We start from the raw sequence: 288,358 nt of genomic DNA, 5'->3' as shown, positions 1-288,358 counted from the left end.
AGCAGCCCATTTCCCAGAGATGAACTTTCTATTTTCTAAGGTACTTGCAAGAAAAGGTGATTTTCCTTCAATTGCTTCCATAAAGCATGAGATCTCCCAGTGAAAGAACAGTTTTCCAACTTTATCTCCAAATGGACTTGCGTCTTCGGTCTTTGGAAGAAGCTGGGTGTCATGATCTGTTTAGTAAACCCACAGAATTGTGTACCACATTTTTGTGATCTTTTGGCCGAACACCATCCATTGCACTTGTGGTATCATTGCCTCTCCCATTTCTTTTACTTAACTGCCTTGCTCCACCCTCCCAGTATGGAATTCTGGTGTAGCCGACACCACACCCTAGGTTCCAGGAATGAGTGTGTGGCTCAGAGCTGCACAGGGATAAAATTTTATCCTCCTGGCCACAGTGATTTATTTGGAGGTTGATGATACTGCCAAGGCTTGTGTCTACACTGCTTAGTGAATGGAGTTACATTTTCTGATAAGATATGAAACGTGGAGGATTCTGACTGGAGCAACAAGTGACCCATCTGCCTACAAACAGGCTTTGAATCAAGCTAACGAGAAGGCGGAATGAAGAGATGAACAGAGACTCAGAGACTTTGTGCTTTTTGCATTTTTGTCTCTAAAGATGTATTTACTTATTTTTTTATTTATTTACAGAAAGAGGAGGAGGGAGACAAAGAGAGAAGTCTTCCTTCTGCTGATTCACTCCCCAAATGACAGCAACAAGCAGGGGTTGTCCAGGCCAAAGCTGAGAGCCAGGAGATTCTTCCAGGTGTCCCACATGGGTGGCAGAGACTCAGAGACTTGGATCATCTTCTGCTGCTTTCCCAGGCACATTAGCTGGGAGCTGGATTGGAATGGAGCAGTGGGGACTCAAACCAGCATCTACATAGGATGCCTGCACTGTAGACTGTAGCTTAATCTGGTGAGCCACAGTGCCAGCCCCAGGTTTTAGTCTCTAGATCAAGACATGTGTGATGCTAGTTCCAGCTTGACATTTTTCATCTCTCCAAATGATTACTCTTTTTCTTCCCAAGGATTTTGAGTTCAGTTTCTACCATTTGCAAATCAATGAGTCGGTTAATGGACTGAAGAGGACATATGCAGATATTTAAACCCCAAAGTCTTAATGGTTAATGGATTAATGCTAATTGTTAGTGGACTGGGGTGGATGCTTGATCCAATCATGGCATCTGAAGGTGGAGCTTTGGGGAAGTAATTTGATCGGATTAGGCTGCTAGGGTGGGGCCCATGATCAGATCATGATGGCTTTATAAGGAGAGACTAGTGTGCTGCTTGTATCTCATTGCTTCCTGGCCCACCATGTGATGGATTCTCCATACACGCTCCACTTTTGCCAGACTAACGGGGTCACTGATCTTGAACTGTGAACTGTTAAGGTAACAAAAAAAGCTGAGTAATCCAGAGTCTAATACAGAAAAGATTGTCAGAGTTAATATACTCTTACAAAGAAAATTCCAGACCACATCTGCAGATAAGCTGTGGGATACAAAAGCCCTGCAGCATTTTATTATTCTATATGTGTAAGGGCTACCCATGTACTCTGAATCTGGCTCTCAGTTTCTAAAGGGTTAGGTTGAGGGAGGAAGTCCATTTTATTGTCTTCAGTTGCAATTGACTCTTCTAAATCTGCCCTAACTACTTGCCCAAACCTCATGATCCCAGGGAGTACAAAACCAGGATTCCCCTGGAGATTGCAAGATAATTTAAATAAGGTTGTCCAGCTTTATCCTATTCCTTAGAATAAGTTATAGCTATCGGCAATACAACTGCAATTTCAAGACCTGGGTTTATTTAAATAAACCTAATAAACTTGTCCCTGGGTCTCCTGTTCTCCAGCTTGGGGGTTTGATTAGTGTCATAATTAATTTATCAGTGATCTGAGGCCAGAAAGACTTTGATCTCAATGTTTTTCTCTTAGCCTCCTCCTGTTTAGGTAAAATATTAACAAAATATGTTGATTAATAAGCTTTTAATAATTCTATTTTTTTACACAAATGAATGGATAGCAGGTCAACTGAAATTTGACTGTAGCCACAAAGCAAATTACTGGAAGAAGTTACCTTGTTTGTTTTCTGTTTGTTTTTGTATGTGTGTCTTTTCTTTTTTGAAAAGAATAGGAGCTGGCATTGCCTACATAAACCTTATTCTTTTCATCCTCTGACAAGGATTCCCAAAGGAAGACCCTGTGGGACATTATCTGTCCCAGCAGGAAAATACACAAAAGCCCATTCTTGCTTTTGAAGTTTATCACTTTTAAAATATTGCTATTATGATGATAAGCCCTTTTGAGATAGACTTTTTTTTTTTCATGGATATTCTGATAGTGTTCAAGTCAGGAGCAAAACAAAGTCACCTTTGAATTTCCTTTTTTGTGAAGTGTACTTCACTGAAAGCTGAACATCTCATTAGCATGGAAAGAAGAGACCAGAGGCTCGCATTGTGGTGCACTGGGTTAAGCTGTTGCTTACAATATCAGCATCCCATACTGAAGACCTAGTTGATTCCTGGCTACTCTGCTTCCAATCCAGCTTCCTGTTAATGCACCTGGGAAAGCAGCAGAAGTTAGCCAAAGTACTTGGACCCCTGTCACCCATGTGGGAGACCAGGATGTTCTTGGCTCTTGGCTTCAGCCTGGCCCAGACCTGGCTGCTGTGGCCATTTGAGGAGTGAATAGGAAATGGAAGATTTCTCTATCCCTGTTGCTCTGGCTTTCAAATAAATAAATCTTTTAAAATAAAAGAGAAAGAAGAGACCCTTAAAAATTTAGTTCCAGGGTCTGATGCTCTGGGTGGAGTCCAGAGCTCTCACTAAGGAAGGCTGTCCACACTTTAAAATGTTGCGAAGCATGGTCTCAGTCTCACGGTATTTCTGGGGCTTTTAGCCCACTGAGAAAATGTTCACTCTATCTCTTAACCCTCAAGGCTGACTTGGAACTAAGTGATAAAAATGCTATCAGAGTGTGATGGGTCATTTTAAGTGTCAAGTTGACTAGATTAAGGAGTATCTAGAGAACTGGTAAAACATTAATACTGAGTATGTCTGTGAGGGCTTTCCAGCAGAGATTGGTGTGAACATTGGTCCAATGAGTAGGAGGAATCCAACCTCAATGTAAGCAGGCAGCATCCAATCGGCTGGGAGCCTGGATAGAACAGAAAAGAAGAGAAAAATATTTTCTGTCCCTATCTCTGTCTCTGTCTCTGTTTCTCTCTTTACTGGAACACTCTCCCTCCTGCCCTTAGACATCAGAACTCCAGGTTCCCCAACTGGATTCTTAAGTCTTCAGCCTCAGCCTCAGAATCACATTACTAGTTTCCCTGGTCCTGAGGCTTTTGGACTGGCATTAAGCCACATCACCGACTTCCCAAGATCTCCAGCTTATGCATGGCCTGTCCTACTCAGCCTTCACAATCATGAGTCAATTCCTCTAATAAATCCCCTTCTCTCTCACTTTCTCTCTCCCCTTCTCTCTCCCTTTCTCTCTCCCTCCTTCCTCCCTTCTATTCTGTTGGTTCTGTCTACAGAACTCTGATTTACACATAGAGCGCGCATTTCTTGTTGTTACTGGAATATAAATGAGATATTCCTAGCTTTTGCCTAGCAAGGGATATTCAGCAGAATCCAAGTAGTCCGTTGGCATGTTCAACAAACAGCTGTTGCACATTTACATGCGACAGGTTTTCCTTAGCCCTGTCCTCAAGGCAGATCATCTAGGATTGTGCTACTGACTGAATATTATTTACCATTATGAAGTCATTTTTTGTCTTCACTTTAGAGAAATATAGTTGTCCTTCTCTCATATACCCCAGATAAAACATTTTCACATAAGTTTTTAATGTCAGTAGCAAAGGATCTTTTTTTAAAAAAAATATTTATTTTATTTGAAAGGCAGAGTGACAGAGAGAGAGAGAGAGAGAGAGAGAGAGAGAGAGATCTATCTATCTGATGGTTCACTCCCCAAAAGGCTGCAATGGCCAGGGTTCAGCCAGGCCAAAGGAAGGAGCCAGGGATTCTATCCAGGTCTTCACTTGACTAGCAAGGGCCCCAAACACTGCTTTCCCAGCACATTAGCAATGAACTGGATTGGAAACAGAACAGCCAGGACTCAAACCAGAGCTACCATACAGGATTCTGGCTTCACAGGCAGCAGCTTAACCCCTGTGCCACAGTGCCATCCCTGTAGTAAAGAATCTTGAATAGACAATTCCCAGAGGAAAAATTGAACTAGTAAAAAAAAAAAAGTTTTAAACCACATGGGGAAAAATCTGCTTCATAACTAATAAAGAACTCAACTTTGAATTTCAGTAAAATATAACCCAATTTAGCCTACACAGAAGAAAGTCTAAACCCTTCCTAATTCCTTCAGAGTTCTTCAGAATCACTCATTGTAATTCTTTCCAACTCTTATCCAGTTCAGGCACGTGATTTCAGTATATGCATAGAACATCATACCACAAGTAATGTCTTTTTGCAAACCATGTGCCACAGACATGTAATGCATCCCTTCCTTAATTTCCACATGAAAAACAGACTTGACAAAAGGTTTATAGTGACAGCTCAATTGTGAGTCACTATTTTTACAGTCCTACCTCCTGGGACCAGTGTGGCACCAGTGTGGGACCAGTGTGGTTAAGCCAATGCTTGCTACCCCATCATATCATTATTGGAGTGCTGGTTATAGTCCCAGTTGCTCTGCTTATGATCCAGCTTCCTGCTAATGTGCCTGGGAAGGCAGCAGAGGATGGACCAGATACTCAGACCCCTGCTACCCATATAGGAGGCCTGGATGGAATTCCTGGCTCCTGGCTTCGGCCTGGCCCACACCTGACTATTGTAGCCATTTAGAGAGTAAACCAGTGGACAGAATATCTTTCTCTGTGTCTCTTCCCCTCTCTCTCTCTCTCTCTCTGTCACTCTTCCCTTCAAATAAAATAAATAAATAAATCTTTAAAAAAATAAAATCTTACCTCCTTTAAAAGCTGCCTGTCCCTCTATTTTCAGAATCTGCCTCTCCCAGAATCATTGCCACCACCACTAGCCTAATCTCCTTCCTACATCAAAACTCAATTTCTGGGGTTGGTGCTGCGGTGTAGCAGGTTAAGCTGCTGCCTACAGTGCCAGCATCTCATATGGGTGCCAGTTCAAGTTCTGGCTGATCCACTTCCAGTGTAGCTCCCTGCTAATGTGCCTGAGAAAGTAGAAGAAGATGGCCGAAGTCCTTGGGTCCCTGCACCTAGGTGGGAGACCCAGGAGAAGCTCCTGGCTTTGGCTTCAGATTAGCACAGCTCTGGCCATTGTAGCCATTTGGGGAGTGAACCAGCAAATGGAAAATTTTCTCTCTCTCTCTCTCTCTCTCCCTCTCTCTCTCTCTCTCCCTCTCTCTCTCTCTCCCTCCCTCCCTCCCATCTTCCCTCTCTCCTTCCCTTCCACTTCTTCTCTCTCTTTGTAACTCTGCCTTTCAAATAAATAACCTTTTTAAAAAATTTAAAAATAATAATAAAATAAAAAACTCAATTTCCCCATTTTATCCTGCAGTTTTCCACCCTCTATTTGACTCAAGGCATCCGGAGTCACTGCTATCTTCCCCTAAGTAATTCGTCTCTATTCTATATCCTTCCTTCACCTGGAAAACTAGAACTGGTCCAAATTTTAGAATTTTCTCTTGTTCTCCTATGGACTCCACAATTTTCTTTAAAAAGAGTAAAATCATTTAGGTATGTTTTCTTTTCATTTCACCTTTTGGTACCTACTTTTAAAAGGGAGGCTGCAGTGATTATTTTTGGTCTTTTTTTTTAAAGATTTATTTATCTACTTGAAAGTCAGAGTTAGTTACACGGAGAGAGAAGGAGAGGCAGAGAGAGAGAGAGAGGTCTTCCATCTGCTGGTTCACTCCCCAGATGGCTGCAAGGACTGGAGCTGCGCTGACCCAAAGCCAGGAGCCAGGAGCTTCTTCTGGATCTCCCACGTGGGTGCAGAGCTCAAGGACTTGGGCCATCTTCTACTGCTTTCCCAGGCCATAGCAAAGAGCTGGATCAGAAGTAGAGCATCCGGGACTTGAACCAGCATGCATATGGAATGCCAGCACTTCAAGCAGCGGTTTTACCCACTATGCCACAGTGCCATCCCCTATTTTTGGTCTTAAGTAACATTTTTTTTCTCCTTTATATTAAATTAACTACAATTTTCATAATAATAATAATAATAATATTCAGTACCAGCAAGGGCATAGTGAGCTTGTCATATTAACACATTGCTACAAGGAGTGCAATAGAGAGCAAAGTAAAAATAGCATTGAAGTCAAGATATTTTCAAGAATCCATACTTTTGAAACTAGTAATTCCACTTCTAGAAACTTATGCTAGAAATAACAATGGATGACTTGAGGTTTAAGTCTAAAGATTTTCCCTGTAGTGTTGTTTAAATAAAGTAAGAAGAGACTGATGATAATAGCAGGCATTGTTGTTGAATGTGTTAAGCTGCTGCTTGGGATGCCTGTATTCCACACTGGAGTGCCTGGGTTTGAATGCTGCCTCTGCTTCTGATTCCAATTCCTGCTAACGTATACCCTGGAGGCAACAGATTACGACTCAAGTGACTGGGTCCCTGCCACCCACATGAGAGCTCTTAAGAGAGTTCTAGGCTCCTGGCTCTGGCCTGACAGAGCCCTGGTTGTGGCAGGCATTTGAGAATTGAACCAGTGATTGGAAGATATTGATCCCTCTCTCTGTCATTTTGCCTTTCAAATAAAGAAACCTAAATTTAAAAAAAATTTAAAGACCAATGAGAAAAGAATAATTAATAATTCATGATCTATTTGTATAACATACTGCCATTAAGAGAGAGACATAGAGTAAGACAGCTTCCATCTGTTGTCTCATTCCCCCAATAACAACAGTGGCCAGAGCTGGGCCAGGATCAGAACTAGGAGCTGGGAATTCAGTCCAGGACTCCCATAGGGGTGGCAGGAGCCCAATCAATGGAGCAATCACCATTCCTCCCAGGACCTGCATTAACAAGAAGCTGAAATCAGGAGTCATTCATATCTGGGTATCAAACTCAGGCATTTTGATACAGGACATGGGGATCTTCACCAGCATCTTAGGTTAAATGCCCACCCCCAAAAAATCTTAAGCTATGCAAAAATAGGTTATTCCAATTTTAAGCTTCAAGTTCTCAAAAATAATAAATAGCTGATAACTAATTTATATTTGGACCACTCAAAGTTCTAGGCACAGTCCCTGCCATGTGATGGGCATGCATTAAACATTTCTTAAATGATGAACGAATGCATGAATGAACAAGGAAATTCTGGGTTTGTAAAATCAGAGTTTCCTTTCTTTTCCTCTGTTGCTTTATGATCTACGTGGTCTCTTCTCTTTGAGAACACAGAATTTAGATGCAAGATAAGATGGACACATATAACAATAGTGAGCAAATAAGACACTTAGCAAGTACTGAATTTTACTCAGTTTATGGGGAGGTAGAGCAGAGAAGTCATCAAAGTGTAAGTAAAAATTTGTAAATCCAGCCAGCGCTGCAGTTCACTTGGCTAATCCTCTGCCTGTGGCGCCAGCACCCAGATTTCTAGTCCCAGTTGGGGCACCGGTTCTATGCCGGTTGCTCCTCTTCCAGTCCAGCTCTCTGCTGTGGCCTGGGAGGGCAGTGGAGGATGGCCCAGGTGCTTGGGCCCTGCACCCGCATGGGAGACCGGGAAGAAGCACCCAGCTCCTGGCTTCGGATCGGCACACAGCGCCAGCCGTGGCAGCCATTAGGGGAGTGAACCAACGGAAGGAAGACCTTTCTCTGTCTCTCTCTCTCATTGTCTAACTCTGCCTGTCAAAAAAAAAAAAAAAAAGAATTCATAAATCTATTTCCATTGCGCGGATGAACAGAGTCAAGTACCTAATACCTTTCAGCAGGTATATAGTCTTCATAATCAGGGGAGAGCATGTTTTTCCAAAATTGTAGTATCTTCCACCCATGCTCTTAATCAAGCTCAAGCAGTTCAACATAGGCAAATAACACATAAAAAATCTGGACATACACCTGCAGGCCCATACAGACTCCTCTTTTAGTTTAGCTGTTAGTCTTAAAACCAAGCTTGCAGCAAAGCAAAATCCTTGCAAAGTTATCCGGTTAAATTTCTTCCAAAATTCACCAAAAAGATTTTGGCTGCCTTTATAAGGTGAGAACAAAACAAAAGATACTCTATTTCTAGTAATGTAGTGTGATCCAATGACGGGTCATAAGACATAACAATACATAAGATTTTTTGTCCCCACTCCACCCCTCCAAAGACCCAATTTTTGCTCCATTAATTTTGTACATTTCCAAAGTACAGCTTATGGATTATAATGGCTTTTCCAGCCCATAACTTCCCTCCCACCAGCAACCCTCCCAACTCCCGCTCCCTCTCCCCTTCCATTCACATCAAGATTCACTTTCAATTCTCTTTATATACAGAAGATCAGTTTAGTATGCATTAAGTAAAGATTTCAACAGTTTGCACCCACACAGAACATAAAGTGTAAAATACTGTTTGAGTACTAGTTATAGCATTAATTCACATTGAACAACATATTAAGGACAGAGATCCTACATGAGGAGTAAGTGCACAGTGACTCCTGTTGTTGACTTAACAAATTGACACTCTTGTTTATGGCATCAGTAATCTCCCTAGGCTCTTGTCATGAGTTGCCAAGACTCTAGAAGCCTTTTGAGTTCGCCAACTTCAATCTTATTTAGACAAGGTCATAGTCAAAGTGGAGGTTCACTCCTCCCTTCTGAGAAAGGTACCTCCTTTTTTTGATGGCCTGTTCTTTCAACTGGGATCTCACTTGCAGAGACCTTTCATTTAGGTTTTGCCTTTTTTTTTTTTTTTTTTTTTTTTTTTTGCCAGAGTGTCTTGGCTTTCCATGCCTGAAATACTCTCATGGGCTCTTCAACCAGATCCGAATGCCTTAAGGGCTGATTCTGAGGCCAGAATGCTATTTAGGACATCTACCATTCTATGAGTCTGCTGTGTATCCCACTTCCCATGTTGGATCGTTCTCTCCCTTTTTTACTCTATCAGTTAGTATTAGCAGACACTAGTCCTGTTTATGTGACCCCTTTGATTCTTAGACCTATCAGTATGATCAATTGTGACCTGAAATTGATCACTTGGACTAGTGAGATGGCATTGGTACATGCCACCTTGATGGGATTGTATTGGAATCCCCTGGCACATTTCTAACTCCACCATTTGGGGCAAGTCAGCTTGAGCATGTCCCAAAATTGTACATCTCCTCCCTCTCTTATTCCCACTCTTATATTTAACAGGGATCACTTTTCAGTTAAATTTCAACACCTAAGAATAATTGTGTGTTAATTACAGAGTTCAACCAATAGTATTAACTAGAACAAAAAAACACTAAAAGGGATAAAGTATTAAATTGTACATCAACAGGACAAAGGCTGATCAAGTCACTCTTTCTCATAGTGTCCCTTTCACTTCAACAGGTCCTTTTTGGTGCTTTGTTAGTTGTCACCGATCAGGGAGAACATATGAAATTTGTCCCTCTGGGACTGGCTTATTTCACTCAGCATGATGTTTTCCAGATTCCTTTATTTTGTTGCAAATGACCGGATTTTATTGTTTTTGACTGCGGTATAGTATTCTATAGAGTGCATGTCCCATAATTTCTTTATCCAGTCTATTGTTGATGGGCATTTGGGTTTATTTCAGGTCTTAGCTATTGTGAATTGAGCTGCAATAAACATTAAGGTGCAGACAGCTTTTGTGTTTGCCAATTTAATTTCCTTTGGGTAAATTCCAAGGAGTGGGATGGCTGGTTGTATGGTAGGGTTATATTCAGGTTTCTGAAGAATCTCCAGACTGACTTCCATAGTGGCTTAACCAGTTTGCATTCCCACCAACAGTGGGTTAGTGTCCCTTTTTCCCCACATCCTCGCCAGCACCTGTTGTTGGTAGATTTCTGTATGTGAGCCATTCTAACCAGGGTGAGGTGAAACCTCATTGTGGTTTTGATTTGCATTTCCCTGATTGCTAGTGATCTTGAACATTTTTTCATATGTCTGTTGGCCATTTGGATTTCCTCTTTTGAAAAATGTCTATTGAGGTTCTTGGCCCATCTCTTGAGTGGGTTGTTTGATTTGTTGTTTTGGAGTTTCTTGATCTCTTTGTAGATTCTGGTTATTAACCCTTTATCTGTTGCATAGGTTGCAAATATTTTTTCCTATTCTGTTGGTTGCCTCTTCACTCATCTGACTGTTTCTTTTGCAGTACAGAAACTTCTCAATTTGATGCAATCCCAAGTGTTAAATTTGGCTTTGACTGCCTGTGCTTCCAGGGTCTTTTCCAAGAATTCTTTGCCGGTATCTATATCTTGCAGGGTTTCCCCAGTGTGCTCTAATAATTTGATGGTGTTGGGTCGTATATTAGGACAGTTTATTCAATAAATGGTGCTGGGAAAACTGGATTTCCACGTGCAGAAGCATGAAGCAAGACCCCTACCTTTCACTTTACACAAAAATCCACTCAACATGGATTAAAAACATTAGTTGATTTTAAAGAAATACAGAGAGAGAGGGAAAGACAGAGAGAGATCTTCTGTCTGCTGGCGCACTCCCTGGATTGCTTCAATGGCCAGGGCTGGGCTAGGCCAAAGCCAGGAGCCAGGAGCTTCTTCCAGGTCTCCCATGTGGGTGGCAGGATCCCAAAATATTGAGTCTTCTTCCAGTGCTTTTCTCAGGCCATTAGCAGGGAGCTGGATTGGAAGTGAAACATCTGGGACAGGAACCAGTACCCCCATGGGATGCCAGTGTCAAAGGTGGTGGCTTTACCTGCTATGCCACAATGTTAGCCCCTTAATGCAACATTCTTAAACTCTAGCACTGGACCAGTAGGATTATGTTTTTAGATAAGGTTCCGTATATATAAAGGTTGATTATGAAAGGTTGCATCCAGGGCTGGCATTGAGGCACAGTGGGTTAAGCTGCTCCTCACAACAGTGGCATCTCAAGTTAATGCAGCTCCATGCTAATGTGCCAGGGAAGGCAGAGGAAAATGATCCAAGTACTTGGACCCTGCCATCCATGTGGGAAACTAGAATGGAGTTCTTGGCTCCTGGTTTCAGACTGGCCCAGACCTGGCTGTTGTGGTCACTTGGGAAATAACACAGCAGTTGGAAGATATTCATTCTCTTTCTCTCTCCCCCACCCCATATCCCTATATCCCTATATTCCTATATCCCTCTCTCTATAGCTCCCCTTTCAAATTAATAAATTTTTTTAAAAGATGGCAGCACCTTACTTTCTTAAGCATTTGATTCAATCTTGGTCTCTCTTTTTTTTTTTTTTTTTTTTTTTTTTTTTTTTTTTTTTGACAGGCAGAGTGGACAGTGAGAGAGAGAGACAGAGAGAGAAAGGTCTTCCTTTGCCGTTGGTTCACCCTCCAATGGCCGCCGCTGCAGCCGGCGCACCGCGCTGATCCGATGGCAGGAGCCAGGATCCAGGTGCTTTTCCTGGTCTCCCATGGGGTGCAGGGCCCAAGCACCTGGGCCATCCTCCACTGCACTCCCTGGCCACAGCAGAGAGCTGGCCTGGAAGAGGGGCAACCGGGACAGAATCCGGCGCCCCAACCGGGACTAGAACCCGGTGTGCCAGCGCCGCAAGGTGGAGGATTAGCCTATTGAGCCACGGCGCCGGCCCATGATGATTCAATCTTTATTTATTGCCCTAATCATGACATCATATTTGGAACTTTGGGGTGAGGATGAGAAGCAAAACTTGAAAAGTAACAAAAATTTGATAACAGAAACCCAACAGATGATTAAGTTAAACATAAAAATCACCATCTATTCTAGCACTCCTGACATTCCTTTGATAGATTGCTATTGGCAATTCTATACATAGCAGCTTGCATTTCTCTTGGCCCCCTCCCCCACTCTCTCTCAATCATTCATCCTGCATATAACATACATAGCCACATATCTATATCACTGAGAAAGGATCAATCATTTTTTCCCTATGCTGCTGAGACATACAATATTTATCACAGGTTATAGAAAAGAAGAAAAGAAAATCTAAGAATATTCCCTTCAGCTGTATTTCTGTTGTGGAACTGGGAGCATCCCAGTCCTGATCAGTTTTGCTCAGTTGTCACCTCATTCCAGCACAATCTGAAGTGCAACAAGGCTGATAAAGTTAGGTACCCACTGGCCGTGACAAAGAAAACAGACCTGGTTATTGGTGATTTTCTTCACTATATTAAACACAACTCCCATTAGGCAAACTCCCTTCCCTTTCTTTAAACCTCTCAATACCTTGAAAATCAAATATTTATCAACTGAGAACCTCTTTTCTAGCCGTCTGATGTTTCAGCTCTGACAAAGTTGGCCACTAGCCAGTTGGTGAAGAAATCTGTGAAAGGAAAGCAGCCACAAGAAAAAAAGAAAACTCTATTTCATTTTTATTTCACAGGAACAAACTGCCAACAAACCTGCCCCCACCTCCCTTTTTTTTCCTTAACTTGCCCTTGTGAAAATGCTTGCCAGAGCGAGCAGCCTAGCCACTCACTTAGTCAATAAACACAGAACACTCATCAGTGGGGTTCATATGTCTGTGGCCCCTTGAGATCCATATTAAAAATTTTCTAAACAGCTCTTTAGGTAGATATTGTGACTAGTCTGCAGCTCACAGAAGTGTGTACAGAAAACACAGCAATTTACAAAGGTATATCAGGAGTACTTTGACAAACTGTGTGTTTAAAAAAGAGTAGATGGAGTTGTTTATGGAAAGTTTGTAAAAGGAGGCAAGCCCTGAACCCTGACTTAAAACAGAAGAAAGAATCCATATGGTGAGTGGGCAGAGGGAGGTGATGAATCTACATGAAGATGCACTTGGCTTATTTCCATGGACAGTAATTGCTCCAATAGGATTACTCTGTAGATGGGCCACATTTAAAGAAGTCAGAACCATTTTTAAAACTGTTCTGTAGCTAAACATACAGAAAGTGGCCTAAAGCAACACAACTGTCTACAAAATATTTTAATTCAAAAAAATTAAATATCATGCATAATCATGCAGGTGCTGTGGTTACTGACATATTGATTTGAAAAAGAACATGCTCAACTCACTGAACATCAATTTGGTTGCCCAGGACTGAAGTTCACCTTCTATTTTGTTCTAACCTCAAGTACACAACAGGACAAGTAGCAAGTTTTAAACATACATGTCCAGGACCCACCACTAGGGTTCTAACCCAGTGGAACCAGGATAGAGCCAGAGCATCAGTGTTTTTCATAAACTCTGCAAGTGGGGAATTGGCATTTAGCCTAGTGGTTAAGACCACCCCCCCCCCATCCACATCAGAGTACCTGAGTTCTATTATCAGTTCCAGCTCCTGACTCTATCCTCACATCAACGTATACCTTGAGAGGCAACAGTGATGGTTCAAGCAATTGGGTCCCTGCCATCCATGTAGAGACCTGGATTGAGTTTGCTGCTCCTGGATCCAGCCTTGGTCTAGCTCTGGTCTAGTTGGAGGCATTTGAAGAATGAACCAGTGGATGGAAGCATTCTCCCCCCCTCTCTCTTTTTCTCTTGGTCACTTCCTCTCTCTTTCTCCCTGACTTTGCTGTTCAAATAAATAAATCTTAAAAAGAAACTCTACAAGGAACCCTAGCGCATACTACAGGTGATCCTACCTTTTAGTACAGCTGCAAATTGTGGCTCAGCACAATTTCTTATTGCAGCCAAGTTCTCAAAATAACTGGCTTCAGCTTATGACATGAATGTCTACTTGTGGTTTTGAAAACTGGTTCTTCAGCTTACCCTGCATTTTTTTGTTTTCAGAATCTTTATTTCCATTTTGGAAGAAGAAAAAAATTAGTGACCACTCCACTTCCTGATCCTATAGCTCATGATTTCTATACAATGGTATTAGTCTTTTCCACATAACACAAACATAGGAACCCCTGCATGGACTGAGGCTGCAACACTGCTTCCAAAAGCCTAGTGGCAGTTCCATGATCAAGAATATTTGATAAATAGTGGCACTGCTTTATATCAGAGCTGTGTGTATGTGCATGGGTATATATGAGTGTGTATTTGCAAATGAAGAAGAGAGAGGTTGAAGTTCTGGTCCCAACTCTTAATCAAGTTCCTACATCGTACCAGGCATCTTGCTGTGGCACAGTGGTAAGCATCACATGGCAAACTTTGCATTCATGAAACTCACAGTGTAATAGCAAAGGTAGAAAATAATTATGAATGTAACATATTGTGGCTTAAATGGTAAATTCTGGGAAGAAAATCAAGAAAGTACAGTGATAAGAGAAAGCCAAAGATTCTTCCCAAATAGTAGAGTCAGAGAGGTCTTTATATAGTCATAATATTTAACATTTAAGCTTTCAGCAAATACCTGAAAGGCAAGATGTTGATGATCATATAAAGAAGTAGGAGGAAAACATCTCATCCTTGTGAGGAAACTCAGAGCTCAAGACAGCTTAACCATCCAGAGCCATCTGTAAAATGCTGAAATTGAGCTACATGGCTTCACGTGATACTTCCTGCTCTAAAATTCTATAAAAAACAGAACCAAGCAATTAATGAGTAAGGAGGTAGATGAAAAGCATTAAGCAAAGTATTTCATCCCAATTTGACAGACATACTAAAGTTAGAGATGGAAATGGTCTGTTTATCTAATTCCAATTCCAGTGATTGGTTTAATGACCCAGAAATAAGGTTATTCGCCTCTTCACAGTGGTATAAGCAGGTGCTTCAACTCACAGATCATCTATATGGCATTTCTTGAAAACATCTCTTTAAAATGGAAAGCTTAATGGACAAAAATACATAAATGGATAATGTAAAAAGAAGACAGGAATCAATTATTCTCATTAGTCAAAAAGACAGAACAAGCACTAAGGGCTTTTAAGCTGTAGAAGGGAAAACTTGGGTTAAATAGAGCAGAACCTTACTAATTCCCTCTTCAATAATTTCCAAATCTTATAATTTCCAGAAAGAAAACTGGTAGTCACAGTCATATTTCAATAAGCATTTCCTGGCACAAATGTAGAAGCAAAGTTCTCATGAATTAGGATACATTGCTCTTTTTATGATTTTATTTATTTTTTAAAATTTTACTTAAGTTATACAAATTTCACGTATTTCATATATACAGATTTAGGAACACAGTGACACTTTTCCCCCTGCCCTCCTTCCCACCCACCAACCCTTCCTCCTCCTCCCTCTCACATTCCCTCTCTTTTAAAAAAAATGTTATTTATTTATTTGAGAGGTAGAGTTACAGACAGTGAGAGGGAGAGACAGAGAGAAAGGTCTTCCATCTGCTGGTTCACTCCCTAGATGGCCACAACAGCCGGAGCTGAGCCGATCTGAAGCCAGGAGCCAGGAGCTTCTTCCATGTCTCCCATGTGGGTACAGGGGACTGAGCACTGGGGCCATCTTCTACTGCTTTCCCAGGCCATGGCAGAGAGCTGGATCAGAAGAGGAGCAGCTGGGACTAGAACCAGCGCTCATATGGGATGCTGGCACCTCAGGTGGAGGATTAACCTACTGTGCCACAGTGTGGGCCCCCTTCTCTTAAATTTTTACAAAGATCTATTTTCAGTTTACTTAACTATCATATAGTTAATCCTACACTTAGTATGAAGAAAAAAAAACGCTTCCTCAATGGAAGAGGATACATTACTCTTTAAAATGTACTATATACCTGGTGCAAGGTACAGTTCTGCATTTCGTTCCCACTAAACTAAAAGTCCTTCATCGAAAGCAATAAGCTAAATACAGATTTGGCTATAGAAGTCTTTTGTCATAATAGAACTTTCCCTTTTGGTTGAACTCTTACTCTCAAAATCAATAAATCATCAGGGGGGTTTCCATAGAGCTGTGTGCATTAGAAGTCAGACATCAAAGTATCCTCTTTCTACCAGGAATATAAGCCTTGTTTCATAAAGTTTTCTTTTGCACTTACTTTCAATTTATACATATATCCCATAGGAAGATGAAAAACATCCTACAATGTTATCTCTTCTAAATCTTCAAAATAAAAAGTAAAGCAATACATAAAAATTACACACACAAAAAAAAACACTAAAAAGTAAATGATGTCCTATATGTTTTAGAATTTAAGAGACTGTCCTCTTTAGTTTACAAACTTGATGATCATCCTGGTGTCTGGTTCTATTCAACACTGGCTCAATGCATCTTAATCAGTCTTCCTCTCATCCTAATGGGCCACAAACACTCCATAGTATATCAGCAATTTGTAGTGCAGATGGGAAATGTGCCAGGGTACTTCGAAAGGTTCACAGAAAATGGAAATAAAAGGAGTTTTTACATTGGTGAGAAAAAAATTGGAATTCATGCATTGCTTTTTTTTTTTTTTTTTTGACAGGCAGAGTGGACAGTGAGAGAGAGAGAGAGAGACAGAGAGAAAGGTCTTCCTTTTGCCGTTGGTTCACCCTTCAATGGCCACCGTGGCCAGCGCGCTGCGGCCGGCACACCGCGCTGATCCGATGGCAGGAGCCAGGTGCTTCTCCTGGTCTCCCATGGGGTGCAGGGCCCAAGCACTTGGGCCATCCTCCACTGCACTCCCTGGCCACAGCAGAGAGCTGGCCTGGAAGAGGGGCAACTGGGACAGAATCTGGGGCCCCGACCGGGACATTGCTTTTTCATCATGCACATTTAAAGAAAGGATTTGGGGCAGATGTTTACTCTAGCAATCAAGACACTGACTAAGATCTGGGTCTGGCTCCTGACTCCAGCTTGCAAATGCTCATAGGCAGCAGTGGGTCCCACCTAATAGTTGAATCTCTGCCTTCCACATGGGAGACCTGGATTGAGTTTCTAGTTCCCAGATTCAGCCAGGCTCAGCCTGGGTCCATTGCAGGCATTTCAGGAGTAAACCAGCAGATGGGATGGCTGTGTGTATATGTCTCTCTGTGTCTCTTAAATAAATATTTTTTTAAAAACTGTTTCTTAAAAAAAAAAAAGATAGGTGTCCATGGTTTGAATTGTGTTCCTCCAAAAATGATGTGTTGAGTCCTAATCTTAGTACCTTAGAACATGACCTTCTCTGAAGTAAACTCATAGATACAATCAGTTAAGGTGAGATCATGTTGGACGTTTATGAGATGGTCATGTGAAGACAGAGGCGCACTGAGACAATGTCAACATTTCAAAGAAAATTTTTGAAATGCCCTAAATTTATTTACAAAGTCTGAAGGGAAAGTGGGGAGAGGGAGAGATAAGGGAAGTTAATCAGTTAACAAATACGGGTCATATTTCTGCACGTGTGTTAAAACCTTGACTTAAGGGGGCCAACATTGTGGCATAGTGGGTAGTTTTTTAAAATAATTTTTCCAAAAAGACATAAAATAAACATGGGAGAGGATAAATGTGACAGTGAGACCTACAGAGTGAATCTAAATAGTCATAAGGAATCAGAAAGATTCCCCACCTAGCAAGTCATGGCACCAGCAGAAGCCTGAATGGGTTATGGGGATGATGAGGTAGATTCATTTCCTAGGGATCCTGTAGCAAAATATCACAAACTGCATGGTTTCAAACGATAGGAACTTACTCTCTTACAGTTCTAGGAACCAGAAATCCAAAATCTAGGTTTTGCAGGGCCATGCTCTCATTGAGGCTATTGACCTGCTTTCCTTTGTCTCATCTACATTTCCAAATCTGTCAAGACACAAGTCATTAAATTTCGGGTAGACTCTAATCCAGTATAAGCTCATATTAACTTGATGACATCTGCAAAGGCCCTATTTCCAAATGAAATCACATTCAGGGTACCAGGTGTTACAATTTAGACACAGCTTTTTGAGAATACAATTCAACCTACAACATGGGGTTGTAGATGTTGAGTAGATGTTGGCTCTGACACAATGTCAAGGATCATATGTTTCTCCATCGCCCAAGCTTTTGCAAAGTCCCTGAACTCAGCCTCGGTTCATCAGGAGATTCAACCTCAGAACTGACTGTATTAATAGCCTTGGGAAAATGGGATTTTTTTTAAAAAAAATTTATTTGTTAAACAAGTTTCATGTATTTCATATATACAGATTTAGGAACATAGTGACACTTCCTCACCTACCCACCCTCCTACCCACGCTCCAACCCTTCTTCCTCCTCCCTCTCCCATTTGAGAATGGAATCTTAAAAAATAAATGGAGCATAGTTACACTTTTTCTCTTCCTAGATTATGGACTTCAATTCAGAAACACTGCAATACATTTGAGTAGGTGTATGAGGGTACTTCAAAACATTCATAAAGAAATGGAATTAAAAGATAAGTTATTTGATACAAAAAATTTAATTCCTGTATGTGAGAGGTCTTCATGAATAATTCATATTGTGAAAAAAATGCATGGATTTTAAAAAAATTTTGCATCAAAACAAACATATTTTAATTCAATTTTTCCACAAACATTTTGAAGTAGCCTCATATACAAAGTACTTTTGACACACAACAAAGTCCAAGGGGCAGCAGGATTTGTAATAACTTTGTGCTAACCTCGGGAAAAAATAAGAATTAACTCACAGTAGCAAAGGATGAGAAAAAATGCAAAGACCTTTCAAGCACAGAGAAAAATATGAGTTTAGGAAAAGGCGAGACAGAATTCTTTTTGTGTGACTGATATTAACAGTTGTATGAGGGGAGTAGCAGCAGATGAGGCAGGATGGTGAGCTGGCGCCAGGTTCTGCCTGTGTTGGAAGGATGGCTCCAGTGGTTAAGTGAAGGAGAGTAAGAGAAAGGCATCAGTGTAGACAGAAGTCAGTTAGGAGGTTACTGCAGTAAATCTCACTGAGACAGTGGAGACTAAAAAGAAGACAATAGAGGACAGATTGGGAATGAAACATGTTTAATCAGAAGAAAGCAAATGTCACATTGAGGTTTCTCAGATAGATGTCAGAGAGCAGCAGCTTTCAAAACTTTTGACATGTAGACCCAATGTACACACGCCCACACCCCATACATACATACACTCCTATATATAACTGAGCTTTTAAATTTCATAAATAGTTTGATGCCCAGTTCTGGCTTCTGGTTGCAGTTTTCTGTTAATGCAGACCCTGGGATGCAGCAATATTGGCTCAGATAGTTGGGTTTCGGCCATGCACAGAGTTTCCCTCTCTCTTTCTCTCTCTCTCCCTCCCTCCCTTCCTTGTTCCCACCTTCCCTCCCTCCTTTTTTCTCTTTCTCATCTCTCAGATAAATTTTTTTAAAAATTAAAATACAAATTCAAAATTTTTATGAAAAATATTTAGCTTTACTATATGCAATTTTCTATTCTGTTATTGTTTTTAAATGCTACTTACAAGCCACTACATTGATTTTATGGCCATTAATGGGACACCATTTTAAAAGCACATAGGAAAGCACCCACTGACAGATAGTGGCACTGTCCCAAGAAAATAGAAGTAAAAATTTCAGGGAAGGGGGAAGATAAAGAATTAAGTTGTAGACATGTTACTTTTAAAAGTTTATTTGAAAGTCATAATGTGTGTGAGAGACAGAGAGAGAGAGAATGAATGAATCTCCCATCTGCTGGTTTACTCCCTAAATGGCTACAACATCCCAGGCTTGGGTAGCCTGAGGCCAGGAGCTTGGAACCCATTTGGTCTCCCACATGGGCAGCAGAAGCCCAGGCCCTCTTAGCAAGGAGCTGGGTAGGAAGTGGAGAAGCCAGGACTCAAATCTGTGCTCCAATATGGGATGCTGGCATCACAAGCAGCACCTTAACTCACTGTACTACAACACCAGCCCCTATACATGTCATTTTTTATGTGCTAGGGTTGAAACTTATCTGGGCTGCTTTTGTCCACATTGTACAGTCACCTTTTGCTTCTATAGTCACCTTCCTGAGGTGTCTGATGACAGCCATGCTGGACCCACAAAAAGCAGCCCCATACTTCTCACCTCCACATTCAGGAACACTTATGCTCTATGACTCTGATGTCCAACGAGACCGGGAAAGAATTTTCTGTGACCTTGTATACATCTGAGTGAATATTTGGTAAAAACTGAAGTCAATACATGTTCAATAAATAAATTTTAAAAACTAAAAAAAAATGAACTTGAGGAAATACAGGCAACTTCAACTTTGATTTTTTTTAACTTTTTTTTAACTTTTATTTAATGAATATAAATTTCCAAAGTACGACTTATGGATTACAATGGCTTCCCCCCCATACCGTCCCTCCCACCCACAACCCTCCCCTTTCCCACTCCCTCTCCCCTTCCATTCACATCAAGATTCATTTTCGATTCTCTTAATATACAGAAGATCAGCTTAGTATACATTAAGTAAGGATTTCAACAGTTTGCTCCTACACAGAAACATAAAGTAAAAAATAATAGATGATTTTTTTTTAAATGATGATGAAATCAGATCAGACCTATTGTCATGTTTAATCCCAGTGAGAGTCAAGTTGGGAATTGATAATTTCTTTTTTTTTTTTTTTTTACAGAAAATCAGTTTAGTATGCATTAAGTAAAGATTTCAACAATTTGCACCCCCATAGAAACACAAAGTGAAATATATTGTTTGAGTACTCGTTATAGCATTAAATCTCAATGCACAGCACATTAAGGACAGAGATCCCACATGAGGAGTAAGTGCACAGTGACTCCTGTTGTTGACTTTACCAATTGACACTCCTGTCTATGGCATCAGTAATCTCCCTATGCTCCAGTCATGAGTTTCCAAGGCTATGGAAGCCCTCTGAGTTCTCCAACTCTTATCTTGTTTAGACAAGGTCATAGTCAAAGTGGAGGTTCTCTCCTCCCTTCAGAGAAAGGTACCTCCTTCTTTGATGACCTGTTCTTTCCACTGGGATCTCACTCACAGAGATCTTTTGCCAGAGTGTCTTGGCTTTCCATGCCTGAAATACTCTCATGGGCTTTTCAGCCAGATCCAAATGCCTTTAGGTTTGATTCTGAGGCCAGAGTGCTATTTAGGACATCTGCCATTCTAGGAGTCTGCTGAGTATCTCACTTCCCATGTTGGATCACTCTCCCCTTTATTTATTCTATCGGTTAGTGTTAGAAGGTACTATACTTGTTTATGTGCTCCCTTTGACTCTTAGTTCTTTCATTATGATCAATTGTGAACTGAAATTGATCACTTGGAATAGTGCGATGGCATTGGTACATGCCACCTTGATGGGATTGAATTTGAATCCCCTGGTATGTTTCTAACTCTACCATTTGGGGCAAGTCAGCTTGAGCATGACCCAAATTGTACATCTCTTCCCTCTCTTATTCCCACTCTTATGTTTAACAGGGATCACATTTCAGTTAATTTTCAACACTTAAGAATAACTGTGTATTAATTACAGAATTAAACCAGTCATATTAAGTAGAACAGACAAAAAAACTACTAAGAGGGATAATGTATTAAGTTGTTCATTAACAGTCAGGGCTATGCTGATCAAGTCACCGTTTCCCATAGTGTCCATTTCACTTCAACAGGTTTCCTTTTTGGTGTTCAGTCAGTTGTCACCGATCAGGGAGAACATATGAAATTTGTCCCTCTGGGACTGGCTTATTTCACTCAGCATGATGTGTTCCAGATTCCTCCATTTTGTTGCAAATGACTGGATTTCATTGTTTCTTACTGCGGTATAGTATTCTAAAGAGTACATATCCCATAATTTCTTTATCCAGTCTACCGTTGATGGGCATTTAGGTTGGTTCCAGGTCTTAGCTATTGTGAATTGAGCTGCAATAAACATTAGGGTGCAGACGACTTTTTTGTTTGCCAATTTAAATTCCTTTGGGTAAATTCCAAGGAGTGGGATGGCTGGTTGTATGGTAGGGTTATATTCAGGTTTCTGAAGAATCTCCAGACTGACTTCCATAGTGGCTTGACCAGTTTGCATTCCCACCAACAGTGGGTTAGTGTCCCTTTTTCCCCACATCCTCGCCAGCATCTGTTGTTGGTAGATTTCTGCATGTGAGCCATTCTAACTGGGGTGAGGTGAAACCTCATTGTGGTTTTGATTTGCATTTCCCTGATTGCTAATGACCTTGAACATTTTTTCATGTGCCTGTTGGCCATTTGGATTTCCTCTTTTGAAAAATGTCTGTTGAGGTCCTTGGCCCATCTCTTAAGTGGGTTGTTGGTTTTGTTTGAAATTGTAAGTGCACATTGTCCACAGTGATGAATACTGGAGGTATAATTTTAAACTTCATAGTAATGTTTTTACTAGGCAGATGATGCATGTGACCCAGGAATCAAGTATATGACTAGCTATTTCTAGAGGATATTTCTATACATTGGTTTTATAAATGGATACCAAATATACAAGGCTGCTCATTGAATATTCTGCAGCTCAAACTTTGCATACATCTGTGCAGAAAGACACACACACATAAGACCTCAATTTTTCCTGCCTTTAAGCATATTTTTGTCTATCCTTTCCATTCTCCTACACTGTGATCCTCTGATCCTCTCACACACAAATCTCTTTGTATTTCTGCACACTGAAAGAGTCCCTATTTTGTCACCAACCACCACTAATTGGATCATCTATCTCAGACTATAATTTATGAAGAAGGCTGAAATTTTATCATCCTGGTTTAGACCAACAGAAGGTTTCAATTTCAATTCCACTTAGGTAACATGTGTCCTGATGGCAATTTTCTTGTACCAATTTTCTTTTGCCATCAGTGCCACCAGAGCTTGGTGTTTCCTCCACCATCCTGCCCTAGAGCTATTTCCTACCTTATCCACCATTGCCCCTAGGAAGTCTCAGTTACTTTGATAGTGAGTTACTCTCTATGCCTAGATGAGCAGCATCTCTGTCTTCAGTACATACCTCTTGTCTGGGTTTCAGAACTATTGCTAATCCCATCTATTAAGTACCTCCACTTATTCAAATGGATTAGCCAATATGTCTAAACTTCAATTTCAAGATGTCCAAATAGAACTCATGGTTCATGGCTCTCCCTCAATTCACTCCTCCCCTGATTTGTTCCACCTGTGACATTTTTTAACCAAGTTAATGCAGGAAGAGATGAGAAGAATTAAAGTAAAGGAGAAATGGAAAGTCAAAATAATCATTGCTTCAAATTCTACTACTTTAACAGAGGCTCTTCATTCTTGCATAACAAAGAGAGATTAGGACCTTGTATAGAGGTAGTTGGTAGTTAGTCATTTTCAAGAGCAGGCTGTGTGGATCACCATGCAAAAGCAACTCACCATGCTTATCGAAAAAAAATTTTTTTGGACTGACAAATTCAACCTAATTCCTCTCATATCCTTATTTTTTGCTCTGGTCTATGAATTCCAAAAGTTCAACAGGATCAAGTGAAAGCAAATCCAAAATGAGCAAACAGTAAGGTTAACTGAAGACTTCATATTACTTTAGCCCAAAGATAGGATTTAAAAAAAAAAAAGCCCAAGTATTTCATCAACCCAGACAAAATTAGATACTTAATCCCGGCCTGTTCATACAAAGAATAGGTGCTCATTTTAAGCACCTGCATTTATAGGTTTATAGACAGGCACTCAAGAAAAACTTTTGTTTGAATGTCTGATTGAATACGGTGCATTTAGTCTGTTTCTTGGTCTCTCAGTTTTATTAAACTATCTCTAATCAGTAAACTTGCTGCTCTTAAAGAAACACAGAAAACAAGATGGTGAGTGGCTTTATCAGGACTTTCAGAATTCTGTCAGTGCCTAGGATTCACAGCTACTGGGATAAACTATTGAGCATCAAATTCTGGCTCAAGACTACAAAGAGGGCAGACATTTGGCCTCGTGGTTAAGGTGTCTGTTAGGGAATGCATATCCCATATCAGAATGGCTGACTTCAATACTCAGCTCTTCGACATCTGCTTCTTACTAATGTAGACCCTGAGAGGCAACAATGATGGCTCAATTAATTATGCTACCCACGTGGGAGACCTAGATTGCATTCCCCATAGCCAGCACTGAACATTGCAGGCATTTGGGGATTGAACTAGCACATAGACGCTCTGTGTGTGCATGCGTGTGTGTGTGTGTGTGCACATGTTTGAGTGCCTCTCAAAAATTTTATGTTTAAAAGATTTATTTATTTTATTTGAAAGGCAGAGTTACAGAGAAAGAGAGACAGAGATTTTCCATCCCCTGGTTCACTCCCCAAATGGCTTCATCGGCTGGGGCTGGGACTGGGGTTGGGCCAGGCTGAAGCCAGGAGCCAAGAGCTTCATCTGGGTCTTCTTCCTGGATACAGGGGCTCAGGAACTTGGAGCATCTTCTGCTGCTTTCTCAGGTACATTAGCAGGGACTTGGATCAGAAGAGGAGCAGCCAAGACTAACTAGTGCCCAAAGGGAATGTAAAAGCTAAAAAGCACAAGATTAAGCCCTGTCTATTTAGTAAAGCATGAAGCATTTCTTTTTACTTTCTATCAAAAGAGACTACCTAGCTCTAAGGGACAGGAAGTAATTTTCAATTATTACTACTTAATTGGAAAATAATAAATTGATTTTATTTAAGTTATACAAGTTTCATATATTTCCTATATACAGATTTAGGAACAAAGTAGGGTTTCCCTTCCCTCCTGTCCACATTCCAACACTTCCCCCACTTCGGATTGCCATTCTTAATTTTTACAATGATTTATTATCAGTTTATTTAGTGATCATATAGTTAACCCTACTCTAAGTAGAGGAGTTCAGCAAATAGTATGAAGAGAAAGAAAACAAAACAAAGCAAAACTAAACAACAGATTGTTCTTCAATGGAAGAGACAAGGACTATAAACAATCATCCATTCTCTAAATGTCTATTTTGCTCAAATACATTACATTTCAGGTATTCTATTAGATGCATCAGATCAAGGAAAACATATGATATTTGTCTTTTTGGAACTGGCTTATTTAACTAAGTATAATGGTTTCCAGTTGTGGCCATCTTGTTGCAAAAGAGAGGGTTTCTTTTTTTTTCTTTTACAGTGGAAAACAATAAATTAATCTTAAATATCTAGCAGTCATTGGAAGAGCAAAGAAAGTACCAAACTATATGGTTTAACTTTCAAAAATATAAAATGTCCCATGTAGTGTTTGACACATAGCAGGTGCACAATTAATGCTACTGTCTCTTCCCTCCCTTCCTTCTCTGCAATCTACTTTACCTTCATTTCCGTCTGTCATTAGTACTACCTTATTGTTCATGATAGGAAATAGGCAGATAGATATCTTATGAACACAATTACTTCAATTTAGCTCAATAAGAAAAATGAGAAATCCTATTCAACAGGCATACTTAAAAGTCTTCAAACTATTTTTTTATTTTCATTTTATTTGAAAGAGAAAGACAGAAGAGGTCAATCTTCCATCCACCAGTTCATCCCTCAAATGCTGGCACCAACCAGGACTGGATCAGGTCAAAACTAGAAGCCCAGAACTCAATCTGGGTCTTCCACATGGAAGGCCAGGACCCAACCACTTGAGCCATCACCTGTTGCCTCCTAGGGTGCACATTAGCAAAAAGCCGTAATCGGAGGCAGAGCACAGATTCAAACCCAGGCCTCCAGAGTGAGATATGGAAGTCCCAAGCAGCATCCTAACTGCTGAGGCAGACAAATGCCTCCAATTCTTTTTTTAAAAAGTGTTGCTTTTCTAGACATGCTATGGGAGAAAATATTTCTGTATCTCAGGTGGGCCCCAAACCTGAAGACTGTAAAATTTCAGTTTTTTTCTTCAATAGAGGGAGAGCAACTGTCACTGTTTGATGAGAGGAAATACTAAATGTTTGGTAAAGCCTGAGTAAAATTTGAAGAAGGAGAAACTTAGATTTAATCAAGCTAAAGCCCTCCTCTGACAATGCCCCTTACTCATTCTACCTGCTCAGTCCCCAGGAGTCCGTCTTGTTCCCTTTGCTCTTTGGAACATGACAATTTCCTCTTTGGGTTTTTCTTTGAAACCACTGACGTTAGTCATCATTCACTGTCCTGATACAAGTGCAAAGCACTGATGCTTCAACAGGGCTGTAACAGGTGTTTACCACCATGCGAACACACCTCTCTGCAAAGCAGATAAAACAACTGCCCCCATTTCACTGACATGGAAGCTCAGGACATGTTCAAGGTCATACAGCCAGAAAGCAGGCAGCCTTTCTAGGAAGACAGCAAGAGAAGGACTCTGTTTGGAAGTCTCTCACAAACCGTAGGGAAAAAGTGAGACAGGACTCCAAGATAAATGCTCTGCTCTCTTTACCAATGGGCCCTGGCTGACATACACAGCACTAATATAGTGAATTTTCAAAATCAAAAAACTGCTAAATAAAAAGGAACCAGCCTTGCGTTCAGCTGGGTTGTTGGACTTGTTCCACTAAAATATTGTCTCAGAACTTCTCTGAGATTCACCCCCAGACTCTATTACTGGAGGAAGCCAACGGAATAGATAAAATAAATTCAGTGCTATTCAAAATGAAGTATCTTACACATATCTTACTCCTCGGTCTCAACCATATCGATATTGTAGTTGGTCTCTTGAAAACTCATAAATAGTGATGCACAAATGTCCTTAATATATGAGATTTTAAATTACTCAAATAATGACTAGAAAGTATAAGAAAGCAGATTGTCCCAATTTACAACCTCAGAGCCAGGGCAACGTGTGTAAGCTCCATTTGCGTATAAAGTGGTACTTCCCACACAGCTCCCGTTGGTGATGGCAGGGTGTCACCAGGCTGTCACTCACAGCATGTGGGTTAAAAAAATGGAAAGAACGAAAGGAGAAAGAGAAGAAGGCAGAAGAAAGGAACACAAGAAGGGAGAGGGTGAGGGAGGGAAGAGAAATGGATGGAGGAAGGGAGGGAGGGAAGAAAGAAATCTTTAGTCTTTATCTAAATACTCAGTATTGAATAAGTCATTCTTAGAACTAGATAGCAGAATCAAATTGCCTTTTTGAGTCTTGAAGTAAATTATCAGCCTAGTACAGACCCAGGCTAAGACAGATATAGCATTTAACTTCACGGGTGGCTATAATTTCTGGATTTGTGAAAGAGTGATTCCTGCTTAGTCTATTCCAAAAAGGACATGCAGTTTCTTAAAGGCCCTGTATAAATCAATTCACAATCATACTGAGGTAGTTTGACTGTGACTCCAAAATGTCTGAGTTTCATTTTCTCCCTGTTAGAGATGAAACCACTGACATTCATTTTTTATGGACATTTCCAGCTAAAGACTTTTTTTTGGTAAGTTAAAATGTGAAGAGCATGAAAGAGAAATTATTCTGATTTATGATGACTTCCAATCAGCACCAATTAAGAGAAAATGAACCAGGGAAATTGGAGTGGGGAAGGGAAATAAGATCCGGCAAAGTGAAAGTGTTTAAACTGAAGTTTTCTTTCACTCGTGATCCCCTGGGTAGAATCAAGCAAAGACAGCTTCAAGATCAAGGGCCCTGGCGCCCCCAAGGCCTCACTCACACCCAGCTCCTTCACCGCTAATCTCCCGCTAACACCGCAACTGCCGGGGCCTCATCTACACATCCACTGCCATTAGACGAGAGTCTTTCAGGCACACAGAAATGCTTGTCCTTTATTAGAATATTCCAGTATAAATGGAAAATGGATTCTAATATCACCATATGCTACACTTATACTTGACTACATTCCCAGCTAAACACCTTCTGGTTTCAAGTTGAAAATCTGAAGCCTCAAATTTCACACATTTTTAAAAACTATTTATGTCAGTGCTGCCCTTAGATCTGAGCACGAGAGGCCTCTGGGCTGGGTTGATGCTCTACAGGGTTCCCATAAGCACGTGGGCACACACACATTCAATCCACCCAGGACTGCATCTGTGCCTCTATCTCTCAGGGTCCAAGGCTGGCACAGCACAGCTAGTATCAAAACCACCCACCCTCGTGATGAACACTCTTCCTCTTTTGCCCCATTACCCCCTCCTCCCACCCCCCAGTAAGGAACCATAATTGCAGTAAAAGTTGTGGGTTGTAAATGAATGGGTAGCACTTTAGAGTATAAAGAAGATTTTATTGGCAGAGGCATTTAAGAGATAAGAAAAGTTAATTAACATGTACCATCTTTTCCCTGAGGTGGCATGAACACAGTATTTTATTGCATGCCACAGTTTTCAGCAGTGCTACGTGTTTCCTGTTTTTTCCTTTGTGTTCCAACTCAGAGGTCCAATGGCACTCACAAATGAGCACAATAGATGCAACCATTGCACATGGCAGCACAGGTTCATTTTACACTGTTAAGCCATTCATATTGCTCTTACAGGTGTGTGTGTGTGTGTGTGTGTGTTTCTCAACTGCTAAACTATTCACATTTGGGGTAGGACAACTCTTTGTTGTTGAGGACCTTCTCGTGTACCATAAGATATTTAGCAACATTTTTAGTACATCTCCACCAGATACCAGTAATATCTCCCCACCCATCCCCCTTTTCCCCACTACTTTTGACAACCAAAAATACCTCTAGGCATAGACAAATCTACCTTGGTAGAGTCATCACTGGTCCACTACTTGAAAGCCACTAGGCTAGACATTACATTCATGAAGAAGGATGTTTCTTTTTGTACTAACAATCTGATTGAACTCTAGAAATTCATGAAATTCTATCTTTATAAAAAATTTACTGAGTTAAAATAATGTTGCAAGTATATCTAAAAAAAGTTAACTTATATTTTTACATTCACTTTAATTGACATTTTTAAGATTTATTTATTTATTTGACAGGCAGAGTGACAGGGAGAGATCTTCCATCTACTGGTTCACTCCACAAATGGCCACAACTTCTGGGTCTGGGCCAGTCCTAAGCCAGGAGTCCAGAGCTCCATCCAAGTCTCGCAAGTATGTTACAGGGGCCCAAATTCTTGGCCACCATTCCACACCCTCCCCAGGAACATCAGTAGGAAAGCAGATCAGAAGTGGAGGAGCTGGGACTCAGACCAGCCCTCCCATATACCAAGCATACCAAGAAGCCGGCATCTCAAGAAGCAAGCTTAGATCTTCTGTATGTTAAGATAATTGAAAATGGATCTTGATGTGAATGGAAGGGGAGAGGGAGTGGGAGGGGGGAGGGTTGTGGGTGGGAGGGACGGTATGGGGGGGAAGCCATTGTAATCCATAAGTCGTACTTTGGAAATTTATATTCATTAAATAAAAGTTAAAAAAAATGCCAAACTAAAAAAAAAAAAGAAGAAGCAAGCTTAAAGCATGGCACCACGATACCCATACTGAATATTCATTTTTGATAACAATATATTGAAATATTATACTTACGTGGATGACATATTTTTAATCTTTTAAATTTTTTGAAAGGGATGTAAATAGAATATAGTATATCTTACAAAATAAAATGAAACAAAAGTCCTAAAATATCAACCTTCTAAAATGTGGACTACTTAAACTTTTAAAAACTGGGAACTATAAAAATGAGTAGACACCTGTCACTCATAACCCACTATGTTAACAATATTACCTTAGGTGAGATATGGTGAGTCCCCATGTGGATGAAAAGAGGGGAATCAGAAAGCATTTTACACTCACAACTCCCTGGGGGAGAACACAGCACACCACCCAGGGCTGTTCATGTGGTATGATGTTTCGCCTTCAGGACTCCAGGTGAAACTTAACCCCCATTGTGGTAGTGCTAAGGTGTGAGGTCGTCAGGAAAGCAATGTAAGTCACGAGTGAGGAGCCCTCATGAGCATATTAGAGTCTTTTTGTTCTGTTCTTCTGCCCTTCCACAATGTGAGGTGCAGTCTTGGTTCCTTGTGCCTTTCTGCTTTCTGATTCCCACCACATGAGGAGGCATCAGAAAGCACCATCTGGAGCCACTGGTGTGGCTCAGCGGGAAAGCAACTGCCTGCAATGCTGGTATCATCTATGGGCGCTGGTTCACGTCCCATCTGCTCCACTTCTGACCCAGCTCCCTGCTAATGACCTGGGAAAGCAGCGGAAGATGGCCCAGCTGGGCCCCTGCCACTCACAGAGACCTAATAAAGCTCCTGGCTTCATCCTGGCACAGCGCTGGCCACTGTGACTATCTGAGGAACGAACCAGTGGATAGGAGATCTCTGTCTCTCCCTCTCTCTCTGTAACTCTAAATTTTAAGATAAATAAATAATCTTTAAAAAATAAAAAAGCATCATTTAGTAGCAGAGACCAGGCCCTCACTAGACACCAAACCCGCAGACGTCTTGATCTTGGACAGCCAACCTCCAGATCTGTGAGAAGAAAGGTATGTGTCCTTTTATAAATCATCCAGTCTCAGGTATTTTGTTCCAAGAGCAAACTGAACTGAGAGTCACCCTGGGAAAGCAATGGGGCCAGCCCGGGGAAGGAGAGAACTGTAGGCAAGGGTCTTACTGTGGATTCTGTGGGAAGTATCAAAGGACAGAATTATAACAAGTTCAAAGATGTTAATTGGTTTTTCTTGTGATACTAGAATCAAGTGATGCTCCATTTCATAACACAGAATAAGTATTTCACTGATTTGAGCAGAAGGAATTGATTTTATAGACAAAGAAAAGCTGACGAAGGCAGCAAACAAAAAGCCAAGAGCAAGTGGATCCTATAAAGTCCTACCCTTGGAAGACTGGACAGTGAGAGAGAACAGTAGAAATCTAACCAATAGGTGAACTTCAGGTGACTTTGGGTTACTTTTTTTGTAAAATTTGAGGCAGAGGGAAATTCATTATCATGCCAATTGAAACTGGCTTGTTTCCAAAATTTGGTTGTTATGTCTGTCTCCTGGTTTTTTGCAAGGTAGATAACAACTTAGTTTCAGTTTGGTGACCTGGAATTAAGGATGAGTATGCCATTTTGATTTTTAGACTGGGCTGTTGGAGCCTAGTACAGGAACTTAGTCCAAAATAACATCATCTTATTATTTTGATTTAACAGAAGGAAAGGAAGAAGCAGAGCAAACAGGTTTGAGATTGGATAATTTGAATAAATTAAGTGGGCTGGGCCTGACTGTTTCCTAATACTAGCAAAATGAAAGCAGGAATGGGAGAGTTGGATAATGCAGGTGGATGGGTGTGTGGATCTTCCTGGTTGCTTAGGAAGGGGAATCAACCAATCCTAGCCAGGACTTCAAAAGTGAACTAAGACATAATTTTTAAAAAGTCTGTTATACCTACACATAGAATTCAGGAGCAGGACTTTACAATTTCTTCATTTGATAAATAATTATTGGTCATAATAATTAAATGAACAAGAAAGGTTTACTCATTAGATAATAATTTGGACAGACCATATAAAAAGCCTGAAATTTCAACTTCTCTTGTAAATGAAGATTTAATTAATTGTGTTCCAATAATGAGAAGGAATGAAGGCCTTCTGTAGTTCTTCTTGACCCACCTGCAAAGATGTCAGATGTGGACCTAATTTAACGTGATTGAAAAAGGATTTCAAATGGCTTACAAAAATGTATGTTTATTAGGGAATAAATGATAGAGGAGGAGGTCACAATGACGGGAAGATGAAGAGAGAAATCCACAGGGATAAGCCCCTGCTCTCCAGGTAACCAATCCTGTATGGAAAAGCTGTGTTTAGAGATGTTGTAAGACTTGTAGACTTGGGCAACAAATGTAATTTGCTCATCACCAAATCAGACATAACCAACTTTAAGTTCAAGACTCACTAAATACCTATCAGAAAACAAAAACAATTAGATAACCAGAAGTGCACCTTTTCCAAGAACCAGGAACCTGAGAATTCATTCTAGATTCTTGGAACTGAAAACTTTCTGTTCTGAATGATGCACAACTCATGTTTGTTTTTTGTTTGTTTGTTTGTTTTTGTTTTTTTAAGCAGAGTTAGACAGTGAGAGAGAGAGAGAGACAGAGAGAAAGGTCTTCCTTCCGTTGGTGCACCCCTCAAATGGTTGCTACAGCCGGAGCTAGGCCAATCCGAAGCCAGGAGCCAGGTGCTTCCTCCTGGTCTCCCATGCCGGTGCAGGGGCCCAAGCACTTGGGCCATCCTCCACTGCACTCCTGGGCCACAGCAGAGAGCTGGACTGGAAGAGGAGCAGCCAGGACTAGAACCCGGTGCTTATATGGGATGCCGGCGCTGCAGGTGGAGGATTAACCAAGTGAGCCACGGCGCCAGCTCCCACAACTCATATTTGTTGCAGAAGTTTCCACCCTCCTGCATTTGCTAATTTTGTTTTATTATTTCCTTCCATAGGAATGTATAGCAGGCAATGGTTCATTGTCACCACTCAAGTTGATTGTCAGCACTGTTGTGCTCCCAAGTGGCTTCACTGAGCTGAATGAGATGGATCAGGAAAGGCTGGTACACCAACACACTTGATAATTGTGACTGGTGACACTGCCTGAGGCACCAGGGAATTGCTCTTGCAATATATCAACCCTTCTCTATGTTTCCCAGGTTCTGGGCATCCAGAAAATGGTCCTTTCTGGATGATAACAAATATCTTATGATTGAAAAAATGATGCTATAATCATACATTAGAGAGGGACCCATTCCATTTATCCATTTAAAATCTTACATCTGTGCTCAATACAATTAAATTCTTCTATTATTCCAACAGCAAGCATCACAAAATAACAAACTCAGTGGCATAGAGGAAAAAAAAATCTATTTTTCAAAGCAACTATATTTTCCATTTATGTCCCTAACTAAAGTTAATTTACTGAATGCTTTTGTTTGTCTGACAACTAATCATATTTAGTGAGTACTTATTGCTGAGTACTGCCTTAAGTACATTATGTCTGTTTATTCTCAAGACAACCCTATGAAGTTATTGCAACTTTGCATTTAAGGAAGCTAAAGCTTGAATGTGCTGAATAATTTGTGCAAGGTAACACAAATAAAACAAAGACCCAGAATTCAAACTCAGGACTGTCTAAACACAGACTTAACATCTTTAACCATCATGCACCTTAATAATTATGTTACATTGCAGAGGCATGATTTGCTGCATTAATCAAATGTGTGTCTGTTTATGTTCTGAGAAGTGCTCATTAAGTGACTTTATGCAAATATCATATGGTATACCAACACAAAATATGATAGCTATGCATGACACTAGGTAATATAATCGTATGGGACCTCCATCAAATATGCAACTCATTGTTGACTAAAACGTCATTACACAGCACGTGGCCTATACGTACCACAGTTCAGATACATCACGGGTTAAATAAACTTTTGAACGCTAGCCAAGGAACATTACAGTCAGGCTGATTTTAAATTTTAAAATAAAATGTTGTGTTGGGTATTTGGCTCAGCAGCTAAGACACTGTTTCATATGCTCATACATCATAATGAAATACCTGGGTTTGAGTCCCAGCCCCTCTGCTTCCAATCCAACTTCCTGCTAATGTGTAACCTGGAAGGCAGTAGATGATGGCTCAAGTATATGGGTTCCTGCCACCCAGGGAGGAAACCTAAATTGGGTTCTAGGCTTCGAGCTTCAGCCCGGCCCAGCCCTTGCTGATACAGGCATTTGGGTACTGAGTCAGTAGACAGGAAGCTCTCTCTCTCTCTCTCTCTTTCTTTCTCTCTCTCTCTCCCTTTCAAATAAAGTGAAAAACTTAATAAAAAGAATTTTAAAATATTTTTAATAAATAATAAAATGAAATCAAACAAGACGTACTGGATGCTTCATTTCAAGTTAACATATATACATCAGGGAAATGTGGAGATGTGTACAAAAGAAAAGAAAGGGCTCCCCTTCAAGAAAGGACCCTACTCTGTGGAAAAAAATGCTGGAGTGGAACCAAAATTGAGCAGAATCAGCCCAACAGAGACAAAGGAGACAAAGTTGGGGGAGGTAAGGGAAACAGAAAGTGTTGGAAAACAAAACAAGCGGGAACTCTCCCAAATTAGAAAAGCTACCCCACACCAGGCCTCTAAGACTCAGAAACTAATTTCACATAAAAAATGAGCAACACAAAAAGTTTTGAAGTCAAGTCCTATGCAAAGTATTTATAAGATAAAAGAGAATAAATAGCAGAATAGCATCACTACAGATAATAAGAGCATATCATACTGACAAGGACAGATCAAAACTGGAACCTATTTCAAAATGAGCAAAAAGACATTAGGAAAATGATATAAGGTCTGAAAGAACAGCATAAATCAGAATTACAAAAACTCAGAAATCCGGTGACAGAACATAGGAAAGAATCATAAATAAATGAAAAAGTCACTCCAGAAAATAAAACAAAACTAGAAGGAAAACAAATCAAAAAAGCACAAAATGGGGCAGAGGTGTTTGAAAGAGTGGTTAAGTCACTACTTGGAATGCCCATATCCCATACAGGAGTGTCTTGTTCAAGTCCCAGCTACTTTACTTCTGATCCAGCTTCCTGCTAATGCAGCTTCTGGGAGGCAGCAGGTGATAGCTCAAGTCCTTGGTCCCTGCCATCCATGAGGGACACACAGAACAGGTCTCCTGGCTTCGGGTTTGTTGCAGGCATATAGGGAGTGAATCAGTGGATAAAAGGTCACTCCCAGTCTGTCCCTCTGTCTCTCTTCTTCTGTGTCTCTCTTTCAAATACAACTTAAAATTTTTTAGAAAAGCACAAGATGTGAAATTAAGAAAAAATTTTAAAATAAGAAATTTTAAAAGATTAATGAGAAATTAACAAAGAGAAGATGGGCAAAGATTTGAATTTCATGATATAGAACAATCTAAGGAAGAGGGAAAAAAAGAAAGAAAACAAATGCTAAAACCATTAAATCAAAAGAACTTTCTTGAAATTAAAAAAGAAAATGCAAACCATACACAGAAAGAGCACACCCCACATCTGAGAAAATCACCTCAGAATGCCCACCAAACCATATCCTATAAAACTCACAGATTTTAAAGAAAAATAAGTTCTTTGAGCAACTAAGAAAAAATAACAAGTGACTTGTAACAGAAGAATTAGGTTACCATCAGAATGTATAACAGCCATGCTTTATGACAGACAAAAATAAAGTAACCTAATTAATATACTCAAGGAAAGAAATGTCTAAAGGAAATATAAAGAACAGGATATTTTATCTGGCAAAATTGACTTTTAGTTATAAAGAGCATAAACAGATATCAACATGCAAGAACCCAAGGAATATTATTCCCATAAGCCCTTCCTGGAAAACATACTAAAAATGAGCTTCAGAGAAAAAACAATCATTAGACACAAGGACTGATGTGAGAACTAAAAATATAAAACATGTGGTTATAACAGAACTATAGCCAAGTGAACAAAGGGGAAGTATATATTAATGGTTATATGTTTAGGTACTGTAGATACAGTAGAGCTGTAAAACTTAATCAGAGAATGGGGAAAATATATTAAAAAGTATTTCCAGTAACTATAGTACCAGTGATTGTGTTATTTGAAAATATATATGGAATCGAGTAGAGAAAAACCAAAACCCTCACAAGGTATATGCTGCATATATATGAGCAAGTGGCATTCAGTAGGTATGTGCCACCAAGTGTGAAAGAATTACATCTGCAGACAACTCTTGTTCTAACCCGTGCAAGCCAATCCAGTCCTGCCTCACTCTCAGATTATCATTTCAATTTCTCGGAATACAAGGCTGAATAGCAGTAGACCTGGACCAAAGCCCTGGGTAAGCCCAAATCTCCCTGGAATGTCTAGCTTTCAGAAGTGCTCTCTTCTCTGTTTGGAAATAATAGTAAGTGACAGAGCATACTACGTAAGGCTTTCCAGCAAGCCAGTGTTGAGACAGAAGATTACATGCATGAGATTTACGGGGGTGTGCTCGTGGGGACCAATATCTTTGAGGAATGTAGGAGGAAGCATTCCAGCAATGGAAGAATTGGGATTATGATACAGGCAAAATTCAGATCTCAGATAATTCACAGAAATTCCTGGAGGTCAGGTGGTTATTCAGGATTGTCCCATCTAGAGGTGAGAGGCACCAGACTTCATTACACATATTTGTGGAGGTAAACTGCATTTCACCTTGTCCCTTCAGTATCTTTTGAGTTTATATCCTGAATAAGAGTTTTGCTTCCAGCTTGTAAAAATATTTCCACGTTTGACCTTTAAAGAATGCTATATGCCCAACCAAAATTCAGTTTAAATGAAAAGCTGCAACACATTGCTAGTATCACAACATTCTCATTCGCAAATTCAACCCATATATTTTTTAATGTTTTCTAAGTCCAAGCACTGAGAGCAAAGCAGTACAAACATGGTGGTGAACATAGTTCCCTTTCTGGCTAAAATTTACTATCTCTGATGTATCACTCAGTGTTGTTCAATTCTGCATAATGATGACATTCTGCATATGTTCAGAGTAATCTTTCATTCACTTCCATTCTGGGGATGATGGCTACAGAAGATAATTATGCCATTCTTGAAAAACCTATAACACTTCAAGATTTTTCTGTGACATTTCTTCTGTGAGATAAGTGGCTTCTTTAACTTGATATCTATTTGAGATTGTAGCCAGAAGAATTAGGCAGGGGATTTAGATAGCAATTCAAGATAGTGTTCCTGATGCCTTTATAATGATTGGGTGTCATAGTCAGGGACAGTTGAAAGAAAATTACACTACAAGCATTTGTAATCATTCACCTTTTTGCATGGGTGCATAGAACATGTGTGGGGATTTAATTTCCATGGGTTTTTCAAGTTTCTGCATGTCTGGAGCCTGTATGTATATTTGTGCAACAAAACACTGCCTTTACAATGTTGTTTATCATTACTGCCATCCTGTAGCTCTTATGTCATGATTAATTCACATGCTGGTATTGTCACACTATTAGGATATTTTTCTTTGTAGAGGATGACATTTTCCTTGTCTTTTTGCTTCCAGCAATTGTGCAGTCCCTTGAACATGGGAGGGACACTACAGCCGTATTCAAATGAATTGGATATGAGGACATGGGACTGCAATATACTTTACTCATTATATTAAAACTTGGGGTGAGCATTCAGTGTAGTGGCTAAGATGCTACTTGGGATGACTGCAGCCCATATAAGGGTGCCTGGGTTCAAGTCCCAACTCTGCTTCCCATCCCAGCTCCCTGCTAATGTTCACCCTGGGAAGTAGCAGGTAATAGTTTAAGTACTTTGATCTCTTGCCACCCACATGAGAGACTGAGTCCATGGCTCCCAACTTTGGTCTGATTCAGCCCCAGTGTTGTGGACATTTGGGGAGTGAACCAGTAAATGGGAGACATCTCTCTCTCTCTCTCTCTCTCTCTCTCTCTCTCTCTCTCTCCTTTCCTCCTCCTCCTCTCCCTATTTCCATGCCTTTTAAATAAATATAAATAAATAAAAATTAAGATCTTGCCTAAATCATGTTAAACTGCTGTTTTACATGTCTATCAGAGTTCAAAGTTTCACACCTAAATTTCACTGAATTTAAATAATTTTTTCAATAGTGTAATCCAGTATTAAGGAAAAGGAGACCATTTCATATAAGTTGTTTCTACCTTTCATGACAGCAATCTGACAACACCAACAGATTTTTATACACTTGAATGCAAGGACACATATAATAAAAGGATTTATTATAAATAAATAATCTTAAGTGTAGCCACACTGATGTTTGAGTGTTTACTTTTATTTCTTTAGTGTTTCTTAGAAACTTTAATGACCCATGTTTAATTTCTGTACATCCCATAATTTAGGGAATATATCTTACTCAGAAAAAGGATTTCCAGTATTTCTAAATTTTTATTTCTGATTTTTTAAAAAAATTGAGCCTTTAGCAAAATGCTTGGTTATTTATTTAGGTTACCTATAGCTTTTACTTGTTTTCAATCCTTAAAGAGTTTAGGAATAGGTATAGATTGTTAGCAACTACACAAATGAACAACTTAAAGATGTAATCTTGACATGTGTTTTAATTTCACACTTTCATCTGGCCTTTGTACTTACTGGGAGACAACATTCATTCTCTTTGATAAACAGCAGAAATTTTATCAGATTTTGTAAAAATTAATGAAGTCAAGAAGTCACAGTCAAATATTCTGTGAAACCACTTTATTAGAGCAAGATGGAAGGAGAGCTGCAGTTCTGGGCTCCTTGGGGAGCTTCCAGCACTCAGGATAGTAGGAAGATGTGGAGAAGTGGATGGGCTGTGCATTCTTTCCTGGTGAAATATGGACTCATAGGTGACTGCTTGCACTCTTCTAGCTTAGCAACTAGAGAGCAGGGATCTGCAGTTTCTCCTAGGAGCTCCTGAGATGATCGTTATTCCCCTACTGGCTTTTTATACAGGTGAGCGCCAACAAGGTTGCTTCTATATATTCTTGAACTTGAGTCACCTCAAACTGTGTATTAATTACAATTTGCACCACCACTACCACCACCATGAATACTTAACTCCAAGCCTAGCCTGCAGCAAAGACAGCATTTGCCCACCCTCTCTACCCAGCCTACAGAGGCAAAGTTTGGCGGTGTGGCCCCTGTGGGAATAAGGGTGATAGGTAGTTTTGGAATTATCAGTTACATCCAGAGCAAGAGGAATACTCAAAGAAGGCAATCCTAAGTCTCATTTAATAGTAGCAAATTGGTCCAAATTTGAAAATAGCTTTCTGTTGCAGGGAAGCAAAATTCTTCTAAGAGATTTATTTTCCAGCAGTGCTAATTAATCCCTGGGTGTCACTTGGTGCTGTTGCTGAGAAGGTGTCTCTCTTAGGACACAAATTTTCCTTGCAGCCTACGAGTTTTGAAAATTGTCTGGGGGAGAACTGGATGGTTGCACTCTTGCCAACCCCCCCTCCCGCCACAAGGTAAAGCTGGCAGCAGCTTCCTCTTCAGTAGCTTAGCAGACACCTCAAAACTGTTGAAAAATGTAAGTTGGGTCAGGACAGGATGCAGGGAGAACAGATAACACTAGACAATTCTATGGGCTCTGCATGAATTCAGGACACAAGCATGCACAACATTAGTTCCTTTTTCTTTATCCCATGGCACAAGAAAAGGGACTCCACAGTTAGAGAAGTAAAAGAAATTTCAGAGTCATAGCTGTGGGGATGAGGGCCCCCAATTTCTCCTGTGGTTCATAACACTAAAGTAGAGAGGTTGCTTGTGGCTGTAGAAATATTAAACTGCATTTTGGCCAAGGGCACTATTGGAGAGAAGACAGAGCTAAAAGTCCATTATCAGAGATATCTGGGGGCAAGGAGTAGAGAAGACAAGATGACAGAGCTTCAGTAAGACAAAAGATCCATTCATGCAACCAACATTACACACAAGTTAGGAAAAGGGGTAGCTGCCATGGGGTTCAGAATTTAGAAAGATGAATAGTCCCAAAAGAAGGAGGGCATTTGGGCCCTGGAGAACAGTGTGAGGGAAGGTGGAGGAGGAAGAATCAGCAAACACAGTTCATCAAAGCTGGAGCATGCATTTGAGGAATGGGGAAGCTATCAGGGAATGAGGCCAGGGAGGCAAGCAGGGGCCCGGCCATGCAGGGCCTTTCCACCACATGGAGGAGGACTTTTAGTTCTAGATCTTAATGTAAAAGGGGCTCAGGCCATCAGCACATCTGTGTTTTTAGAAGTAACTAGTAATTACAGGGGTTTAAAGTAGAGGAGAGTGCATTTATCCTAGTGTTTAAAACACCTACGTCCCACATCAGGGCAGCTGGGTTCAACTCTTGGTTCTAGCTCCCGACTCCAGCTTCCTGTTGATGCCAACTCTGGGATGTAGTGGTGATGGCTCAAGTAATTCAGTTCCTTTCACTTACATGGGAGATCTGGATTTGTGTTCTCAGTTACTGGCTCTGGCCCCAGCCCAGCCCTAGCCATTACAGAAATTTGGGCATTTGGGGAGTGAACCAGTAGATGGGAAGTCAGTCTCTCTCTCTCTGTCTCTCTCTCGCTCTTGCTCTTTCATCAATACATTGAAAAAGTGAGAGACAGAGAGAAGCACAATATGATGCAGCCAACCTGGTGGCAGCGACATCTTTGCACAGGATTTTATGGAAGCCTACTTATTCATTACCCTAGCCAGCCTGGTGCCCAGGAACTGAAGCCTTAGCATTGAAGTTTGCTCACTATGTGAGAAAGTTACTTAATGTCTCTGAAACTCTATTTTTCCCATCCTTTAAAGTGGGGATATTATGTCATTTCACAGGGTTACTGTGATAATTAAATGAGGTAATAACATTGATGATGGCTTATAACATACTACCTGGTATGTAAATACTCAGTATATGCTAAATTTTTTTTTGACAGGCAGAGTGGACAGTGAGAGAGAGAGACAGAGAGAAAGGTCTTCCTTCCGTTGGTTCACCCTCCAATGGCCGCCGCGGCCGGCGCGCTATGGCTGGAGCACCGCGCTGATCCGATGGCAGGAGCCAGGTGCTTCTCCTGGTCTCCCATGGGGTGCAGGGCCCAAGCACTTGGGCCATCCTCCACTGCACTCCCAGGCCATAGCAGAGAGCTGGCCTGGAAGAGGGGCAACCAGGACAGAATCCGGCACCCCGACCGGGTCTAGAACCCGGTGTGCTGGCGCCGCAAGGCGAAGGATTAGCCTAATGAGCCGTGGTGCTGGCCTTAGTATATGCTATTTTCTTCCCTTTCTTTTTTCTCCTGTATTTTTGTATGTGGCAATAACCCTATTGGCATGAATTTCTGTCCCTTTCCCACTGTTCAAATCTGACTTGATTTGTTTATTCATTTATTCATTAGTCCATTCATTCAGCAATGGTTATTAAGTGCTTGTCATGTACCAGAAAATGTGATAGGGGTTGAAGATGAATATGGCAGTGCACACTCTATTGGAAAGGATAAATAAATAAATATACAAAGGCAATGTAAAAATAATATGAAATCTTCCTTGACTGCTCCAGTTGTATATGATTAATCATCTCTGATTTTTTATGCCACTTTCATCATTTATGGTAAAATTACCTTGAAATGTAGTTAACTTTTCAAGTGGCTATGATTCATCTCCCCAACCAGACGTAAGTTCTGTAAGGATGGGCACCATAGCTCATCATTTTTGCTACTTCCTCATTGCCTTGATCATGAGAATTCAATAAATACATGAAAATGATTGTCATGAGATAGAGAGATGTCGCTCCCCGTCTTCATGGGGGAACGACACAAGACCCTGCGCTGTTCTTTCTGTCTGCTCGGCCCTCCCCGGGCTTGCTGCTGGCTCTTCCCGGGTTGGCTACTATCCCTTCCACCTCCGTGGAAGGGCAGTTCCCCCTGGCCACATTCCCCACTTCCGCAGGGGAGCGGCACACCGCCGGCCGGCTCTCTTCGGGGGCTGCACAGGTGTTCCCCTTAGATGTTCCCCATAGATGTTCCTGGTGCGTGCCGTCTCTCTCCTCCTTTATAGTCCTCTTCCGCCAATCCTAACTCGGCTGCCCACACGCCAAGTACGCTGCTCTCCAATCAGGAGCAAGTCCTACAGTTAATTGGTTGAACTGGAGGCAGCTGGGTAGAAGCTGTTTTCTCCTCTCCCAGCGCCATATTGTAGGAGAGCAGATGCATAGAATAAGTCTTAATTCCAGTAACAGTCTAGTCCGAGCTGCTCCCCACAGAGGAGAGCAGATGCATAGAATAAGTCTTAATTCCAGTAACTTAGTCTAGTCCGAGCTGCTCCCCACAGATCCCCCTTTCTTTTTATTTTTTTGGCGTTGATACGCGCCTGTCTTCGGTGTCCCGCAGCACACACTCTGCTCTACTTGCTAGAGTTGCCACAGGTTCTTACAAGTCCTATCAATGAGGCAAACCGAATCCGGGTCCTCTCTTCGCCATGTTGTGAGGAGGTTTTTAGGCGCTGATACGTGCCTGTGTTCGGTGCCCTGCAGCGCATGCTCTGCTCTGCCTGCAGGGGACTTACAAGACCTATCAGGCAAACCGAATCCAAGCCTTCTCATTGCCGTATTGTGGGGGAGACTTATTAGTGTTGGTTTGTGCCTATCTTCGGTGACCTGCAGCTCATGCTTTGGTCGAGCTGTTTGCTGGCGCTTACCGCCTTAAATCAGGCAGACCGAATCCAAGCCTCCTAATTGTTGCATTGTGGGGAAGCTTTACTGATGTTAATTCGTGCCTGTCTTCGGTGACCTGCGGCTAGCCGCCCAGGTGCTCATCGCCTCACTAATCGGGCAGACCGAATCCAAGCCTTCTAATTGGCATGTTGAGGGGAGGCCTTATTTTTCTCTATTTCTCTATCTCCGGGCATTCCTATTTCTCCCATTTTACTTCTGTCTGCCAACATTCCTATTTCTCTCACTTTACTTCTAAAACTTCTGTTTCTCTTATCCCCGCGGTTTTCCGGCGCCCGCCCCGAGACTGCTTCTCGGCGGCTTCCCGGCTCTGAGCCGCTTCAGCCCGCGCTTCTCCGATCTGCGCGGCTTCCCGGCTTTGCGCGGCTTCCCGGCGCCTCGCCCCGCGGCAGCTTCACGGCTCTGCGCGGCTTCCCGGCGCCTCGCCCCGCCGGCGGGTTCCCGGCTCTGCGCGCACGCTCCGCGGTCTCCACGCACTTCGCGCCCGCACCACGGCCTCGCGCCAGCCCCGGCGTTCCCCATCTATTCACGCCCCGTGCTCTCTCTGCACGCGGCGGCTTCCGCGAATGTTTCCGCCACCACCGGCATTCAGTCCAAGTTCCCCGGACTAACCTGGCGAATTCCAACCTGGCGGCCCACGTTTCTGCCTCTGGTTCCAGATCTTCGCCTCTTGCTCCCCGGGGTGACTTGAAGAATTCCAAGGTGGCTTAAGTCTTCGCCTCGGCCTGCACTCGCGGCTTCATCCTCCCTAACATTTTTCTCTACCCGGTACGTTTCCCTAAGTTTTCTTCCAACAATATTCCTCTCATTTCTCCTGGCTTCTCCCCACAGTCCGTATCCGAGTCCAAGCCTCCTCCAGGTTTCACTTTCGCTTTCAGTCTCCTAGCTTCCCCGCCATAGTCCACATCCGAGTCTATGAAAGCTTTCAGTTTCGCTTTCAATCCTAACTTCTTTCCCACAGTCCATATCCGAGTCTATGCCTAGGCTTTCAATAGCTTCTTCTGGCACCTTTTTCGTCCGGCTTTCCCCTAGGCTCTTTGCTAGTCTCTCTCTCCGGTATTTTCCACTTCTTCCCGTTTCTTCCCTCCTAAGTTTCCTATCCGAGTCAGGTTTCCTAATCCGAGTCAGGTTTCCTATCCGAGTCACGGCACCATTATGTCGCTCCCCCTCTTCGTGGAGGAGCAACACTAAGCCCTGCCTAGGCTTCATATCCGAGTCACGGCACCATTATGTCGCTCCCCGTCTTCATGGGGGAACGACACAAGACCCTGCGCTGTTCTTTCTGTCTGCTCGGCCCTCCCCGGGCTTGCTGCTGGCTCTTCCCGGGTTGGCTACTATCCCTTCCACCTCCGTGGAAGGGCAGTTCCCCCTGGCCACATTCCCCACTTCCGCAGGGGAGCGGCACACCGCCGGCCGGCTCTCTTCGGGGGCTGCACAGGTGTTCCCCTTAGATGTTCCCCATAGATGTTCCTGGTGCGTGCCGTCTCTCTCCTCCTTTATAGTCCTCTTCCGCCAATCCTAACTCGGCTGCCCACACGCCAAGTACGCTGCTCTCCAATCAGGAGCAAGTCCTACAGTTAATTGGTTGAACTGGAGGCAGCTGGGTAGAAGCTGTTTTCTCCTCTCCCAGCGCCATATTGTAGGAGAGCAGATGCATAGAATAAGTCTTAATTCCAGTAACAGTCTAGTCCGAGCTGCTCCCCACAGAGGAGAGCAGATGCATAGAATAAGTCTTAATTCCAGTAACTTAGTCTAGTCCGAGCTGCTCCCCACAGAGAGACAGGACTTTATTCATTCACACAGGTATGCGGGTGAATTCCACTTAGTCTCTGCTTCTCTTTTTCAGATGTATCATGGAATCAATATCCAAAGAAATAAGGCATGCAGTATAAGTTTTTACCCATAAGAATGATGTGTTTTTCCCCACTATGTACAAAATTTGTTATTTCCAAACTCCAACCTTTCTCCAGTCTTCAGCCACACCCAGGACCTCACTTACATTCTGCAGTGCAATGACCTAGATTTTTCTTTCACAAAAAAAGGAAACTACATTAAATGGACATTTCTCAGACTTTCTCTCCCTGTTTCCCCCACACACACACACACACATTCATTTATGGCTTCATCTATCTTTCTCTCATCCCATCCTATCTTCATTCTTGCTTAATCTTACACACTTCAACTCTCCTCTGAGTCTGATTTTCTCCCAATTCAGATGAATCTTAATTGTTCACTTATTCCTCCCTGCCTTATGCCCAATTCCTAGGATTTGAGTTTTTCTCAACTGGCTACTTTCTTGGAGCAAACAATAAGGGTCTCTAACTATCTAAAGAATAAGAAAGAAGATGGATGAGGAGGAGAAGGCAAAGAAAAGAAAACCCCCTCTTTGACTAATTCCCTCCCCTAACTGCCTCATCTCTGTACTTGATTCATAATCAAGCTTAGTTTTGGTGTGCGCCACACTTTTAAAAGACTTTCCTCCATTTAAAAAATGAATACTGCCTTCATACAGAAGTCTTAGAGAAAATTTCACAAGCATTTTTAATGTCTATATATTTCTTTCAATTTAAATTTAAGGACAGTATGCTTTTTTCATAACTGAATCACAAATTACTTAATCAATGCCTTATAATTGAATGTTAAGGTTGTTCCCAATTTTCTGTCATTATAAACAATGGTGTGATAATTAGCTGTGTATGTGCATTTTGTGCACTGATAATTAGTAATAAAATGCAATTTATGGGTCAGAATCCAAATTTTGGAAGGGTTAAATACTTTCACAGATAACCCACCTTGAAGGAGCTCACTTAAAGTCCATACTTCTTTCCCTGGCATTCACTTTTCAGCTCACAGAAATCTGACTTCCAGTCTCACCACATCACTAAATCTGTTTAAAGTATCTTTTGGCATCCAATTTCTAGATTGGTCTCCCTAACTCTTCTAAAGCATCTGGCACCATTGACATTCTCTTCCCACTCCCAAGAAATTTTCTACTCTTAATTTGAAGTCCATCGCCTTAACCACTCAGCCACAACTACCTGTTCTAGTCTTAATTTCTGCTACATCACTGATGCTTGCCTTCTTTCTTGCCTTTCTATGTTCCCATCTCCCAATTCAGGTTTTCCACATTGCTTGGGTTACCCATTAAAGCTGTTGTAAGATATTCATCCCATCAAACAATATTTTAAAATACCACCAGAAACAGCTAACTCCAAAAACTCTGACTGCAGTTCAGGAACTTTTTTGCCTTAGTTCTAAGCTAGTATATCCAGTCACCAACTGGACATTGCTTTCATATTCAACATTTACAAAATTGAACTTATCCTCCTTGCCAACTAGTTCCTTTGTTGGCATTTTATATCACAACTATGTTGACTGTATGATAAAACCTACTTGTCTATCTCAGAGCCATTTCCACTTCTCATTATGCACCGTGTCCTACTTTTTTTCTCAGTAGAGCTCTCCTTTTTTTCCCTAGGCTTTCAATGTCATAATCAGTGTTCCTTTCATTGTACAGCCCTTTCTACACTGAACTATGATCGACCTTTTATATTTCTGTAACCTATTATTCTATGGACTTTTGGTCTTGGGAACTGGGATTGAGTCCTCCAAGCCACAACACAAAGTCTTTTTTGGAAAAGGGATAGATATAAGTTAATACATTTGTTTACACTCAATAAAAATTTTTTGAATTGAAAAACTGAATACATGAATGATGGCATTATGCTCCTTGTCACACTTCTGAAGTAGATGGTATCTGTGGTTCTTGCCTCCCTTAAGTTATTCTTTCTTCTCTCAAGGCATTCAGACCTTCAGTGTTGATCAGTGTTTTCTATGTTGACTAATGAGCTGAAAAAGACTTCCCTTGTGATATGTGTGATAGCACTCCTAGAATATTTGCATGTTGACTGGTCTGTAGTATAGTAGAAACGAATGACTGGTGGAGGACAATGGATGTTTGCAATCATTTCATGTTGCCCATATGTAACAGAGACGGAATTTCTGTGCAATATAATAGCAACTAAACATTTGCCTTGAGAAAGTATGTTAGAGTAGGTCACAGTGTTATATAGAAACCGTGGTCTTAGCACATGGTCTTCTGGCTTGCCTGTTCAGGGATGTGAGCTATGTTGTGGAGAGGAATCCCTACATAAAAGGGCCAAATACAAAGCCACACTCCCATGGTTGAACACGCTCCCATGGTTGAAAATGGCCCTTGTGGTCCACTTTTTTTTTTTTTTTATGCCAATAAGCCACATATCTCAACCTCAGAAACTATCTTGTTCTTTACTCAAACGTTTAAAGGAGAGGGGAAAAAAATCTTCAGCCTTGCTAATTCTTTGTACAGTTCTTGCATTAAGTCATTAAAATCCCTCTACAGAGCTTTATAGGTACTCAAGTGGATTTAAAAAAAAAGTGCAGGACAGTTTGTATTTCAAGAATTATGTAACACTCATTCAGCTTAGCCCCTGTTTTTTTTTCTTTTCAAACTCTCAGTGGCCCTCAGCTTTATATAGAGAATAATGCACTCAAAATAATGCTGGTCAGCACAGCAGTCTCCTGTTTTCTCAGGCCACAGGATTCCTCATTATACACAGCCAAGGTAATGTTCTGTGCTGGCACACTGGGCTCTCCCTAAACATCACTACATTCATATAATACATCATTTAATTGGTGAGGAATGAAGAAAGTGCAGGATTAGATCACGGCAGCAACAGACTGGTTTTTGAAGTGCTGTGACATTATTTTATAAATGACATATCTCAATCTGAAGATACTTTATACTTGAGGCACTATAAATTCCACTTGCATTTGTTGGTTGGTTCATTGGGTGGGTGGGTGGTTTTTTGAGTCTCTGCTGAAATATATTTTCTTTTATTCCTGTGAAAACATTAGCATGAAACATTGAACAGCTTCCATCCTGCCAAAAGCAATGCTTCACTTCATGGGTATCTGTGACTTCCACTGCTCCTTCCTAAGCCAGTAGTACCTGGCAAATGACATCACTGAAGACTCTGTTTCTGTTTTTCCCACCAGCAAGATGTGGCTGGAAGAAGGCAAATATCTAATCCTACGTGTCCCTCAACCCTTTGCCTTTCTCCTCAGAAGTATCTCCTCTAAACACAGTACTTCTCCTCTAAACACAGTACTTATTCATCTGTGTAACATTTTTTGAAAAGTCTTATTTATTTATTTATTTGAAAGGCGGAGTTATTGAGAGAGAAAGAGAGAGAGAAACAGAGAGGTTGAGATTGAGATTCTATTTGCTGGTTCACTATTCAAATGGCTTCAGATTTTGGGTTTGTGCTATGTTGAAACTAGGAGTCTGGAATTCCAGCTGGGTCCTCCACCTGGGTGGCAGGGGTCCAAGCACTTGGACCATCTTCTGCTGCCTTCCAGCATACACATTAGCAGGCGGTTGGATTAGAAATGGAGCAGCCAGAACTCGAACCTGCACTCTGATGATGCCAGCATTGCCTGCAGAGACTTATTCCGCTGTACCATATTGCCCACCTCCTGTGTAACATTTATTATCAACCATGTTCAAGGAATTTATACTCTTTATTATTATTTTAACACTTTACTTTGCAGGAGTCTCTGTCAGAGTCTTTAAGTGATACTAAGACATCCATTTCCTACCAAGATGAGTAGCATGGACCAGATTTACATCCTGGCTAAAAGAACTAAAAACAAACAAACAAAACAAAAAATGTATGTTAAAAAAAAACTGTCTTTCAAGACATTGGAGTTTGAGGCTGGCATTGTGGCACAGCAGGTTAAGTCTCTGCCTGCAAAGCTGGCATACCATATGGTGTCAGTTCAAGACTGACTGTACTACTTCTGATCCAGCTCCCTGCTAATACACCTGGGAAAGCAGTGGAAGATGGCCCAAGTGCTTGGGCTCCTGCACATAAGTGGGAGAAGCTCCAGGTTCCTAGCTTCAGCTTGGCCCAACCCTGGCCATTGTGGCCATTTGGGGAGTGAACCAACAGATGGCACATTGCTCTGTCTCTCCTCTTCTATGTAACTCTGCTTTTCAAATAAATAGAAAATAAATCTTTTTTTCTTAGCAAAAAAAAGGACATTGGAATTCATAAAATTAAGAGCAATGACTGCTGAAAAATAGGGGAAGAATTAGATGAGTACTGTGAATGTCCAGTTTATTAACTGGAAAAAATTTCCCAGGCTGTAGAATAAGAAAGGATTCTTATCCTTTTGCCTGAGCTGAGAAACAAACTGGAAGTCTAGATAGGCCCAGGCAGCTAGAACTCATTGTTCAGGGTGTCAAAAAGGAGAGTGTTTCACAGTGAGTTCTGGAGATCTTCAGGCAGTCTCCCTGGAGTATAAAATAATTACACCTCATTATAGAATTCTGCTCAGGAGTAACACAGGTGATAGAATTTGACAAGGACACTGAAAGAGTTATGATAACTGTATGCCATGTGTTCACTAAGGTAGAGGAAAAAATTGTTAAGCAGAGACACAGAAATTTATTAAAGATGGAAAGCAAACTTATAGAAATGAAAACTACAATGCCTGAAATGAAAAATATACTGTGTGAGAATAAAAATAGATTAGGTGCTCACATGAAAAATCTTAGTGGATTTTCTGACACAGAATTAGAAGTTACCCAAAAGGAAACACAGAAATAAAAAAAAAAGACTGCAGGGGCAGGTGTTTGTTATAGCATTTAAGATGCTACCTGAGATGCCCACATCCCATTTCAGAGTGCCTGTTTCCAAGTCCCAGCTCTGCTCCCCATCCCAGTGTCCAGCTGATGCACACTCTGAGAAGTAATAGGTGGTAGCTCAAGTAATTGGGTCCCTGACACCCACGCAGGAGATCTGGATTGAGTTCCCAGCTTGAGCTTCAGTCTAGCCCAGCCTCGGCTCTTGTGAGTGAACCAGTGGATGGGAGAGAGATATCATTTGTTCACCCTCACTCCCTTTCAAATAAATAAATAGATAAATAAGTAAAAATTTTAAAAATTTCCAACTCTTAGCTTTCCATGCCTGAAATATTCTCATGGGCTTTTCAGCTGGATCCGCATGCCTTAAGGGCTGATTCTGAGCCCAGAGTGCTGTTTAGGACATCTGCCATTCTATGGGTCTGCTGTGTATCACTCTGGGGGGAAAAAAAAAAACCTAAATGAAAGATCTCCGCGAGTGAGATCCCAATGGAAAGAATGGGTCATCAAAGAAGGAGGTACCTTTCTCTGAAGGGAGGAGAGAACTTCCACTTTGACCATGGCCTTGTCTAAATATGATCAGAGTTGGTGAACTCAGGGGGCTTCCATAGTCTTGGCAGCTCATGACAAGAGCCTAGGGTGATTACTGATGCCATAAACAAGAGTGTCAATTTGTTAAGTTAACAACAGGAGTCACTGTGCACTTACTCTTCATGTAGTATCTCTGTCCTTAGTGTGCTGTACATTGAGATTTAATGCTATAACTAGTACTAAAACAGTATTTTTCACTTTGTGTTTCTGTGTGGGAGCAAACTGTTGAAATCTTTACTTAATGTATGCTAAACTGATCTTCTGTATATAAAGAGAATCGAAAATGAATCTTGATGTGAATGGAAGGGGAGAGGGAGTGGGAAAGGGGAGGGTTGCGGGTGGGAGGGACGTTATGGGGGGGAAGCTATTGTAATCCATAAGCTGTACTTTGGAAATTTATATTCATTAAATAAAAGTTTAAAAAATGAAAAAAAAATTTCAAACTCTTTCCTTAAAGAAAGAAATAAAACTGAAAAAAATAAATGAACTGAGCTTCCATGAATTTTACAACTAAGTGACTTAAGATACATGTAACTGGTGTCCACAAAAGAGAAGGGGCAGATAAAATATGAAAAGGTGTAAGGTATAATGGCCAAATATTTTCCAAGTTGGATGAGAACTATAAAGTCAACCCCATAAAACCTAGACACCCAACAAACCTCAGCACACACACACACACACACACACACACAAATGAAGAAAATGGCATCAAGGACCATCAATGTTAAGATGGTCAAAACCAGTCACAAAGGCCGGCACTGTGGCTCACTAGGCTCCTGCGGCGCCAGCACCCTGGGTTCTAGTCCCGGTTGGGATTCCGGTTCTGTCCTGGTTGCTCCTCTTCCAGTCCAGCTCTCTACTGTGGCCCGGGAAGGCAGTAGAGGATGGCCCAAGTGCTTGGGCCCTGCACCCGCATGGGAGACAGGAGGAAGCACCTGGCTCCTGGCTTCAGATTGGCGCAGCGCACTGGCCATAGCAGCCATTTGGGGGGTGAACCAACGGAAAAGGAAGACCTTTCTCTCTTTCTCTCTCTCTCTCTCTCACTGTCTAACTCTGCCTGTCAAAAAAAAAAAAAAAAAAAAAAAAAACAGTCATGAAAAGAAATCTGAAGCAGCCAAGGGAAGAAAGGCATATTATGTGCAGTCAAAGATAAGGATAACAGACTTCTCACTGTAAACAGTATAGCAGCATCTTTTAATTACTAGAAGAAAAATACTGATTTAGAATTTTATATCCAGCAAAATACTTTATAAAAGTGAAGGCAAGGCATAATGGGTAAAGCAATCTACTGTAGAGCCGGCATCCCATATGGGCACCACTTCAAGTCCCAGCTGCTCCACTTCCAATCCAGCTCTCTGCTAACATGCCTGGGAAAGCAGTGAAGGGTGGCCCAAGTGCTTGGGCCCCTGCACCAATGGGGGAGACTCAGATAAACCTCCTTGCTCCTGGTTTCAGCCTGGCACAGCCTTGGCCATTGAAGCCATTTGAGGAATGAACCAGCGGATGGAAGATCTGTCTCTCTCTCGCTCTGCCTGTGCCTCTTGCTCTCCCTAAGTCTACCTTTCAAAAAATAAATAAATCTATTAAAAAAAAAAAGTAAAGGTAAAATAAATGCTTTTTCAAGAGTACAAAGCCGAAATAAATTAATCTTTTTTCTTTTTATTTAAATCTCCCATAAAGAATTTTTGCTTTTCTTTTGGAACTGGAACTCATAGGTACTGCTGAAAGCATGTAAAATCACATCACCACTTTGAAAAATAGGTTAACAACTCCTTAAAAAGTTACATCTACTAGCCATTCCATTCCCAGGTATTTACCTCAGAAAAACAAGTCTTGATCCACACATCAACCTTTACACAAATGTTTACAACAACTTTATTTGTAAGTAGTCAATAAATGGAAATAATCCAAAAGTCCATCTGCAAACAATATGGTATATCTATTCAATGGAATTCTATTCAGCAATAAAAAGGAATGAACTACTAAAATGTGGAACAACACAGAAGGATATCAAAATACTTATATTGAGAAAAAGAAGTCAAAATTTAAAAATAATACATATATATACACATATATACATATATAAAATTCCAGAAAGTACAAATTAATCCATATTCACTTTTGGTGATTTGAATGTATTCCCCAAATTTCATAAAGTGGGCACTTAATTCAGATGTTAATTGCAGGTGGTGCCTTTGAGAATTAAAATGAAAGTCATCAGCTAGAGTCCCGTGATGGGACTGGTGGCTCTCTAATAAGAGTGGAGAGCCTAGCTGACGAGTTTGCTCTGTCCTTCCATGCGATGCCCACCCTGTGTTATGACACAGAGAAGACCCTCATTAGATGGCTGCACCTTGCCCCCATACTCTTGGACACCCCAGCCTCCAGAACTGTAAAACATAAACTTCTTTTCTTTATAAATTACCCAGGTTGGGATATTTTGTAGCAACAAGGAAAAACAAACTAACACATGATGGAAAGTAGATCAGTGGCTGTTTGGGGCCTGAATAAGCTAGCCTAATGCATTTTTGAAATTCATGCACATGAGGTTTTCAAAATCACCCAAAGATTTCAAAATAGAAATTTTCACCAAAATAAACTTATCTTTGAATTCCATTTCACCGCAAACTTTTTGAAGTACTTGCATGTAAAATCAATTGGTACCAAAAGACTTGAGTCTGATTCCCACAAAATGACCTTGACATGTCCCACACACTTCTCTGGGACCAAATTCTTGCACTATGAAACAGAGATAATGCCAACAAATTCAAAGAATTGGTACAGAGGGCAACAGAGAAAGGGAAGAAGAAAGGAAAGGGAATGCTGTCTTGTGCTACCGAACCACAAATTCCGTAAGCTTCCTCTTTGCTGGAGGATTCAAGTAAGCCTCCTCAACCACTTCAGGGAGCGCCCCAGTGCCCTCAAACCATGAATCACTTCCGGGTTTGAAGCTGTCTGGGAGAACAGGCTGGTTGGTGAGAAGCACTCTGCTTCTGTGTGACAAGAGTCATGCATAAAGAAACAGTGGAAATCAGTGCAAATGGCCAGCTCAGATTTTATGTTTCCAGCCATGAAAACCGTACAATTTGTACTGTAAAATTATGCTGGCTTATTCCTCTCAGTGGATGCGTCTCGCTTATCATTTGTTTTAATTATTCTTGATGTGTTGCCTATCACATCACAAAGAGAAAGCAATAAGCAGTTGTCATAACAACAAAGCTCTTCATTACCCTGGGAAGCTTCGACAGCTTTATTTAAAATGAAGGAGAAAAAAGAACCCTAACCAATTAGCTTTATCAGTCTGATTCATGTTCTTCTTAAACTGATAACAGTGTTTCCTGAAGAACTTACAATTTGATGGGGAATGTGTCATGAATATTTATGCTAACATAAAACTCAGAGAAAAATTGGCAAGCTAATTATCACTTGGAAGGTGTTTCGGTCAAATTCCTGCCCGGTGATCCATTTGATTTTTTTAAATGACTTTTATTAAGCAAATCAAAGAGTTAGTGGGACTTTCACCAACATCTATTTATTGGTTCAAGAACAGCCATGAGACCTCTTTAGGTTTAAACTTTAAAGCTAAGGTTTCACCCTCACTAATTCGATTTGCTTTAACTTCTCATTCAGTTAAACCGGAAATGTTCTCGCCTGCCTCCACTCTTCCTTCTCTGTGCTAGAGATACGGCGGAAGTCTCCAGACAGTTTTTAATTCCGCCCTTCTCTGCAGAATTTAAAAAGCAGATGTTTTCTTCTGGCTGCAGGAGATAAGACTGAGAAGTAATTATTGTTCTGGTCCCAAATCCCACAGGTGTTTTCATTCCTGCCCTTTGACCACAGGAAAAATAAATACTAAACCTGAGAGGGTCTAGCTGGGGCACTCTTCAAGCTCAGACTTGAAGCCAAATGTTTGACTACCTCCTGGAAGTGAAAACCTGCACAGGAGTCAGAAAATGTTTTCTGTCAAGAGCTACATATTTAAATGTTTTGACTTTGCAGGACACAAGGTCTCTGTTGAAATTTCTCAGCTGTATCGCTATTGAGTGAAACAGCCATGGAGAATACGTAAACCAATGGGCTTAACTGGATCTGGCCCAGCAATAGTTTGATATCTCCAAAGGAGTCCCAAGAAATTAGGTGTCTCCCACGAAGGAAATAAGTGCATGCAGTATTTAAATAAACACTTGTGAACATTTGGATAACATGTTCACAAAGGTTTTTCATATATGTTACTTCATTTAATCCTAAAATGAGGATTATTGTAAGAGGGAGGCATTCTCATTTTTCCATCGTCCACAAGGGAAAACCAGGCCTGAGGTGCTTAGGTAACTTGCTTTCCAAGATTAAATCACTGGGGGCCGCCACTGTGGCTCACTTGGTTAATCCTCCGCCTGCGGAGCCAGCATCCCATACGGGTGCTGGGTTCTAGTCCCAGCTGCTCCTCTTCCAATCCAGCTCTCTGCTGTGGCCGGGAAAGGCAGTGAAGGATGGCCCAAGTGCTTGGACCCCTGCACTTGCATGGGAGACCAGGAAGAAGCACCTGGCTCCTGGCTTCGGATCAGCGTAGCTCCAGCCGTAGCGGCCATTTTGGGGGGTGAACCAATGGAAGGAAGACCTTTCTATCTCTCTCTCTCTCGCTGTCTAACTCTAGCTGTCAAATTAAAAAATAAAAATAAAATAAAAAAGATTAAATCACTGATCTCTTGATTTCAGTTCCAATGCTCTTTCCAACACCCAGCTGCCTCATAAACGAAGAAATCCATATGGATCAAACAGAAACAAATATGATTGATCAAAATGTCTTATAGATGTGGTTAATGCCCAACAGAGTGAAAAACAATACTTCAACGCTCCTCAAACCCCACTGATTTCCCCTTATACTAACTCAAGCATTAGACCAAGCTGTTAATAATAAGAAAACTCTGTGTCCTAGGTTCATGGGTCATTTTAGGAACTAACCATATAGGCCTGGTTTACTATAAACTGCCTGACTCCCCAAACGGCACCCAACAATGATTAGCAAATGGTTTGAAATCAAGGAGGGAGAGCTTTCACTTTGAACCAAATTCAGGAGCAGTGATGGACCAGGTTTGGAACACACTCAGAGGCCTCATAGAGGAAAGAATATTCAGTTCCTAAAGACTGTGCAGACAACTACTACTTAATTATGACGACTCCACACAGGATATTGCATTAGGAGACACAGATGCACCATCTGTTAAGGAAACATGATTTAACTGATTTTTTTTTTCCAGTAGAATTTAGCCCTGTAAATATTAACTCTATATTGTTTGGCTCAAATGAAAATCTTCATGAAAAGTATTTGCTGATGAGGCATCTGTGGTATCCTTCGTATCCAAGGTAATTCATTTCTATGAACATTTACTGAAGGACTCATGTTTGGCATAGAAAGATAATCTCTGTCTCTAGGGGTTTTACACTTTTATGAGTATGACCCCAGGCAGAATTCATTTCAGTAGCAGACTTAATATTATGTGGATTCAGAGAAAGAAAGGATCTGGGGAAACAGGAGTATATTATTCTGTTTGGGTTGCTAAAAGAAAATACCAGAGACTATGCTGTGTGGCTTATAATCAGCAGAAAGTTACGTCTCACAGTTTTGGATGCTGGGAAGTAGCAGATGAAGGTGCCAGTGCAACTGGCGAGGGCCCATTTCATCACAGATAGACATTTCTCACCATGACCTCACAGGTGGGAGAGGTTAGGGGATTCTCTGGGTCTCTTTAAAAGGGCACTAACTCCACTCACAGGGCCCCACCATCATGACCTAATCTCCTCCCAAAAGTATCATCAGTTATACCATCACATAGGGGCTGGGATTTCAACATATGAACTTGGGGAGGGCACATTCAGTTTATAACAATAGTGATCAGGAGAAGTTGACAGGAAGAGAGGGAAAGTAGCTGTCCTGCTCATGAACTTGCAGAGACAAAGATACTGAGGCAGAAATTCTGTTAACATAGGGGCCGGCATTGTGGGGTAGCAGGTAAAGCCACTGCCTGCAACACTGACATTGCATGTGGGTGCCAGTTCATGTCCTGGCTGTTCCACTTCCCATCCATCTCCCTGCTACTAAGAAACCTTATTAGTTCTACCTACATGGAGGACCTGGAAAAAGCTCCTGGATCCTAGCTTTGGCCTAACCCAGCCCTGGCTGCTGCATCCATCTGGGAAGTGAATCAGCAAAATCTCCCCCTCTGTCTCTCCCTCTCTCTCTATAACTCTGACTTTTAAATAAATAAATAAACCTTTTTAAAAAAAAGAAAGAAAATTATGTTGTACATTGGGTATTTTGTTGGTTTATAATCCATCACAGAGATTAAAACTAGAAGTCTAGAGACCATATTCAGCCTGGAAACTTGATTTTCATTTTTGTTTCGCATATTTTTTTAAATTTCAATCAATTTGAAAGTTGGAAGACTTGGCGTAAAAGTTAGATTTCTGGCTCCTTTTAAAGAACTGGGTAGCAACCGGGGCACCATTACTGCCTGCCAAACATAAGCCCTGTAGAGGCTCACCCCATGAGATATGACTTGACTTCTCTCCTTTGTTTGTTCCCCTCCAGACACACTTTGTACCCACATGTTGAGCTTGCAGCAACTAGTTCAAAAAAAAAAATGCATGATAAGAGAACTTGAAACCATTTCAGTGTGATTAGGAGGGTGTTTAAAATTATCCTGTCCATTTTAAAACTAAGTGAGTGACTATTAAACTGTGAATCATGAATTACTGAAATAGGAAAAAAAAATTAGAATAAGTAGATTGAATCACCTTTACTGCAGAGAATATAATTGACTTGCCTATAAGCCTCAAATTGTGAATTTGACCCAGTAGACAATGGTGAGCAATCAAAGGGATTTACACAAAGGAGTAAATGCTGGAGTTAATTCTGGCTTGTCCAAAAGATGTCAATTCGGACTAAAATAAATTTGAAAATTTTATGTGCTTTGTTTCAGCAAGTGAACAATTTATTTTATGAACTACGTTGGAACTAAATGTACTGTGAACTACACTGATGTTTTGATTTATAACTTAGCTGACCTCAATTTGAATCATTCATCTTAAAATTTTCTTCAGTTCTCTACATGAATTTCAAAACATTTCCCATAAATATATGTGAAACCACAATCATTAAATTGCTTTAGTTTCATAAAGCTATGTGTTTTCCTATAACATTCTTTTTTTATATCATTTATAGGCAATTATTTTCAAATGGAAGATAATTCATGCTGAATACATATTTTAAAGTTCATTTTTAAATAGAAGAGAATTATTTTTGAGACATACATGTATATATACTATCAAATTCTTCAAATTTTCTGTTGATTTTTTTGTAGGAAGTTCACTATAAAATGCCGAAGTGTGTTGGTTACCTAAGGAATTTAAAGTTACCCCTTTCATAGCATTTATTTGTTTCATTTATTTATTTATTTTTTGACAGGCAGAGTTAGTGAGAGAGAGACAGAGAAAAAGGTCTTCCTTTTCTGTTGGTTCACCCCCAGTGGACGCTGTGGCCGGCTCGCTGCAGCCAGCGCACCACGCTGATCCGAAGCCAGGAGGCAGGTGCTTCTCCTGGTCTCCCATGCAGGTGCAGGGCACAAGGACTTGAGCCATCCTCCACTGCACTCCCGAGCCACAGCAGAGAGCTGGACTGGAAGAGGGACAACCAGGACAGAATCCAATGCCCCAACTGGGACTAGAACCCAGTGTGCCAGCGCCGTAGGCGGAAGACTAGCCTATTGAGCCGCAGTGCCGGCCCCTTTCATAGCATTTATATATGCACAGTCAGCCTTTTGAGTAAACAGTGTCTCTAACAAGAACTATTTTATCCTTTATTTCAAACATTCATATTTTCTTTGTATATTCGTGTAATAATTTCAGTAATTTATGGCCTATATATTATAGTGTCTCTCTTCTAATGACGTGAACATGGTGGTTTTAAGTACCTCCTGGTAATAAATTGGTTAAATCTCTTCTCACATTTTCTAAGGAACTATGTCACTGTGTGGGCACACCTCACCCTTTCACCATTTTTAAAAATTCTCTTTTTTGCATTGCATTACCCTTCCCTCTCCTAAGGTTGTTAGTCACGGCTCCTTTTAAATTTTAGTATATTTATAAAATTTCAAACCCAGCATTTGGGCTGTTGGCCAAGAAAAATTCCAGCAATAACTACTAGTTATACATCAGCTAAGGTTATTTTCATTCCTGTCACTGCTATATTGTTGTAGAACCTTTAGTTTTTAGAGCCACAATCTCCTTAGTTCATTACAAATAATGAGCTTGAACCTGACAATTGTATTAGAATTGCACATATTTTTACTTCCTCAATAGGGCCCGTCAGATGACAAATCTTAAAATAATCTCCTCTTCAAGATGAAGGCTCTTAGGCAGACCAACAAATGTTTGTCCTCACAATAGAACTAACAAGGAAATGATAATTACTTTGGTAGTCATTGGGTTTCTGGAAGAGATACCTACACATGTGCACACATTTAGGTGGTAGTTGTGTCATTTATACCTCATAAATCAATCTGGCAGGACCTTATAATCACTTGTGCTTTACATGTCTGAATCTCCTTAGCTTTACAATGTCTTTCTTACGTTGAAATCCCAAGATCATGTGTATTACTGCAAAGTGTTTCACCAAATAGACATAAACAGACTTGCCTGTATTCTTCTCAATCAAGAAATGTGATTTCTGGGGCCGGCACCTCGGCTCACTAGGCTAATCCTCCGCCTTGCGGCGCCGGCACACTGGGTTCTAGTCCCGATCGGGGCGCCGGATTCTGTCCCGGTTGCCCCTCTTCCAGGCCAGCTCTCTGCTGTGGCCCAGGAGTGCAGTGGAGGATGGCCCAAGTGCTTGGGCCCTGCACCCCATGGGAAACCAGGAGAAGCACCTGGCTCCTGCCATCGGATCAGCGCGGTGCGCCGGCCACAGCGCGCCAGCTGCAGTGGCCATTGGAGGGTGAACCAACGGCAAAGGAAGACCTTTCTCTCTGTCTCTGTCACTGTCCACTCTGCCTGTCAAAAAATAAAAAATAAAAAAAAATAAAAAATAAAAAAAGAAATGTGATTTCTTCACTTAGTCTACCTGAAATCCTACTGCTTTTCTTCTGCACCCTGTTGTATTATGTGCTTAGGAGATTGTGTTGCCACTTATCTCCTCAGTCTTTTCAGCATTATTACTATTTTCCTCCAATATGAGTGTTTGTGTATTTTCCCAAGCTCATTCATTGTATTTATCAAAACATTACTATTTGGAATAATTGTCTGCATGGATTTAGTCAACCAACTTTCTTTTCCCATTTGAAGTTCAGGTATACCCAATAGAAATTAGGTGATGGTTTTTTTTTTTTTCATCTTTTATTTAATGAATATAAATTTCCAAAGTACGACTCATGGGTTACAATGGCTTTCCCCCCCATACCGTCCCTCCCACCCACAACCCTCCCCTTTCCCACTCCCTCTCCCCTTCCATTCACATCAAGATTCATTTTCGATTATCTTAATATACAGAAGATCAGCTTAGTATACCTTAAGTAAGGATTTCAACAGTTTGTTCCCACACAGAAACATAAAGTGAAAAATAATAGATGATTTTTTTTAAATCATGATGAAATCAGATCAGACCTATTGTCATGTTTAATCCCAGTGAGAGTCAAGTTGGGAATTGATAATTTCTTTTTTTTTTTTTTTTTTTACAGAAGATCAGTTTAGTGTACATTAAGTAAAGATTTCAATCGTTTGCACCCCCATAGAAACACAAAGTGAAATATACTGTTTGAGTACTCGTTATAGCGTTAAGCCTCAGTGTACAGCACATTAAGGACAGAGATCCTACATGAGGAGTAAGTGCACAGTGACTCCTGTTGTTGACTTTACAAATTGACACTCCTGTTTATGGCATCAATAATCTCCCTATGCACCAGTCATGAGTTTCCAAGGCTATGGAAGCCCCTTGAGTTCTCCGACTCTTATCTTGTTTAGACAAGGTCATAGTCAAAGTGGAGGTTCTCTCCTCCCTTCAGAGAAAGGCACCTCCCTCTTTGAAGACCTGTTCTTTCCACTGGGATCTCACTCACAGAGATCTTTTTGCCAGAGTGCCTTGGCTTTCCATGCCTGAAATACTCTCATGGGCTTTTCAGCCAGATCCGAGTGCCTTTAGGGCTGATTCTGAGGCCAGAGTGCTATTTAGGACATCCGCCATTCTATGAGTCTGCTGAGTATCTCACTTCCCATGTTGGATCACTCTCCCCTTTATTTATTCTATCGGTTAGTGTTAGCAGATACTAGACTTGTTTATGTGCTCCCTTTGACTCTTAGTCCTTTCATTATGATCAATTGTGAACTGAAATTGATCACTTGGACTAGTGAGATGGCATTGGCACATGCCACCTTGATGGGATTGAATTGGAATCCCCTGGTATGTTTCCAACTCTACCAATTGGGGCAAGTCAGCCCGAGCATGCCCCAAATTATACATCTCTTCCCTCTCTTATTCCCACTTTTATGTTTAACAGGGATCACATTTCAGTTAATTTTCAACACTTAAGAATAACTGTGTGATAATTACAGAATTAAACCAGTCATATTAAGTAGAACAGACAAAAAAAAAATACTATGAGGGATAATGTATTAAGTTGTCCATTAGCAGTCAGGGCTATGCTGATCAAGGAGAACATATGGTATTTGTCCCTTTGGGACTGGCTTACTTCACTCAGCATGATGTGTTCCAGATTCCTCCATTTTGTTGCAAATGACTGGATTTCGTTGTTTCTTACTGCAGTATAGTATTCTAAAGAATACATATCCCATAATTTCTTTATCCAGTCTACCATTGATGGGCATTTAGGTTGGTTCCAGGTCTTGGCTATTGTGAATTGTGCTGCAATAAACATTAGGGTGCAGACCGCTTTTTTCTTTAAGGTGATGGTTTTTGAGTGTTCTTCTAATAAATAATTAAGTTCCAAATGTGTTACTGATATTGAATTCCTTTATGTACTCATTTGTATCTACAATTATTCTTGATTGCTACAATCTGAACAGAATTTGCTTCTCTAAATTCATGCATTCATTTATACCTTACATTCTTATGTGTCACTGGCTGATGGATTAAGGGTGGAAATGTGGCCGGAGCCGCAGCACACTAGGCTAATCCTCCACCTGCAGCGCCGGCACCCCGGGTTCTAGTCCCACTCAGGGCACCAGATTCTGTCCCGGCTGCTCTTCTTCCAGCCCAGATCTCTGCTGTGGCCCGGGAGTGCCGTGGAGGATGGCCCAAGTGCTTGGGCCCTGCACCCCATGGGAGACCAGGAGGAAGCACCTAGCTCCTGGCTTTGGATCAGTGCAGCGTGCCAGCCACAACATGCCAGCTGTAGCGGCCACTTGGGTGGTGAATCAATGGAAAAAGGAAGACTTTTCTCTCTGTCCTCTCTGTCTCTCCCCCTCTCTCTCACGGTCTAACTCTGCCTGTCAAAAAAAAAAAAAAGTGGAAATGTGACCTAATTATGGCATCTGGGAGGCAAGTCTAGTGGGAAATCCTTTTTTTCCCCCAAAGATTGATTATTTATTTATTTGAAAGGTGGGACTAGAGACAGAGACAGAGGGACAAAACAGAGGTAAAGGGAGACAGAGATTGTCCATCTGCTGAGTAATTAATCAGCAAATACCCAAATAGTTGCAAATCTGGGCCAGTCTGAAGCCAGGAGCCAAGAAGTGCACCCGTGGCACTACCTTCCCAGAAACATTAGTAGAGGGCTAGATTGGAAGCGCAGTCAGGACTCTGACCAGCATTCTGCTAAGGATTCCAGTGTCACAAGCAGCATCTTAACCCACTGCGCCACAGTACTGGCCCCTGGGATCCAGGGATTTCTCATCACCCCAGCAACTAATTCATAGGGAGAGGGAGAATATTGAGAGAGATAGTCAAATCATATACTATTCATGATTTTTGAGAAAAAAAAAACTCAGTGCAATTGTAGAGAAAACGTTATCAACATTTAGAGACTGAGATAAACAAGAAATGCAAAGTATAGCCAGATAGCTATCACTGGATATTTTAACATTCAGTACACAGCAGGGACTCATTACATGCTTGCAGGATCTGTGCATGGTGGTATTTCACTATTTGTGTGAGCTTGTACATGTGCAAGTCACTGTGACAGAACTTTGTGTAGATTACCTATTTTGAAAAACTAAATTTTTATCAACAGGTAAAAAATTCATTTTTATAAATATTATTTAATGTATATGACATTAAAGGCAGAGTTACATAATTCTCTTTGCACGCTCTGTCCCATGCCAGGCTAAATAATGTTAATACTAGCCAAGTTCTAACAATCCCAAAAGGAATGCTGTAGTGACTTCCTTAAGGGAATTCGAGGGAGTGCCTTAATCTTACACAAAAATGAGAGCTATATACATTTTGCTGCTCTTAGGGCTAATGATAACACCACAAATTATAAACCCACCCAGTGGTGATCACATACCACTGCCTCTTCAGGACCCTAAGCTATTATGAGCAAAAGAAGAGTTCACCTTACCTTGTCTTCTCTTGTGTTAGCCCAGTTCCTCCACACAGTTCTCTAGGGTGGCCTTCTCTTTCTTTCTGGAGGGGTCTCTGGAACAAGAAAAGATGATCTTTTCATCTACAAATGGCCACAGTTGTCTTTAGGGTCCCCCTCTTTGAGTTTCTTAAGAGCTTTCCTCCCCTCCAACGTGTCCAATTCTCAGTTGTTTTTTGGCTCAGAGCCATCTGTCGGGCTAGCGCCCTCTCTGCCAATTACTGTCTGGCAGACAGGATCAAAGGGCAGACTCAGAGTCCACACTCACTGGGAATGTGAATGGTTTCCCATTTTGAAAATGTGTTCCCAGCATCCCTGCCATTATCTCACTTCAATCTGCACATTCTGTTGGAAGCAATGGTTCAGAGACATTGCTGTGTTATCCTTTCCTACCCAGAACTGTGTGAGCTGTATCTGTATCTATTTGTGATTCACTTTTCACATCCTCAAATCCTTTCCTTGTGTTCCCTATGATTTTACTACTGGCCTGAGCTAGTGTTCTTTTTCCATTTGCAGTTTCCCAGTGTTGTGGTTATGGGTAAAGGATAAGCCCTACTAGATAGACCTCAATTCCAATCTGAAGCACATGTAACTATCAATCTTTGATGTGCATGATTTACCGAACCTGCAGTGGTTCTGATCCTTTCATTCACACTGAGATCATCGTCCAGGTGCTATATGAATTACTCCAAATGCTTTATTCTGAGATGTGAGTGAGAATATTTGTAATTTGAATTAGAAAAGCTGTAACCTCAGTCATTCAACATTTTTAACAACTTTTATGTGCTAGAGAAATGGCAGGGAACAAGATAAGCAGAGGCTCTGCTCTCTTAGAATTTACATTCCAAGAGTTTGTCATTAGTTAGTATTTATCAACTACATTCGATATGGAAAACATGTTAGGTGTTTGAAAGCAGCCGATAAATAACATCTTTTTTTCACCAATTGAATTCAGAACCAATTTAGAGATAGAAAAGATGGCAATCAAACCAACATCTTCATTACTATTGAAGCTGATTGGAGAATGTGGCTCTAGTGCCGCCTTTACTGCTGATTTAAAACCCTTGTTTCCTTATTCCTAGGTATAGTCTTGACACTTGCAAGACACTGACCCTAGAAACACAGCCCCATACTGTGGTAGAGGCCTTCCTGAAACCAAAGGGGGGAAAAAAAACAACTACCTTATCCTGGGAATGGAATGTGGCCATTATCTAATTGCTTGTAACTGTTCAAGCTTCTGCCTGCTAGCACAAGCAATGGTGCTAGCCAATTCCAGTGTACAGCTCTGTATGTGTGGGGAAGAAACATTAGGTGTATTAAGGGAAACTGGTTAAACATTAACAGTAACTGTATGCATGTGCAGTTGCAGCAATTCCTATAGCCACTATGTAGCGTTAAGACATCCAATCAAAAATGTGTGTAGCCATATACAGGGGACAAAGAAGGTAAAAAATATATATGTAAAGAAATGTCCTTCTTTGTTTGAGGCTCAGTCCTTTTGGATATGAATCCAACTGAGCCTTAAGCCAACATAAAAAAGATTTCTTTCTGTTAAAGGCCTTGGTGTCTCATCTCTCTGTTCACAAAAATCACTACATTTTCGGGGGCTCATCTGGGATCAGAATGGTGGTTTTCTTTTTCACCTCCCTTGTCAACCAGGGCATGGGGTTCCCGGGGCATCGGTAGAAAAGTGGACTCCCTTGGACTCTCCTGGCATCTGAGGACTACTGGCTCTGTATGGGGTGACCCTTCCCTGAAGTAGCAGGACTCGGACCCTGGGAGCACAACAGAACCCAGTGGGCACAGCAATCAGTCAATGGAGCCCCACCCATTAAAACTGGTAGGAACCCTGATTCATTTGGCTTGGCAGACCTGCCCTTAGTGGCTGAAGGGGAACTTGATCACCCCCCAGAGTTTCCCAAGTAGTCTCGCAAGACAATAGCGCACAGAGATGAAACCACAACTCCAAGGCAGTGGGTGGTGGGTTGGAGACTTGGTAAGAACATATGTGGATGGTGACTGAATGGGATGAACAATAAAAGCATGGTCATATAAACTAAAACTGTTAAACTAACCTAAAATACTTTTTTGGTTCATGGGATTCAAATAAGTCTCTGATAGATAGGTTGTTTCAAATTTGTTGGCAGAAAAAAAAAAACTAAAAATATAATTTTTTAAATCATTGACATGTTTGTGCTTGGGTTTTCTGGTCAAGAACATTACACTTGTATTAGATATTTCCAATCATAAATGTATAATACTAACCTAAAAATAAGAAAGGTAAAGGTATGCTACAATGCTCACTGCTCCCTATAAAATCCAGTTTAGCTTCTACTCTTTGACAAAAATCATGACTTAAGATAACAACCATGCTTATCTAATATTTATATTTGAGTTTCTTAGGTAATTTAATTATTAAAAATAAGTTGTTAAGTGTAAAAGATGTTTCCAAATACATGTACTCTTGTTTTAAAATTTATAAAAGACCAAATAGCCTAGCCACATACAGAAGACCAAATAACATAGTCAAAAATAAAAGCTTAAACTATATTATTTTACAGTCAGATTTATTTTGCCATAGGCACAAAACACAGGCAAAACCCCCTTCTCAAACCAAACTAAAGGAGAGATAAAAAGTTTTATTAATGACTTCAACCTTTATAGACAGGTTGGGTAAGGTGGTCATCATTTTGATCTTACCTAAAAGGACATAGCTCTCCTCGTGGGCATTGTCTTATCTCACAGGAAAAAAACAAACAAACAAACAAACAAACAAAAAAAAACACTGTCAAAACATGCCTGTGACTTTAGATTTCTAGCTCAGGCCACCAAAGATTAGGGGTTGGACTGAGCACTGGCTGACATCCTAAAGACTGCCTCTGTTGTCTACATCACCAGAGAATCAGGGAAAAAAAAAAAAAAGAAAGAGGAGCAAGCTAGACAACAGGAGCAATGTAGAGAGGTGACAGGCCAATTAACTGCTTTACACTGTGATCTGCCATCTTGAGACCCAACAAGGCCAGTCCACCCTTCAGTAGCACTGCTTTGGATGTGGGAACCCAGAGAATTAGGCAAACAGCTACTGTGACAGAGGCTAGCTTCTAAAGAGCCCTGGCAACTCTGCTAAGAGCTGGGTCACTGGGAATGGAACTGCCCTGGGGCTGCAGAACTCCCAGGTCAGAACTAAAGACCTTGTTGGCTCTAAGCTGAAAAAGCCCTTCCCTCTGCCCAGCTTCCAACGTAGCCACTGCTACCGAGGGGACAGCCTAGGGTCAGTAACATTACAGGCAAGGCTGTAAATTCCAGGCCAGTGGGATGTCTTTCTTAAGGAGATTCACACCTCCCTTATGATCTCTTCCAGTAACCTATGTGAAGACATAAATGGGTCGGGGCCTCACATATACCTGGCCAGGCCTTAATGCCCAGTGATTATCATCAAATCCCTCCTGCCAGCTTTTATTTGCCTCTCAGTGAAAACACTTCCTCCTGGTTTGAACAGCACATTTCCTAGGTCCTCTAATAATAATTCTGTTAGTTCTTGGCTTTGGACCCTGTGTATTTACTCTGCTTGTTAGATCTGTTTCTTCCAGACTTAAAACCATAAAATTCTAGAAGGCTATGCCCATAAAACCTCGGATGAAAACAGTTTCCATGAGCTGATGCTGCGGCCCCCTCAACAGGCCACCTTCTGTTAAAACCCTGTCTAGATTATGGGCCCCTACTTTGCCCTTCTCAGCCTAAAAAAAGCCAGACTTGTAGTTGCCCTAACCCATGTCTGCAGCCAGGGTTTCCATAAACACAAGAAAGAAATGAAGGAGCCCAAAACAAAAAACAAGCCACGTCCTGAGAGACCTTCAGAGACAACAGCCCTGCTGTAGACACTCCAGATGCTGACTAATCTACGCATGGCAGAGGCTTGAGGAGTCAACTGCCCAACGACATAAATAAACTATTCTATTCTCTTTGTTGGTTCCTTGACTGTGATGTATTGTTACCCTTTGTTTCTATCTATTATTGTGATTTTCATCCTTCACAGGTTTGGCAAAAACACTGTAGCTGACCGGACTCAGGGTGAAAGGTCTGTGTTGATGCTATTCTACAACTGTTGTAAATTGGGGACTGAAAAGATAATCAATGATTCTCTAAACAATTATGGCCCTGCCGCCTGGGCAGAAGATGGGTGCTATGGACACTGCACCCTCGTTTACGTGTTTTTCTTTCTTTCTTTTTTTTTATTTGACAGATACAGTTAGACAGTGAGAGAGAGAGACAGAGAGAAAGGTCTTCCTTCCATTGGTTCACTCCTCAAATGGCCGCTACGGCCAGAGCTATGCCAATCCGAAGCCAGGAGCCAGGTGCTTCTTCCTGGTCTCCCTTGCCGGTGCAGGGCCCAAGGACCTGGGCCATCCTCCACTGCCCTCCTGGGCCACAGCAGAGAGCTGGACTGGAGGAGGAGCAACCGGGACAGAACTGGTGCCCATATGGGATGCCGGCGCCGCAGGCAGAGGATGAACCAAGTGAGCCACGGCGTCAGCCCCTGTTTACATGTTAAACCATATCATTAAGCTACAGGCTATTGTCAGTTACTTGCTTGTTTCTAAGAAGGAGGAGGGGCTATAAAAAAGATATTAACCTGGCCGGCGCCGCGGCTCACTAGGCTAATCCTCCGCCTTGCGGCGCTGGCACACCGGGTTCTAGTCCTGGTCGGGGCGCCGGATTCTGTCCTGGTTGCCCCTCTTCCAGGCCAGCTCTCTGCTGTGGCCAGGGAGTGCAGTGGAGGATGGCCCAAGTGCTTGGGCCCTGCACCCCATGGGAGACCAGGAGAAGTACCTGGCTCCTGCCATCAGATCAGCGCGGTGCGCCAGCCGCAGCGGCCATTGGAGGGTGAACCAATGGCAAAGGAAGACCTTTCTTTCTGTCTCTCTCTCTCTCTCACTGTCCACTCTGCCTGTCAAAAAAAAAAAAAAAAGACAAAAAAAAAGATATTAACCTGAGCAACTGCTGCTTACAAAAGGATGATGAAGGCAAAGTCATAAAAAAAATCACAAACTAGATTTATAAAAACAAACAAAAATAAAAACCTGTACCCATGTTCCTGTCCAGACCTGGAAGGACTGCAAACCTGCAGATTTGTTTGGAGGATGGTTTTCAACTTTTGGGGGATTTGAGTCCCTCATAGATGCTGTGATTGTAATGTTGGGTGCTTGTCTGCTTCCACCTTGCCTGGTGCCCTTGTTTATGAGATCTGTCTCCAGCCTCAAGAGGTCCTGGTCAAAAACAAACAAACAAACAAAAAAAGGCTGCATGTGTCATGATGTTATATAAAGATGCTCTGTGACCCTGAGAGCACCCGAGTATCAGAGTGGGGGGATATGGTAGAGGCCTTCTGGAAATAGAAAAACAAAAGCAAAAACTTATCTTGGGAATGGAATGTGGTCATTACCTACTTGCTACTGTTTCACCTTCTGCCTGCCAGCACAGAGCAATGGTGCTAGCCAATGCCAGATAGTGTGCAGCTCAGTATGTATGAGGAAGAAATATTGGGTGTATTAGGGAACCTAGTTAAACATTATCAATAACTATGTATGCATGAACAGTCTGTATCAATTCCTACAGCTGCAAAAAGTAGCAATAAGACATCCAATCAGAAACGTATATAACCATATATGGGGGACAAGGAAGCTAAAAAATATAACTTCTTTGTTCGAGGCTCAGTGCTTTTGGATATGAATCCAACTAAGCCTTATGCCAGCATAATACAAGATTGCTCCAGCATAATAAGTGATTGCGTCCTGTTAAGGCCTTGGTGTCTCATTTCTCTGTTCACAAATCCCACTACAGTACCACTAGACAGAGGGCTGACAAGAATGCATGAATCCTGTGGACGTGGTCATTCTGAAAAACAAAAGTTCTAGCAGGGCCGGAGTCCAACATGTTCACTTTCCAGTCCTGAACTTACAGGTCAGATAGTGGACAAGAGTCTTATTCCAGTGGAAATCCCATCACATGTATATGCTTGGGGCTTAGGGCCCTGGATGAGCAATTCAGATTCTGCACTGTTGGAAAGAAATGCACAAGAAACTAGTCCCTGACTGCGGTGAGGTCACTGGAGATTTATGCCTTTGTGTTGGTGGCAGTGGTTGGATACACACACAGAGACATCTGAATACATTCACACATAGCCACATTCAACCACATATGTCTGTCCACACCCATCCACAAGCGATCATGCCAAACCATGCTCCCCACTTATATGGGTTTACAGACAATAGTGACCTGGAGACAAACAGGAACACAACAGACTTGTGGGCAGCTGGCCAAGCAGGTGAATCTGCTGGTTACCATGACACACAGAGGCACACAGAGAAGGGGGCAAGGCCATAAAGGTGAGGTAACTTGGTAACTTCACTTTCCCAAGTTCATCTTCACAACACATGGAAACCAGACTTACTACACAAATAGCAAGTGGAAATCTGGAAATAAGTACAATTGAATGAGGGAGAGCTTATTTGCCCTTGGAACACCAAAGATTTACTGAGACATCATCTGAAAAACTCTGTAAGAGTCACGGGTCCACAAGTTAATTAACACTGTTTTTGAGAGGCTGTGCTGGGCGGTGATTTCAGTCAATGGTCATCATACTAATGGAGACTTCCATTTGGAAAGCAAAAATTGCAGGTGAGGCAAAGATATGTAGATCAGGAGTTGCAAGGTTTTAATTCACATCCAAACTAAAAATAAATACCAATTTAAAATACAGTCTATACAACAGTGAAGAGTAATTATGACAGTAATTGTGGGAAATATTTTTAATGAAGCATTACATGTAGAGACAAGTTGTTCGAATAAGCCTATCATTGAAAATTCAGTATCACCTTCTTGCAGACTTGGATTTATTAAGCTATTTTCCAATATAATCTAAGAAGAAACAAATGGTTTTCAACCATAACAACCAGAGCAATCATCAATAAGACCTCAAGTAACATTGGATGACAACTCTCTCTCTCACTGGAGGCTGCTGCAGACACAGGACTCAGTCACTTTCCAAATCTGTTGCTTGTTCCTAAGAGATCGGGTCATACACACTATTGAGTCCCCCAATTTGTTTAAATCCGTTATTTTATTTCAAGTGCTAATTGTCTCTCACAACAAACAGAGATTCCTCTCAGCTGCAATTATTGGTATTACAATAGATAATCAACAGGACAGCCAGAACACAGAGCAGGAAGAGTTTCCTTGGTTACAACCCTGAAATGCTCTGGGTATTATACTCCTAGCCGTGTTTCTACATTCCCTAAAAAACCCCAAGAGCAAAGTGCTGCTTTCTTTTCCCTTCCTTGTGGTCTATCCAAGTTTTGCTTTAATCAAAGTAGAGGTCTAGTCCTATCTGAATATTTTTATGAGATCTCTTCAAAAAATAACCCTACAAAGCAGGGCATTTAGAATGGTTGTGTGTACATGTTCATGGCTTTTAGAAAAATGAGAAGAAATCAGAGTTATTGTTTTGTGCTAGAGTACCATTTTATTATATTTGTTCTCTCCATAATTACACAACATAGTCATTATTTTACATTATACTTCATCTCTTTTTTCTTAAATGCAAATGGAAAAACAAACCACCTTGTGACCCATCTATATTCCAGGCCCCAAATGATATTTTCCTTCCGGAGTACAGACTGAATAGGGCTAGTGGGGCAAGCCAAAAGATAGACTACCATATAGCACTCTGCTGGTAATTATTTTGTTTTGGTGCCTCTTCATCTATGTAGTAAGTTGAGTTTTTAAATATTGAGATAAGTATTCAGATAATGCTCTGTTAATATAATTAGCAGCTTAGAAAGCACATAAGAAAATCTTTGCAATACTTCATAGAAGATTCTATTCTTCATCAGTCTGTATTAGAGCCAGTATGATCTCTCCATTCACTAATTAGTCTTGGCTATAGGAGATCTTTTTAGCTTTACTTTCAAAAGATCATATGTACCTCTATATAACTGACATCTCACCTACCTCCATGAGGATGTTAAGAAATAAAATGATAATTACCATTTATTAAAACTTTGATTCTGACAGACCTTGTATTAGAACATGTAACAAATATTATACACTTACAATACTATAATATTATACTATAATATCTACCATATATGATAATCCTATCATGCAAGAAATAGCATCTTTATTTATAGATATGAAAACTAAGGATCACAATGTTACTTGAAGGGAAATTTTCTAATCCAAAATGTTTTCACTATGTAAAGCGGAGTTTGAGAGCTAGAACAGCTAACTGCTCCACCTAGCTGCTCCACTTCTGATGCAGCTGCCTGCTAATGTGCCTGCAACAGCAGCATAAGATGGCCCAAGTCCATGAATGCTTGCCACCCAAATGGAAGACCGAAATTGGAGTTACAGGCTCCTGGCTTCAGCCTTGGCTGTTGTGGCCATTTGAGGAATGAACCAATGGATGGATGATCTCTTTATCTCCGTGTTTCTGTTTTTTCCTCTGTCACTCTGTCTTTCAAATAAACAAATAATTTTTTTTAAATCCTAGCTCTGCCTCTTATAACTTTTATTGACAAGTTATTTATTCTCTCATATGATTTTTAATCTATAAAATAGAGAAATAGTATTATAATAAGAACTTTGTGAGTTAATACATGTAAATCATGTGAAACAATGTTAGACACATGGTAATTTATCAATGTTAACTCTTTAAATATCTAAAATATTGTACAACTGCCCAAAATATTTATTTTTTTGAAAGGCAGAGAGATGGTGATAAAGAGGGAGACATACACACACACACACACACACACGCACGCACACTCACAGAGAGAGAGAGAGAGAGAGAGAGAGAGCACTTCCATCCACTGGTTCACCCCCCAAATCCCAAATGCATATAATAGCCAGGACTGGACTGATCAAGCCTGGGAGCCAGGAACTCAATCCAGGTAAGGGTCCGACTTCTTAAGACATGATTCGCAGGAACTTGGAATCAGGAGTCAGAGCTTGGACTCAAATACAACAACTTCAATATGGTATAGGCATCTTAACCAATGTCTTCACCACTAGACCAAACACCCACCACAGACAGTGATCATATTTTAATGTTTTGATTATGTTATAGCTATTTCTTATATCTATAATAAGATTTGTTATCTCTATCAAAGTCATTGAATATAAAATATCAGTGTGGTTATAAAGTATTTCTGTTCTGTGCTTAGCATAGCTGAATAGGCAACATAGATTTTAAACAGAAATGTGTATTATCATTTGTATATTTATTAATATTTACAACTAGGTTTAACCTTTCTTTGTCAGTATTATTATCTGCAGGCATCAAATTTCTCAGTCACAGCTAACACTATGCAAACCTATGACAAGAATATAGTCCTCTTCATGTGCCTCTCTGAAACACCTCTAGATTTTCCTCTTTATGAAAATCAGTGTTCAAATTTTACCACTCATAATAAGCAGGGTGATTATTAGTGACTGAATTCCACCCCTTTATAATCTGATGGGAGGGTGAAGATTTGGCAAAATACTGCCCAATGGAGGGCAGTATGGAGAATAGGGACTGCTTTTTCTACGCAGATTGTTCACTTATTTTCAGCATCACCTGGTGTCTGTCGTGGTCCCACTCCCCAGCATTGTTCATCATTCCTCAGAGGCATCAGGTGGGAAGTTCCTAACCTCAGGATTGAGCTCCAAGTCCTGAATCCATTGGGCCCCTCCGACTTTCTGAGACACTGGAAGCAGCTGAATAGCTCTTCTATTCTGAAGTCTGACAGCTCTGCAGGGTCTCGTCCTCAAGCTTATAGGAAGACAACGCCAACTTCTTTCCTTTATTCTACAAGCCCTGATTGGTGAATACTTCCTGTAACTACTATTTCTGTGTAAGCTAAATGTTGACGTTTTGCTTTTTCATTCGGTCAACGTTAATTTTTAAAATTAAATTAATTAATTTTTTTTAATTCCCTCTACTGAAATACCTAATGTAGTTTCTGATTTCCTGTTACGGTTTTAATTGACATAAAAATGCTCAACATAACTGCCTGAAATGTTATATTCTTGTAAGTTTAGTTAATATATTAAGAAAAAAGAACTAAAGAGAATCTTAGACACTTTTCAGTAGACAGAGAAAATTTTATGGGGGCTGGTTTGAATCCTGGCTGTTCCACTTCTGATCCAGCTCTCTGCTGTGGCCTGGGAAAGCAGTAGAAGATGGCCCAAGTCCTTGGGCCCCTGCACCCACATGGGAGACCCAGAAGAAGCTCCTGGCTCCTGGCTTCGGATTGGCGCAGCCATCTGGGGAGTGAACCAGCAGATGGAAGATCTCTCTCTCTCTCTCTCTCTTTCTCTCTCTCTCTTTCTCTGCCTCTCCTTCTCTCTGTGTAACTCTGAATTTCAAGTAAATAAATAAATCTTTAAAAAAAAAAAGAATGTGACTTTGAAAAGTAAAATTTCTCACATTTCAGTTTCAATATGAAGGAGACTTAGAGGCTAACTATGTCTAGTCCTTACCTAGCTTTGTGGATCAGCCAACTGTCTGAAGAATGGAAAGTCAATCGCCAAGGCAAGCAATTGTGTTAGTGGAAGGGCAGTTACTCGTAAGCCCACTGGCTTACATCTGTAAAGTGCATCCAGAGAAGAATCTGACCATAGTTAGGAAAGTAAGGTTGAGGGATCAAAGATTTTAATTTTCTGTGTTAGTCATTCTCCTTCTATGGAAATCTGGAAACTAACTTTTATAGATGACTGTGTTCCTGGCAGATTCTTTTCTAATCAGTGTCCAGGCCAAACTTACCTATCTATATCTATTATCTATCTAGCTTCACTCATCTTTCTATTTATTTGTCTATCTACCATTATCTTTCACCTTGTTTTTTTTTAATGTTTATTTTTATTTATTTTCATCTACTCTAAAGGCAGGGAGAGGGAGAGGGAGGAGGAGAGGGAGACAAAGAGAGGGAGAAAAGAAGTCTTCCATTCACTGGTTACTCTCCAAATGCCCACAACAGCCCAGGCTGGGCCAGGCTGAAGCCAGTAACCCAGAACTTCATCTGTCTTCCACATGAGTGGCAGGGACCCGTGAATTTGTTGCGTCCGAGAATGAATTAATGGAAAGCTGAACTGGGACTGGAGTAGCTGGGATTGGAACCAGGCACTCTGAAATGGGATGTGGATGTCCTAAGCGGTAATTTAAGCCACTGCACCACATGCCCACTCCTCCTGCACCTTTGAAAACACTAATGTCGACAGGGTTATTTTCCTTGCTTATGATTAGAGCTGAAAAGGCAGAAGCATCCCTATGTAACCTGCCACACTGACAGGTTATCAAGCGTTCTCTCAGAGAGATGGTGTCCCTCAAGTCCAGCACTGTCCCTGACTAACGTCGATCTCACTCAATCTGTCTTTGACTAGAATCCCCACAACACCCACAGCAAGGCACCAAACCCACAAAGGGCAAGGATGACTGGAGAAACCTGCAACATAACTCAGTTCACACTGGCCATGCCCATTAGGCTTCACTCATGTTTAAGGAAGATAGTAGTGAAAAAGAAAAGAAAGAAAGTAGGAGGGGCCAATGCTGCAATGCAGTGGGTTAAAGCCCTAGACTGCAGTGCCAGCATCCCATATGGGCGCCAGTTTGAGGTCCTGGCTGCTCCACTTCTGATGCAGCTCTCTGCTAATGTACCTGGGAAAGCAGGAGAGGATGGTCCGAATCCTGGGCCTCTGCACCCAAGTGAGAGATCCAGAAGCTCCTGGCTCCTGGCTTTGGATCAGTTGTAATAGGTGCACTGAATCTGGGTGTGTTCATTTTGACATGCAAGGAATAAGAATCACTCAAATTTGTCCATACTACCCACATTCTCTCATTAGAAAAATTCCAAAATCCTTTCTGACTTCATTTAACAATTTCTCTGGGCTTACAGCACTATTTCTCACTATACTTCCCAACACCACTCTCCTACCACCACACAATTCCTTTTCTTTAAAAAAAAATATTTATTTTATTTATTTGAAAGACAGAGTTACAGAGAGAGAAAAACAGCCAGAAAGAGGGAGAGAGAGGTCTTCCATCTGCTGGTTCACTCCAGAAATGACCATATGGCCAGAGCTGAGCTGATCCAAAGCCAGAAGCTTCTTCTGAGTTTTCCACTCTCACTTGGGTTCAGGGACCCAAGGACTTGGGCCATCTTCTACTGTTTTCCCAAGCCATAACAGAGATCTGGATCGGAAGTGGAGTAGCTGGGACACAAACCAGCACCCATATGGGATGCCAGTGCTGCAGGCCAGGGCTTTAACCCACTGCAACACAGTGCTGGACCCAACCACACATTTCTTACTCCTACTCTTTCACCTCCCCTTACCTTTGCAAATGTTGACACCTTTGCTTGGAACATATTCCTGCTCTGCTTCACTCAGACCGCCAGATTCACATGCAATTCTTCCTGCTACGGAGAAGCTTGGTCCCTGAAGTTTATTCTGGGGAGTCCACGGTAGCCAGCTTTTATGATGGCTCCCAAGGATCCTAACTTCTTGGTGTTCACGCTATTGTGGTGTCCTCCCACACTGAATAAAGCAGACCCGTGCAATCTGTAGGAAATTATAAATGTATGGCTTTTGACATTAGGTTATAATAAAAGTAGTAAACCATTCCTTGCTTTTTCTTCAAACATTTTTTTTAACTTTTATTTAATGAATAACCATTCCTTGCTTTTTCTTCAAACATTTTTTTTAACTTTTATTTAATGAATATAAATTTCCAAAGTACGGCTTATGGATTACAATGGCTTCCCCCCAATACCGTCCCTCCCACCCACAACCCTCCCCTTTCCCACTCCCTCTCCCCTTCCATTCACATGAGGATTCATTTTCGATTCTCTTTATATACAGAAGATCAGCTTAGTATACATTAAGTAAGGATTTCAACAGTTTGCTCCCACACAGAAACATAAAGTGAAAAATAATAGATGATTTTTTTAAATGATGATGAAATCAGATCAGACCTATTGTCATGTTTAATCCCAGTGAGAGTCAAGTTGGGAATTGATAATTTCTTTTTTTTTTTTTTTTACAGAAGATCAGTTTAGTATACATTAAGTAAAGATTTCAACAGTTTGCACCCCCATAGAAACACAAGGTGAAATATATTGTTTGAGTACTCGTTATAGCATTAAATCTCAATGTACAGCACATTAAGGACAGAGATCCTACATGAGGAGTAAGTGCACAGTGACTCCTGTTGTTGACTTTACCAATTGACACTCCTGTTTATGGCATCAGTAATCTCCCTATGCTCCAGTCATGAGTTTCCAAGGCTATGGAAGCCCTCTGAGTTCTCCGACTCTTATCTTGTTTAGACAAGGTCATAGTCAAAGTGGAGGTTCTCTCCTCCCTTCAGAGAAAGGTACCTCCTTCTTTGATGACCTGTTCTTTCCACTGGGATCTCACTCACAGAGATCTTTTGCCAGAGTGTCTTGGCTTTCCATGCCTGAAATACTCTCATGGGCTTTTCAGCCAGATCCAAATGCCTTTAGGGCTGATTCTGAGGCCAGAGTGCTATTTAGGACATCTGCCATTCTATGAGTCTGCTGAGTATCTCACTTCCCATGTTGGATCACTCTCCCCTTTATTTATTCTATCAGTTAGTGTTAGCAGGTACTAGACTTATTTATTTATTTGAAAGGAATGCCTTTTTCAGCCCCTCACTACTATCTGGCAGATTTTTTTTTTTAAAGACTCATGAAAACATGATCTGGGGTACCTGATGTTCTTAATCTGGTTCGCTCATAGCCACTTTCTGCTCAGATGGCTGCTGCTCAGAGATGATCTGTGCTAGTGGAATCTTTGTTATTTCTCTAAGACGCTACTTGGCACTTGTTCACGTCTCGTGTATGAATGGGTTCACCTATAAGGAAATTGACTTCCCATTCTGGCAGCTTCCTTTCCCGGGGCGCAGCAGCCTGTGCTCACTAAGCTCAGATGGCAACAGAACCCATGGACACCAAGTCATTACAAATGGGGTCTTCGCAGCTGGTGTTAAGAACGGCAGGTAGAAGTGACAAATAAAAACCAAAACCTTTCCTCTGCTGAATCTGATTAGGATATAGGACTTCCGTCATTTTGAGGCCAACCGGCTCTTACAAGCAGTTTGGTTTGCAGTATCCATCAGAGAAGGATGATGATTTGTGACAACAAATCACAATAGTGTCTTCACTAATAGGAATATAATGGTAATAGAAACCAGCACCAAGTTACACAACAAGAAACTACGGCTTGTCAAGTCTTCCCATTTGTACAGGTTTTCTATAAAATGAAATGATAGCCTTGCTGTAAGCACCAAGCTGTCTGTTTATCCCGCTGCTCCGAAGAAACATGATAATTGCATGTTGAAGGAAAATGTTCTATTTCTAATATATTAAGGGCAGAATTAATGTCAGCTAGTTCAGTCAACATTTATTGAGTGTGGAGTTACAAAGGACCAGGAAGTTATTATATCTTTGCCCTAAAGTAACATGCAATGTAATATTTCCTTTTTTGGCTCCACTGGATTCCATATACTTGACATTTTTTATAAAATTGTTTCTCCTCCTTTGAGATTTCCATATTAAATGAAAGCAGGAAACTGGAGGAGCCGTGCCATATGACTGTGAGGATTTGTTGAGCATTACTTAAAACAGTCCTTGAGATATACAGATTTGTAGATACTCAATGACTAAAGAGCTATGGAAAAAGTAAACAACTGGAAAGTAAATTTAAATCTTGTCCTATTAAAATGTCTTTGGGGGCTTCCATTTGGTCTAGCATTTAAGATGCCAGTTAGTACTCCTTTGCCCCATATCAGAGTGCCTGGTTTTTATGCTTGGCTTCAGCTCCTGACTTCAGCTTCCTGCTAAAGCAGACCCTGGGAGACAGTGATAATGGCTCAAGTAATTGGGTTTCTGCCACCCATGTGAGAAACCTGGATTGAGTTCCTGGTTGCTGCCATTTGGAAGTGAACTACAGGAGGGAATCTCTCTCTCCATCTCTCTCTCTCTCCTCTTTCTCTTTCCCTTTCTCTTTCTCCATCAATTAATACTTAAATAAAAATTTTAAAAGATAAATGTCTTTTGTCAGTATTCTAGAAAAGTATTACACAAAACAAAACCTTATGAAAAACTTGTTGTATTTTTTTGGGAGGGGGGGGCAAATAAGAGATAGAGGGCCTAATGACATTTATTTGTAAGACAGAAATAAAGACAGTTCCTGTAAATCAAATTTACCAATATGTCATTCCATAGAACTTACAAAAATAAGCTTGGTTACCATCAATACAATGAATACAGGACTGATGCCACTGAGAAAAGAATGGGGTAAAAGCTATAACAATAATAAAAATGACCATATTAACAGTTCCTGAACTTGTGGGTGAGCTAGGCACTGTTCTGAGCTGATCAGGTAAGTACCAAAATTACCAATCAGACTTTGCTTTCAACCACACTGAACCCCATCCAAAAATGAAACACACTCTTCAACATGACTTTTGCATATTTAGGGAAGATCATCAGGTTTCCATCGATAATATGAAATATAGAAACCACAGCTGATATAAACTTACTGAATACATGGAAATGAAAAGAACACATTTTAAAAGAGAACTTGATATGTCTAGCACCTGTGGCAGGTAAGTTGACGTATACTGTTTTGTGAAAACTCATTCCCAATCTTGTCTATAGAAAGCAGTACTTGGCATCTTTATTTTCCCCCTTTGCCAGTCTTGTCTTCTGATAACAATATCAGTACTGGGAGGCAAACAGATGCTTTGGAAGCCTGTGATTGAACATGTGTTTGGGCAAAGCTATACAGAGTCTCCTGGAGTAGAGTAGAAGCCCTCCAAAGAAAAATCTCGGTTTTCTTAAGACTCATCTGGTTTGGGGCCAGCACTGTGGTGCAGCGGGTTAAAGCCCCAGCCTGCAGTGCTGGCATCCCATATGGGTGTCAGTTTGAGTCCCAGCTGTTCCATTTGCAATCCAGCTCCCTGCTAATGGGCCTGAGAAAGCAGCAAAGAATGGCCCAAGTCCCGCACCCACATGGGAGACCAGGGGAAAACTGAGTCCTGGCTTCAGATCCGCTCAGCTCCAGTCGTAGCAACCATTTGAGTAGTGAACTAGCAGATGGAAGACCTCTCTCTCATACTTCTCTCTCTCCCTCTCTCTGTTCTACCTCTCTGTATAACTGTCTTTCAAAAAAAAATCATCTGGTTTTATGTAATATGAATTCACTAAAATATGGTTAAAAAGATAAAAAGGGTTTTAAAAGAAGGCCACAGGGATTTCCCATGAAGCTCAATTACAAGTACATCCTTAATACGCAGTTGGTGGGAATGCAAACTGGTGCAACCATTATGGAATGCAGTATGTAAATTCCTCAGAAATCTAAAAATAGATCTACTATATGACACGACCATCTCACTCCTGGGAATATCCCCAAAGGAAATGAAATCAGCATATGAAAGAGTTATCCGTACTCCCATGTTTATAGCAGCTCAACTCACAATAGCTAAAATACAGAATAAACCTAGATGTCCATCAACTGATGACTGGAGAAAATCAATGTGGTATTATATATGATTGAATATTACTCAGCCACTAAAAAGAATGAAATCCTGGGGGTCAGCCTTGTAGCAAAACCAGTAAAGCCACAGCCTGAGATGCTGGCATCCAAACGAGAGGTTCAATTCTTTTTTAAAAACTGTAACTTTGTAGCTGGCGTCGTGGCTCACTAGGCTAATCCTCCGCCTTGTGGCGCCGGCACACCAGGTTCTAGTCCCGGTCGGGGCGCCGGATTCTGTCCCGGTTGCCCCTCTTCCAGGCCAGCTCTCTGCTGTGGCCAGGGAGTGCAGTGGAGGATGGCCCAAGTGCTTGGGCCCTGCACCCCATGGGAGACCAGGAGAAGCACCTGGCTCCTGGCCTCAGATCAGCGCGGTGCGCCGGCTGCAGCGCGCCGGCTGCGGCGGCCATTGGAGGGTGAACCAATGGCAAAGGAAGACCTTTCTCTCTGTCTCTCTCTCTCACTGCCCACTCTGCCTGTCAAAGAATAAAAAAAAATTAAAAAAAAAACTATAACTTTGGGTCACTCACATCTCTTCTGTACTCTGTAGATATAAATGAGAATTTTCTTGTGGTTGAAGAGCAATAGAAAGTTCTTGGATTCCAAGGAGGAACACTCAGAAAAAAAAGAGCCTTGGGCAGTGGTCCTGAGGGCTGTTGGCTCAGCTACTGTGATGGAACCGGTCATTTATTTAGTTCCACCAACCAGTTTTACTGGCTTTTCCATTTAATTGACTGGTCACTTGAACATTGCAGAAATGCTCTGGAATGCGGGTAGTACTGAACTGCCGCATTAAAACAGATCGCAGTGAAAGAAGCAGGGCTCTGCTGGGTACTGGGATCAAATAAACTGCCACAGTTTGAACAGCACAGCTTTCCTTACAAATCTCCATCACTGGGAATTGTTTTGTGATTTCTATGATAGGCAGAATTTTGTCACCATCCTCTGCCCCTTGAAACAATTCTCTCTTCCAAGCTTCTCAAAGCTTAGTACCATTGACAATTATTCTAATTTTAGCCAGTCTCTTAATTCTTATTCTTTACTTAAAATATGACTTTATAAATTGTTTCAGGAATTCACATTTTCCTAGTTTGTCCTATAAAAGGGAAAACTGCATCATTTTTTTTCTTTTGCTAGATTGGTGTCTCTGCCCCTCCATCGCTTTGTATTAACTTATCATTCACGTTGTACTGCCTTCTCTCTGTCAACTTCAAAAAAAAGACTACTTTTTTTAGCCCTTTCTCTCTCTACTGTCACTTTAGATTCACAGTTGCTAAGTATTCCATGAGCCCACCAGAGGGACTTTCTCAGGGTGTGATTTGTAAACTTTGAAATAACACCCACCAACAGACGTACCATATGCTCTGGAGTTACACAGTAAACTGACAGGAGCATCTCATTTGTCATTTGAAATTCAGAAAATGTCAGCAATTCTCATGCCCAGCAATTGCCTAAATGCCTCTGTGGTTAGCAGTAACATTTACTATATATACTCGCAAAAATACAAAACTTTCTACTGTGATTCTAGAGGTATAATAATGGCAAAGCCAGTATTAAGATCTGCACAAGTTGATGAGCACATGGACAAATAGATCAAGTTTCTATTGTCACTTGATACCCTATATGTGCATCTCCAGGTCATGGTTTTATCCACAAGATAGATGGCATTTGGACTATTCATATTCTATAACATTGCTGATTCAAGTGTACCTTTTTATAATAAATACAATATCAAAGAATATTTTTAATCCATTAAATGCAAATTTAACATAAAACACAAGCTGTTTCCTTTGTGATTAATTTTCATCCAGCTGCACTTAGTGACAACAGAGCCAAGAGAGAAAACTACTTTGCAATTCTTCCTAATTAAAGGATGTTAATTACTGCTAAATACAATACACTTTCTATGTTATAAAGGTTCATCTAAATCAATGTTATTACAGCACTAAAGAAATTAATAATGAATTCAAATTAAGTAAGTGTAGTCAAGCTACCAATTAGATCACACTTTAAAACAACTTTACAGTGAAATCTTTGAGTTGACACTGTATGAAGCCTGAAATGTTCATGGCCTAGCACATTTAGCAAATTTTTTATGTATTAATCGTTACACTTGATGGTGTCTCTTTCTCACAGCCAAATGTTGATGACATAACATAAAGCAGAAGCAGAGACAGAGACAAAGCTTAGACCACACTGGGCTTTCCTCACTCTGAATTTGCTTTTGGGTAGCACAACCCCCCTGTATTAGAGAATGTTAGACAGAGTTCTCCATTCTGTGTGTGACCAGTAGACCAGGACACACAGAGACACAGAAACTAACATTAACTGAGATCCAGATGTTTTCTCATTTGATACAAGTCCTTCAAGGTAAGCATAAATAGCCTTTTTAGTATATGAGCACTTTGAGGCTCATAAATGAATGTGCTTGGGTGTACCCAATTCAGAAGTGGCAGAGCTAGATTTAAAACTCAGTCCCTCTGACTTCAGCAAACAGATTCCTTCCAATGAATCTAGCTCCCTGCTATGTAAAAAGATTGGAAACCCCCATTTTGCTTTATAATCCAATGTTCTTTCTTCCATATCACTTCTTCACAAGTCCTGCTATGTATATTTCAGTTTGGACTCAAGAGTTGGCTTGTTGCCTTATTCTATTTATGCTGTGCTATGGTTTGCATATGGTTGGTCTCCCAGAGGTATATGTGCTGAAGGCTTGGTTCCCAGTGCTGTGGTGTTCTGGTGGAAACTTTAAGAAGACGGGCCCAGTGGGAGGTGGTAATGTAATGGCAGCACCACCCTTAGAAGAGAGCAGTGCTGTCTCAGAGTGGGCTAGTTCTCCAGAGAGCAAGCTATTACAGAGTGTGGCCATTCAGGTTATTATACTGTCTGTTCCCTTCTTCACATAGCCATTTCCCTTTCTGCTACTCTGCCATGTTGTGATGGAGCCATGAGGCTCTCATCAACAGCCAAACAGATGGGGTTTCTGATCTCATACTTTTAGTCTCCAAAACTGTGAGCTAAATAAATCTTCGTTTATAAACTGTTCAACATCAGGTATTGTGTTATGACTACACGAAGTAGGCTAAGATATGCTGCTATAATGAAACAGCTGAGACTCTGTAATTTATAAATAAGAGAAATGCCTCACAGTTTGGGAGGCTGGGAAGTCCATTACCATTACACAAGACCCTGTGTTCCAGAGAGCCCTGGACTTGGCTACATGCTCTACTGTCATTAATTGGGATTCTTAATAACTTTATCTTTGAACTTGTGTTTTGTGGATGAAGTCCCATGTGACAATGGAACATGAACTGAGCAGAGGAGGCGCACCCAATATCTGTGTCTGCCTCTTAATGCATAGCACTAGAGATGCCCCACAAATTCCAGTGGACCCACCAGTTCCATGTATTCTGAAAATTCAAAGCAAGAACTGGGTAAGTACACAGTATTCCTGACTATGTGGGGCAAGAACTGACAGCCCAAGATGTCACTCTTTCCCTTTGAATCAGAACTTGTTTGAAATAGAAAAGTAGATCATTGCTTTCCATGAAATACAATGTGAAACAAATATCCAAGTCAGATCCTTTCTGACTTTCATGTTACTTAGGTTAAAAATGATGATATTCAAAGTGGAAGTGGAACTTTGACTATAGCCTTGTCGAAATAAGATCAAAGTCGGCGAGCTCAGGAGGCTTCCATGGCCTTGGCAACTCATGACTAGAGCCTGGGGAGATTGCTGATGCCTTAAACAAGAGTGTCAATTTGTTAAGTCAACAACAGGAGTCACTGTGCACCTACTCCTCATGTAGGATCTCTGTCCTTAATGTGTAGTTCAATGTGAATTAATGATATGACTAGTGCTCAAACAGTATTTTGTACTTTGTGTTCTGTGTGGGGGCAAACTGATGAAATCTTTACTTAATCTATACTAAATTGATCTTCTGTATATAAAGATAATTGAAAATAAAAAATTAAAAAAATAAAAACCAAACTCAATACTAGCAGACAACTGCCTGACTCCCTCTCTTTGTCCCAGACCCATAGACCCTGGGCTGAGTACAACCATCGTATTTCTCCAACTTCTTGGCATTTGGTTTGCACCTGCCCTTGATGGCTAAAGAGCATCAGGGGAGGGAATCAAGGATGTTTGCCTAAATGGCATTTTAGACTATTGAGCTGCACTAAAGTATAACAGCCACCAGTGTAGCTATTGATGGGATCTCTACAAGAACACACACATGGAACTAGTTTTCTTCTAGCTCCTCATCAAATTCGATGAGAGTGAATCCACAGAGAGTGTGGCAAAGTAAATAGAAGTTAAACACAAAGTAAAAAAAAAAATGATGATATTGAAGAAAAGAGAAAGATACAGCAATGCATAATTTCTTTTCTTTACTCCTTACTTTGTTAGTAAAACAAAGATAGGAAACATTGGTAGAATGTGTGTATCTCAAGAAGTTAGATAAAAGCATTCAAATTAGTTTTGTGCAGCACTTAGTAAAAAGTGTTGGATACTGTTGGTGTGAGTGTTCCTGGAGATGATGATGATCATGATCATGATGATGATGATGATGATGATGATTTTGCCATTGAAAGTATAAGAAGGGAAAGCAAGCATTTAATCATAGTTGAAGATGCCCATGTCCCACATCAAGAGTACCTGGGTTTGATCTCCGTTTCTGACTCCTGACTCCAGTTTCCTGCTAATGCAAGCCTGGCAGTCACTGGGGGCAGTTGTGACGGTTTAAGTAGTCGAGTTCCTGCCAACCACATGGGAGACCTGTTCTCAGTTTCTGCTCCCAAATGTGTCCTCTATTCAGCCCCAGCAGTTGCTGGTAGCATTTAGGGAGGGAACTGGTATTTGGGAGCACACACTCTCTCTCTCTGCCTCTTAAATAAATAAATAAACATTTTACAGTATAAAAAACTTGCAGTAGACAGTAAAAGTTAAGAATGCACGCTTGGGGGTGGCGGCTTCACCTGCCCTGCCACAGCACCGGCATCCCATATGGGCGCCGTTTCAATTCCCAGCTGCTCCACTTCTTTATTTATTTTTTAAAAAGAATTATTTTACTTATTTGAAAGAGTTACAGAGAGAAATAGAGCCAGAAAAAGAGAGAGAGGTCTTCCATTCTGCTGGTTCACTACCCAAATGACTGCAGCGGCCAGAGCTAAGCTAATCTGAAGCCAGGAGCCAGGAGCTTCCTCTGGGTCTCCCATGTGGGTACAGTGGCCCAAGGACTTGGGCCATCTTCTACTGCTTTCCCAGGCCACAGCAGGGAGCTGGATCAAAAGTGGAGCAGCATGGACTCGAATCGGTGCCCATATGGGATGCCAGCATTGCAGGCTGGGGCTTTAACCCACTATGCCACAGCACTGGTCCCCCCACTGCTCCACTTCTAATCCAGCTCCCTGCTATGGCCTGGGAAAGCAGTAGAAGATGGCCCAAGTCCTTGGGCCCCTGTGCCTGCATGAGAGACCTGGAAGAAGCTCCTGCTCCCGGCTTCAGATCAGCACATTTCTGGCCTTTGTGGTCACTGGGGAGTGAACCATCAGATAGAACACCTCTCTCCCTCCCTCTCTCTCTCTCTCTCTCTCTCTCTGCCTCTGCTTCTTGCTTCTCTGTAACTCTGCCTTTCAAATAAGTAAGTAAAAATTTTAAGAAAAAAATGCATGCTTTGGATTCAAATGTATATGCCTAAATTAAAATCCATATTCTTCAACTTTCTAGCTATGTCATCTTGGGCAAGTCATTCAACTATTCTGGGCCTCAGAAAATCACAGTGCAGATTCACAGGACTGTTTTGAAAGATCACTGAGTCAATGCACCTGGACTAATCTACATTAGATTTTGAAACTGGACTAATCTCATTAGAATTTTGAAACTTAATTTTTGGGTTTTTGTTGTTGTTGTTGTTGGAATGCCATTGTAGAAGAAACTAATGATAATCTGCAGAAATCAAGGAAGGTTGCACATGTGACCTGTCCCTTGTGAACTTCATGTTCACAAATGAAGTTAATGGAAATGAAGTCAGCCATAGAAATGGCTTGAAAGAGCCTGCAACATTTACTGACTTCAACAGCCACACCACACTCATCAAGTCATCTCCAGACTTTCAAATAACTTTTGTAAAACTATTTAGGCCAGCACACAGATGTTGATTTATGGTCTTAGAAGTCCATTCTAAGAAAAAAATAAAACTCTTTAAAACACATAGTTGTCAGAAACAATCCAAGATTCCTTCACTGAAAGACTGCATAAGAGAACCTCTTAGCAGAATAAAATTGTTCTTAATGCACACGCATACCCAGGTATCAATCAGCCCGTTCCTACAGCTCTTGTCTGTTCATTTTATATAGTTGCCCAGCTTGACAAGAAATCCGGAGAAGGGCTAAGAAGTGTTGTCAGCATAAAGATGGGAAAGAGGTGATGTACTAGGCTAATAAAAGGACTCACAAAGGTCCCTGAAGTCATAAATCCTTCTTGTAGCTTTTAAAATCTGTTTCCTTTGTAGGAATGCAATGATGGAGTTTGACAGAGTGCCCTTCTGTCCTCTCCCCTGCCTGTCGGAAGCCCTGAGCTAAGTACATGGAGGGAAGACGGAATGAACACAACTTCCTGCCTCCACTCTTCTCTCTCCTCCACGCAGCTGTGTTCCACCCCTGGTGATGGACAAAACGGGAGTGCTGCTCAGGACTCCCTGCCAGTTCTAACCATTTCCTCTTCCTCTTGCACACTTCAGCTACCAGATTCTCACGTATTCATCCACATCCTGGCACGAGGCTTTGGTGTTTTTATTAAGTAGGTGGTTTTCTTTTTGCTTTTAAGACAAATTCTTGTGAATTCGGCATGCACTGCATTTTTAAAAAAATTGTGGACTGGCATTGTGGCACAGCAGGTTAAGTTACCAGTCACAGTGCTGACATCCCATATTGGACTGTTCATTCAAGCCCCAGATGCTCCACCTCCAATCTAGCTCCCTGCTAATGTGCCTGGAAGGCAGCAGATGATAGCCCAAGTAGTTGGGCACCAACCACCCAATGTGGGAGACCCAGATGACGTTCAGGCTTTAGCCTGGTCCAACCCTGGTGGTTGCAGCCATCTGGGGAGTGAACCAGCAGGTGGAAGACATCTCTGTCTCTTTCCCTGTGTCTCTCTGCCTTTCATATAAATAAATAAATCTTTTAAAATATTTACTTATTTGAGAGGCAGAGAAAGACAGAAGAAGAGATCTACCATTCATGGTTCCCGCAAACAGCTGTGGTGGGGCTAGCCTAAAGCTGGAAGCCAGGAGCTAGGAACATGGGTGGTGTTGACTCCAACAATTTGAGCCATCACCTGCTGCCTCTCAGGATGCACACTAGCAGGATGCTGCAATAAGGAGCTGAGCTGGGCCTCAAACCAGGCAGTCTGATATGTAAAGCAGCTGCCCCAAGTGACAACTTAACTGCTGGGCCAAATGCCTTCCCCTTGCACTGAATCTTTGACAATGAACAGTATCCAGGGAGTGTGCAAACACAAGGGCACCTCAAAAAGAATGTGGAAAAATGGAATTAAAAGAGAAGTTAACTCTTGGTGCCAAAAAAATTGTAAAATCCATGACTTGTCTTTTCATGGTATACATTTTCCTTGAATTTTAAGATTTATTTTACTTATTTGAATGACAGTGTTATAAAGAGGGAGGGACACAGAGAGAGAGACCTTCCATCTGCTGGTTTACTCCCCAAATAGCCACAAGAGTCAGGGCTGGGATAAGCCAAAGTCAGGAGCCAGGAAATTTTTCTGGGTGTCCCACATGGATGCAGGGACCCACATACTTGGGCCATTTTCCACTGCTTTCTCAGGCACATTGAGAGGGAGCTGGATGGGAAGTGGAGCAGCCAGGACTTGAAACAGCACCCAGACATGAACTTTTAGAAGACCTGTTGCAGGTCATCTTGGGGCATAGTAGCAATGACAATAGACACAGTTAGCTGCGTTGTTCATGGAAACATGTGTGGGAAATACAAATTTATTTTTATATTCATTAATTCAGGGAAAATGCAATTAAGAAAATAAACTTATGCCACTATAAAACTGTGATATCTCAAGTACAGCACTAATGTATCTTTATTATTGCTGTTTTGCTTATCCATATACAACTTTTTCTTATACAATGTAAATATTTCAAAGTTGTTGGAGATACTTAAGAGTTATAAATACCCTACCCCTGTTAAATTCTTAAAACAAAACAAAATTTGACTACCTTTTTCATGTATTTAAATGTTTTCCCCCTTAACACCTATGGTATGCTGTGTACTTGTATGCACTATGGTATGCTGTGTACTTGTACCCTGCCTTCCATACCTCACCAAGGAAGAAGGGAACTTGGGTCCTCATCTCCCACTGCCCTGGCCTGGCCTTGCCAGTGTGACGGTGGGGGCCTGGGTCATCTGGCAGGGACTTGGTCGCACCGCTGGGGAGAGGAGTAGGCCACAGGAGCTGGCAGTAGGACTGTGATGGCTCCTGCTTGTGGTCAGTGCTGTGCCTGGTGCCCTGGCTGTGTGTGGCTCAGCGCCCCCTCCTGGATGCTTTCCCAGAGCCTGTTGTGGGCCACTGTCAGACAAGGCTGCAGCCTGCCTGGCCCTCCTGGAGACACGTGCCCCCAGTCATGTCTCATTTTCCTCCATCAGGAGATGAATCCATCAGTGTGGGTCCTAGAAGGACGATGACATGGAGCAGGGCTATTGCTGTCCTGTGGGAAGTGGGAGTGAGACATGAACCCTTATTGCATTGGAAGCATTCTCTGGTCTACAGTGAGCCATTCAATGCCACATTCAGAACCATAGGCTAAATCTAATCTTGTTACTTCACAGTCAATTGGGAATACTTTATTTTCTTTAGGTAGCTTGAGACCAGATTTGGTAGTAAATGACTTTGGGCTACCTTAACAAATTAATTTTGCTCTTGGAGGATGATGATGAGCCTCATTGAGTCTTCAGCCACTACTTGTGGAGACGATGGGTGCAGCAGGTATGCAGTCACCTTACTAATGGTTGGTCCGGGTAATTGTTCCACATATCAGACTCCACCAAGAAGGTTTTTACTTTCAGCTGCCTATAGCACATTAGGCAAAAGAAAAGCAGGACTATAGTCAAGAAGAGAAGTGGAGATGACAGCTAAAACTGGGAAGCTATGGTCATGTCTGAGTTATAAAATGATAAGCAATTGGGAGAGTAAGCAATGGATTAAAAAAATAAAAACCTAGGGCTTTTGGATAGAAATGTGAAGTAGGAAGAGACCCAAAGTTGGGAGCCCAAGACTCAAGGCAATAAAATGATGAGAGAATGTTTGAAACCTCCTTTCTTTATGGTGCCATAAAACCCAGAAGATATTTAAAAGAATGTTCCAGAGGCTCTAAATGCAACTCTAAAATAGCAACTCCAAAAAATGTTTTTATCAGATACAAAGTGACATTGAAATAACATCCCAAGGTGCCTCACTTGGGGAAAAAATGCCATTTGGGTGTGTGGATTCTGACGTATTTGTTAAACATCAGACATATTATTTTAGGAGGACTCTTTAAATATGCAAGATGCTCAGATAGAGTAAAAACCAACCTGAAACACTGATGTGCTTTATTTCTTTGTTGCTAGAGGTCTTACACTTTTCTTTGTTGTTTTTCTCAAAACCCAGAGTCTTCTTCTCTGAAGATATTCATGTGTGTGTGAGAGGATATGAGAGTGTGCATTGTTCTTTGAAACTTGTTTTTTACATCACTGTATTCTCACACATCTTTCTCCGTGGGGCACAATGACTCTGCTTCTTTACAACCATCAGTTCACAAGTCCACAGGGACTCTACATGTCACGGCTCACAAGAAGTTTCTAGTTCTGAAAGATGTGGGGTAAGGGGAACCATATTAACTTTGTGTCAGCCAATGAAGCCAGTTTTTTTTTTTTTTTGAAACTTTACCAGTCTGACCCCACATGGAGAGGTAACTTGTTTGCTAAATTACAGTAGGTCAGATGACACCTTCGAAGATTGTGATTCAAGTGATAGTTGAATTTCACTGCTTTAACATTGATGTTTGGGCTAACTTGCTTTGCCTTTTGGAATTTCAGTTTCTTCTCCCAGTGCTTCCTATCCACTTCACAAAGATGCTGTGAATATTAACATCAAAGGGCTTTGAGCACTCCTGAAGAAAGACATGCTCCAAATACAAGACATTAAGTAATCTGAAAGGCTCCACTTCATGATTATCATATAAATTATCAGGAGGATTTTGCCAAGAGAGTAGTTACTTTGTGCTAAATCCAGCTAAATAATGGGGGTAGGGGTGGGAGGGGGGCAGGGATGTGGGATGTGCAGAAGAGACAGAAAGTAATACAATATCCTAAAGGTGTATATACAAAAATGCTCCAACTTGGTGGGGGTAGGGATAAAGGGTAAATCAGTAAGTGAGCTATTTGCAGTGGGTATTTTAGACTGTGGGTGCACCTGATTTTAGATAACAGAATTCCTGTTTGATCAGGCACATAGAGCTCAAGGTGGAGGGAAAGACTCTGTGGCAAGAACGCAAGAGAGGTACATGATGAACTAACTACACACCCAGCTGACTGGTATCTGTGAAAGAGGCTGACATTGCCAAAGCTTGGTGAAAGTGTGAAGCAGTTAATGTGAGTTGACTCCTGGTGGGAATGTGAAGGGGTACAGCTACTTTGAAAATCTCAGGAAGAGTCCCTCCTGTTCCTTTAATCACCTTCACTTACCTTGTCTTTTGTCTTTGGGCTAAGTTGGCCAATGAAAAGAGAGATTGGACGATGGAGAATAAGAGTACTTAGACTATTTCTGTCACTCTGTGCTAGAATAGGGTAAGGTGGTTGTGTCCCATAGTTTGGAGTTTTTATCATTTGGAGTTCTTACCATTTGGCCCTTTCATACCACTACAGTTCTCACTGGTTCCAAATAACTACCTTCTCCTCTACTCCTTCAATTGTAGGAGAGAGCTGTGGTTTCTTTTGTGCTTTTGTTTTTTCAAGATCTTTATTTTTTTATTTATTTGAAAGGCAGAGCTAGAGAGAGAGATATCTCCCATCCACTGGTTCACTCCCCAAATAGCTGCAATGGTCAGAGCTGGGCCAAGCTGAAGCCAGGGGCCAGGAGCTTCATCCAGGTTTCCACACAGGTGGGAGGGGCCCAAGCACTTGGGCCATCTTCCAGTGGTTTCCCAGGCACATTAGCAGGAAGATTAATTGGAAGTGGAGCAGTCAGGATTTGAACCAATGCCCATATGGGATGCCAGCATGAAGACAACGTCTTAACCCTGCGCGCCACAGCGTCGGTCCGGAGCCAAGCCATGGCTTCTTGAGGCTACTAGACCTGGGGGCCTTCACCGTCTTTTGCTGGCTTCCCTTAGCACCTCCTTAGCATCCACTGTAGTCCGCTGGTCAAACTCTCCTCTCCTTTTACTTGTCTTCTGTCTCTTGCTAGGAGCCTAACCCATGTGCTGAATACAAACGGCTCTTATGATACTGATGCTGTCAGGTCTCAAAAATATTCAATTCCTTTCCACCGATCTCATCCATCAGCACTGTCCCAAAGTTTCTTTTATCATAAATTTTCATTGGCTTTTCAGTCTTCATTTCTTTGTTATATATGTTTAATGGAAAAATCAGAAATAAAGAGGAGGTTGACAGGTGGGCATTTGGCACAGTGCTTAAGTCACTGCTGGTGATGCTCACATCACACACCACAATGTTTGGTTCAAGTTTCTGTACTCAGCTTCTGATTCAGCTTCCTGCTAATGGGAGGCAGAAGATGATGGCTCAAGTAGTCGGGCCCTTGCCATATACATTGGAGCACCAGACTGAGTTCCAGGACCTTGGCTTCAGCCAGCTTAGCCCTGGCTGTTACAGATATTTGGGGAGTCAACTAGCAGATAGAAAATGTCTCTCTGTCTCTCTGCCTCTCAAATGAAAGGAAAATAAATTAAATTTTAAGAAAGAGGCCAAAAGAAACATTTTAAAAGGTATTTCTGATATGTTGGGAACTAATCTTCCAGATTTTGTATGTACTTTAATACATATGTAAATACAGTTTACTCAAGAAGCCAAGGCTTGCAATGCTGTATCTTATCCACATCCTTCTTCTAAGGTACGATACCCTCACTCTTTGGTGGAGGAAAGTGGCTCTAAGTGATGCCTTATAGGCAGGAATGACTGTTTTCTATACCAAAGAACCCTATTCCTTGCTTATGACAGAGCAGTCTTCAGAAAATTAGCTGACCACAGACAACCTGTTCACAGGCTGAACAGTGGCCTTTGAGTGATGTGGTTCCAACAGAGACAAATGGATCAGATTTTCCCTCAAGAATTTTAATTAGAAGTATAAAAAGGGCATTTGGCCTAACGATTAGGATGTTTATATCCCACATCAGGGCACCTTACTTTGATTTCCAGTTCCAGCTCCCGACTCCAGCTTCCTACTAATTCAGGCCCTCAAAGGCAGTAGTGATGGCTCAGTTGAGTCCTTGCCTCCCATGTGGGAGGCCTGGATTGCATACCTGACTCTTGGCTTCAGTCCCAGCTGGGGGTGGGGGCATTGTAGGTATTTTTGAGAGTAGGCTGGCAGAAGGGAGCTCTCTTTTTCTCTCCTAAATAAATAAAATATAAAAAGTAGTAGTAGTAGCAGAAGCATGAAAAGAGAGTAATGCAGTTGGGAAAAAGATCAAATAATAGACAGTACATAGGGCATCTTCAAAAAGTTCAATGCATATTATGAAAAAACTATGCATGGATTTCAAAACAGTCTGCACCAAAACAAACTTACTTTTAATTCCATTTTCCATGAACTTTCAGGAAATGCCACAACTGGGTAGAAACTAGAAAAGCAAGGCACAATAGAGAAACATTTTCCCAGTAGAGTACAAAGCAGAAGAAAATGGAACTGGATGATGCTATGAGCAGAAGCAGAAGGAGTCACGCCACAGGCCCCAGGAAGCTCAGATGGGTCCTGTCTGTCCTGGGAAGCTTGACTGATGACTGTGATTCTTTGTCTTATCACCATGACAATAAAGCCTCCCAAACTTGACATATGCCTAGCTTCTGTCCTTTCTAACCAACCAATCTCATGTAAGCTCTACATTAATATAACTGCAATGTAATCAGACATGCCTAATTTTTATTATAAGCATTTTTACACTCAGTGCTACATTTTAAACTTCTTTCCAGGTCTGTAAAAATCAAACTTTATACCCCAGTTCTTATGTTACTAGAAGCTTACTACTCATATTTACATTCCACATTTTTAACAATTCTCCAAACTTGGATCATTGTTAGGGTTTTTTGGGAATGGGCTTGAAAATTTTAGCATCGACCAGGCATTTTTTTCATTTTTGGGGAACAAATCTAATATTGTCAGTGGTCACTGTGCTTGTACACTTAACAAATCTACATACGAGCACTGTTGGAAAATGAGCCACTTCTGTGAGTCTTTTGATTAGAGCCTGTGTGGTTTGTGAACCATGCTGCTTTTTTAAAAATGCATGACTTCATAAGAAGTGTTTCAAAAAAATATCCTATTTTCATATCCCAAATATGGCAACTAGAAGATATAAAAGAATTTTATTGTAGACTTACAATGCTGTTCCAGAAACGGTATTCCCGTGAAATCTTCAGACTTTGATCTGTGTGGTTGTGGGTAATCTCTCTATCCCCGCTGTCACCTGGAGTCCTGAGGAGAACAAGACCAATTCTGGTGTCCTTTGGATTTTAAAAACTCACACCTCCACGCAGGTGGCTGAGGGCAGAGCAAGTGTGTTTGGAATGTATTTGGGTGCTGAATTTGATAGAGAATCAGGCACATGGGTCCTTTTATCAACCTCTGTCCCTTTAAATACTGAATTCTCCACCTCATTATAATGAAAAATATTAAGGTTCAGCCTGGCCCAGGTAGTGGAGTGATTCCCAGAACTAGCAAAATCTAAAACATGGGCACTTGGATTGTTTTCTACTTTTTCATCTTTATGGACAATACAGTACTACAGTAGATGCTCATATATAGTACTTATATCTTTTAACATCTGTTCAGTTATTTCGTTCAGATGAATTCCTAGAAGTGGAATTTCTGAGCCAAAGTGCATGCACTGTTCAAGACTTCTGGTACACATTGCCAATGACACTCCTTTATATCAATATCAATTTGTATGCTTTCCAGGGGAAGACAAGAATGTTCATTCCGCATCTTTGCCAAAACTGGAAATGACAATTCTTTGTAACTTCTGAAGCACTGGGGACCTAATGGGAATTGTATTCTCTGCAATAAAGCCTCTGGAGTCATCGTCATCTAAGTTCTTTCTTGATTCAATCCCAGACCTTCTTTAATTATCTTCTTTGGTGTGCTCCTTCTTAAAGCCATATTTCTGACTTCTTCCCAAACACATTATGGATTTTCAGTTTTGTATCCAGTTTTCTCTTCCAAGAATCCCTACCTCTGGCTGCTATGTACAAACCAACAAGTGATAACCTTCTAACTCTGAAAAAACTGAGACAAAACAAAGCAAGCACAAAGAAAGATAGGAAGAATGTAATATCATCTTTATTGCTGACAGGCTGATTTTGAAGAATGTAGCTTCCCAAATGGCAACAATGAGTTTCCTGGTGCTCTACCCCTGGGACTTCACAGACCCACCCACCGAGGTGCAGGCATCATTAGACAATTGCAAGCCTCCCCAAATAGAATCTCTTGCTGTTTTTAAATTATGATGGAGAAAGTGTTTGTTCCCAAGAGAAAGAGGGAGGAAAGAGTCACTTAAAATGCCTGGTTCCTTATCCCATAGCCAACAAAAAGGTATATCACTCTACCTTCCCTAGAGAGTGAGGAATCAGAAAAACCAGGAGCAGTAAACTAATGGTTTTTTTGTATAGGAAAGAAAACAGGGGGCAGGTGTTGTGGTGCAGATCCATTGGGAACACCCATATCCTATATCAGATTGCCTGGATTCAAAACCCAGCTCTGTTCCCCTTCTAGCTTCCTGCTAATGTACACCCTTAGAACCAGTATGTGGTGGCTCAAGTACTTGGCTCCCTGCCACCCATGTGGGAGATCTGGATTGAGTTCCAGGTTCCTGGCTTCTGCCTGGCCCTGCCTGGCTGTTAAGGCATTTAGGGAATGAAACAGCAGACGGAGGACAGCTCAATCACTCTGTCTCTATTACTCTCTCTCTCTCTCTCTCTCTCTCTCTCTCTCTCTGTGTGTGTGTGTGTCACTCTTTCAAACAAGCATTTTTTTAAAAAAATCAGAAAACAAAAATGATGGTGAAGCATATCTTCCTCCTATTCCCCACCCCAACACACAGCACAACCAACACCATCCACCTGCAAAATCCCAGCCATATTCAGACATTGCCTCCTACACAAAGCTTTGTTTAACTTCCTGACATATTCTCCCCCTTGGCCATATGGCATTATATAAAGTAAATTCAATAGCTATTACTACTATTACATGCAAGGGAAAAGGATATGGGTACAAATAAGATTATTTCCATCTTCAAAAATTTGGGGAAAGATCATTGTGATGGCATCTCTGATTTAGTTATCAGATTTCCACTCTCCAAATTTATGCTTTCAACAAATTTAGAAGCACCAAGCACACAGACACCCCATCCCAGTAAATCTGCACATGTCATTGTACCATCTGACTACACTGTTTGACCCCCACAAATCTCTATTCAACTTTCACCTTTCCAAACTGCTCTCCTCTCCTATCAAGATCTAGTCAGAACAATGTCACCAATAATTATCTCCCAAGCCCAACAATTCATTTTTCATCCTTCTATTTCCTCATAATTTTATACTTGGCAGATGCCTTTCTGTGTTTGTGTTTTGTATTTACAGCTATAACAGTAGAAACCTGCAAGTATCACAGCTCATTATATAAGGATTTGGAAAAAACATGGGCTGAATCCCAGATCCTAAGAGCAGAAGTCAGGAAAATAAAAACCCAATGGTTTTAACCTATTAGAGGGGCATTTTTTCCATTCCTTTATAGCTCATCACTACACTGCTCTCTCTCGCTCTCCATCTATAATTCTATTATCTGGGTGAGGTTCCTTTTCTCAGGAGTATGGTACAAACCCTTAATTCTGCAAAAGTGCTTGGCTCCTAATCTGTCACATAATTAAAATCACAGACACTGGAGCCACAGCAACTGGCCTCCAATCCTTCCTATAGGTAAGACCTTAAGACAAAGCATGTCAATTTCTCTATGCCTCCAACAATCTGTAAAATGATAATAATCATACCTATCTCAAAGCCTTATTGTGAGATTATAAAAAATAACTAATACATATAAAGGCATTTTGAAGAGTGTCTGTTACACACTAATTGGACAAGGAATTGTCAATTATGAGTTAGCAAACAGGGCTGGCATTGTGGCACAGAGGGTTAAGCTACCACTGCCCATGTAGGAGTGCCAGTTTGAATCCCAGCTGCTCTGCTTTTGATCCAGCTTCCTGCTAATGCAGTTGGAAAGACAGTGGGGGATTGCTCAATTATTTGGGTCTCTGGAGTTCCTGTCCCTGGCTTTGGCCTGATCCAGCCCCTGTGGAATGAACCAGAGAATGGTAGTGCACTCCTTCTCAGTCTTTCCTGTCACTCTTTCAAATAAATAAATAAATCTTTAAAAATTATGTGTCCGGCCGGCGCCGCGGCTCACTAGGCTAATCCTCTGCCTTGCGGCACCGGCACACCGGGTTCTAGTCCCAGTCGGGGTGCCGGATTCTGTCCCGGTTGCTCCTCTTCCAGTCCAGTTCTCTGCTGTGGCCCGGGAAGGCAGTGGAGGATGGCCCAAGTGCTTGGGCCCTGCACCCACATGGGAGACCAGGAGGAAGCCCCTGTCTCCTGGCTTCGGATCGGCGCAGTGTGCCGGCCACAGTGCATGGGCTGTTGCAGCCATTTGAGGGGTGAACCAACAGAAGGAAGACCTTTCTCTCTGTCTCTCTGTCTAACTCTACTTGTCAAAAAAAAAGGACATAACCTAATAACATATTCAGTAGTTAAGCTTGGAAAGTGAAACAAACTTTCAACCATGGGATGGCTTAAGTTGTGAGTAAATTTGGCACATTTGCTCTAAAGTCATTTTAAAAGCATTAAAACATATTTCAAGGATTTCAAACATACAGTTATTTTTGCTGCCACTCAAAATATGAAATAAACATGGCTTTTAAAAAGATGTGTGCTTTTTTTAATCTATCACAACAAACAGCTTAATGAATAAAAATTGTTTTTCCAAACAATTTTCATACATTTGCGACTCACCCAGTATTCTTCAGTAGTCTGAAATTACAGAAGCCATTGGTAAATCCTATCCCCCAAATTAAGATCATAAAATATATTAAAATGAGGGTGTACATTATGAAAAACTCCTCTAAAAATATATATCATACATTTTCCCTTGGAACTGAATTCACTAGTAAAGCTGTACTCTGTCCACCTGGATGGCACTGTTTTTTATGTTTATCTTGTGGATGGCTCTTATTTTATAATCATACCTTCCCTGAGCTCATGCAAAGTGATAATTACCTTTTAAATTAACTAAACACATAAATCCTGAGCACAGCTCTATGAGGTGCTGCACTAGATGCAATAAGGGGTTTAAAGAAGGTTACAACAGGCAAGTCTTTGGTTTAGTGATTAACATGCCCGCATCCTCTATTGGAATACCTGGAGTTGATATCTAGCTCTGGCTCCTGACTCCAGCTTCCTGCCAATGCAGACCCTAGGAGGCAGTGTTGATGGCCCTAGAATTTGGGATCTTGCTTCCCCATGGCAGACTTGTATTGAGTTCCATCTCTGAGCTTTGACCTGACCCAGTCCTGGCTGTTGCAGCATCTGGGGAGTAGCCCAGTGGATCAGAGTTCTATCTGTCTCTTCACCAAAAAAGCAAAAACAAAAACTTGAAGCTGGTTACAACAGCTTTACCTCTTGAAAGGTTCCCAAAGAGGGGAGCAGAAAGGCAATGCAGACAAATCAACCCAATACAAGACGATCTGCTGTGCCCCTGTGCTTTTGCATGTTCCAGGACTGGTGTCATCATGACGGAGGAGGTACATGGAGGCCAACCAGACCTCTGTCCTACACAACCGGTGTTGGACCTGCTTTCTACTGCACCCTGATTTCTTATTCTGCCATCTCCTACTTTAAAGCCTGCCTGCCTGTATCCACCCTAGACTTGTGCCTCCCACTGATGTAATTTCTCTCCACTCCTGAATCCCAGACTAACAGAGCTCCAGTTACAGAATCCTGTGCTAGTTACTGAGACCCCTCCCCACCCTCTGCTTCCCCTACCCCTGCCACCTGCATCCCACAGAAGGAGAATCAGAAAAAAAAATAAGGCAATAATTTTATTATAAGAATGACTTAAAGCATGACAGAGATCTGTTATTACAGTCAGAAAAGTGAGAAACGGCTCTTGATTCCAAATCATTTTTTCTGATGTTGCTTAGTGACAGGCTTATAGGATGCCCAGTAGGTAGAACAGAAGCATCATGTTTATACTCATGAAAAGATTAGATGTGTATTATCAAAACATATATTTTTACATGTGTGATTTTTTTCCCACCTTTATTTGTGGTGTCATCATGGTCGCGCTGGAAGTTTTAAAACAGCTTCTACATGCCAGGCACTTTGCAGATCCAGTTGTGTTTATTATTCCCCTCCACATTCCAATAGGGAAGATAAGTTTTATCTGAGGGTGAGATACTGAATAATAACAGATGCCTTAGGCAGTGCAGCTTCATCCCCTCCACCCCCATTTCTCAGCACTTTCCCTTTTAGAGTTGCTGTAGCTTCTCCTACTGTTTCAAAGTGAATCAGAATTTATATTCATTCCAAATGTAACTCTTCCTATTCAAATGTAACATTTATACAAATTCCAACTCCTTGGCCTCAGACAAAAGCAGCAGATCAAAGTAGGTAGCACACTCCAGAAAGACAAACCCAGAACATCTATAGATGGATGGGGATAGGTGCATGGGCTGGCAGCACAAGTTCCCCTGGACTCAGTCTGGCAGCAAAGAGAAGCAGAAGTGAGGTTAAAAGAAAAATGACAGAGCAACTAGACATTTGCTGGAGGCAGCCTGTCATTGTGGCAGGGCCAGAGAATAGAAGTGTATTGTGAGTAGCCCCGAAGGCACTGATCCCTGCTGTGTAGTGAGGGTACCGGACAAAAGAACGTTTGTGTCCTTGAATAACAAGAATTCCTGCTAGCCTAGAACAGGGACACGGTATTTCTCCTACACAAGCCACCCACCAGTAGCTGATCCAGGAAAAAAACATGTCTCATACAAAAATGTGCATCTATGCAAAGCTGCTACAAGAAAATGAGAGAAGAAATAAGAAGAAATAAACAATGGAGGCGGTGGTGGTAGAATGGAAGACAAAGAATACTCAACCAGGAAAAGTGTTCTCATAGAGGAGATAAAAACTTGGGCCAGAAGCATTAACATAAATTAAGAAACAAACAAGCAAATGATACAAAGTTACCATATTTTTAAAGCAAGAGCTTTTGTCAAGTACACAAGATCTCACCAAAGATATTGCAAGACAAGACAACAGGAAAAGAAATATGATTTGGTAAAGCCCAGGAAACAAACATTATTGTGCTGAGAACAAGGAAGTAAAAGAATACAAAAAATAAGCGTGCAAACAAAGGAAAAAGAACAGAAAACAGGAAAAAGTGCAAAACAAATTAGAAAGAATTCATGAGAAAATAATAGGTGGACAGGATAAATGAAGACTAACACGCAGAACAGCCAGCGTTCTGAAAAACAGGTTGAGAAAATAGTAATAAAACATACCAGATACACTCCAAGAGTGACTTTTCAGAAATATGGCATGAATATGTAGATTGAGAGCACAATGAATCCTGGGAAAAAATGGAAACAAAACATTCATCCCTGAACCAAATTTTAATAAGATTATTGGAATTAAAAGAAAAATCTATTGTGCACTAAGGCAAAAAGTTTAAGTCAGAGCATCCACAGCAATGTTCAAAACTAGAAGACATTGGAGCAATGGAACAAAATCCTCAGGGAAATATAGCATGTGATGCAAGAACTGCGCATTGCCAAATAGTCATTAAAATGCAGACACTAAGCATCCTTCAACTTGCACAAATTCGGGAAATAAGTCCATAAGCTTTTATTTCCCTTTGTCTTTTTTTTTTTTAGATTTATTCATTTATGTGAAAGGCAGAGTGACAAAGTAAGAGAGAGGGAGAGAGGGAGAGAGAGAGAGAGAGAATCTTCCCTCAGCTGGTTCACCTCCCAAATGGCCGCAGTGGCTAGGCAGCCCCTGCTGCAGTGAGAAACCTGGAACTCCTTCTGGGTCTCCATCCAGGTCTCCTACATGGGTTGCAGAGGTTGAAGCGCTTGGGCCATCTTCCACTGCTTTCCCAGGTGCAGTAACAGGGAGCTGGACTGGCACTACCATTGGAGATACAGGCATTGTAGATGGCAGCTTAACCCACTGTGTCACAATGCCAGCCTCAAGCTCTTTTTGAGGAAACTACTGGAAGTCCCTGGTCATGAGTACTGACTCCATTTACCTTAAGAATAAAATTCAAACAACTGTGGAGGTTATGGTCACATACAGAATTTAATTTAATTTAATTTAATTAGAGCATAAGCTCTAATGCTGTAGAAATAACCACTGAAGTTTTGGAGGAGAAGAGAAAAAGGTGGGGGTTGGGATGTTGATTTTCTCATTTGGTAGAACTGGGTTCAGAAAAATTATTAAAGCTGATAAATCATAATCTAGAGTTATAAGCATATTTCAAAGTCTAATGAGTGTGACAGAAAATTATTTATAAGAATCAGGTAAGTTAAGGAGTTAGGTGAGAGCTGGAAGTGGAAGGAACTAATTGTATCCTTAATCTTGGTAGGATATCAATAGATAGCTGTCTAAGTTTGATGCAGGCATTTGGACTAGTAGTAAAAAGACAGTTAAGACATGCCCATGCCATACTGGAATACCTGGTTTTGATTCCTGGCTCTAGCCCATGACTTCAGCTTCCTGCCAAGTCTTACACTAGGAGGCAGCAGTAATGGCCCAAGTGATTGGGTTCCCACCACCCACGTAAATGTGGATTGTATTCCCAACTCCTGGCTTTGGCTCCAGTCCAGCTCCAGCCATTGCTGGCATTTGCAATTGCACAAGGCATGTGCAATTGCACATGGTTTTTAGAAAGAAACATAGGTTTCAGCAGGAAAAAACACTGTGAAACTCCTATATTGCTACTGAGGATAAATCTCTTTAACCAGGACTCCACTGTGCTTCCTCGGAATTGTTGTTTCAAAATGAGACAAGAGAGGACTTTGCAAAGTTAGAGACCACCTGAAAATGCAAATATAGTGGAGGGACAATGAATCCTTCCCTGCTACTAAGGTGTACCATTTGGTTGTACCATAGTTGACAACCATTAATATTCATCATCATCCAATATCTTCTGAATACTACATGCACAGTGACTCCTGTTGTTGATTTAACAATTGACACTCTTATTTATGACGTCAGTAATCACCTGAGGCTCTTGTCATGAGCTGCCAAGGCTATGGAAGCCTCTTGAGTTTATCAACTTTGATCTTATTTAGACAAGGCCATATTCAAAGTGTAAGTTCTCTCCTCTGTAAGAGAATGGTACCTCCTTCTTTGATGGCCCCGTTCTTTCTGCTGGGCTCTCACTCACAGAGATCTTTCATTTAGGTTTTTTTTTTTTTTTTTTTTTGCCAGTGTCTTTGGCTTTCCATGCCTGAGAAACTCTCATGGGCTTTTTAGTCACATCTGAATGGCTTAAGGGCTGATTCTGAGGCCAGAGTGCTATTTAGGGCATTTGCCATTCTATGAGTCTGCAGTATATCCTGCTTCACATGTAAGATCATTCTCTCCTTTTTAATTCTATCAATTATTATTTGAAGACACTGGTCTTATTTATGTAATCCCTTTGACACTTAATCCTATCTTTTTGATCAATTATGAACTTAATCTGATCACTTTAACAAGTAAGATAGCATTGCTACATGCCACCTTGATGGGATTGAATTGGAATCCCCTGGCACGTTTCTAGCTCTACCATTAGGGGTAAGTCCGAGTGAGCATGTGCCGAACTGTACATCTCCTCCCTCTCTTATCCCACTCTTTAAATCTATTTAACAGGGATCACTTTTCAGTTAAATTTAAATGACTAAGAATAATTGTGTGTTAATTAAAGAGTTCAACCAATGGTATTAAGTAGAACAAAAAAATACTAAAAGGAATAAAATAGTAAGTTGTTCCTCGACAGTCAGGACAAGGGCTGATCAAGACATTGTTTCTCATTGATTTTCATTTTTAATTCATTTACTTTATTTGAAAGATAGACACAGGGAGACCTTCCAAACACTGGCTCACTCCCCAAATGCCCTCAATAGCCAGGGCTGGGTAAGGCTAAAGCCAAGGACCAGGTACTCCATACAGGTATTCCACTTGGGTGGCAAGGACCCAAATACTTTATAGACACAGCTTATGCTTCCTATGTTGTGTATTAGCAAGAAACTGGAATTGAAAGCATAACTACTATTGAACCCCCGGCACTCTAAATGGGATGCAGGCATTGCAACCGTCAACTGCAGCACCAAACGCCCACCCCAGGTCTTGATTTTAAGTACATTATTACACTGTAATCATCACAAGTTAAAGCACTCCACATTGGCAAAAATCAAACACAGCTGAATTTTACTATCTTTGCTTGCTAAAATCCTTGGGAGATTTTATGGATAATGATTCTAAACTCATCTAAAATGTTTATTCTAGGCTCTAAAGCTTGCTTTTAAGCCCAAGTGGAATCAGGTTCATTGCCTACTGTGAAAGGATTAAGGGATAATGTCTTTGCCATTGTTCCCTATCTCGTTTTCTTGGCTATGAAAAGTAACAAAATACTGTATACACATTTATCCTGGAGTCTCATGATAAAGGAAGGCTGCAGTTGGTGGGGTGTACTGCTTAATGGATGCATTTACTTTGGAATCTAGATGTTCAGTACAAAACTTTCTAGTCTGCTGGTTCTCAAAGTGGGGTTCCTGAGTCACACTGTCAGCATCACCTAGAAACTTTTTGAAAATACAGATTACAAGTCCCCACAGCCAATCTACTGAATTGTAAATATTATGGAGCTCAGAATTCTATGTAAATAATGCTATTCAAGTGACCCTGGTACACATGAGAGCTTGAAAACCACTATTTTTGGTGGCACCACCAAACCACCCCAATTAAAGGAGAATCAACTTCTGAAATGGAACAGATTTACCTCCATATAACACATTCCAGACCATCAGTTCTCCAGAACTGTTTACAGCATCATGTCACGTCCAAAGAGGACACATGGGGACATTCAAAAATTCGTGGAAAATGGAATTTAAAGGTAAGTTTATTTTGCTGAAGAAATTTTTATATATTCATGCATATGCAGGGTCATCAAAAATTCATGAAAATGAGTATTAAAAAAAAAACCTATGCATGGATTTCAAAATGTCTTTGCACCAAAATAAAATTATAGTGGTGTGGGCATTGTGGCATATCAGGTTAAGATGCAGCTTGGGATGCCTGCTTCCCATACAGGAATATCAGTTAGTCTTAGCAACTCTGCTTCCTATCCAGTTCCCTGCTAATGTACATGGGAAGCAACAGATGTTGGCTCAAGCGCTTGTGTTCCTGCCACCCATGAAGGAGAACCAGATAGAACGCATGGCTCCTGGCTTTGGCCTGGCCCAGCCCTTGCTGCTGAGGCCATTTGGAGAGTGGACAAGTAGATGAAAGATCTGCCTCTGTCACTATGCTTTTCAAACAAATATATAAATAAAGCTTTAAAAAATTACCATTTAGTTCCATTTCCATGAACTTTTTGAAGTAACTTCTACTATTTCCTTATATCCTACCTACATTTTACAAAACATTTTAAAAAAATACTTTTACAATACTATCAAATTGTAGGCCCATCTTTTCCAGATATTCTAATTCCTCCTCCTTAACTCCTGCTGTTTTTTGTTTTGTTTTAAAAAAAAGTTTCAGTTTATTGTAAGGTCACCAAGTATTTCACGTACATTTCATTAAACATTCAGAGCCTCATTTGCCCTATTAAATAAGAGTCGACCAGATGGATAGTCCTCTGATTCTCTCTCCCAAGCAGGTTTTAGTTAATTAAAAATGATTATTTTTACTACATATTTTATATATCAGCCAGATGTTACCTGTGGTCATTTCTGGAAAGAATCATTTGGTAGTGGTTATAAAACACATATCTTCCTTTGGGAGGGGAGACTTCTGGGGGTGATCAGGAAAACAAATGGAAACACTGATTTCAACCCACACCTTTATCCTAGTGATGAAATAACATTTCACTTCCCTCGAAGGTAAGACCCATTCAAATTCTTCTTGGTATCTCTACCAAAATTTATCAGGTTAATGGGAAAAAAAATTTGTTGCTTTCCCTCTAGATTAGAGGTCTTAAGTTGATCCCCCCCCCAAAGAAACTGATTTAGTTTCACTAGATTTGGTTGAAGGAAGACATATATAGGAGTACTTCAAAAAGTCCATGGAAAGTGGAATTTAAAGGTATGTTTATTTTGGAACTACAAATTTTGAAATCCACATAAATGTGAATTTTCACAAAGTTCATGGATGATGAGTATTATGAGATACTGCATGTATTTCAAAATTGGTTGTACCACAATAAGCTTATCCTTTGATTTTGCTTTCCATGAACTTTTTGAAGCCCCCTTGTATTATGACAAACTGCCCTGCTCAATCTGGACAGAGAAATGTTGTTGTAAGGATGAACTCAGATGATCTGTAACAGTTCTCACTTTTGCACAGGTCACCTTCAAAGTTATTTTCCAGCCTAATTTGTCTTTTATTTCCCATTAGTGTTAAAATAATCCAGAGTGAGGCATTAATACTGTGGTTATGAAATTGTTCGGTGATTATACAAGTCCATTTGCTCTCCACATGTACACATATTAAAATCCAAACAAGACTCCATCTTTTTTCTTAAAACAAAGCAACATGCAACCTTCCTCTCTTTAAAAAATTCAGTTTTAGGAGTCACTCCAAATTCTTTTTTTTTTTTAATTTTATTTTTTTATTATTTTTTTTATTATTTTTGACAGGCAGAGTGGACAGTGAGAGAGACAGAGAGAGAAAGGTCTTCCTTTGCCGTTGGTTCACCCTCCAATGGCCGCCGCTGCAGCCGGCGCACCGTGCTGATCCGATGGCAGGAGCCAGGAGCCAGGTGCTTTTCCTGGTCTCCCATGGGGTGCAGGGCCCAAGCACCTGGGCCATCCTCCACTGCACTCCCTGGCCATAGCAGAGAGCTGGCCTGGAAGAGGGGCAACCGGGACAGAATCCGGCGCCCCAACCGGGACTAGAACCCGGTGTGCCGGCGCCGCAAGGTGGAGGATTAGCCTATTGAGCCACGGCGCTGGCCGTCACTCCAAATTCTGAAATCCTAACAGGGGAAATCAAAAAGCTATGCCTTCATACTGTCACATGGGCAAGAATGGGATGATCTTTTTTTTTTTTTCAAAAAAAGGAGAAAAAAAAATCTTAAAGACACCTAGAGGCACAAGTGAGTCTTCTGCCTGTCTGCCATCCCCATGCTGACAAACTTAATTAAGTAAGGCAGGGTGCATAGACAAATAAGACATGCTCAGTTCCAAAGACTGTATTTCATCATGCGGTGAGGATGTGTGTTCTGGCCTCGGCTCTGACTTTCAATGTGACCCAGCATGGGTGACTCCTCCACTCTGAGTTTCTTTCCTCATGTAAAAAAACGACAGAATTGCACTAGATATTCCCCAGGGTCTCCTTAAGCTCCCAAACTGCATGACTGATTGCTTGAAAATAAAACTTTAGGGCCTATTGGGCTTTCCTGGGCAATTGCAACAGTTTTGGGGGGAAAAGAAGGTTGCTTTTATTGATGTAGACGCTTTCAAGGCAGAATACAGCACCTCATTTTCTAATTTTATAAAGCATCTGCTCCCAATGATTTGAAGTACACAAATCTGCTTGTAGTAAATCAGAGTCACCTCGGAAATGACCTCTTCCTCTCATGTTTTCATAGCAATCAACATTAACGAGGGGGTTCCTATGAAAGTCATCTGCATTATATTTGATTTCAAGAGCCAGGTAAGAAGAGGCAGATATTCCTGATGAAGGGCCCCCTGGTCCTTAGGATAAGATTGTTGCCCAAAATATAACGTTATTTAGCTTTACATCAGACCATGCTCATCAGCTTCTAATAGGGCTGAGGGACTCACCAGTCTTAATTTCCTATGTGAATCTGTAATTGTCCGCAGAGGTCGATTTCAGTGGATGCCTCATATAAATTAAAATTGAAGATAATGATGCCTGTTCACTTGATCAACGAAAATGACCAGCTGGGTTTAATGGGAGGAAAATAGAAACCCCAGTGAAATTGGAATAGTTTCCAAGGTGATGGAATGTAATTATTTTTTTCTGTAATGTTTCTTCTCCAAAGGTGACTGGCCAGTCCACTGATGGGCACCTGGGCCAGCATATTACGGAACGAGATGTGGCATTCAGAGCCACTGACCATATCCAAAGGCACAAGTCAAGAGTCAGCATCCTGCGAAGGCACTGGGGGGGGGGAAGCAGGATTGTTTTTACGTTCTCATTTTAGTCATTTCATTTACAGTGAGAGAGGTGCATTGAGGGACTAGCTTAATTGACTCCCGAGAGGCAAATTTCAATTTAGATTGGTACAAAAGTGTTTTCTCTTTCTAGCCATAAAACATTTTCTTGAATTTGTTCTAATTATCCTTAGGGTAATGCAATGTTCGGTCTGAACTAACCTTGAGATCACCTGCCCCAATCACTTTACAGATGAAGAAATTGAGGTCAAGAGAAGTGAACTGACTGGACCAAGGTCCCAAACCTAGAAAGAGGCAGGAGCTAGGCTAGAATTCAGCAGACGAGACATTGAAAAGAAGACTGAGTGTGGGTTTGTGCTTATGAACTACTGGAGAAGCCAGAGTCGTCATGGAGTGGTGGGTTACGTCACTGCCAGCAGTGCCGGCATCCCATATGGACACCGGTTAGAGTCCCGTCTACTCCACTTCTGATCCAGCTCCTTGCTGATATGCCTGGGAAAGCAGCAAAAGATGGCCCAAGGGCGTGGGCTCCTGCACCCACATGTTAGACCCAGATGAAGCCCCTGGCTTCAACCTGGACCAGCTCTGGGCATTGTGGTCATTTGGGGAGTCAATTAGCGGATGGAAGATCTCTCTAGTTCTCCCTCCCTCCTACCACCCCATCCCAACCCCACCACTTAACTCTGCCTTTCAAATAAAATGAGTCTTAAAAAGAATTGCTGGAGAGTTGTTCAGGGAAGGTTAAAAAAAAATGACTTTCTCTGGATGAAAAGATCACTTTTTAAGGCAACTAGTTTTATAATATGGTAGAGGTGGTAGCAAGCTAAAGAGCTGAAGGAGGGAGGCAGCAAGGGGAATGAGACACCACAAGGCAGGCAGCCATTCCCCAGAGCTGAAGGGAGTTCTGTTTATGTGCATTTAGTTGTGTGCACTGAGGGACCCTCATTCATTCCTTTGATTGAACACACCTGCCGGCACTAGACACTAGACTCTTTAATTTTGAGCAACTTTTGGCAAGCTGCTTAAATCCTGTTCTCCAGACCCGCCTTTCACAAGGTGGCATTATCAGTACTTACTGTTGTACAGATTTCAAACCTTACTGTACTTTCCTGAGCAGAACAGGACTAAATGAACTGACATGCGTAACGAGCCTAACACACGCTGAGTCTACCTCAGTGTTTGCTGTTTCCCCCTATTCACTATGCCGGGAAATCTTCAGTTTCAGAATTTATACATATGTGGTGCTCATTAATAATGCAGGCAGGCACCTGATCTGAGATATATGCCCAAGGAATCCACTAGGGATTCAAAAGGTGACTGCTAAAACTTTCAAAGACTTTTTTTTTTTGGTCTTTTCTCTTTTCTTTTGTTTTCATTTTCTTTTCAATTTATTTGAAAGGCAGACAAAGAGAGATCTATCTTCTACCTGCTGGTTCACTATCCAAATGCCTGCAACAGCTAGGGTGCAGCTAAGTCAGACAGGAGCCAGGCACTACATCCAGGTCTCCTACATGGGCGGCAGGGACCCAAGTACTTCAGTCACCACCTGCTGCCTCCAGGGGTGCATCAGCAGGATGCTGGATAGCAACCGGCGGTGAGACTTGATTCCAGGCACTCCGACAAGGGATGCAGGCATCCCAAGCAGTGGCTTAACCCACTGTGACACAACATTCACCCCAGATAAAACTGCCCTTATCTGTTTAACAGATTCATATTCAGTGTGTATTATTATAATTAAAGTGTATGTACATGTGTGTATATGTGTTTAAACAGACAACTACGGGGATTTTTTTTATTGAAAAAATTCAGTGATGTTCATAGCTTCATATAACAATGCCAGAAATTCCATTAGCAAAACAATTAGTAAAAGAGCATATCCGCTGCAAAAATTAAAGACTATTCTCAGGAAATTCGCGCTGAGTCAGTGAGTCCTGAGGTCGCTGCAGCTGCAGTTCCAGAGCGCTGCTCTCTCCTTGGCTACAGCACGCTTCTCAGGCCATTCGACTTCTGTCAAAGCCGTCACCGACATCTCAGAGTTTTTAGGAGAAAACCCACACAAAATTAACTGCACGCATTGCCTAGTAAGTGAGACCATTTCTGATGTGCCTGCAATGAGTAGCATGTGTGGAGTTGTTTGTTGTTTCTTTTATTCTTTGAATTAAGCTCATTGGAAATTTTAAGAGGAAAGAAAAGTCAGCTATCTATTCTCCTGATTTTAATTAAGCAATTTTTGCCAATTCTGCAATCACTGTAAAGAACTTCTCTGGAGCTGGCTGCTGATTTAAGACATTGGAAGATCATGGTAAGCAGCGTATCTTCCAGTCACATGGTGGTAAATCTGCAAGGTAAAACAGAGTTTAGCTAATTAATAATTATCACATAATTACACATATCAGTTAACAATTATCCTATCACGTAACAATGAACATTTTCAATTAGCGTTTCATTTTAAAACCTCACTAGCAGTGTCTCTGTAGCTTTCTCCACCCAACCTCCTTCTTGTGGAGGCACACTTGGAAGGAGGCAGAGGTTTGGATCTGATGAGATCAACCACATGACTTTTCATCTTGAGCTCCTCTCAATCTGACTTTCCAATTTCTTTCTCAGAAACACCTGCCAGTGTATCCCCAGGGCAATGGGTTATTACTTACCTGCCTCTCGATGTCGGAAAGCAGACTGCTGGCACCTATTCGAAAGAGTTCAGGCGTCAGCCACTCATCTCCCAGCTCCTCCTTGACAAGAGAGAGCCAAGCAAGGGAATCCTTTGCACTGCGGATGCCTCCTGCTGGCTTGAAGCCTATCTAAAAGAGCAGGTGACAGAACATTTATTGTTATTGGATTGCTATGGAAAATGGTACTGTGTACAGAGTCTTCATTCTCTCTCCAGTTCCAGTCTTTTTTGCTTCATCCAGAATAACAGTGTAGGTCACTGACTGTTGAGGAGATGAACTGGGGAAGGTGAAGTTATCAAGTTCCACCCCTTTTGCCCTTGTCCTCTCATCTGTGGGTCTCTATGGTAACCAGTGTCATGGTACCCAACAGGTCCACCTGCCTGGCTAGCTGCCCACAGGTCTGTTATGCAACTGTTTGGCTCAGGGCCATGATTGTCTGTAAACTCATATATATATATATATATATATATATATCGGGGGAGGGGGGTTGTGGAGGATAGTTAGGTGTGGCTGTTTGTGGATGAGTGTGGACACGCACATGTGGCTACGTGTGGAGGTGTACAGATGTCTTTGTTTTTTTTGTTTTTTTGTTTTTTTTTTTACCAAGATTTAATGTACATTTATTCTTAACACGTGGAACATATAGTATAAAGATTTCATACTGAATAAATGATATTCATTAAGCCAAAAAAGGAAAAAAAGGAGGAATTTACATCAAGTTTTAGCTACATTGTTGAAATACAAATATGCAGATTTTATCACTGAAAAAATCTCAATTGTGTTTCTTCATCAGGAACTTCAACTGAACCTAGAACTTTTTCACACCTCGATTAGAAAGAAAACAAAACAAAACAAAAACCCAGAAAATAATAAACTATAAGTTGATTGGCTGCTGAGACAGCAAGGACTTTTTACAGAGACCTGTACAGCATCGCGCCAAGAAGGGCGATGTCTGGCAAGAGATTAAATAGCTGTGTCTCGCTTTGTGCAGGTCACCAACTTGTTAACTCGTCATACTAGAAAGGGGCAGCCAGCAGGGGACCAACCTGTGGGGATCCAAGGGTATGTGCAATGTACAACGTCATATATATACACACGTGGCAGCATGGCCGCTGCAGCTAAAGGTTAAAACCAGTTCTAAGAGGTGATCTCGGGGTTATTCATACAATCGAGGAGGAGAGAAAGAGGTCAGGGTGTTGTAGGTTCACACATGATACTTTGGGGGAAAAGCCTTTTTTTTTTTTTCTCCTCAACGTTTAACTAAAAACATTTTTAAAAACTACAGCTTGCTGCTGACCCAGCGTTTCTCTCGTTTCCGTGTGAGACATTATTATTACAGTATGTTTACAGTATCAGGTGTACAGTACAGTACATGAAAGGGTCTACACTCTACTGCACAGGCCTCTCCAGTGAACAGTCTGTACAGATGTCTTTGTGTGTGTGTCTGCCGCCATGGATGCAAAGGTGGGTATCTCCTTGTGGCCCCACTGCTGTCAAGGGACCAGTGGCTGTCCCTTGAGAATTTCTCATCACCACTGTGAGAAAAGGAGATACAAAGCCACAAAGGGCTCCGAGTTGTTCTCTGACTCATCGGAATCCAAATCTTCTTTCCCTGGGCACTAAGCCCCCTTATACAGTGACTGACATCCACTTATACTATAAAGTGACTTTTCCAAGATTAATGGGAAGAATGTCACTGCTTCTAAGGAGACACTAATGAGGGTTAGCAACCCTCATTAACATCTCACTTACTGGGAAATCACAAACATTCACCATGTACCCTGGAACTGTGGACCTGGGATGAACAAGAAAGGTGTCAATAAACAGGAAAATGTATCACAAGAGCTCGTTTGTTGGAATTTTCTACAAGTAAGACTGTACGGTCACCTTTCAACCTTTGCGAAGGCGTTCAAAACACATACACATGTATTTAAATTCAAAAGACTGAATCAGTGAGGCCACAGGTTCACCCTAAGCAAACTGGCAGCAACCCTGTGAAAAGCATTGACGGCTGTTTTCATCAAGTTCATTGCAGGATTTACTCTGAAGTTGTAGGGGCCCAGTTATATACAAGACAGGCAGATCAAGTATGTAAACACAGCAGGACAAAGTGGTAGAGGAGTTCTTCAGACTTCACAGTCTTTTTGGTTTGACCATAAAATAACCCAATTCAGCCAGTATCTGATGTTTATAGACGACATTCCTGGATCCATTAGAAAGGGAAAAATACAGTGCATATACAGTAAAGCCTTGATTATCTGGATTTCTTTGTTCCAGGAACTTGACTATTCAATAGAGTAGAGCATCTATAATTGGGAAGTTGAAACAACAACCCACAGCCCTAGTATTAAAGTTCACACGTTTTATAACTCAGAGCTGATCTTCCAAAGAAAGCACCAGCAAGAGGCGATTTTGCTAGCAGGATGCTAGAGAGGTTACACAACAAATGAACAGTCTTACAATTAACCCAAGCAAGAAACTTTAAGAGTTAACCTGAGGGGCCGGCGCCGTGGCTCACTTGGTTAATCCTCCGCCTGCGGCGCCGGCATCCTATATGGGCACCGGGTTCTAGCCCCAGTCTCTGCTGTGGCCCGGAAAGGTAGTGGAGGATGGCCCAAGTGCTTGGGCGCCTGCACCCGCATGGGAGACCAGGAGGAAGCACCTGGCTCCTGGCTTCAGATCGGCGCAGTGCACCGGCCGTGGCAGCCATTTGGGGGGTGAACCAATGGAAGGAAGACCTTTCTCTCTCTCTCTCTCACTAACTCTGCCTGTCAAAAAAAAAAAAAAAGAGTTAACCTGAACTCTGCTATTCCCTGGCTATATCACACCCAATCAATGGTCAACACCTGTCAATCCTACCTCCTCAGTTTCTGCATCTCCCACATATCCACCTTCCTCTCTACCCTCCCTTATCATTTCAGTTTGGACCCACATCAGTTCTCACATGGAGCATCAGTAAGACTCCTAACTGGTTTCCCTGCCTCAGTCACACAACATCACACAGCTAAGCAGCTGTGCCATGCTTCTAACCATATCTGCTATTCCCCTGGAACCCAAGTTACGCCTCTGCAAGGCAGCAGAAGGGGATAAGGAAGATGAGGTTATTTGTGGAGAAGAGGCCCCCCGAAAAATCAATTAGCTGATATTAGCATACATGTTAATCACAAGAGCATTTTGTCAATTAGGCAGTGCTTCATATAGATTTTCTATGTAGTTCAGTTTGTGTCAGCAAGTCTGTTTGGCAATGTTTCCAAAGAGAAGTTCTAACATGAGTTTATCCTTTTTTTATTAAGGGAGAGAATATGGAAAACATAAATCTATAATGAAATCAGTAATGAAATATTAAACCTCTGCTTCTCAGGAGGGACACTAATCATGTTCGGGAAGGCGAGCTATCACAGTTTTAAAACACCACTTAAATCAATGAGGTTGAAACTTTACAGTCTAAGGGATGCCCAGGCAACCGGTCAACAACATAATAGGCTGTGCCTGATTTGGACCCTTCTTTTTGAAGTTAAATGTGATTCAATGACTATGACTTGACACACACCCTGCCTCTTTCTTAATGAAACTGTGGAAAGGCAAGGCACTGGGTACAGCAGTTGTAGTTAAGATGCTGCTTGAGATGCCAGCATCCCAGATCAGAGTGCCGGGTTCAAGTCCCAGCTCTGCTTTTGATTCCAGCATCCTGCTAATGTGCACTCTGGGAGGTAGCAGGTTACGGTTCTAGTACTTGGGTCTCTGTCCCTCATGTGGCAGACCAAGATTGCATTCCAGGTTCCTGGCTTTGATCAGACCCAGTCCTGACTGTTGTAGGCACGTGGGGAGTAAACCAACAGACCGAAGATATCTCTTTCTGTTTTTGTCTCTCTACCTTTTGAAAACAAACAAACCAAACTTGGATGGACTTTATTAGCTGAGGGAAGAATCAACATAATTAGAAGGAACTGAAAGACTACAAAGTGTCCCTTCCCCTGTACCTGTTCCAGGACACTGAGCACTAAAAACCTGAATTGAAATTCTTTGCTGGTTGTTGAACAGCTATCCTGGGAACAGACTTGCTCCTTTTTGTATTCATGACATCTAACTCTGGTGAGCATGGCACATGGTTGACGACTCAGTAAATGTTTATTAAGAACAATACAGGATTGGGCCCCATGGACAAGTTTTAATCTTGAAAGTCGAACTGATGAAGCCCAGATAACCAAACATAGCCTAGGTCCACAGTTGCCAGAGATGTGGGCCCAGGCATCTGTAGGTCTAAAAAATGTCACATTGAACTTCAGTGTTCTGCAGAGAATGAGAACCAGTAGTCCAGTGAATGGCAGTCATTTCAATGGAAGGACCAATGATGGATTTCTCATGTTTTTATTTTTACATAATCTAAAAAGATTTATTTATCTGAAAGGTAGAGTGACGGAGAGGGAGAATGAGAGGGAGAGAGAGAGAGAGAGAGCTTCCATTGCTGGTTCACTCCCCAAATGGCTACAATGGCAGGGGCTGGACCACATGGAAGCCAGGACCCAGGAATTCCATCAGGGTATTCCTGGGTGAGAGTAGCAGGGGTCCAGGGACTTGGAACATCCTCTGCTGCTTTGCCAGGCAGATTAGCAGCGAGCTGGATCAGAAGTAGAGAAGCAGGGACTCAAACTGGTGCTCTGATATGGAATGCCAGTGTTGTCAGACCCAGATTTTTCATCTTCAAAATAATAATTTTTCTAACTTCTTTAGATCTTTGCAGAAAGACTGACAAGTACAGGTTACTCAAGTTGTGTTGGCGTTCCTATGTAGGTTACAACAGACACCCTATTTGTACTTAAGAAGAGGAAGCTATTCTAGGGGAGAAAATTCTGGAAGATGTTTATTTCATCTCTAAAGAAGTGCATCACAAAACAAAAATTTCCTTTTCCAAAATAAACTGAATCTACAGTTATATATAAAGTCATCACTTTCACTGCAAAGGATTAAAGGCCTTTTTTTGGGGGTTTCTGTTCAGCAAAAATCAAGATTGGTTTTAAAATACGGCTTTCAGGAAGGGAAGGTCTCATTAAACCATAAAACACACACACACACATACACACACACACATACACGCACACCCCATTCCCTCCAATGAGTTAAAAAAAAAAATCCCTTGAGGTAATTTGCAGCTAAACAAGCAACTTCAAGTGAAAGGAAAATCCAAACTCATTTAAAAAAAACACTTCATACACATTTTTCCTTTTAACTTCATATGTTTCAGAAATATGTATTATTTTTCAAAAAGCTGACAAAAGCTGGTCTCTACCCTCCTCAGCTTTACAGTGTTCCAAAGAGCACATCCAACCGGCATAAAACGCCAAAATGGATATTTAATTCAAGAGCTATATAACGTCTAGCTACCTTTTCCCTGCTGTTTCACAGCATTTCATTATTTTGTTTAATAAGTTCATCTCCTCGAGAATTTTCTCTTCACCTCATATTATTAAAAGTAATAAGTTTTTCTGGACCGGGGGTTTCCCAACAGAAAAACCAATTTATGTGTGTCCTTCAATAATGACAGGAAAAGATTATTTCCCATTATATTGCATACTTTTCATATCACCACCACAGCTTATCATTCAATAAATGTTACTCTGCAATTCTTTCCATTCCTCAAGGAAGTTTAATTTCTGCATTAACCTGTTTTCGCCAGCCAACGCCTTGCCAGAATGCCTCTGTGTTGCGGCAGAATTAGTTCGTTAAAGAACCTATTTAGGAATCTCTTGTCAGTGATAAAATTGTCTTCGGTTAATAAAAGGACATAACGTGAGTTTACATCTTGATCACACATACTTACTCCCACACTCACACTCACTTTCTGTTAATCGCACATTTTTCTCCATAAATGTGTTCTTTTACAATGAAAGGTAAATTAAACATTTATCTTAATAAAGGTAACTCATTCACACCTTCTGCATAGAAAGACAGTTATCGTGGTGGCTGTAACTGGTATTATAAATAACATTATCTTACTCTCAAGGAAGATTTGCTGGCAATAATATATACCTTGTTTCCAGTTTTCCAGAAGAAATCTCTAATGGCCCGTAGCATTACTATAGCTACCGGGAAGGTGGCATTTACTGTCTCTTTCCCAGTAGAGGTCTTAATAAAATCTGCTCCTAAAACAAAAAGAAGAAAAATTCCATGTTAATTAATTAAAAACTTATTTTCTGCACTTCTGAATCAGTGAAGAAATAAGTTGTACAGATTGTTTTTCCAGAGGAACACAACTTTATTTTTTATTAATTATTTGAAAAACTAAAACTAAAATCTCCCTTTAAAATAATTCTGTCCAGACATCTTACTCCCAAATGGGTTAAATTAGGTCCCAAATGGATTTCTCACTGACCTTTAATCTTCCTGCCTCCATATTTCCACACCACAAATTAAAATAATCAAATTGGTTTACTTAATGCATAATTGAGATGAATAAAAACAATTTTATGCCTTGTGCTCAAAGTTATATATCATTTTACTATGACACTGGAGTACCTACTCATTTCCCCCTCATTTCCTCATATTTGACAGAAAGCACACAGCACAGTTGGTAAAACACAAAAAGGGTCACCATTAGCTGCTTTTTAATGCATTTTTCAGTAATGGAAGCGCTATGTCTTTCAACCAGTTCAAGATTTTCATAAACGACACCATCTCTTTCATACTCTGCAAATATTTTGAACAATTTCCTCCTCTCAAATATATCTTAAACCTACTAATGTAGTTTCACAACATAGGAGCAGTACAAAGAGACAATGAAGGGACACTATTTTTTAAGATCCACTGAGTGCTATGTGCAGTCTATCAAATATCTGGGCCCTTTGCAAGTATTAACTCAGTCAATCCTTATAGCAACTGCAGAAGCAATGTACTAAGATGGCCTCCATTTGTAAAAAGGAGCTTGAAGCACAGAAAAATTACTTGCTTGAAAGAAATAAGTCACAGTAAATGGAGGAGGTGGAATTTTAACCAAAACAATCTAGTTTAATTTATGTTACTTGTAGTGTTCCCAAGAAATAGCTAGGTAGAGAATCCACCTTTCATGTGGTTACCTAGCCTCCAAATATTCACACCAGGACCATGGGCAGGCAGCGTGGACAACACCAGGGGGATTCTTAAAAATGCAGACTCTCAGGCCCTAATCAGCTCAACTGAAGCAGAGTCTAACATAAAAACAGTTTCTAGGTGATTTGTGTGCAAATTCATGGTTCCAAGTCCATAGAACCAAATATAAAACTAATCTCTGAGATTCCCCCGAGGTTCCTCAAGGAAATGGGAGATAGAATTTGAAAAAAAAAAAAAAAAGTGGCCAAAAAAACTAAGTTCCCTCTTAGTTTTGGTTGGAAAAAACACTGCTACAACCATTCTGTGAACGGAGAGGCTCTAATAGAAACACAAGCACACTAGGAGTAAGGAGTGTGGAAAATACAAAAGCTAATAATCAAGCCTGTGCCCTCAAAACCACATATTCTACATGCATGTAGAGATGAAACATGAACCCTAGGTAATTCTGAGTCAGAAGTCAGGAGATCTGGTTTCTAGCTATGGCTCTGACAGTCATCTTCCTCATTTCATCTCTTTACTTTTCTCATTTATAAAATAGATCAACAAAGCTCCTACTTGCTTCACAATGTCACACAAAGCATCAAAAGAGAGAATCTATGTGAAAGCACTTGGAAAACAGTAAAGTAATATTATAACATAAATAAAGCAATCTGGGTAGAGTCACAATCAGTAAAAATACCAGAAAAATTCTGATACATCAGAGCCGTACACTGAAAGCCTTCTTTCCTTTGAGTTTGTACAACGACTGGGAGAAATGGAGATAAGGCTACCACACAATCTACAAACATTTGCTGAGTGCTTACTATGTGCCAGACTCCATTCTAGATGCTGAGAAGAGAGCAATACACAAAACAAAGTTCTTGCCCTTGTGAGCAGATTTTCTAGAAGAAAAAGACAATGTACACACACACACACACACACACACACACAAATAAATGTCAAATGGAGGTAAGTTCTATGAAGAAAAATGATGTAATGTGATGAGATAGTGACTGAGTTGGGGAGGGGAATAGTAAACAATCATCAGAACAGCATCTCTGATTAGTGAAATTCAAATACAGATTGAATGAAGGGAATCTAAGCAAACTAAGCAAAGAGAATCTCAAGTGCCAAGGTTTTTTAAATACCAACACTAAGATCATGAACGAATGAATTACTGAACAGACTACTGAATTGTTCCCTGGCTTCTACAACCTCAGAAGTAAGACAAAGGCAAGCAATCAGAGCCTCCACGTAGATGCTAAGGTGAGGGGAACATGCCCAGAGATTTCACCATGAGACCAAGATGTGTTTTCCTAAGATGTAACATTATCTTTTGATTCACTCGAAGGTTTTTGTGTGTGTTACTGAATATCTTCTAAAGTTTTGTAAGCACCTTAGGAAAGAAGATTATTAAAAGATCAAAGCTATATTTGGAGGACTAAAAAAAGGCATGGTCACTTAAAAAAGCATCGAAAGTTAACCAAAGGAGTCTGAAGGCAGAGTAAGGGTGGACTCTCTTCCTCACATATTGAGGAGCAAAACATAGCCAGTAGTAGTCCAGGAGCAACGACAGCGGCCCATACATTTGTTTACATATTGAAAGAGCTCCAAGTGGTCAAAGCTGGGACCATTTGAACAACAAAATAGGTAGTATGGGATTACAAACACAAATAGAAAGTAAGTATCTTCAAGTGTGTATGGCATAAATAAATTAAGGTAAATTAAATTTTTTTAAAATAATGTTTACGCCCCATATGCCCCTAATATTACCATCTTACATTAGTGCAGTGCATTCGTCACAATTAAGGAACCAATGCTGCTATAATTAAGAACACCTACACTTCAGATTTCCTTAGTTTTACTCAGCCCAATCCCATCAAGGGTACTATGATTGTTACATCCCTAAAGATTCTTCTTGGCTGCGACAGCTGCTTAGAGTTTCCTTATTTTTAAGATTTATTTAGGCCGGCGCCGTGGCTCAATAGGCTAATCCTCCACCTTGCGGCGCCGGCACACCGGGTTCTAGTCCCGGTCGGGGCGCCGGATTCTGTCCCGGTTGCCCCTCTTCCAGGCCAGCTCTCTGCTATGGCCAGGGAGTGCAGTGGAGGATGGCCCAGGTGCTTGGGCCCTGCACCCCATGGGAGACCAGGAAAAGCACCTGGCTCCTGGCTCCTGCCATCGGATCAGCGCGGTGCGCCGGCTGCAGCGGCGGCCATTGGAGGGTGAACCAACGGCAAAGGAAGACCTTTCTCTCTGTCTCTCTCTCTCACTGTCCACTCTGCCTGTCAAAAATAAAAAAAAAAAAAAAAAAAGATTTATTTATTTATTTGAACAGCAGAATTACAGAGAGGCAGAGGCAGAGAGAGAGAGAAAATCTTTCATTTGCTGGTTTACTCCCTAGATAGCCACAACGGCCGAAACTGCGCCGACCTGAAGCTAGGATACAGGAGCTTCTTCCTGCTATCCCACATGGGTGCAGGGGTCCAAGGACTTGGGCCATCTTCTACCGCTTTCCCAGGCCATAACAGAGAGCTGGATTGGAAGTGAGCGGCCAGGACTCGAACCGGCATCCATATGGGATACTGGCACTGCAAGCGGCAGTTTTACCTGCTCTGCCACAGTGCCACTCCCAGGTGTTTCCTTATTTTGATGATCTTGACAGCATTGAAAGTATTAGTTAGGTATTTTGTAGGACGTACTCAACGCGGATTTTTCTGATGCTTTTCTCATGACCTAACTGGGGTTACTGGTTTAGGGAAGATCACAAGGGTCAAGTGTCATTTTTATCCTAACCTATTAAGGGTACACAAGATCAAACTGATTTACCACTGTTGATGTTGACTTTCAGCAATTAGCTGAGGTAATATTTTTTTTTCTACTGGAAAGAAAATCTTTATCCCACTTTCCATACAGTACTCTTTGGAAACAGGTTATAATGTGAATCCCATATTTAAGAAGTGGGAACCTACAATCTACTCCCACAAACAGAGAGTAATTGCATACAATAATACACAATTTTTTACCTGGGAGATTTGTTTCTTTACCACTTTTTAATTCACCATAATTTATTTATGCCATACACACTTGAAGATACTTACTTTATATTTGTGTTTGTAATCTCATACTATCTATTTTGTTGTGCAAATAGTCCCAACTTTGACCATTCAGAGCTCTTTCAATGAATGCGAGTTCGTAAGGCTCCATACTCTCACCAGGTGTTGCTAGTTTCTGGATTTTAGCAAATCTCATAGATGTGCATTTAGCTCCAGTATGTATTTTTGTTATATTCATACTCAACCATTTCATTTTGGCGTACCTTTATATATTTTGTTTTCTAAATTTCAGGAGTGGATGTTTAGTCTAATGGTTAAGATGACCATATCCCATGCCAGAGTACCTGAGTTTAATTCTTGGCTCCATCTCCTTGATTTAGTTTCTCAACAATGCAGAACCTGGAACAGTGGAGATGACTCAAGTAACTGGGTTCTTGCTGACCAGTAGGAGACTTAAATTTTGTTTGTAGTTCTTGGCTTTGGTTGTAGACCAGCTATAGCCATTGTGGGCATTTTGGAAGTGAACCAGCAGTCTCTAACTCTCAAATATATAACAAAAAAATAAAGTTTTCTTTAGTCCAAAATATCAGTAGTTTCTTCTTTGATTCACGTGTCATTTAGGAGAGTGTTTGATTTCTAAACATTTGGGGATTTTTCAGGTATGTTTTTTTCTTTGATCTATATCTTTTAAATCTGTTAAGGTGTGTTTCATGGGCTAGAATGTGGCCTATCTTGGTTAATGTTCCATGTGAACTTGAATATGTATTCTGCTGTTGATGGAGATTTCTTTAAATGTCAATTTGATAATGTTGAATGATTGTGTTGTTCAGGTCAACTATATCCTTGCTATTCTTCTGCCTGTCTGAGCTATCAGTTACTGAAAGAAGAAAGTATCTAGCTATGACAGATATTTGTCTACTTCTCTTTTCAGTACTATCAGATTTTGTCTCACATATTTTAGTGCTGTGTTGTCAACTGCACACATAGTTAGTATTATTATATCTTCTTGGAGAAATGACCCTTTTATCACTATGTAATACCCCTTTTTATCCCTGATAATGTTTCTTCTTCTGAAGTTGACTTTGTCTGAAATTAATAGTTATTCCTGCTTTACTTTCCAATTCTTCACTTTTAACCTTTTATGTCTTTACCTTTAAAATTAGATTCTTATAGGCAATATACATTAGGGCCTTGTTTTTTCATAATCTTTTAATTGATGTGTTTAGATCATTAATACTTAAACTGATTATTGATTTAGTGGGATTAACATCTCCCATATTAGAACTTTTTACTTGCTGCAATTTTTATTTATTCATTTACTTGAGAGACACAGAGAGAAAGAGCAAGCTCCCAACTGCTCTTACTCCTCAAATGTCCATAACACTTTGGCATTGACCAGGTCAAAGTCAGGAGGTGGAACTCAATTCAGGTCTCTCATGTGGGTGGTAGAGCCCCAAATACCTGGGCCTTCAGCATTGCTTTCCAGGATGCCCAACAGCAGGAAGGTGAAATTGGGACTGGTGCTTGGACTTGAACCAAGGCACTCTATATGGGAGGTGGGTTCCTTAACTGCTGGGTGAAATGTCTGCCCCTTCTTCTTGTTGTTTTGCTATTTTCTGCATCTCTTTTTTTGCTTTCTCTGGATTTAACTGAACATTTTATATAATTCCATTTTATCAATTATACTTTTTGTACATTTTTAGTGACTTCCTAGAGTTTTCAGTATATATTTTTAGCTAGTCTAAGTCTGTCTTCAAATAGTATTAGAACCACACCCACTACGCAAGTATTATAGATACCTTTTAACAAAATATTCTTAGTTTCTGTCTCTTGTCCCTTGTAACATGGCTGTCATACATTTTACTTATTCATATGGTACTATCACTCAACAAATTGTTATGTGATTACTTTAAGCAATTACCTTTTGAAGCAATTAAGACAGAAAAATAACTTATTTTTATTCTCCATTTATTTCTTTTCTGATACTCTTCCTTTTTTTAAAATGTAGATTATAGATTCTGATCTATATCATTGTCTTTCTCATTGAAGAATTTAACATTTTGAACTTTACTAACAATGAACTGTTTGATCTTGTTAGAGTTCTTTCAATTTTGAAGGATAATTTCACTGGATCTACAATTCTAGGTTGTTGGTTTTTTTTTTTTTTTTTTTTCCTTAAACACTTTAAACATTTCACATCCTCATCTCTTGTTGACATGGCTTCTGATGAGAAGTCCACCATGGTTATTTTCTTTTTCTTCAAAAGTAAGGTTTAAAAGGTTTTTAAAAGCAGATTTTCTAAGTGTCTTGGTTTTCTTCAATTTGCCTATGACATTTCTAGGTACAATTTTTTTTTTTTTTTGACAGATAAAGTTAGACAGTGAGAGAGAGAGAGAGAGAGACAGAGAGAAAGGTCTTCCTATCATTGGTTCACCCACCAAATGGCCACTATGGCTGGAGCTACGCCAATCCGAAGCCAGGAGCCAGGTGCTTCCTCCTGGTCTCCCATGTGGCTGCAGGGGCCCAAGCACTTGGGCCATCCTCCACTGCCCTCCTGGGCCACAGCAGAGAGCTGGACTGGAAGAGGAGCAACCGGGACTAGAACTGGTGCCCATATGGGATGCCGGCGCCACAGGCAGAGGATTCACCAAGCATGCCATGGTGCCGGCCCCGCTAGGTACAAATTTTTAAAATCTTTATCCTACTGGGTGCTCTCAGTTACTTAGATTTATGGTTTTGTATATGCTATTAATTTTGGAAAGTTCTTGGTGATTATTACTTCAAGTATGTTGTCTGTCTTATGTTCTATTTCTTCTTCTGCTGGTATCCCACTTACACACGTGTTAATACCTCTCTAAGACAGTCTCATTTTTTTTTTTTTATGTTCTCTTCTCCCCGCATTATTCTTATGCTCTTTAGCTTTCAGCTCAGGAAGTTTTTGTGTACCTCCTTCATAGTTGCTGATTTAGGTGCAGTGTAATAATGGGTCCATCAAAGACATTCTTCATTTTGGTTACAATGCTTTTTATTTCTAATATTTCCTTTTGACCCTTTCTTAAGAGTGTCCTGGGGTAGGCGCTGTGGCATAGCAGGTAAAGCCACTGCTTGCAGTGCTGGCATCCCATATGGGCGCTGGTTTGAGTTCCAGCTGCTCCACTTCTGATCCAGCTCTCTGCTATGGCCTGGGGAAGCAGTGTAAGATGGCCCAAGTCCTTGGGCCCCTGCACCGGCAGGGAGACCCAGAGGAGGCTTCTGGCTCTTGGCTTCGGATTGCTGCAGCTCTGGCTACTGCATGCAATTGGGGTGTGAACCAGCAGATGGAAGACCTCTCTCTCTCTCTCTCTCTCTCTCTCTGTCTCTCCTCTCTCTAACTCTGACTTTCAAATAAATAATAAATAAATCTTTAAAAAAGGTTTCCCTTCTGATTATACTACCTATTTTTCCTGTTATCTATTTTTCCAGTATATCCATGAACATACAAGTCATAAATTCTGTTAGACAATTACAAAACCTCTGTCATATCTGAATCTGGTTCTGATGTCTCTTTTTGCTCTATAGACTGGATTTTTCTTTCCTTGATTTTAAGCATTCATAATTTTTTGTTAAAATCTACATATGACATCTTGGGTAACAGTAATTGAAATAAAAACCTCAGTATGAAGTTCTATGTTAACTTGGCTAGGAGATGGACTGTATTTAATGTAAGAGATGGACTGTATTTAATGTTTGGTGTGGCTATGGATGCCACATTCCTCAAATCCCTTGTATCTTTTTTTTTTTTTAAATTATTTTTTGACAGACAGAGTTAGACAGTGAGAGAGACAGAGAGAGGTTATAGACAGTGTGAGAGAGACAAAGAGAAAGGTCTTCATTCCGTTGATTCACTCCCCTAACGGCCGCTACGGCCAGCACTGCGCCAATCCAAAGCCAGGAGCGGGGTGCTTTCTCCAGGTCTCCCATGCGGGTGCAGGGACCCAAGCACTTGGGCCATCCTCTGCTGCCCTCCCAGGCCACAGCAGAGAGCTGGACTGGAAGAGGAGCAACTGGGACTAGAACCCGGGGTACCGGTGCCACAGGCGGAGGATTAAACAAGTGAGCCACGGCGCCGGCCTGTATTATTGTTTTTGATCTCCCTTGTCTCTTCATGCTTCTCTAAAATTCTCAAAAGACTATGTCCTTTATTCTGTCAGCTGGAATCCAGTGTTGTTAAACTATGTTGGAGCTATGCTGGTGTGGCTCTAATGAAGGGGTGGGGGGAGAAGTATTCTGTAGTCTTCTGACTAGCTCTCTCTTTGTAGATCTTTGCTGTAAGGTTCACAAATGTTTCTTACCTTTGCTCTCCCACTTAGGTGAGGCAGGAAAATGAGAGGAGAAATAATCTTGTCCCAAATGAGATAAGACCCTGGAGCGCAGGCATTATTATGGAGAACATTCTGGGCATACTCACAATGATTATCTTCCCCTTCCTCTGCCAGAGCCAGGAAGGGACCTTTCTTTTTGTCTCTGTGACTACCTGTTGGGTTCCCAGAGGCTAAAACCCACAAATAAGTGGGAGCCACACTCAGCCTTCCTTAATTTGTCAAAATTACCATTTAAGTGGTCCTACTAGCTTTTGGCTCTGATAGCTTCTGCTTCAGGTAAGCAGGTCTCAATTTTGACCCTCAGGTTTCTCCTTCCTCTCCAGATTTCAAAGTGACGTTTTCTCTTATGACTTCCACTCTTTGACAGACCTAAGAAAAGTTACGGATTTTCAGTTTATTCAGCTTTTTCTTCCTCTAAGGGCTGACAACTTCCCAATTCCATTTATATCAAGGCTGAAACTGGAACTCCTTAAACATCAAGCCTAACCTTTACTGTCTGGAAATCAAGTAGGGGTTCAACTAAGAATAAATATGTTATTTAAGGTGTTTTGGGTATACACCAAGGATTAGGGTTAGCAAGAATTGGAAAGGTTCAGAGACACCCCCTTTAGCTAGAATAAATAGGAAGGCTTCTTGGGCCAGGTGGAATTTCTTATAGACCTTGGAGGTGAGATAAAATTGAAAGCTGGGCTGGCACTGGGGAAGAGCTGTACCATCAGTGGAAACACCAAAAGCATCAGAAGTCTAAGGTACATCGAGCGATAATGAATTAAGGAGTCTCTGATGGGCTGGGGGGGGGGGTACTTGATAGACTAAGACCTCCCTCAGGAAAATATCACAGAGGACACTTGAATCTGCAAACACTGGGGCTCTGTTCTTTAGACACGAGAAATCAGTGTTTTAAGATGCTCCGTGTACCTTCTATGATTAGATGTGTTGAGAAGGACAATTGAGAGGCAGGAACCACAAAAAAGATGAAAAATAGTTCAGATCTGCAGGCAATGGCCTTTTTTTAAATTCAGGAACAACACCTACCCTTAATCAAACAAAACACAGTCACATACCAGTTTACAACAGAGATATGCTTTGAGAAATATGTCGCTTAGCGATTTCATCACTGTGTGGAAATCACAGCATGCACTTTTAGAAACCAACATGGGATAGGTAGGTCAGTAAATGTGACCAGTGCAATCAAGGTCTGATCTGATTTCATCATCATTTAAAAAATTATCTATTATTTTCCACTTTATGTTTCTGTGTGGAAGCAAACTGTTGAAATCTTTACTTAATGTATGCTAAACTGATATTCTGTAGATAGAGAGAATCAAAAATGAATCTTGATGTGAATGGAAGGGGGGAGGGAGTGGGAGAGGGGAGGGTTGCGGGTGGGAGGGACGTTATGGGGGGGGGGAAGCCATTGTAATCCATAGCTGTACTTTGGAAATTTATATTCATTAAATAAAAGTTAAAAAAAAAAAAGAAAGGAATTGCTGTGCCATAAGGACGTGCAAATCCTCAAATCTACTGAACAAACAAAGCCAAGAAAAAAAAAAAAGGAGATGTAGTCAACACAAGCTGCCTGAGACTGGTGTAACAAGGTACACTGGTTTTCCAGTGAACTTTCTTATAAGTAGAAGGAATGGTCTCTACAATAACAATAAAACATACAGCAACTACATAACCAGGTAATGTAGTGGTTTATTATCATTATCAAGTATCACGTACATTACACAGTTGTATGCACTACACTTTTATATGACTCATAGCACAGTGGGTTTGGTTACACCAGCATCACCACAAAAGCATGAGTAATGCATTGCACACACTCTGAAAACTACAACTGCTTCAATGCCATCAGGCAGTAGAAATTTCTCCATCCCGTATAATCTTATGGGACCACTGTCATATATGTGGTCTGTCACTGACCAAAATGTTATACGGAACATGACTGTTAATTTTTAGAAAGTACATTAGCACGTTACTATTGTCAAAAGAACAATGGATTTTCCAGTGGGACTAGGGAGGCACACACTTTTGTTTAACTTCTCATTTTAATATAGCTTCCTCTGCCCTCTACTAAAACAAAATCACCTTAGAGAAATAAATGCTACATTCTGAATTACCAACACCATGGAGAGCTACAGACTCTCTGCCGAGCTCATGTAAATCCAACATTAACCAAGCTTACCTCTGCTCAGCTGGGGGAAAAACCTTATGAGAAAATATCTCACAATTAAAATAGCTATCCATACAAATGTTCTTTCATCAGTGCCCATAATTTCAATGAAACAACTAAATAGGAGATTAAAGGCCTGAAAAAGTCAAAAGTAACACATTAAATAGATTAGTATTCAACTGTGCTTAGTTGAAATGAAAATTAATAATATATTTATAATATTTTTTTTTTATTTTCCTAATTTGAAATCTTTAGCACAATACTTTTTTTGTGGTCTGAAGCTACTCAAAGCTTTTCTAAGGCCTATAATTACAAGTCTCCATGGTACAGTTTCATTAAAAACTTTCATTAAACAACAGCTGCCCTTGTATATGGTCTTCTAATCAATTTGGTCAAACAGAATGACTTCTAATCAGCTGTTGATAAAAATAGAAGATGAAATTTTAATTCTAATAGATTAACCACAAACTCAAGACAGTCTTCAAAATCCATCTAGCTCTATTCTCCAGTGGATTTAATGACTATTCAGCAACTCATTACTAAATAGAACAAGATGAACATTTTCCAGTTCATTAAAGAAATGTACTATGTATTTTTGCATTGTCCTCATGATTCGTTACAGGGAGTCTTAATTACAAGATAATGGATAATGGTTATTAAATGCAGACTGCAGTAATGAAGCTCTATTCATTTGCGAACCTCAGAGACTGCAAAAAGAGGAAAATAAAATTACTAGCTTCAAAAGATTAACGGATCAAATTATTATTCAATTTTGAAAATCTCATTCAGACTTCATAGAAACAAGAAGAGATTAAAAACTAGTATTAAGACCAAAGTAGTACATTTAAAAAAATAATATCTTAAGGCTATTACTGCATAATAAGCTTCAGATGTGATTATTAGAAAAACATATAGCTAACAATGGGAAGCATACATTTTTATTTCTTGAACAAATCTTATTTATGATATAGGAAGTTATTGGTAAGATCTTAAAAAGAGTCTTGGTGAACATGGAAGATACATGCTACTATGCTATAAAAGAACAGCACAATGGAAGGTATTAACATTTTATACTTCAGTAATGAAAAATAGGATTTAAAATCAACTGCTACTTGAGAAAGCTTGTCATTAAGTGGAATTCATGCCAACCCTATAATAAGAGCTCATGGGCACATTATTCATTAGCACTGTGTTTTCTATCACTCTCTAAGAAATTACCGATTAAAGTTAGCAAGAGAGTTTTGTATGGTAATTCTGACACTAATTTATACTTGCAATTTGCAATGAGACACCTTTTTTTTAATAAACAAAGCATGCAAAAATATGAAGCCCCAAATTATAACAGGGTCTTTGATATTGTATTTTTTGGCTCAACACAGCTTGAAATAATTTAGGGTGAGATATAAAGATCCAGTGTCATCGATGAAGAAATGTCTAGAGCCAGGAGAGAAACAGAAAACCCCTGTGGAGGTTATCAACGTGGAGCTAATACTCTCTCTGGAGACAACTATTCCACAAAAACACACGTATTGATCCAGGGATAAGAGCTACTCATGTGAGAAAGAGGAGGCATATCTTCTGAGAGGAAGAAGAAAATCATCAGAGATAAATAAATAAATAAATAAATAAATAGTAAACACTTGCTTTTTCCAGTCCTTTCCTTCAATGTGAAAAGTGAGCTACAAAAATCCTTCTCCCTGGGCCTGTCCATCAGATGAGCAAAGCAACAGAGCCTCATAATTAAGCAGGAAGGCATATTCAAGCAGAATGGCGATCAGAAAGCAATCATAATTTCAGGGTAAGAAAATATCTCCAATACCCCAAGGGTAAGATTAGCTCATGATAACCACATTCCTTGCAATGGCCTTCCCTTCGATAAAAATAAAGATGTGGCCATTTAAAATAATGCAAAACAGTGTGATTCAAATGGAATACAAGGTAGGGACTCTGACTTTATAATATTTGGTAATTGACAGTGGTGTCCCGGGGAGAATATTCTAAACAATTATGCTAACCATTCAAAGCAATGCTGTAGAATTGCTAGGTGCAAGCAAGTGCCCTTGAGTTATACCTAATAGGCCAGAGGTTCTCTTTCACTTCTAAAATTTAAGTTGTTCAAAATGAACTTTATTGTTGAGTAATATTTTTTTTTACAGGCAGAGTGGACAGTGAGAGAGAGAGAGACAGAGAGAAAGGTCTTCCTTTGCGCTGGTTCACCCTCCAATGGCCGCCGCTGCAGCCGGCGCACCGCGCTGATCCGAAGGCAGGAGCCAGGTACTTTTCCTGGTCTCCCATGGGGTGCAGGGCCCAAGCACTTGGGCCATCCTCCACTGCACTCCCTGGCCACAGCAGAGAGCTGGCCTGGAAGAGGGGCAACCGGGACAGAATCCGGCGCCCCGACCGGGACTAGAACCCAGTGCGCCGGTGCTGCAAGGTGGAGGATTAGCCTAGTGAGCCGCGGTGCTGGCCTCAAAATGAACTTTAGACCTGCAACAGTGCTGGAAAGGAGTTACGAGTCCATGCAAACAACTCCTATTTTAGTGTGGGCTTCAACTGTTTGATCTAAGTGTTGTTTTTTTTTTTTTTTTAAGATTTATTTTATTTATGTTTGAAAGAGTTACAGAGAGAAGTAGAAAGAGAGGGAGAGAGAGAAAGGGAGAGGAAGAGAGAGAGGGAGAGAGAGAGAGAATCTTCCATCACTGGTTCACTTCCCAAATAGCCCCAACAGCTTCAGCTGAGCCAATCCAAAGCCAGGAGCTTTCTGCAGGTCTCCCATGTGGGTGCAGGGTCTCGAGCACCTGGGCCATCTTCCGCTGCTTTCCCACATGCATTACAGGGAGCTGGATTGGAAGTGGAGCAGCTGGGACTTGAACCAGTGCCCATATGGGATTCCAGCGCTGCAGACTGGGGCTTTAACCCACTGTGCAACAGCACCAGCCCCTTGTTTGTTTTTATTTGGAAAAAAGAACAGGATTATTTAATTCATATACTTACAGGGCCACCTGGTCAGCATTCTAGGCTGCAAGTCCCCAAACACAATGTCTCCTATGTATTCTCATGGGCTCTCCTAAGAGATGTTACACTTCTCAGGTCTCCCTTCTCCACATCCCCTGCCTGCTCTTAACTAAGGTTGACCAAGAAGACGAGTTGTAGGGAAAGGAATCCTAGAAGACTGGTAATGTGTAAATACAGGACTCTGGAGTTAGACAGTGTTAATGCCACACATCTATGTGAATATGCTAAAAACTCCTGCAGTGCACATGCTGAAGGGTGAGCTTTGCACATAAATTATATCTCAAGTAAGTGCACATGTGTGCACACACACACACACACACACACACAGAGGAGTTAATTCACCAGGGAAAAAGGAGGCAAATAAAGTTAAACTAGGTAGAATGATCAACTGGCTGACAACAGGAAGCATACATAATCATCTCCACCTTCACCCCTTTTTCTGAACTCATATCTTAAGGGTGTTCTTAGCCTTCTCTGTAAGTAGTCTCTCAAATACAACACCCATGTTCTAGGCCTCCTCTGTGATCACCATGTGGTTACCTCCTGATGCTGCTTCACCTGGTAGAGAAGACTGTCCAGAGCATTAATGTTGAAGGAAACTAATTCAATATATTTATAATTACAGTTCCTTAAAGAGATATTTTTCTTTATTTTTTTTTATTTTTTATTTTTTTTTATTTTTTATTTTTTTTTATTTTTCTGACAGGCAGAGTGGACAGTGAGAGAGAGAGACAGAGAGAGAAAGGTCTTCCTTTGCCGTTGGTTCACCCTCCAATGGCCGCCGCTGCAGCCGGCGCACCGCGCTGATCCGATGGCAGGAGCCAGGAGCCAGGTGCTTTTCCTGGTCTCCCATGGGGTGCAGGGCCCAAGCACCTGGGCCATCCTCCACTGCACTCCCTGGCCATAGCAGAGAGCTGGCCTGGAAGAGGGGCAACCGGGACAGAATCCGGCGCCCCAACCGGGACTAGAACCCGGTGTGCCGGCGCCGCAAGGTGGAGGATTAGCCTATTGAGCCGCGGCGCTGGCCCTTAAAGAGATATTTTAAGAGTGGTTTCAGCCGGCGCCGCGGCTCAATAGGCTAATCCTCCACCTGTGGCGCCGGCACACCGGGTTCTAGTCCCGGTCGGGGAGCCAGATTCTGTCCCGGTCGCTCCTCTTCCTGTCCAGCTCCCTGCTGTGGCCCGGGAAGGCAGTGGAGGATGGCCCAAGTCCTTGGGCCCTGTACTCCATGGGAGACAAGAAGCACCTGGCTCCTGGCTTTGGATCAACGCAGCACGCCGGCCGCAGCGGCCGTTGAGGGAGTAAACCAACTGAAAAGGAAGGCCTTTCTCTCTGTCTCTCTCACTGTCCATTCTGCCTGTCAAAAAAATAAAAAAAAATTAAAAAAAAAAAGAGTGGTTTCAACATTGAGAACTTCACCCAGATTTTTGGTCATCAGGAATTTTAGGCAAGTTTAATGATGCCAACTAGTAATTAGTGATCTATACCGTGAACTGTGTAAGGCTACACACTTACTAGAGGTGGCCAGTGAGCATTTGAAATGTGGTTATTCCAAAGTGAGATGTGCTATAAGTGCTAAATACACACAGGGTTTTGAGAATAATAGCAAAAAAAATGTAAAACAGCTCAATAATTTTTATATCGATTATGCAATGAAATGGTATATTGTGGATTTATTGGGCTAAGTAATTATAATTATTGTCTTACTTTTTTTTAGTTGATTAATGTGGCTATTAAAATTTTTTTAATTACACATCTCTATTAGAGAGCACACATATGAGACTTCAGTGAGAAACCAAAACACAATCACTCTGCATAGGCTAATGATTTTGATACCCTCTTAGACCAGTACCCTATAAATGCTAGTTCAAAATTTATTGAGAAAAAAGGATTAATTCTGCCTGGAGCTAGAGTAGAATAAGAAGGTCCCTGGTGACCATCCTTGACTGTTCTCCCATGTCCAAACAATTTGGCTCTGCCTCCAAATTTGAGTATTTCACTCAGCCAAAACAAAAGCTCCATCATTAACTCAATCTACCCTCCAGAAAGTACAAACTATTTGTATAAGGCACAGCAGAACATATCCCTGGAATGCCTATGTCTAATCCCAAACACAGACAGTAGAAGAATTCTTTCACATACAATTTTCTGTCTTTAACATTTTAACAGTTTCAACAGATTAGCCTCTACAGATTAGCACATTAGGAAACTGTTTAGTTGACTAGTTCATTAATCCTGTTCTAAAACTGGTCTTATTTTCAGCTTTCCCTTAAAAAAAAAAGTATTTATTTGAAAGACAGTGACATACACACAAAGAGAGACAGAGACAGAGACAGAGAGAGAGATCTTCCATCCACTGGCTCATTCCCCAAATGGCTGCAATAGCCCCAGGGGCTGGGCCAGGCTGAGGTCAAGAGCCAGAAAGCCCATCCAGGTCTCCCACATGGGTGGCAGGGGCCCAAGCACTTGGGCCATCTTCTGCTGTCTTCTCTGGTGCATTAGTTTAAAATGTATTTATTTATTTATTTATTGGTTTATTGGTTTATTTGAGAGGGAGAGACAGAGATAGAGAGAGACAGAGAGAAAGATGTCCAATCTGCTGGGTTACTATCCACATGTTTGAAGTGTGGCTAGGGGTGGACCATGGCCAAAGCCTAGAGCCAAAAATGAAACCCAAGTCTCCCACATGGGTCACAGAGACCCACATACATAAGCCCCTACCTGCTGCTTCCAGGGTATGTACTAGCAGGAGGCTGGCACTGGGAGCTGAGCCAGGACTCAAGCCCTGGCACTCTGAGATGGGACATGGTGCCTTGCAAGAATTGTCTTACTCACTAGGTCAAACATCTGTCCTACTTTCAGTTTCCTAACACAAAGGAGGAATGCTAAAATGACACTCAGAAACTCAGGGTTGTGCATAGCTTATAATCACACCTCAGCACTCAATCCAACAACTCTCTTTCCCAATGTTTCAACATCCATCCAACTTATATTTTCTGAGCACCTACCACGTGCTGATACTGTTCTAGACCAGTACATAAGATGAGACTCTTTCATGAGACTCAGTGCCCTGAGAGGACACATTGAGTCAATGCATGATTTATACATGATTTTTCTTGATCTTATCTGTCTCAATCACATTCTGTTTGCTTTTCTGAGAGCCACTGGCATTGCTGAGAGGAAAAAACAAACAACAACAAAAAAAACCAAACCAGATGTATGGCCATTAGACCAGTATATTATGATCAAAAGAAAATGCCAGAAATAGCCACAGCCATTACTATTATGCAGATCTAATAATCTGGAAAAAATATTAAAGTGTTTTAGACTCAAGACAAAATGAAAACATCTATCTGTCAATCAAATGATGCCAAATGCCTCAAAATCAAAATGTGTTTCCCTTTTTGGCCTATAACTGAACTTACTGACACTGGGATTTACTATGATAGGCAAATGTCCTCTATCAATAGGGTAGCATTTAAACTCATCTTAAAATGACACAACCATATCTAACACATTCTTTCCTTTCACTATGTGATTTTGGTGTCACTATACTTTGGCAAAGGAGAGTAAAACGAAGAAACGTTTTAACGAAAATAACAAGCTAGATACGCTTTAAACAACTGAATTTCATTTTGATTGTGCTTTGTATTGTCACTAGCAAGTTTGGAATGTATAGTATATATTAACATTAAAAGTCAGGTATGCTTGTGTGGAATCTATTAACTTAGGAGAAAATTACTCAAATTGAAGAAATAGCTGCTTAAAATGGATTTAGAAATACATTTTACTGAACAAAGCAAGCTAGAAAATTAGGCTACTTTATCAGGATTAGAAAGTGCTATGAATTTTAAACACAAAGCTCTTAAAAACAATGTAGAACATATTTGAGATTATCATACCTCAATGTCATCATAAATCTTTTCTTTCCCCCAACAATTGATGATAAGTATGTAGAGTTACTTTTTACAGTGACCTGTCTTTCATAAAGGAAGTTGTGTTAATTTTTCTATGGGATGCTTTTATCTCCAGGTGATTGTTTCACCGTACCTGGAGACTCCTGCACTTCCCATTAGCAGATCTACAGATGGTGGACCTTGAAAAGGGCTCTGAATGGAATGCAAGTACCACGTGGCGCCATGGCCATCTGGATTGCTGCAGTTTCCACTCACCAACCATTTACAAAGACAATGCAGCCTCTTTCCCTCTGTTCATAAACACTTTTCAAGTTAAAATTTCATCCCTATTCTTCATCTAGTCATGCCTTCATTCTATCTTGGTTCTTTCACTGAGCTGCCACCAGAGACCTCAACTCCTCCACAAAAGAGGTAAACGCTGGCCAAGGAGAAAAATGCAGAGTTCAGAGGACCTCATGGGTGGGTAAAGGCACTGTCTGGAAAGGTCACCCAAAACTTGCCTCATCACATTAGCATCACTGGGATATCATAATCATTCACGCATTTCCAAAGAAATGTGAGGCAAGGAAAAAAAGGAGAGAGAGGAGAGGAAGAAGCTTGTGACCTGGGCAGAAGAATGGTCAGCAAAAGTCATTAATACTGCACATGCCTTCAAGCTGTATCCATCTTGCATAATAACGGGAACTTAACCTGGGGTCCTTGGATGTCATTCACCTTTTGTTTTAATTAATTTGAAAAGCAGAGAGTCAGAGGAAGATGGAGGAGCGGAGGAGAGAGAGAGAGAGAGAAAATACCCATTCACTGGTACAGTCCCGCAAAAGCCAAGGCTGTGCTAGGCCAAAGCCAGGAGCTGGAAACTCCATTCAAGTCTCCCATGTGGGTGGTAGGGACCCAAGCATTTTAGCCATCACCTGCTGCTCTTAAGGTATACATTAGCTAGGATTGGCAGCCGAGCTGGGCTGTGAACCCAGGCACTCTGATAATGGGATGCAGGAGTACCAAGTGGCATCTTAACCAGTGCACCCAATGCCCATTTTACCGCACACTTTTTAGCAGGATACTGCCTTGCCCACAGATACACACAGGGCTTTAATAAGTTCATGGAAAAATATAATTAAAAGATGTGCACTTCCCATGAGCCTTTTGAAGCTCCCTTGCATATGCTTATACACAGCAGAAGGAAATGTGGGGTTCCTTCGCAAAACACGTAAATGTAAAGTATTTTCAACATATAGTAATCATGTATATTTCAGACAAACTGTGTATAATACATACTTAATACAGGAGTGTTATCTGTCTCTCACAGAGCTTCCTATTACAAAACTAACAGGTTTGATTAAAAGGCCTTCCCTTTTTAGGAGAGTTCCCTCCAGCAGAAAACAAAATATAGTTTCTTAACATGTATACTATCAAAGTTAGGTTTTTTTTTTTTTTTTTTTTTTTGCTTACCTTCCTTTTAAATTTGCATTTTAAGTTTCTGATATACATTTAAGGTTACCTGTATTAATCTCAGCATGGCATTTATTTCCTCCCCTAAAAGTACATACCAGAGTCCTCTGTGTCCCAGATATAATTCCTCCCAAGTATTTCAGAGAAGATATTAAATACCAAAATGCAAAGTGAATACATAGCAACTTGAAAACATAAAAGCTTAGTGAAGAAAAAATTTTGGCTGTTAATTTTTATAACCAAAATGAGGTTCACAATGATAACCTATACAGCAACAAGAGAGCTGGAAAACTGGGTTAGAGACAGTTCAGTGTCATCTTATACTGGAGACCACCTTAATCATGCTTTTATCACAAAGATCATAAATTTCATCTTGAGAAGCTTTCTGGGTTGACTTAGTACCCTTTTTGGTTTTTTGTTAACATTTAATACATGGCAAATAAAGATAGCACAATTTTTTAAGTTTGAGTGGACAAAGGTGTTGTAATGTGGGATGGATAGATTAGACTGGTTGCATCATCAAAAAAAAATCATAGCAGAGGGGAGATAGACATAAAAAGAAAAGAGAGTTCCTATCTGCTGGTTCACTCCCCAAATACCCTTGATGACTACAGCTGGGGGGTGAGTGGGGATAAGGACGGAAGCCAGGAACTCAATCTAGTCTCCCAGGTGGAAGGAGGAACCCAATTACCTCACCCATTACCTCTGCCTCCCAGGGGTCTGTATTAGCAAGAAGCTGGAGTCAGGAGCCAGAGCTAGAAGTCAAACTCAGGTACTCTGATAGGGAACACAGGGATTCTAATTGCTATCTTATCACTGAGCCAAACGCTTTGACAAATCTTGGAATTTTTCCATCACAAAACCTTCAGCTACTTAAAAAAAATAAAACCATAGGCTTTCCACTCTCAGGTTTTGAATTTAACCTCCTATTCTCTTCCATACTTCACTTTAACACAACTTGGGCCCTAGCTAATTCTGATGATGAGGACAACAATGGAACACCAGAAAGGGAAGTAGAACATAAGATGTGCTTGGCTCCTCCTACACAATTATATATAGATTCCCATTCAATCTTTTTTTTTTTTTTTTTTTTTTTTTTTTTTTTTTTTTTTGACAGGCAGAGTGGACAGTGAGAGAGAGACAGAGAGAAAGGCCTTCCTTTTCAGTTGGTTTACTCCCTCAATGGCCACTGCGGCCGGCGTGCTGCGCTGATCCAAAGCCAGGAGCCAGGTGCTTCTCCTGGTCTCCCATGTGGGTGCAGGACCCAAGGACCTGGGCCATCCTCCACTGCACTCCCGAGCCACAGCAGAAAGCTGGACAAGAAGAAGAGCAAGCGGGACAGAATCTGGCACCCCGACCGAGACTAGAACCTGGTGTGGCCAGCACCACAGGCAGAGGATTAGCCTATTGAGCCGCAGTGCTGGCCCCCATTCAATCTTCACAGTACCTACAAAGCAGATCCTCTTAGTACCTCCACTTACCAATGCAGAAATCAGGGTTTATAGAGGCTGAAGAACTCATTTAAAAGCCGCTTAATTAGTGCAGAATATACACAGGTGCTATTAGACTAGATGAAGCAGGTCTTTTCTAGGTCAAAATTCAGGCTTGGAGCACTACACACGCCTGCCTTGTAAGCCCGACAAGCTGTTACTTCACAGAAACACCCACTGCCTTCCCAGCTGTCTATCAGGTTGCACAGTTCCTCATGATATACATTCTTCATGAACTTCCTGAAGAATCCTTGCATGCATGGGTTTCAATTTCTTTTCAACATCAAAATAAATCAACCATTTAACTCCATTTTTCAAAAACTTTTTGAAGACTCTTCACACTAGGCAATCTTTCTCCTCTCATCAGAACCCTATCTGGCCAGGTTCAACTGTCTCCCTCCATATGAAGGGGCAGCACCCTTGCTTTCTTCCTGCTTTGACTATGAAGATGAGGATCAGAGCTGTGGCAGCCAGCTCACAACAGTGAAGGAAATGCTGTAAAACACAGCCGCCAATCCTGACACTGACGATGAGCCCACAGCCGTGACTACCATGACAGGCTGCGGCTCTAGACTTCTCGTTACATAAGAAAAGAAATCTGCTTTTCTGCCCAAGCCACCACGGTATGTTGCATCTGCTACTACATTCCCTGGACACTTCTGCTGTGCTGATCTAGGCAACCAGTGGTACATACCTGTTCAATTCAGTGGGCATTACAGAAGTGTAGCCTGTGACCCGGTAACCACAGATGCAAACTTATCTCCCTACAAACTCCACCCCTAAGACACCACCAGCTATGCCCCTCCAGACCCCAACTCCTAACTCCACCTACACGGGTAAATCAGAAGGAGTCAACATCCAACAGAATGAAATCTGGAAAGAAAAGCATGGGAAATGAGATTCAAAGAAACTGTTTGGAATTATTAGAAAAATCTAAAAATAGGAAGCCACAGAGCAGGGACATTTGTGTTGATGAAGCAGCCACCTGGGAGACCTAACGAAACATCTACAAACCAATCTGCCTGAACAGGTTACTGAAGGAACAGAAACGACTGCATTATGAATGAACAAAGAACATACACAGGTTTGGGGCTGACGTTGTGCTGTAGCAGGTAAGGCTGCGGCCTGCAGTGCCAGCATCCCATAATGTGAGCAGGTAACAGCAGAATATCAGACATGAGCTACAGGAATGGGGAGAGAGTGGTGTTTAAAGAGTCTGCAAAGCAGGTTTTCTAAAATTGGACCACTTACACCTGCCTCCTTATGCTCCTATAGTTATATGTTCATTGTAATCTTGTCTGCTTAAAAATTTATACTCCCACAGAGCATCATCTTCCATGTCTACAGGAGGACCTGACAGAACCTAGTTAGTATCCACTTACTCCATTCTTCAATATTAATGCTACATGGGACAAATTTAGCCATTCCTAAAATAACTTTTGTATGACGGGTTTAAAAAGAAACACACAAGTTTCCTTTCTGTAAACTTTCAGGGGCTTTTCTAAATACATGTACACCTAGCATGTTTTACTCATATTGCAAACCGTTCCCCAAAATTGTGTGACTGATCATAAGGCCCTGTGTTAGAGAGGTTTTCACTAAAATACCATTTGACAGAAGACAATTTTAGAAATCAGTTTTAGGGGCCAGCATTGTGGCGCAGTGGTTTAAGCTGCCACCCATGATGCAGCATTCCACAGTGGAGCGCTGGAGTATGTCCTGGCTGCTCTGCTTCTGATCCAGCTCCTTGCTAACGTGCCTGGTTGAAAGCAGTAGAAGAAGGCCCAAGTACTTGGACCCCTGCCATCCATGTGGGAGACCCGGATGGAGTTCCTGGTTCCTGGCTTTGGCCTAGCTGAGCCCTCTGACTACCACAGCCACTTGGGGAGCAACAAAGTGGATGCGATCGATATCCTCTCTTTGTGTGTGTGTGTGTCCCTCGTTCCTTCTGTCATTCTGTCTTTCAAGTAAATGAATAAATCTCAGAAAGAAAAAAAATCAATTTTAGCTGAAAATGGTCCTCAAATACACAACCTTCCTGTATTGATGTCATTGGAGGCAAGCAGGTGATCAGAGCAACGTTTTCAATTCTGACACTACTTCTCCAGCATGGCGCATTATCCAAGGGCACGTGCTGTCAAATACATTATGTCCACCAGCTAATGAAAACGAGTTTTCAAGCAGGCTGCATGAAAAGAAAGAAAACTTCATCTTTTAAATTTCCAAGCTGTTAGCAAAAAAGCAATGTGAACTCTATAGGGCACAGAACCACATTCTTGGTTGCTGTATCTAGTTATTCACAGATTCTAAGTCTTAAAATAGGTTCAGAGGTGTTGGCATTGTGCTGTAGCAGGTAAAGGTGCCATCTGAGACATCAGCATCCCCTATGAGCATGGGTTCAAGACTCAGCTGCTCCACTTCTGATCTAACTCGCTGCTAATGTGCCTGGGAAAGCAGCAGAGGATGGCCCAAATGCTTGGGCCCATACACCTACGTGGGAGACCTGGAAGAAGCTCCTGGTTCCTGGCTTCAGCCTGGCCCAGCCCCAGCCACTTTGGCCATTTGGGGAGGGAAACAAAGGATGGAAGATCTGTCTCTCTGCCCCCTCCCCATGACTCTTTCTTTCAAATAAATAATAAATAAATCTTTATAAAAATAGGATCACAAATCCCATTAAATTACCAAGTGTTCTAGCCCCTTGCACTAAGAAACACATATACACTGTTGATCATGACAAACCAGTTAGACCTAACCTCACTTTGGAAATTCTCAAGGCATCTGTATCATAGTTTATAGTGAGATTTTCTCTAGTTCTTAAAACAATTTAATACATACACTGCATCTTAATTTTTGAAATACAAATATAACACAGAACCAAAGTCCCATTAAGAAATTTGTTTTCATGGTACAGAGAATTCATCTGCAAATGCTCTCTTGATTTTTAGTAGAGAGCACACCAAGCTAAAGTGATTACTCATAAACTTCTAAGAAGGTGGTCAGTCTTTCATCCCTTCTTATGTCAGAAAATATTAATCCCTCATTAACTTCAATTCTTGTTTCAATACATTAATAAAAATTGAGAATTGTGCTATTTAAAAGCAACCTTTTGGGGTAGGCATTTGGCTCAGCAGTTAAGATGCCAGTTAAGGAGCCGGCGCTGTGATACAGTGGGTTAACGCCCTGGCCTGAAGCGCCGGCATCATATATAGGCACCGGTTCAAGACCCGGCTGCTCCACTTCCAATCCAGCTCTCTAATGCTATGGCCTGGGAAAGCAGTAGAAGATGGCCCAAGTCCTTGGGCCACTGCACCCATGTGGGAGACCCGGAAGAAACTCCTGGCTCCTGGCTTTGGGTCAGCACAGCTCCAGCCGTTGCGGCCAATTGGGGAGTGAACCATTGGATGGAAGACCCCCCCACCCCCGCCTCTCCTTTCTCTGTGTAACTTTGACTTTCAAATAAAATAAATAAATCTATTTTTTTAAAAGATGCCAGTTAACTTGAGCATGTCCCAAACTGTACATCTCTTCCCTCTCTTATTCCCACTCTTATGTTTAACAGGGATCACATTTCAGTTAAATTTCAACACTTAAGAATAACTGTGTATTAATTACAGAATTAAACCAGTCATATTAAGTAGAACAGACAAAAAAAAACTACTAAGAGGGATAATGTGTTAAGCTGTTCATTAACAGTCAGGGCTATGCTGATCAAGTCACCGTTTCTCATGTACAATTTGGGACATGCTCAAGCTGACTTGCCCCAAATGGTAGAGTTAGAAACATACCAGGGGACTCCAATTTAATCCCATCAAGGTGGCATGTACCAATGCCATCTCACTAGTCCAAGTGATCAATTTCAGTTCACAATTGATCATAATGAAAGGACTAAGAGTCAAAGGGAGCACATAAACAAGTCTAGTACCTGCTAACACTAACCGATAGAATAAATAAAGGGGAGAGTGATCCAACATGGGAAGCGAGATACTCAGCAGACTCATCGAATGGCGGATGTCCTAAACAGCACTCTGGCCTCAGAATCAGCCCTAAAGGCATTCTGATCTGGCTGAAAAGCCCATGAAAGTATTTCAGGCATGGAAAGCCAAGACACTCTGGCAAAAAAAAACAAACAACAAGCTGAAAAGCCCATGAAAGTATTTCAGGCATGGAAAGCCAAGACACTCTGGCAAAAAAAAACAAACAAACAAAAAAAAAAAAAAAACACACACCTAAATGAAAGATCTCTGTGAGTGAGATCCCAGTGGGAAGAACAGGTCTTCAAAGAAGGAGGTACCTTTCTCTGAAGGGAGGAGAGAACCTCCACTTTGACTATGACCTTGTCTAAACAAGATAAGAGTCGGAGAACTCAAGGGGCTTCCATAGCCTTGGAAACTCATGACTGGTGCATAGGGAGATTACTGATGCCATAAACAGGAGTGTCAATTGGTAAAGTCAACAACAGGAGTCACTGTGCACTTACTCCTCATGTAGGATCTCTGTCCTTAATGTGCTGTACATTGAGACTTAATGCTATAACGAGTACTCAAACAGTATATTTCACTTTGTGTTTCTATGGGGGTGCAAACTGTTGAAATCTTTACTTAATGCATACTAAACTGATCTTCTGTAAAAAAAAAAAAAGAAGAAATTATCAATTCCCAACTTGACTCTTACTGGGATTAAACATGACAATAGGTCTGATCTGATTTCATCATCATTTAAAAAATCATCTATTATTTTTCACTTTATGTTTGTGTGGGAGCAAACTGTTGAAATCTTTACTTAATGTATGCTAAACTGATCTTCTGTATATAAAGAGAATCGAAAATGAATCCTCATGTGAATGGAAGGGGAGAGGGAGTGGGAAAGGGGAGGGATGCGGGTGGGAGGGACGTTATGGGGGGGGAAGCCATTGTAATCCATAAGCCGTACTTTGGAAATTTATATTCATTAAATAAAAGTTAAAAAAAAATGCCAGTTAAGACATCCATATCCCACATCAAAGTGCCTGGATTTTATACCCAGCTCTGGCTCCTGACTCCAGCTTTCTGCTAATGCAGACCCTGGGAGGGAGCACTGGTGACTCAAGTTGGCTTTTATCATTCACGTGCCAGTCTCTTGGACTGAGTTCCTGGCTCCGGCATCAGCAAGGCAGGAAGAAATTCAGTATCAGCTACGCCTGGGTATGTGCTCACGGACAAAAAATGAAAATGAGAAATGTGCTTCAAAAATAATTTCAGCAGAAAAATATATGTAAGAACTACTTGATTTAGAAAATACCAATGGTAATGAAAATATATCAAAACAGCTTTAAAGATCTTCATTTTATATTTTTAAAAGGCATTATAATATTGAATCCTGTGGAGGTAGGCACTGTGTGCCCAGGTTAAGTCATAGCTCAGGACACCTGCATCCCATTTCAGAGTGTCTGCAATCAAGGCCCACTCCACTCTACTTCTCATGCAGCCTTCTGCTAGTTTGCTTGGGAGCTAGCAAGCAAGCGATGGCTCAAGTACATGAGTTTCTGACACCCACGTGTGAGACCTGGATGAAGTTCTGGGCTCCTGGCTTTGGCCTGGGTCTGTTCTGGCCACGGTGCACATTTGGGGAGTGAACCAGCTTGTAGAAGATTTCTGCCATTGTCTCTCTTTCTCTGACACTCTGCCTTTCAAAAAACTAACGGCGAATAAAACATCTAAAAAATATTAAATCTTGTAAGGTAAAAGTGCAAAGAAAGGCATACAAAAAGCTGCTTCTGAATTATCTAAGTTACCTAATCTATAATCCCAGTAAAAACTTCAACATCTGATGAATGCAACTACAGATGTTATTATAAACTCAGAGGTAACTTATACGTCTTTTCTTTTTATTAAAAAATAAACAGAAAAACTTTAATTATTCACTAGGATGTTAATATCAAACAAGCGCGACAGCAGCTATGATTCCACAAACAGCTTTTTGCTGGCTTTGTGCGACTGAGATGATCTAAATCCTTCCCCACGTCATTGACTATTCAGTGCCTTCTCGGATGTCCCTGCCCAATTTAGCAGCTTTGTAAAGCAGGAAACTTACTTTGGATACCCCAGTCGGCGATGAATTTTTTACAGAGTGTAGGATCACACTCATTCTTGGGTCACCAGCAAGCAAAGCATCACCCTGGTAATTCAAGGAAAAGCATGAGCTGCCTTTTCCTCCTGAATAAGAAAACAGCTGTGTTCTTTCTCCACTTCCACGTTTATGCTCTGTCTTGCTAATGTTTTCTAGGTAAAAAAAAAAAAAAAAAAAATAGCCACTCTTTCTTTTACCTTCACAGCCTGAATTAGATTCCCTTAGAAAACTGAAAACATTTTGTTTTCCTGGTCACAGGAATAGAAAGGTGGAGAAGTGGCTGCTGTGTTCTGCAATACACCAAGAACAGGGGAAGGTCTTGCACAGGGCAGGCCAGGCTCTGGTTTCTGGGCTGGGGGGAGGCCTGGTTTCTCCTGCGTCCCCAGCCCTGACCAGTGAAGGGCCCCATCATTTGTTGCAGCTGCCCTTTCCCTCCCAACTACCAGTCATTTTGCTCCTCATATCCCACAGCCACCTGCTCCTCTGCCTCCTACTCTTCCACTGCGCTACCTGGTTCAGCTCCCAGTCACGGTCAACCGTCCCCTCACAGCTCCCTGCCTCCAGTTGAAAGGCCCTGCCCACGAGTTATGTCCTGTGCCTACAAGGAAATCCAATCCCACTATCGCCCCATTACTGCAAAGTTTCTGGAGGAAGGGTGCATCTCTCCCCAGCGCCCAGCATCCAGCAGACTTCCTGTACTCCTGAGGACTGAATGACTATGTAAACAAATGACACCCAATGGCTCATTCCTCAGGCAAAAAAAATATTAAACAACAACAACGACAAAAACCCACAAAAAGACAAAAACAAACCCCCAAAACCATTCTGGACACCCAAGTAGGAAACCAAGATTTGTAAAATGGCATCAAGCTCCACACCACTACCCAGCTTCCCTCCCCACTTCCCTCGCCCATTTCCTGCCCACACTGCACACACCAGGCTTCTCCCCTGGACTGCTCTTGCGTGTCTCCACACGAGAGCCACGGGTTCCCTCTCTGAAACGCCTTCTTCCACATGTGCATCTAAAACTCCCATGCACCTCCACTTAGCTGTGTTCCTGCAGTGCTTGGGAAAAAAATGTCCCTCTTCTTCCTGCATTCCCAGTAGCATTAATCAGAAACCTATTTTTCATTTCTTCACCACACTAGGATACATTGTCAATTTTAAAGGCCAGGGGCTATCATACTTGTTTTTCTCTCTCCATGTTCTCTTCAAATCCTCCAATGCCTACAATATCAGAATAGTATCTGATAAATACGTTTTCATGCAATACTTGCTGGATGAGTCACTTAAGGGAAAGCACCATCCCTAGGCATTTAGCTGGCAAGAAACTCTGGCTGGTCCAGAGACTACATAACAACGAACAATCTTGTTTCACCTGGCATGTTGGCTCAGTGTTCCAAATAAGCAATCCGTAAAATGAATAGCTAGAACAAGTGGCTTGTTCACTGGAGCTGTCTGATAAAGGTATTCTCCCCTCTCCAAATCTGAAACTCTTTCTTTAACAAATTTCTAGACTACAGTGTGAGTGAAGAGATTTCCCGTCATCATTTCAGGAATCTCTCCATGAGAGATTCTCATTCCTGCCCACACAGGAGAAGCACCTGGAGTTTTAAAAGGAACTTAAAAATATATATACTAATTTCTGGGCTCCACGCAAGGCCTATTGAAGTCTTTGGTAGCAGGATTTTAAAGTCTATTTCACAGGCTCTCCCTGAGTCTCCACTGTGCGGGCCTCAGAGAGAACCCTGTTCTAGGCAGAATTTTGACTTGAGTTATTTGTCCTCAGGCAAATTCCCTGTGAATTTGGCTTTTCTGGATCTCCATTTTCTCACCTGTGAAGTGGAAGTTCTGAGGTTAATGAAGTTTATTTTATTCTTCGGTTTTCTAAGCATGTATAACTTTCAAATGTTTATTTGCTGCTCTCTTGGCTTATCTGACAATGTACAAGATGCAGGGAAATGGAGGTGAATTTGTAAAGCCCTGACTTAGATGACAGAAGCAGCAGGCAAAATTCTATTTGGAAAAGTATGTTTCCCATATACTTAACTAGTCCCTGGGAAGTCAAAAGTTACATATATAATCAGCGATGTTTATAGATTTTCTTACAGCCATGTTAAAATTTAAAAAAAAGAAAAAAATTTCCATAATATATTTAATTCCCTCAGATGTTGCCTCATCATTCTAACAATGACTTTTTGTGTATGTTTCCATTACAGCCATGACTGCAGAACAGGTGGATGATTTCAATAATGCCCCCTCGCTCCTTAAGTCTTGGAATAGAATAGCTCACTGAGCAATTTAACACACGGGGCCCCTGAATTTTTTTTTATTCTGGTGATGGCGATGTAAACTTTGTCTTGCTTCAACTATTTTTTTTTCTTCAGTTAACACATCTTTCCAAATTTAAAAAAGCGTATTTTTTCATTTACTTGGCTTATAAAGTAAACCTGCAAACCTCCAAATATTTTTTAAAGCAAATAAAGAAATATTCACCCATGCAGAAGAAAAGGGAACACAGGAGGATTGCTTGCTCCATTTTATAATATTATGGTACATTGTGTAGTCTTGTGTCAGTATTTATTATCAGTCATTTAGTTTATGATAGAGAATAACTTTTGATTACTGATGCTTGTAGTATTACTCACTCTGTCTTGGACTGTTTGAAGATCTGTATTTTTATTACAAAGTCCAATAAAAATAAAGTGAAAAACCCATAGGTCCCAAAACTGATTCCTGGCTTGTGCTGTAAGTCACTCCTTTCCAATCTAAAAAGTATTTCCTTCTACTGTTAGTCTCTGTCTCTTGCTCATAAGCAAATTTATTTCCTAATGCCTCATTCTTTATTTTAGCCATTAATCTCCCATTGAGAACCTACCAAATGCTTTTTGCAGATAAAAATATTTAATATCTACTAGATTTCCCCTATCCACAAAACCATCCAACATTGCTTAGAGGGAAAAATCAATCTTTTGTACCTGAATCCAAGTTTGCCAGTTTGATTCCAAATATTTGCCTCTAACTTTTTCAAGTCTTTGTAGAAAATAATAGAGCCACAGAACATGAAGCCCATTTCTCCTTACTAGGAAACAGATGGTGCCCCTTCCCTAAATAAAAGATCCATCAAAATGCCAACTCCCAATATCTCAGGGAGTGACCTTATTTGGAAATGGGGTTACTGCAGATGTAATTAGTTAAGAGAAGGTCATTCTGAGTAAGGTGGCCATAATATTACTGTTTTCCTTATAAGAAAAGGAGAAGACACAAAGACACACACTGAGAAGATGGCTATGTGACAACAGAGGCAGACATCAGAGCAATGCATGTACAAGCCAAAGAATGCCAGGACTTGTCAGCAAATACCAGAAGCTGAAGAGACAAGAGCTTTCCCCTGTAGACTGCAGAGGGAATACTGCTGTGCTGACACCTTAATTTCACCTTTGCAGAGCTCGTTATTTTGATAGGGTGGCTAGGGGTACACTTTCTGAGGCTTTTGCTTGGGGACCTGATTTTAAATGTAGTCTGTGAATGAGACAGCAAGTTCACTTCCAGTCTATAAGTGGTTGAATTCCCAAGGTTAGTTTAAGAAATGACAATAAATTTGTACTTTAAATCCTTCAACTCTCTTTTAAAAATTTATCTATTTATTTGGTAGGCAGAGAGAAAGAGAGAGCACTCCCATACACTGGTTCACTCCCCAAATGCCAGCAACAGCTAAGGCTAGACCAGGCCAAAGCCAGGACTGGAAGACAATTCAGGCCTCCTATTTCAGTGACAGGAACCCAGTCACCTGAGTCACCATCTACTGCCTCCTAGGATCTGTGTTAGCAGGAAGCTGGAGTCACGAGCTGGAGCTGGGCTTCAAACCCAGGCACTACAGCATGGGATGCAGGCATTCTAACTGCCAGGCCAAACGCCTGCCCCTGAATCCTTTAACTTAACCCAGTACACATTTATATTATTTCACTTTTCCCACTGATGAACTTTCAACTGCCACATCCCTTTTCATAAATGAAATGTTCTTCCTATGAAAAGCAAGATCTTTTTTAAAACACACACACACACACACATACACACATACAAACACACAGAGGCTGGAACACCGCAGGGGTCTGGATGCACCATCTGGATCAATACTCCTTGAGTGTACAAAGATTTGCAGCCTAAGACAGAGGACTCAGTGTGACAGTCTTTAGAAAAATAAATCACTGTCATGCTGTTTGATTCATACTTAAACTTTAAAAAACTTTTAGATGTTAATTAGCTATTAATCACCCTTTGTTGTTAGTGTTTTGGTTTCCTTCAGCCACAGAAATTTCCCCACTATTTTTTCTCCTTCAGTGTATCTTCTAATGTCTTCTCTTATATTTTCTCTGCTTCACCTCATTCTTTTTGTACTACTTTGATCTTATTGGACTGAATTTCGCATATCCCCTCCCCTGGCTCCCATTCTTTTCATTTTTGATTTCCTGTACAATGCAAAATTCCAACCAAGTTTGAAACTCATTTTGCATTCCTTCAAGGTCTGCTGTCCGCTCGCCCCATATTTTTGTGTTCGTACTCTTCCCACAGATCTTCATCAGCAATTCAAACCTGATGACATTATGATTGCATCTTCAGTGCTTCTCGACTCCAACCTTATTTATCATGCCTGCATTATTTCCAAAGATAAGGTCCAGAATAACTTCAGAGCAGAGCTTGTTAGCGGTTGTGTGTGCGTGAACAGCCCACCGCTACTGAAAGATAAAGCCACTTTCCTTCATTCTGGCACGCTTCTGAGTGTGCGCGTGTGCTGGGCTGAAATCCCTCAGCAGTACACTGACCCGCTTTCCCCTTCTCTTATCCGTAAGCACGTTTCCCTATCTCACTTCCTATCACCTTGTTCTTGGATTGTTCGATGAAAAACATACGGCTCTGGTTTCTTCTCTGATTATATTAAATTCCCTTCCAAGTGTTCACTCCTGCCCCGCCTCTTCCTTGCTTTGTATTTCTCTCACCAGGTTTCCACTAAAGTAAATGGAAGGCCCACGTCTTTCACCAAACAGCCAAAGTGAAGAGGTCTCCTGAGGCCTTCCTTGTCTCTAGAACCACCTCTGAATTTTTACAACCCTAAATATGTCATACCACGGCCACACACTGCCTTAAAAAAAAGCCTCAGAAATGTAATCCCCTTGTCAAAGGCATAAATCATCTTTTTGTCCAATTAAAATAAGTCGGCTCTGTAACACACAACATGTTCAAACTCTACAAGGTTATGGTACATCAGGTAAAATGCATCTAAATTTTCAAATTTCACTTTGCCTCCTTTCACTTTTCCTTATCTCTATATTCCTCCCCCCTTTCTTTCATTTATGTATTTGAAAATGTTTTCTTAGGTGCTACCAGATGCCAGGCATGATGGTGATCAAGAGGAATAAAATAAGTAAGATGTTGTCATTGGCCTCAGGGAAGTTCACTGTATTGCAAAAAATCCAAGGAGGCAAAACAAGTGATGACAATGCCATGTGACAAGTGCTACTGGTATTTACAACAGTTCTCCTAGGAGCACCACAGTAGGATCAACCAATTAATTCTGCCTCTAGACGACCAAGAAGAGGTTTAAAGGAGTATGGAAACTGTATTGAAATCTTTAAAAATGGCCAAGGGGATGGGGAAAGGGTGTAACAGAGAGAGGAAATGATATAATGGAGAAAGAAGTACCTGGGATATTTCCAAATATCAACAACAACAACAACATAGAAGAGCAGCAAAAATATCCTTTTACCCAATGTTTTTACTTTGTCATATAAGAGTACCTGCTTCATAGGATTACTGTGAAGACAAACTGTAAATACACATGAAGCCCTTAAAATAGTCCCTGGCACATAGTAAATGCTCAAGAAATCTTAGTTTTATTATTGTATTATAGTTTATATTTTATATTTTTCTTTTCTGATTTCTGGTTTCATCTCCAGTTAAGAGCCACTGTATTTGGTTACAGGTCTGAAAAGCTGATGTGGATGCTACAGCTTCTAGAGTTTAAAAAAAAATTGAGAGTTGACAAAAAACATGGCTGAGCACAAACACAATTAACCTGGCCACAGTCAGAGTCAGTTAATCAGATTCATTTTACACCTGGCTTTTGGAAGACAGAGGCACAAGTTCATATCTTGATTCAGGGAACAAGCCTGATGATACGGTAAGCTTTGGGATCAGTACAGAAGGAACTCCAGTTCACTGTCAGATATCTTATACAGCTACACCAAATGGTTTTTAAAAGGGATGTTCTGAATTATATTACAGTCTAGGAAAAAGACTGGATTATGTTTCCTTTCTCACTGAGGTAGGATGGAGTAGAAAGGTATACCAATTTTTAAAAATAGCTTACAAAATACTCAACTGACAGTTTATAATGTATTTGTATACCTTACTCACTGGACTTGATAATCAGGTTAATATATTCATTCAGGGTCACAAATGTTCACGACAAAACAAGAGCCTGAGCCTTCTTAATCCTGCAACTGTGCTCCTTCTCCTTTAAACATTTTGAAAGATAACTAAGAAAGATTAAACCAAAAGTAGGCTACTAATTATTTAGGTGAACAAAATGCAAATACCTTGGGCCAGCATTGCAATGCAGTGAGTTAAGCTGCTGCTTGTGACACCAGCTTCCCTTAACAGGTGCTGGTTCAAGACCCAACCACCTCACTTCAGATTCAGCTTCCTGCTATTTCTCTGCCCTGCCATGCACGTGGGAGACCTGGATAGAATTCCTGGCTCCTGGCTTCAGCCTGGCCCACACAGGGCTGGTTTGGCCATTTGGGATGTGAACAAACAGATGGTAGGCCTCTCTCTCTCTCTCTCTCTCTCTTTCCAAACAGATGGTAGACCTCTTGTGTGCATGTATTTGTATGTTCCTCTGCCTTTCAGATAATTTTTTTTAAAAAAAGGACAAACATCTTGGTTAACTGAGTTTTACTTATAATGATATATGAAGGGCTTCAAAAGTTCATGGAAAATGTTCATTATCTTTTTTTTTCCCAAAGATTTTAGTTATTTATTTGAGAGGCAGAGTTACAAGCAGAGAGAGGGAGAAAAAGGTCTTCCACCTGCTGGTTCACTCCTCAAATGGCCACAAGGACAGAGCTGCACCGATCTGAAGCCAGGAGCCAGGAGCTGCTCCTGGGTCTCCCACACAGAGGCCCAAGTACTTGGGCTATCTTCTATTGCTTTCCCTGACCATAAGCAGAGAGCTGGATTGGACGAGGGCAGTGAAACTTGAAGCGGTGCACATATGGGATGCCCATGCAGCAGGCAGAGGCTTAGTGTACCACACCATAGCACTAGCCCCGTGAATTATCTTTTAATTCCATTTTTACATGAATGCTTTGAAGTGTCCTCATATAATACTAGATGCATGGATCTCTCTATTCTTCCTCCAATTGTTTTTGCAATAATCTAAATAGCTATCAAAATTACAAAATAAATTATTACGAATATATACCATAAGCTACTTTTTTGAGATTTTCATTACAAATTAATGTAGAAAAACAGCAATGATAAATTCCAGACCTAACAGAATAAATAATACCAGAATTTCCTTCCTGCCATAAATAACTCTAACATTGAACAAATTTTTTTTAGGTACTGGAAAGTTGGCTGCTCAAGACACAGACTGCAACATCCAGATGTACAAACTCATAGACATTTTGTAGACTAAATCAGTTATTCTACAAGAGTCATTCAAAAGTTTGTATAAAGTGAAATTAAAAGATAAATTTACTTTAGTGCAATAAAATTTTTCATGTGTGTAATTTTTTTCTAATGGCACATTTTCTATGAACTTTTTAAAGACTTTTCATAAATACATTCAAAGACTTAAAGGAAAATATGACCTCAATGAGAGAAGTAGGAACACTGAGAGAAATCAACAGGCAAACATAATAATCCTAAGTGTACACACTCATTAATAGAGCTTTAAAATACATGAAGAAAAAACTCACAGATTAAAGAATACAGACAAATCCACACCCTCCCTCAGTAATAAACAGAACCAGCAGACCAGCACAAAACAAAATCTGAATAATACTATCAATGAATCTGACCTAACTGACATTTGCACTAAGTTCAGGAAGTATACATTTTTAAACTGCGCTTGAAGCATAAATCTATCATAAAATGAGCCATAAAATAACTCATTACTCAAAAAAAGATTCTTGCAATGAATATTATCTGAACATAACAGAATTTTAAATTATCAATCAATAATAAGAGATGCAGAAAGAAGCACTATCTGGAAAGTAAATATCCCAACCCAAATAACACTTCAAAAAGCATTCTAAACAGCAAGAGATATCAAAGGGGGAATTATAAAATACGTTAACTGACCCCTAATGAAAGAAAAAAAAAAGCAACAAGTTGACTCTGAATAAATTGATAAAATTGGCTATGCTCTAGTAAGACTTTTCTAGGAACAGGTGAAGAGGAACAACAAAAACAGGGAAGAAAAAAAAATAATCAAATCGTGAGTGAAGAATGTGATAGGAGTACAGATCACACAGATATAGCAATCAGAAGAGAATATATTATAAAGAACTTCATTTCAATCATTTTAATAATTCAGTATAATGGAATACTTTTGAGCAAACTCCTTAAAATGTTGGCTGTTATCTTGAGCAAAAGGGAGGGGGAACAAGCACAAAAGTGTACCTACTGTGTGACTGTAATGCTCTGAAATTGGCAAAGCTAATCGATAGAGACAAAATCAGATCGGTGGCTACACCAGTAGCTAATACCTAGTAGTGGGTGATAAAAGTGGAAATGACCATATAAAAGGGTGCACAGGATACTGCAAGAAATGTTCTTTCTTGATTGGAATAGTGGGTCTAAGTGTGTAACACATAACACCTGAATTTCACTGAATACAAACTGACCTAAATGAAGGTTTTTGTTTTTTTTTTAATTTCTTTATTTCGTATTCATTTGAAAAAGACACACACACACACACACACACACACAGGGAGAGAGCTCGAGTGCATGAGTGAGAGTATGACCGAGAGTGAGCTTCCACTGGCTGGTTCACTCCCCAAATGCTCACAACACCTGGGGCTAGGCCTGAGGTATGCCTCTGGCATCTCATATCAGAATGTTAATGCAGGTCCCAGCTATTCCATTCCCCATCTCAATCCCTACTAATATGCCTGGGAAGGCAGCGAAGATGGCACAAGTCTTTGGGGCTCTGCCACCCAGGCGGGAGACCCAGATGGAGTTCCTGGCTCCAGACTTCCAGCCTGGCCCAGCTCCTATTGTTGCAACCATTTGTGGAGTGAACCAGTGGATGGAAGATTCTCTTTCTCCCTGTCAAAACAAGCATATCTGTCAAATCAAAGGAAATATTTTAAAAGAGTATTGGTCTATATAAATGAAGTTGCATCCATATAGCGAAATATTCATATACAGAGAATATATGTAGCCACTGATTTCCCATAATGATAGATTATTGTACCTGGAATGCAACTCCTAAGTAACAGATGTCAAGACTGGCCAGATGTGCCTGTGATGAATGTCTCAGCCTCATACCACACCAACATGACAGCTACCATGCAGGAGTACCACCTGGGACTGCTGATATCCATTTCCAAACTTTTACTTTGCTATTTGTGTTAACAATCCCTTGTCCTGGCAAGAGCTTGAAACAGAGGCTATCTGCCTTCCTTAAACTCTACAGGATTTATCTAGGTTCCAAAGAGTTGTGGCAAGTCTTCTATTGTGGACCTCTGAAATGTCACCAACAGGGGTGGATACCAGGGCACAGTGCGTTAAGCTGCCTCTTGAGATGCCTTCATTTCATACTGGAGTACCTGGGTTCGAGTCTCCCTGCATTTCTGATCCAGCTTCCTGCTAATGGAGGCAGAGGCAGCTTCCTGCTAACACACACTCTTGGCGGCAGCATACGATGGCTCAAGTACATGGATTTTTGCCACATGGGAGAACAAGATGGAGTTCCTGGCTCCTACATTTGGCCTGGCCCAGCCCTGGCTGTTGTGGGTATTTGCTGAGTAAACCAGAGGATGAAAGGCATATTCTTCCCCTCTACGTTTTTTTTTAATTTATTTATTTATGAAAGGCAGAGTTACAGAGAGGCAGAAGCAGAGAAAACGAGAGAGAGAGAGAGAGAGAGAGAGAGAGAGGTCTTCCATCCACTGGTTCACTCCCCAGATGGCCACAATGGTTGGAGCTGTGCAGAACCAAAGCTAGGAGTCAGGAGCTTCTTCCAGGTCTCCTTCAAGGGTGCAGGGGCCCAACGACTTGGGCCATCTTCCATTGCTTTCCCAGGCCATAGCGGAGAGCTGGATCAGAAGTGGAGCAGCTGAGACTGGAACCAGCACCCATTTGGGATGCCAGCATGGCAGATGGCGGCTTTACCCACTATGCCACAGCACCCTCCCCACACCTTTCAAAGAAATAAATAAAACTTAAAAAACAATTCCACTGATAAACTACTGTTCAAAGTGTTTCATTCCTTCTTATATCCTTAGGTTTTTCAGAGATTTTGCTCTAAGTAATACAAGCAGAGCAGCTATTTTCTGGAAACAGCAGTGATCAGAACGTTAACACCATTAATGCCTCGGCACATCTAGGGGATGATCCACCAGGTCTGACAGAGCACTGAGAAAGTACACAAGACTATAAAGAATCTATAGAGTGACTGCAATGGATGGCCCAGGTTTAAGACCATTTCAGCCAAGTATCTCCATCCAAATACAGCTCCCCAGTAGGGCATCTAGACATTCGATACTTAATTGCAGTCTAGTGTGATAAATTATCTCATAAAGGTTTTTTTGTTGTTGTTGTTAATTTATTTGACAGGTAGAGTTATAGACAGTGAGAGAGAGAGACAGAGAGAAAGGTCTTCCTTCTGTTGGTTCACCCCCAAAATGGCTGCTATAGCCGGAGCTGTGCCGATCCAAAGCCAGGAGGCAGGTGTTTCCTTCTGGTCTCCCATATGGGTGCAGGGGCCCAAGCACTTGGGCCATACTTCACTGCCCTCCTGGACCACAGCAGAGAGCAGGATTGGAAGAGGAGCAACCGGGACTAGAACCCAGCACCCACATAGGATGCCGGCACAATAGGCGGAGGATTAACCAAGTGAGCCATGGCACCGGCCCCTCGTAGAGGTTCTAATAGAATGACTGGGGGTACACAGAGGAGATGATGAAGCAGATCCTATGGGAGGGAGTGCTATCGGAGATATTCCTCAACAGGGTGACATCTGTGCTGAATCTAAAGGCCTTAAGGAATCATTTGGGCAAGAGGCACTCAAGGGAGGGGGCACAGTCTATACCAAGACTGAAAGGGTTGAAAGATTCCCCCTGCAGGAAGCTTCAAGTAATTCTACATAGTTGAAACACAGGAGGTGAAGGGAAAATGAGACGGCAGAGGCACATGTAGGGTCCTAGGGAGGACCTTTTAAAAATAAGGACTAAGGAATTTATAGTTTACGTAGAAGTTGAAGAGAAGTCACTACAGGATTTTAAGTAAATAGTACATAATCAAAGTAGAGTTTTAAATTTTTAAAAATTTATTCATTTTCATTTTATTGGAAGGCACAGAGACAGAAACAGAGAAAAACTGCCCATCCACTGATTCACTCCCCAAATGCCTACTATGGCTGGGAATGGACCGAGCCAAAACTGGGAGCCAGAGATACAATCCCAGTCTCCCACAGGGGGGTAAAAATCCAATGACCTGAGCCATCACCTGCTGCCTCCCAGGATGTACATTATTAGGAAGCCAGAATCAGGAGTGAAGCCAGAACTTGACATGGACATCCCAAGAAGCATCTCAGCCAATTGCCCAGCCCCTGCCCCCAAAGTAGCATTTTCGAAAGATATTTTTGATAACAGCGTGGAGAACAGATTTCAGTCGGGCAAAAGTAAGAACAGGCCAACTGGCTGAATGGAGGATGATGGTGGCCAAGAAGGCAACACCTGGAATGGAAAGATGCAGCACACACAGCAAAGAGACTCATCAGCTGGCCTGAATGCACAGACTTGCTCCTCATGGAAATGAGGAAAACATCAACCTACATTTGAAAGTATAAGAAACAATGATGGTGCCCTAATTCTTTAACTGACACAAACAAAAGCAGAAGCTGTTTCAGACAGTATGGACACATCTGAGAAAAATCAAAAGTTTAAATACAGAGAGAGACAAGTCAGTCAGAGTTAAATAAATGCATGTCTCACATACGTTGATCAATGAATAATCAACACAAAAGGCAATTCACTAACAAGAGAGCCATCTACTGCCTTATAAGAAAAATGCAGCAAGAAAATGCAACAAAAATGTGGAAGAAAGCCAAGAATTTTTGACCATGTCACACTGTGTATGAGTACATAAAATAACTGACTCCCACCTCACAAAAAATTCCAAGTGGCTGGCACTTTTAATAACAGCCAACTGCTTTCACTTTCTCATTTGTCCTGAAAACATCAATTCCATATAAAACATTACTTGACTGTAAGACACTCACCTGCCATCATTGCTATCATACTGGCTTTATAGACATTAGTAAGAGATCCAAGTTCTCCTGTTGCTAAGATGGTTTTGAGATGAGCTTCCCCACAGGCCTTGCGAAACTGACGAATTTCATCATACAGGGCTAGGGAAGAAAATAATTGAGGCAGTTACAAAGCAGGCAAGTGATAACATAAGTTGGCAGCCGTTTAGAGCTGGTAGAACCCATTTCAGATTTAGGAAACATAAAGCATTTGTCACTTTCTTAAAATCACCCCAATTTAATATCGCCTAGAGCACTCTGTTGCAGTTCACATCCAGTTACAAGGAAAGCTTAGTTTGCTACCATTACACCGTTTCCCAGCCTGGCCTGAGGTCCAGAGTCATTGAGCTTTTAAAATATCATTATAATGACATGCAAATTATAAATAATTTCTACCTTTGCCAGATGATGGTTACTTATAAGAAAAAAATTATTTACCATACATACAGTATTGTACCATTTTTCTTTTTTTAATCGTTAAAATTATTGTACCATTTTTCGAAAATAAAGATCCCTATTAATTCTTCCACTCACATGTCATAGGTTCTCCTGTCGGAATATAAAGTAGACCTTTCCTGAGAGCCCTGCTAATGACAAAGAAAACATAACAGCTTGTCCTACTCTCTGCCAAGGTGGATGTCAACATAGCTGACCAAGTGTTGAGCCTGGCCAAGTAGTGTTTCATGAATGTACATAAAGCTCTCCATAGAAAGTTTCAGAAATGCAGCCTTGAATCTATTTATCCCTGACCTCAGAGCCACATCTGGCTTTTGAAGGCACCATATGGCACCCAGAAAACACCTTGACTTAAAACACAAACACACACACAGACACACACACTCAAAAAGTGCACAGGAGACTGGAATTAAAACATAAGTTTATGTTGGTGCTAACACTTCTGAAATCTATGCATACAAGGGGTATGCAAAAAGTTCATGGACAATCGGCGCAGCGTGCCGGCCATAGCGGCCATCTGGGGGGTGAACCAACAGAAGGAAGACCTTTCTCTTTGTCTCTTTCTCTCACTAACTCTGCCTGTCAAAAAAAAAAAAAAAAAAAAGTTCATAGACAATGCATATCATGAAATAATTATGCATAGATTGCCAACATTTTTGGCAATAAGATAAATATCTTTTAAGCCCATTTTTCTAGGAACTTTCTGAAGTACTCTTCTTGACCAAAGAAAATACAAAAAATTTAAATACTCAAGGTAACAGGATTTTAGTAAACAAAATCAATATGATTAGTATTACGTTTTTGAAAATTGTTTATCAGTCTTTTGTCAATGATGCCAGTGGATTTTGGCTTTTACTCAAAACGTGTAAGTTCCCACCTTCACTCTGGAACTCAGCCAATTATTACACTAGTAGGACCACGATGGAGTTTTTTTTTATTTTGTGTGTATGTTTGTGTGTGGCTGAGTCATGGAAGCAGTCTGATAAGCACATGGAATGAACTGAACAGGAGAGGAACATTCATAGTAAGGAGTAGAGTTCTGGGTCCGGCACTGTGACATAGCAGGTGAAGCCGCCACTGATTCCCAACTGCTCCACTTCCAGCTCCTTACTAATGCATGTGAGAAAGCAGCAGAGGTTGTTTGGGCCCCTGCACCCACATAGGAGACCTCAAAGAAGCTCCTGGCTTCAGCTTGGCCCAGCCCTGGCCGTTGGCTGCAGCTATTTAGGGAGTGAACCAGAGGATAAAAGAGCTCCCATTCTTTGTCTGTTGGTCTCTTTCTTTGTAACTCTTTCAAATAAATAAATATAAATTAAAGACAAAACAAATCTACCATCTTTTGTCTAAAGATTGCTACTTAGTGCTATGCAGTGGATTTCTTTACTTATGGTTAAAACTAGACATTTATGGTTAAAACTAGATGCATTTTATTATTGAGCTATTTATCAGCCATTGAGAGGTTATGTCTTTTAATCCATGATCCAAACAGAATGAACAAAATGTGGTCATTTAACGCTTAACTAGCTTTAACAAACATGCAAACACTGCCTTCTCATTCTTTATCTGCCAGTTCTGCAAATCACTTACTGACCTATGTCACCACAAACAAGATCAAAGCTTCCTGAGAAAATACCTTAACCTTTAAGGTTAATATTTGGCAAGTTTTCATTTCTTTCTGTTACCGGCCTACCCCGAAAAATACAAGAATAATTAAATTAAAAAGTACAACAAATTTTGGGGTGAGCATTTGGCATACTGGTTAAGGCACCTGTATCCAATTATCAGAGTGCCTGGTTTCAGTCCCAGCTCTGTTTCAAATCCAACTTCCTGCTAATACATACCCTAGGAAGCAGCAAGTGACAGCTTAGGTACTCGGGTCTCTGCCACCCAGATAGGAGATCTGAATTGAGTTTCCGGGTCCTGGCATTGGCCTGACTCAGCCCCAGGGATCGTGTGCATTTGGAGAGTGAACCACAGTGAATGAGATATCTTTTGTCCCTGTTTTTCAAATACATAAATTAAAACAAAAATTTCTTTAATGTTGTGTGGGAAAAAAAAAGTACAAAAGATCAGGCCTTTTTTGAAGGGGACTGGATTCCATTAAGTGACTACTTCTACCTGGGCCTTTCAATCCCACTGAGCGATACAAAGAGGAAAGAACAATTGCCTTCATTATTGCAGCACCAGCACACCAGCAGCTCTAAGAGACTAGTAGCCTCCTGTCCGGCCACCAAGCAACAGTACGCATGCTGGCCAGTGGCAGCGGCACTCGTTATGGCCCTGTGACCAGACTCTCCAGTAGCACAATCTGGCTATATTCCATTCCCCAGTATAGCATCGTCCTGCTTGTTTGCCAAACCTGGTTCTCCAGGCTTCCTCTTGTTTCAGTGAGCTACTCTATGACCTCCTAATAAATCTCCTTTTAGCTTGACTTAGTCAGATTTGGTTCATTAGTTTTCAATTCATAACTCTAGTATAATAATATTTACTGAGGCTGTATGGTGCTGTGAAAAATAGCATGAGTTCCCCCAGTCACCTGGGTTCATATCCCAGCCCTACCACTACCTTCTTGTTTCATTTTGGCAAGTTACTTAGCTCTTCTATTCCAAGACATCTTTAGAAGTATGTTCTTCTCAGAGTTACTTTGAGCATTCAGTAGGATAATACAGACAGGCTAAGGGCCCTAAAGTTAAAATCAAAAATGTTCCAAAATCTGAAACTTTTTGAACATGGTGTCACAAGTGGAGAATTCTAACCAGTGTTTCACGCATAAATGTACTTAGAATATGGTATACAGTCACCTTCAGGCTATGTATATGTATAGAAGGTGTCTACAAAACATAAGTGAGTTTTTTTATTTAGATTCAGTTTTCACGTTATAGATATATAAATATCCCCAAATCCCCAAAATTTAAAATCTGCAATATTTTTGGTCCCAAGGGTGTCAAAGGACACCTAACTGCACATATAAAATGGTAATGACAATATCGAGCCCATGGTTAAAGCCCAAGGAATGCCAGCTCCTTGTTGACCTATAGCTGTTGGTAGTGGTATCATTGGCACTGCAGATGTCTTATAAACCTCAAGATTCCAGAGGACTTACAACAGAAGACACAGTGATCTACGTTTCTTAAAGAACATAATATAAAACTTATTTGGGGCACTAGAAAAGCAGTTTGCAGGGGGGCCAGCACCGTGGCTCACTTGGCTAATCCTCTGCCTGCGGTGCCGGCATCCCATATTGGCGCCGGGTTCTAGTTCCGGTTGCTCCTCTTCCAGTCCAGCTCTCTGCTGTGGCCCGGGAGGGTAGTGGAGGATGGCCCAGGAGCTTGGGCTCCTGCACCCACATGGGAGACCAGGGGGAAGCACCTGGCTCCTGGCTTCGGGCCGGCACAGCGCTGGCCGTGGTGTCTGGCCATTTGGGGAGTGAACCAACAGAAGGAAGACCTTTCTCTCTCTCTCTCTCTCTCTCTCTCTCTCTCTGTCTCTGTCTATAATTCTGTCAAAAGAAAAAAGAAAAGCAGTCTGCAGGCAAAAGTTAACTATGTTTCTTTCTTTCTTTCTTTCTTTCTTTTTTTTTTTTTTCATTTTATGTGAAAGGCAGAGAGACAGAGATGGACAAAGAAAGATCCCGCATCCCCTAAATGCCTGCAACATCCGGGGCTGGGCCAGGCCAAAGCTAGGAGCCTAGGATTCAATCTGGGTCTCCCACATGTGTGGCAGGAATCCAAATAAGCAATCAGTTGCTGCCTTCCAGGGTGCTCACTAGCAGGAAGCTGAATCAGAAGAGAAGGAGCCAGGACTCACACCTGGTCCTCCAACATGGGCTGCAGGCATCCCAACTACTGCACCGAACACCCACCCACCCCACACATTTCTTTTTAAGCTGGGAGCTCATGCTTCTTTAAATAGACAGGCTCTTGGGATAAGACGGTTATTGCTGCTCGCTAGCTATCTAAACATAGGAATTACTCAATTTCGTAATCCTAATTACTTAGGAAAGCTCAGTTTGCAGATATTTTTGTGAAGATTAAGTAATACATGTGACTAGGATTAAACCAACAAGGAAGGCATTTAGTTGGCATTTAATCATTCAATACCAGTTTTCTGTATCTTTCCTCAAAAACTACCAGAAATAGGGTGAGAGTGTGGGCAGGAAGGAGGGCAGGATGGGAAGGATCACTATGCTCCTAAACGTGTATCTATGAAATTTATCCACCTTACATAAAAACAAGACAGAAAACCAAAAACAACTTTAACGAAAAAAAGAAAGCACTGACCTAATACTTCTGAAGTTAGAATCTGCAATTAGAATCTGCAGATTTAAGAAAAAAATAAGACACTCACTCTCCAACATAAACGGCTGAAGTCGCAAAGAAGTACGTTAGTGCTTGGGGAGTTTTGAGCAACTTCATGATACAGCGATAGATATACTGGAAACTAGAGAGGTGATACGTGCATGTCAAAGTGAATTGATAGCTAACATGTAATTCAGTCAATTTTAAGTTATGTCCTTTAGCATACTCATCTGACACTTTCCTTTCAATATAAATGAGAAAGACAACAGAAAAATGAATGGGTAGCTATTCCCCTACATTAGCAGGGGTAACTACAGTGGTAGGGTATGGATGTATTATAATTGCAACTTGGCTAGACCACTGGAAGAAATTAAACATGTGAAGCAATAAGAGATTCCTTTCCAAAAAATTCTTCACAAATAATAACTTCTTGGAGGGATGAGAATTCCCAAGCTTCCAAAAATCGTCCTTCAAAAATCCTTCCAAGCATTCAGACACATCATTTAAACATCACTTGTGCATTCGTTAGCTTTTGAACACTATAACGAAATGTCCAACACAAACTATTTAGGAAGAAAAGCAGTTTACTTAGCTCACAGCTTCAGAGACTGAAAATCCAAGAAGCATACTGCAGGCTCTGTGGTGAGGGCAAGGACTAACCCTTAGCTGATCCCTTCAAGGGACCGATGGCAATGGCCAGAGTGAGTGTAGGAGAAACCAAGTGACCACATCTCAAACCAGGAGAGAGCGAGCTGAGTGGGGCAGACTTACCCCTTTTATTTATTTATTTATTTATTTATTTATTTATTTTTTAAAGAGTTATTTTATTTATTTGAAAGACAGAGTTACAGAGAGAGGCAGAGACAGAGAGGTAGGTCTTCCATCCACTGGTTCACTCCCCACATGGCTGCAATGGCTGCAGCTGCACTGATCCAAAGCCAGGAGCCAGGAGCTTCTTCCGGGTCTCCCAGGCGGGTGCAGGGGCCCAAGGACTTGGGCCATCTTCCACTGCTATCCCAGGCCATAGCAGAGAGCTGGATTGGAAGTGGAGCAGCCAGGACTAGAACCGGCTCCCATATGGGATGCCAGCACTTTAGGCCAGGGCAATAATCCGCTGTGCCACAGCGCCGGCCCCTACTTACCCCTTTTATAATAACCATCTTGTGGAAACTCAAAGGGTCACAGGAGAACTACTTTCCAAGGCTACACCCTCAGTGACCTAAGGAACTGGCACCAGGCCCTATATCTTAATGGTTCCACCACCTCCCTACACCACCATGGTGGGCACTATGCCTTTAAGCCATGACATTTATGGGAAACAATCAAATGGCATTCAAACCATAGCATCTTGTGAGGTAGCTCGCTGCCACTTCCACATTTCAGATGAGAAATGTGCAATGTGGAAAGATGAATGGCTAGCCCAAAACCTTATCACTAGTCAGCTGTAACACAGAGATCAGAATTCATGTCTTGAGAAGTTGAATATAATTTTATTTCCTACTTCCTCAATCTTTTTTGCCTCTTTCTTAGCACACACACCCATACATGCACGTGCATATAAACACTGTATTAAAAATGTATTCTCTGGGCCAATGCTGTGGCATTGAAGGTTAAGCCTTCATTTGGAGTGCCAGCATCCCATATGGGAGCTAGTTCATGTCCTGGCTGCTCCTCTTCTGATCCAGTTCTCTGTTTATGGCCTGGGAAAGCAACAGAAGATGACCCAAGTGCTTGGGCCTCTGTATCCAGGTGGGAGACCTGAAAGAAGCTCTTGGCTCCCGGAGTCTGATCGGCCCAGCTCCAGCTATTGTGCCCATTTGAGGAGTAAACCAGCAGATGAAGACTTTATCTGTCTCTCTCTCTCTGTAACTCTGCCTCTCAAATAAATAAAATCTTTAAAAGAAAATGTATTCTCATGGAAACAAACATAAGTACTTCAGTAATAAAGTAATCAAAACCCAAAACCTAAAGGGATACCAAGAGCCATCTCATTTAAAACAATCCATTTTATAGATGGGTGGTATAATCCTAGGACATGGTCATTTTTAGTGCTGTGGCAGGAGGAGAGAGGAGAGTGCATAAAATGTGAAGTTCCAAAGCAAGTCAGAAACATAAAATACTTAATTGTGTATGATTCAGTATGCTAAGAAAATATGTAAACTGCTCTCCTAGCCTCCAGGATGGGAGCAAAACACAGAACTTGTGTTGCAGGAGGGTCTCCATGTTTACATCAGGACTTCTCGGCTGGCGCTTTCTGCTAATTAGCTGTATTTCTTGGGAAAGTTACTGAACCTCCCCAAGCTTCATTCTTCTCCTCAAGACAGGACAGCAAAGTTTTCACTTTCCAGCTAAAATGCTTCTTAGATTCTGGGAGTAAATATAAAAGTAATTACTCAAATGATTGTAGAGGTAATCAATTAATTATTTCCTTGCAGCTCCACCTTTAATAATAAGCACATGTAAAATGAAGATAAACTCTGATTTACTCCAAAAGCTTAAGCTGCTAATAACTAAGACCGAATAGTCTCTTGTTTAAATCGATTTAAAAAGACAATTCTGACTGTCTTGGGGAGCCTTCAGCTAAACAGAACAGGGGAGCAGAGGAACTAGAGGCCACTCACCGCCATAACACAAGGGACACATGGGACAGTAATGTCACCAGGACCTAGGGACTCTTGGCTCACATGCTACACTTGTAGGTAAGCAAGGGCTTGCAGCCAGCTCTACCAGGAAAAGAGAAGGACACAACTATTGGTGAAGACTGGGAAGGAACTGGCAAGCACAGACAGGGGGACAGTCCAGGGAGACAGTGTGATGGATCTAAAGACAGTCCTATTTAAGGCAATCCAACAAACAGGTACATAAAGATCAAACTGATGAACATTCTGAGGACAATGGGAGGAATACGTCTCATTAACAAGACAGAGGGACACAAATATGGAAAGGAAGATGAGAATAAACCACGCGATGCTGGATTGTCATGGAGGTTGTCAGTGTGAACACAGGAGTTCCAATACAGATAGACTGGCTGGTCGACTGATAGATAAACAGATACACATGTATGTGTGTTTGCGCATTTGTGTATTTTCATGTATTTCCCAGATCTTCTCACTGACAGGGCCTACAAACAATAACATCCCAATAGAAAATTTGAATATCAAAATAAATTACAGTAGGGTATAATTATAACCCATTGAAAACAACAGGAATAAGGAAGGAAGGAAGAAAGGAAGGAAGGAAGGAAGGAAGGAAGGAAGGAAGGAAGGAAGGAAGGAAGGAAGGAAGGAAGGAAGGGAAAGAAAAGGGTGGGGAGAAAGTAATGCCAAATTGAGGCATATTCTGCAAAATAACAGGCTTGTTATCTTCAGAGAAAAGAGAAAACCCTAGGGGCCAGTGCTGTGGCACAACGGATAAAGCCTCCACCTGCAGTGCTAGCATCCCATATGGGCACCAGTTCGAGACCCGGCTGCTCCACTTTTTTTTTTTTTTTTCTTTTTTAAAGATTTATTTATTTGAAAGTCAGAGTTACACAGAGAGAGAGCGAGAGAGAGGTCTTCCATCTGCTGGTTCACTCCCCAATTGGCCAAAATGGCCAGAGCTGCGCCATTTTGATCCAAAGCCAGGAGCCAAGAGTTTCTTCCAGGTCTCCCATGTGAGTGCAGGGGCCCAAGAACTTAGTCCATTTTCTACTACTTCCCAGGCCATAGCAGAGAGCTGGATCAGAAGTGGAGCAGCCGGGACTAGAACTTGTGCCCAAGTGGGATGCTGGCACTGCAGGCGGTGGCTTTATCCATTATGCCACAGCGCCAGCTCTCCCCTCCCCGCTGCTCCACTTTCGATCTAGCTCTCTGCTATGGCTTGGGAAAGCAGTAGAAGATGGCTCAAGTCTTTGGGCCTCTGCATCCATGAGGGAGACTTGGAAGAAGCTCCTGGCTCCTGGCTTCAGATCAGCTCGGCTCCAGCAATTGCAGCCATTTGGGGAGTGAACCAGCGGATGGAAGACTTCTTTCTCTCTGCCTCTGCCTCTCTGTAACTCTGCCTTCCAAATAAATAAATAAATCTTTAAAATTAAAAAAAAAAATAAAAGGAGAGAGAGAGAGAGAAAGACCCTGTGGACTGTTCCAGGAGGAAGAAGACTAAAGAGATACCTGGACTCAGTAAAGAACCCTATTTGAGGCTGGTGTTGTGGTACAGTGGGCTAAGGTGCTGCTTGTGACACCCACACACCCTATTTGGGCATAGGTTCCAGTCCTGACTGCTCCACTTCCATTCTAGCACTAGTGCTAATGTGTCTGGGAAAGCAGCAGATGATGCCCCAAGTGCTTGAGGGCCCCACCACCCATGTGGGAGACCTGGAAATAGTTCCTAACTTTTGGCTTCAGCCTGGCCAGTGCTAGCTGTTGAGGCCACTTGGGGAGTGAACCAGCAGACTGAAGATGTGGTCCAGGGCAGGGTGGGGCACTCTGCCTTTCAAATAAGTAAATAAATGAATCTATTAAAAAAAAAAAGAACCCAGGGCGGCATAGTGGATTAAGCCACCACTTGCAGCATTAACATCCCATCTGGGTACTGGTTTAAGTCCTGGCTGCTCTACTTCCAATCCAGCTCCCTGCTAATACATCTGGGAAAGCAGTAGAAGGAGGCTGAAGTGCTTGGGTCCCTGCCACCCACATGGGAGACCCAGATAAAGCTCCTGCTCAGGTCTGGCCCAGCCCTGGCCCTTGTGGCCATTTGGAGAGTGAACCAGCAGATAGAAGACTTCTCTCTCTTTGCCTTTGCCTCTCTCTCTCTGTAACTGTACCTTTCAAATAAATAAATCTTAAAAAAATGAACCCTATTTGGACAACTGCAGATACTGAACAAAGATTATGCTAATGGTAGCATAGGTTCAAGGTTAATTTCCTTATTTTGATGGTGCACATGACTTGGTACAGAGTGTTCCTGTTTTCGGCGAACTTACACTGAAGTATTTCAGTATAATGGATCAACAGGTCTGCAACTTCATTTCAAATAGTTCAGAAAGAAAATTATACTGAGATAGCACAAACATATGCAGAATACGGCCAAAAAGATAAATCGTGTAGAATTTTATAACTAGAAAATCTGAGCAATAAGAAAACCAATTTTTAATTCTACTTTTGTAACTTTTTCTCTAAATTTAATATTATTTAGAAATAAAAACTAAAAAAGATGCTTGCATCTAAGTATTTTTCTTATGGAAGGGATTTTGGGACTATCAACCACTCTATGGCTTTAAAAGCCCTCAAAAATTTGATTATATATGGTATCCTTTAGTTTGTAACCTGCTTTTATCCCCTTAATATATCATAGATATCATTCTATATCCATAGCACATTTTTAATGGCTGTATAAGCTTCCATCAAATGGACATAAAATGTATTTTATCATTTTCCTATTATTAGATACTGAAGGGCTCAGGTTTTTTTCCTGTTGTAAATAATATCTGAGTAAGTAAATATCTTTATAGTTAAAATCTCTTTTTTTTTTCTTTTGGCAGTACGAATGACCTTTATTGGTTACCCCACAAAATGGAACAGAGTTGGGAATACGACAGTGCTTGCTCCTGGGGAGTCATCCACAGACTTGCTCACTCACCGTCCTCCGACAATACTTACATCTTTATGCACATCACAACCTTATTCCCTACAGTCCCTATTAAAATTTCTGCTCACATGTTCACATCTATGTTCACTGTTAAAAGTTCAAACATTACAAAAACTGAAAATCCCCCATTCAAAAAAAAAAAAAAAAAAAAAAAAACAAGAAAGAACAATTCTTGCCATAAATCAAAAAAATAGTCATTTGGTAGGCTATTCTGAAAGATGACTGATGAATGGAAATGGAATTCAAATGCCAGGGCTGCAAATTAGTCAGAATAATGCAAGTTAACAAAACACACATATCAGAGAGGTAGCTGGCATAGTGATGTCACATCAAAAACCTGGTAATAAATGTTTTCTGGAGTAGTGTAAGTAGGTGAACTAGAGACCCAGGATGTATTACATTGTAGATGCTTCACCAATATCATGAGACAGCAGTAGAAGAACTGAGTCCTGTCTGTCCCCACTATCACTCCGACTACTGACATACTGATGACAAGTGGAAGTCATAACCTGACCTCTACCCATCATTCCCAGCTGAGAAACAAATGAGGCTGCACCACTGGCGGGTTCACTGTCAGGAACTGGAGGACTCAGCCACAGGGAGAAAGGCCTGTGTGCACCTGAGTAGATCCAAGCAGTGGAGGGAGGAGTCACAGTGCATGTGTTCAAACAGCATCTGAACAGGCAGACAACTGGCTCTGTCTTCTTCAGTCCTGCCGCTATTTACTCCCTACTTATAGGAATCTGCATCTTTTTCTCTACTTAGCATGATCTTCCCTCTCACCTAAGAGGAAAGTATATCCATCTTGAAGCAGCTGACAATTCACTGAGTTTTTTGGAAAAGCATTGCTCTAGACATGAGACCTGTTTAGAATTAGGATTTCAGTAAAAATCCAAGTGTACAAAGATTATGTTCCTAATTTGTGTGTATCGTGCATTCAAAGCAAGTTAAAAAAAAATAACTGTTAAGGGAATCAGCACTGTGGAACAGCAGGTAAAGCTGCTGGCATCCCATTTGGCTCCAGTTTGAGTCCCAGCCACTTCATTTCCGATCCAACTCCCTGATAACGCACCTGGGAAAGCAGCACAAGATGGCCCAAGGGTTTGAGTCCCTGCACCCAGGTGGGAGATCCAGAAGAAGCTTCTTGCTGCTGGCTTTGGATTGGCCCAGCTATGGCCATTGTGGCCATTTGGGGAGTGAATCAGAGAATAGATCTCATCTTGCTCTGTCTCTTTCTAACTCTGTCTTTCAAAAATAAGTAAATCTTTTTTTTTAAATAACCATTAAGGTGCCAGGTGCGGTGGTGCGCGCCTGTAGTCCCAGCTACTCAGGAGGGTGAGGCTGGAGGATCGCTTGAGTCCAGGAGTTCTGGGCTGTCATGCGCTATTCCAATCGGGTGTCTGCACTAAGTTCGGCATCAATATGGTGACCTCCCAGGAGCGGGGGACTACCAGGTTGCCTAAGGAGGGGTGAACTGGCCCAGGTCAGAAACAGAGAAGGTCAAAACTCCCGTGCTGATCAGTAAATAATCATTAAGGAACTTATCCCAGCAATTAGTTTTTGAGTGCCAGAAAAATGTCCAACACTGCATAAGAATGGCCTGAAAATAACTCTTAAGATAATTTTATGTACAGTAAAACACTATAAAATTGTATAGCAACCTAAACTAGAAAAGTTACAAAAAGTTCATAAACAATGTCATCCACCAAAGCAACTAATTAATCTTGTAAGGCTAAAAACAGAGATGGGCTGAAAAACAAAGTAGTAAAATAACTTATAAGAAGTAATATTTTTGTCAATAATTTTTGAACTTGTAAAGAATCATAGCATAAAAACAAAAGCCCATAAAAGCATACAGTTGCCCTAAGTATCTCTGAACTTTGACTGCTATAAATAATCCTCAAAACAGAGAAGCCACTGTTTACAGATTATATGATTCCTCCCCAAAAAGTATCTATGATTTTAGAGATGGCTTTAAAAGATTTATTTGAAAAGTGGTGGTGGGGGGAAATCTTCCATTTCCTGGTTCACCTCCCACCCCAACTCACCCCACCTTACAAATAGCAACAACAGTCAGATCTGGGCAGGCTAAGCCAGGAACTGCATCCGGGTCTCCTACACGGATGTCAAAGACTCAAGTACTTGGTCATCTCCCACTGCCTTCCTAGCACAGCAGCAGGAAACTGAAGCGGAAGCAGAACAGCTGGGACTTGAATCAGCACTCCCATATGGAATGCAGGCATCCTACATGCAGGTTAACCCACTGTGCCACAACGCCAACCCCCAGAGACTGCTTTCTAATAAGATCATGATTAACATTTCTAGAAAAGAAAAAAAATCATAATTTCTTTTCAGAAATGTTCTTTCTACCATCTTCTGGTGTAAAAATAAGCAAAATAAATTAGTACCCCAATTTTTAGAATCTATGCTATACAAGGGTACAATAAAAAGTCCACAGAAAAATGGGTTAAAAATAAATCCACTTTGGTGCAAGAAACTTTTGGAATTTTTATACACATTTTCTATGAATGTTGTAAATACCTCTAATATGAGAGAATGACAGACTTTGTGGCTTTGGCTCTGAGATTTCTTTATTTCACCCTAAAATTTGTAATAACCATAAGGTATGTACTCCACAAACCTGGTTTAGGAAGGTAACTCAAGGGTGAACAACTGAAGATGAAAAGTATATGAGGCTGTAAATACAGGAGACAAATGGTATTTTCAATTGCCACATTGAACACATTATGCTAGGAAAATGTCATAGAAGGTCTTAGCTACCTTTGGAGACGTGTCTGGTGACCAAGGTAAAAAGCTGATAGCCTTTGCATGTTACTGGTAAATAAATATATTAGGTACCTACTCATATATGCAGGAGATAGAGTTCATTTTAAAAAAGTAAAGGAAGAAAAAGTAAAACAGTAAAAGATACCTCTGTATATTTACAGAGTATGGAATATATTTAATTTTCAACATCTGGCTCAATAAGATTTATGAGATGATGAATCCCTTCTAGAAAAGGCTTTCTTCCAGGAACTGTTTAAGAATGACAACTTAGATGTCAACTTCAATATCATCACAAAGAAATATTGTATTACACATACTGATCATGAGAATACTCACAAGGAAAATGCCAAACAGAAAATCACAGGTCATTCTAACTCTACAGGACTGTAAACACCATTGAGTCCCGTCCCCTTCTTCTGCTATTTCCCATGCCAACACACTATCATCCTCAGGAAGGGGAGGGATGGAGAAGGAAACACTGCAGGTGGCATGGAAGGTTTCATCTAAGCCAAGAAATGCATTGTGGGAATTTACATAAATCATTCACTTTCATCACTATTGTTGTCCTGTGACTGAGGAGTCACTATCACCATGTTATATAAATGAAATGGGAGACACATAGAGGAACTTGCTCACAAGTAAATTGGTGGACCCAGAATTCCAACCCGTCACTGCCTAATGCCAAGACTCTGCTCTCAGCTACCCCTTCTCACTCCAGTATGTTGGTTCTAGGTCTGAGTCCAACAAAAATCGGGTTATCTGGATGAACATCCCCCTTTAGTTGCTGTCTTCAACACAGAGTGCAGCCTTCCCCAAGGGCACAGAAGTAGACACACTTTCTGGCTACATTCACCAGAATAAAACTTTATTCATCAAGTCTCCTATTTATAACTAACTTAGAGCAGGCTACATAAATAGAAATGCATGGGAACAGGATGTGTACTAATTAGTCAGTATGTAATTCAACAATGTATGTATGTAAACTCAACCTTGCTTCAATTATCCCGCACCTAAATTATATGAAACCAAGAAGCACAAACTTGGGGACAGCATTATGTAGTGGAAAAAGATGTCGCCTGCAGTGCTGGCATCCATATGGGCACCAGTTCAAGTCCTGGATGCTCCATTTCCAATCCAGCTCTCTGCTATGGCCTGGGAATTGGGGAATGAACCAGCAGATGGAAGACCTCTCTCTCTACCTCTCTTTTCTCTGTGTAACTCTCACTTTCAAATACATAAATATTTTTAAAAAAGCATTAACTTGGAATGTCTTAATTTTTGAGCATATATCTAGTCTGTTAAAAATAAAAAGAAGTTTAAAAATAAAAAGAAGACATTCCAATTTAGTGCTTCCCAGTGAGGAAGGAATATGGGATGGTTGGGATGGACCAGGACCGGAATCAAAATCACCTGGAGAGATTTTTACAGTGTAGGAAGCATCTATTCCAACCAACCCTCAATTGTCATGTTACACATGCCCAGAGGGATCTGAGAGATTCTACTGGCAGAGGGGCTGGGATAAGTAATGGGAAAATGTCATCAGGTAATTCCGAGAATCAACAATATATCCCATACGGTATCTTGTCAAAACCACTGTCCTTAATGATAAATTAGATGTACTCATTTACATCCACATGGAAAGGTAAGAAAGAGGCACTGGTAGGAAAGGAAAAGACAGTGTGTTCCAGTGAGCTGAACATGACCGGACAATACAAAGCCTAAGTACAAAAAGTCCAAGAGTCTGGGTTGTCATCTAAGGAGTGAGTCAACTCAGGGATTTCAGGAGCCTGTGACCACATCACTCACTGTATTTCAGCATACTACAAGGGTACTTCAACAAGGTCACAGACAATGGAATTTAAAGATAAATTTATTTTTGGTGCAAAAAAATTTTTTGAAACATAGGCATATGAGGGATCTTCAAAAATCTCATGAAAAATGTGTATTAAGAAAAACAAATGCAAGGATTTAAAAATATTTTGCACCAAAATAAACCCTTTTCAAATTTACTTTCCACTAGTTTTTCAAGTATCTTTACATAATCTTTGGTAAAACAGTCCTGAAAAAATATAGAAAAGGCTGTATTTAATAGAAGTTGTGAATAAAATAAGGGAAATAAAAATTTTTTCATAGATTTCTTTATAAAGTGGTTAGATTCTCAGACTTCAAGAAGATTCACCGCTTTTGAATATTCACTTCTAAGAAAATGAAGGATGAAGAGCAACATGGGTTGGCAAGAAAATGCAACAGGAGTTTTGGAGCCAAAGCGATCTAGGGTCCGGTGTTCAGGATGTCAGCTTGTCCTGGGCGTACAGATGCAACTGTCATCAGTGAGGAGAAGTCACAGTGGGACAGAGCCCAAGGACCACTGACACCTCAGGAGTAGCAGGAAAATCCTGCACATGAGACACAGGAGTGACCTCAGGAAGGTAGATGAAGCAAACCCAAGATAAGGAAGTGTTTCCAGAGGGAAGAAACGGGCTCCCTTGTGAAATGCTGCTGAACGAAAGCTAAATAAAGAGCTGAGGAACGTGCCCTGGGCACAATGAGGGGAGGGCTATCTGTATCTTGTTTAGAAATTGTCAAAACAGAGGCAGCACTGTGATGCAGCATGTTAAGCTGCCTGTGATGCTGGTGTCCCATATGGGTTCTGGTGCAAAACCCAGCTGCTCCTCCTCCCAACCAGCTCCTCGCTAATGAGCCTGGGAAAGCAACAGAGGATGGTTCAAGGGGCCCTTGCACCTGAGTGGGAGACCTGGTTGGAGTTCTAGGCTCCTGGCTTTGGCCTGGCCCAGCCCTGGCCAACGTGGCCACTTGGGGAGTAAACCTGCAAATGGAAGCTATCAGTCTCTCTAACTTTGCCTTTCCAATAAATAAATAAATCTTTAACAACAACAAAAAAGAAATCTGTCAATACAAACAAGTAAACAGACTGCTTCAAGAATCTTAGTCATGAAGAAGAAAAAAAAAGAAAGGGAGAGTCAGCTGGGGGAGAAGGAATGTGTGTGTGTGTGGGTTTTTTTTTGTTTTTTTGTTTTTTGTTTTGACAGGCAGAGTGGATAGTGAGAGAGAGACAGAGAAAAAGGCCTTCCTTTGCCGTTGGTTCACCCTCCAATGGCCGCCACGGCTGGCGTGCTGCGTCCAGTGCACCGCGCTGATCCGATGGCAGGAGCCAGGTGCTTCTCCTGGTCTCCCATGGGGTGCAGGGCCCAAGCACTTGGGCCATCCTCCACTGCACTCCCTAACCACAGCAAAGAGCTGGCCTGGAAGAGGGGCAACCGGGACAGAATCCGGCGCCCCGACCGGGACTAGAACCCGGGGTGCCGGCGCCGCAAGGTGGAGGATTAGCCTAGTGAGCCACGGCGCCGGTGGAATATGGTTTATTTTAAAAACTGGATTTTAAAAACAAAAGCTTGAGTTTGTTCAAATGCCTGATGTGAATGACTAGAAGAGAGAGGCTCCAGACACAGCAGGAAGACAATGGCCAGCACACGCAGCAAGGACTCTGACAGTGCCAGGGCACACAAGCGTCACCGTGCAGGAAGGAGAAAAGCAGGAAGAAAAGGAAGCAGACCTGATGCCCTGACTATAAAAGACCTCCTGTCCCACAGTTTCTATTTTCTCTGAGGAGCAGCAGGAGGGTCATCTGCTAACAGAGGATGGTACCTAGGAGGGGGCAAGACGTAGGAGTTTAAGGAAAATGGAGATTGTAAATTAAAAAAAAAAAAAAAACACCTTCCTTCCTCTATTTATTCAAGAGATAGAAAAGGAGAGAAAAAGAGAGAGAATGGCCAGACAGTGAAGCTGGGCCACGGCCAAAGCTAGGCACTGGGAACTCAATCCAGGTCTCTTGCATGGGTAGCAGGATCCCACTTACTTGAGCCATCACTATTGCCTCCCAAGGTCTGCATCAGCAGGAATCCAGATTCAGAATCCAGAACCAGGTATCGAACCCAGGCACCTTAACTGGTATTTTAACTGCTAGGTTAAAGGCCTACTTCAAAATAGAGATTTTAAATGATCACCACAGAGAATCCTAAGTGAGCAATAAGCTTCTTTCCAATCGCTTCTTCCAGTTCATACCACAGGCCATGGACCCTTATGACCATTAGAAATGGCTGGGACACACTCTGGACAGCTAGGCTTAAAAAAATGAGGTCATTTTTCTTGTCCTTTGCCAAGTGTTCCACAAACTTCAGTGCCAGAGAGGAGATAGCCCTGGATTTGAAAACATAATAATAGCCTGGCAGAAGTTTCCATCAACAAATTCCAAGAGATCTATTTTAGGCTCACACTTGCATTTTAGTAAACAGCAAAAGTTGAAACATGACACTGGCAAAATAGAATATGTGATCAAATTGAGAATCAAAATTAAGACAAAATATGGTAGTGAAAAAAAGTCCTAAGTCATGGCAGGTTTCTATTCAGAAATAGGTTTCTAGTATTAAATGTTCCTTTTCAATTTGTTTTGGGCCAAAAGGTTATTAACACCATAAAAACATGGAGTTAATAGAAAAGCATGGTCTAGGACAAAGATGTGTTATATTTGCACAATGTCTATTATTGGGAAATTATCAGTTCTAAAAAACAACCATTCCTTTGTATATTAAGGGATAGCCAATTACCTCAAAACCCATCACCTTGTATTTTATTTTATTATATTTTATTGTATTTTATTTTCCAATTAGCAGTATTCTAGAGATATGAGCACATGTTATAATATAAACTATACTTCTATATCTATAACTGCTCAGTGAAAAATGTAAGAGACATATGGATTTTATCCAACTAAATCTCACAAAACTTATTTTAAATATTATGCTTACTCCAAACGTTTTAAACATTATGCTTATTCATTTTCTCTTATTCTAGCCTTCAATCTTAACTGAAATCTGTAATTAAAAGCAGACAAACAGAACAACATATTGAAAGATGGATATTTATTTACAATAAGTTTTTAAGAATGACTGTAACTGATTGAAACAAAAAATGAATGATAATAAGAAACACAAATTAAAAGTACAAGGCAAGCATTTGGTGCACCAATTAAGAAACAGCTTAAGACACCTGCATGCCGTATCAGAGTACTGGTTATGGCCTGGCTCCTCCACTTAAGATTCAGCTTTTTGATAATTTAGCTTTTTGCTACTGGGAAGTAGCAGACGATGGCCCAAATTCTTGAGTCCCTGCCATGACCAAAATTGCGTTCTGGCCTCCTGGCTTTGGCTATGACCAACATTGGCTGTTGTGGGCATTTGGGGAATGGGTGGGAGAAACCTTTCTCTTTCCCTCTCTGATATTCTGCAAAATGAATAAATGAACTTTTTAAATAAAACACAGAGTAGGGAGAATCTCCATAGCTGATTAAACTATGATTTTACTTGATGTGTACATATTTAAAGGGACAATATACTAGTATTATTCTGGCTTTAACTTCTGATTTCACTAAAAATTCACAGTTAAACTTGTGATAATGATTTTCCTGAAAGACTTCTACTGCCATTGACCTCATCTTTAGTGTAAGACAGAGGTAAAAATCTATTTGATCCTTTTTTATAAAAGATTTACTGATTTATCTATCTATTTATTTATTTATTTAAAAAGCAGAATCACAGAGAGAGGAGAAGACACTCGGAAAGTGGGATCTCCCATTCACTGGTCCAGTCCTCAAATGACTGCAATAGCCAGGCAGGGTTAGGCGGAAGCCATGAGCCCAGAACTCTAATCGGGTCTCCTATATGGCTGACGGAAGCCCAGGTACTTGAGCTGTCTTCTGCTGCTCCCCCAGGTACATTAGCAGGGAGCTGGAACAGAAGCATAATAGCCAGGATACAAATCAGTGCCCTGATATGGGATGCTGCCATCACAAGCACTGGTTTAACACATTCTGCCATAACACCAGCCCCTATTTGATTCTTTAATATCTAATTATAAAAGAAACTGCTTGTTACTGGAATGGGTGATGTCTTACTCTCTTCTGCAATGACAGTGCATCATTAATCTCAAACGTGAATATGCAACAATAGTCATAGGACTGATGTTTAATAATATGAGGAACAAAACAGACTCAGCCTACTTATTATAATCCCACACTCTCAGAACCCCCAGAGATTAACAAAGAAAGGGAAGAGCAGGGCCCAGAGTCTGTACTAGAAGTTATTGACCACATTCCATATCAGAGTGGCTGGGTTCGAGGCCCACCCCCAGCTCCTAACTTCAACTTCCTATCAGTGCAGACCCTAGGAGACAGCAGGTGATGGTTTAAGTAACTGGGCTTCTGCCATCCACATAGGAGATCTAGACTGAGTTTCCAGCTCCCAGCTTTGTCTAGGCCCAGACTCCACCACTGTGGACATTTAGGGATTGAATAGGCAGTGAACCAGTGGATAAGAATTCTCTCTCTTTCTCTCTCCCCCCTCTCCTTCCCCCTCTCCCTCTTGCCAATATATTTAAAAAGAAAATGGAGGTGGGGGAATTTCCTGCAGTGATTTATGTACTGGGAAACAAAACACACTACAGAAGAGTAGTAATTTTTCCTTTCTAAAAGAGAAGCATATTGGTAAAATCAATTTTTAAAAAAATTTTTATAAATCAATTGCATCGAAAATAACTGTTCACCTAACCATTCAAAGGGATCTAAAAAGTTCATGCAGGCAAGCAACCGTGTAGATTTATGAGACACAAAGATGGACAATACCAGCCCTGCTTCCTCCTGAATTCATGCTCTAATCTAGCAGCTTGTAACCTTCAACGGTGACCTCCAAAGCATGCTGCCTCCTAGCAGGTCCCCCTCATTCGAGTCACCAAGGAAGAACTGTGATTCTATCAGATAAGGACATGCACCTACCTTCCCATTGGCCAGTCAACACCAGGTTCCTGTTAATTACCACGTCGATTTCCGAAGCCCCGTCTTCCACGGCCAATCTGATCTCTTCTAGTCGTGTTTTCAAATGAGTCTGTCCAGCTGGAAAGCCAGTGGCCACTGGCAGAGATTAAGGAAGGAAGGGTAGGACGAAGAGAGGGAGGGAAAGAAAAAAAAATTCAATTCATCATTCGCTCAACAAAGAATTCGTGTTTTGAGACCAAAGCATTAATGACACTGAAGAACATCATACATATCCCACAAACTACATGTGAAGAAATAGAATGTTATCTAATAATGTACTGGAATTAGGACAAATACTAATGTATTTTCTGGATAAATTAAACTGCTGCAGAGATATTCATGAGGGTACATTCAGTAACCAACAATAATGAATAAAATATGTTTTCATCACAGTGATAACCAAAAGATAGTAGCTGCAGTCCAAAAAGGATGAACGCTGGTTAATTCTGAATCGTGCTCTTGGTCAAGCTGGCTATCATGATTCAGTCTTGACTCACTCAGTTGAGACTCCCCTTAGCTGTGGGAACCAGACTGTAATATATTTTCCTCCACTGCCTACCTTGAAACAACCAGCCAGCCAGACAATAATAAAGAAAATGCAGAAGGGAAAAACACCTGTTTAGATGGCAAAATCGGGGCACATGGCAGAGCTGGGACAAGGAGGGCCATGTGTAAATACAAGGAAAATGAAAATATAACAATACTTATTTACATGCACACCACTCATTCCACCTCTGTGTGTAATTATAATCTTTTGTGTTTCTTTGATGTTATTAAATTCCCTATGTGTGCTACCTTAGAAAAAAGCACATTTCCCTGTTGTAGAAAAGAAAAAATTGAAGGTACTGAGGCTGATGAAAAATTAAGTTCCATAAAGATATAGCTGCCAAATGCTTGGGGAATTCGCACAAGTTGCATATCAATCCTGCATACCATGTTTCTTTTGATGTATCCCTAATAAAATGAGTTAATGATCTTCAGAGACTCCTTTTAAAAATTTTATTAATATAAAGAGAAAAGATTTCATATATTTCATAGGTACAATTCTAATAAGATAACCGTAATTCCATCCCTCTCGCCCTCCTTCAATCTTTCGCTAGTTCCTTCATTTTTTTACTTAATTTTAATGTACTACTAACAATATTCAACAAGTAAAAGAGTAGAAAGACCACTATTCCACAGGAATACAGATAAGGGCTATAAACAATAATCAAATCATAAGATTAGCAACTCTATTTCTAAAGCACTGTGATACTCTAGACATCTTTTTAAACCAGATTCTAACCTTTTATCTATGTACCCATCCAACTGTCTATACACAGACACATAAACTGAAATGAAGCTATTTTTTTAAGATAGAAAATTTTACCAAAAAATAGTAGCAAATATATACACACACACATACACATTTTCATATTCCCTGGCCTGCTGGAGTTACTGCAGGGATGCAAGGTTGGTTCAACATCTGCAGGCCACAAGAGCAATCATGTGATCATATTAATTCAAAGGGAAAAAGCATTAACAAGTACCTATTATGTATAAGAACTATTAAGAATTATTATGTGTAAACCGACACTAAAAACTCAATACCACACATAATTTCCCACAAATTTGTACCTAAGTAAAAATGTAAAAAAAAAAAAAAATCCAGGATCTATATGCTGAATATTACAAATCTCTAGTGAAAGAAATCAGATGATCCAAAAAGAAACACATCATGTTCCGAGGACTGGATATAACACGGTAACATTTCAGGTAATACCAAAATAATCTAAGGTACAGTTTTAAGGCAATTTCAATCAAAATCTAATCATATGGCTTATAGATATAGAGAAGTACATGATAAAATTTACATGGAACGCCATAAATAAGAAAACTGATATGGAAGGCTATATCAACTTTTAAAATAACAAACAGAACAATGTGGTATTGGTAGGCATTCACCCCTGTCAATAAAACACAGCACAGATGTAGACCAACATAAATAAGCCAAATGATTTTTGACTAAGGCCTAAAAGCAATTAAATAGAGGCAGGACAGCCATTTCAATTTTTAATTTTATTAATTTTTTTAAAATTGAAAGTCAAAGTTAGAGAGAGACAGAGAAAGAGAGCGATCTTCCATCTGCTGTTTCACTGCCCAGATGGTCACAACAGCCAGAAGCTGGGCCAGGTGGAAGCCAGAAGCCTCTTCCAGGACTCCCACATGGGTAGCAGGGGTCCAAGTACTTGGGCCATCTTCTGCTGCTTTTCCCAGACCCTTAACAGGGATCAGGACAGCCATTTCAACAGTGCTGGAGGACCCAGTGTGGTGGTACAGCAGGTTATAGCACCACCAGGGACACCAACATCCCATTTGAGCACTGATTCAAGTCCTAGCTGCTTCATGAACTGAACTTTTTAGGCCTTTTCTCTGCCTCAACCTAAAGCCTACTGACTATCTTACACGAGTGTCTCCTAGATGTACGCTCTGCTTCATTCTCTTGCTTTAGTGTAGTTCTCATCCTCTACCACACAGACAGTGATAAGTCTCCCTAACTCCATTGTACTCCTTGCTCATTTGTCCCCTGCCATCCTCTAACTTACTACACCATGAAGCTGATCATGCGAAGCTTTTCCTTAACACTTTTCACCATCTTGCCCATCATCAGAATAAGGCTCACATGCCACTGCAGGGCATGGATTCCCTATGAGATCTGATCCCAATCTACCTGTCCGTTATCTCCTGTAGTTCCTCTTTGCCCTACCTGTGTACCCAAAAACTACATAAAAATCACTCTGAGTTCCCCAAACATGCTTCTGTGCCTACTCCTGATCCTTGAAAACCTAATGTGGTTACTGTCTCTGCTATGATTACTAATGCGTTTCCTTCCTCTATGACACCAACCTGTGTAGAAATAAGCATTTCCTACTCAGTTACAACTGCACTGTTTGAATATCTTTATTATATATATTTATCTTACATATATAATACATATATGTATATATAACAGAATATATACATATAGCAATATAAAACAGAATATATATATATATATAATTGTAAGGTAAATGTAGGTAAACATACAATGGTGAAATAGAATGAAAAGTTTCTTTGGGTACAAAAAAATCTGAAATTCATGCATCGTTCTTTCATAGTATGCATTTTTCATGAACTTTTTGACGGTCTCTTACAGAAAAGGATTCCAAATGTTTTTGCACCAAAAAAACTTATCTTTTAATTACATTTCATCACGAACTTTGTGAAGTAGTCCCATGTATATGTGTGTGTGTGTGTGTGTGTAAAATACTATATCTGCATTATGACTTTTTTTAAATCTGACTTTACCTCCTAAACAACTACATTTCTTAAAGGATAGTTTTGTATTCTTGAGAGTTAATGTGTAATATGTACTATATACAAAGCAATGAATTAATATTAAAATCATGAATAAATACAACTAATAAACTGTTTTAGATCAAAATATAAAATTATATATGTATATATGTGTGTGTATGTATGTGTGTGTGTATATATATATGTATGTATGTGTGTGTGTATGTATGTATGTATATATATATATATATATATATATATATATATATATATATAAAAAATTCCCCATAGCATCTGAGTTAAGGGACTGGAAACACTGAATAGTAACAGCAAAATTCACAACACGGGTGAACATTTGGTGCAGGAGTGAAGAGATCCAGTTGGGGTGCCAGCAACTCACATTAGAGAGTGCCTGGGTCCAGTCCCAACTCTACGGATCCTGATCCAGTCCTGCTAATGTGCACCCTGGTAGGCAGTGGGTGATGGCTCAAGAGATTGGGGTCCCTGTCACCTTCACTGGAAGCCTGGATTGAGTTCCCAGATCCCAGCTTTGGCGTGGCCAAACCATGCCTGTTGTGGGCATTTAAAAAGTGAAGCAACAGATGGTAGCTCATCTCTGCCTCTCTGCTTCTTGAATAAATAAAAGAAATGATAAATAACTTTTAAAAAATATTAATCTTTTGAAAGGCACAGCTACAGAGAAGCAGAGGCAGCGGAAGAGAGAAAGAGAGAAGGGGAGAGAGAGAGAAAGAGATCCTCCATCTGTTGGTTCACTCCTCAAATGGCCACAACGGCCAGAGCTGAGCCAATCCAAAGCTAGGAGCTGGGAGCCTCTTCTGGGTTTCCCACGTGGGTGCAGGGGCCCAAGTACTTGGGCCATCTTCTACTGCTTTCCCAGGCCATAGCAGAGAGCTGGGTTGGAAGTACACAGCCAGGTCTTGAATCAGCACCCATCTGGGTTGCTGGCATTGCAGATGGCAGCTTTACTTGTTATGTCAAAGCAATAAATACCAGCAATAACTAACTTCTTAAAGCCACAAGAAATTCTACCTGATGCCACAGGGATATTGCAGCCTGCAGCCTGTAGTGCTCTTACAGCATCACACACCCTAGCAGGGTACACACAAACGGCCGCTGTGGTGATGCCTGGGAAGAAAGAAATCAGAACAGGATGTTGGGCAAAGTTCAACTCTCATGATACACTCTTAATTATTATTTAAACCACAAAACTGGCAGAAATCAAAATGAGAGAAAAAATAATCCCCCACACCCACTAGAGATTAAAAAGCCATTTTATTTTTCACTCTCTTCCAGTTCTTGATTACCTGGATTGTTTTCTCAGGGTTACAGCCATAAAAAACAATTTTGATACTTGAGGCTAATGTAATACCACTTTTAAAAATTCCTAAATAATAAACTTTGTGATCACAATTCGACGCTAATATTTCAGTGGATAAGAAAACACAGATGGGCACAGCATCCAAAAAGGAAGTACAGAAGAAGGAAAATTAAGTGATATTCACAGGACATTTTAGCAAAGTAACATTTAATTCATCCTACTCTCTCTTTTGTAAGAAATAAAATCTGAAATAGAGGCCTCATTTTATGGAATAAGCACTTAAATTAAAAAATCAAATACTCATTATAAAGCAAAGCAATATTGTAAGACTTCATACAAAAGTCGTTACTGTTAAGTGCTACAAGTAAGGTGTTGTTTTTATTGTCAATTCAAAAGAAGCATAATCAGCACTTCTCAAAAGCTTGTAGGGTTGTTTAGGTCTGTAGGTTTTCTACAAATTATTTCACATAGAATAGCTGCATGGGGCCAATTCAACGTCTCTATGTGAACTGGTAACAGACAGGCATTCAGGTGCCACAAACCATCCCTCTGTGGAAAGGGATCTGTCTCCAAAAATCATAGAACAACCATGAAGACAAATGGTCTTGAAAACAGAGCTTAGTCTTCCAAGTCTCAGTTTCATCATCAAGAAAATGAGTGGATCAACTTCCAGAGGTCTCCTCCATTTCTGAAATGTTAAAGTTCTAAATTTTGGACAACTTTACAAAGTTCTTTCTTTCATATACACTAAGGAACCAAACGTCACTCTTTTTTCAAAAGACAGAACCCAATATACGAGCATACAATATTTTGCATTTACATTTTATTCTCAAAAGTATTTTGTTTACTCACAGAAAATACTTTATGTATGAGATATGATTATTAAGTAATGAGACTAGCTTTTGCACATTTGGCTAGGGAATTAGAATTTCCCAAACTGAAGAACTGAAAAGAGCTACAAAAAAACTCTGTACCAGCCACTTTAATCCAGGGATGGAAAGAACTGACCTAGAAACAAGATTGAAACTCTCTCCCTGTTGTTTGTCAGAGAGGAATCTCAATAATCTGTCTATGGTCAGAGTTTCTGTTGTGTGTTTCATTCTCTACCATCATGTGCCAGCTACTGAATCTCCTCTCAAATTCTCTTAGAAGTAAGAATTAGGATTGTAAACAAATAAACATGAGATAGACAAGACACAGCAACATTACCTTTATCATGCATATTTAAGGCTTTTAAGAGATCTTCCCGGATTGGGTATTTGGCTTTATAACAGAGCCTTTGAACATTGGAAGCTGTGTCATCACCAGAAAGTGTGGTAAGATCTATGAGGGTCACAGCTTTCAGGAGCCAAGCAGCCTGATGGGAACAAAAGTAAAAACAAGGTACATTTTTTAAAAACCTTCACCTCCAACCCTGTTAGTTATTAGAAAATCATTAGACAAATTTGGGTCTTAGTACCTGATGTCTAGAATGGTATAAGGAACATTCTGACATGTAAGCATTGTTCAGGAGTGACCAACAAGATGAACATTATCCAGAATAGAATGAAAGGGAGAAAAAGCAGCTTTAAAAAATTTTCCCCACAGATATCTCAAAATGAAATCCCTAACAGGCCACGTTGCCTTACTTATGCTATCCATCATAGCCGAAGGAGCACATCACAGTTATCCCAGTTTGGGAAAACTCAGGATTAAGAAGGTTCTGGGGCCGGTGCCATGGCTCACTTGTTTAATCTTTCACCTGCGGTGCCGGCACCCCATATAGGCGCTGGTTCTAGTCCCATTTGCTCCTCTTCCAGTCCAGCTCTCTGCTGTGGCCCGGGAAGGCAGTGGAGGATGGCCTAGGTACTTGGGCCCCTGCACCTGCGTGTGAGACCAGGAAGAAGCACCTGGTTCCTGGCTTCAGATCAGCGCAGCTCCAGCCGTGGCGGCCATTTGGGGAGTGAACCAATGGAAGGAAGACCTTTCTCTCTGTCTCTCTTTCTCTCACTATCTACAAGTCTACTTACCTGTTTTTTTTTTTTTTAAAAAAAAAAAAAAAGGAATAAGAAGGTTCTATCTTAATTTCTTCTCCATCACTGATATCTTGGATGAGATATTATTTTTTAAAATTCCTAAGTCCTTTTTTTTAATTTAACCCAATCCTATTTCTAAAACAATATTCCTATTTCACACCTCATTCTGATGAGTTTCCTTTTATCTTTTCAATCAAAGTACTTCCAAGGATGAGCAAAATGTGAAATGTCACTCTAAAGGACTCAGTCACAATGATCTGCCTTACTTGTGAAATGAACTCCAAATTCCTTCTAGTCCTGTATGGCACGTCTTTGATTGGTGTACAAGGATGAATACGCTGACTGCAAGTCCTCTATGAAACATTGCTTTTGGGATTTTCAAAAATGATTTATGAAAAGTAATGGTGAGGGAAACATGATGATCAAAGAAGGTCAGACACTCTTAGGATCTGACCATTGGACATACCAGGATTAGATGTTATGGTTTTTAAATTAAAATAAAAGACAACTAAAGAAGGCATGTCTAAGAAACAGAATAAATGTGTTGAGAAAATATGCCATTTAATTCACTCATGAATAAAGATGCTTTAAATTCATTTGCGGTTTTGCCAGTCAAGAGTGATAAGATTTTTAACTTGTTTGGATAAATGTGTTATCTTTCTCCAACCCATCATCATCATATATGAATTATTAAAATAAGTCATGGACAGCTGCAATCTTTTAAGTTTCGATGCATCCTGAGCGAAATTCAATATTGTGGCCTTGAGGGAAGAGTCCCTGAGTTGTGAAACACAAGGACAGAATGCTCAAGAAGAACCTTTACCTGCCACTCCTTTTTCACCGTCCTGCGAGCCTGGATTTGTTCCGCACGCCTCAGAACCGCTGGTTGATTCACTTGTATTTTGGAAATCCAACTGAGGTCTAAAGGAGGGAAAATGATGACTTTTTTTAAACTGAGAAATTTTATTAAATAGAGTAACCTATTTCTACATGGTTCTTAAGCAGATACATTTATCATTTGACATCAATGCTCTTTAACAGCTTATGTTTTGTGTTTTTTTTTGTCTTACTTTGTATGTGTGTGTGTGTGTGTGCTTCATGCACAACAACAAATAACTTTGTTGAAGGGAGCCCAGTCATCAAAAGGCAAACATCGTACAAAATCAAATACCTTTGGAACTGGCAGGGCCTGTATTGATTCATTACACAGACATGTCTAACAATGGGGGGAAATGATGGGTTCCTCATGCCATGTGACTCACTTTTGACAGCAAAGACTTATTTGTGAGTGTCTAGTCTGGGAGAGAAAATGATTAATAAATACTTAAGTGAATTAATGTTCGAGCTGAAAGGAATCCTTAATCATACCCCTTTACTGACAAGATTAATATCTACTAGATGCTGATATGGTACAACCCATTCTTTCTGCAAAGGAGAATTTTTTCAAAATGTATTAGAAATAACAACATTGATATAACAGAGGTTAGCAGAAGGGAAAGGAAAAAGCAAGCCATTAAAGTTCCAGGAGACACCTCAGTTGCTTCTGTTCAGAAATGTTCCTTTGAAGCTACCTTGATCCACTCTTTCTTCTCTATTGGTTGACTAACTTGTTCCTGAAAAAAGACTCAGCCAAATGCTAGCTTCAGTGAAGGAACTCTGCCAGCATCCCAGATAGAACTAGTATTTGAGGGCTGGTGCCACGGCTCAATAGGCTAATCCTCTGCCTACGGCGCCGGCACCCTGGGTTCTAGTCCCGGTTGCTCCTCTTCCTGTCCAGCTCTCTGCTGTGGCCCAGGAGTGCAGTGGAAGATGGCCCAAGTCCTTGGGCCCTGCACCCCATGGGAGATCAGGAGAAGCACCTGGCTCCTGGCTTCGGATCAGTGTGGTGCGCCGGCCGTTGCGGGGTGAACCAATGGAAAAGGAAGACCTTTCTCTCTGTCTCTCTCTCTCTCACTGTCCACTCTGCCTGTCAAAAATAAATAAATAAATAAATAAAAGCCATCAAGGCATAAAAAATTTTTAAAAAAAGAACTGGTATTTGGGTATGTCTCTGCCATAAGTGAACATATTTCTGGCATTTGCTATATTATGTCATGATCCTTTGCATCTTTGAATGTCCAATGGCAAACATAGATTCTGGCACACATGCCTTCGGGTTCATCCACTGACATTCTGTAATGGTGGCCTCACAGTGAAATGGGCACATACCCATTTACGCTCTGTAATAGATCTCACTTCTGTATCCCTCTAGCAACTCCACATTTCTGTAGAATCATCTTAGAAGGGCCTTAAAAGACTACTGTAGGAAAGGTTATGCACTAGGAACTCTATCCTACTTAGATAACTCTTTGTAATACAATGGGGAAATTTGCTTTGCACACCCTGTACTATGTAACAACACAAATAATAATTATTTCCATCTACCACAAAAACTACCAACAAAATCCATTTATAAAATATATTCTCTCTCCTATTTCCATCTGATTCTAATTAATTATGTCATAGAAATTCCAAGTTGGAGTTTGAATGATTAACAATGATAACCTTATTTAAATATCACCAAAGAAGGAATCAACTTTTGGTGCTTCCTTTTTTCTAATTAAATTATTTTGTTAGCTGAAATTTTTTAACAAAACAGATTTTTAACATTTCAGCCCATCTGCTCCTGCTCTTCAAAGATATTGTATGTTTTCCTGCTTGTTTGCTGAGCCAACTTCACAGAGAAAATAAGAGCTTGAGGTCAGGCAGATTAAATCTACCTCTTCTATCCAAAAGACTGCTTTGGCTCCAGGATGGGCCAAAGGGAAAAATACCCAAACAGACACACTAGACTGATTCCAGTATATCTAAGACCTCTGCAACCGGACCCCCTGCCCCACTACCATCCAAATATAAGAGGCTCTCTTATTTGTTTTGATGATCAGTAACAGTGATTAGGTTATGGTAAAGATCGTTTCAGGCAGATAGTAAACCTGAGTGAAGCGTAGAGTTGGGTGAACTATAAGGCTCACCACTAACTCAGTGTTGGCAGTGGTCAAAGAGGGAAGCCTACGGCTCAAAGGGGCAGGCTTTGAGGGGCTGTCCTTTATGGGTCATATAACATCTCAAAGTTCTTCCCCTCCTCTTCTTCATTCCCCACTCCCAGTACTGGCATTATTGTAAGCACTGCTGCTGGACGGTGGCCTTGGGCAGAACTAGGACTCTTCATTATCTGGATCCTTCCTCCTTATCATGCTTGCTAGCTATCAGTAGAGAGACAGACAGATCACTCTCACCCACTGATTCATTCCCCACACACCTACAATGGCCAGAGGCCAAAGCTGGAAGCAGAGGATTCAATCCAGGTCTCCCACATGGGTAGAAGAAACTCACCTAGTTGAGCCACCACCACTGCCTCTCAGAGTCCACATCAACCGAAAGCTGGAGATCAAACCCAGTATTCTGAGTGGGCCTCCTAAGGGCACCCTCACCTCTAGACTAAATAAACATCCAGCCTTCAGGCTCACCTCTTCCCTCGCAGTCAGTCCTTCTAACTCTGTGTTCAGCCATCCTAACCAGACACATTATGTCAAGTTCTATCTCTGGACCTGTGTGCCCTGTTGGTTCCTTGTGCCTAGCATGTCCAATAGTGCCTTGGCCAGAGAGTTAACTCCTACTCATCCTGTAAGGCTCAGTTAAATCTCACCTTCTCTGTGAGCCTTCCCTGAACCTTCCAGGTTGCAATATTCCTTTGCTTCTTCGTGCTTCCATGTAACTTCACATTCTGCCCACAGTCCAGGTCCCTTCCCTTAGGATGGCAATAAGTATCTAAATTATAAATTATAAATATATATATATATATAAATTTATAAATTTACAGACTTTAAACAAGCAGCTGCCATACGGGTGGTACTCAGTAAAGAAGCAGAATGGCTCCCAAAGACCAAACATGATCTGTTTCTGGGCACTGTCTTTCTCAGTTGATTCTGATTAGAAAGGACTTTTGATTCTTCACACACAGAACTGGGACTGCAGCATGGATGAGATGATTGGGAACACTCACCCTAAAAAAGAATTTTTCACACAATTCCCACCAAAAGTTAGAACCTCCAGGGCCTGCCTTCATCCTCCTCGGACACCACTTGCCAGAGGTCCCTGCAAACCATCTAACGGAGAATGTAACAGAATTACTTCCCTCACAGTATCATCCTCGACTGCTAAAAATATCATTAGTGGTCACAAAACTACCCAGCCCCACATTTAATGTAGCCACAGGATTTGCCTCTGTGACCTCCCTTGGCAATGAATTATATAAGTGACTATCTCATTTTATTAGCACTTAATTTGCTACTCTTTAATTTCATCAAATAACCCTTGTTCTCCTATTATGGGGTCTGGGGAAAAGAAAGGACTGATTGGCCTTTGTGATGGCCTTCATAATTTTTAATTTTTCATTCAAGTACCCTTTAGTGTCTCCTTTCCAGGAGAAGTGGTCCTAACGCACACAGTCTCATCAGGACCACAGTATCTTCTTCTTAGGGGGTACAGGAGGGGTTTCAAGTGCATGTGCCTTTGGGGAGAAGAGACTTGAAGCCCTAATTGGAAGGCAGTGACACTCTTCTTTTAAAACTCTCCAATGAAGAAAATCAGACTGTTTCTCTTAGAATGTCATTTTGGTGGCTTGCTGGCAGTTACAAATTTGTGCTCAAATGCTCTTCTCACAATTTCTTATTATTATTTTTCTTATTCAAGTCTCAGTGTGTACCAGTATTATTTCACTGCAAACCTTTCCAGTCTATCACTTCTATTTGTGTCTCTACGTAATTTCCTACGTTCTTCACTATAATCCTAAAACACGTAATACCAAAAATAACCCTGTAGGAGGAGGTATAGTTTCTGTTTTGATGTGCTTTTGTTCACAATGAATTAATATAAAATACATTGTGATACCTTATAAGAGGCTTTTCCATACAAAATTTAGGGAAAGTAAGATTAAATTTTCCATGGTTTCTCTTTTTCAAAGATTTATTTATTTATTTGAAAGTCAGAGTTACAGAGAGATGGGGTGAGGGTGGGGTGGAGAGTGAGTGCTTCCATCTACTGGTTTGCTCCCCAGATGGCCACAATGGCTGGAGCTGGACCAGTCCAAAGCTATGATCCAGTAGCTTCTTCCAGGTCTCCCACATGGGTGGCAGGGCCCAAACACTTGGGCCATCTTCCACTGCTTCCCAGCCCACTATCAGAGAGCTGGACTGGAAGCAGAGCAGCCAGAACATGAACTGCTGCCCATATGGGATGCTGGTGATACAGGCAGCAATTTTATCTGATATGACACAATGCTGGCCCCTCCATGTTTTCTCTTTATTCTGTGTAGGTTTGGGTATCTAACTTTATAACTGTATCAGTATTATTTCTAAACAGTCACTTCCTGACATACATTTATATAGTATATTTTAATACCAGAGTATATTACTAAGTATCCTTCTTACTTTATTCAACTAATTCTCTATTATTTCTGTATTATTTTCCATTCTAATTTTCAGCTGGGAATTAGACACCCCCTTTCATGTGTGCAAGTGCCTAGCACAGAAACAGTTGCTCAATATATGTTTGTGCCCATTCTATCATGATAAACTTAATTTTGACCAGCAGATATTGAGAGTAATGAATATCATTCAATCACATTTAATCCAACCTTAGCCTTGGAGAAGTTAGGTTGGCAAGGTATTAAAAAGAAAAAAAAAAGACTCCTGGGTATCACTACATCCTTGATCCATTCAGGCTCATCAGACCTTCAATTTATATAGTAAATGAGTAACTTATCCTAGCCCAGCCCCTAACCCAAAAAGGAAACAGACTATGCTGAGAGCCCCATCTTCACCAGCAGGCGAGGGGTCTAGAAGTAGTTTTCTTTCCAGTGCCTAGCATCCCACAAACCTTGAGTAAACTCTTCAGAACACCCACACTCTCAGTGGGCCTTAGGTAACTCACATAATGTTCTACTGGTCAAGTCCAGACCTTAGAGCCCAAACAGATATTCTAGAAACCAAGACACCAGCACCCTGGCAACATATACTGCCATACCCCGGAAAGTCTTGCTGGAATGGTATATATCTCAACTGCCACTCTGCTCCTAAGCTCTAACTCCCACCCACATACCTTCCCCTGCCAGGCCATTCTCTAGACTATCAATCTAAGACCAGGAGAGTCACAAGATCATTACATCCCCTCAGAAGTTACAACTCAGATTGCTGGCATCAAGTTGAAGGCAAACTTGTTCTCCAAGTTCATTGCTGCTACACCAGTGTCATCTGTTGTCCTCTTCCATCTGGCTGTCACTTTCAGGATGTCTTGCATCCATAGCTATTGGTGTGACAGGGTAGCCTTAAGTTTAAGGTTTTCCCAGAGGACATAGCCTGCCCGAGTGATTATAGGTTATCTTGCTTTGTTGCTTCAGAGCAGGGACTGCTCCTTTGAGAGAAACAAGTTATAGATATTAGTCTACGCCTCTGGCTTTAACTGGCATATTTCTGGCTTCTGTACTTTTCTGCTTACTTGCTTGATAATGGTCAAGGCCACCAAAATGTAGTTTCTGCCTTTGAAACCCCCCACCACTGCAACTCGGGGCTGTCTTCTCCAGACTTGCCCTGTGAGAGGGCAGTCACCAGCTGGCTAATGAAGACTCCTAATTTGACCTCAAGAGTCTCACTGTATTTTTAATATGTGCGCCCCACAACATTGGGATCATAACACTTCCAGAATACATCCTCCTGTGGAAGAAACTCTGGGTCCACATTGCAAAGTGTATGCCTTCTTGTACCTTACTTTGCATAGCAGCATCATATAGATGATTTTAAGGTGTTCCTACTTGGATCTATTTTTCATCCATCCTTAAGACATTTGTCACTTCCCCACTATTGCTGCTCTTTGGGAATCAACTGCCTTTTTCTACCAATTGTATTCCTTCTCTCTACATGAATTATCACCAGTAGGTTAAATCTAGGCACTAAAAGAACCTCATCACTTACTCTGGCATCTAAAATACGGAGTGATATGGGGTTCTGGCTGATTATTTGAGTCCCAATTACTCCCAGGATGCTCATGAATACTCAGGTATCAGCCTCAAAGTTTCCAATAGCAGTTGGCAGCTGCAGTTATTTGGCCAATCACATCTTCTTGGTGCAATGAGATCTACTTCATATCTAAGCACCCATGTGCAAGCCCTACAACCTCCCTGTTGAGCATTTGTAGAGTACAGGCATTGCGCTAAATGATGTGAGAAATGCAATGGCGGGCCGGCGCCGTGGCTCAATAGGCTAATCCTCCACCTTGCGGCGCCGGCACACCGGGTTCTAGTCCCGGTCAGGGCGCCGGATTCTGTCCCGGTTGCCCCTCTTCCAGGCCAGCTCTCTGCTATGGCCAGGGAGTGCAGTGGAGGATGGCCCAGGTGCTTGGGCCCTGCACCCCATGGGAGACCAGGAAAAGCACCTAGATCCTGGCTCCTGCCATCGGATCAGCGCGGTGCGCCGGCTGCAGCAGCGGCCATTGGAGGGTGAACCAACGGCAAAAGGAAGACCTTTCTCTCTCTGTCTCTCTCTCTCACTGTCCACTCTGCCTGTCAAAAAAATAAATAAATAAATAAATAAATAAATAAAAAAGAAATGCAATGGCATAAAAGAGGTTGCTCTCACCTTGAAAAAACTTAGGAAGAAAACCAGGAAGAAAAATCACAGGCCTGGGAAGAGTTGAAAAATACAAGCCAACATATAAGGGTAAAAATCAGGATTTTCTTTTTCTTCTTTTTTTAAAGATTTATTAATTTATTTTAAAAGCAGAGTTATAGAGAGGCAGAGGCAAAGAGAGAGATCGTCCATCCACTGGTACACTCGCCAGAAGGTTGCAATGGCCGGAGCTGTGCCGATCTGAAGTCAGGAGCCAGGAGCTTCCTCCAGGTCTCCTACTTGGGTCATCTTCCACTGCTTTCCCAGGCCATAGCAGAGAGCTGGACTGGAATTGGAGCAGCCAGGCTTCAAACCGGCGCTCATATGGGGTACTGGCACTACACATAATGCCTTTACTTGTTATGCCACAGTACTAGCCCCAAAATCAGTGTTTTCAACCAACACTTCCCCACTGATTTCACAGGCTTTATCAGGAAGAAATCTTTCCATAGAAAATAATGGAAACTCATTTTGCTGATTGGAACAAAAATGGAAGGGTATTTACTTTTCATAAAATTCAGGAATTTGAAAGACCAAACTCAGAAAACAGACAGGAACCAAAGATACCAATTGAGAGTCACACGCTAGACCAAGAACAATGCTGATGCTCATGCTTAACAGCAACAGTCAGCCCAAGATGCCACGGCAGAGGCCACCTAGCACCATCACGGACATCTCCTTTAACCCACACAGAGCCTAACGTTCTGTAGTAAGAAATCCAATGCCTGAACGCAGGTCATATGGAGGGAAGAGATCTTTCTCTGCCTTCCTACTAGGATTCCCTGATGTCAGCAGAATGAGTCAGTATAAGTTTCTACAACAATGATTAGCTTGGGACATGTTAGATGGGAAAACTTCCCTTGGAGATGCATAAAGCATATTAGCATATTAAACTCTATGACAAAGTCTATAGTTTTAAAAAAAACTGTGATATTTTTTAATCAAGTACTTCTCGAATTTTCCGACCACAAAACACTTTCCCCCATAACATTTACTTGACAACACTGGCTGGATAATCAATTTTAGAGGAAGGGTGGGTCACAGTAGGCTTATCCAGTTTGGCTAAGAAAATCTGAAGTGTCTAAGCAGAGATTTGCAATTGACCCGAAAGCACTGGTTCTCAGTCCGGACACATGTTCAGTTGTCACGATTGGGGGACACTCTGCTGTACATCCTCCAGTGCACAGGGCAGCCTCCTACAGGGACAAACTCTCTGCTCCCAAGTGTTAGCTGTGCCACGGTTGACAATCCTTCACCATAGACTGGGCAGGACTCAAGAAAAGCAAAAAGGAAGCACAGCAGGTTTATGGGGTAAGGACATATCACAAGCAAAAGCAGTCTGGCTATATGTGCCTAACTGACTTTGGCTGATTCAGAAAATGCCTTAAGAATGAGGCTAATGAGCCCAGACCAGTGCTGTCCAGACCAGTGCTAACCAACCAGTAAGCACTGGCCACATGCTCATCTGAGTACTGGAAATGCGGATATCCCACACTGAGATGTGCTTTAAGTCTAAAATACATAGATTTCAATGATTTAATAAAAAATAAAGGGTATAAAATTGTTTGTTTATTAGGTTTTAATATTGATTAGCCAGTAAAAGTAAGATATTTATGATACATTTAAGTAAAAAGTTATTAAAATACTTTCATCTGCTTTTTTTATTATGTGCATCTAGAAAATTTAAAATCACTTTGTGTCTCATATTTCTATCAGACACCACTGGTTTACGACTTTATCCTGTAGGTGATAAGGAGTCACTTTTCACAGGATTGTAACAGAACTAAAGAACTATTTTTTCAATGTTTATTTATTTATTTATTTGAGATGCAGACAGAGAGACAAAGAGACAGACAACTCTCATTGGTTCACTTCCCAAATACCCACAATAGCCAAACTGGCCAGGCTGAAGCCAGGAGCTGGGAACTCAATCCAAGTGTCCCATGTGGGTAGCAGCGACTCAACCACCAAGGCCATCTTAGCTTCCTAGGGTGTACATTAGCACAAAGCTGGAGTTAGAAGACAGAGCTGGGAACTGAATTCAGGTACTCTGATGTGGGACACAGACATCTGAACCCTTGTGCTAAACATCCACCCTCAAAGACGTATTTGTATAAAATAATCAGCTTACAGAATATGTCCCATGGAAATACCTACACAGGTATGCAAATGCAGATATTAAAAGGTATTCATGGTAGCAATGTCACATATGACACCAAGATATGTGTCCAGTTCAAGAAAATATAGCAAGTTTCAATATGGAATACAATTCAGACTTTAAAATGAATGAGGCACTTAAGTAAATATTGTCGTATAAAACTAATTACAACATATTACTCAGCACAGCAGGTGTCTTTTTTTTAAAAAAAAAGTTTATAAAAATTCACAGCAGGTGTACCAAACTGACAGCATGTTTCTCTTAGGAGATAGGATTACATATGATTTCTATTTTCTCACATTTCTCATTACCTTATTCAACAGGATAAACAAAATATATTAAATTCTTCACTTAAGAAATGCCAAGCACTAGAGTGCAAAAGAGGCAGAAAGAGAGGCAGAAGACAGCAGGAGACCAGTCAGGCCGCTGTTACTGTGGTCCAGGCAATAAGCATCACTTCCACGGGCATCTGCACCGCAGCAAACCCTCCAGCACCAATCCTTGGCCACTGAGCCCTTCTCAAAGTCAGCCTGACACCGCTGCACAAAGTCAGGTGCAAATGATATCAGAATGCCCCGTTACTGTTCCCGCAGAACTGATGACCGAAATGTGAGCAGCACAATAGACGGTGGTGATCCTAGTACTCCTTCAGGATACCAACACCGTACCTGGATGAGAAAGCCCTACCGTTAGCTGCTCTGGCCCACTCATAAGCCATGTCCCTCCCCATAGGTAGGTAATCTGTGGGAATAACAGGACATATTTTCCCTGGACCACATTCCTCTTCCAGTTCATGCTCAAGGCTGCATCGGACTCCAGGATTCCTAGGTTCTAGGCTTGCTTACAAGGACTTTGGTGATCATCACCTAAAGTCAATAGCTTAAAATCAAGATAGATAAGGAACAGAACGTCTACTGGAAAGCTTGACAAACACAATTCTAAGTATGAATTATATTCATTCATTTGACCAGTAGCAACGAGGTACCCTTCACAGTGCTAGGCACCGCGGTAGGCCACACGAATATAGCAGTGGACGACAAAACAAAATCTTTACTCTGCAGATGTAATAAACATAAAAATATCTATTGAACACATGGGCTACAGTGAAAAACTGCATAGGACAAGGGAATGGAGAATGCAGGGATGAGCATCAGCAGGCCAAGTGTTTGGTAAGAAAACACTGGGGCAGATCCCCAGGTGAAATGAAGAAGGAAGCAGTGAGGTCCTCCTCTGGGGGCACAGTGTTCTAGGCAGAGAGATGTGCAAATGCAAGGTCCACAAGGCAGAGTGAACAGATCTTATCTCATCTGAGGGGACAGGCCTGAGCACAGCTGTCTGGGGAAACAGGAGAGATAAAGTCAGACAGATTGCCAAGGGCCAGATCATATGACATTTTCCAGAATGAGGTTACACCCCATAGATAGGACACGGAATCAGTTCTGTCAGCTGCAAACAGCACTTAAAAAAATTTAAAAAAAAAAAAAAAACAGAATAAAATAGAAAATACCAGAGGGTGTTGCATGTTATACCAGTAAGGATCATGGAAGTTTTTTTCTAATTACACTTAACTAGCATGTGGCAATACAAACTCCTCTGCCTATTGTGAGCATGGCCGACAGGTCTGAGAGGCCCTTCGTGAGGACTTTTTCAGCGTGGAACCATTGGGGTGTGAAAAAGCTGGCCTTAAAGACCAAGATGATCTAACTGACATTTTCAAAGCATCTTTTTGGCTATTGTGGGAAAGGCAATAGGAGCTCAGGCAACAGCAGGTGGTGGCTGGAAGTACAACATTCCTAGTGGCAGAGGAGAGAGGTTCCAAACCTCAACAGCCCATTGGCTGATGATTTTCTGTTGTCTTTAAAGTTGGACTCCAAACAAATGCGAGCTACTCACTCTCTGATGCTGTTACGTTTCTACCCAGAGAGTGAACAAAGAAAAATTTCTATTCCAGAAGTGGCAGAGTTCACAAAGCCCAAAATTCAAGGAAGAGCGTCCTCTGTTCACTACCCATAGAGACCACCAGACAGGTCAGCGCAGAAGAGTCTACAGACTGGAACAAAGAATCAGGGCTGATCTCTCCGCCTCTCTCCCCAGCCACTCCGTGCTCCAGTGACAACTAGTGTGGGGAGCAACTCGGACTAGACTGTTACTGGAATTAAGACTTATTCTATGCATCTGCTCTCCCACAATATGGCGCTGAGAAGGGAGTAACAACTTCTATGCAGCTGCCTCTCACCAACTTGAGTGATGACCTGCAGGAGCTGATCCTGCTCCTGATTGAAGGAGAGCAGCGTACTCGGCGTGTGGGTAGCAGAGTTGGGATTGGCGGAAGAGGACTATAAAGGAGGAGAGAGACAACATGCACCAGGAACATCTATCTGAAGGAACACCTGAGCAGCCCCCAAGAGAGCTGGCCGGCGGTGTGCTGCTCCCCCGCGGAAGTGGGGAAAGTGGCAGGGGGAACCGCCCTTCCACGGAGGTGGAAGGGTCAGTAGCCAACCAGGGAAGAACCAGCAGCAAACCCGGGGAGGGCCAAGCAGACAAAAGAACAGCGCAGGGTCCTGTGTCGTTCCTCCGTGAAGAGGGGGAGTGACAAACTAGAGTAAAATTTAAAAATTCCTCCCAAAATTGCCCATCTGCCAAGCTTTGGGACGTCAGTAGGGTGACCCTGTCATCCTCGTTTGCTCAAGATGTGCCTAATTTTCGCCCTATCCCATCTCGGTATTTGTCTTGTATAATTCATTTTTTAACAAAGTTAAAATAAACCAGGATGGGTTTATTCCAGCTTCTGCCACGGTCTCCAGCAGTAACAACATTGTGAGGCAGGTGCAGCAAACTGAGTTCTCATTTGACCAAATGGCTTACTCTGAAAGGAGTCCTCAACCTGGACTCTTTTGCCTTCCCTCCCACACATTAGAAAATAAACACTCCCAGTATACACGGCATTCACTAATAATTGAGAGTTTTTACAATATTTGTTGCTTCAGACAGCTGTGTCCTTCTGGTTTGGGGTAATAATGGGAAAAGGAATCAGTGAGACCCAATTGTTAGGCAGGTACAGCCATGTATGGGTAAGGGTGTGTGTGTGTGTGTGTTTTGGTTTTCCTTGCAGAGAGCAGACTAAGGGCAACACTCTTATAGTTTATTATATTCTGTAAACATAATACCATTTACTTTGCATCAGGTTTTTTTAATTTTGAAAAAAAAATCTATAATAATGACCTCAAAAATGTATAATGGAAAATGCAATTCTGAATTCCCATTTCTCAGCAAAGTTGATTAGCACAAAATATTTTTCCGCATTTGCCACATGCCATGGGAACCACAGAGATATAGCTGACTAGAAGACCTAAATCTGCTAAAAAGCATCAGTATCTACTTCAAACAGTATCAGCTATATTAAGAAGCCTGTGCCTAAAGAATTCAACACATCCTCAAAATACAGCTACATAAAACTTTGAAGCATGACTTCCTTTTAGATAAATGATTATTTTAAATAGTCCTCTTTTTTATATCCAAATATTATGGTAGACATAGAAGAAGTAAAGCAGGAGCTACTGCCTTGGTGGCTCCATTAACAGGAGGATTTCACAACCAACTAAATATATTGGTTTCATATCAAAGGCAAGTACCACAGACAATCAGTTAAATTAATTCAAATATTGACCCATTTAACAAATTTAACTTACCTAATCCAAGAGATATATTTGGAAGTCTATTTTATTGAAAGTAAAACAACTGGCATCGTTATGACTATAACTATAAATTCAATTAAACAGGTTAGCATTGAACATATAATTATTTGACTTTATAGTGATAACAAAGATATAAATTTTGTTGGGAGGATAATATCATTATTAAAACAAGTTCTTATTGAATTAAGAAACCTATAGGGCAGAAATATACTTGGATCTTATGTGACAGACACAAAAATTATAATTTATTCCAAAGAAGCTTCTATATTCTAACAATTAAAGTAGCAGGGTACTTCAAAAAGTTTACAGAAACTGTATTAAAATAAAAGTTTATTATATCTTCCAAACATTTTTAAATCTATATACAATTTTTTCATATGAGAATCACTTTTATCCCAACTATAGTGGTCAAATTTAAAATATTTTATATACAGGCAGAACAAGTGAACTATTTGAACTTTGTGAGAAAGTTAATGCTGAATTTCTAAAAAACTGATAGGAAAAAATTGCATACTACAATAGTTGTAATGACTAAAATTTACTTTGTAAGTGAAGTTGAACATCTTTTCATTTGGTTACTATTTATAGCCCTTGCCCATGTTCCTGCTGAACCGTATGTATGGACTTCTTACTTTTTATTAAACTCTTCACTTAGAGGAGCATCAAGCTTCTGACTGTAATCCATACTAAAATGTTATCTCAAAATAATAAATAAAATATTGAGTTGGAAAAAAGGAAAAAAATCACATCATACCCTATAAATATATGAAACTGTTATTTCTCAAAGATAAAGACAAAAAATTAAAAATCAAAAATAAACATTGCATGACAACAAGCACTCTCTTTGATGGTCATTTTCAGTTGAATATTAGAAAAATTTAACTCTTGGAACTCTAACAACCATTTTGCCAATCAATCTAAGCTTATGTACATTGGCCTTGAACTATTTCTAAGATCTTTACATTTTGGCTTTATGTTTTCTTTTTTTTCAAAATCAGCTGAAAATCTTTAAAAAAAAAAAAACTATTAAATAAATAAATAAAACACCCAAAGGCTCTGGTTTTTGAAGCTTTTACTGACCTATAAGTATTGAAGACAAAATGATAAATAGCAAGATGATAAAATTGATCCCTACAGAAATGAGAGAGGATTTAAACAAATCCATGAAGAGATTTTGACTCATGAACGACAATTTTCAAAAACCAAAACTGCACTATGTTTGGTGCTGTGGCAAGGACTCGGCTTGGGCTGCTCACAGCCCATATCAGAGTCACTGTGCTCAATTCCGCACTCTGCTTCCAATCCAGCTTCTTGTTAATGCACACCTCTGGAGGCAGCAGGCGATTGCTCAGGTTCTTGGGTAGGGACCACCCATGTGGGAGACTCTGAGATCTTGGTTCCTGGCTTCAGCCTGCTCAGCCCTTGCTGTGGTAGGCATTTGTGGAGTGAACAAATGGATGGAACACTTCTGTCTCTGTGTCTGTCTGTATGTCACTCTGCTTTTCAAATAAAAATAAAAGTTGAAAAATAAAATTGCGCTTTGGAATATCTCAACTTACTGTGTTATTATCTAGCATTGCATGACAAACCACCGCAACACAGCACAGTTAAACATGGTATCCATCTCCTCACTGGTCCTAATGAGTTGACTGGATTTCAGCAGTTGTGCTGCTGCTCTCCCTTGAGATTTTACATGCGGCCACGGTCAGCTGGCAGCTGGGGCTGGAACATGCAACATGGTCCCACTCACATGCCCAGAGCCTTGGAGAGGGCTCTGCAACAGCTTAGCTGAGACTATTTTCTTTCATTTTATTTAGAGGGAGAGAGGGAGGGAGAGAGAGAGAGAGAAAGAAAGGGCAGATTCAGAGAGACATACAGAGAGATCTTCCTTGTGCTGGTTCACTCACTAAATGTCCACAACAACCATGGCTGGGCCAGGCAGGCCCTAGCCAGGAACCCAGAACTCCTTCCAGGTCTCCACTGTGGGTGGTAGGGAGACCTACTGCCTCCCAGGTGCACATCAGAAGGAAGCAGGGGGCTCACATAAGGAAGTACTCCAATATGCAATGTGGATATCATAGCAGCATCTTAACCACTGAGCCAAATGTCCATCCCAATTAGCTGAATTCTTACGAAGCCACTCAGGGCTCTCAAAAGTGTAAAAGAAACTCATAGGGCATCACTTCTGCTGTGTTCTATGCATTAAAGTGAGGTACAGGGCCAGCTCAGGATCACTGCATTTGGAAGACCACACTAGCACATCCATATCAGATACCTAGCGCACCTTTGGAGATTACTGACCACAGCTTCTACTGTAAACTTGATAAATTTCTATGCCAAACTAGAAAAAAATGGAATGAGGAGGCATGCCATTTTACAGTATTTAAATTTAATAAAATATTCAAAAGAATAATAAACAGTTACTTGACAGGCTTTCTTATAAAAGCATAAATAAATTTGTCTGATAATGGAGGTAAGAAATACTATGAAACTGTGCTAAAATATTTACATACTCCAATGCAAAAAAAAAAAGGAATTGAGAATACACTCCATTGTTGGGCACCAATAGAAAATATTTTCTCAAGGCCACACCGTGGCTTACTTGTCTAATCCTCTGCCTGTGACGCCGGCACCCTGGGTTCTAGTCCCAGTTGGGGCACTGGATTCTGTCCCAGTTGCTCCTCTTCCAGAACAGCTCTCTGCTGTGGCCCAGGAAGGCAGTGGAGGATGGCCCAAGTGCTTGGGCCCTGCACCCCATGGGAGACCAGGATAAGTACCTGGCTCCTGCCATTGGATAAGTGTGGTGCGCCAGCCGTGGCGGCCATTGGAGGGTGAACCAACAGCAAAAGGAAGACCTTTCTCTCTGTCTCTCTCTCTCACTGTCTAACTCTGCCTGTCAAAAAAAAAAAAAAAAAAACATTTTCTCAATTAAAAATATGTTCCACATATAAAGAATCAATTAAAGGTGTCCACAATTTCAAATTTAATAAATGTAAAACGTTTTGAGGCAAGCATTTGGCCTAGCAGTTAAGACACTGGTTAGGACATCCTGTCCCACATTGGAATGTATGGGTTCAAGTCCCATCTCTGGCTCTCAATTCCAGCTTTCTGCTAATCTAGAACCTGAGAAGAAACAGTGATGGCTCAAGTAATTGAACTCCAGGCACCCACATGGGAGACCTCGATTGTGTTCCCAGCTCCCAACTTCAAGTCGGTCCAGCCCTAGCATTGTGGGTATTTGGGGTGTGACCCAAAGGATAGAAGATCTCTCTGTCTCTCCCTCCCTGCCTCACAATAGATAAATGATTAATTTGCAGAAAAGCTAGTTTGATGTAGGTCAACATCAAATAGCCAATGACATGTCATTTTTGAGAAACTTTCCCCAGATCAGCATTACAACTTTGTTTAGACAACCATCACTTGACTGATGCACTCAGCGGTGCAAAACAGCATGGCAGTGCAGAGCAAGGCAGGGGACTGTGCTCTGGCTCCAGTGCTGCCATTGTGAGACCGAGCTGGCCAGAGAAGGCTTCTACAACCCAACTCACCTTGAAAGATTAGCAAAAGTTAACCAGGAGCCAAGGAGCAGAAAGATATTTGACACTGAGTATAAAGTAGAGGAAGATCAATCCAGGAATGGGTACAGCCTTTTTTTTACAGAAATAACAATATCAAAAGTTGGGAATAAAGGTGTGGTTGCAATCTGGTCAAGGAGAATCCTGAAATTTAGACAGAGGACTCAAGACTTGAAACACTAGGCGCCACCATTCATTAATATGGTCAGATGATGTATAAGACTAACTGAAAAGAAGAGAAAATATTTTAGTCAAGTTTTTGCCCATTTTGTAAAATGAATATTTACTTATTTGAAATTCTAGTAATAAAAAAATATAGGTCAGATTAAAAGACAAAGGTAAATGGGGAAAACTGAATCAAATGGATAGTTTGCCTTTGGTGTGAAATTATAATATGAAATGCAGATGTAAATGGGGATATTTTGAAGGGGTATTTAGAAAAAGGATGTCAGAACATTCATAGGCATTCTCTTAGGTGGGCTAAGAGAACTTACAACAGATCACTGGAGGCTGGCAAGTGCTCCCAAAAGATGTATCATTCTTGAGTTCTTCTTTAAAGATAATTAAGTTTCTTAAAAAAAAAAAAAAGTTACCTTTGAGATACAATGACTGAACAGCCCTTGTCTGGACTGTTGAGGAACAGTTTTTGTTCTTGTTTTTTTTTTTTTTCAATGTTTTTTTTGTTTTTTACTTTATTTTTCTTTCTATTTTCCTCATACAACGTGATGAACTCTTTACCTAGGATAGAATTAATCTTCTGTGTATAAAGTTAAATGAAAATAGACCTTAATAAAAAACAAGACTGGGAACAGTCCAGGAAATATGTAGAGGGGTAGGAGTATGTGTGGGAGGGCGGGTACCATGAGGAGAATTAGTATGTTCCTAAAGTTGTATTTATGAAATGCATGCAAATAAATAATAAATAAATAAAAAGAACAGGACTATGAAAAAATTAAAAAGAAATCATATGACTAATGTAAATATTCAGCTCTACACAAATCAGTGTGCTCATATCCAGTGTGCTAAGTTGAAATCCTGACTCTGCAAAAATTTCAAACATTGCATTTACATATTAGAAAAAGCCTTGGTATCAATTAGGTAACCACCAAGAGAGGTAGTCTCTTCAATCTACAAATTTCCTTTGATACTCTGCTACTGATGTATTGTTCTGATTCTACACACCATTACAACTAACTGACATCTCATCTGCTTCCCCTCCCCAAGTAATACTGACCCATCTCTCAAACAAATGTGTATGCCCTGTGCCTGCACTATTCCTCCCTCCAGCCTCACTCAGCTAATTCTCAATCACCCTTAGGGTGTCAGTTTAAACACCACATCTTCTATGAAGTTTTCCCTGACTCCCCCATATACATTAGATGCCTCTGCTAATGTGGTCCCTCAACAACCTGTTCTACTTCTGCTATCAAGATTATCACAGAGAAACTGGAAATGGAAGCAAGAAGTGAAAATCTATATTCATTGCTTCCACTAGGTCCATTCCTCTGTTCAATGCTGAAGACACTTGCACACGGGGTTATGCACTCTAAGGCAAAATATAGGAGGGTTCATTTCTTAGACCAAGAAAAGAGACTCAAAGAGACTGGACAATTGGGATATTCTTTGAAATTTCCAGCAAGATCACTCTATGGTTGTAAGTATCACACATGCCCAGTGAACTTCCAGTGAGCTTTCAACTGCTACAAAGTTTGGAGGAAGTCCACAAGTCATAGCTCACTTCTTGCACTAATTACAAGCTCTGGGAGGGGGCCCCAAGACCACATCAAGTTCAATAACTGACCAGGACATTGAGAATTCACTGAACACTAGAAAGTGCTTAACCTCAGTCACAGTTTTACTGCAGCAGAAGTATACAGATTAAAATCAGGTAAGGAAAAATATCTACAGGCAAAGTCCAGGAGACTTTCAAACACAGAACTTCCAGTTGTCCACATCCCGCCGAGAAATGAACAGCGCTCACTCTCCCTGGCATGTGACAATATGCTCAGACAGCTGCCAAACAGGAAAGCTCACTGGAGCTTTTGTGTCCAGAACTTTTTCTTGTGCTTTTGTCACAAGGACAGGGTTAGATGTCCACATTGCCCATCTCAGTCTCTAGCCCCTCTGGAAGCTGAGTTGATAGCATAGGACCAAAAGTTCTCATCCTGAATCACTCTGTTAGACTGTCTGGCATGGCCCAAAGCTCCCAAGTAAACAAAACATTACCAGACAGAACATGCTTAGGGTCCAGAAATGATCTCCCAGGAGCCAAGGACAAATATCACATCTCTCTTTGGGCAAGGTTAAATTCATTACTACAGAAGTGCCTCCTCCTTCAATAGGAATGGAACTAAGAATTACCTGATATATTAGGAAGCCTTCTAATCTAAGATACACACTAAAAGCAAAGGTCAATAAAGGGGGGGGGGGACTACTTACAGGAAATAATACATTTAGGAAGCAGAAGAAAACTTCGAAATAACTGTAAATAATGTCTTGCACCATAAAACAAGAAAAGAAAGTGATTAAGAAAGAGAAAAACGAAGCTAGCAACGTGGTGCCACGGGTTAAGCCACAACCTGCAACGCTGGCATCCCATTTGAGCACTGGTTTGAGTCCCCACTGCTCCACTTCCAATCCAGCTTCCTGCTAATGGGACTGGGAAAACAGTGGAAGGTGACCCAAGTGCTGGGGTCCATGACACCCACTGGGAACAGAATTCTAGGCTCCTAGCTTTGGTGGCCATTTGGGGAGTGAACCAGCAGATATAAGACCTCTCTCTCTCTCCAAATAAATATTTTAAAAAATAAATATTCAGAAACAGTTCTTAAAAGTTAAAAGTGTGACAGTAGAAATGAGAAGTGCAACAGAAAACTTAAAAGATAAAGTTGAGGAAACTGCCTTGGCCATCAATCCTCCTAACAACAACAAAAAAGGAGTGAGATAGAAAACAGAAGGAAAATATATCAAAATTAGGGGATCCTCAGTCTTGAAAGTTACAGCATCCAAGGAACAGAAACTCAAAAAATTGAAAATGCAGACAATGAAAGGATACGGAGAAAATGTAAAAGTGCATCCATTATGTAAAACAATACAGAGGTTCCTAAAAATAAATCAGAAACAGAACTACCACATGATCAGCAATCTCCTTCTTTAGTATTTGTTCAATGGAAATGAAATCAGTATGTCAAAAAGATATTAACAGCCCCACGTTCATGGCAACAGTATTCACAATAGCATAGAAATGGAATCAATCTAAGTGTCCACCAACAGATGAATGAATAAAGAGCATGTGGCATCTATACATAACAGAATCGTGTTTGCAACAACATTGATGATGCTGGAGGATATTATATTAAGTGAAATAAGCCAGGCACAGAAAGACAAATACTACACGATCTCACTTAAATGTGTATTTTAAAAAAGTTGAACTCATAGAAGCAGAGAGTAGAATGGTGGTTACCAGAGGATGTGGGTAAAAAGAGGACTTGGGAAATGTTGATTAAATTGTACAAAATTTCCATTAGAATAAATAAGTTGAAGAAATCTATCACAGAATATGGTGACTCTAGTTAAGGTATTATACTTTTTTTTTTTTTTTTTTTTTTTTGACAGGCAGAGTGGATAGTGAGAGAGAGAGACAGAGAGAAAGGTCTTCCTTTGCCGTTGGTTCAACCTCCAATGGCTGCCACGGCTGGTGCGCTGCGGCCAGCACACCGCGCTGATCCAATGGCAGGAGCCAGGTGCTTCTCCTGGTCTCCCATGGGGTGCAGGGCCCAAGGACTTGGGCCATCCTCCACTGCACTCCCTGGCCACAGCAGAGAGCTGGCCTGGAAGAGGGGCAACCAGGAAAGAATCCGGCACCCCGACCGGGACTAGAACCCGGTGTGCCGGCGCCGCTAGGTGGAGGATTAGCCTACTGAGCCGCGGCGCCGGCCAGGTATTATATTCTTGAAAATTGCAGGCTCGATTTTAAGTGTTTCCAACACAAAACATGTGTAAGTTATTACATACGTTAATTACCTCAATTCAGTCATTGTATAATGTATATACACTTCAAAACACCATGTTTTATGCCATATACAATTTTTATTTGTCAGTTAAAAACTAATTTTTAAAAGAAAATGAATGGAAGAAATTAATCAGATAATTCAAGAAAAGTTCCCAGAACTGAAAGAACATATGACTTATAGGCTGAAAAAAACTCTTCAAGAGTTCAGGCAATTAATGTGGGTGATCCTGTGCCTGGCTGGAAGACTACCTGCCTAGCCATGCAGGAGGTTAAGAGCGCATGGCACACCATGCCTCCTGGGAAGACCCTGGTCGAGAGCTCAGCACACTGAGACCCCCCCCCCAATACATTACCTGATTGCTGGCAGACGGCAGTAGCCCCAGACACATTTCCCCCACCCCCAGTTCCTGTTGCGGGGCCTTGTGATTGTCAACTAGGTGAACAGCTCCCGAGTGTGGCCCAGACCCATAAGACCGCCTGGAAGGCTACGTGGGCTACGTGACCTTCAAGCTTATTGGTGAATCATAGCAGCACCAATATTGGCTTTATCATATAGTCAGTGTGGCTACCCTTAGCTAGCTACTCCCCTTTGCCTGTCCTACAAAAGCTTGTGTCCGACTGTTAATAAACAGACATGTTCACCAAAACTTGTCTCTGGGTCTTCTTCTCAAAGAACACCGTCACCCCACCATCCCGAGAGTGTGGGCCTCACAGGACAACCCCACAAATTAAGGTGGGTATTGTGGTACAGCAGATTAAGTTGAAGTATGTGACACCAGCATCCCCTATCAGAGAACAGGTTTGAGTCCCAGATACTTTATTTCTAATCCATCTCCCTGCTAATGTGCCTGGAAAGCAACAGATGATGATGGCTCACATACTAGAGTTCCTGCTGCCCATGTGGGGGACCCCAATGGAGCTCCTGGCTTCTGCCTGGAACAACCCCAGCTGCTGTGGCCATTTTTCGAGTGAACCAGATGGATGAACTCTGTCACTCTGACTCTTAAATAAATAAGTAAATCTTGAAAAAAAAAAAAAAAAAGAATGCAGGCAATTAAAAGGTGTGTAGGAGGTGGGGGGATCTACACCACAGCACATCACTACCAAATTTCAGAACACTGAAAATAATGAAGAACATTTCAAGTTTCTAAAAAGAAAAATAAAAAGACATTACATTACAAAGTGTGGATGGAAACAGCATCAAATTTCTCAACAGGAATAAAGTGACTAGAAACTAGAACACAATGAAAGAATGCCTTCAAATTCCTGAAGAAACATCAGAGTTCTCAAACAGAAATCTACATTCAGCCAAACTATCAATTAAATATGACTGAAGAATAAAAGCATTTTCTGTGGAAGTCCCTAGAAAGATCTTCAGAAAAATAGGAAACTGATAAATTAACTGATCTGTTTGAATGACAAAGAAGAGTTTAATTAATTAAAAAGAACTATACAGAAAGCCAAGTAAATGAGACAATTATGGGGAAAATAAAAAATTTGTAAGAAATGAAATGCAATTATACTATACCATATGGCTTAAATATGAATTAATATGTATGTAGTCACAGTAATAAAAACACTGAAAATGGATCTAACTAGAAATTCTATTACTAAAACAAGAGAATGGAAGAGGAGAGCTTAGGGAGAAAAAAGAATTATGAGAAAGCTAGCTCTACCTTTCATAGCAGAAAGTCAATGCATAAGATTCAAAATTTCATTGTATCTCATACTTTGTTTTGGAAAGATAAGGAGAAAACATCTAAGAAGCAAGAAGACAGAAAACCCTTTACAGTTTCTTTAACATTTTGCCTAACCTTTCACCTTTTCAACCTAAGTGATAGTTTTTAACTTGTATATACACTCATAATCACAACACACAAAGAAACTTAGGGATCTATATGGGTTCAAACATGCTTATCAACTACATAGTTGCAATGAATCCTTCAACCCATACTACTTCTAAAAACTGTCATTTAAAAATCAGTCTCAGGGCCAGTGCTGTGGCACAGTAGGTTAATCCTCTGCCTGTGGTGCCGGCATCCCATATGGGCGCCAGTTCTAGTCCCAGTTGCTCCTCTTCTGATCCAGCTCTATGCTATGGCCTGGGAAAGCAGTAGAAGATGGCATAAGCACTTGGGCCCCTGCACCTACATGGTAGACTGGGAGGAAGCTCCTGGCTCCTGGCTTCAGATTGGCCCAGCTCCAGTCACTGCAGCCATGTGGGGAATAAACCAACAGATGAAAGACCTTTCTCTCTGTCTCTCCCTCTCTCTCTGTTAACTCTGCCTCTCAAATAAATAAAATCTTAAAAAAAAAAAAGTCTCTTTCATATTTTTCAGTCAAATTAACAGTTTAAGCAAATACAGTATCGGACAAAATTGCCATTTTATTGTCAATATCTCAGTTTTACTGCTACAGGTTCTCATGAATATATACCATAAGAGACTCAGTGAGCCACACTTAGCTTTCCAAATACAGAGTCTCTCATGTTACTGTACACCAGAGAAACTTCTGACAGGAGTTTTCACCAAGCCTCTAAATGTGCCTGGTGTTCAGAAAGAATCATTAGACCTTAGAGAAAATCATCAAGAAGGTGGATAACTTGGACCCCCTGTTGGGTAAAGATTCAACTCTCAGCTCTTTGAAAAGATTTGATCAATTATTCTGGGAGCCAAGAGCTTCAGAGAAAATCTATTTAACCCTTCCTTCTCAATGAGAAACTTCTCTCTCAGTGAAACACCTGATGAAGGGCTTTCCTCAACTGAAATTTCAGAATGTCTAAAGATGCTCTGTTATTTAACAAATTCATACCATCAGTCAACGAAAACCATCCATAAAGCTGTGACCTCTGCTGGATGCTGTGTTAATTATGCAAGTTAGAAAATCTACAGGTAGACCTACAGGCTGCAAGAGACAAAATAACTACTGTGAAAATATCATAAATATTATTTAAATGCTCCAGAACAGAACAAACTGAAAAGAATACAAATATTTCACTTAATCTAAATAACAGTGGTCAGTTCTTAGAGAAAGAAATGAAAAAAGGAAGGAAGGGAGGGAGGGAGAAAAAAAAAGGAAGAAAAGAAATAGTTAAATATGTTAATGGAAATTAATGGCTATAAAATGTACCTATTTTTCCTAAAACCTATTCCCCCATTACCACCACCCGGTGCTCAATGACCTACTCATAGCACACATTATTCCATCTAAATCTTACTTTAGGAAAAATCTATTTTACTTTACCATGAATTTAATGTAATACAAAATCTCTCCCAGGAACAATTACTTTTAAGTTTTACCTCTACGTTAGTAAGATACAGTAAATTATGAATAACATACTTTATGAGGGTGTTAACAACTTTCAATTCCTAAACCTTGTGAGTTTAAATTATTCCTGATGCCTAACCTTTTCAACAAATACTTTTAAATGACCGATTGAGAATCACTGCAATCTTGCTATTGAAATTTATTTGAATTTTGAAATCAGTTTCGGGGCTGGCACTGTGACGTAGCAGGTGAAGCCGCCACCTGTTGTGCCAGCATCCAATATGGGTGCCGGTTCAAGTCCTGGCTGTTCCACTTCCGATCCAGCTCTCTGCTATGGCCTGGCAAAGCAGTGGAAGATGGCCCAAGTCCTTGAGTCCCTACACCTATGTGGGAGACCCAGAGAAAGCTCCTGGCTTCTGGCTTCGGATTGGCGCAGCTCTGACCATTGCAGCCATCTGGGGAGTGAACCAACTAATAGAAGATACTGCTCTCTGACTCTGCTTCTGCCTCTCTGGAACTCTCCCTTCAAATAAAGTAAATAAATATTTTAAAAAAAGAGAGAAATCAATGTCTACTTTGGCCACAATAAACTGCTGTTCTCAAGTACATCAGAATCTGTCTCTGGCTGCTTACCTACAAGTCATAACATGGTATCAACAAAACGTATTGAATGATATATACTCTATGTCTGGCTACTGGTGAATTTTTAGATATTGACCAAGAAATATATAAAAGATCTTGGGACATATAAATTCCCATGGAATGGTAGGTAACGATAACTTCAGTCACATTTCCATATGAAGGACAGTAAATCAGTAAACGATACTGAATACATGTTTAGTTTCAATTCTCATCTGTACAGACAATGGGGATCCAATTGCCCAAGACCCCTAAATTTCTCCCTCACATCCCCTATGTTATATTCCAGGCAACAAATATCTGTTTTCAAAAGCAGTTATTCTTTACCTTTAAAGTCCAAAAGTCCTATCGTCCTATTTTATCTTTATCTAGCAGTCAACCTACCAATATCCATATCTATTGATCAATCAATAGATGGTTTCAATTTTTTTAAAGATTTATTTATTTATATATTTGAAAGTCAGAGTTACACAGAGAGAGAAGTAGAGGCAAAGAGAGAGAGAGGTCTTCCATCCACCGGTTCACTCCCCAGCTGGCCTCAATGGCCAGAGCTGCGCCAATCTGATGCCAGAAGCCAGGAGCTTCTTCCAGGTCTCCCACAGAGGTGCAGGGGCCCAAGGACTTCAGCCATCTTCGACTGCTTTCCCAGGCCAACGCAGAGAGCCAAATCAGAAGTGGAGCAGCTGGGTCCTGAACCGGCGCCCATATGGGATGCCAGCACTGCAGGCAGCAGCTTAACCTGCTATGCCACAGTGCTGGCCCCGATGGTTTTAATTTTTAAAATTTATTATTTATTTGAAACACAGAGAGAGAGGGAGAGAGGGAGAGAGAGAGAAGGAGAGAGGGAGAGGGAGAGAGGGAGAGAGATCAAAGCCAACAGAGATCTTCCACTTGCCGGTTCATTGCCCAAATGCTTGCAACAGCAAGGACGGGGCAGGGGCAAGATCAGGCCAAAGCAAGCCCAGAACTCCAACTGATTCTCCCACATGGACCTGCCTCCCAGGGTGTGCATTAGCAGGAAGCTGGAATTGGGAGTGAAACCAGGACTCGAATTCAGGCATGCAAGAAACACCCTCTCAGTCCTAGTATATTGTGCATGAAGGGAAGGGAAATTCTTGTTGTGGCTCACCATGTTACATGTAACACCCCAATTTATCTCCACAGTTACCCTGTGACCCAGTTCTTATTCATTACATTTCTTAGGTACGAAAACTCAGAAATCACAAATCACAGAATCAGCACTTGAATCCCAGGCAATCTGTCCTCGTAGTTCAACTTGCTTTCAAAAAAGAAGCCATGCTTAATTAAGTGGGTTACCATCCCATCATACATATTCATTTACAAAAAAAATTAGGATAGTCTAGAACTACCTAACAAAATTCTTAAACTTGGCTAAGAGATCATTCTTTGAAACTGAAATGACCTAAATTTTGAAAGAAGAATAAGGAAAAAAATAATTATTGTGCAGCTACTGTATACATTATATGAGGGCACTTTAAAAAGTTCATAGATAGTACCAGTGAAACTTATTGAGTGAAAACTTATCCTATGGAAAATGATAATCAAGAAAAAAAAACTATTCATGGATCTCATTTTTTTGCACCAAAATAAACTTAGTTTTGAATTTGATCTTTCCAAGACTTTTTTGCGTTATCCCATATATGTTTTAAATCATCTCTTTGATTTGCAAAAAACCTAAAGCTCTCCAGATCTCTGCTTAGCAGTCTCATGCTCTCCAGTAATGCCTTTATATGTGTTATATAAATTTAAATACACATAGACACACACAGAAAGAGCTTGGAATGTAGGTGTACTCCTTAAACAGCAGGCATCTAACATGTGCTAAAATGCTCTGACTGTAAGCAGACAGGGCTTGAGTTGATATTGTCTCTGAAAACAAACAAACCAACCCCCGCTACAGTATGGAGCACAGTGACTGCCAAGGCTGTCGGGGAATATCCTTTCAGAACGGAATTAGAGTGGAAATCACCACCTGCTGGGTGCTGATTCGAAACACTGCTTCCCCACAACACCTGATCTCCTGCAATTTCTCCTCCTGAAGACGTTCTTTTGTAGCATAGGCTTTGACAAGGTGCCTGGTTTTCCCGTGGCTTTCAGATGCTCTCTGACAAGTCATCAAAAACTTTAAAGCACCATCCCTCCTTTAAAAAAGAACTCATTAGCTGTGCCCACTCAGAAGTTAGTCTGAGTTAGTCTGACAATAACACAGTGGCATTCTCCCTTGCGCTGCTCCACGGGAACACAAGCTTCCCGCAGCCTGCTCCAGTGACCCAGGTGAACCTGCAGCCCCGGGAGGAAGTCACACAGCCAAGTTCGCTCTCTGAAAAAGCTGAGTCTTACCCAATTTTCAGAAAAGTCTGCTCCTGTCTTCAGGGTGAGATTTAACAGCTACAGATCCAGAAGGCTGGGAAATGTAGTTAAGGGTCCAGTGTACAAAACAGAGTGGACAGAAGTCACAATGGCAAGATTTCAGGGATGGTAAGAAGGCTCCCCACACTCAAATATTCCCTTTAGTTAAATGTTTTAAATTGCACAAAGTTCATCCCTTGGTAACTATTAAAGTTACCTCTCTCAGGAAAAGCAGTTCTTTACACCATTAGCCTTTCACATTTTAGTGGGAACTGAATTTTCTCTTCTTCTTCCAGACAGCTTTAAGTAAAAGAAAGTCATCCTCAAAGTGGAAACGTCAATGATTAAACTACAGCCTTTTTTTTCCTTTTGGACTTTTTTTTTTTTTTTTTTTTGACAGGCAGAGTGGACAGTGAGAGAGAGAGACAGACAGAAAGATCTTCCTTTTGCCATTGGTTCACCCTCCAATGGCCACCGCGCTGCGGCAGGCGCACTGCGTTGATCTGAAGCCAGGAGCCAGGTGCTTCTCCTGGTCTCCCATGGGGTGCAGGGCCCAAGCACTTGGGCCATCCTCCACTGCACTCCCTGGCCACAGCAGAGAGCTGGCCTGGAAGAGGGGCAACCGAGACAGAATCCGGCGCCCCGACCGGGACTAAAACCCGGTGTGCTGGCGCCACAGGCGGAGGATTAGCCTATTGAGCCGTGGCGCCGGCCTTTTGGACTATTTTTGAGAGTGGTTTTAGATGCACAGTAGAATTAAGTGGAACATACAGAGAATCCCCACATAGCCCTGGCTCCCACACATGCAGAGGTTCTCCATTAACTTCCCCACCAAAATGACACATGTGCTACAAATGATGAACCAGCCGGCAACGTGGCTCACTAGGCTAATCCTCCGCCTTGCGGCGCCGGCACACTGGGTTCTAGTCCCGGTTGGGGCGCCGGATTCTGTCCCGGTTGCCCCTCTTCCGTCCCGGTTGCCCCTCTTCCAGGCCAGCTCTCTGCTGTGGCCAGGGAGTGCAGTGGAGGATGGCCCGAGTACTTGGGCCCTGCACCTCATGGGAGACCAGGATAAGTACCTGGCTCCTGCCATCGGATCAGCCGGTGCGCCGGCTGCAGCGCGCCAGCCGCGGCGGCCATTGGAGGGTGAACCAATGGCAAAGGAAGACCTTTCTCTCTGTCTCTCTCTCTCACTGTCCACTCTGCCTGTCAAAAAAAAAAAAAACAAAAACAAAAACAAATGATGAACCAACACAGCCATGTGTCAGTTTTACAGATTTGGAAAGTACAAGCCACTGCACTGAAATCCTCTGCTCATGGTCAACAGCCAGACGTCACCAGAACTAGGACTAATGTGCCTGTGTCCCAATCTTGCATCTTTCCCAGATAAACAATAATATAATCAGTGAAACACACATGTCCAAGTACACATTGCCTGACATTCATTCCAAAGGATGTGTAATTTCAACTTGGCCTGCAAAATTAACTATTATCAATGGCACCAAAATGGCTTGCCTTTGTTTAATATGTAGAGAGCACTCTGCATTTCTTTCAGATACTCTAAAGTATTATCAGCATCAATGCCTATTTTCTGGACTCCACATGCTGTGTTCTGTTACTTCTCTATATTATGCAATTACTACTGTAGTACTGTACCCAAACTCTATACTAATCTGCAAACTGAAATTCTGATTTTTTTTCTTCCTGGAGACAGATTTATAAAAGTGTTTGCAATGATAAAATCTGTTTTGTCTAGCTCAAGGTTTCCCACAACACCGTAGTCTGCCCTTTTGTCTGTGAAGTTGCTTTCCATAATTTCAATTAACTGTCACCAATCATGGTCCAAAATATTAAATGGAAAATTCTAGAAATGAACAAGTCATAAATTGCACACCATTCAGAACAGAAAGATGAATTTTCACACAGTCCCACTCCATCCTGCTGAGGAAATGAATCATCCCTTCCCCTGGGGTATCCACACTATATACACTACCACCTCCATTATCAGATCTGACATTGTAGTATCTCAGTACTTGTGTTCATGTAACTATTATTTCATTCAATAATGGCTGCAAAGTAAGAACAGTGATGAAGGTAACTCAGATATGCCAAAGACAAATGGTAAAGTGCTTCCTTTAAGGGAACAAAGTTTTTGACTTAATAAGAAGAAAAAAGGCATATGCTGAGGTTACAAAGCTCTAGAGTACAATATTTTGATACACAAAATCCACATTAACTTTGTTATAGTATAGAGTTAAAATTGTTCTATTTTATTATTAATTTTGTGATGTCTCCTCTGGTGCCTAATCTATAAATTAACCTTTATTGTAAGTGTGTATGGGAAAAGTAGTATATAAATAGGGTTTGGCACAACCCACGGTTCCAGGAATCCACCAGGGATCTGGGAAAATACCCTCCATGGCTTGGAGTACTGTAATTTTAAGTGACTATCCAAAGGTTAATAAACACGCTGTTGACTGGTTAACCATTTACACAGGGCAACACCATATCCTAATGATGGGCAAAGTCTGTTCTCCTTGATAATAGGAAATGTGTACTTCCATAGGGATACTTATCAATTTTTATGTGTTTACCTCAGAGACAGAAAGAGTGCACTCCCATCACCAAATGTGCTCAATGGCCAGGGCTGGGCCAGACCAAAGCCAGGAGCTGGGGAATGCAAAACAGGTCTCCCACGAGTGGTAGGGACCAAACCACTTGAGCCATCACCTGCTGCCTCCTAGGGTATGTGTGAGCAGGAAGCTGGGATGGGGAGAAGGGCCAGGACTCAAATTCAAACATTCCAACACGGGATGCAGTCATCTCAAGCATCATCCTAATTACTAGGCCAAATGGCCACCCTCACCAGGGAAGTTTCTCAACTGCTTTTGCTCTTGTAGCTTTCCCAAAGACACAGCTAGTCATTTGCTACAGAGACATTCCAAATTGACATATAGATGTTAACATAAAGGTAAAAGTGACAGAATTTGTCAAAAAATAATACATGCCAATAAAAGATTCTCTGAATATCTAATTAATCTGGGTCTCCTTACCACTTACTACAGGGTACAGAACAGGCAGCATTTGCAAAAATCACCTGAGAGCTTGTGGAAATGCACATTCCTAGGCTTCTTTCCATAAATACAAATAACTGAAAGCAAAGTGGGCCTCAGAAATCTGCATTTGAAAAATGAGAGGGAGGGAGAAGGAGAGGAAGGAGAGGAAGTCTGGAGAGGGGGAAGAGAGAGAGGAAGAGAGACAGAGAAAGAAAGCTCCCATCCATTGGTCCACTCCCCAAATGTCCACCAGAGTCAAGACAGGCCAAGCAGAAGCCAAAACTCCAACTCAGGTCTCCCACATAGGTGGCAAGGACCTAACTACTTGAACCATTCCCTGTTGCCTCCCAGGGTTTGCATTAGCAAGAAGCTAGAGCTGGAAACTGAACACAGGCACTCCACTGTGGGACATGAGCTTTTCAACTGCTAGGTTAAACACCTGCTCCCAGGAATCTGCATTTTTATCAAGCATCTCTGGTATTCCTGATGCAGGGCCAGAACCTAACCAAGCTCGTAGGAAGCTGGTGAGAAGATAGGTAATGCTCAATATGGGAATAAATCATCACACAGAGTCTGCGTTTCCCAGTACTGCCTCTAACCAGCCCTGTGACCACAGGCCTAGCTTTCCTAAGTCTTGGTTTACACATCCATAACAGAAGGGAGTTAGGCTGATCTTAAGATGCCTTCCTGCTACAAAATTCTGAGACATGTTTAAAAAATAATAAAGAAAGGCAGCTTTATAAATGTGGAATCTATTATTTTCTGAGAAAATAATATTTATGAAAAGAATATTTACTGAAGGATTTCTACATCAGAGACAAGGAAACTCTGACTATAGCTTATGCATGCTAGATATCTAGTTCAGTGTCAAATTTTAGACATTTGAATTAAACCACAGTCTCTCTCTCTCTCTCTCTCCCCACACACACACACAGAGAGAGAGAGAGACACACACATATACACACACACACCTTGAGCTGTGGGGCCAGGAGTGTGCTCACTAGATGTCCAGCTGAATATCTTATCTGAATCCAGGTTAGGGGAGCAGTATCTGATATTTTTCCAGGTTTTAAACATCATAATCCTGAATCATTAACTACATTCCAGAAGAACCATGGCATCTCTCTTTTCTTCTTCTTCTTCCCCCCCCCCCCAAATTTGACAGAGAGATAGAGACAGAAAGAAAAGACAGACAGTGAGCTCCTATCTGTTCTGTTGGTTTATTTCCCAAAGGTTGCCGTTGGCTGGTGCTGAACCAACACTAGAGTTAGGAGGCAGAAAGTCAATCCTTATCTCCCACATGAGTGGCAGAAACCCAAATGCTTGGATCATCACCACTGCCTTGCAGGGACTGCATTAGGAGATACCTGGAGTCAGAAGCCTGAAAGGGAATCGAACCCAGGCACTCAGAGGCAGGATGTGAATATTATGACTACTAAACCAAACAACCACTCCAAGAGGCACCTTTTTAGGAAGCAATTACCAGGAGCTCCTCTTATCTGAAGCATTGCTTTGCAGGAGAAAGACCTGCGTATACAAAGAGAGAGCGAAGTTGCAGCCAGAGTGTCTCAACATTTAAAAAAATCTGTATGGTTTGCTGGAGCTGAGATTAAACATTTATCCTTCTCTTGCAACCACTTTGGTTTCCAGGGAACTGACTGCTACGGCAGCAGCAGGCTGAGGAGAGGTACATCTGCAGACACACACACAACACACACCAAAGTTAACGGAAATATTTCAAAGTGCCTTTTTATGCCTTTAACTCAAAGATGAACACATTTCAAGGTGACCCAATCCTCAAGTGACAGACAGTGTTTTAAAAGGGCCAGAGCTCTCCACTTAAACAATTTCTGGTGACATGTTTAACTCACATCCTCCAGGGCTCTGTCTGCGGTCTCATTTATGAGTCTTTCTTTCCTGGCCCAGGCATCCCAGTTTAAATGAGTGCTTGAAGTTTGTCTTCCTTCCTAATAATTAAAATCCACAGGGCTTAGATGCTTTAAAAAAAAGTCTTTTAATTTAGCAGGCACCATGGAGGACGTTTAATTATTTAATTATACAACAAACCCAAATTATTACTTTATAGTTTCTCTATTTATCAAAACAGCATCAGGGTACTAAAAGACAGCCTCATCGCTTATGCTTATAAGCAAAAAGTGATAGACTTCTGAGGCAAAATCAAAGCATCCATAAAAGAATGTCCCATTTAAAATCTAAAAATGCACATAATGATTATATTGACTTCGTGTATTTCATATACAGATTATGAAGGATTTTTCTTCATTAAAATATTACTCTTAATCATTATAGTATAATGAGAAGATTGTGCCAGGAATCTGAAAATTGTAGTCCTGTGTTTAATGAAATTGGATGCCAGGCTGTGTTTGCTCAATGCCTCTGCAGACATATGAGAAACATCCTTCCCTAGAATGTCTGTCCTGAATCTCTGTGAATCAGTCTTTATATTTGCAGTAGCAGCCTGCTTCTGCTGTAAGTTTTTGCACACTCCACTTAACACAATGGTCTGCCTTAGTTCACTGTGAGCTCTGGGAGAAAGCAGCAGACAGGTGAGGCTCACCTTGGTATCCAGCCATTACCATAAGCAACCAAGTAACATGAAGCAGCAATAGCAGGCACTCCACATTTGATTCTGAAATACCTTTACAGAAAAAGAAATAATGGCTCCCTCTCCCTGCCCTCCCTGAACAACTGCCCTAAATCCCTGGAATGAGGATGGGGATGGAGGTACGCAATTCAGGCAACTGAGCCAGGCTGGCAGGAGATGGGAGCCCAAACATGTGAAGGGGGCACCAGTACATGGGGTGTTACAGAGTCCAGGGGAAACAAAGAAGGAATCTGCACAAAGGGGTAGCCACACACAGGGAGTGAAAGTGCACACAGAGAAAGGAGGACATCCACAAGGAAAGGCAGCCGGCAGGGTACTCACTCTAAGGGTCAGGGGTGGCCTAGGGCAACAGTCTGCAGCCAGAAGGTAGAGTACAAGTGGGAAGAGAAAGGAACCCTCATGTGAGAGCTGCCCAGCTCAGGTGCCAGAGCCTGAGAAAGTCAAGAGTATCTCCCAGGGTAGGAGAAGGACAGCCCCACCTGTGGAGAGCTCCAAACATGCAAGTGGAGAAAACTGGAGACATCCATTGGGGCTGGACTGTAATCAGAGGTTTCAGTGTGAAGTTATAGTTTTCATGCTGTGGAGAGATACAGGTAGATGACAGGTAAGCACAGTGTGTGTGTGTGTGTGTGTGTGACATAGTTTTCAGCTTTACCACCTGGAAACACAGACACACAGTCACCATAAGCATACCCAATACTGGGATCTTGGCTTCTAAATACCCTTATCCGTTGAAAGAAATGCTCTTTGGGATACTACCTGATTCCAGAGCTGGAGCACGGAAAACACAAGGTAATCCAGAAGCATCTTGTAGAGCCAGAAATTAAGGAAATACTTAAAAAATAATTTGGAGGCAGGGCAGGCAAGGAACATGTCTTAAAAAAATATAAGCCAGCTTGAAGGGGATACCCTAGCAAAATCTTAAACGATCTGAACATTGAAGTAAATAATAATAGTAACAAATATAATCCACTGGGAAAACTCAAAAGCATACTAATATAAATAAATTTAAAGTCTACAGAGGAAACAAAATATTTAAGTAGTTTCAAAGTACTTCTCCAAAGGTAGATATTAATGACAAAGGCTGAAGAGCAACTTTAAGGGCCCCCAGCCCTGGTTCTCATATGAGCACCCATTTATGTCCTGGCTACTCCACTTCTAATCCAGCTCCTTGCTAATACGCCTAGGAAAGCAGCAGAAGATGGCTCAAGGCCTTGGGTCCCTGCACCCATGTGAGAGACCTGAATGAAGGTCCTGGCTCCTGTCTTCACATTGGCCCAGCTCTGGCCATTCTGGCCATTGGAGAGTGAACCAGCAGATGGAAGATTCTCTTTCTTCCTCCCCTTCCCCCTCCCCCTCCCTCTCTGTAACTCTGCCTTTCTAATAAATTTTAAAAAAAGAGTAACTTTATAGTCTGAGGTCTGGCAGATATAACCTATTTTTTTTTTTTTTTTTTGACAGGCAGAGTTAGACAGTGAGAGAGAGAGAGAAAAGTCAGAAAGGTCTTCCTTTCCGTTGGTTCACCCCCTAAATGGCTGCTACGGCTGGTGTGCTGCGGCCTGTGCTGTGCCGATCCGAAGCCAGGAGCTAGGTGCTTCTCCTGGTCTCCCATGCGTGTGCAGAGCCCAAGCACTTGGGCCATCCTCCACTGTCTTTCCAGGCCACAGCAGAGAGCTGGACTGGAAGAGGAGTAACCGGGACAGAATCCAGCGCCCCAACCGGGACTAGAACCTGGGGTGTTGGCGCTGCAGACGGAGGATTAGCCTAGTGAGCTGCGGCACTGGCCCTGGCAGATATAACCTTAACCCAGTGATTGAACCATCATCCATCAGGAGACAAATCAAAATCATGTGCTACCAACAGGATGCAGTGAGAACACAGCAATTCCTTGTGTGCTACTGCTGCTGAAGATGCATAACCTACAGCTCACCCTGAAAAAGACCTTAGCAAAGAGATACTGAGGAACATTCCAGAAAGTATCTGGTCTGCATGCTTCCACATAAAGATGCTACAAGTCAATGAAAGTCTAAGCAATTGTTCCAAATAAAACCAAAGAGCCACAGCACTTAAAGGTAATGTGTGATTCTAAACTGGAACTTTCTGAAATAAACAACATAATGTGGACTGCAGGCTGAACTGGAGGTTGTGGATCAGCCCTTACTTAGTAAGGTATTAATGCCAGAGGTCTCATGGTAATGGCTACAGTGTTGCAATTACAAAAGGAAATGTTCCACTTTGCAAGAAATTAACTAATGTATCCAGGGATGATGGAGCCTCCTCCTCACATGATTCAAGGGGAAAGTTTTCTATACCTCATTTAAAATTTTCCTAAAAGTTTCAGATTGTTTCAAAGTTTAAAAGAAAAAAGCATACCCCCAAAAAAAGAAGAAAAGAAAATTGTTTATACTGGTTTATAATCAATATTCCACAAAATGATAAAAAATTCATCACGATAATCATCATAATTACATAAAGGTAATTATTTTCACATTTTCTTTCTTCTCTACAACATGATAAATAATATGTTTCTCTACCTGGAACATTTTACACACCCAAAAGAGAGAAAAAGACACAGACTCGTTCTGCTGTTTCAACACTTGTGCTGTTTTGGTCCTGATGGGGCCCGTGAGTCTATTTTGTCAGAAATGCAACACTGCGGGATGAAGATGCATGTGTTCAGTGGAGGAAAATGTGCCCAGAGGTAGCTTCACTGTAACACAGATAGCTAAGAACTTGTAATCTAAAGTTCCGAACTTGAGTCATGATTTCACTTGTACCAGTTCTGAGAAGTTAAGCAAGCTATTTAGGCTTTTTTTTAATGATTATTTATTTTCTTGTTTATTCAAAAGGCAGAGTGACAGAGAGGGACAAACACACACACATGGAGAGAGAGAAAAAAAATGAATTTCATCTGCAGATTGACTTCCCAAATGCCTACAAAAACCAATATGAGGTCAGGCTGAAGCCAGGAGTCAAGAACTATATAGGCCGGTGCCGTGGCTCACTAGGCTAATCCTCCACCTTGAGGCGCCGGCACACCGGGTTCTAGTCCCGGTCGGGGCGCCGGATTCTGTCCCAGTTGCCCCTCTTCCAGGCCAGCTCTCTGCTGTGGCCAGGGAGTGCAGTGGAGGATGGCCCAAGTCCTTGGGCCCTGCACCCCATGGGAGACCAGGATAAGTACCTGGCTCCTGCCATCCGATCAACATGGTGCGCCGGCCGCAGCGCACCAACCACGGCGTCCATTGAAGGGTGAACCAATGACAAAGGAAGACCTTTCTCTCTGTCTCTCTCTCTCACTGTCCATTCTGCCTGTCCAAAAAAAAAAGAAAGAAAGAACGAACGAACGAACTATATAAAGATGTCCAGGGACCCAAGTACTTGAGCACCATAATCTGCAGCCTCCCAGCATCATTAGCAGGAAGCTGGGTCTGAAGCAGGGAGTAGCCAGGACTCAAACCCTGCACTCCTCTGTGGGATGTGAATGTCCCAGGGTGCAGCTTATCCTCCTGTGCCACAATGCTCACCTCAAATTACTTATGCTTAGTTTTCTCATCTATGAAATGAGAATAATAATAATAATTATCATAAAAGATATCTTGGGGCTGGCACCATGGCTCACTTGGCTAATCCTCCACCTGCGGTGCTGGCACCCCAGGTTCTAGTCCCGGTTGGGGTACCGCGTACTAGTCCCAGTTGCTCCTCTTCCAGTCCAGCCCTCTGCTGTGGCCCAGGAAGGCAGTGGAGGATGGCCCAAGTGCTTGGGCCCTGCACCCGCATGGGAGACCGGGAGGAAGTACCCGGCTCCTGGCTTCAGATTGGTGCAGCACTGGCCGTGGCGGCCATTAGGGGAGTGAACCAATGGAAGGAAGACTTTCTCTGTCTCTCTCACTGTCTATAACTCTCTCTCTCTCTCTCACTGTCTACCTCTGCCTGTGATAACTGTGATAACTGTGAGAATTCAACATGTAAAATTATCCTATTCAACCTAACAGAATACACAGTCAGCCCTCTGTATTCTTGGGTTCCACATCTTTGGATTCAACCAAACCCAGACTGAAAATACCACAAGAAAGAATTACATCTTTATTGAACAGGTAGACTTCTCATTATTATTCCCTAAATAATAGCACATAACAACCATTTATAAAGCCTTCATGTTGTATTTGTTGTGATAAGTAACCCAGAGACGATTTAAAGTATACAGGACGATGTGTGCAGTTATAAGCAAACTATATACCATTTTATATAAGGATCCATGGATTTTGATGTGGGATATATGGTAGGTCCTGAAAACAATCTTTCATGGATACCAAGAGATGACCATACAAGTTTGTATGTTAAGAACTAAAGAGACAAAATATTAGATTCAGAGATAAAACCAGCAGCGGTTCAGGTCCTGGCTGCTCCATTTCCAGTCCAGCTCCCTGCTAGTGTGCCTGGGAAAGCAGTGGAGGATAGCCCAGGTTCTTGGGTCCCTGCACCCACATAGGAGTCCTGGTGGAAACTCCTGATTCCTAGCTTTGGATTGGCTCAGTTTCAGCCATTGTGGCCATTTTGGAGTGAACCAGCAGATGAAGGACCTCTCTCTCCCTCTCTCTCTTTCTCTCTCTCTCTGTTTCTATGTCTCTCTTTAACTTTTTCAAATAAATAAAATAAATCTTTAAAAAATTGCACAAATCAGTTTTATTGTTTTAAAAAATCTCAAATTACCTCCACTTGGGAAATTCTCTGAAGATGTCTAACAATTTCTAAATTTTTAAAGGTTTATTTATTTGAAGGCAGAGTTACAGAGAGAAGGAGAGACAGACAGATCTTTCATACATTGGTTCACTCTCCCAATGGCCACAACAGCCAGGGCTGGGCCACAGCAAAACCAGGAGCCAGGAACTCCATGTGAGTCTCCCACGTGGATGGCAGGGTTCCAAGCACTTGAGCCATCTTCTGCTGCTTTCTCAGACAAATTAGCAAGGAGCTGGATCTGAAGTGGAACAGCCAGGGCTTGAATAGTTGCCCAAATGAGATGTCAGCATCACAGGTGGCAGCTTAACCATTCTTAAATTTTATCTTAATGAGAGACTCCAAGATGGCAGAATATGGAATGGCATACTGTGCTAGGCTAGGGATAAATAATTAAAATAAAGGGGAGGGGTAGGAAGTATATTTTCAGGTGAGAACTATAGAGAAAACTGTAGTAGAAATTCTATGGAAGAAAAAGCAGCACTGTGGATCTGTGTGCCAGGTGCCTAAGTGCATCATGAACACGGACACAACACACAACTCCACCAACCAAGAGCCAGAGAAAGCTCCAGCTTTGGAGACTGGGGTGAGATCAGACAGCAGCAACCGGTGCCACTGCTGATAAAGCTACAGGGAGAGCCAAGCATGCAGCCTGGAGCCCTAAGCAGGAGAGGGTACCCACTGACCCAGTAAATAAAGGGAGGCACATTTCCCTCACCCACCACCACCAAACAGCACTGAGCAACTGGCTGAGAGAGGGTGGGTGCCACTTTGAGCATAAGTGGCAGCTGCAGAAGCCCTTGTGTGTGTACAGCAACTGGCTGAGATAAGATGCCATCTCCTCAGTATTACTGGTGGCAGCAACTGGTAGGAAGAAGGCACCATTCAGCCAACAGCTCTTGTGTAGCCACGTGATCTGGAGATTCCAGCAGAAGGTAAAATCCATTTTCCCCACTGACTTTGAGGTTGGCTGGGAGGATTGACAAGGAACTGGCATCCATATAGGACTGTGAGGCACTTCCAGCCTCCCAACATACCACAGGCTCTGGGGCTCAAACCATTTAGGAGAGGGACCCACAGGCAGCTAGCTCCAGGAACACCTCCCTTTCTGTAGGCCAGACAGGCTAGTGAGGTGGAGCAGATCCTCTGTACCCCATGACTGTGGAAGCATTGTGTGCTGAGACTATGGGGACTCTGTGACTGCACAAGAGGGTGCAGGGTGGAGCTGGGTCTCTGGGCAATCACTGTAAGCAGCTCCACACACTCAGAGCTCCCTAATTATCTGGAATGGATCATTGCAGAGGGATCTGTGCTCACAGTGAGGACTGCACAAATCCTTGGTGTAGTTCGTATAGTAGCACAGATGAATACTGTATCCACTGAGGGTTAAAACCCAGGCATTAATTACCTTGAAAAACAGGAGGAGACCGTGTGATCACACCAACAGAGGTGACCATATCCCCCCTTCTGTTAACTAGAGATCTACTATGACCAACTTGGGTGTCACCCTAGATACTCGCCCCACCCTGGAGCACTGACCAAAGCTCCCTGGTCACACCCAGTTCACACCTCAGAGTGTTCACTGAAAGTGAACACAAAAGCATAATTCAAATAAAAAAGCCATTGAAGGAAAAACCAACAAGTAACTCTACAAATGCCTAAAACAAAACAAAAACTCAAGAAATAAGAACAAGGAAGACACTATGAACCCCCCACAGAGGAACACAACACTTCAATATTAGAATGTGAAGATGAAGAGTGTAATGAAATGCCTGAAATGGATTCAAAAGATTAATCATAGGATTACTCAGAAGTAATGAGCAGCAAATCCACAAATTAAAGAAATCCATACATGACATGAATGAAAATTTGCCCATAAATTTGAGATTTTAACAGAAAACAAAATGAAATACTAGAAATGAAGAATTCAAAAGATCAAATTTTAAAACGGGGTGGAAAGCCTTAACAACAGAATAGGTAAGGGAGAAGAAAGAATATCCAAGCTAGAAGACAAATCTGGAAATTTTTCAGGCCAAAAAAACTTAGAAATATTAAAAACCATGTTGGAGAATTATGGGATACTATCAAATAACCCAACATACAGGTCTTAGGAGTTCCTGAAGGTATGGAAAGAGAGAGTGGGTTAGAAGGCCTATTCAGTGAAATAATTACAGAAAACTTCACAATTTGGAGAAAGGGATGTCCAAGTACAGAAAACACATAGAGCTCCTAATAGACATGACCACAAAAGATCTTTACCATGACACACTGTCAAACTTTCAACAGTAAAACATAGAGAAAAGATTCTAAAATGTGTCTGAGAGAAACGACAGATTACTTTCAGAGGATCTCCAATTAGATTCACAGCTGACTTCTCATCAAAAACTATATAGGCTAGGAGAGAACAGAGAGATATAGATGCAGTCTTAAGAGAAAAAAACTGTCAACCCAGAATACTGTACACTGCAAAGCTCTCATTTATGAATTAAGGTGAAATAAAGACCCTCCATAGCAAACAGAAATTGAAAGAATTTGTCACCACTCATCCAGCCTTAAAAAGGATGCTTAAGGATATACTACACACAGAAAGACAGAAATACAGTCATCATTATGAAAGAATGTGAAGGCAGGAAATCTCCCATTAAAAGTACAAAGGATATTCAAAGAAAACAATAGGAATATTTATGGAAAAATGGCAGGGCCAAATGATTACTTATCAATATTAACCTTGAATGTAAATGGCCTCAGCTCTCCAGTTAAAAGATACAGACTGGCTAAATGGATTAAAAAACAAGACCCATCTATTTGCTGCCTACAAAAACACACCTCACGAACAAAGATACATGCAGACTAAAAGTGAAAGGATGGAAAAAGATATTCCATGCTATTGGAAAGCAAAAGAGGGCAGGTGTAGCCATCCTAATATCAGACAAAATAGACTTTCACACAACAACTGTTAAAAGAGACAAAGGGCACTATGTAATGTTTAAAGGATCAATTCAACAGGAAGATTTGACTATAATAATGTATATGAACCCAATTACAGGGCAGCTGCTATTTAAGAGTAATGTTAATGGATGGATCTAGAGACATGGACTCCAAAACAATCCTAACTGGGGACTTCAACACACCACTTTCATAATTGGACAGATTGACTAGACAGAAAATCAACAAAGAAAAAACAGGGCTAGTCAACACTATGGACCAAATGGACCTAACAGATATCTACAAAATTTATCATTCCACAGTTGCAGAATACACAGTCTTCTCATCAGTATATGGAACTTGCTCTAAGACAGACCATATGCTGGGCCATAAAGCAAGTCTCAGCAAATTCCAAAAAATCGAAATCATACCATGCATCTTCTCTGACCACAATGGATTGAAGCTGGAAATCAACAACTCAAGAATCTCTAGAACATATGCAAACACATGGAGACTGAACAACATACGCCTGGATGAACAATAGGTCACAGAGAAATCAAAAATGAAATAAAAATATTTCTGAAAATGAATGAAGATGACAAAAATCATATTAAAAATTATGGGATAGAGCAAAAGCAGTGTTCAGGGGGAAGTTTATAACAAATGGTGCCTACATGAAAAATTGGAAATGTACTGAATAAATGAGCTATCAATGGATCTCAACGACCTAGAAAAACAACAACAAACCAAGCTAGAAATTAACAGAAGAAAAGATATAATTACAAATAGAGGAAAAAATAACAAAATTGAAACAAAAAAATACAAAAGTGAAATGAAGAGCTGGTTTTTTAAAAAAATAAACAAAATTGATATACCACTAGCCAAACTATTTAAAAAAAAGAAAAAAGAGAGAAGATCCAAATCAATAAAATCAGAGATGGAAAAGGAAATGTTAACAACAGACACCACAGAAATAAAAAAAATCACCAGGAATTACTATAGAGAAATGTATGCCAAGAAATTGTGACACCTAGAAGAAATGGTTAGATTTCTGGACATATACAATCTACCAAAATTGAGTCATGAAGACACAGAAACCTAAACAGACCAATAATGAAGATGGAAACTGAAACAGTAATAAAGACCCACCCAACAAAGAAAAGCTCAGGACAGGATGGCTTCCCTGCTGAATTCTACCAGATATTTAAAGAGGAACTATCTCCAATTCTTCTCAAGCTACTCAAAACAATTGAAAGGGAGCATATCCTCCCAATCTCCTTCTATGAAGCCAGCATCATCTTAATTCCACAACCAGAAAAAGACACAACAGAGAAACAGGACTATAGACCATTATCCCTGATGAACAGATGCAAAATCCTCAACAAAATATTAGCTAATCAAATAAAACAACAGAGCAGAAAGATCAGTCACCCAAAGTGGGATCTATCCTGGTATAGAGATGGTTCAACATTCACAAATCAATAAATATATCACATTAACAAACTAAAGAACAAAAACTACATGATTATCTCAATAGATGCAGAGAAAATGTTTGATAAAATACATCTTTTCATAATGAAAATTGGGAATAGAAGGAACATTCCTCAACACAATCAAGGCAATCTGTGACAAAGCCACAGCCAGCATCTTACTGAATGGGGAAAAGTTGGAAGCATTCCCACTAAGATCCAGAACCAGATGAGGATGCCCACTCTCACCATTGTTATTTTTTTTTTAAGATTTATTTATTTATTCAAAAGTCAGAGTTACACAGAGAGAGGAGAGGCAGAGAGAGAGAGAGAGGTCTTCCATCCACTGGTTCACTCCCCAATTGGCCACAATGGCCGGAGCTGCACCGATCCAAAGGCAGGAGCCAGGAGCTTCCTCTAGGTCTCTCACACGGGTGCAGGGGCCCAAAGACTTGGGCCATCTTGCGCTGTTTTCCCAGGCCATAGCAGAGAGCTGGATCAGAAGTGGAGCAGCCAGGCCTCAAACTGGCGCCCATATGGGATGCCAGCGCTTCAGCCAGGGCATTAACTCGCTGTGCCACAGCACCAGCTCCTCACCATTGTTATTTAATATAGTCCTGGAAGTTTGAGCCAGAGCCATAGGAAGGAAAAAGAAATCAAAGGGATACAAATTTGAACGCAGAAAATCAAACTATCCCTATTTGCAGATGGCATGATCCTATATATAGGGGATCCAAGACTCCAATGAGAGAATATCAGAACTCATAAAAGAGTTCAGTAAAGTGGCAGCATATAATACTAACATATAAAAATCAATAGCCTTTGTATACACTGACAATGCCATGGCTGAGAAAGACCTTCTAGTATCAATCCCATTCACAACAGCTACAAAAAAACTTTTAAATAACAATGAAAATTAAAAAAACATTGAACAAAGAAACAGAAGAGGGGCCAGCACTGTGGCACAGTGGGTTAAAGCTCCAGCCTGTAGCGCCAGCATCCCATATGGGTGCTGGTTCGAGTGCTGGCTGCTCCACTTCTGATCCAGCTCCCTGCTAATGTACCTGGGAAGACAGAAGAGGACGACCCAAGTCCTTGGGCCCTTGAACCCATGTGGGAGACCCAGAAGATGCTCTTGGCTCCTGATTGGCTCAGCAACTTTTATTGCGGCTATTTGGGGAAGGAACCAGATGAAAGACCTTTTTATCTCTCTGTCTGTACCTCTTTTGTAACTCTTTCAAATAAATAAATCTTAAAAAAGAGAGAGAGAAAGAAAGAAAGAGAGAGAAAGAAGACACCAAAAATGGAAAAATCTTCCATGTTCATGGATTGGAAGAATCAGTATCATCAATATTTGCATACTACTGAAAGCAATTTACAGATTCATTGCAATCCCAATCAAAATACCAACAAAATTCTTCTCAGATCTAGAAAAAATGATGCTAAAATTCATATGGACACACAAGAGAGCCCTAACAGCTAACGCAGTCTTACACAACAAAAATGAAACCAGAGTAATCACAATGACAGATTTCAAGACATACTATAGGTGAGTTATAATCAAAACAGCCTGGTACTGGCAAAAATAAATAAAGAAAAGGAAAGAGAAAAAGAAAGAGAGAGAGAGAAAGAAAGAAAAGGGAGGGAGGGAGGGAGAGAGGGAAGGAAGGAAGGGAGGGAGGGAGGGAAAAGAGAGAGAAAAAAAAAAAAAAGATGTGTAGAGCAACGCAACAGAATAAACTCCAGAAATCAATCCATGCATCTACAATCAACTTATCTTTGACAAAGGAGCTAAAATCAATCCCTTGAGCAAAGATAGTCTCTTCAAAAAATGGTGCTGGGAAAACTGGATCTCCACGTGCAAAAGTATGAAGCAAAACCCCTACCTTATACTTTACACAAAATCCATTCAAAATGATCAAAGACCTAAATATATGACCCAATACCATCAAATTATTAGAGAACACTGGGGAAACCCTAATAAAAGTCAGGAAGACCTTGCCACACACATCGTCCATTTCATCAGTCAGGCCTCAGAGATCAGACATCTGACAAAAACTTCAAACGTCAGACCACCAACCACTAACTTCTTTCCCTGGTTTGCCAGACCACGGCCTTTAAGGTCTTTAACAACCAGAAGACCTCAAGGACTGAAAGAGAGAAAAAGAGAGAGAGGGATGTGCTTTGTCCAATACATGGCAGCCACAATCAATAGTTCCCTGCCCACCAGGGGCCTCAGGGCAGCAAGAACTCTGGGACCAGCACCTACCAGGGCATCTTGTACTGGCTTCCCCCTGCATCGACCAAGACACATGAGTTGGGACTGCCAAACCCCACTCCTGGATGCTACCCAATCTGTAAGCAGCAGGGACACTGGAAGTGAGACTGTCTTTGTCTCCCACAGTGAAGGGTCCCAGCCCTTTTGGTAATCCAGGAGAAATGGCAAATGACTCTAATACCCTTGCCTATGAGGAACCCAATTAAACAGAAGGAGACAACTCCCTCCTTCTCAACTGATGGGGCCCAGAGACTATAGAAACTCCTATATTTTCCATCACCATGGATGAGCCTCAGGTCACCTTGGGTGCTACAGGTAACAAAGGAGATATGTGGACAACAGGGCCACATATAGGGGCACATCCTCTGCCCTTACTACTTTCTCTAGACCTTCCTTTCAGCCCTTGATCCTCATGACCAGCACAGAGAGCCAACTCTAGCCCAGCTACTTAACTCCCTTTAAGTGTATACCTTCAGAGAAAAAAATCTTCACTCGTGCCTTTCTTGTCATGCCTTTACTTAGAAGGGATATTAGGACAAGACTTTGTGTTAATGTTCACCTGTCTGAACTTGCCTGCCCATTGCTTGCATAACTGGCCCCTAATGCCTCAAGTCCTATCAAAGTATAGTCCTCTGTCCTCCAACAGATCTCCAACTACGTACTCCTCCATCACCACCCCAGGATGATTGCTTTGCCTGCAGACCCTATAAGAATTAACTTGAAGGATCCTAACTTCTTCCCCCTCAAACCCTAACTGCCCCAAAAACAAGAAGCTCAAAGAGGCCTACAACCTCTAATTGATAAGTTCTTGGTCCCTGGCTTACTGTGTCCCTGCAACTCAGCATGTAACATTCCCATTTTGGTGGCAAAGAAATCAGATGGGATCTACCAAAAGGTGCAAGATCTGAGAGCCATCAAGGAGGCAGTAATCCTCATATACTAACCTCTATTGTCCCTAACCCATACAATCTCCTAGGACAGATCCCCTCCAGCACTTCCTCATATACCCTCTTAGATCTCAATGATGTTATCTTCTGTAACTCAGTACACCCTGATTCCCAGTTCTTATTTGCCTTCCAATAGCAAGACCTCTCCCTTCAACTCCAGGGCACACAACAATGACCTGGATGGTCCTCCCCTAGGGATTCCAGGACATCTCACACTTATTTGAACAGGCCCTATCCATTCTCTACCTCCTCTATGGTAGTGTATATTTCGCAATACAAGGACAGTTTGCTTTTATATGTAGCCCAGATGAAGAAACCTCAGACCAAAATACTATATGGTATCATAAAAATTGGCTTCTGGTGGCTATATTATCTCCCCTTCTAAATTCTAGATCTCTTCCCAAACAGTCCATTTCCTGGGACTGATAACTTATTTTCAGACCAAAAAGTCCCTCAGACCACTGCAAAGGTCTTATTTTGAATGTAGGAGCCCACAATGAAACAGCAACTGTGCTCCTTCCTAAGCATGGCAGACTTTGCCTAGCAAAATCCCAAAAGAGGCTCCATGGAGTCCTGACGAAGATCCCTTAGGGTGGAGCTGAGAAACAGAAAGAAGCCTCAAACAGGCCAATAACACGGCTCCTGTTTTAACCTTGCCAGATAGTAGGAAACTCTTCTGTGTCTGCCCTTGAAAGAAAGGGCACTGCCCTCAGAGACTTGACTCAAGCTCTGGAATTCTCTCAGCACCCAGCTACAAATGGAAACTCAGTGGCAAGAGGGTGGCCTCCCTACCTAGAGGCATTGGCATCCATAGCCCTTTTACTAGAAGAGGCTTCAAAACTGAGATTGGGTCAAGGAATGATTGCTTACACTCCCACCAGAGACCTGAAACCTTGAGCTCGCAGGCTCTTCCACTGGGTCTCAAACCCCTGAGCTAAACATTAAACCATGCCAAACCCTCAACCCTACCACCTTACAGACAGATCCAAACCCAGAATCGAATCCTTACTCGAATATTCCTGTATGGTGAACTACAGAGGCCATAACTAACTACCAAAATCAACATAGCCCAGGACCCAAGCCCACCTTCATGGGCCATACCTACCCCAACATTGTGCCTGGGGACTGGATATAGTTTAAAGATCTCCCACAGGACAAGAAACAACTGAAACCTGCCTGGGCCAGACCTCATCAAGTCCTTCTGACAATGTCAACAGCAAGCCGTTCCTCATGGATCTCCCTCTCCAGGGCCTGCACTGCTTCTCTCCTGGAGGACGACCATCCAAGAACTGCAGCTGCAAACCTATCGGAGATCTGTGCCCACTGTTCAGACAGCACTCAGGTGACACCTACCCAGACTCTCCACACTCATGCACGTGGCTCTCCTCTCACAACTACCCTGTAAGAGTCTCTCAGAGGAGTCTTCTCTACATTTCCCCTACAGCACAAACCTTTGTCTCTCAAATCATAATGAAATACCTTTCAACTAGAAAATGCTATAAAATCACCGATACATTACATAAATTAATACTGAATTTTTTTCTAAAACATAATTAAAAAACCTTTTCAGCATTTGAGAGTAAACTTGTCTGGATTAATGATTAGTATCAGTGGAGGAAAAACACTCTTAAAATAAACCAATTTTAACAAAGAATGATGATAATAAAAGTAAAGCAATAATCATTTAAGTGGTTATATAAAATATTTATTATTATACTTCGTAATTTTTTCTGTATATTATCTCATTATTCAACACATGAATGGAAGAAACCCTAAATTTCGCAAAGTGACTGAACTGTATGTCTTTTTTTTTTTTTTTTAACAGGTAGAGTCATAGACAGTGAGAGAGAAAGGTCTTCCTTCCATTGGTTCACTCCCCAAATGGCCGCTACAGCCAGCACTGCACCGATCCGAAGCCAGGAGCCAGGTGCTTCCTCCTGGTCTCCCATGCGGGTGCAGGGGCCCAAGCACTTGGGCCATCCTCCACTGCCTTCCTGGGCCAGAGAGCTGGACTGGAAGAGGGGCAACCAGGACTAGAACCTGGCGCCCATATGGGATGCCGGCGCCACAGGCAGAGGATTAACCAAGTGAGCCACAGCACCAGCCCCGAACTGTATGTCTTAAAGGAAAATCTTTTTTTAATTTCTCAGTTTTGCAAGAATGTGGCACTTGGTGCACAGCACCACTCAGCCATGTTACTGGAAATCCCAAGAGGAGCAGGACACAGCACCCTATCCCTACTCCCCACCCACCAACTTCGTGGACAGTCTACTCTAGGGGACAGGTCTCTACTACTAAAGTCCATGCTTACAGACAGAACTAAAGTTTCAAACATAATCTGCTCATGGGTAGTGACTAAAACCAAATGAAATTGCTGAGGAAATCAATTGTTTTTTTCAAGACAGATTTACTTTCTTACCAGGCAACAGAAATTCCAAATACCTCTTGAAGTCCAGACTGTTTAGGGGACACAGTCACTTTCACGAAAAATTATCTGGGTCAGCATAGCAGCGCAGCATCCCTGCTAATGCAGCTGGGAAGGCAGTGGAGGATGGCCCAAGTGCTAGGCCCCAACACCCAGGTGGGAGACCTGGATGGAGTTCCAGGCCCCTGGCTTCCATCTGGTGCAGCCCAGGTCTCTGAGGCCATTTGGGGAGTGAACCAGTGGACGAAAGCTCTCTCTCTCTGCCTGTCAAATCTTTTTTAAAAAGTTTCTGTAGGGGTTGGCACTGTGGCATAGCAGGTGAAGTCATCGCCTGCAATGCCTGCATCCCATGTGGGTGCTGGTTCGAGTCTCAGCTGCTCTATTTTTGATCCAGCTTGCTATCACCTGGGAAAGCAGCAGAAGATGGCTGAAGTCCTTGGGCCCCTGCACCCACGTGGGAGACTGGAAGAAGCTCCTGGTCCCTGGCACATCTCCAGCTTTTGCAGCCATCCGGGGAGTGAACCAGCGGATGGAAGACATCTCTCTCTCTCTGCTTTTGCCTCTCTGTAACTCTGCCTTTCAAATAAATAAATAAATCTTTTTTTTAAAAAAAGTATCTGTACATGTGTGTTATATTAACATACAGCCAATTTTCCCAAAATTCTTTCTCAACACTGATATTATCATTTATCTAACAGTTACTAGGTACCCAAAACGCACCAAAAATTTACCCTTTCATTTAATCTCCAAGCCACCTAATACCACAATAACAGTGAAGAAACTAATCAGCCCAAAGCCACACAGCTAAGAAGCTGAAGATCCAAGATAGAGAGCCAGCCAAGTTGTAAGCACTGTTCATCTTTGGTCGCACCGTGGTTTGGCTTTCTGAATTACAAAATTTCCACATTTACGGGAATCTGAACTGTTTTCTTGCCAGTAACACCTGAACTAATCTCAGAAGGATTAAAAATGGCAAACTAATTCAGGTGCTTCCACAAAGCTTTGGACATGTAATAAAATACATACAGTTTGGAACATCAAGGGCGGTGGCAAGACTGCTCTTGCACCAGCCCCAGCACTTTTGTTCCAGTAAAACTACCTGCGGAGACACGGGATGAAACCACACAGGTACCCCGCAAAGGGAGGGAGGCAAGGTTTTTATCTGGTTTTGAGTTTGGTTCGGTCTCTGGGTTTTTCAGTCAGCGAACTAGAAAGGGAAACGACGGGTTGGGAAAAAAAAATCTAATCCCTTCCTCTGCTTCCAGACGCCAAGGCTTGGGCGCCCAGGCCCGGCGCCAACGCGCACTCGCGGGTCGGCCTCTGCGCGGGTCGGCGCCCCAGCGGCCTCCACCGCTTCCCGCCCCGGCCCAGGCTACGGGCGGCCGCGAGCCCCGCGCTAGGCTCTGCGGTGCGGGACGCGACGGAGGAAGGGAGGCGACCCACGGGACCCCTTACCGAGCTCGGTACCCTGGTTGTGCGCGGACATGGCGCGGCCGCTCCGGAGCGGCGGTGCTCCGCGCTTCCTCCTTCCCGTCCGCCCCGCGCCCGCGCTCGCCCCGCCCCCGAACCCGGCCCCGAACTCAGAGAGGGAAGCTGCCACACGCTGCTGCCGGCTCTTCGCCAGGAGTTCCACCACTCTCCAGCTCCTCCAGATTCCTGCTTTAAAATACTGCTGGGGCCCACATCACATATGGAGTGCCAGCATTCCAGCCTCTACTGCGCTCCAGATAACAGCATTCCAGGGCCTACAGTGCTCCCTGGGATGTGTTGGTGCAAGTCCCTGGGGCCCTGCCACCCACGTGGGAGACCTGGATTGGGTTCCCAGCTCTGGCTTTGGCCTGCCAAGCCTGAGCTGTTGCGTGCATTTGAGTAGTGAACCAGAGGATGGAAAATTTTTCTGCCTTGCAAATAGTAACTAACAATTTCCCAACTGTGCTTTGTTGTGGGAATAGGGATCCCCAAATTACGTTGTGATCGAGAGTCCTGACTGGGCTCAGAAAAAAACCCTCGAGCTGTACCTAGTCCAGGTTTTCCTTTGCAATCTTTCCTTACAACCTGGGAACATAAATAAGAAAAGGAGGATTTACTGAAACACAGATAGTACATGCTCAGATGGGAGTACAGAGAACTGCCCCCTAACCAGGCTGGGGTCTTCCTTTTATAGGGTAGGACCTGGCTGAAGGCCCAAATAAGACAGGATTTGGAGTGGGGCTCTAGTGCACGTGGTGGTCTCTGGGGAAGGTGTCATGGCACCTGGTGCCTGCTGTAAGGTGAGGCTTGGCTTCATGAGGAGTGCATGTAGACAGGATTTGGGTAGTACACAGGGCTCAGGTGCTGGCAGTCCTTACTCATGTCCTTGACTCCCTGCCCTGCTCACATCATCCTCCACAGAGAGGCTGGCTGCTGTGTTCAGTATAATTGGAAGTGTCTTCCTGGTCTGATATGATTTGGTGCTGAGTTTGAGGCTTATTTCAACACTGCTGAAGATGAGAAACATATTACTTTAATATTGTGTTGACTATGAATAAAAGGGCAAAATAGAGAAGGGATACAGAGGGTTACCCGTTGCAGACTTTTAGGGAAGAGTGGGGAAGTAGCAGAAATAGTAAAGGCCTTGAGACAGAAATGAAGCCAGTGTGGCGAGAGCAGCACAAGCCAGGGGAAAATGGAAAGCTCACAGAAGGCAGGAGGCAGACATCGTGAAAACCCAGTTTAACGGAAGCCATTACTCAGGAAACAAGGCACTCTGTTCATATCCTAAAGCATGTCCTTTCTTACAGGGCATTGGATGGCGAGGATGAGGGTCAGGACTATCACTGGGGGTTCTTTTTCACAGATGGAGTAAGGAATTAATGCTTCAGTGAGGTCAAAGTAGGCATAGTAAAGCAGTTATTTACGAAAGTTCCAAGGGATGAACTGGCCAGTCCTGAGGAAACATGGACCTCCTTACAGGTACTAAAGTGAATTTAAAAAGTACATTCCAAGGGGGGATTGGGCCAGTGGAGAGCATGGCACCTTTTCTTCTTGGTTTGGGGCTTTCATCCCAAGTTTGAGAGGCACTGTTGATGTGGCCATGACACTCATGATTGGCATTTGTGACTGACATCTGGGAGTTGCATAACTTTGGGCTCTCTGCATGTGGCTGTAAACTAGACTTTCCTAGTTTGGTTGAGCTTCCCATTTACCAGGATAACTTTAACCATAAGCTAAAGTGCAAAGTGAATAGTCTTTGCTGGGTCCTGGTGGAGAGCAGGCTTCCTGGCTCTGGCCACTCAAGCCTAAATCATCTACCTGACAGAAATTACAAAGGCAGTGCAACAAACCATGTGAGAAATATTTAGCTTGGTTTAAGGTGGTAACTATGGGAATGAAGCAAAAAGCAGATTCAAAACAGCCCACAAGACTCACACATAAACTGGACATGGCAAGTGAGAAGCAAAAAGAAGTTATGAACAAGTGAGGTTGAAAGAAAAACAGGTTTGGTTGAAAAATTGAATTTGTGTTAAGGTAAGTAATCTGTGAGGCTTATCATAAAATTAGGTGGAACAACGAACTATGCCACTAAACTGGTGCTCTGAGAAAGGCTGAATATACCATTTGAGAAATAGCAGAAGACAAATGCTACAATATTCTTTTCACCAGAGAAAAGTAGAAAGGATAGCCCAGATTTGATATCATGAAGGAACTGGCAGGGCCTGGCACTGCAGCACAGAAAGTTAAGCCAGCATCCCATAATGGAGTGCCTCAGTCCCAGCTGCTCCACTTTGAATCCAACTAATGGCTCATGGGGCTGGGAAGGCAGTGGAAAATGACCCAAACACTTGGGCTTCTGCCACCCATGGGAGATCAGGGTGGAGTTCCTGACTCCTGGCTTCTGCCTAACCCAGATCTTGCTGTTGTGGTCACTTGGCGAGTGAACCATCAGACAGAAGCACTCTCTTATCTTACCTTTTAAATAAATCTTAAGGAATTTGCAAATACAGGGTAAGATATAAGGAAACCAGGAGTGTTTTCATAGAAGCAAAGAAAATAAGCTGTTTGAAAAATAAACATTCAATTATTGGGTGCTGTGGAACGTTTATGAGGATTGGAAGCATTAGAACTACAATGAGACTTCTGGCAAGTGCAATTTTGCAGGAAGTTGAGCTTTTTGTTAAAGTAAATGAATTTTACCATTGCAAAGTGTGGTAGGCAGGCCAATAGTCCCCTGTAAATAACCTACTTTATATGGAAAAAGGGACTTTGCAGATATGATTAAAGGTCTTGAGCTGTGAAGATCATTCTGGATTGTCCAGGTGGGTCCAAAGCATCCATACACATCCTCCTGGGTGAAAAGGGGCAGCAGGAGAGTCAGTCAGAGACCTCAAGACTCCATGCTGCTGGCTTTGTAGACAGAGGTGGGAACATGGAGCCAAGGAATGCAGTTGGCTCCCTGAAGCTGAAAAAGGCAAGGGAAGTCTCTCTTAGAGCCTCCAGAAGAAATCCAGCTCTGCCAACACCCTTTTGGCTCAGATTTATTTCTGACTTACGAAGTTTCAAACTGTAAGATAATAAATTTGTTTTAAGCCATTTTGTGGTAGTTTGTTACAGTAGCAACAGGAAACCAATAAAAAGTAATATGTTTCAGACTTTAATGAAAACTAAGTAGAATAAATGTCAACTTGCGGCAGGCATTTGGCCTCAAGAGTTAGGACTGGAGCACTGGATTTGAGTGCTGGCTCCACTCCTGATTCCAGCTTACTGTTAATGTGCATCAAGAGGTAGCAAGCGATGGTTCAGGTAGCAGGGTTCCTTCCACTCACGTGGGAGACTCAGTTCAGGCTCCTGGCTTCATCCTGACCTAGCTCTGGTTGTTGCAGGCATTTGGGGAGTGACCCATTACATAGAAGCTTGCTCTCTGTTGTATCTCTAAAGAAAAATACGTAAATCTTGACTTTAATTTAGAGTACATCAGACTGGGATATGAGTCTGACCAACTCCTGCAACACTGAAAATAAATACTATTGCAGAGCAGAGGATCAGAAATCTATCTGACCACATACATAAACATATACAGACATATATATGACCACATAAATCCACCTCCAGGCTAGTGTTGTGGTGCAGCAGGTTAAGCTACTGCTGTGAATGCCAACATCCCATTCTGGAGTACTGGCTACTCTAGCTTCCTGCTGATATACCTTGGAGAAGAGCAGATGGCCCAAGTCCTTGGGCCCCTGCTGCCCATGTGGAAAACCAGGAAGGAGTTTCAAGCTCCTGGTTTCAGCCTAGGCCAGCCGTGGCTTTTGCAGCCATTTGGGGAATTAACCAGCAGATGAAAGATATCTGTCTCTCCCTCTCTCTTATCATTCAAAAATAAATGTCTTTTTTTTTAAATAAGGGCTACTCCCCATGAGACCCTATGTGGGTCATCAGCTGGTTCCTCTGAAATACTTCTCCTGGCCCTGTAAGGCTGTCAAAGTCTACAGTGCTTTTTTCTGGTTAAGGAAAAAATCCTCAAAAGTGAATCTTATATTTTGGTTGGTTCTTTTGCTTTTAAGCAAAGTTATCAAGGGTCATTCATAAGGTCAATCAGGAAAAAGCAAACTGGCAGAGAAGTTATTCATTGCACAGAAATCTAACTCACTAATAACCCTTCCACGTTTTAAAAAATAATTACAAGTTTAAATTTACTTGATCCAATTTATTAGAAAGCTGACCAAAAAAGGCTATTATTTGAAAGCAACCTGTAATTAAAGGATGAGGTAAAATAAATTTTGATAAGACACTGAGGTTTATAATTATCCCATTTTCATAAGATCCTTTCTGTACAAACAGAGTTACATTAATGTGCATTGATGATTACTCAATTTTAGTAGGTTCTTGGGGGGCTAGATTTTAGTGATATTTCTACTAGCTTCCTGCTTCTGTTTTTTTTCCTTATAAATTGCATGCATCATTTTGATAAAGTCATTAAAATACAGGTCAAGATTTCTATCCAGCCATGAAAGGAAGGTAAATTCAACTCCAGCAAAAGACATAAAAAGACATAAATTTCAAAAATTCAGTACTTTTTTTTTTTTTGACAGGCAGAGTGGACAGTGAGAGAGAGACAGAGAGAAAGGTCTTCCTTTAGCCATTGGTTCACCCTCCAATGGCCGCCATGGCTGGCGTGCTGCGGCTGGCACACTGCGCTGGATCCAAAGGCAGGAGTCAGGTGCTTCTCCTGGTCTCCCATGGGGTGCAGGGCCCAAGCACTTGGGCCATCCTCCACTGCCTTCCTGGGCCACAGCAGAGAGCTGGCCTGGAAGAGGGGCAACCGGGAAAGAATCCGGCGCCCCGACCGGGACTAGAACCCAGTGTGCCGGCGCCGCGAGGTTGGAGGATTAGCCTATTGAGCCGTGGCGCCGGCCACTTAATTTCAAAATTAGGAAACAACGTTCACTACAGATTCTTCAAGCAAACTGCCTTTTGCTATGGTTACAATGTAGAAAAACGTTCAGGCTATTTCTAGATATATCTATCAGTTTTTCCCAAAGAAACAAACACTCTTTTGTTTTAGAGACATTTTATTTAGACAACTAAAAACAATTAGATGTTCTGAAGCAGGTACAATGAAAAGAAATCAAACCAGTTACTTTATCATGTATTCCCTCTTCTTTGCAAGTAAAGAAAAGGAAAAAAAAAAGCATTCTGCTGTAAGGGAAAGTCAGAAAAATAGGCCAATATATTTTTCTTTTCCATAATAACATAAACAGCTACAAGAAATCTAATTGTAATAAGAGAAATTGGATGTTGGCTTGCACATATTCATTAAAAAGACAACAGGCTGTTGTATTATAATAGCATAACTCCACCTGCCTTCGTCAGATACTCCTGAGTTTTCACTTACAGGTAACACCACGTTAGTAGTTCCGAAACTCAAGCTAATTCATATTCCCCATTATTTACTGCTGTGGTTGTCCTAAGCAGAGAGTAACTCTGGGAGGCTGACGCTATTCTCTGCTTGCTCATCTTAGTCCATAAACTGTATATTATCTGTGGCAAATGCTTCATGCTCAGGCCTTTACTTCAGGAGTTGAAGAATAGATGGAATCTGAATTCTCTGAAGCAATTTCTTCTACAATTAAAAAACATACATTAGTTTAACAAAGAAGCAACTATAAAATTCTATATAAAAAGTAAAGATCTTTTGAAGAAGAACTGTGGTGAGGGAGGAGAAAAAGTGAACAACTACACATGTCTTCAATGACTAAATTCATGCCATTGAAAAAACAAGGAAGAACACGTTCATGGTTACAATCGTAACTTAACTTCTACGGGTCACAGTTTCTGGACTAAATTTTCAACAACTCTAGCTATCCAATGAACACTGAATTAAAGTCATCTCTTTAAAAGATATGGCTCTTTCCTTTAGTGATTCAAACCTCAATATTTAATGCTATTCAAAATCAAAACATTAACCATCAAACATTAAGTTTTTTACAAAAAAATACTTAATAAAGAAAAATTCCTCGTAAATGCTAAATCTCTTCCCAAGTTCCCCCTTCAATCATCACACCCAGTTTGTCATGCCAGCAATCTCGAATCTTTCTTATCATACTTCCAATGTACATCTAATAAACTTACCAAGTTTTATCAATTCTAAAAGAAATGACTCTCCTTCATCTACCTTTTTCTGTTCTCAACGCTGTTCCCCAATTCTAAACCAAGGATTGTTCATCTAGAATGCAGTGACACCTATCTGGTCTATGTTTACTCTTGTTTCCACAATTTATTAACTATTATTATTCTTAAAATTCAAGGGTTTCTCATTGTACTTGGAATAAAACTCGAGTCTTAAAATAGCAAACGAGGCTCTGAATGATCTAGCTTCTCCAGCCACACTATGCCCTTGCTTTTTAACTGGAAACAATGAATTTCTTGTGGTTCCTCCTATGCTGTGCTCCTTTCTGCTTCTGAGCCTTTGTTTCTTTCATGCTGTTAACCTCCCTGCCCTGCTCATACTACCTATGTCACTCATTACCTTAGTCATTCTGCTAATCCTCAGGTCCAAGTTTAAATGTTACTTCTCCTAGAAGCTTTCTCTTACTGGCCTTAAAATTGTGGTCATGTGTCTAAATACTGTGCTAAAACAACATCTGTCTCCTAGGTTATACTCTATAACAATAACATGTCTACACTGTACCTCAGTGCCTACTACATAGTAAACACCTACTACATAAAGACTTAGTTTATAAAAAAGTACATGTAAATATGTAACTCTATAAACCTTCCATTATTAAATACTTCTATGTTCACATTTAGGATTCTTTTTCCAATGAGTATATAACAAATGAATGACTGAAAGCGGTCACTCTAATATTAGAGTTTACCTAGCTCCTCTTCTGCTGTCTCTGGGAAATTGATCTTCGGCTTGGCCAGCTCACCACTGTCTTCTTCTATGGAAAGATAAGCAATGATGATTGATTATGGCAATGATGGCTGATGATGTCAATATCTCAAGTAATTTTTAGTCCTTAATAAGTAAGAAGAGTAAGATAAGATTACAACAAGCAATGAGTTACAAAATACAATAGGAAAAATTCCTTTTTATATAACTGTGGTTCTATAATAGTATGTCTTTTCTCAAAAATTACTTTTAGGTTCTCACTGTAGCTACTCTGGGATCAGTAATCAAGATATCATGTCTACCTTTTTGGCAAGGATCAGTAATACTATTCAGAGATTAGATACATTTACCTGTAAATTTTTTATATTGTCCACAAGTAAATTTTGAATTAGTGCCATTCCACTCACCAAATGAGCTAGTGTAAAAAATTTAGGAACAAGGGCCAGCACTGTGGCATAGCAGGCTAAGCTTCTGCCTGCAGAGCCAGCATCCCAGATGGGCACTACTTTGTGTGCCAGCTACTCCTCTTCTAAACCAGCTCTCTGCTATGGCCTGAGGAATCAGTAGAAGACAGCCTAACTGCTTGGGACTCTGTACCCACATTGGAGACCCAAGAAGCTCCTGGCTCTTGGCTTCGGATCAGCCCAGGTCCAGCCATTACGGGCATTTGGAGAGTGAACCAGCGGATGGAAGACCTTTCTCTTTGTCGCTCTCTCTCTGTCTGTAACTCTCTCAAATAAATAAAATCTTTTAAAATAATTTTGGAACAGAATAGACTATACAACAAAAAATTTAAACAAACAAAAATACACAGTGGCCAGTTTATAATGATGGACTATTCTTAAACCATTTGATTTAAAATCTATAGAAAACAAAAACATTGAAATAGAATTACTGGTGAAAACTAAAGACAAAATCATTCATAACTCTGAATAAAAATTCTTACCAGGAAGCACACATTTCCAAAGGCCGTATGTCTTTCCTACCACAGTTTGCCATAGTCTCAGTGTTCCATCTTCAGAGCCACTGGCATACAGTTCTCCATCAGGACTAAATCTCACACAGTGAATAGGACCAAAGTGTCCTTTGTAGGATTCTGAAAAAGAATAGAAAGGTAATGAAACACTATTATTTGAGAGATGTAAATTCTTAAGGCCAAATGTAAAGAATGTGCCAAATTAAAAATAATTTCCATCACTAAGAAGCACAAGATGCCTACTATTTCTCCCTAAGAATACCCTTTCCCAAATCTAGCACACATTATAGTTTCAGATTATCTCTCTAAAAAAAGAAAATAGGGCTTCATATTCCTTTAAGGATGAAGAGGGAATAAATAAAAATCCCACAAACTGTATAAAAAGTAGACTTAAAGCAACAGTTCACTCTCAACTTCCAAATCCTAAATTCACCACCTACTGACCAGGGAATTAAGTTTATTATGAAAACAGAGAACCACCAGATGGAGCTCTTTTGCACACTTTCCCTCTTAATTTCCTACCAAGCTCTCTACATTCCAATAATCATTTTGTCACACATAATGTTGAGATACAGGATCACAACGATCCTTAAATTTTAATTTGTAGAACCCAAAAAGAAATGTCTTGTTAGTCATACCCTGACTTATGAAGCTTTCTCATTTACTTTCTAATGTCTCACCACCTTAGTCATTACAAAAGCTCTACTAGACCAATGTTCCTGCTCCATGCCCCATCTGTACAACCAGAGAAGAGAAAAGCTATGATAACAGAAAGAACATGAGGATACAGAAAGAGAATGACCTGATATTTACTACCTAAGTCCCCAGATCTCAGGCAAATAATTCATTTCTTTCATCTTGGAAAAGGAATAAAACATGTGATGACAACATTCTAAAACTGATAAGAACAATCAAAAAGAATCTCTTTTAAAGTTCACTGATACTGAACCAATAAAGGATGAACCACAAGCAATTAAAAAAGATACTATATGGGGGCTGGTGCTGTGGCGTAGCAGGTAAAGCCATCGCCTGTAGTGCCGGCATCCCCTGTGGGCGCCAGTTTGAGTCCCAGCTGCTCCTCTTCCGATCCAGCTCTCTGCTATGGCCTGGGAAAGTAGTGAAAGATGGCCCAAGTCCTTGGGCCCCTGCATCCACGTGGGAGAACTAATAGAAGCTCCTGGCTCCTGGCTTTGAACATGCACAGCTCTGGCTGTTGCAGCCATCTGGGGAGTGAACCAGTGGATGGAAGACCCCCACCTCTCTCTCTGCCTCTGCCTCTCTGTAACCCTGCCTTTCAAATAAATCAATTAGAAAAAAAAGAGATACTACATGGTCCATTCACCAGGGTTCCTCATACAACTCAAACCCATCAGCTTTCCCAAAGAAACAAAACATAAAATTTTTTTATTCCTTGTATATATATTACAGCTTTGCTTAGTTCTTTAGATAGTAAAACAGGACAGCTAGAAACATAGTATCAAAAAGTAATAGCTTCCATATAAAAAAATGATGAAAATTACATGTACTTTGGTTTTTTTTTGTTTTTTTTTTTTTGTTTTGTTTTGTTTTGTTTTGTTTTGACAGGCAGAGTGGATAGTGAGAGACAGAGAGAAAGGTCTTCCTTTTTGCCGTTGGTTCACCCTCCAATGGCCGCCACAGCCGGCGCACTGCGACCGGCACATCGCGCTGATCCGAAGTCAGGAGCCAGGTGCTTCCCTTGGTCTCCCATGCGGGTGCAGGGCCCAAGCACTTGGGCCATCCTCCACTGCACTCCCTGGCCACAGCAGAGAGCTGGCCTGGAAGAGGGGCAACGGGGACAGAATCCGGCACCCTGACCGGGACTAGAACCCGGTGTGCTGGCACCGCAAGGCAGAGGATTAGCCTATTGAGCCGCGGCGTTGGCCGAAAATTACATGTACTTTTAGAACTACGAGCAAAACAAGTTGGGAAAGTGATTAATATTATGAGAATCATACATAACTTAGATAAATATAAAGTTAGGATTTACACTAACCTCAAATTAGTCCTACATTAAAACTCTCCTTCGTTAAGAACTGTTATCATGAAAATGGTAGCAAAACTCAGCTGCCAAAAAAAGAATAAAACTCTCCAAGTTAGATTCTTAAAGGCATCCCTGTAAGATGCTATAGTGCCCTTCTCCACTATTCTCTGTACAGAATCTTAGGGATTCTGAACTTAGCAAAAAGGAATGGTGGCCAGCTCACTGGGCCACGCACACCATACTTTGGAAAAAATAAATTTCCCTGTGTCTATTTAATACATAAGTTTGACATAAGATTCTCCCCTCCCCATAAAGCCTGAAAATCACTACACAATATTACAGAACATGATAAGGATGAATTTCAGCTAAAAGAAAAAGACAACATTAAATTCAGCATATTTTGCTTATAGATCTATAAAAGTTCCTATCTAAAATGGATAAATACTTCTCACTTCTAAACATCAAGGTTTAGTTGGATGAAAAATATGCTTCCAACATGGTATATACATAAATGAAACATTAATTTTTGGAACTCAGCATTTGATAAAAGGAAAAAGGGAGGATAACTTACCTAACTCTTCCCCACTATTATAATCATACTTATAAAGTTTAAAATCTTCACCACCTGCAACAAGAAATTCTTTCTCAGGATGAAGAGATGCAGAATTGATGGTTGCAGGAGCTTCAAAGGATTTAATTGGGTCCAAACTGGAAAAAAATTTAAATAATATTTACAAATTCTGAGTAAATAATGTAAATGATTTTAGTTAAACTGTTCCTAAATTCTGACACAAGGACCAATTAAATATTCAAACACAAACAATGATGTTTAAAAAAAATACTAAATAAGGGTTGGCATTGTGGCAAATGGTTCAGGCTATTGCTTGCAACAGCTTAACAGGTTGAGTTCCAGCTGCTCTGCTTCAGCTTCCTGCAAACACACCCAAGAAGGCATCAGAAGATCTTCCAAGTACTCAGGCTCCTACGGGCAGTGACCCGGATCGAGTTCCTGGCTCTTGACTTCAGCCTGGCCCAGAACTGGTTGCTATAGCCATTTGGGGAATGAGCCAGTCGCTGGAAAATCTCTTTGTCATTTTATACTTTACCACTCCTCCTCTGCCTTTCAAAAACAAAACAAGAAAAAACAAACCAAAAAACAAGACTTGATAATGTTATTAGCAAAAAAGGTGCCTAAGGATCCTGTGCCCACCTGGAATTCATCTCAGGAATATAAAGACATTTCAAGAGGGATACCCACATCTTGAGCAGCAGATACCATCCTGGAAATGAGTTTCTCTGCTAATTAAAACTGCATGGAAAATATTGGGATTTTTGCTTTAAAAAATTATATTCTGTATTGTTTTGATTTTTCTTCAACAGGCACACATTGCTTTTGTAAACAGATAAAGGTTTTACAGTAGGTAATGAATTACTCTAACATAAAGGATTATAGGTATGTTATTCTCAATTGTGAGGGTTTAAGCTTTTGCAACAAGAAAATGCTATAAATATGAACCTGTGAAAAACAGCTGTTGTTATTATCATGTAGTAAAAGAATGACTAAAATTTGAGGCCACAGTTACATATGAAAAAAATCAATGCATAGTAACAGCTTTAGCTGAAGAATCAATTAGTTTGGAGACTGGCTCTTTTTCAGTTCAACCCTGAAAATGATGAAAGGCCTCAAATACACAACATACCATTCAGGCCCTTAAAGTCACTCCTCTGTTCCCATCACCTCATAATATAAAGCATGAAAATTCAAGTAGCCATGACTTACTCAGGGTCACTTGTTGGCTCAACTGTTCAATAGGGGGTGGTTGTTGTGGAGCAGTAGGTTAAGCCACAGATTAGGTTACCTTCCCTTATTTCATTTCTGAGTGCCATTTCCAGTCCTGGAATCCCCATTTCCAATCCAGCTTCCTGCCACTGCATCCTAGGAGGCAGCAGGTGATAGCTTAAGTGCCTGGGCCCCTGCTACCCTTGCTGGAGACCCAGATGGAATACTGGACTCCCGGTTTCAGCCTAGCCCAAGTTTGGTTATTGTGGGTATTTGGGGAGTGAATCAGCAGATAGAAGGAAGATAGATCTCCCTTTCCTCCCCTACCAACCCCATTGTCACTTTCTCACTCTTGCTGTGCCTTAAAGTATATGAAAATAATTTTTTTAAAAAAAGAAAGTTATTCCATAGGTCAGCAAATCTCTGCCACTAAAATGGAACTTGGAGCAACATTCTCCAGTAGGACTGCATGTTGTACCGCTCCAAAAGAGAACAATATGGTTGTACAGTTTGATGTGGCTGGGATACAGCATTCTATTATCATCAATTCATGTGTGTGTGTACCTCCTTTACATTCTGAATTGCTTTACTCCAATTTTAATCCTTTCTTTTTCTCTTCCATTCAGTGAACCTTAGCACTGCAAATGGCACTGTAGACAAAATGTCAGAATTGCTGGTCTCATGTTGTATAATCCTTGTGGAAATCAACAAGTTATAAGTGACACATATAACTAAGAACTTTAGACTCATTCCTACCCTTGGAACTGATAATAGTACTTATAAGATTCTAAGGAAACACTGAGAAATAAGTACCTCAGTTACTGCAGGCTTAAAACAGTGCACTGGTAATTTATTGTAATTCACAATGCAATGTATCTAGCAAATCTGTTTTCCAAGATATATCTTAGAATATTTTTAAACAACAAGGCCTAATTACATTACGGCCTTCATTTAAAAACACACAAGCATAAATAAAACAAAAAAAATGGCAGAAAATACAGCCATTAGTAGTTTGGAATCTTCTTATAAGATTTTGAGTCAATTATTCTTAATTATATCATATTTTCCAAAATTTTTACAAGAGCACTTATTGTATTTCTAGTCACAAAACTTAAGTCTTTTTTTTTTTTAAAGATTTATTTTATTTATTTGAAAGACAGAGTTAGAGAGAGGGAGGGAGGGAGGGAGAGAAATCTTCCATCCTCTAGTTTACTCCCCAAATGTCCACAACAGCTGGGGTTGAGCCTCCAAATTTCCCACACAGGGGCCCGAGGACTTGGGCCATCTTCTGCTGGTTTTCCAGGCACATCAGCAGGCAGCTGGACTGAATTGGAGCAACTGGGAATAGAATTGGTGTCCATATGGGATGTCGGTGTTCCAGGTAGTGGCTTAACCTATGGCTTAACCTGTTATGCCACAATGCTGGCCCCGTTTTTTTTAAAAAGAGGTCTGTATATACTTGGGGATATGAAAAAAAAAAAAAAAACTATTTTTCTCTATTCAAGATAACCACAGTTTTACACAATAAACATTAATTATAAACATCAATCCAATGGTTCTTTTAAGAAAAACAATTTCAACATTTAATTGTACCAATAATTGACTTAAACACCTGGAATTTGATTAACTCCTCTGATTAAAGTATACCAAATTCTCATAAAAACACATTATGGCCCCCATCACCCAAAACAGAAAATGGAGGAATTTCCTAGACTTACCTTACTGCACTATGAAAAGCAATAGATCGTCCGTAAGTTATAACCAAGATCTCTCCTTCAGGAATATACTCCATACTACTAACAGACATATTAAAATTTAGAGATTTCACTTCCGTCATAGTAGCATGATCCCAAAGGCTGCGAAAAGAAAAGATCAAAATGTGGCAATATTTACTCATTTAATTTACTCATGTTAAGAAAACTTACAATGGACTATGACTATGCACAAAATTGTCATGGGGTTAAAATGAGTGTTGGTGAACTCTTTTAAGTTACACTTGTGACTCTTGTGATTCGGAAACTACTTCAAAATACAAGTCACTGATTAAAACCACAATACAGCCGGTGCCGCGGCTCAATAGGCTAATCCTCCGCCTAGCGGCGCTGGCACACCAGGTTCTAGTCCCGGTCAGGGAGCCGGATTCTGTCCCGGTTGCCCCTCTTCCAGGCCAGCTCTCTGCTGTGGCCAGGGAGTGCAGTGGAGGATGGCCCAAGTGCTTGGGCCCTGCACCCCATGGGAGACCAGCTACAGTCATTTCAAGTCCTAAATAACAGACACAGACAATTTTGGGTTCCTACACAATGGGAAATTGGAAGCTTGTTGGGGAAATCGACCGTACTAGCAAACAACTTAGCAAAACTATGTCACTAAAACACGTAAATCCTCATATCATCTATTTCAGCACTGCTGTAAACAGTGGTTCTTATACTGTTGTAGTGACTCATGGCAACTCTCTTTCCAAAAAACATGTGTATGTCAGTACCCAATATTTTGCATAAAATTTCAGTAGCTCCATGGACCACCCCCCGCACCCTTTAGCTAACTAGTCCCACAGACGTAGATTAAGAACTCCTGCTAGTAAAGGTGTCAATAGTCTTAATTAAGGGTCTTCTGAATTCTGCTCTGGCTATGCAATAGTAAATGGATAGCTCCACATAAATGTGACCTATGCGCATTTTAAAGTTCAGACCATTTTTCCTACATAATAGTAAAAATAATACTTAAAAGTAAAAACTTTTTTCAAACTTCAAATTATCAAAGAAAAATTACCTACCGAACAGTTTTATCATCAGCTGAAAGAATCTGTTTATCCTCACTGCACCATAAAGCCTTTTTAATACCAGATGTGTGACCACTGATTTCCTTAGGTTCTTAAGAAGAAAAAATTTTAAATATTGTTAATATTGAATTTTTTAAACCAAGCAAATTAGATAGGTAATAAGAAAAAGAAACACATTTTATGTTAGACTGCACCTTTTCTAAGTGCAGCCCAAAAAAGAATAATTTAGTTTTTCTATACTGGTTCCTTACAGAACAAAAATTTATCTGTACAACAAAGAATCCAAGAACAATGATGCCTGCCTTATTGCATTTGAGTAAATCAATAATAACTCTTTCTTGGCTAATTTTCTGTACAACTAGTAATGTTAAAAAATAGCACACTGTACCACAATGAAGTAATAACTAGTATGAATAACTAATGTGGCATAGTTTAAGAAGAACATGGGGCCGGCGCTGCGGCTCAATAGGCTAATCCTCCGCCTATGGCGCCAGCACCCTGGGTTCTAGTCCCGGTCAGGGCGCCGGATTCTGCCCTGTTTGCTCCTCTTCCAGTCCAGCTCTCTGCTGTGGCCCAGGAGGGCAGTGGAGGATGGCCCAAGTGCTTGGGCCCTGTACCCACATTAGGAGACCAGGAAGAAGCAGCTGGCTCCTGGCTTCGATCAGTGCAGCACACCGGCCGCAGCAGCCATTTGAAGAACATGGGCCCAGGAATAAGAAAACCAGAGCTAATCCTAGTGCTGCCATTAACCCTGTCACCTGCATCCAGACATTGTTGGTAGAAATTAAGAAGAAAAAAGACACTGGGGATAGGAGAAATGGGAAATAAAAACCAGCACAGCAATTTCCAGAAACGCTTCTACATTGAGAGGAAAGCAGTAAAAAAATAAAAAATAAATAATAAAAAAAAAAGGGAACCCATCTCTGTAGGAGAATTTCCCTTCAAAACATTTCAAAAAATCATCATCATCTCTAGGCAAAGGCAGCTACTGGAAGCAATGCCATTCAATAGTACTTCGACTTTGGGCACGTTACCTGTTTGAAACTGCATTTCTTCATCTGTAAACTGGGCTACAAAGTTAGGGCACCTCAGAGGCACTTTACATGGGTGTCACACAGCAAAACTTCAGTTAATTGCTACCATTTCTAGGTGGAAGAGCAACTCAAACAGAAGCTCGGGAAAGGTAAACGAGGATGAAAAACACCCACCCAAACCCTGAACTACCTTGCTGCAGCACATAGTTTCACTGATTAAAAGAGGCTGGAGAACTCTGCTTTGTTTTGGCATAGAGGTAGTAAAAAGAAAGCAGAGCAACACTCCTGGGTGCCAATGAATACAGAAATCTACAAATGCCTCACCCTAGAAATGCTTTTAGAAAGCAGTTCCCTCAGGCAAATAACTGCTTACTTTTCAATGTAGCTTTGAGGTACTTAGGAAATCTAATAGATAGTAATTACTACATAATAAGTGAAACAAAATTTGGTTTATCATGTTTCGGTAGCTTTTAAACTATACTTGTATTTACAGCTAGGAAATCATTACAATACTACAAAAATGGAGGTAACTATCTCAACTGTGTAAGAAGAAATGCCTACAAATTCTGTACGACGACAGTTCATAGAGGAAATGACAGCTCCTGCCACCAAAATGTTAAAAATGTATATGCCTAGGTATATATCAAAGCCTTCTTAATGAAATTTAAAACCAAATGGCAAATTAGGATGCAATAAAGAACCTTCGAAAGCCAGTAAGTTCTCTTTATCTCCATCTGTCTCTGTAATTCTGCCTTTCAAATTAAATAAACAAATCTTAAACTAATACAAATTTTAATAAAAGGCCTGACATTGTGGTACAGGCATTAAGCCATGGCCTCAACACCAGCATATCATACAGGAACTGGGCTGCTCCCCTTATGAATCAGCTCCCTGCTACTGTGTCTGGAAAAGCAAAAGATGGGTCAAGTATTTGGGTCCCTGCATGTGGGACACTGAGACGGAGCTATGGACTCCTGGCTTCAGTGATCATTTGGGGAGTGAACCAGTAGATGGAAATCTCTGTCTCTTTCTCCCTCTGTCACTCTACATTTCAAACTAATAATTAAAAAAAAAAAAGAAAAAGATTATCTGCATAGGAAATCTGGAATGATATGAAACCAAAGCTAAAGGTATTAAAAGTGTTGAATACTAGATGATGGATTATGTTTTAATTTTCTTTCTTATGACTAGCTTCCAAATTTTAGTACTCTTTTAATCAAAGTTATTTACATTAAAATGAAATAAAACTATAAACTCATACATTAATTATGCTTACCTGCTTCAGGTTTGTTCAAATCATATATGCGTAACAGTTTATCCTGTCCACCAGTTAACAAATAATTACTATCCTGAAAAGACAAATAAAATGTTAACAGATGATCCATTTAAGAATGTTTCTCTCAAACTTCCTCAATACCAAATAAAATCTTATAGCTCACAGACATCACAAAGACATGCCACACACAAGCAATTACTTCTGAGAGAACACTATAGAACAGTTGCCCTTCTCTTAACTGTCAAACCCCTTAGGCTTCACAGTACAAATGTGTTACATTATCACCTTCCACCTGAATCTGCCCTAACCCCGTCCCCTCCCTCCTAAGTAGCACTTTTATGATTTCAAATGAACTTTTCCTTGAAAAAGTAGTTGGAAATGGGTATTTGGGCTCTTTAAGCATTTGCTACCTATTGTTTGAAGGGTGATACCAGAGTTTCAGGGGATCTTTAAAGCAAAACAGTATTAACAAAAACAAAAATAAGTCTGTATAGCTTCAAATAGGAACCAATATACACAAATCATCCCACCAAAATCAATCAATAAAATATAAAATCATTATCCTACTATATAGTAATAGCAATTTGGCTATATGAAATTCAAGGGCCAGTGTTGTAATCTAGTAGATTAATCTGTGGCCTGCGATGCTGGCATCCCATATGGGAGTGTCGGTTAGAGCCCTGGCTGCTCCACTTCCAATTCAGCTCCCTGCTAATCCACCTGGGAAAGCAGCAGATAATAGCCCATGTGCTTAGGCTCCAGACATCCACATGAGAGACACGAGTGGAATTTCAGACTCCTAGTTTTGGCCTGGTCCAACCAGCCATTGTGGCCATTTGCTAAGTCAACCAGTGAATAGAGAAGATTTGTCACTCTGCCTTTCAAATACATAAATAAATCTCTTAAAAGCAAATAAAATAAATTTCATTTTGGATACCTGTGTGAAATCCACAGTCTTGACAATGTGTTTATGAGCCAGGGTCATCAATTCATCTCCTGAGACAGCATCCCATACTTTTCTGAAAGTAAAAAGAAATAAAATTAAATGGATAAACACTATTCAATATATTAATAACTAAAAGCACAAACATAATTTTGACAACTAGTAAATTACATAAATGAAATTTCATAAGTTCATTATAAATCTCCTTTGCCTCTAATATCCCTCATTATTAAACTTCATTTGATAAAATATTTAAATGTGTAAAAGAAACTTCTCCACAGAAGTCTTATAACCAACACTTTTTTTGACAGTGAAAAGATTTAAAGAATTTACATAAATAAGATTCACGAACCAACCCACTTTTTTTTTTTTTTTTTTTTTTTTAAACAGGCAGAGTGGACAGTGAGAGAGAGAGACAGAGAGAAAGGTCTTCCTTTTGCCATTGGTTCACCCTCCAATGGCCGCCGCGCTGCAGCCGGCACACTGTGCTGATCGGATGGCAGGAGCCAGGTGCTTATCCTGGTCTCCCATGAGGTGCAGGGCCCAAGTACTTGGGCCATCCTCCACTGCACTCCCTGGCCACAGCAGAGAGCTGGCCTGGAAGAGGGGCAACTGGGACAGAATCCGGCTCCCCGACTGCGACTAAAACCTGGTGTGCCGGCGCCACAAGGCAGAGGATTAGCCTAGTGAGTCACGGCGCCAGCCACTCTTACTTTTGCCTACAGCCATACACTATCCCTTTCAGTGAGATTGCAAAATATTTTAGGTAATTTTTAATTTTATAATGTAACTTTTTTCTCTATTTCTTACTCACATGCACATGAAACAAAAAGAAGTTCATAAAAACTTTACAAGAGAATGAAAGTGCTTGATACAAGTTACAAAAAAATCTAAATGGGGCCAGCGCTGTGGCGCAGTGGGTTAACGCCCTGGCCCAAACTGCTGGCATCCCATATGGACCGGGCTGCTCCACTTCCAATCCAGCTCTCTGCTATGGCCTGGGAAAGCAGTAGAAGATGCCCCAAATCCTTAGGCCCCTGCACCCACATGAGAGACCCAGAAGAAGTTCCTGGCTCCTGGCTTCAGATTGGCACAGCTCTGGCCGTTGTGGCCAGTTGGGGAGTGAACCATCGGATGGAAGACCTCTCTCTCTCTCTCTCTCTCTCTCTCTCTGCCTCTCCTCTGTGTAACTCTGATTTCAAATAAATAAATAAATCTTAAAAAAATCTAAATCAAGATAGTGGAGAAAATATTTTCTTCATCTCGACCAAAAGTGACCTTTAAATTTTCAAATACCTGGGCAATTAACTTCCCTTAAAGTATCACTTTTGATTAGATCTTGCTAAATTGAGGTTTTTAATCTCTGAATTATACACTTTCCCTGATCTACCCCACCTCAATTTATATGTTGGTGTTTGCAATCATACATACATATATGTGTTCACATACGTTATGGGAATTACAATTGAATGATACTACTTTATAAAAGTACTTCAAGACATTTCCTAATAAAGATGTTTAAAGAAGAGGTTAGTGAAAAATTAAGAAAACTTTGAATGGAGGGAAAAGAACTGTTAAAGAGTAAAGAAATTGTGCTTCGGGGCCACCACTGTGGCATGGTAGGTTAAGCCTCCACCAGCAGTGCCTGCATCCCATATGCGTGCTGGTTCAAGTCCTGGCTGCTCCTCTTCCAATCCAGCTCTCTGCTAATGGCCTCGGAAAGCAGTGGGAAGATGGCCCAAGTGGGAAACTGGCTTCGGATCGGCCCAGTTCCAGCCATTACGGCCATTTGGGGAGTGAACCAGCAGATGGAAGACCTCACTCTCTCCCTCTCAAATAAATAAATCCTAAAAAAAAAGATCCACAGAAATTTCTTTATAAGTGACATTTATGTTCACAAATATAGTGGGATTGAGAATGATATTGTGGCACAGAGAGTTAAATCACCTCCTGTAACACTGGCATCCCACGGGGGAACTAGTTCATATCCCAGCTGCTCCACTTCCAATCCAGCTCCCTACTAATGCATCTGGGAAAGCAGTGGAATATGGCCCATGTGCTTGGGCCTCTGCCACTCACATGGCAGACCCAGAAGAAGCTCCTGGCTCCTGGTTTTGGTCTGGCCCAGCCCTGGCAGTTGCAGCCATTTGGAGACTGAACCTGCAGATGAAAGATCTTGCTCTCCTGTCTCTTACTCTAACTCTGCTCTTCAAATAAATAAGTACATCTCAAATCTTAGTGGGCAGTGAAACAGTAAAGGATAAAAACCAGCAGAGAAAATTAATGGTTATGTTTTCTAGTGTTCACTAAAACATAAGACAGATACATCAGCAGGAATAAATACTGACAACACACTAGTGATCTTTACACATACTCTGGCCATGAACTGCTGAGTATGGTCTGAGAAAACAGTATTCATTCTAAGTAATACTGCTACTAAATTCCCAAGGATTCATTTACCTTTGCACATGAAATCTGCTTTACTCTCTTCCCACTCCAATTCCAACTTTCTGGCCCTAAACTGTTTTTCCAGCCCTATTTTGTATATTATTTCTCTGAATCATATCATGCCAGACTATATTCTTCCAACAAGCCACATATTTTCTTCCAAGCTCCCACATCCTGGATCACACTGTTCTCTTAAGTCTGTATTTAATATTCTCACTATCAAAGATTGGCTTATTTCAAATGCTATCTCTTCACTAAGCTTTTTAGCCTCACTTACAATGCTGAACCATTACCCTTCTGTTCTTCCTCAAAACTCAGTTTACATTAATTACTGTATTTTTTATTACAGGAAACTGGTTCCATGGCTGTGACAGGCGTTCACAAGAATTAGGATGACAGAAACATCAAACATAAAGGACGTGTCAAATGTACCAGAAATTTCTATCCCATTTATTCACATGGGTCCCAAGAGAACATTGGGTAAAGTCCTCTGAAATACTTATTTCAATTATATTAAACAATCTCCCCAAAAACCCTTATTAACTGTCAAGGAGAAAAAATTGGCATTACAAAAAAATATGAACCAGAGAACTAATGTATTCATGGTCTTTTTCTATTATCTAGAAACACTACAAAAACAGAAGCACAGTATTTTTTGACACAGCACATTCTGATGATCACCTGTACTAACTCTGGCATATTTTCATTACTCATCGTAAGAGTCCTACAGAGTTCAGAGTCTTAGAAAGAATCTGAAATAATACAAATGTTTTCCAATGTATTAGCCAAACTCTAGGCAGAAAACTGATATATACTAGCTGGCTGCAGGGCTCAACTGAGGACAGTGAGGCACCATTAACAGTATCTTTTCATCAGCCTATCCTGCAGCTTTGACTTTTCACACAACTCATCTGTTTCTCACATAGAGTCAGGGTTAGTCAATGCTGCCTGTTCCATACTTTTCACATCCTGAGACTAGGCTCCACCATTAGTCTCAAAAGAGGGGCTTGCTTAATTTAAGCTTTGACAAAACAATTAAACTATCTTAGGAGGAAGAAAGACAGCACAAGTACCTTAAAATGTTGACCAAGTCATAAAGAAGGACACAATGCTATCTTCAAATTATCCAGAACCTTATTCAGGGCAGTTAGATTTTTCTATCGGCTTTTATAAGAAAAAACCCTACACTTTAATTACAGCCATCTTTGGTTGCTATCAAAAAACAAAACAAAACAAAAAACTTGAGGCCAGGTAATCTACGAAAAGATGAGGTTTATTTTGGTTCATTGTTTTGCAAGTCGAAGAGTGTGGCACCAGCACCTGCTTGGCTTCTGGTGAGGGTTTTGTGTTGTGTCACATCATGGTAAAGCAGCAGAAAGAAGTGATGCATGTGTAAGAAACACATGTGCAAGACACAGCAAGGAGAGGAGTCAAACTTGCTCTGTAGCAGCCCACTCTCCTGAGAACTAATCCACTCCCACAAAAAACAATTCATTCTTGAGAGAGTGGTGCTCCTATGACCTTATTACCTCTTGAAGGTCGCCAACATTTCATTGGGGTTCAAATCCCAACATGAGATCTGGCCTAACTCCAGATCTACTTAAGTATAGGGTAGAGCACTAAATCTTCTATACTTTAGTAAGTATGACAGCATCTCATATGGGCACTGGTTCCAGCTCCTCCACTTCAAATCCAGCTCCCTGCTAATGGCCTGGGTAAGCAGAAGATGAACCAAATGCTTGGGCCCCTGCACCCACATCAAAGAGACAGATGAAGCTCCTGGCTCCTGGTTTTGGCCGGGCTCGGCCCCGGCCGTTGCAGCCATCTGAAGAGTGAACCAGTAGATGGAAGATCTCTCTCTTTCTCTCTTTCAAAATAAATAAATAACTCTTTAAAAAAAATTTTAACAGACCCACAGACCTGTTCCACTGAATATAGCTTCTCTAACAAAATTCACCTCTAGATGACCATGGTGTAAGTTTTTAAGTAACATAATAATGGGGGGAAATAATTTTCCTAAAAATGATTTATATTAACTATGACTCATCATGTAAATTAGGGTGAGACACTCTTGAGCTCATAGCAAGCTCCATGAACACACACTACCACATCTCAGAGATAAGAAAAATAAAGGTAAGTTTCAACTACCTCATACTATTATTAAACACATACTACTACATGACAGGGATACAAGGATGACAGATATCTCTGTTCCAACAACCTTGCTGACTGCCATCTCATTTTACAGGTTAAAAACTGGGTGAGGTTTAGGAAACATTTCCTCATCAAACTAGAAAAACACAGCACAATTAGCACATAAACTTGGGCCCAACTCATGTCTATAGTTACCACATTCTTGCACTCAAGGATGGCACATTAAGCCTTAATCAAGAAAACAAAAATCTTGCTTCTTGGCATTTAAATTTACTCAAGGTTTCAAATGGTTTCATGACTTTGGTATAGTATGGGAGGTAACCTTACCAGTGACAGCTATCATTGTTACCTTACATATGTAATCTATAGCTTTTATTCGATTTCAGTCAATTAAGTATTTGAAACATACTAACTTATTTAACAGTTACAACCAATGTAATGACATATCATTATGATTTTAATGTTTACAAATGAGGAAACCGAAAGAAAAAGAGATTAAATAAAGTGCCCTAAAGTTAAAAACTTTAAACAATTGAGCCAGGTAGTAGGCATCTGGTATTAGCAGTTAAGGCATCTGCATCCCACATTAGAGTGTCTGGTCCCAGCTCTGACTCTGCTTCTGATCCAGCTTCCTATTAATGCACACTCTGGAAAGATGGTGATGCCTCAGGCGCTTGGGTCCCTGCCACACTTTGGAGACCCAGATTGAGTTCTGGACTCCTGGCTTCAGTTTGTCCCAGCCTCAGCTATTGTGGACATTTGGGGAGTGAACCAGTGATGGGAAATCTGCCTCTCAAATAAAACAAATTTTTTAAAAATGATGGAATTAGTATTTAATCATAGGCCATGGGTCTTCAGAATTTATGCTCTGAATACTACTTGTAGATACAGACACTATGACCCAAAAATGCTAAGTACAATACCAGCAGCCTGCTCTCAAGCATGAAATTTTGTTTACATGCTCTACGAGTGACCCAAATAAAGATAACTGTTCCTCTGGCATCAAGATAAAGATCTGGACTACTTTCAAGACTCTGTTAAGCATTTAGAGCAATACATTTTTTCCACACCGTTCTGTGTTGCTATTTCAAAGTAACTACCCTAGCAACAGTAATTTCTTCCTAGCGTCCTTTTCCTCCTTATTCTTTTCCCTAAGGCTTGCAATACAATTTGCTCAATGTAAGAGATGTCCCAGATTTTGCAAAAAGAATCCTTCCTAATAACTTTTGCACTGTTCTCTTAAGGATCAGAATAAGACTATCAAGCAAGAGGTGACAAAGCAATCTGCTAACATAATTAACATTGCTAGGGCCAGATAACAACAGAATTGAGGTTAATTTTAAAAACATACTTGAAGCAGGCATTCAACCTGGCAGTTAAGACACTGCTTGGGACACCCACAATCCCATATCAAAGTGCCTGGGTTCTAGCTCCAGCTCTAGCTCCCAATTATAACTTCTTGCTAATACACTCAGGTAGGTGTGTCCATAGCTTGTGTTGTTTAATGCTAATATAATATATGCAGTGTCTACATTTATAGTAATTATAAATTAATTTTAAAATATCATTTTATTAACTACTGATCTATTTCTACCAGACTGGAATCTAATTACCACAGTGAAATTTCTGAAATCTGCTCACCAAATTACCTGCAACCTAGAGTTGTGTATGTTAATCCAATTTTCTACATTCATTCTAAAATCATCAAAAGCCTTTCCCAATGACAATATGTCTAATGAATTAAGTGAACAAAGTCTGGAGTAACTGAAGATAAACCCATGAAAATCACACACAAGTGTCTGACAGGCAAAATCAAGATCTGTTAATTCATTCATTTATCCTTCTACTTTACAAAGTTTTCTCAGCTTATTTATCTGACAAATATTAAGGTAATGAATAAATCAGTGATACCAAAAATAAACCACACAGCCTCTGAGAAAAACATAAGACATAGAAACTCCAAGGTAAGTTTACCACATCTGAAATCACTTTTACTACTACTTTCACCTCCCCAAATTGTCAAAGAGTATTTTGCCATATTATACTTAGTATGCATGCTGACCAGTAACTTTTGACCTGAAAACTACTTACACAGAAGAACTTACATCAAACCAAGCAGCTTTTCAGTGTTCTGCACCATTACAACAGGGTAGAACACACTAGAGCCTTACAATGGTTACACCTAATGACATAATAACAATCTAATTCATTACAGGCACATACACACACCGAAAAGTCCCTATAAGCATATATTAGTTTTTCTTAATTGACTTTCATCATCTCAAATTTACTCATGTAATATTACTACCTGTTAAAATTTTTTCCATTGGTTACAATGTATTAATTTCAAAAAGTACAATCAATGTATCTACAACCATGACACATGCCCAGAAATAGAAAAAGGGCTGCTGCAAGTCAGTTCAATAACAAATGCAAAACCAAAAGTTGGCACAGCTAAGGTGTGCTCTGGCATCGGTCTGTGGAACATTGCTAGACTTTAGGGTTAATGGTTTTTGGTGTACAGTGCAGAAAATGCTGCCGAGGAACCAGGATGAAGCCTGGTTCAGCAACTCCTACTTACGCTGAGGGCAGTGATTGTAAGGCTTCAAATTACCAAAATAAACATTAGGAAAGGAAAAGCAACTTATGACAGGGACCCCATCTCCAGATTGCCTAAGTGAGAATTTCTCCAATATCTGAGTATTTTAAAAACTCTTCAATTATTCTAATGTACATCCATTGTCACGAACAACTAAAATGCTAAATGGAAGACATGCAGGTCATTAGGTAGGTAAGTAACATGATGCATTTTGCTTTCAGGAAGATGATGGGCAGCAATAATGAAATACTGAAGAGGAGAGAGACAGGAGTGGGGAGTTAAAATGATCCCGAACCAAGGCAATGAAAGATACATAGAGAAACATTGTATTCAGGGGACAGTCTGCCAGTAGAATCAGAAAAGACCATAACCTGGATATAAGGAAACATCAAGAATGATTTAGATTTCAACCACAAAAAAAAATCAGGAAATAAGGAGCAGCGACACAGCAGGTTTCAAATCTAAAGCCAATTTAACAAAAACTGAGAATGAAATAAAATGCTGGGGCTTTCCACACATGCTATCACTAGGCAGCACACACAGAGCAACATTTGAAAAGGAGATCACCAGTATTCATTATCTGGAATACTTGCCAATAATGAAGATTGCGGGGTCACCATCAAGACTTAAGGAATAAATCACCTAAGCCTCTGTGCACTGAGAACCACTAAAGACAAAGTAGCACACCGGACCTGGAGGTATCTTGAGGACATCAAACATCATGTGTCCTACATGGCTGCCAGTTGACTGGCACAACCTTAGGAATAACTGAGGCTGAAGTTTTCAACTACTTCACAACACAACCACAGGAATCCAAGCTTAGCCAAGTAGCTTTGGCTACTCACGCTGTGAAATCCGCAGCCGCTGTTGCTGCTTTGGTGGCATCCTTATTCAATGTTGCACCCCAAACAGCACCTTTGTGACCCAGAAATGTTCCAATCCAGTCTCCTGTATCTCCTTGGCGTAGCATAGGTTTGCCATCTGGAAAACATTTTAGAAGACACGTGATTTACAAGTTCAGATTATTCCAACACCAAGTGATGAAGCTGAACAGCCAAACAGAACGCTGTTTCTGTTGTCTAACTACTCCCTACTCACTGGGGTCACTATGAAACATCCAGAAATAAATTAACTGAAAGAACTGAACCGGTCGTCCCCCTGGTTAGCATGTGTGATTTGGTGGGGATACCGAATCCAGAGGGGAAGGCTTAATTTTGGCCAAACTACTTAAACTTCAGCTTTCCACTTGAAAAATGGAACTGATACAACAAAGGGATATCCAATGAGATCACGAGGCAGAATGTCTCTGTAAGCTAGGGCTGGCCTCCTTTCTCCTGGCCCTAAATCCTTGGAAGGTATTGACTGCGTTGTTGTCCGAAGGGTGCAGGCAAGTGCAGACCCAAATAAAAATGAGAAGAGGCTGTGGCTGAGGGTAATAGCCTCCTCCGACGCGTTGGAAACGAGGCCTAGGTTCCAGCTGCGGATTGATCCCCTAATTCCACTCCTTTCCCGCATAGACCAGTGTCGGGCCTTCACATCCTTCGGCTCTGGGGGGTGCGGGCCCCACGCCCTCTCGTCCTGTCCTAGCCCCTCAGGGCCACGCATCCGCGGCCTCGCTCACCTTTGCAAGCGCTGATTAAGAAATACCCATAAGGCGTAATGCCACTGAAAGCCAAATCGACCACAGGCCGCGTGTGGCCAGAGCAGGTGAGCGGCGTCTGCCTCATTGCCATGGCGGCGGCGAACCCAGCGACGCGGCTGGCGAGCAGAGGGTCGTCGACGTATTCTCCGGCCTCGGCTGCAGCGCCTCTGGCTCCGCAAGGCCCCTCGCCCTGACACTGAGACTGGGCCGGGAAAGAGCAAAAGGGGGCCAATCCGGCGGCACCGAGGTCAGGAAGGGGTTAGGGAGGGGTCAGGGAGTCCGCGACAGGCGACCGACGGCCGCTAAGGGAGGGAAAGGGAGGGAGGGAGGAGAGCAGGGGAGGGGAAGAACCGGAGAACCGGCCCAGCCACGATCCGCACCGTCCACACCGGTATCGGCAGGAAGTGACGATGCAAATGACGCAGAGCATCCGCCGGATGTGACGACACGTCGGGAAGGCGGGTTCGCCTGGCCGACTGAACGAAGGCGCAAGGGCGGGAGTGCGCAGGCGCGGGCCCGCCTCTGGGTGGGGGTGGGGGGCGGTGGTGCTGGTGTCCAGCTATTTGTGTTCGGGGCTGGGAGGCGCCGTAGGGTGTGCAGTGGTGTCGTCGGCGCGCAGTAGTTACGGGGCGGGAGTCATTTGCTGTCCCGGGGCTGAGATGGCCAGGCCAGAGAATTAATTGTTCCTACCCTCCTCAGGCCCTGGGGACCGCGCGCCCAGAAGGCCAGTGGCGTGTTGAATTCCGCTGCCCGACACTCCCTCAGAAACCCGAGCGGTTCCCAGTGGCGGGCCCAAGTGGCGAAGAAACGTCAAAGGACTTTTTTGATTTTTCCTATTAGAACATACATAGGCACCCCACTCCCCCCCAGGATTGTCTAAAAGTAAGACTTAAAGAAAGTAATATCCCCAGCCATCCCTTCTGCTGTGTAGTTTTCCTTTATTTTTGGTGTTTTAGAAATGAATGCTATGTGGTTTCATATTCTCTTAACTATTTTTGATAAAATATTTTGCATCGATAAAGTTTGAGCCTGTGCTCCCAATGTATGGATCATTTGAGAATTGCATACATGTACATTATACTACATAGGTAAAGATAGAAATATTAGAATACTCCAAAAACTAAATATAAATAGAAACTCTGATATTATCTTCCAGCAGGTAGCCCACTGAAGAGTTCAATGCTGTCATTATGGATTGGCCAGAAGAGTAAGTGATATTTAGTGAACGTTCAGCAAATGATTGTTGACTGAGTTAATAGATTGCTACATTATTGCTGGAGGTAAATAAATGAAAGATACACTCAAAACAACAGGACTAATCAGTTAAATATTAGTAGGGGTTCATTTACTGCTCACTGTAGGTAAGAGTATAACATACTATCTACTTTGGCTATACAGAATGTATTAAACATTCACTTCCTGTTCACTTGTATTATATATTGTGAGAGTTGTGTATCCTAACCATTTTTATGGGCTTCAAGGTCAGTTTAATATTAGAAAACACTAGTGCAATGAATATAATACTGAGGGGAATATGTGGCTTTTGATACAATTGAGCAGGTTTTTTTTTAAAGGTTTATTTTTATTTGTGACGCAGAAATACAAACAGAGGGAGAGGCAGAGACAGAAGTCTTTCATCCGCTGGTTCACTCCCCAGATGGCTACAATGGCCAGAGCTGGGCAGGTCCAAAGCCAGGAGCCAGGAGCTTCTTCCAGGTCTCTCATGTGGGTACATTGGCCCAAGCACTTGGGCCATCTTCTGCTGCTTTCCCAGCCCACAAGCAGAGAGCGAGATGAGAAGAGGAGCAGCCTGGACACAAACTGGCGCCTATAGGATGCCTGTACAACAGGTGAAAGTTTATGCCACAGCATCAGCCCAAGCATTTGTTCTTAATCACTAGAAATAGAAGGGAACTTCTTTAACCTGATAGAGTCTATGAAACACACACCCACACCCCTACAATGATGTGCTAGAAGCCTTCCCTGTTAGACTGGATACAAGACAGAGATGATTCCAACTATCCTTAAATAAAACAGTGGTACTGGACATTCAAATATCCCAAACAGGCAAAAATGTTAGAAAGAAAGTTACAGGTCTGTGATTCTTTGTGGAGTTTAGAAAGAGTATCAGATTTTTTTTTCAAAGTATAATAAAATTATTTCCATACCTTAGTAACACAGAAAATGAAAGTTTAAATTCCATTTAAAGTTTGAAATTTGAAATTTCATAGCCATACAGAATAGCTAAGAGGTACAAAGTTCATGGGGATAAGTCTGACAAATTTTAGTTCTCAGAGGAAAAAATAAACTGGCACATGGAGATGATCCCTTCATCAAACTGACCTGAATTCCTACATTTCAGTGTGCCAGTTTATTCCTGAATGGGAGCAATTATCTTAGCCTGAATTTGCAGAAAGGGCTATAGCTGTAGAAGGCTACTCCAACGTAGGATGTGGGCATCTTTACCATTAGGCCAAATGTCTGCCTCCTTACTTTTAAGTCTTATATCAGGTCTTTGATCTATTTTCAGTTAATTTTTCTAATGGAGTTGAATGAAGGTGGAATTTTACTGTTTTGTATGTGAATATTTACTTTTCAGATATCATTTGATGAAAAGACCATCCTTTCTTCTACTGAGTTGGTTTAGCCTCCTTGTCAAAAATCATTTGATTGTGTATGTGAGGGGTGAATTCTGAGTACTGTATTCTGTTCTTTTCATTAAAAAAATTTTTTTTTGACAGGCAGAGTGGACAGTGAGAGAGAGAGACAGAGAGAAAGGTCTTCCTTTGCCGTTGGTTCACCCTCAAATGGCCGCCATGGCTGGCGCGCTGTGGCCGGCACACCGCACTAATCCGATGGCAGGAGCCAGGTACTTATCCTGGTCTCCCATGGGGTGCAGGGCCCAAGTACTTGGGCCATCCTCCACTGCACTCCCGGGCCACAGCAGAGAGCTGGCCTGGAAGAGGGGCAACCGGGACAGAATCCAGCGCCCCGACCGGGACTAGAACCCCGTGTGCTGGCGCCGCAAGGCTGAGGATTAGCCTAGTGAGCCACGGCGCCGGCCTCATTTAAATAATTTTGCTTGTGCCAGTACCACACTGTTTTGATTATTGTTGCTTCATAGCAAGCTTTAAAATCAGGAGTTGTGCATCCTCTAGCTTTGTTCTTTTTTTCAAATTTTTTCTATTTATTATTATTTGAAAGGCAGAGTTACAGGGAGGCAGAGGCAAGGAGGGAGAGGTCTTCCATCTGTTGGTTCACTTTCCAAATGGCCACAACGGCTGGAGCTAGGCCTATCTGAAGCCAGGAGCCAGGAGCTTCTTCTGGATCTCCCATGCAGGTGCAGGGGCCCAAGGACTTGGGCCATCTTCTGCTACTTTCCCAGGCCATAGCAGAGAACTGGACCAGAGTGGAGCAGCAGGGACTGGAACCAGCGCTCATATGGGATGCCCGCACTGCGGGTAGTGGCTTTGCCCGCTATGCCACAGCTCCAGCCCTGCTCAAATTTTTTAAAATTATCTATAGTCCCTTAAGTTCCAAATGAATTCTTGTTTCTGAAAAAAAAAAAAAATACTCTTTGTGTTTTAACAGGAATCACATTAAGTCTGTATTTCACTTTGAGTAGTACTGACATCTTAACACTATTGTGTCTTCCAGTCCATGAGCATGGGACGTCTGCCTGTTTACCTATGCCTTCTTCAATTTTATTCAGCAATGTGTTTGTTTATTTTTAAAGATTTATTTATTTCTTTGAAAGGCAGAGTTACAGAGAGGCAGAGGCGGGGGCATGGGTTTGGGTGAAACAAATCTTCCATTTGATGGTATACTCCCCAGATGGTTGCGAGGGCCAGAGCTGTGCCAATCTGAAGCCAAGAGTTAGGAGCTTCCTCTGCGTCTCCAACATGGGTGTAGGGGCCCAAGGACTTGAGCCATCTTCTACTGCTTTCCCAGGCCATAACAGAGAGCCAGATCGGAATTAAAGCAGCCTGGACACAAACTGGCGCCAATATGGGATGCCATCACTGCAGGGAGCAGCTTTACCCGCTGTGCCACTCAGCAGGGTTTTATAGTTTTCATTGTACAAGTCTCTCATCCTCTTGGTTCATTCCTAAGTACTTTTATTTTTGATTGTCTTCTAAATAGAATTGTTGTCTTAATTTGCACTCAGATTGCTCATTTTTAGTACATGGAAAAGCAATTGACTTTTTTTTTTTTATCTTTTTCCGATTGATATTTGTGTATTAACTTTATATCCAGTATTCAGGTTGCCAAATTAATTAAGTGTGAAAAGTTTTTTGTGGAGCCTTTAGGTTTTCTGCATAAAAGAACACATCTGCAAACTCAGATAATTTTACTTCTTCCCTTTGAATTTCAATGTCTGTTAACATTTTTCTTGACTAATTTCCTTCCCTAATTGCTGAGTATATACTTCTGAATTGTATATACTACATTGAATTGAAGTGGTAAAAGCAGACATTATTGCATTGTTCCTTTTCTTAATGGAAAAACTTTCAGTTTCAGTATTGAATATGTGTGCTGGGGGTTTTTCATACATGGTTTCTACTGTGTTGCAGTAGCTTCATACAGTAGTTTTTCTGAATTTTTTTATATCATGGATATTCGATTTTTGTCAAATGCTTTTTAGCATCAAATGAGATGAGATGATCACGTGGTGATTTCCCTTCATTCTGTTAATGGTATTGAGTTGTACATATGTTGAACCATTTTTGCATCATGGGAATAAATCCTATTTGCCATGGTGTATAATTGTTCAATGTAGCACTGAATTTATTTTGCTGGTATTTTATTGAGGATATTACATCAATGCTTATAAAAGATACTGCTCTGCAGTTTTCTTTTCTCATGGTGTCTTTGTCTTTCTTTGGTATTTGGGAAATTCGGGTTCATAGAGTGAATTAGCAAGTTACCTCTCTTCAATTTTAGGGGAAACTTTGAGAAATATCAGTGTTGGTTCATCACAAAATGTTTGAATGCAGTCATGAAGTCATGAAGCCCAAGACTTCTCTTTGTTGAGAAATTTTTGAATATTGATTCAATGTTCTTACTAGGTACAGATCTATTCACATTTTCTATTTCTTTGTGGTTTAGTATAGATGAGTATTGTGTTTCTAGGCATTTATCCATTTCATCTAGGTAGTCCAGTTTGTTGATGTGCAGTTGTTCATGGTATTCTCTTACTGTCCTCTTTTCACTTGTAGAATCATAGCAATGTCCTCACTTTTATTCCCAATATAATAGAGTCTTCTCACTTTTATCTTTGTTCATCTTGCTAAATGTTTCTTAATTTTGTCGATCTTTTCAGAGAACCAACAGCTGGGATCATTGATTTTCTCTATTATATTCTACTCTTGATTTAATTTATTCATGCTTTAATCCTGGTTCTTTCTTCCTTTGGCTAGCTTTGGATTTAGTTTGTTCTCTTTTTTCTAGTTCCTTAACTAGAAACTTTCCTAGTTCCTTAACTTATTGATCTGAGATTGTCCTTCTTTTGTATAAGCATTTCTATGTATACAATTTTCCTGTTAGCAATGTTCTCACCACAGGTTTGGGTATGTTGTATTTTCCTTTTTCATTTGTGTCTAAGTACGTTATATTTCCTCTCATGATTTCTTTTTTGTTCCATTATTTGTTTAAGGGTGTGTTGTTTAGTTTCCACCAATTTTGTGAATTTTCCAGTTTTCTGCCAGTCATTGATTTATAACTCAGCCTGTTAGAGTAGTCAGTTTTTGTGATATCTATCTTTACAAATCAGTAAGACTTAATTTATGTCATAACATTTGATCTGTCCTGGAAAGTATTGCATGAGAAATTCAATGGTATCTTTACTTTCAAGCTAACAAGATCCACACAGGAATGTAAACTAGTTTCTTAGAATTTTGAAACTATCATAGACTCTCTTAAACTAGTGTGTTTAGGTTCTCTAGAGGCAGAGATGTGGCATATATCTAAGGTAATATTCTTCAGGAAGAGGGAAAAACAAACCCTTTAAGGGAATTAGAAAAGGATGAGGAATGAGAAAGAGCCAAATAAACAGCAGGTCCCCTTAGTCTCATGAGATAGAGGGGCTTGGTAGACTGTAGCAATAAATATGCAGAACTGCCTTTGCTTGAAGTGAGGGAACTCACCTCCTGCCCTTCTGCATTCATTCACTGTCTGTGTATTGTGGGTGGGGAAGACAAATGGTAACCTCCCAGGCAAGGAACTCCAGTATCCAGTGAAGGGGGTAATCTCTTAACATTTGTAGCCACACTCAACAGTTCAACTGTACTGGGACTGGGGCACCAACCACTGAGAGGATCTCTGCAGGTCACCATTAACAGCTATACACATTATATACCACCAACTGGCAACATTAGCTTACTGTACTTTTGTTATTAAATATTTATCTCATGGGATGCTTGATCTGCTTTATTCTAGTGTTTAGTCATCTCAATGGTTGTTGCTAATCTCATTTTGTTTAGACATAGAAAACAAAAATTTTGCTTTTATTGACTTTAAAGCTCATTAGCCCTGCCATCTTTTTACTGTTATGGATAGCTACAGAATGGCTAGTGTGCTAATAGGATCAGTGTATTAGATTTTCACAAATATTTGGTTATAATCTATTTTTTTGTTTCTTCATTAAATATTATGTTAGTTTTCTATAATAGCAAAACAAATTATCAAGAAATGAACCACTTATAACACCACAAGTTAAGAGTCTAACATATTTTAGCTGCAGCTTCTGTCCAGTGTTTTTCAAGACTGAAATCAAGGTATTGGTCAGCTGTATCCTCATCCAGAAGCTCAACTAGGAAAATAACCACCTCCAAGCTTGCCCCAGTGGTTATGCAAAATGAGAGAGAGAGAGAGAGAGAGAGTGAGAGTGAGAGAGAGTGAGAGTGAGAGAGAGAAAGAGAGATCTTCCATCTGCTGGTTCATTCCCCAAATGGCCACAAAAGCTGGAGCTGATCCAAGCTGAAGCCAGGAGCCAAGAGCTCCATTTGGGTCTCCCAGGTAGGTGACAGGGGCCCAAGTTCTTGGCACATCTGTTGCTTTCCTGGGCACATTATAAATATGGATATGAATATGGATATGAAGTGGAACAGTTGGAATTCAAATCAGCACTCCTGATATGTGATGCATTGCAGGTAGCAGCTTAGCTTGCTATGCCACAATGCTGGCCCCCTGGAGTATCACCCTTTCTACTCAAAAGGAGTGTTTTTGTTTTCCAGATGTAGTGGAATATAAAATCCATCAAGAAATTGAAAGTACAGAATCCGTCTGCAGTATAATAGCAAGACTAAATATATAACTGTAAATAGAGCTTTGAGGAAAGAACATCAATAGATGCTAAATCTAGAGGGAAAATTATGATAAGAGTAGAAGATTGACTTGGTTTCCCTACAGTTGCTTACTATTTCAAAGAGGAATGCTATAACTATACAGAGGAGAGGCCGGCGCCATGGCTCACTAGGCTAATCCTTCGCCTGCAGCGCCAGCACCCCGGGGTTCTAGTCCTGGTTGGGGCACTGGATTCTGTCCCGGTTGCCCCTCTTCCAGTCCAGCTCTCTGCTGTGGCCCGGGAGTGCAGTGGAGGATGGCCCAAGTGCTTGGGTCCTGAACCCTCATGGGAGACCAGGAGAAGCACCTGGCTCCTGGCTTCGGATCAGCGCGGTATGCCAGCCGCAGTGCGCCGGCCGTAGCGGCCATTGAGGGGTGAACCAATGGAAAAGGAAAAGCTTTCTCTCTGTCTCTCTCTCTTTCTCACTGTCTAACTCTGTCTGTCAAAAAAAATAATAATAACTATACAGAGGAGAAACCATATAACATCTTGATCAAATTTTTTTAGAAAACTTTTATTTAATAAATATAAATTTTGAAAGTACAACTTTTGGATTATAGTGGTTTTTTTCCCCCCATAACCACCCTCCCATCTACAAACCATCCCATCTCCTACTCCCTCTCTCATCCCATTCTTCATTAAGATTCATTTTTAATTTTGATCAAATGTTGACAGAAAATTTCTTGGGGCTGATGCTATGGTGCAGCAGGTGAAAGCCACGATGTATGCACGCTGGTTCAAATCTCAGTTACTCCATGTCTAATCCAACTCCCTGCTAATGGCCTGGGAAAGCAGCAGAGGATGGCCCAATGCCTTGGGTCCTTGCACTCCATGAGAAACTGGGAAGAAGCTCTTGTCTCCTGGCTGCAGCCTTGCCCAGCCCTGGCCATTCCAGCCATTAGGGAGTAAACCAGTGGATGGAAGATATCTCTCTCTGTCTAACTCTCACTTCAAATAAATCAATCTTCTTTTTAGAAAATTTCTTATGGGTCTCTGTTAGTTTCTCATGACCAGAAACACTTCATTTTATTCTAGATTATTAGTTTGAAGATATTTTTACAGAAAACATCATTGGAAGATAATGTTTCTCCATAGCCAAAAACAGTAATGCTTACTGCCTATTATAAAAGATTTAGGTTCCCCAAGCTCTAGGTCTCTCTTTTGTAATACAACCCACTAAATGTGCAGGCATCCATCAGAGCCCATTTGATTCACCCCTGTGAAATTTCTGTGCCAGAGGAACTGATGTAAATATTCTGATTTTCATATTACCTTCAGTGCTATTAATAATAATATTCTTTGTGTCTGACCTAGATAGCATTACCAATATCTTCTACCAGCATCAGTGAAACTGCTGTTTCTTTTTTGGTCTCCTGTAATAGAGAATTCATGTCCTTCTATCTTTAAAGACTGTATGGAAGTATTTGTGTAAATGTGTCATCTTTTTTTTTTTCCTAGTAGTTCTTTATCTGTCCTTTGCATTTTTTTTTGAAAGAGAGAAAGACACAGATCTGCCTTTTTAAAATGTATTTATGTATTTGAACAAGAAAGAAGCAGAGAGAGGGGGGAAAGACAAGAGACAGAGATATTTCATCCACTGGTTCACTCCCCCAAATACCTGCAGCAGCCATGACTTGGCCAAGCTGAAGCTAGGAACCTAGAATTCAATCTGAATCTCTCATATAAATGGCAGCAACTGCAGTACTTGAGCCATCACTGCTGCCTCCTAGGGTACATATTAGAAAGACTTTGGAGCTGGAAGCAGATCCAGGAGTTGAATTAAGACACTCTGATATGAGATGCAGGCATCCCAAATGGTTTCTTAATCATGGTACCAAACACCTGCCCTCATTTTCTTTTTCTTTGTTTAAAATAGATTTTCAATGCAAAAATTCTGAATCACTCACCTTTAAATGGTGGCAGTTCTATTAATTTAGTCTATAATTTGTACAAGAACAGGATAAATAATCTGATGTATTCTTCTCCTTGCATTGAGAGTTATTTTGATTGCATCCTCAGAACTTCAGCTAGAAGAATGAATTTATGATTTGGGATAAAATTAGCTGTTTATGATATAGAAAATCACAAGCTACAAATCAAGTGAAGAGAAGGGAGAACTAATATGGATTTGTTTGGCTTTGCTTCTGTTTGTGTGTTTTAGACAAAAGAATCAGCTTCCATGGATGGATATTGAGACTGAGATAATTTAATGGGATAAAAATGAGATCCATTCCACCATCTTCACCCATACTTTTCTGAGAGGAAATACTAAATCATCAAAAAGAATCCATTGGAGGATTACATCATTTTTCTTGAGTGATTCATACAGACTTATTTCAAGCTGAAGTTATGGCTCCTGTAATATGGACAAGCTCATGAAAAGCCAGAAGATCTTTATTTAGGAATTCCAGGATTTTTTATTTCCCAAGGAGTAGTCAAAATCACATTACTATGAAAGTTATACTTCCCTCATATTATCCTGAGTCATGTTGTCTTGGAAAGAAAGGTAATAGTCATGGTGGTGAGCTGCCCTAATCATTAAGGAAATGGCAGCAGCTCTTTCCTATGAAGACACCAATCCAGAATCAGTGCACTCTCTGCCCCATCTACACAACCTGACCCTATGAGGTTCCCTTAGAGAACTCCTGTGTTCCTCTGGCAGTGCCCAGGCCAAGGAAAACCCCATCACTGTCTCTAGACAAAGCCTGGGTAATTGAAGCACATACAGTGATGCAGCTCTTCCATCATATGGAAAGAAGTTGAATGTCCTTTGTGTCGCTCCCCCTCTTCGTGGAGGAACGACACAGGACCCTGCGCTGTTCTTTCATCTGCTCGGCCCTCCCCGGGTTTGCTGCTGGTTCTTCCCGGGTTGGCTACCGACCCTTCCACCTCCGTGGAAGGGCGGTTCCCCCTGCCACTTTCCCCACTTCCACGGGGGAGCAGCACACCGCTGGCCGGCTCTCTCGGGGGCTGCACAGGTGTTCCTTCAGATAGATGTTCCTGGTGCATGTTGTCTCTCTCCTCCTTTATAGTCCTCTTCCACCAATCCCAACTCTGCTACCCACACGCCGAGTACGCTGCTCTCCTCCAATCAGGAGCAGGTCCTACTGTTTATTGGTTGAACTGGAGGCAGCTGTGTAGAAGCTGTTTGCTCCTCTCCCAGCGCCATATTGTGGGAGAGCAGATGCATAGAATAAGTCTTAATTCCAGTAACAGTATAGTCCGAGTTGCTCCCCACACTTTGAAAATGGATGAAGATCCTAGGCTGAAGCAAGCTCTCCAGGAAGATGGTTAGTGTTTGGGGAGCCAGAGGTCAGAAATGAGGGATGAACTGCAGACTTTCCATGCTTTCTCCTTCCCTCCAGCAGGACCAAGGAAAGAATCAGGTAAAGTTACAGTTCTTGTGTTCACCTGTTTGCATCTATTGGTAACGCATATTTTAAAATTGTTCAAAATAGCCGCTGAAATTGTCATTGTAGCTTAATATTTAGCCTGGAAACATACAGTTTTGGTCCTTGAAAAAGCAATCCATCCACATTAGGACTAAAGGGTCACTTTTCCATCCCCTGCAGCCCTCTAAGATCCAATCAGGAGACAGAAACCACAGCAGTTATTTGAGTAGAAAGAATGTCATGTAAATAATGGTAATTTACATTAAAGGTACTAACTTCCAAATGGGGAAAAAGAACTGTGAGCAATCATGGAAATATAAGGGGACTTAAAATTTTATGAAAAATGAATACTATGAAAACCTATGCAGCCGGCGCTGCAGCTCACTAGGCTAATCCTCTGCCTTGCGGCGCCGGCACACCGGGTTCTAGTCCCGGTCAGGGCGCCGGATTCTTTCCCGGTTACCCCTCTTCCAGGCCAGCTCTCTGCTGTGGCCAGGGAGTGCAGTGGAGGATGGCCCAAGTGCTTGGGCCCTGCACCCCATGGGAGACCAGGATAAGTACCTGGCTCCTGCCATCGGATCAGCGTGGTGCGCTGGCCGCAGTGCGCCTTCCGCGGCAGCCATTTGAGGGTGAACCAACGGCAAAGGAATTGACCTTTCTCTCTGTCTCTCTCTCTCACTGTCCACTCTGCCTGTCAAAAATAATAAAAAAATTAAAAAAAATTTAAATAAAAAAAAAGAAAACCTATGCATGTGATTCAAAAAAGTGTGCATCAAAAAATAAACTTATAGTTTAATTCCATTTCTCCATGAACTTTTGACTGTGTGCCCTTTTAGCAATGTCAGGAGGCAAGCACTGCTCCCAATCCTGAGGGTAGAAGGTAAAAAACAGAAAACCTTAGAAACTTGGGAAAGGGGGTCTGTGGTGCTAAAACCTAGGCCCCTATGGAACAGACTTCAGCCACTTGATGCTGATGAGGGTAGTGATGTGGGCTCTGCAAGTCTGGAAAATACTGGAAACAGGATTTAGCTGCTATTACAAAAAAATATGACTGCTGCAGGGCTGAAAAAAGTGTGGCCAGAGTGATTTTCAGTAGGAACCACAAGCAGATAGAAAGTCATCAAGAAGCAAACAGGAAGCAAGTCCTCTCTTCCTCTCCAGTATCTACCTTTCATGGCCTCTGCCGGAAGATGCCAAGCTGGAGCCACTTAGTGGAGCAGAAATGTGGTCTGCAGTGTCCAGGGCACACACTATCACAAGGAGAGAAAGGGAGACTGAGGTGCAGGTAAGAAACAGTATCTGGTACAGGATGAATAAGAGAGTAAACAGGAAACTTATCTCAATGTGTTAGTGATGCATGTAAAGGTAAATGGTGGCTTCATGGAAAACCTCACTCTCTGCTCCCACCCACTTACCCCATCAGCTCTCTTTCCTGCTGACACACCCATCCACCAAGGCACCATTAGAGAATAATCCTTGATGCTTACCCTTTCATACCTTGTGTTCAATTATCAACTAGACTTCTGTCTGTCACTCTCAGTGTCTGTAACTCTACCTCTCAAATAAATAAAATCTTTTAAAGGGTGGGGGGGGGACCACCGGTTCTAGTCCGGGCTGCTCCTCTTCCAATCTAGCTCTCTGCTATGGCTTGGGAAAGCAGTAGAAGATGGCCCAAGTCCTTGGGCCCCTGCACCCACACGGAAGACCGGGAAGAAGCTCCTGCCTGGCTTCGGATTGGCGCAGCTCCAACCATTGCGGCTATTGAAGAGTGAACCAATGGATGGAAGACCTTTCTCTCTGTCTCTCCCTCTCACTGTCTGTAACTCTATCTCTCAAATAAATAAATAAAATCTTTTTAAAAAATTATCAACTAGAGTCAGTTTTGCCACTTAAATGAACTTCTCCACATACATTGTCACTAAACCAGTTTAGGCACACATCATTTCTGCATGTTCTAACACAACATCCTTAGCAGTGCTATTGCTCTGTGCAGTTTCATCTCCTTTTAGTCTAATGAGTCTTATCCCCAAGCAATGCAGTAGTATCATCTGAGAACCATTTTAAAATATTCCCAAGAATGTGGATTTAATTGGTTTGGGTTGTAACCTGAGGATCAGCAATTTTTTTTTTTTTTTTTTGTACAGGCAGAGTTAGACAGTGAGAGAGAGACAAAAATTAATTAATTTGAAAGGCAGAGTGACAGAAGGAGGGATCGAGAGAGGGGAGAGAGATGTTCCATCTGTTTATTCACTTCCCAAATAACCCACAACAGCCAGGGCTGGGCCAGGTCAAAGCCAGGAGCCAGAAATTCTGTCCATGCCTGCTTCGTGAGTGGCAGGAACCCATGTACTTGGGCCATCATCCGCTACCTCCTAGAGTGTGCAGTAGCAGGAAGTTGAGTGAGAAGCAGAAGCAGGGCTCAATCCCAGGCACTCCAAAATGTGATATGGACATCCGAAGAGGCAGCTGAACATGCTGTGCCACAGTGCCCCTGAATCAGCTTTGTGCGCTGCATTCCCTGTAGTTCAAAAGTTTATCCAGCCTTGACAGCCATTATTTTAGTCTTTCTTCCATGTCAGTCTCATATCATCATTATTTTTTGATGTGCAAATCCTATAATGTGTCAATATACCACCCCAAATCCTCATTGATTACCCAAACCAGCAGATGATGTAACTAATGGGCATACTCATATTTCCTCTTAATCTGGTTCCCACATGCTTTTTTTCAGTCCTGCTAATTCTTTTCCCAAACACTCTCACTGACCTGAAAAGGCCTAACCTCATTCTCAAACAGCATTAAGCTTGTTGCAATTTCCTGAACAAAGGAGGCTCTGTCACCTGTGCAGACACCTGTACGTGTGTTCTCTTCCATCCCTCCCAGAAAGACTCTCACTCAAACCACAGTGAAGTTGAATCACATAATTAAGAATACATAATGTAATGTCAGCGTTTTAACTGTAGTGGTTTAAAGTGTTTTTGTCATCCAGTTTTTTATTCTCCTCTCAAAACACTTGACAGTCAGATTTACAGAGGACTCTAATAAATATTTTTTTGAAAAGTGGGAGTATTTTATTAGGTAAGTGAGAGAACAAAGGAAGCAAGGAGAAAGCAACAGCAGAGCTCTCAGATCATAAGACAGGGGGAGAGGACCCCAGAGCTGGCTGTCCGTCATAAATATTCTCAAATATAGGTTTTTCTGATAGCTTTGAGATCAGTGGACTAGGTAAAAGTTCCAGAACTCAGAGGAAAATAAAAAAATTGTTTATGCAAATAAATCAAAAGTAGTTACTTAAGACAAGGTAAATTAATAAAGTTGTAGATTTTGCGCCTTTTGTTTAAAATATTGTAAGTTCTGTATTTGTTTTCTAGGCTCAGGAAAATGTTTTCCTCTTCTCTGTTTTGTTCTAGTTTTGTAAATTTAATCAATTATTTAATTCATTCTTTAATTCTTCCAAAATGCAAAAATTTTCTAAGGATTTTTGTGCTTTTTTGTGGCAATGTGATTATTTGCATGAGTTCAATAAGAATCTCCTCTTATCATAACAAGATAGAGTTGACAACATTGGCATATCTATGATAAAACATCTTTTGCTAATGTGCTTAATACAAATAGTCAGCAAATTAAAACAACACTTTCTTTGAAATGTGAATGCCAATTGTTTCAGATTTGCTAACCTTGAGAATTTTCTGTTTGGTGATTGGGTAACCTTGTTCAGTGTTTTCAACATACAACCTTGATTTGTTACGTTCTTGTTGGCTTTTTATATATTTTCCTCTGTGAGATTCACGCATAATACCTGTCAGGATTCTACACAAGTGCATCTCACAGCGAGATAGTGCTGGCCTGGCACTTGGAGAGGATGCCTTGTGACTATACAACAGATAAAGTGAAGTTTAACACTGGACTCTAGTTGCAGTTGCCTAGGGACCACTTCTAAAACTTCTTTGTTTCTTAAATGTGGCTTATGAGGTTTTTGACACTATCTCCTGGACATCAAATACTTCTCTCCCTATGAATGCCCAGATTAACAACCACGTCAAATCTGACCTGGCACCAAGGGACAAGTAGAAGCTGTCCTTAAGGTGATTGATCAAGGTCAGAACTGTGGCACAGCAGGTTAAGCCACTGCCTGCAGTGCAGGCATCCTGTATGGGCACTGGTTTGAGTCCCAGCTGCTCCACTTACAATCTGGCTCTTCGCTGATGCACCTGGGAAAGCACAGAAGATGGCCCAGGTCTTTGGACCCTGTCACCAATGGGGAAAACCTGGAAGAAGCTCTTGACTCCTGGCTTTAGCCTGGCCCAGGCCCAGTTGTTGCAGCCATTTGGGAAGTGAACCAACAGATGGAAGATCAATCTCTCGATCTCTCTCTCTCTGCTTCTCCCGCTTTTTCTGTGACTCTGCCTTTCAAATAAATAAGTAAATATTTTTTTAAATGTTAGCTGTTATTGTCCCTAGGTGGTGGGATTATATAAATCTTTTTTATTCTCTATACTTTTCTGTAGCTTGTAGATTTTCTGTAATTACATATACAACTATTTCTAAGCAGAAAAATAACATCATGAATTATGGGAAAATCATTTACATATTTAAAAATCCACCAAATATATCTCCATATCTGGATTTTTTTGATTCCTGAGTTAAGATAGAAGAATTTGATTATTGAAATAGGGTAGTGAGGAATACTAACATTTGCTCTCCTCCCAAACACACAAAATGTATTTTCCTTTTGGCCACTAGATGGTAGTCTTTTCACATACATCACTCCATTTATAATGCTGATATCTTTGTGAAGATTGTGCACAAATAACATGCATATTTTTATTTTTCAACTAACAAATTATAATACTGTTTATATTTAGAAGATATTTCAATACTTGCTAATGTATTTTTTCATAATCTAAAATTTAAATCATTTTTTTCATAAACATCAAATTTATTGGTGTCATCACTACATGTTCTATTTTCAGTTAGCTCCAATACTTAAAAGTTGGCATAAATTTGAATTTCTCTTTGCTTTTTTTCTTTAACTTTAAAAAGTTAATTTGAGAGACGGAGATTGACAAAGAGAGACCAAGCACTAACACTCATTCATTCTCCAAATGCAGCAACTAGAACTTGGCCAGAACAAACCTAGGAACTGAAAACTCAATCCGTGTCTCCTACGTGAGTGGCAAGGAAACAACTATTTAACCCATTACCTGTTGCCTCCCAGGGTCCATGTTGTCAAGAATGTTAGAATTGGAAGCCAGAGGCAAATCTTGAACTAGGTACTCTGATATGGGAAACAGGCATCTTAATGATTAAGCCGAATGTCTGCCCCTGTTTTTTTATTCTTACTTTAGGCTGTGAACTTGCAGATGATACTCACAGAAAGTACTTATTATAACTAGTGATAGTCAAACCTAATGAGGTTGCCACCCTCCTAATTCTATCAATCTATCAACACTGGCAGAGACCTAAGAAAAGGCATTCATGGGGAGTCAAAGGTTAGAGGGCAAGAGAGGAGATATTTCTGTGTCAGAATGATTCTAAATCTTGTTTGAAATAATGTATCTAGGGATATTAATGAATACATGTAAGATTTTAGAGGATAATAGATCCTTCAGTAAGATTTTTTTTAAACGGCTGTCACCATTCCTACCACTCTTTGCATATAGAATACACAGGGGCGGAAGAAATCTCCACTCCTCTCCTGAACTGTGTTCTCCTTCTTCAGTCCTCTTTCCCCAAAGTCTGATTGTTGCCAAAATGATTCTTCAGGAGCAAGTGCATTTGGCCTAGCAAATGAGACTCCTGCGTCCCACACCAGAGTACCTGCGTTTGATTCCTGGCTCCGGCTCCTAATTCCAGCTTTTTGCCAATGCAACCCTGGGAGGCAGCAGTGATGACTCAAGTAACTGAGTTCCTGCCACCCACATGGGAGACCTTTGTTGTGCTTCTTGTTTCTGGCTGCAGCCTAGCACAGTCCTGGCTGCATTGTGGGCAAATCTGGGTAGCGAACCAATACGTGGTAGCTTGCTTTCTTGCTCCGTCTTCTGTCTCTCTATCTCTTAAATAACTGTCTTATGTCTCAGTCTCTCTGTCTGCCTTTCAAATAAATAAAAAATGTTTAATAGATTCCTCTTCATATTTCACTTTAGTTGGACGATGACACGTATGCCTGGTATCACATTTCTAGTTTACAATAAACAGTACTCAGGGAATGAATCAAATTTGGTAGACTCAGAGTTGATTTTCTGCCAGACCAACTGGGTTCTTTGCTTTTGGACACGTGAGATGCATTTCTAGTGTCTAAATTTTTAGGCTGAATGTTACATTCAATGGTAATTACAACACATTAGAAAATAATGTAATAAACATAATAATTTTATAATTATTCTGATTACAGAATACATGTTCTTTATAAAATTTTTAGAGTACTTTAAAAGCTCAAAGGAGAAAAAGTCATTCATAATTATTTCCTCAAACCAAGCAAAGTCTCCTAGAACTGGTTATAAAACCAATTAGTACCATTTATGTCTAATGATGTAAGTCTAATATCTCTGCATTCTTATCATTTTCCCTGGTGAAATTTTATTTATGGTTCTATTGCTATTATGAATAATTTTAAAGGTAGTAACAAAAATACAGTGTGTTTTGGTCTGAAACTAGACATCAACTTATAATTAAAATCACCCTTTAATATTTTATTTCCTTAGGATTAATTTTTTTTAATTTATGTTAACTCACAGGGCTACAGATGAACCCTGAAGCATGGAAATGTATCTATTTGTCTGAATCAATCTTTCTTAATATAACAGAAATTCGAAACGCTGTTCTTGTGATTCTGCAGTCTGCAGTGCGGCCTTAGCAAGTTAATTATCTTCTTTGTGCGCTTAATCCTCTTCCAGTGCAGCCCTCCTCGCTTCTGTATGCTGCACCATTCAGAGGGGATGAATGTTTCCCTTTATCCTCCGTATACAGAAATAGGAAAAAAATGGAATTCAAATACAAGATTGAGAAGCCTAAATTTTGCATCAAACTAAAACATATGGGTTCACAATCAAGAAAAGTAAGTGTCCTAGTCCTTTGGTACATTTCATGATTTTAATTTTAAAATCAGAAGATTATAAGTCAGTATTTAACATGAGTATTGTTTGGTTTTTAATTGTTTTTGTAATCTGTTCAAACTCTGAAATGGCACCATATTGTGTAATTAATTGCTACTACGTGTGAATATAACATAAATCTTGAAAAAAAAACACAACTATAGATTTCTTTTTACGTTTCTGATTAATCCAGTCAAAGAACATTTGTGGAGCAAGCACTAAGATGACTAGCACACAGCTTTTACTTGGAGTCTGGAGAAGGGTCACAGAAATATATAATTAAAACATATTCAAAAATATTTAGCCAGTGCTACTGTATTTCAGGCAATGTTTTAGTGATTGGGGATAGAGCAGTGAACAAAACACACAAAACCTTCTAATTGCATGGAGGTTATATTTTAGTGGAGCAGACACACAGTGAATAAAGCCTTCCTGTATCACCATTCCAATATTCAAAGGTCATCAGAAACTTTCCTAGCTCTTTAAGCAATTGTCCCTGGAATACGTCACTTCTATTACCTCTGCCATATCTGGTCATATGAGGTGTCAGGATTCATATAAGAACTACTTCCCGGGACTGGTGTTGTGGCACAGCAGGTTAAGTCACCATCTTCAGTGCTGGCATCCCATATGTAGTATGGGTGCTCACTTCTGATCCAGCTCCCTGCTAATGCACTGGGAAAGCAGTGGAAGATGGCCAAAGTCCTTGGGCCAATGCCACCCTTGTGGGAGACCCAGAAGAAGCTCCTGGCTCCTGGCTCCTAGCCTCCGCCTGGCCCAGCCCCAGCAGTTGTGACCATTTTGAGAGTGCACCAGTGGAGGGAAGATCTCTGTCTCTCCTCCTCTCTCTGTGTCACTTTCAAATAAATAAATCTTAAACAAACAAACAAACAAACAAAAAAACTACTTCCTGAACATGTAAGTGGATGGTTTCCATCCTGGACTAAGGAGTCAAGGGCTCCTCTAGCATGGTGATAATATTCTGTCTGGAGAGACACAAAATAAACAAGTACAGATGTTATTTAATAAATTCTTAAAGTGATAATGCTGTGGCAGAAATGAAGCAGGACAGTATGATAGAAGTGTCAGGGTGGGGCTGGTGAGCTAGAGTGGCAAGGCTTAGTTAGACTGAGTTAGCAGAAGAGATACTTGACATGAGACTCAAAATGGGAAGAGAAGGAACCTGTTGCCTTAACTTGGTCAGCATTCGCGTGAAGTCATCCAGTGTGTGTAAACCTGGTGCTAGGTATTGGGGGGAGTGTGCGCTCAGAGAAAAATACATGATGAAGACATGGTGTGGAACCTCATCTCCAGGGACAAAGACAGATGTGTATTAATAACTACAATTTACAGCAGAAGCATTGCAAGAGAGGTGTAAACAAAGTGCTGAAGTAGTATGGACACAGAAGGGTGGTTTTCCTTCCAGTATGGGGGAAAATCTGAAAGGTGAGCTTCACAAAGGAGGTGGCAGCTGAGCGTGGCAATAGTAATAATGACACATAGCCATCAAGGTCTGTCTGTGTCATAGTCATCAATGTAAACTTATGCCAGCCACCGTATTAACAGAACTTAAAGGAATTCTCTCATCTAATCCTGTTAATCCTAAAAGACAGGTACAGTTAATCATCCCCTGGGACTTGAACCCAATTCAGTCAAGTATAGAACACACTCTTAAGGAGGTTTTGTGCACTTTAAAAAGACAATCAGCTTATTAGCTGTGGTTTTCTCTTTTCATTTCATTCTTTTGGTATTCTATACCAACTAATCAACTCTCACCACATTAATCTTACTTGTAGCATCATTCCCAAAATAGATGCACATAATGAAAAAAAAATCTTAAAACTGTGAGAAGAATATTAGAGCTTACCAAATTTAAGAATGTGCAAGTTTTTAGGATATAGTATATTATATATTTCTTAGTTTACTGTTTAGAGCATTTTATTTATTTCATCTGAAATTGCTATCATAAAATAAATATGTATGTGTATATATATACACATATATATGTATATATATACAGACAAAAAATGAAAGTGAATCACTTTTTAAACTCTTCCCCTAGACCATCCAGCTAAGAACAGGAAATCTACAAGTCTAAGCTTATAGAGCAACAAAAGCTCCACCACCTGGACAGGTGCTTGCACACAGAATCGAGACTCTTCCTGGAAACCCAATGTGTGAGTTTTAGATTTGGGAAAATGCTTTCTTCCGAAAACAAAATACTATTTTGTATAATTTACATTTGGGAGGAAATAACAAAATAACATTTTTCTCTTGTGTTATATTAAGCAGTCATCTTTTATGACCCTGGCAATGTAACATGGTCATAGGTTGATGTAGTTATCATTTTCTGCATGAGACAGATGATTCTAACAGGTGCATTCAACCATATTTTGGTAGTGATAAGTTAAAGGTAAGACCACATCACATTTTGAAAATGAGACCCTGAGGACTGATTCTGAGGATCACTGACTTGGATTTCCTTAGAGACTAATTGTAATTCTTTCCAGTCTTTTAAAGTTTGTGTTTTAACATAAGTGAATTGAGGAGCAAGTTCATATTCTAGGAAATAGATGCTTATTTTCTGAAAATTGACCATCTCAGCAGAAAAGACATGAACTGAATATCATTATCATTTGACTGTCTCACCAATGTCATACTTATTCTTCAAAGCCTATATTGGAGAGATTGTTTCTTTTTTTGTTTTGTTTTGTTTTGTTTTCCTTGAAAGGTGGGCAGGGGACTGGGAGGAAATGGTACATGGACTGACTAACATGGATATAGATTTGTCTAACAACAAACACTTAACCTACATACTGCTCAGGGAATCTCTATGCATATGAAATATGTAACACTCACTCTGGCACACATTAGATTTGATATCACAGAGGGAATGTATTCTCTGTATTATAACTGTCCCAGGAAACATAAAATTTGTTTCTCAACTATCCCTGTAATCTTTTTTTTTTTTTTGGACAGGCAGAGTCAGACAGTGAGAGAGAGAGAGACAGAGAGAAAGCTCTTCCTTTTTTCGTTGGTTCACCCCCGAAGTGGCCGCTGCGGCCTGCGCGCTGTGGCCAGCGTGCTGTGGCTGGCGCACTGCACTGATCCGAAGCCAGGAGCCAGGTGCTTCCTCCTGGTCTCCGATGCAGGTGCAGGGCTCAAGCACCTGGGCCATCCTCCACTGCACTCCCAGGCCACAGCAGAGAGCTGGCCTGGAAGAGGGGCAACCAGGACTAGAACCTGGTGTGCTGGCACCACAGGCAGAGGATTAGCCAAGTGAGCCGTGGCGCCGGCTTCCCTTTAATCTTTTAACAAGCAGATACACGTATATATGCAATTTTTTATTTCTCTCATATGTAAAATCAATTTGATTTTTATCTTTATCCTGGTAATATATAGTCTACTATATGTAATTAATATATTATGTATTATATACAAGTAATATGTTATCTATTATAATATATAGCATTATCTATGCAACATACCTACTTTTAATCATCACTTCTAAGAAAATGAAATATGATCAACTCAGGCAGATGCCTCATCCTTCAATTACTCTCCTTGCTTGCATTCTTAAGTACCACAATCTCTACTCATTATGCTACTCCCTGAACATAACACATTAGAATATGGGAATATATATGTTTCATGTATAAACATATCTAAATATGTAATATGTGTTCACACACATTAAATTTGGTATTGCAATGTAAGAAATGAAAGAAATTTCCTACAACCCTTAAACATCTGGGTAGAGGACAGACAAAGAGTTGCACTGATTAGAATTGGAGAGGCATATGGGCTGTCATTTGGATTATGTGGATGATCCAGAATTAACCTACAGAGAGTGACTTGCTGCTTTAGTCCCTGTAGCAGACTTTGATTTTTTAAAGATATTTGCAGTGGCATCTCCTATCCACATGCTCTCCTAAAACCCAAATGGTGGAATCAACATCCCATTCTTCAACCTGGGCAGGTTGTTGTGATTGCTTCAAATAAGATAAGATAATAAAAATGTTATGCACATCATCTTATGGTCTTGGGATAATCTCTATTAAACAGCAAACATGGGGTAAAGATGCCCAACATTTCTATGGAGGGATCCACATGGACAGGACCTGAGGCTCTTGGCCAGTCACAGCTGACCTCCCAGTTGTCAGCCAGCAGCAACAAGCCAGGTGCATAAGTGAGCCATCTTGAAAGTGGAGTTTTCTTCCAGCCTCCAGCTGAGCCACCCAGGCTGAGCCCTGCCCAGATTGCAGATTTGTGAGCCAAATAAAGAATTTTTGGTGTTACCAGCCCTGATACTATGCATGGTTTGTTATGAAGTAATAGATAACTTAAACAGTGACCTGAAAATTCCAGCAGAATGTGACTTTTTTTTAAAGATTTATTTATTTATTTGAAAGTCAGAGTTACACAGAGAGAGACGAGAGTCAGAGAGAGAGGTCTTCCATCTGATAGTTCATTCTACAATTGGCTGCAACGGCTGGAGCTATGCCGATCCGAAGCCAGGAGCCAGGAGCTTCTTTCGGGTCTCTCACGTGGGTGCAAGGACCCAAGGACTTAGGCCATCTTCTACTGCTTTCTCAGGCCATAGCAGAGAGCTGGATTGGAAGTGGAGCAGCTGGGTCATGAACAGGTGCCCATATGGGATGCCGGTGCTTCCAGCCAGGGTATAAACCCGCTGCACCACAGCACCGGCCCCCAGAAAGTGACTCAACACGAGCTCTCCTATTACTCCCAGAGAGTGATGACCAGTGAATACCAAGGAATTAATCATTTCCTAATGTCTATAATATTATTGGAATCCTACTTATTTTGGCAGTTGAAATGCTAAAAGAATTTTCATCATATCATAAAACTTACACATTTGAGCACAAGATAATATAAGCTATAGAGATAAATCACCTAAAATCGAGGGATTTATGAGAAAAAAAGACCTAAAAAAACCCTCAAGGAACCCTGATATTTGAATCTGTATAGAGAAGTTAGCAAAGTTGATATGAAAGAAACCATCTGGGAAGTGGCAGAATGAGCAGAGATTGTGGTGCTAAAGAATGCAGGGGAAGAGAGTAATTTAAGGATGAGGCATCTGTCTGAGTTAACTATATTTTATTTTGTAGAAATGCATTAAAATAGACATGTATAGATAATGTTATACATTACTAGGATCAAGATAAAATCGAATTGATTTTAAATATGGAGGATATAAAAATGTAGCATATATACCTGCCTTAAGAGATTAAAAGTATAGTTGAGACATAAATTTTACATATAAGGTGCAGTCATGACACAGAGTAGAATGTTATAGTGCCAAGACAATTAAGCATATCTGGGGCAGATCTGTTCGACCTAGCAGTTAAAATGCTGGCTTAGATGCCTGAATTCCATAACAAAGTACCTAGATTTAATTCTGAGCTCTAGCTCCTGATTCCTGCTAATGAACACCCTGGGAAGCAGTGGTGATGGCTCAAGTAGTGGGGTCCCTGAAACTTACATGAGAGACCTAAAGATTGAGTTCTTGCATCCTGGATTTAGCCTAGCCCAGTCCTATTTATTGCAGACATTTGGGGAATGAACCAGCAGGTTGGACTTCTGTTTGTCTGCTCTTTGAATTAAAAAAAAATATTTAAGGTGGCTGGGTGTGGAACTTGAGATGTTGGAGTTATAGGGGCAAAGAGCTGGTTTGGGACAGAATGGTGGTACATGCATGAAATTCATATAAATAGCAGTTAAAGCCATGGGAGCTATTATTATTACCAATGATCAATATAATAGCACAAGGAATAGAGATCTGCAAGGAATCGAAAGCCTATGAGAGATCATTTAATAAAATAACTTTGATGACATGGTCAACTTCTGGTGGAGAATTAAAGTAATAAGAAAAACCTGGAAAGAACTGAAATCTGCTGTATTATAAAGAGGTAAGCCACACTATTAAAAACTAGTCTGAATGAGAAGTAGAGTATTTCCCAAAATAGTTACTCTAAGGTATTTAATATTAAAGAAAGTTATTAATAATTCTATAGTCAATGAACCATCAAGTTTGAGCAATACCAGGCCAAATATTTGGTCTTTTTTTCGGGGTGAAGTTTTATATGATCCAACTTTCCACATAATAATTCAGCCTTTTATTTAATTGTGGATATATAAGGCTTTTTTTAAAGATTTATTTATTTGAAAGTCAGAGTTACACAGAAAGAGGAGAGGCAGAGAGAGAGAGGTCTTCCATCCGTTAGTTCACTCCACAATGGGCCACAACGGCTGGAGCTGCACCAATCCAAAGCCAGGAGCCAGGAGCTTCTTCCAGGTCTCCCACACGGGTGCAGGGGCCCAAGGATTTGGGCCATCTTCTATTGCTTTCCCAGGCCATAGCAGAGAGCTGGATCAGAAGTGGAGCAGCCGGGTCTCGAACCGGCGCCCATATGGGATGCCGGTGCTTCAGGCCAGGGCATTAACCTGCAGTGCCACAGCCCCATATAAGGTATTTTTTTTAAATTAATTTATTTATTTGAAAGAGTTTTACAGAGAGAGTAGGAGAGACAGAGAGAGAGAGAGAGAGGTCTTCCATCTGCTGGTTCACTCCCCAATTGGCCACAATGGCGGGAGCTGTGCCAATCTGAAGCCAGGAGCCAGGAGCTTCTTCCAGGTCTCCCTCATGGGTACAGGGGCCTAAGGACTTGGGCCATCTTATACTGCTTTCCCAGGCCATAGGAGAGAGCTAGATTGGGAATGGAGCATTCGGGTCTTGAACCAGCACCCATGGGATGCCAGCACTGCAGGCGGCAGCTTAACCCACTATGCCACAGTGCCGGCCCCTGATATATAAGTTTTTACAATCTTTCGAGCTAGCCCTGATCTTAACTTTCCATTTACTTTAACTTTGAAAAAAATCAGGCAATATTAATTTTTATTAATCTAGCATTTTTCCATGTTCTCAGGTCTTTTTTCTAGATGTCAGAACTAGTCTCATTGTCCTTAAGTTTAGTTCAGTGCTGGGCTCTGATCCCATGATTTGTTTGGCCAAGGGAACTACAAATCTTTGGCTACCTTTCAAAAGATCAACAGATGTTCTCCCTAACTTTGTTTGCTAGTCTCTTGAGTCAAAAAGCATCCAGTGGAGGCAGAATTAACAATATACTAGATTTCCAAACCATAGAGTAATACAAAAGAGAAAGTAAACAATTCTTTAGAATGTTAAGAAACACTGAGCCCTTTTAGTAAAGACTTCTACATACAGTATTTTCTTTGAAGTTCAAACATCCAAAGAGATGCCTTTTATATCTATAGCAACCAACACAATACTTATCTTACATTGGTTTTTACAATACTCACATCAATAAGACTGAAACCATATTTGCATGATTGATTTAAATGCCTAATTATTACATTGATTAAGCTATTTTTTCTTTTTGTTCATTCTAAGTAATGTCTTTTTATTTATTTTTGCTTGAAAGGCAGAGAGACAAACGGACGTCTTCCATCTGCTGGTTTATTTTCCAAATTCCTGCAACAGCCAGGGCTAGGACAGGGAGAAGCCAGAAACTGGGAACTCAGTCCAGATCTCCTGGGTGGAAGGCAGGGACACAAGTACTGTAGTCATCGCCTGGTGTCTCCCAGGCTGTGCATTAGCAAAGAGCTGGATCAGAAGTGGAGCAGCTGGGACTCTATACAGACAACCTGATATGGGATGTGGGCATCTCAAGTGGTGACTTAATCTATGTGCCCAACACCTTCCCCGAAGTCATATCTTTTTAGAGAACATGAATTATCTTTTGAAACAATTGCATTGGAGAAACTTTAATTATTTGCTACCAACAATAAAAAAGTGTTTGCTAAATTGATTGTAATATACTGAAGTTATTGTTGTTTTTGTTTTTACATATTTATCTCTTATTTATGAAATAAATAAAAAAACAGAAAAGGCTGGGAGACAGGTCAGACCATGGTGCAGGTCTGATCCCAAGTGACGGAGAGAGGAAGGAAAGACTGGACTGGAGGAAGGTTATCTGGGAGCCTTCTAGACAGTTTTACAATCAACTGAAGTTCCAGCAAAGCTATTGTTGAGTCTGGGAGCCAAAGCTGACTGACAAAGGAATTCCTTGTCTTCTTGGGAACTGATCTGCCTCAGTGTTTCCACTGCATCTGGAGACTGTCTATGGGATGCACATGCTCATAAGTTTGTTGAGCACATTCTCATGACTGCCACACCACCTAATCTCCAGACTTGATCTCCTTCCTTATTTCTGGTCCAAACTGGTGAAGTGCCTTTGGGAGAGCTCAGTCTGAATGATCTACTGATGCTTCAAATTCAGCGATATAGATTATTCCAGAATGAACATATGCATTCTGACCTTACTGAACCACCATTCTCTCAACATTTGCTTCTTCTCCTTTTGTCTTCCAGATCCAAACAACTAGAAGGCAGTAGGTTCTGTTGAGTCCATCTCCACCCTGTCTTTTCTTTCTACCCCTTCTCTGGATTCTCAGTGTGACTGCTCTGACTCACTAGCTTCACGCACTGGTGGCTTCCCACAGAAGTCCCCCACCTCTAGCTCTCTCCACTCCAATTCAATGAAAATGTTGTTGCCGGGTTAATCTGTTTTCAAAGGCAGCCTTGATTGTATTATTTCTGTTCTTTCAAAAAAAAAAAAAATGAAAACACATCTATATCCACAGCGTGCTATTCAAGAGCTTCCGTGTCCTGGCTCCAACTTAGCTTTTCAATTTTAACTCCTAAAATTCCTTTTTATACATACTTATTATAGTCTTCCTCAGTTATAGCAGGGCCATGATTATGCTTTGAACTTTCCCACCTTTGTGAAATTTTCCTAGACTTCCTTCTATTTGCTCAGTCAGTCCTGTTGGTGTTGCTTCCAACCCATTTACCACAGCCCAGTACCAGTGTTTCTTGGATCTCTTTCTCTAACCCCACCAACTAGAAGTACCCTATTAGCTGACATTTGCTGAGATAAAATGACACCTCTTGTTTATAATAAAATCTGTGTTAGGGGAATTGGGTGAGTATACATTATCAATAAAGGACTGATGGTTTTGTGAGGAATCTGATTTATTTGGTTCAGGTAAATACTTAATACTGTATTCCAGCAGGAAGGAAAATATTTGGAATATGCAAAACTTTTAACCTTTAACCCTGAAAAATGGCAATTTCAAATTTCAAAAGAAATATTGTGTTGTCACTGAACACTGATATGTGGTAGGGCAGGCAGCTACTCTGCATATTCACTGGTAATTGTAGATCACATAATGCTATTGGGCAAATGTCACTACAGTATTTCATGGAGTATTTTTTTTGACATCTTTATTTGCAAGTAGCAAAGACAGAATATGAATATAAATTTCCAAAGTACAGAATATGGATTACAATGGCTCCCCCCCATAACGTCCCTCCCACCCGCAACCCTCCCCTTATCCACTCCCTCTCCCCTTCCATTCACATCAAGATTCATTTTCATTTCTCTTTATATACAGAAGATCAGTTTAGCATACATTAAGTAAAGATTTCAACAGTTTGCTCCCACACAGAAACATAAAGTGAAAAATACTGTTTGAGTACTAGTTATAGCATTAAATCTCAATGTACAGCACACTAAGCACAGAAATCCTACATGAGGAGTAAGTGCACAGTGACTCCTGTTGTTGACTTAACAAATTGCCACTCTTGTTTATGGCATCAGTAATCACCCTAGGCTCTTGTCATGAGCTGCCAAGGCTATGGAAGCCCCCTGAGTTCACCGACTCTGATCATATTTAGACAAGGCCATGGTCAAAGTGGAAGATCTCTCCTCCCTTCAGAGAAAGGTACCTCCTTCTTTGATGACCCATTCTTTCCACTGGGATCTCACTCGTGGAGATCTTTCATTTAGGTTTTTTTTTTCCCCCAGAGTGTCTTGGCTTTCCATGCCTGAAATACTCTCATGGGCTTTTCAGCCGGATCCGCATGCCTTAAGGGCTGATTATGAGCCCAGAGTGCTGTTTAGGACATCTGCCATTCTATGGGTCTGCTGTGTATCTCACTTCCCATGTTGGATCATTCTCTCCCTTTTTGATTCTATCAGCTAGTATTTGCAGACACTATTCTTGTTTATGTGGTCCCTTTGGTTCTTAGTCCTATCATTACGATCAATTGTGAACAGAAATTGATCACTGGGACTAGTGAGATGGCATTGGTACATGCCACCTTGATGGGATTGAATTCGAATCCCCTGGTATGTTTCTAACTCTACCATTTGAGGAAAGTCAGCTTGAGCATGTCCTGAATTGCACATCTCTTCCCTCTCTTATTCCCACTCATATTTAACAGCGATCACTTTTCAGTTAAGTTTCAGCACTTAAGAATAATTGTGTATTGATTACAGTATTCAACCAAAAGTATTAAGTAGAACAAACAAAAAAAAACTTGATCAGCTCTTGTCCTGACGGTTGATGTACAATGTAATACTTTATCCATTTTAGTATTTTTTTTTTTGTTCTAGTACCATTGGTTGAACTCTGTAATTAACACACAATTATTCTTAGGTGTTTAAATTTTAACTGAAAAGTGATCCCTGTTAGGAATTTGGAAAACATTATGTTGAGTGAAATAAGCCAATCCCAAAGGGACAAATACCACTTGTTCTCCTTGATAGGTGACAACTAACTGAGCATCAAAAAGGAAACCTGTTAAAGTGAAATGTACACTATGAGAAACGGTGACTTGATCAGCCCTCACCCTAACTGTTGATGAGCAGCTTAATATGTTATCCCTCTTAGTATTTTTGTTTGTTTGTTCATGGAGTATTTTAACTAAGCAGCAAGCTACACTATAAAAGAAATGTGACTGAGTTATTGTAAAGAGAGTCAAAGTACATAGAAGGAAAAAAAATATTTCATTAAGAATCAGAACAAGGGGCCGACACTGTGGCCTAGAAGATAAAGCTGCTGCCTGAGGTACCAGTGTCCCACATGGGTGCCAGTTCAGGTACAGGCTGCTCCACTTCTGATCTAGCTGTCTACCATGGCCTGGCAAGGCAGTGGAGGATGGCTCAGGTCCTTGGGTCCTTGCTCCTGGATCCTGGCTTCAACCTGGCCCAGCCCTGGCCGTTGCGGCCATTTGGAGAGTGAACCAGTGGATAGAAGACCTCTCTCGCTGTTTCTCTCTCTGCCTCTCTGTAGCTGTGACTTTCAAGAAAATAAATAAAAGAAAAAGAATCAGAGGAAAACATAAAGTCTAATAACAAAGATAAACAAATTTCAATATCATGTTTATACAGGAAACAAGTATTTGTTGAATGTTAGTACCTAGCAAAACACAGTAAAGGAGTAAATGCATTAGCTTTGTATGCTGTTACAGCAATGCCTTTGTTGCATTTAACTATGTTTATGTTAATGATAAATTTAAACATGGAATAATGTAAACATTGTATTTGATCAGATTTGTGGTCTGTAGGTATTTGTTTTGTTTTGTTCTGTTCTTTGCAAAGAAAGATGCCAATAGGATGCAAAGGCAAAAATTATCATTTTGTTTCTCTCCTCTGTATCCATGGAATACATTCCCATTCATCACTTGCTTGCTCCAAGTATCCATGTCAACTGACTATTATATCTCCACTGAGCTCCAAACCCAAGATTCTTTTCTTTTTTATTTATTTGTGATACAGGGGGAGAGAAAGAGAGACAGACAGACAGACAGACACACACACACACACACACACAGAGCTAGAGAGAGCTGCCATCCATTGCTTCACTCTCTCACATGCCAACAATGATCAGGGCTGGGCCAAGCTGAAGCCAGGAGCCAAGAATTATTTTATGCAATTTTTCTTTACTTTAACTCAAACATCAGAGAGAAGCAATTTAGGAGAGAAGGAGGTCCATTTCAGCTTACAGTTTGGAAATCCATAGCCCAAGATGCTGCTGCCTTATTAATTCAGTGTCTGGCTGAGTCTGGCAAGGGCAGAATTTGTGTGAAGGAACTATCATGTGGCAAGACAGGAAGCAGAAAGGAAAGCAGGGTGAACTAGGTTTAAATAACCCACCATCTTGCAAGAACTATCTTCTGAAGGCAAGCCTCCAGTGACCTAAAGACATCTCACTAGGGCCCACTTTTTCACCATAATTACATCAAGTCTCCTCCCTTAATTTATTAGTTATTAACATTAATCCATTAATATTTTTGACCATAAAAAAACATTTTCAAGCTGGTCCAAGGAGAATACATTGCTTCAGAGAAGATAGAAAACCTCTGTATCAAAAATAGATTAGTGTCACAAATTTTTGTACATGAGGATAGCTTATGGGTAATATATTGTTTTAACAAAAGCCATCCTCAAGCTTATGCTGGTTCCTATAGTTATAGGAAATCTGTACAGGTGGGTTTAGGGTGAGATGATCCTAGCTTGGACAGCTAAAGAAATGAAGCTACATTCCAAACTTCAAGTTAGGCAATACAAATGAGAAAAAATTCTTTTGAAACTGTAAAAGACTCTAAACAAGTCAATAAAATTGTTAAACTACTTACCATAAATGAAAGTCCTTCAGTGTGGGGAGCAAACCGGACTAGACTGAGTTACTGGAATTAAGACTTATTCTATGCATCTGCTCTCCCACAATATGGCGCTGGGAGAGGAGGCAACAGCTTCTACCCAGCTGCCTCTCACCAACTTGACAAGCTGCAGGACCTGCTCCTGATTGAAGGAGAGCAGCGTACTCGGCGTGTGGGCAGCCGAGTTAGGATTGGCGGAGGAGGACTATAAAGGAGGAGAGAGACGGCATGCACCAGGAACATCTATGGGGAACATCTAAGGGAACCCGTGCAGCCCCCGAGAAAGCCGGCCGGCGGTGTGCCGCTCCCCTGCGGAAGTGGGGAATGTGGCCAGGGGGAACTGCCCTTCCACGGAGGTGGAAGGGATAGTAGCCAACCCGGGAAGAACCAGCAGCAAACCCGGGGAGGGCCGAGCAGACAGAAAGAACAGCGCAGGGTCCTGTGTTGCTCCTCCACGAAGAGGGGGAGCGACATAATGGTGCCGTGACTCGGATATGGAGCCTAGGCAGGGTTTAGTGTCGTTCCCCCATGAAGACGGGGAGCGACATAATGGTGCCGTGACTCGGATATGAAGCCTAGCCAGGGTCCTGTGTCGTTCCTCCACGAAGAGGGGGAGCGACACTTCAGTAAATCAAAAACCCCATATTGCATTTAGTTGCCACTCCAACAGGAATTCCGCTGGCACAATAAACTTTTATGTGTAAAGTACTTAAACTTAGCTTTTGACAGGGCAAGGGGGTGGAGAAGGAAGAGTGGCTGGGTGTCTAATGCTAAACATCACCTTTTTGAACAAACAAATTTGGATGGAACATCCTTGTAATAAGATGTTGAATGGGGAAATGGGATTTGCAGCTTTGTGTCTTTTTTTTTTTTTTTTTTTTTTTTTTTTTTTTTTTGGACAGGCAGAGTGGACAGTGAGAGAGGGAGACAGAGAGAAAGGTCTTCCTTTTCCGTTGGTTCACCCTCCAATGGCCGCTGTGGCCGGCGCATTGCGCTGATCCGAAGCCAGGAGCCAGGTGCTTCTCCTGGTCTCCCATGCGGGTGCAGGGCCCAAGCACTTGGGCCATCCTCCACTGCCTTTATGGGCCACAGCAGAGAGCTGGCCTGGAAGAGGGGCAACCGGGACAGAATCCGGCGCCCCAACCAAACTAGAACCTGGGGTGCTGGCGCTGCAGGCAGAGGATTAGCCTATTGAGCTGCTTTGTGTCTTAATAGTTGTTTGCACATGGATGAATGAAAGAAATGGGATTGACTGAATAAACATTTGGGACAAATAGAAGGGAAATTAGAGATTGCTCCAGGATACAAGAGAGCAAAAGAGATTGTGGGCTGAGAGAAGAGCATGTGGGAACAGCATCAAAGTGTGAGAAATATGTCCTGTACATGGAGAAACTGTGAGAAAAGAAGCTTGTTGAGCTAACAGAACCCAAATCAGAAAGACCTTTCATGTTATGCTAAAGTGTTTGAAGTCTGTTTTTATGCAATAGGAAATCACTTAGTGGGAAATAAAAAGATAGGACTTGTATCTTAGGTCATCTGGAAGATTAAAAGTTGGCTGGGGGTATGGGGAGGACAGATATTGTGACAGTGAGGGCAGGGAGACCAATTAGGAGGAGGCTCTATATGTTTCCAAGGTGATCACAGTTTGTTTCAAAGCCAAAGCAGTGGGAGTGAAGCAAAAGGGAGGGACCCAGTGAACATCTGGAAGCTTTTAGCAGCAGAGTTGGTGTCTCCACTCCGGCAAAGACAGAGGGGTCTAGGATCACTCTGAGGTATTTCAAGTGTGGTACATGACATTGGTGCTTTAGGAAAGATGCAGAATTCTGTTTGGGGACCTGAGAAGTAGAAAAATAATGAGGCTCACAAAGCAACTAGAAGAAATTTGACTTGAAAAATAATAGGCGAGGCAGAGGGAGGAGGAGGAGGGGGAGGGAGGGAGATGGGAGGGGGAGAGAGAGTGATAGAGAGAGAGAGAGAGAGAGAGAGAGAGAGAAAAGAGAGAGAGAGAGAAAACAAATAGGGCAAATTCTCTTGTTCCCTCTCTGGATGGCCACAACATCTGAGACTGAACTGGGACTGGAGCCCGGAGCCAGGAGCCAGGAGCCAGGAGTGTAATCTAGGTCTCCCAGCATGGATAATAAAAATCTAATTACCTGAGTCATCATCCTTGCCTCCAAAGGTTTGCGTTGGCAAGTAGCTATATTCAGCAACTGGAACCCAGGCATTCTGATGTGAGACACAGGCATCTTAACCTTTAGGTAAAATTCTCACTCCATTAACATGCATTTTTTCATGAACTTTCTGAATACCTCTTGTATGAATGTTTTGCAATATTTTTTTTGATATGAAAATAAACTTATCAGGGCCAGCGCTTTGGCGCAG

General features: G+C 41.1%; 2 protein-coding genes and 2 long non-coding RNA genes across 6 annotated transcripts in view; 1 reads left to right on the top strand and 3 right to left on the bottom strand.

Moving 5' to 3' along the window:
- LOC138843877 (uncharacterized) overlaps window positions 1-62,029 on the bottom strand; it is a 310,222-nt gene extending 248,193 nt beyond the window's left edge. The window contains exon 1 of one of the 2 annotated variants that reach the window (XR_011379007.1): window positions 61,847-62,029. This is a non-coding gene — a long non-coding RNA (uncharacterized lncRNA). Of the gene's footprint in view, window positions 1-48; window positions 290-61,846 lie in introns of those variants that run through there. The other variant, XR_011379006.1, reaches the window with a different exon arrangement.
- Window positions 62,030-106,925: 44,896 nt separating this feature from the next.
- Window positions 106,926-229,342, bottom strand: DERA (deoxyribose-phosphate aldolase). Of its 2 annotated transcripts, XM_051850797.2 has the most exons (10): window positions 229,047-229,273; window positions 183,398-183,499; window positions 180,536-180,633; window positions 178,907-179,054; window positions 177,409-177,504; window positions 173,005-173,139; window positions 152,965-153,093; window positions 113,847-113,959; window positions 107,799-107,948; window positions 106,926-107,485 (listed from the first exon to the last, which is right to left on the bottom strand). In XM_051850797.2, exons 1-10 carry the CDS (start codon window positions 229,075-229,077, stop codon window positions 107,429-107,431), a joined length of 1,059 nt encoding a protein of 352 aa, XP_051706757.1. In that variant the 5' UTR covers window positions 229,078-229,273; the 3' UTR covers window positions 106,926-107,428. The 2 variants fall into 2 exon arrangements, with proteins under 2 accessions (XP_051706757.1, XP_002712682.1); XM_002712636.5 differs by lacking the exon at window positions 183,398-183,499 and having other exon boundaries at window positions 229,047-229,342.
- Window positions 229,343-234,121: 4,779 nt separating this feature from the next.
- STRAP (serine/threonine kinase receptor associated protein) lies at window positions 234,122-256,073 on the bottom strand. Its single transcript, XM_002712631.5, has 10 exons — window positions 255,575-256,073; window positions 254,799-254,934; window positions 246,747-246,828; window positions 245,810-245,882; window positions 243,494-243,590; window positions 242,439-242,576; window positions 239,512-239,648; window positions 236,909-237,058; window positions 235,946-236,011; window positions 234,122-234,690 (listed from the first exon to the last, which is right to left on the bottom strand). The coding sequence occupies exons 1-10, from the start codon at window positions 255,684-255,686 to the stop codon at window positions 234,629-234,631; spliced, it is 1,053 nt and encodes a 350-aa protein (XP_002712677.1). The 5' UTR covers window positions 255,687-256,073; the 3' UTR covers window positions 234,122-234,628.
- Window positions 256,074-256,122: 49 nt separating this feature from the next.
- On the top strand, window positions 256,123-268,195 carry LOC108176996 (uncharacterized). Its single transcript, XR_001793710.3, has 4 exons — window positions 256,123-256,477; window positions 256,752-256,802; window positions 265,102-266,326; window positions 267,967-268,195. It is a non-coding gene; the product is annotated as an uncharacterized lncRNA (long non-coding RNA).
- The last annotated feature ends 20,163 nt before the right edge of the window (window positions 268,196-288,358 follow it).

This window comes from Oryctolagus cuniculus, chromosome 9 (assembly GCF_964237555.1).
Source record: "Oryctolagus cuniculus chromosome 9, mOryCun1.1, whole genome shotgun sequence".
In the NCBI taxonomy this organism is placed as follows: Eukaryota; Metazoa; Chordata; class Mammalia; order Lagomorpha; family Leporidae; genus Oryctolagus; species Oryctolagus cuniculus.
Note: the sequence above shows the minus strand (reverse complement) of the source record. Positions and strands in the feature narration are given on the sequence as shown.

Coding starts and splice junctions, on each gene's coding strand:
- STRAP (XM_002712631.5), bottom strand. CDS start 255,686: ATGGCAATGAGGCAGACGCCGCTCACCTGCTCTGGCCACACGCGGCCT. Junction 254,935..255,574: donor CTTAATCAGCGCTTGCAAAG/GTGAGCGAGGCC, acceptor AATGTTTTCCAG/ATGGCAAACCTATGCTACGC. Junction 239,649..242,438: donor GCTTTTCATAGTGCAGTAAG/GTAAGTCTAGGA, acceptor ATTTTTTTCCAG/TTTGGACCCAATTAAATCCT.
- DERA (XM_051850797.2), bottom strand. CDS start 229,077: ATGTCCGCGCACAACCAGGGTACCGAGCTCG. Junction 180,634..183,397: donor AGGGAAGGCTCACAGAGAAG/GTGAGATTTAAC, acceptor TCCCTCCTTTAG/ACCTCAGTTGGATTTCCAAA. Junction 173,140..177,408: donor CAATATCCCTGTGGCATCAG/GTAGAATTTCTT, acceptor AATCTCTGCCAG/TGGCCACTGGCTTTCCAGCT.